A 263749-nucleotide genomic window follows, 5' to 3' on the forward strand; every position below is an offset into this window, starting at 1 on the left:
TAGGATTTTTGCCTGCAATGCGAGAGGCCCGGCCTGGTCGCTAGTGTTTGTATAAGATAGACATTGAACTTTAATGGATTGTTTAGGTTAAATTGAGTGACTAATACATTTAAAAATATATATAACGAAGCGAATTTTGAGGTAAGACGATATCTGTTCACTAAATGATCTGTTTGAATAAGGTATTGGGAATGGAGACAATTAAAATGCTGAAAGTAATAAGAGTTAGTTGCTGTGTTGGCTACTAATTTTCAGAGTAAGTTGTTAAGAGGCAGGTAGATTTGTTATGGAATAACGGAAAACTGCATCATTACATTTGATAAACAATAACGTTACTCAAATTGGTTTGACCGTTGTTCAGGTACACTCTGTTCTGTACTTCTGGCAGTACATTTTTGGTTGATTGATATAGTAAGTTCTATTCAAGATCCAACAGATGTGATAAATTAGGTTTGGTTTATCAAACCCTGCTGCAGACAGCCAACAATAATTTGTCACTGCGGAATGGGCATGGACTCATGCGCTTGTTGATGACATCACTCACAAGGCACTTTTGTCGCCACGGCAATGATGTTGTGACTGGGGATGACAGAGAAAATTGTTTGTCATTTAGAAGGAAAATGCGTGCATTATTGTTTTGAGTCACTTCTCCAAAGTTGATAAAAATGTCCAAATACATTTTTAAACGTAGCTGTAAGTTGTCAGGGTAGTCAGGAAAGATGCTAAAAACTAGCAACAGATTCGCTAAGTGGGCATCATTGACTTGTGGCGTTTATTTGATTATCTTTGGCTGTAAGAAAGGGAGATCTGAATGTTTGAATCGTAAAACATTGTGATAATGGATTCTGATGGTTATTGATTCCTGGTTTGATTGTTTAAGTAACACCAGTTCATTTGAGCAGGAAAGTTCATGTAGTCTAACATTATAATCTGTTTCCATTATGTGGAACAATGTCAGGGTATTAATGTTGAAAAGCAACCTCAATAGTTAAAAAACAATTGCATATGTTTTGGGAAAGCTAGCTAGGTTGTATTTGGTTATTTGTGCTTTTCCCCCGAGACATAGACATCTGTCTCAAGGGCATCAGCTGTTGTTTTAAAAAAAAACATGCAGACCGTTTTATTTTATTGAGATGTAAACATGAGTCTGAGTAATTTTGTCATCTTAACCATGATAGTGAGTTCTTGTATAGTTTGTTTTTTTGCTGATTAAAGTGGTTTGTTTATTTTAGGAGTTGATTTAACTTAATTAAACATTGTATTCTGGTGTGTTTAAGTAGGATTCCTTCTTCTGGGACTGATGGAAGTTATCTAAAATATGTAAGTTGAAGGAGCCATGGGAGAATACATTTACATTTTTATTAAATATCTGGGATTAAATTACTGATTTCTTACACTGAGAAATGTACGACATTTGCGAAAGAGGGAAAAAGTAATACATTAGATAACATTATTATCAGGTTAATTGTATCTAAGGGTAGCATGTTCACTTAAGTACACATATACAGTTTAAAACTTAGGATTAATGATTTGAGGTAAAGAGGAATTGTCATTAGGTTTGGTTTATAGTTCACTTTTGAGTTTCTGAATCGATGTAGCATAGTGAATGCTAGTTAAGCGTTTGTTTTTTTTTTCTGGGAGAATGGGAGTTTTATTGTCTCTTTTGGATGTTTCCTGGGACTATAATCTTGGGGAGAGTGGATGAGATTGAGGCCATAAACGACCAAATTGAAAAGGGCCTGGAAGTTGTTTTTTCATTAAGGTTTGCAAATATACACACAAAACATTTGTTAGGACTATTTGTTTTAGTGCAAAGGTATTTTAAAGAGGCACGCTCACATATGGAATTTTATGTGTTTTTATTTTCTGAGTTAATACACAAGTTATTTTTTTTATTTTAAGGATAAAGGGTTCTTTAATATGTCTAATGTGGTATGGAACATGACTATAAAAGGGTGGTATGACCTTTGACCTTATCATGGCTATCTTTTGGGGTCTGATCAGCCTCAGGGGAGGGCCATTTGGATAATGTATTTGTGGTCATTTGGGATACTAGTTATAAGGTAAATTAATTATAATGGAGTTTATAGTTCTTGGACATAATTGTAGTTTGAAACACAGAGAAGGAAGTGGAATGGAGGCAGGACAAATTATGGGGAGTGGGGAAATAAACTCCAGTTATAAAAGAGAAAGTGATTCAGGATTCTGTTTTACATTTGGCTGTGAAGTTTTTGAATGGGCTATTATTGATTTGGTATTAAAATGGAAAACATCCTATTTATCATTGATACTAAATACGGGGAGGTATGATACATTGAGGTTTGGACAGGAGATATATTAACCTGTAGTGACACCCCATCCCGTGAACGGGACAGTTGTCATCATCTGACACTAATTAGCATAACGCAACAGACATAAATCTTCCTAGAAAATCTTCCTATTCATGCAAATCACAAGTGAAATATATTGGAACACAGCTTAGCCTTTTGTTAATCACCCAGTCATCTCAGATTTTCAAAATATGCTTTACAGCCAACGCTAGACAAGCATTTGTGTAAGTTTATCATAGCATAGCATTATGCCTTGCTAGCAGCAGGCAAACTTGTCACGGAAATCAGAAAAGCAATCAAATTAAATCGTTTACCTTTGATGAACTCCAGATGTTTTCACTCATGAGACTCCCAGGTAGACAGCCAAAGTTAATTTTTGTAGGCGAAATAGCTCCGTTTGTTCTTCACATTTGGCTGAGAAATCGCCCGGAAATTGCGGTCACCACAACATCGAAAAATATTCCAAATAATCCATAATATCAACAGAAACATGGCAAACGTTGTTTAGAATCCATCCTCAAGGTGTTTTTGTAATATCTATTCGATAATATATCCGTCGGGACAATTCGTTTTTCACTAGGACCGATTGGAGTAATGGCTACCTCTGTATTTTGTGAGAATCTCTCGGAGCCACCATGTGACCACTTACGCAATGTGGCCGCCTACGGCTATTCTTCAACAGAAATGCGTAAAACTACGTCACAATGCTGTAGACACCTTGGGGAATACGTAGAAAGCGTAAGCTCGTTGATGGTACATTCACAGCTGAATAGGGAGTCATGGGAACGCAGCGCTCAAAACCTGGGGCACTTCCGGATTGGATTTCTCAGGCTTTCGCCTGCAACATCAGTTCTGTTATACACAGACAATATCTACAGTTTTGGAAATGTTAGTGTTTACTATCCAAAGCTGTCAATTATATGCATATTCTAGCATCTTTTCCTGACAAAACATCCCGTTTAAAACGGGAACGTTTTTTTTCCCAAAAATGAAAATGCTGCCCCCTAACAGCAAGAGGTTAATAACCTCGAGGATAATGAGACGCTAGCGTCTCAAGTGGCCAATTGCCAGGGGAAATACAGAGCACCAGATTCAAATGAAACGCTATAAAATTCTAACTTTCATTAAATCACACATGCAAGATACTCAATTAAAGCTACACTCGTTGTGAATCTAGCCAACATGTCGATTTTAAAAATGCTTTTCGGCGAAAGCATAAGAAGCTATTATCTGATAGCATGCAAAACAAAAGCGCTAGCGTAGCAGGCGCTACACAAAACACTGAAATAAAATATAAAATATGCATTACCTTTGACGAGCTTCTTTTGTTGGCACTCCAATATGTCCCATAAACATCACAATTGGTCCTTTTGTACAATTAATTCCGTCCATATGTCGAAAATGTCCATTTATAAAGCCCGTTTGATCCAGAGAAAAAAACAGCTTAGAAAAATGCAAATTCACTACAAAATATTTCAAAAGTTGCCTATTAACTTTGCCAAAATATTTCAAACGACTTTTGTAATACAACGTTGGGTATTTTAAAACGTTAACAATCGATCAAATTGTAGACGGGGCAATCTGTATTCAATACATCCACAAAAAGAAAAAAGCTCTGCTTTACACATCTTGTGCACCTCACAAAAGGGTCCCCGTTCCGAGTTGACCTACTTCCTAAGACAAAGAAATAACCTCAGCCATATTCCAAACACTGGCGATATCGTGTGGAAGATGTAGGAACTGCAAGTATATTTCTATTAAATTTCCAATGGCAAAGACAATATAGGGAAGCGAGATGGAAAAAAATAAAAAATAATTCTGAACAGTTAGTCCTCGGGGTTTTGCCTGTTACATAAGTTCTGTTATACTCAGACATGATTCAAACGGTTTTAGAAACTTCAGAGTGTTTTCTATCCACATCTATGAATAATATGCATATCTTATATTCTTGGCATGAGTGGCCAAGAAGTATTTTTTGGTGGTCCACTCAATGCGAACGTGGATTGGATCAATTATATCTATTATAATCCACAGCGCTTCATCAATTATATCAGAGGTGTAATGAATGGCTTCACAGAATAGAATAGTCTTGGATATGTTTACTGGCTGAAAAGGGTGGGAGTGTATGGAGGTAGTTTGGTCCCCAATGACACAGCTCCGGATGGATGAGGTTGGAAGTGTTTTTTTTTTTAAGTAAGCAGAAAAGTTATTTAATCCAGAGCAGGGACAGAAGGTTGCTGACGTTGAATTCAAAATCACAGGGAAGGAAGTAGGAGTAGGTACAGAGGCCGCAGACACAGGTACCCCTAGCGACGAAGGTGCAGGAAGATCAGACTCCAGGGTGCGAAACTATCAGTTGTTTGTATCTGCTCCGGACCTCTCATTGGGATAGTAGACTGCTTTGCGGGAAGCCGGCTTCCACGGCTCGTGACACGTGACCATTGTTGATTGCCATGCTCCTCTTGCTTTGGTCCTTTGAATTAGTTGTGTGATGATTCAAGTGCATAATACCTAGATCTGCCACTTTTCAATACTTTCTTAATCTTTCAGCTATTTATTGGACACATGCCCTGCTCCAAGAACAGCAGGAGCTCTTGGACAGTTCCGATGTCCACGATGAGGCCTCACCACCACCACTCTACAGCCTCATCAAACTGGGCTACCAGACAGCAAATGTCTTCAAAATGGTGTAAAGATGCGAGGCCATATCTCATTGATAACTGGCTGGCAGTAGAGGATCATCACCCAGATGTCAACAGTGCGCTTCCAACCCAGCTGTCGTGCGCGGTAGAAATTGCATTCAGAGCCAGGCATTCCATTTTTGTGGTCCACTGTTACGAATCCCTTTTGGCCCGACAGTCTAGGGGGGGGATGGTAACGAGACCCATAACAAAACTCATGCAAATTATAATAGTGAAAAAGTAAAAGTGAGAACAAAATAACCACGACTACTGAAATCTACCGTTAAACTCAGGGTTTATTAATAAACACACGGTAATGGGGGGAGCAGGAAAAGGGGCTGAGCTGGACCCAAGGAAAGAAATAAGTATTCAAAAACACCCCTAAGCTAGACTAGCCTATTTCAACAACAGCTAACTAACTAACCAAAAATAGTGGGTGGTCCGCCCAGTTCTAACTAGTGTATTTAACAAAGTCTACCTACGGGTAGTGTATGCCCATGGGAGACTTGTCTTGGTTTCCCCTTTTCCCACCAGCAAACAAACAAACACCATAACCAAAAACAATACTCACAGGTGATGACAAAGTGCTATGGAGGTGCTCAAACAAAAGAGAGGTCAATACACAAAGAGAGAGTGAAACAGCGAGACCTACAGACATTGCATTTACAGAGAGATTGCGCTTCACAGCAAACTACTGACAGGGTTTTTAAACAAAGGGAAAGGAACTGTGATTGGGTAGGAAACAGGAGGTGTGTCTTCTGATTGATGATTGATTGGTGACTGATTGGGGAGTGATGATTTTCACCTGTGAGGGGAGAAGGAGAGAAAAGAAACACACACACAGGATACTTGTATCCGTAACATCCACAATCGGGATGCCATAGTTAAAGGCTTCCTGCAGCCACTGCCTCACAATGCAGGCATCACAGTGATTGACGGCAGCCCTTTTCCAATCCAGTTTTTTACTGTTTTAAAGATCACTCATTTTATTTGCCTTCCTTGCCCTGTTGAATAACCTTTTTTGTTAATGTATTCTGATGAGGTTTTTATTTAGCTCGTATTCTGCCTGTAGAGATACTGCAAATTTTGGCTTGTGTCCACAACAGGCAACTAGGGTTTGTCCTGGCAGGTCTGTTAGACTTATAACCATGAGTGGTAAGGATGCAGTATTTCTTTATTTAGTTTGTCTTATTCCAATACGTTTGACTTTTAAATCGATCAACTTTCCTGACCCATTCCTCTCCTTAGGTCATTCGAAATTGGCATTGCAAGAGCTCCATTGTGAGAACTGCAAGGAGACTGGTACAGCAGGCATGAAAGACCTGCAAAGGAGTGGCTATTGACCTGCCGCTGTCTTCTCAACAGACGTGATCTCTTCATATGAAGAGCTGAACATGGCATGCCACATCAAGCATTTTTGACAATGCTTGACCAGAGGACAGTGCGTTTTGGCAGAGTAAGTTTAACCCTTATTATTCTAATGCAAGACTGAGACTGATTGTAAGGCAAGACTGGTGGAGGCTATTTTATAATTTACTGCTATATTGTTATTTATCTGTAATGTCCGGGGTGTAGTGGAGGAAGGAGTCAGACGCAGGAGACAGAGTTCAGAGTAGGCACGTCTTTAATACACCGACCAGGTGAAAAAGCAGACACCACTCAACACAAATACCCCAAACCACAGGGGAACTAAACCGTATCCAAAAACAGCTCACGTAAACAAAACAGTCGTGACATACATGCGTGCACAACAAGTACACACAGAACAATCCCGCACAAAGAGCAGGTGGGCCGGCTGGCTAATAAAGCCCAACCAATAACCTTATCTACAACAGGTGTAACCAATAAACAGACAAGGAGGGGGAGGAAAAAAAATCAGTGGCAGCTAGTAGGCCAGTGACGACGACCGCCGAGCGCCACCCAAACGGGAAGGGTATCCACCTTCGGTAGGAGTCGTGACATTATCAGGCAGGGAAATCTTCTAAACTTCCATGGCTAGTGACAGGTGGAACGTTGGAATTTAAAAAATGCTTCGTTATTAAAACTCTATATATTTTTGCTCCATGAAGTAATCAAACAATGTGTATGCCGCCATCTTGTCTACTTTAAATCTCTCAGTGAGATGGTTAGGTGTCCACCCCAAAGTGCTGCATGTCATGAACGTATCAAGGAAATCAAGCATCGCTTTGAATGACACTCACTTGTCTAAATCAATGGGAAAATATTTAAAATAATAACAGAGCATTTTCTGAAGTCCAACGTTTCACCTGCAACTGGCCATGGAGACAGCGATGGTTTCCAAGTCAGGAATTTAGAAAAGTACCACCAAGTAAAGGTTGGTCCAAAAATGTATTGCTTACCATTATGTCAAGTCATTATTTAATCAGTGTTCATAAATTCCAATTATATTTATCTGTCTGATACCCAGAGGTTGTAAAGTTATTGTCCCTCTCTCCTTCCATCCCTCCACACTATCCCTCTCTCCTTCCATCCCTCCTTCTCCCTCTACACTATCCCTCTCCTTCCATCCCTCCACACTCTCTCTCTCTCCTTCCATCCCTCCACACTATCCCTCTCTCCTTCCATCCCTCCTTCTCCCTCTACACTATCCCTCTCCTTCCATCCCTCCACACTATCCCTCTCTCCTTCCATCCCTCCTTCTCCCTCTACACTATCCCTCTCCTTCCATCCCTCCACACTATCCCTCTCCTTCCATCCCTCCTTCTCCCTCTACACTATCCCTCTCCTTCCATCCCTCCACACTATCCCTCTCCTTCCATCCCTCCTTCTCCCTCTACACTATCCCTCTCTCCTTCCATCCCTCCTTCTCCCTCTACACTATCCCTCTCTCCTTCCATCCCTCCTCCCTCTCTCCTGCCATCCCTCCACACTATCCCTCTCTCCTTCCATCCCTCCTCCCTCTACACTATCCCTCTCTCCTTCCATCCCTCCTCCCTCTCTCCTGCCATCCCTCCACACTATCCCTCTCTCCTTCCATCCCTCCTTCTCCATCTACACTATCCCTCTCTCCTTCCATCCCTCCTTCTCCATCTACACTATCCCTCTCCTTCCATCCCTCCTTCTCCCTCTACACTATCCCTCTCTCCTCCCTCTCCTTCCATCCCTCCACACTATCCCTCTCTCCTTCCATCCCTCCTTCTCCCTCTACACTATCCCTCTCTCCTTCCATCCCTCCTCCCTCTCGCCTTCCATCCCTCCACACTATCCCTCTCTCCTTCCATCCCTCCTTCTCCCTCCATATTGTGAAAATGAATCAGTTCTTGCTTTCTGATCATAATGAATAAGATTACATGGACAGGGAAGTCCTTGTCCAAGATCAGCAGTCCCACTCAGATGTTGGAATACAGGCCCAGGACTATATACATGTGCTACGTGCATTCATCATCCTAGTGTGATATATTGAAGAACTGCAAAATAATGACCAAATAGTGCTCTATTCTTCTCTGATTTATTATAAACATCATAGACAACACATCTATTATTTCCTTATGATTCAAAAAAATAGAATCAATCATCTGTGTACTATGGCAGTTAGGTTTCAGGCACAGGTGTTAACACTATTGGCAGGTTGAAACTCATGCAGTTCAGTGAATGAGAGACTCTGACCTACTACTGTGGACACTCATCAGCCCTCAATATATGTTGTACAGCTGTGTCCACTGGTCTGATGACTCAGTCTTTTCACACATTTTAATCCTTAAGAGTATATTGATGCACCCGTGCGTAACTCTAAGTAACATAATAATCCCCATCAAACTCCCATCAGTTAAAGATAAACAGTGCCTTGCGAAAGTATTCGGCCCCCTTGAACTTTGCGACCTTTTGCCACATTTCAGGCTTCGAAACATAGTTATAAAACTGTATTTTTTTGTGAAGAATCAACAACAAGTGGGACACAATCATGAAGTGGAACAACATTTATTGGATATTTCACATTTTTTTAACAAATCAAAAACTGAAAAATTGGGCGTGCAAAATTATTCAGCCCCTTTACTTTCAGTGCAGCAAACTCTCCAGAAGTTAAGTGAGGATCTCTGAATGATCCAATGTTGACCTAAATGACTAATGATGATAAATACAATCCACCTGTGTGTAATCAAGTCTCCGTATAAATGCACCTGCACTGTGATAGTCTCAGAGGTCCATTAAAAGCGCAGAGAGCATCATGAAGAACAAGGAACACACCAGGCAGGTCCGAGATACTGTTGTGAAGAAGTTTAAAGCCGGATTTGGATACAAAAAGATTTCCCAAGCTTTAAACATCCCAAGGAGCACTGTGCAAGTGATAATATTGAAATGGAAGGAGTATCAGACCACTGCAAATCTACCAAGCCCTGGCCATCCCTCTAAACTTTCAGCTCATACAAGGAGAAGACTGATCAGAGATGCAGCCAAGAGGCCCATGATCACTCTGGATGAACTGCAGAGATCTACAGCTGAGGTGGGAGACTCTGTCCATAGGACAACAATCAGTCGTATATTGCACAAATCTGGCCTTTATGGAAGAGTGGCAAGAAGAAAGCCATTTCTTAAAGATATCCATAAAAAGTGTTGTTTAGTTTGCCACAAGCCACCTGGGAGACACACCAAACATGTGGAAGAAGGTGCTCTGGTCAGATGAAACCAAAATTGAACTTTTTGGCAACAATGCAAAACGTTATGTTTGGCGTAAAAGCAACACAGCTGAACACACCATCCCCACTGTCAAACATGGTGGTGGCAGCATCATGTTTTGGGCCTGCTTTTCTTCAGCAGGGACAGGGAAGATGGTTAAAATTGATGGGAAGATGGATGAGCCAAATACAGGACCATTCTGGAAGAAAACCTGATGGAGTCTGCAAAAGACCTGAGACTGGGGCGGAGATTTGTCTTCCAACAAGACAATGATCCAAAACATAAAGCAAAATCTACAATGGAATGGTTCAAAAATAAACATATCCAGGTGTTAGAATGGCCAAGTCAAAGTCCAGACCTGAATCCAATCGAGAATCTGTGGAAAGAACTGAAAACTGCTGTTCACAAATGCTCTCCATCCAACCTCACTGAGCTCGAGCTGTTTTGCAAGGAGGAATGGGAAAAAAATTCAGTCTCTCGATGTGCAAAACTGATAGAGACATACCCCAAGTGACTTACAGCTGTAATCGCAGCAAAAGGTGGCGCTACAAAGTATTAACTTAAGGGGGCTGAATAATTATGCACGCCCAATTTCAGTTTTTGATTTGTAAAAAAAGTTTGAAATATCCAATAAATGTCATTCCACTTCATGATTGTGTCCCACTTGTTGTTGATTCTTCACAAAAAAAATACAGTTTTATATCTTTATGTTTGAAGCCTGAAATGTGGCAAAAGGTCGCAAAGTTCAAGGGGGCCGAATACTTTCGCAAGGCACTGTTTTTTTTTCGTGGGGTGTGTCTCAATCCACCGCATCCGCCTATGTTGACATTGCACATCTGAGGTGTTTGTCAGACCGAGAAATCTCGAAAATTGGTCTTCTCACAAAAAAATGTAATTCCTTATGATACATTTTTGGACTGTCTTTTTTGCCATTTATGAATGTGTTATATTCAATGCGTTTCTATGGGCTATAGTAGTAAAGACCAAATTCAATATTTTATGCAATCATTTTTTAAAATAATACCTAAAACCAGATGTACACTACACAACTTTCCAAATCCTAACTTCGCTGAGTCTCTCACATTAAACAACCGTCTTTCCTGACGTTTTCTTCTCTTGACAATGTAGTGGTGCGCACACTAAACGACATGGCAAAGACAGGAGTCACACACTACAAGATTCTTCACTTGGTCGTTAGGATTCTCGATACCACGCTGTCTCGCAAAAATAATTAAGTGATTAGATTGTTACCATAGCTACAACGAGCAGTGGCTCAAAGCAGCCTCAAACGTTTTCAGTCAGACATTCACGCTTGCCATACTGACTTGAAATATTTAGCATTTTGAATTGAATAACTTTGCTTGTGAACTGCAACGATTTGATGCTTTGGTTAAAGGCAAGTAAAAACGCATACTTTGAGTAGTAGTAGTAGTAGTAGTAGCTCACATTCAGGGTGATGAGAAATATCATCATCTCACTGGTTTCTTCTCTGGCGAGCTCTCATTGGCTATTGCTGATCACCCGCTCTCAAAACATTTTGAAAATATCAGGACGTCTGGGACTGCTCAAAGATGAGATTAGTAGCCCTCAGATTGTGTATCTGACCCGCTCACATTAAATGAGCGTTGTGACGGCCAAACGCCACGAGTAGGCAACGACATGGGGATTTGGTCTTCAATTTCAAAAACTTGTCTGGGAGAGCTAAATCGGGGCCAAAATCGTGTAGCATACACCTGTTTTGGGAGTCCTACAATTCTAAATCAAATAGCAAAATTATCTATGGTATGACTAAAACAATTCCATGATAGCTTAGTAGAACCCTCACATCCCCCCCAAAGGCTTAGACTTTATCATATTTTAAATGTTAATTTATTTTAACAGTTATAGCTTAGTCAATCATACTAGGCCCTGATGCTCCTCGGGTGTGACATCACAGCTTGGCCTTAGGGACAGAGTCAGGGCTGGGGTAGAGGTGTTGCCGTAGGAAGCTAAGGCTCTTTTCCCAAAAGTCTTCCTGAGCATCGGCATGCGGCTTGGTGTACCCTCCCCACAACACATATATCTAATGATTGTGTAATATATATATATATATATACACACACACACACACACATCTTAGTTCAGGTGTGTATACTATAGATGTGAGTTGTGTGTACAGTACCTTTCTGTCCTGTTTGCTGTACTATGAAGCTGCTGGCTCTGAAGTGGGGTGTGTAGGGCATCTCAATGAGGTGTCCAGCATCAGGGTATTGTAGAATGGTCAGCAGGTGCTCGTTACCCGCTGCACGCATCATCTGGGTCATCTGTAGGTCAGAAGTTAGAGGTAACATTCAGCGTCAATGAAAATTATGGATTTCATAGGAAGCTTGTAATCATGGTTGTGTATGTACTCACGTCCTTGGCAGACTCCACTGTCGCCAAGTTCTGATCATCCTCCCCGACGACCAACATCAATGGACACTTTATCCTCCCCATCTGTCAGAAGACACGGCAATAAGTAAACAAACCCACAGTGTGGGTGTTTGTGTGTGTTGACTTACATCCACTTTCTCTCCAAGGTCGGTTGGGATAGGCAGAATGAAGTCTCTCCAGACCACACGGCCCTCTTCATCAAATCGGGTCTTATACCCATCCCTGGCAATAAATAGTGTTTTTAGTTTATTTTTCTTCATTTGGGCTGTATGTCACAAGCTTCATAATCACGGTACCTTCACTTCACGATAATCACGGTACCTTCACTTCACACAGATTTAGGTTTATTTTTCAGCCACACACCACTCACTTGTTCATCTTTCTAAACACTTTGCTGAAAGCCTGGTTGACCCGGTGGACGTGACTCCCACTGATACACACACAGCATTTGGGCTGGAATACACACAGTATTTATAGTTTACACACGAAACAAACTCATAAGCATATACACATGGTCAGGGTTGGGACATTAAAGATGACTGAATCTGAATTCACTCTATAAATACAAAGCTCCAATCTGGAGGAAAAATAGGAGAGTAGGAGGGAGAGGCTCACGCTGATGTCTTTGGAGTAGGCTGCCAAGTTGAGGGCGACTGACGCGCCTAAGGAGAGACCAAGCAGAGCAACTCTGTCCTTCATCACCAGAGGGTGCTCCTGCACAATCCTGAACGCTTTCTACATAACAGAGAGATAGAGCTCAAGGTCAAGTGATAAAGATACAATGTAGGATCCAATGTAGCAGATGTGATGTAATATAACGTGAGGTGATGTAATATAACAGTGAGTATGGATAATGAGTCACAGGAGTGGACTCTGCCCTCAGAGCCATTTCTGAACATTAAGACAAGCACAAGCATGTAGGCACACAGTATGAGACTCACCTCAAAGTAGGTTGTTGATTCGATGTCTGAGGTTCTGTTCTTTTCATGGGAAAGGTACTCTAGCGCCATGGAAACAAAACCGTGTGACGCCAGGAGGCAGGAGCGGTACTCCACCAGCCCCCCACCCCCTCCCCACATATCCAACACCCCAGGGAAGGGTCCAGGACCTGGGGGTAAAAAGAGGGTCCCTCGGACTCCGTGTTCCCTGATGTGAATTCTGCACACACCCGGTGCCATGTACCATCGTTCTGTGACAACGGTCGCTAGAGGAGACTGCTTGCTGAAGCCCTCAGTCATGTGCCCACTGTACACAGAGATGTGTACCACCATAGGAGTGAGGACATCCATCTTTCTCAACCTGAGAGACAGAGAGTTTATTTGACTTGTCCAGCTGGGCCCGGTCACCCTAAATGATGTTTATCCTATGTAAAATTGACGCCAAATATTGAGTTGCATTGGTGTATTACCTGAGGCCTGTCCGACTGCCTGGAACAGGCTGCATGCTCCACAGTAGACCCATGGGCTCTGCTCCTTCATATGTTCCTCCAAGACTGGCATCCTTAGCAACTACATAAACAGAAAAGAGAAAGAGGCTTGAGTTTCTGACTTGGACTTTGGAGTTGGATGACCGTTCAAAACTATTTTTGTAGTCAGAGCTCGTTTTTAGGAGTTGTCAGTCTGTCAACTGGGGCTCCCGAGTGGCGCAGCAGTCTAAGGCACTGCATCTCAGTGCTAAAGGCATCACTACAGACACTCTGGTTCAATTCCAGGCCGCATTACAAGCAACTGTAATTGGGATCCCATAGAGCAGTGCACAATTGGCCCGGTGCCATCAGGGTTTTACCGGTGTAAGTCGTCATTGTAAACAATAACATATTTAACTAGGCAAGCCAGTAAAGAACAAAGATTACTTTTTTTTAAATTCTCAAACACACTGAATGGTGCTTTCAAAACTGAGAAAAAACTAATATTGATGTCAGTGAGTTTAAGAAAGAGGCCGAGTTCCCGATTTGGAATTCCAAGTTGATTGACAGTTTAAAATGTTTTTTTTCCTAGTCGGAGCTCAGCCCAGTTGCCTTGAACACACTGAAGTCGAATATTTCCAATATCAAAGTTCAGTTGTTTTGAACTTGGTGTTAATTTGCTTGGGCGTGTTCTAGTGGAACACTATTGCCAAGTGTTACGGATACAATTATCCTGTGTGTCTTCTCTCCTTCTCCCCTCACAGGTGAAAATCATCACTCCCCAATCAGTCATCAATCAGAAGACACACCTCCTCCTGTTTCCTACCCAATCACAGTTCCTTTCCCTTGGTTTAAAAACCCCATCAGTTGTTTGCTCTAGAGCTCAATCTCTCTGTAAATGCCATGTATGTAGATCTCTGTTTCACTCTGTCTTGAGCTCTCTTTTGTTTGAGCACCTCCATAGCACTTTGTCATCACCTGTGAGTATTGTTTTTGGTTATGGTGTTTGTGTTTGATTGCTGGTGGGAAAAAAGGGAAACCAAGACAAGTCGCCCATGGGCATACACTACCCGTAGGTAGACTTTGTTAAATACACTAGTTAGAACTGGGTGGACCACCCACTGTATTTTTGGTTAGTTAGGTTAGGTTTTTGAATACTTGTTTCTTTCCTTGGGTCCAGTTCAGCCCCTTTTCCTGCTCCCCCCATTACCGTGTGTTTATTAATAAACCCTGAGTTTGACGGTAGATTTCAGTAGTCGTGGTTATTTCGTTCTCACTTTTACTTTGTCACAATTATAATTTGCATGAGTTATGTTACGGGTCTCATTACCATCCCCCCTAGACTGTCGGGCCAAAAGGGATTCGTAACATAAGTGGGGGCTCATCCGGGATCTGTCATAACTGACACCCATGCCGCTCATGTAGATTGTTGTAGTGGTATAGTTCAGTGTTGAGCGTCATAGCTGAAGTAGCATTAGTGTTCGCTATTTTCTTTGGCTCTTGTGAAGTAGTTTAAGATGGCTACTTTTGATTTGAAATCCTTTTTGGATAACCCTTTGTGGGAGGTTTTTGATAAATGTCGTAGAGTTGATTTAATGACCTTGGCTGACCATTATTCAAAATTGATTCCGCAGAGTTTAGTTAAGGCGGAGGTTAAACAGCTAGTGTTAAATGTATTGTTGGAAGAGCAGGTGCTTGTGTTACAGCTGCCTGAGCCTACTACCCCTGTAGCGGATCTTGCTGCTCCTGTAAACCCATTGGTGTCTGATAATGAGGGCGAGGCTAAAACACCAGCCACATTGTCCCGTTTTGATCCACTCTCCCCACTGTCAAACGGTGATGCCAGGAGGGATGTCAGTTTAGCACAGTTCCAACTGGAGGCGGAAGAGAGCCCAAATTAGGCGAGAGACTCTCCAGTTGGAGATGTGTAAAATTGAGGCAGAAAAAGAACGAGAACAGCGGCAGTTAGATTTGGAGATGTGTAAAATTGAGGCAGAAAAAGAACGAGAACAGCGGCAGTTAGATTTGGAGATGTGTAAAATTGAGGCAGAAAAAGAACGAGAACAGCGGCAGTTAGATTTGGAGATGTGTAAACTTGAGGCAGAAAAAGAACGAGAACAGCGGCAGTTAGATTGAGATGTGTAAACTTGAGGCAGATAAAGAACAGCGGCAGATGACGTTTAAAATGTGCCAGATGGAACTGGAGGCAGAGACAGTGAGGCTAGCCTCCGGTCCTGCTGTCACTGTTAGTGAGTCGTCCTCACCTGCTGTGTCCTCAAACACGTTTGACATTAGTAGGCAGATTGCCTTAGTACCTTTGTTCAGAGAGTCGGAGTTTGACTCCTATTTTTGTGTATTTGAGCGTATAGCTGTTGCATTGAAATGGCCTGAAGACATATGGTGCCTATTGCTTCAGTGTAAATTAACTGGTAAAGCCCAAGAGGTTGTCAGCGCTACCTCTGGAGGACAGTTTAAATTACGAAGTGGTCAAAACTACTGTTCTTCGTGCCTATGAGCTTGTGCCTGAGGCATACCGACAGAGATTTAAATCTCATAGAAAGTCTTCTAGTAAGACTTGTGGAATTTGCTAGAGACAAGGGACATCTGTTTGATAAATGGCATGCTGCTAGTAAGGTAACTGATTTCAACTCTCCAGGAGTTAATCTTGTTGGAAGAGTTTAAAAATTGCTTACCCGAAAGCATTGTAGTTTACCTAAACGAACAGAAAGTATCCTCCCTGGCAGAAGCGTCGGTGTTGGCAGACGAGTTTGTGTTGACGCACAAGAGTGTATTTTTGGCTCCTACTGAGAGTAGAGCCACTGAGTTTCCTACCTTTAGCCCTAGTCGACCAGCAGTAGTATATCAAGCACGCCAGAAGAATGAGCGTCCCTGTTTCTATTGTCATAAAGTGGAACATATGATTAATGATTGCTTCATGCTTAAACGCAAACAAGGGATGCCTCTTCGTGCCAAGCCGCCAACAGATGTTGCTCTAATTCGTACGGTTGTGAAGTCTGCAACAAAACAGGTGCCTCAGGGTAACTGCAGTTTGAAAGTCTCAGTCCCCGACCGCAGTTATGAACCATTCATTTCCGAGGGGTTTGTGTGCCTAACGAATGACGAAGCGTCTCAGCGTCCGGTTAAAATCCTTAAAGATACTGGTGCGGCGCAGTCGTTTATATTGTCTGGGTTGCCCTTATCTGACGATACATACTGTGGTTCCAGTGTTAGTGCAGGGTATTGAAATGGGTTTTGTCCCAGTGCCATTGCACTTTGTGAAAGTACACCGAGTTAATCAGTGGAATATTCAGTGGGGGTACGTCCTGTTGCCAGTGAAAGGTGTGACCTTTATAATGGGTAACGATATTGCCGGAGGAAAGGTACTACCCGTATTGGAAGTATTGGATAAGTGACCATTCTCTCTCGAATGAGCTGGCACAGAGTTATCCACATGTGTTCCCCGCTTGTGTGGTCGTGCCTGAGCATGAGTGACAAGAGGGTGATGAGAGATTTGTCGAACACTGTTCTGTTCAGAGGTTGCTCAAGAGGATGGATTGTGTGATACCTCTGAGAAGTTGATCACCTCTGACAAACAGCCCAGGAAAGAATCAAAGAACATTGAACTTATTGCTTATGCAATACAGTTACCAGTCACTCGTGAGCAGCTGATTGCTAACCAAAAGGTTGACAAGCTTGCTAAATGTTTTTCTAGTGTTGTCTCATTGGAAGATGTGAAGAACGTGGCTTACTTCATTGATGGTAATCTCCTCATGCGTAAATGGAAATCCCATGTTGACGCGGGTGGAGATTGGAATGCTGTTTACCAAATAGTGATTCCTACAGCCTTTCGACAAAATGTATTGTCCCTTGCTCATGATCACCAGTGGTCTGGTCATTTAGGAATTACAAAGACTTATGATTGGATCCTTCGATATTTCTTTTGGCCGGGTTTAAAACAAGATGTGGCTCAGTTCTGTCGGACATGCCACACCTGTCAGATAACAGGAAAACCAAATCGGGTTATTCCTCCCGCTCCTTTGTCCCATACCAGTCATAGGTGAACCATTCGAGCATGTGGTGGTTGATTGTGTCGGACCGTTACAAAGACAAAATCAGGTAACCAGTTTAACGATAATGTGTATGGCTACAAGATACCGAGGCCATTCCTCTGCGAAGGATTACAGCCCCAGTAGTGAGTAAAGCCTTAATAAAATTCTTCACGACACTCGGGTTACCTAAGGTGGTACAAAGCGATCAAGGTACCAATTTCCTATCCAAGCTCTTCAAGCAGGTGTTAAAATCCTTGTCAATTACGCACCGTGTGTCAAGTGCCTATCACCCAGAGTCTCAGGGTGCGCTTGAAAGATGGCATCAGACACTGAAGTCTATGCTACGTAAATATTGTTTGGAATATGAGAAAGATTGGGATGAGGGAGGTCCTCTAGTTTTGTTTGCTGCATGTGAAACTGTGCAGGAGTCCCTAGGTTTCAGCCCAGCTGAACTAGTGTTTGGTCACACAGTGAGAGGACACATGAAAGTCCTTAAAGAACAGTTCTTGTCCCAAGTTGTGTACGGGAGACGAGAATGTGTTGGACTACGTTAGTCGCTTTCGTGAGCGCCTACACCAAGCTTGTGCTCTCGCAAAGGAAGCTCTGTCTTCCTCACAGAGGTGCATGAAAAGACACTATGATAAAGAGGCTGTTTCTCGTCCATTACAGCCAGGTGACCAAGTACTGATGTTATTACCTGTTCCAGGATCTTCACTGTCGGCTCGTTTCTCTGGTCCTTATTTAATTGAAAATAAAATAAGTGAAAATGACTGTGCTTCAAACTCCTGATAGACAACGCCAATCTCGTGTGTGTCACATTAACATGTTGAAAGCTTACCACACCCGACCCATCAGTTAGAGAGTTCAAAAACAGAGGACGGTACTGCTGTCTCCTCTGCTACTACTGCTATGATAGTGGACTGTCATATTGATGATGTTGATGGATTGGAGTTGCGCAATACTCAGCAGCAGTGTGTTAGATTGCCCAACTCAGAAATGCTGCTGTCCATCCAGTCAGGTCTGGTTCATTTAACGGACGGACAGGCCAATGATATTGTGAGGCTACTACACAGTTTTCCATGTCTCTTTAATGACGTTCCTACTCGCACAAACGTGTTGGAACATGACATTAATGTTGGAAATGCTACACCTATCAAGCAACACCCATATCGTATCAACGCTTCCAATAGGAAGATAATGAGGGATGAGGTGACATGTTGGAGAATGACCTGGCTAAGCCAAGTTCAAGCCCTTGGAGTTCTCCTTGCATTCTGGTTCCTAAACCTGATGGTACGTCCAGGTTATGTACGGATTATCGAAAGGTAAATTCTGTCACAATGCCAGATTCGTTCCCGTTACCCAGACTGGACGACTGTATCGACACTATTGGTGCTGCTAAATATGTAACTAAGTTGAACCTCTTAAAAGGTTACTGGCAGGTTCCGTTAACTTCACGTGCTTCTGAGATTTCTGCCTTTGTGACCCCAGACAACTTCCTACAGTACTCAGTCATGGCTTTTGGGATGCGAAATGCACCAGCCACTTTTCAACGACTGGTTAACTCCGTATTAGCTGGCGTTCCTAATTGTAGTGCATACCATAGATCATGTTGACTCTCTAAGGGTAGTATGTGAACGGTTGGCAGCTGCTTCTCTAACCCTGAACTTGGCAAAGTGCGAGTTTGGGAAGGCTACTGTTACCTATCTCGGTAAAGAGGTTGGCCATGGACAGGTGCGCCCTGTTGATGCCAAGGTCTTGGCTATAACTGCATTCCCTGCACCTACCACCAGACGAGAGCTACGCCGCTTTTTAGGGATGGTTGGCTACTACCGTAGTTTCTGTAAAAATGTCTCTGTGGTAGTTGCTCCATTGACCGATTTGCTCAGTCCGGCTAAATCATTTGTGTGGTCCCCTGATTGTAAGAGCTTTTGAATCTGCGAAAGCACTCTTATGTAGTACACCTGTACTTGCTGCTCCGGATTTTGAACAACCGTTCAAACTTGAGGTAGATGCTAGTGCCAGAGGTGCTGGTGCTGTTCTACTGCAGCAGGACAAGAGTGGAGTGGATCATCCCGTTTGTCATTTTTCCCGTAAATTTAATAAACGTCAAACAAACTATGCGACAATAGAACAAGAAGCTCTTGCTTTGTTGTTGGCTCTGCAATACTTTGAAGTATATATGGGTTCCAGTGCCCTGCCAGTGATTGTATATACTGACCATAACCCCTTAGTTTTTCTCCACCGAATGTACAACCAGAACCAGCGCCTTATGCGTTGGGCGCTGATTGTACAGAATTATAATTTGGAGATCCGCCACAAAGGGTTCTAATGTGTTTGCGGATGCTTTGTCTCATGTGTAATGATTGTTGCATGTTTTGCAAGGTTGTTGCTTTGTTGTTGTGAGTATTCATTAATACTGTGGTCGCAATCCCCCCTAGGGTTGCTCTTTTAAGGGTGGGAGTGTTAAGGATACAAGTATCCTGTGTGTCTTTTCTCTCCTTCTCCCCTCACAGGTGAAAATCATCACTCCCCAATCAGTCACCAATCCAATCATCAATCAGAAGACACACCTCCTGTTTCCTACCTAATCACAGTTCCTTTCCCTTGGTATATAAACCCCATCAGTTGTTTGCTCTAGAGCTCAATCTCTCTGTAAATGCCATGTATGTAGATCTCTGTTTCACTCATGTATTGACCTCTCTTTTGTTTGAGCACCTCCATAGCACTTTGTCATCACCTGTGAGTATTGTTTTTGGTTATGGTGTTTGTTTGTTTGCTGGTGGGAAAAGGGGAAACCAAGACAAGTCGCCCATGGGCATACACTACCCGTAGGTAGACTTTGTTAAATACACTAGTTGGAACTGGGCGGACCACCCACTGTATTTTTGGTTAGTTAGCTGTTGTTAAAGTAGGCTAGTCTAGCTTAGGGTTTTTTTGAATACTTATTGTTTCTTTCCTTGGGTCCAGCTCAGCCCCTTTTCCTGCTCCCCCATTACCGTGTGTTTATTAATAAACCCTGAGTTTGACGGTAGATTTCAGTAGTCGTGGTTATTTCGTTCTCACTTTTACTTTGTCACAATTATAATTTGCATGAGTTATGTTACGGGTCTCATTACCATCCCCTCTAGACTATCGGGCCAAAAGGGATTCGTAACACCAAGATGTTGACCAACTTTGGTCACGCCTTTCAACGTGTGTTGCATTTGAAGAATTATACTACTTCCGACTACAGGTCCACTGCATGACTGTAACTGACAACTAACCTGTCAGTCTTTGTCGTTGTTTTTTGTTTGAATTGTTTACGTGTTCGCTATGCGGGGGAAACTGTAAAACAGAACTACTTGGCTAACTGTTGTAATGGGGATTATTATCGTAGCAACACTTTTGGGGTGAGGCAATCCCACACAGTGTCCTGGTGTAGTTCGTAACGGTTGAAGTGTGTATGTTAGGATGGTAACGTTATAATTCCTGCATGAGTAGCAGAAAGTTGAAATTGGGCATGCTATATATCCAAAAGTGAAAATGCTGCCCCCTATACCTTAAGAAGTTAAGGATGAAGCGTGAATTCATGACAGGAATAAGACGTGTGAAGTTTGGGATATCCTCCCTTCTACAATAAGCAGCCAACAAGGTATTTTTCCTTTGTTTATGTGTTTAATCTGATATGGTTAGATCTCTGGCTAAACTGGTTTTATGTAGGTTTTTTTTTTTTTTAACCTTTATTTAACTAGGCAAGTCAGTTAAGAACAAATTCTTATTTTCAATGACTGCCTAGGAACAGTGGGTTAACTTGCAAGCTTTCAGTTCCTAGTCCAACACTCCAACCACTAGGCTACCCTGCCACCCCATGCACATCAGAGTTGTGTCAAGCTAATAAGTCACTCATAAAACAAGAAAATTGTAAGAGTGTGCTTAACTGTATTTTCATTTACTTTAGTTCTCACGAAGGTGATAATTATGACTAAAACTACAGAATAAAACCACCAGTTTTGCTCGTGGTTACTGGAGGGAGCTACAAACAACCATATTGGTTTTAATAACATCTATTTTGCTATCTTTTACTCAAGGTTTGCTGTGTTGTACAGTGATATTGTACTAACTTGATGACAATAGAAGGCAAACTAGCAGGCAAAAATATTGGCCAGCCGCCAGCATCTCATGTTTCAGCGCGTGCTGATCTTATTGGCGACCAACAGGACAACGTGTAATTGAATTAAACAAGAGTATATGGGATTTCATACAGAAGTTAGACCAAGACTACATCCAAGAAGCCTGTCTGTCAGCCCGGTCGGCGGTCACAAACCTTACCTGTCACCATACCTTGGTCGTTGCTGGTGTAATGGCCGAATGCCTCCCAAAAGTCATTATCCTCAGAGCGATGAAGGGAATGCAGTGTCACCGAGAGCGCTGGAGGTAAATTCCTCACAACTACCTGGATCTTCTCATCCACGAGCCCCCGCATTGGCTGCACTGATAGAAGCGGGTAAGTCCCAACCATGGTGGACAAACACCTGTAGAAAAAGACAAGACAGAAACAACCGCATATTGGTAAAGATGGTGGGATTGACATTCCATTTGTTCTGGCTTTAACCTGTGAAAACTGTTTGGCGACAGAACGAATTGGCTAACGAGTCACATTCGCTTCAAACTTTGTGTCCAAATTTACTTACACTGAGTTATTCGATAATGACAACAGTCAGAGACATGCTGACATAGGTAACCGCTTTATATAGCTAGGTACGAGTAGACAACTTTGCTTGTGCAGGAAAGTTCAAAGTCCGTGCGGCACTGCTCACAAAGTTGAGGGTGACAAAAATACTAGAATCGAAGCAAATGGAAGTGATTATAATGTCATAACGAATCATGCAAAACATTTACAGTTGACAGGAATATGTTAGTTAATGTAGTGACAAATGATTACACTTTTTTTATCATAAAGTTAATTTACAAAAATTACAATTAATCAAGCTAGCTGACATTAGCCAGTTAGCTTTATGGGTGTTGTGACATGAGTATGAAATTGTAATTCTGGTTGTTTCATGTTTTAGGGACACCTGAAACAACCAGCAAACCAGGCTATCGTCTTGTGAAACAGTGGATGCAAAGAATCTAGCTAGCTAAAGTATTTACTGCAAATTGAGTGTCCAGCGTATTGAGTGTCCAGCTATGTTCTTGCTTATTGTACAGTGGAGGATAAAAATACCTGTATGCCTATGGATGTGTAGCTAGCTATCTTGCCAATCTCTGTATGAACCCAAACGTTTGGTATACATATTAGTTCAGAACCTAGCTATGAACCTCAGCTCTCATAGCCAGTTGTATCAACTTCAAAACAGTCTGAATGACACTAATGAAGCCTATGGATTGAGTAGAATATAATAAAACGTTGTCTCAAGGATTCAGATTGTTTATGCATGTAGTTATTAACTTGCATGAGATCCCTACATTGTAGTCTGTACATTTAATATATTCACTGATCATGTACTCTACCTTGGCAAATAAAGGTGCAGTTCAGGTATGAATGTCTTTTTCAGTCATATCCAATACCAGGGTTATCAAATTCCAGTCTTTGAATGATGCTGTGTCAGCATGTACAATTGAAGTCGGAAGTTTACATACACTTATGTTGGAGTCATTAAAACTTGTTTTTCAACCACTCCACATTTTTGTTAACAAACTATAGTTCTCAAGTCAGTTAGGACATCTACTTTGTGCATGACACAAGTCATTTTCCCAATAATTGTTTACAGACAGATTTTTTCACATAATTCACTGTATCACAATTCCAGTGGGTCAGAAGTTTACATACACTAAGTTGACTGTGCCTTTAAACAGCTTGGAACATTCCATGAAATTATGTCATGGCTTTAGAAGCTTCTGATAGGCTAATTGACATCATTTGAGTCAATAGGAGGTGTACCTGTAGATGTATTTCAAGGCCTACCTTCAAACTCAGTGCCTCTTTGCTTGACATCATGGGATATTCAAAATAAATCAGCTAAGACCTCAAAAACAATTGTAGACCTCAAGTCTGGTTCATCCTTGGGAGCAATTTCCAAACCCTGAAGGTACCATGTTCATCTGTACAAACAATAGTACAGAAGTACGCCTTCTGTCTCCTAGATATGAACGTACTTTGGTGCGAAAAGTGCAAATCAATCCCAGAACAGCAAAGGACCTTCAAGATGCTTGAGAAAACAGGTACAAACATATCTATATCCACAGTAAAATGAGTCCTATATCGACAGAACCTGAAAGGCTGCTCAGATAGAAAGAAGCCATTGCCCCAAAACTGCCATAAAAAAGCCAGATTACGGTTTGCAACTGCACATGGGGACAAAGATTGGACTTTTTGGAGAAATGGCCTCTGGTCTGATGATTGAACTGTTTGGCCATAACGACCATCATGTAAAGCACAGGGTTGGCAGCATCATGTTGTGGGGGTGCTTTGCTGCAGGAGGGACTGGTGCACTTCACAAACTAGATAGCATCATGAGGATGGGAAATTATGTGGATATATTGAAGCAACATCTCAAAACATCAGTCAAGTTAAAGCTTGGTCGCAAATGGATCTTCCAAATGGACAATGACCCCAAGCATACTTCCAAAGTTGTGGCAAATGGCTTAAGGACAACACAGTCAAGGTACTGAAGTAGCCATCACAAAGCCCTGGCTTCAATCCCATAGAAAATCTGTGGGCAGAACTGAAAAAGCTTGTGCGAGCAAGGAGGCCAACAAACCTACAAGCCTCCTGCTCTGTCAGGAGGAATGGGCCAAACATTCACCCAACTTATTGTGGGAAGCTTGTGGAAGGCTACCCGAAACATTTGACCCAAGTCAAACCATTTAAGAGCAATGCTACCAAATACTCATTGAGTGAATGTAAACTTCTGACCCCCTGGGAATGTGATGAAATAAATAACTACTATTATTCTGACATTTCACATTCTTATAATAAAGTGGTGATCCTAACTGACCTAAGACAGGGAATTTGTACTTGGATTAAATGTCAGGAATTGTGAAAAACTGAGTTTAAATGTTGTTACGAATCCCTTTTGGCCCGACAGTCTAGGGGGGATGGTAATGAGACCCGTAACATAACTTATGCAAATTATAATTGTGACAAAGTGTGAACGAAATAACCACGACAACTGAAATCTACCGTCAAACTCAAGGTTTATTAATAAACACACGGTAATGGGGGAAGTAGGAAAAGGGGCTGAGCAGGACCCAAGGAAAGAAATAAGTATTCAGAAACACCCCTAAGCTAGACTAGCCTACTTTAACAACAGCTAACTAACCAACCAAAAATACAGTGGGTGGTCCGCCCAGTTCTAACTAGTGTATTTAACAAAGTCTACCTACAGGTAGTGTATGCCCATGGGAGACTTGTCTTGGTTCCCCCTTTTCCCACCAGCAAACAAAGAAACACCATAACCAAAAACAATACTCACAGGTGATGACAAAGTGCTATGGAGGTGCTCAAACAAAAGAGAGGTCAATACACAAAGAGAGTGACACAGCGAGATCTACATACGTGGCATTTACAGAGAGATTGAGCTCTAGAGCAAACCACTGATGGTGTTTTTAAACCATGGGGAAGGAACTGTGATAGGGTAGGAAACAGGAGGAGGTGTGTCTTCTGATTGATGATTGATTGTTGACTGATTGGGGAGTGATGATTTTCACCTGTGAGGGGAGAAGGAGAGAAAAGAAACACACACACACAGGATACACACACAGGATACTTGTATCCGTAACAAATGTATTTGTATAAGGTGTATGTAAACTTCCGACTTCAACTGTATGTATTACAATTATACACTTCAACAGTGTTTACCAATCTTGGTCCTGGAATATCAATGGTTACACAGTATAACTAATAGACTAGAAACAGGATTTAAATAGTTAAAGGCTGGTTTGTAATTCATATATACAGAAAAACAGTACACTACACTTCCTATGCACCATGTAAATACTCTAAAACCAGTTCATCTCAATATCTAATGTCCTTGAATGGAATTAAATTGAATGTATTTTGGGCGACATACATATATACAACATGTACAATGTGGACCCAGAGGTTATCACTTGAAAGTATGAATTAAAACGCTTATTTCCAAAGTGGTCCTCGTGTAACGGTTGTCTTCTTCGTCTGATGACAAGTAGGGGATATCGGACCAATGCGCAGCGTGGTATGTGTTCATGTTGATTTTATTTCAACTCAGAACACTAAACAAAAATAACAAAGAGAATGAAACGAAACTGAAACAGTTCTGTAAGGTGACGAAAAACACTAAACAGAAATTAATCACCCACAAAACACAGGTGGGAAAAGGCTACCCAAGTATGATTCTCAATCAGAGACAACGAACGACACCTGCCTCTGATTGAGAACCATACCAGGCCAAACACAAAACCACAACATAGAAAAAAGAACAGACTACCCACCCAAACTCACGCCCTGACCAACCAAAAACAAAGACATAACAAAAGAACTAAGGTCAGAACGTGATGAACGTGACAGCTCGATGGTAAAAACGATAACACATTATTAAAAGACAAGACAAAATGACAAACAACCATAAATTCATTCATTTATATTGACATCCTAAAAAGTGGCACTATTCAATACACTTCTCGCTAATTCTAAATCAACCATATTCATTTCACATTAAAACAATCTATTAATTGCACATCATACCGATCCTTCAAATAAATACATCGGACAGGCAGAAGGGGCACAAGGGGCAATGGAGTGGTTTCCCTTACTTAGACTACCTTGCCAAATGAAAAAGTTTGCCTGCTTTTTAAAGCTATTTTTACTTTTTATTTGCTTGATCTCCAAGGGAAGGCTATTCCATAGACACATGCCTGGCAAGGAAGTACGTGCTGTGTTGGTTATAGACCATATCAATGTGGTTTGTCATGTGGGGAACGGTCATTTAAGATGTCAAACATATGATTAAGTTGCACCACTCTGGACTCCAAAGGCAACAAGCCCACCTCCCAGAACTCCTGTACCCCATGTGGGTCCTAGGGGGGACATTCAGCATACACCTGATTATTTTGCATGACCTGCGTTCTCTTTTTCAGCTTTTTTGATAGCCCACTATACAAAGCAGATTAGGCATGATCAAAATGACACTGAATCAAGGTTGAGACAAGCACAGCTTAAACAAATAATTTGTGATACTTTTGCCATGGTAAAAGTTGTTAATGAAAGACTAACCATAGTGTCCAGAGCCGATAGGTAACTTATTAACCAGAGATGAGGTTATAGTGGTAAAAAATGTGTTAAAATAATTTGCAACCTTTGCCTGGTCATAACATAAAACATCATCAATATCTAGGCCAATACTACAGGATTTTACGTTATGGGTTTTCAAGCCAATGTCCTTTAAAGTTTGACAGTTTACGAGGCTGATGTAAGTTGTCATTAACGACGTCTATATAAAGTCTATATAATGCAATGATCTGATAAACACAGGATAGGTGTAGTATTTCATCAAATGAGAGACTTAATTTTAACCAGTAGTGAATGTGAAACGCTTTATTGAAAGAAGTTCATTATCCAAGTGTTATAAATATATGCATTATACATATTAGAATTGTAATATTGTAAATAGAAGTTTAATCTGTACTTCAATGCACATTTTTTGTGCATTATAAAAACAGAGGGAGAAAGAGGAGATGGCGAGAGAGGTGTGAAAGACAGAAAGGGAAAGAGGTAAAACATAGGAGCAGGCAAGGCAGCATATGATTAATGAATCACAGTGCTATCCAAATATTCTCTCAGTTCATCATAATTACATAACCTTCGGGCGACTAGAGACAATTATCTTAAAAGCGGGTGAGGTGGCGATGATGGGACTGGGGGTGGGCATCCTCTCACATCGAAACATATCTGCAGATGAGACAGATGGACAGTGAGAGAGAGCATGTGCTTGTGTTTTTATTCTAACATTGTTAGTCATCATAATAATCAGGAGGTGAAATGCAAAACTGACCTTGGATCATAAACTCTGGGACTACTGCATCTCTGTCTGTTGACATGGCCAAGTGACCTCTAACCTCAGATCATCCTTTGCCCTCTATGTAGCCAGTTCAGATGTGGGAGGGGTTCACTGACACAGCTGATATAACTTAGAGGATTTTTTTATTTTACCTTTATTTAACTAGGCAAGTCAGTTAAGAACAAATTCTTATTTTCACAGGTAGCCTTCACACACCTGAATTCCTCCAGGAGGCAGTCCCAGATGGCCCTGGTCACCCAACCTTGCAGTACCCTACACGTTAACGGTAGGCAATCGTTTTAAGGAGTCTCCAGTTATAAGGTGTCTGTAGGAATATGGACGACAATGTAATTATAAGACTTTTACATCACCAGGTCATTGTGGATTACTAAAGTCTAATATCCCTGATAACAAATCATTATTGATAAATGCATGGGCACACATATGTGCATGTGACAATAACAGGATCATATAAAGGACGATCCAGTGACGACCCCAGGTCCGGAGCCTCCAGCGACGGTCCCCAGTCCAGGGTCTCCAGCAACGGTCCCCAGCCCGGGGTCTCCAGCAATGGTCCCCAGCCAGGGGTCTCCAGCGATGATCCCCAGTCCGGGGCCTCCAGCGATCCGCCTCCGGCGATGATCCACGCAGTGATTGTCCTCAGTCCTGGGTTTCCAGCGATGGTCCCCAGCCCGGGGTCTCCGGCGATGATCCGCAGTCCATAGCCTCCGGCGATGATCCACGGGCCGCTTCTACTAAGGCGGAGGGATCAGTGTATAGAAGGGGGACGGCGTCCAGATCCAGAGCCACCACCAAGGGTAAATGTCCACCCGGACCCTCCCATATAAGTTCAGGTTTGCAGTCAGGAGTCCGCACCATTGGGGGTGGGTACTGTCACGCCCTGACCTTAGTTATCTTTGTTTTCTTTGTTATTTTGGTTAGGTCAGGGTGTGACTAGGGTCGGCATGTTAGTTTCTGTATTGTCAAGGGTTTTTTGTATATCTAGGGTTTTTTGTAAGTCTAGGTATATGTAGGTCTATGGTGGCCTGATATGGTTCCTAATCAGAGGTAGCTGTTTATTGTTGTCCCTGATTGGGGACCATATTTAGGTGGCCATTTTCCTAGGGTATTTGTGGGTTCTTGTCTATGTGTAGTTGCCTGTTAGCATGCATGTGTATAGCGGCACGTTTCTTTCGGTTATTTTGTTCGTTTGTTTCAGTGTTTCATTCTTTAATAAGTTAAGAATGTACGCTTACCACGCTGTGCCTTGGTCTCTTCCTTACGACGGATGTGACACTAATTAAACAGCATGAACATTACTCAGGTGTACCTCGTTCTGGGGACTGTAAAAGGCCACAAAAAAAAAATGCCACAGATGTCTCAAGTTTTAATGGAGCGTGCAATTGGCATGATGACTGCAGAAATGTCCACCAGATCTGTTGCAAGAAAATGTAATGTTAATTTCACTACAATAAGCCGGCTCCAACATAATTTTACAGAATTCACATTCACATCCAGCTTTTTCACCTGCGGGATCATCTGAGACCAGCCACCCGGACAGCTGATGAAATTGTGGATTTGCTCAACCGAATAAACTGTCAGAAACCGTCTCAGGGAAGCTCATCTGCGAGCTCGTCGTCCTCTCCAGGGTCTTGACCTAACTGCAGTTTGGCATCGTCCCAACTTCAGTGGGCAAATGCTCACCTTCGATGGCCACGCTGGAGAAGTGTGCTCTTCACGGATTAATCCCGGTTTCAACTGTATCGGGCAGTGTTATAAGATTTTTATGAATAATGACTAAATGATGTATACATTCAGCTTAGAATTATAACTGTCCGGGGGTGTCCTCGGATGGGGCCACAGGGTCTCCTGACCCCTCCTGTCTCAGCCTCCAGTATTTATGCTGCAATCGTTTATGTGTCGGGGGGCTAGGGTCAGTTTGTTATATCTGGAGTACTTCTCCTGTCCTATTCGGTGTCCTGTGTGAATTTAAGTGTGCTCTCTCTAATTCTCTCTTTCTTTCTCTCGGAGGACCTGAGCCCTAGGACCATGCCTCAGGACTACCTGACATGATGACACCTTGCTGTCCCCAGTCCACCTGGCCGTGCTGCTGCTCCAGTTTCAACTGTTCTGCCTTATTATTATTTGACCATGCTGGTCATTTATGAACATTTGAACATCTTGGCCATGTTCTGTTATAATCTTCACCCGGCACAGCCAGAAGAGGACTGGCCACCCCACATAGCCTGGTTCCTCTAGGTTTCTTCCTAGGTTTTGGCCTTTCTAGGGAGTTTTTCCTAGCCACCGTGCTTCTACACCTGCATTGCTTGCTGTTTGGGGTTTTAGGCTGGGTTTCTGTACAGCACTTTGAGATATCAGCTGATGTACGAAGGGCTATGTAAAGAAATTTGATTTGATTTGATTTTGATTTAACTAAACAGAATACTACTGTTACTGTAGGAATGTTGGAATCTTATTATAATCATAATACTGAATAAGGTGTGTAGTTTTAGTCAAGAATTAGAACATTGACTTTCTGTTCCTTGGTATAAACGAATGGAGCAATCGTCAGACCGGCTGGAATACTGTGTTCCTTACAGGACATTCTGTCCCTACCCAGACAAAGGTGAAAAGGCTAACAGACTGGGTAACAGGGGAGGGAGGTTTGCAACATAGAACGTCCACAGACAGACGCAAACTGAACTGGAGAGTTAACTGTACACCCACAGTGCACATGAGTGAGAGTGGGGGGGATTTCTGAGAGGCAGAGTATCTGTTAACCATAGAACAGGAGGATGATTTAAAAGAGATACCCGAATATTTGTGGTCTCAGGGTCCCTCTGATGTAGGCTTAATTAAAGGAGTAACTCCGGTGCAAGTAGTTCCAAAATCATATTATATACCTTACCAAAAACAGTACCCATTAAAGCCAGAAGCAGTTAAAGGGTTAACACCCACTTTTGAACAGCTGAGAAAGGGGATGAAGCGTTCTGTAACTCTCCTCTTTTTCAGTAAAGAAGGCACTAGCACTGACTGGAGAATGGTAATGGACCTACAGGGGGTCAATAACAGTGTGATACCAAGAACATCTTGTGTACCAGACCCGCACACTCTGTTAAACCAACTGAAGTCTGAGAATGCTTACTTTACTGTGATAGACCTTGCTAATGCTTTCTTTAGTATTCCGATACACCCAGACAGTCAGGGGTGGTTCGGGTTCACCTTTTTAGGCCAAAAATGGACGTATAGCCATTTGGCTCAAGGTTATTTGGAAAGTCCTACAATCTATAGTCAGGCAATTACTAGGAATCTTGGAAAATTCGACCCTCCCCGGGGGAGCCAAATATTAATACATGTTGATGATATTCTGCTGTCAAATTCCTCACAGGAGGCCTGTAAAGCGGATACTCTTGCTCTGTTCCTCTTACTAGCAGACCAAGGTCACAAAGTTAATAAGAGGAAGTTACAGCTCTGGCAGGAACAAGTTATCTATTTAGGACACACCATAACCCAGGAAGGGAGAACACTTCATTCAACCAGAAAGACAGCCATTCTAGAAGCACCCAAACCACTTAACAAAAAGCAGAAGATGAGTTTCTTGGGAATGATTAAATATTGTAGGGCGTGGGTCCCACACTTTCCATTGCATACAGGGTTACTTAGTGATTTGATCTATGGTAAGGCTATGACAGCAAAAGACAAAATTGTATGGACAAGAGAAGCGGAGAAACAGTTTGTGGCTATTAAACAGCTATTGATATCAGACACTGTTCTGGCATTCCCTAGGTATGACCGTGTATTCACACAGACTGTGGATTGCAGTGAGGGGTTCATGACATCAGTGTTGACTTACAGACACGGGGGGAAGAATAAGCCGGTGGCCTATTATTCCTCCCGTCTTGATCAGGTGGCGCAAGCAATGCCCCTGTGTTTGCTGCAGGACGGGCTGTGGAAGACTCAGCCTCTGTAGTACTTTACCATGATTTGACTTTGAGGGTACCACATGCCGTCTCAATCTTGTTATTAGAACATAAAATGGCGTACATGTCACCAGCTAGACACTTGTCTTGTATGAATATTCTGTTAAATATGCCAAATCTAACAATTGAGCGATGTACTACCTTGAACCCCTCCACCCTAATTCCGATAGCCACCGATGGGTGTACCCATGATTGTGTAGCGGAGATGGAGAAAGTAGTTCTCCACAGACCAGATCTAACTGATCTGCCTTTGCCAGATGCTGAAATAACTATGTTTGTTGATGGGTCTTCCAGAAAGAACCCAGATGGTTCAAATGCTACTGGTTATGCAGTAGTGACTCACACTGAGGTGCTTGAAGCTGAAGCTTTACCAAAGAATTACTCTGCTCAACAAGCTGAAATTGTTGCCCTTACCAGGGCTTGTGAATTGGGAAAGGGTAAATGCATTATGATACATACTGATAGTGCTTATGCTTTTAACACTGTCCATGTATTTGCAGCTCAGTGGAGAAACAGGGGCATGGTTACCACCATGGGTCTCTATGGAAGGTATTTGTGTAAATCACTGTGTAATTCATGGAATCAGGTGATAGCCATCCCTCTCAGTGTGAGCTATGTAAACCCACACACCTAATTTGGGAGCACATGGAGTCTAGTAAAGGTGGGAGTTTCTGACTGTGTTCCCGAGCAGGGGAAATATTGAATAAAGGTACGAATTACCATTAAAACGGTAAAGACCCAGGATCTCGGGTTATGGTATGTTGGTTTCGACCAGTTTTCAACTGATACTATGGTACCGTGCCAGACGAGATCAAAGCATGAAATCAGATCCTAGCTGGTCAAGCATTTTCTGGTGGTTCTCTCTCAATAAGAATGTGGACTGGATTAATTATATTATAATTAACAACGCTTCATCAATTATACCAGAGTTGCAATAAAAGGATTGGCCGAGCAGACCGAAGCAACCAGCCTGATTTCTTGGCAGAACAGAATCATATTAGATATGTTGTTGCCAGAAAAGGGAGAGGCTGCGTGATATTCGGTAAAATGTGCTGTACGTTCATCCCAAATAACACAGCTCCGGACAGATCAGTGACCAAGGCCCTGGCTGGTTTAACCACCCTAGCTCACGATTTGGCAGAAAACTCTGGGGTGGATACTTCTGACTAATTGGTTTGACAGTATGTTTGGAAAATGGAAAAATGTCATGATAACTGTGCTGTGGGCAACTTTCACCTGTGTGACTGTGTTAGTTTTGTGCAGCTGTTGTCTTATTCATTGCGTGAGAGGTCTCATTTCTAGGACTCTGGAGAAATCGATGACACAACAAATGGTGAGATACGGACCGATTCCAAGCTCTGACCAGTGGAATAATGAATACATGCCCCCAGACCTAGCGGATGGATCCGGTTCCTTCACATACGAGGAGCCTAAATTGGATGAGACCATTTTGATGTTTAGGGATTTTAGTCTGTTTCTTGTTTTGATGTTTACACTGTTTCTTTGATGAAGATTATAACAAATATCCTGATAAGAAGAGTTATGATTCTGATGTAGGCCTGGAACAGTCAATGTAATACATATGTTGGTCTTTGTTAGGATGTATTTGGATAACAAGAGATGGTTCTAATAAAAATAGATGTTTGCTTTTTAACATTCTTATAAAAATAGAGGTGTGATTGGATGTATAATATTTAGTCATACGGTGGATATGTTATGATATTTTTATGACTAATGACTAAATGATGTATACATTCAGTTTAGAATTATAACTTAACAGAATATTACTCTGTTACTGTAGGAATGTATGAATCTTCTTATAATCATAATACTGAATATAAGGTGTGTAGTTTTAGTCAAGAATTAGAACAAGGACTTTCTGTTCCTTGGTATAAACAAATGGAGCTATCGTCAGACCGGCTGGAATACTGTGTTCCTTACAGGACATTCTGTCCCTACCCAGGGAGGGGAGAGACCTTGGCCTTGTAGTATATTGTTTAACAGGTGGCATACAATGTGAGAAGGCTTGTGAACTATATTGCCATTGTATCTGAGAGGAGGAGAGACATTTATGACAAAATGTGAGGTATATAAACCAATGTACATGGTATTATGACCAGAGCTCTCAGGAAATAAACGCTACTGATTAATTTTGAGACTGATCTTTGTCTATTTTATGCAAATAATAACCTTACAAATTCTTAGAAACGGACAAAGTGTTTTGCTTTGTTACAATTTAATTGGTTAATGAACATATAGGAATTAGATTCCTCTAACAGGCAGATGGCGTGTATGGCGTCATGATGTCAACGTTGTGAAAAGAGGGCCTCATGGTGGCGATGTTTTGTTTAAAAACATATTTTTATTTCACCTTAATTTAACCAGGTAGGCTAGTTGAGAACAAGTTCTCATTTGCAACTGCGACCTGGCCAAGATAAAACGTAGCAATTCGACACATACAACACAGAGTTACACATGGAATAAACAAAACATACAGTCAATAATACAGTAGAACAAAAGAAAACAAAAAGTATATATACAGTGAGTGCAAATAATGTATGTTAAGGAAATAAATAGGCCATGGTGGTGAAGTAATTACAATATAGCAATTAAACACCGGAATGGTAGATTGGCAGAAGGTGTGTGCAGTTAGAGATACTGGGGTGCAAAGGAGCAAAATAAATAAATAAATACCAGTATGGGGATGAGGTAGGTAGATAGATGGGCTGTTTACAGATGGGCTATGTACAGGTGCAGTGATCTGTAAGCTGCTCTGACAGCTGGTGCTTAAAGCTAGTGAGGGAGATGTGAGTCACCAGCTTCAGAGATTTTTGCAATTCGTACCAGTAATGGGCAGCAGAAACCTGGAAGGAAAGACGACCAAAGGAGGAATTGGCTTTGGGAGTGACCAGTGAGATATACCTGCTGGAGCGCATGCTACGAGTGGGTGCTGCTATGGTGACCAGTGAGCTGAGATAAGGCGGGGCTTTACCTAGCAGAGACTTGTAGATGTAGCCAGTGGGTTTGGCGACGAGTATGAAGCGAGGGCCAACCAACGAGAGCGTACAAGTCGCAATGGTGGGTAGTGTATGGGGCTTTGGTGACAAAACGGATGGCACTGTGATAGACTGCATCCAGTTTGTTGAGTAGAGTGTTGGAGGCTATTTTATAGATGACATCACCGAAGCAGAGGATCGGTAGGATGGTCAGTTTTACAAGGGTGTTTGGCAGCATGAGTGAAGGATGCTTTGTTGAGATATAGGAAACCGATTCTAGATTTAATTTTGGATTGGAGATGCTTAATGTGAGTCTGGAAGGAGAGTTTACAGTCTAACCAGACACCCAGGTATTTGTAGTTGTCCACGTATTCTAAGTCAGAGCCGTCCAGAGTAGTGATGCTGGATGGGCGAGCAGGTGCGGGCAGTGATCGATTGAATAGCATGCATTTAGTTTTACTTGCGTTTAAGAGCATTGAAGCTCGTCTGGAGGTTAGTTAACACAGTGTCCAAGGAGGGGCCAGAAGTATACAGAATGGTGTCGTCTGCGTAGAGGTGGATCAGAGAATAACCAGCAGCAATAGCAACATCATTGATGTATACAGAAAAGAGAGTCGGCCCGAGAATTGAACCCTGTGGCACACCCATAGAGACTGTCAGAGGTCCGGACAACAGGCCCTCCAATTTGACACACTGAACTCTATCAGAGAAGTAGTTGGTAAACCAGCCGAGGAAATCATTTCAGAATCCAAGGCTGTCGAGTCTGCCAATAAGAATGTTGTGATTGACAGAGTCGAAAGCCTTGACCAGGTCGATGAATACGGCTGCACAGTAATGTCTCTTATCGATGGCGGTTATGATGTCGTTTAGAACCTTGAGTGTGGCTGAGGTGCACCCATGACCAGCTCTGAAACCAGATTGCATAGCGGAGAAGGTATGGTGGGATTCGAAATGGTCAGTTATCTGTTTGTTAACTTGGCTTTCGAAGACCTTAGAAAGACAGGGTAGGATAGATATAGGTTTGTAGCAGTTTGGGTCTAGAGTGTCAGTCACCCCCTTTGAAGAGGGGGATGACCGCGGCAGCTTTCCAATCTTTGGGAGTCTCAGACGATACGAAAGAGAGGTTGAACAGGCTAGTAATAGGGGTTGCAACAATTTCGGCAGATCATTTTAGAAAGAGATGGTCCAGATTGTCTAGCCCGGCTGATTTGTAGGGCTCCAGATTTTGCAGCTCTTTCAGAACATCAGCTATCTGGATTTGGGTAAAGGAGAAATGGTGGGGGCTTTGGCGGGTTGCTGTGGAGGGTGCCGGGCAGTTGACCGGGGTAGGGGTAGCCATGTGGAAAGCATGGCCAGCCGTAGAGAAATGCTTATTGAAATTCTCCATTATAGTGGATTTATCGGTGGTGACAGTGTTTCCTAGCCTCAGAGCAGTGGGCAGCTGGGAGGAGGTGCTCTTATTCTCCATGGACTTTACAGTGTCCCAGAACTTTTTTGAGTAAGTACTACAGGGTGCAAATTTCTGTTTGAAAAAGCTTGCCTTAGCTTTTCTAACTGCCTGTGTATATTTGTTCCTAACTTCCCTGAAAAGTTGCATATCACGGGGGCTATTCAATGCTAATGCAGAACGTCACAGGATGTTTTTGTGCTGGTCAAGTGCAGACAGGTCTGGAGGGAACCAAGGACTATATCTATTCCTAGTTCTAAATTTTTTGAGGGGCATGCTTATTTAAGATGGCGAGGAAAGCACTTTTAAAGAATAGCCAGGCATCATCTACTGACGGGATGAGGTCAATGTCATTCCAGGATATCCCGGCCAGTTCGATTAGAAAGGCCAGCTCGCCGAAGTGTTTCAGGGAGCGTTTGACAGTGATGAGGGGTGGTCGTTTGGTCACAGACCCATTATGGATGCAGGCAATGAGGCAGTGATCGTTGAGATCTTGATTGAAAACAGCAAAGGTGTATTTGGAGGGCGAATTAGTGAGGATGACATCTATGAGGGTGCCCGTGTTTACTGATTTGGGGTTGTACCTGGTAGGTTCATTAATAATTTGTGTGAGATTGAGGGCATCAAGCTTAGTTTGTAGAATGGCCAAGGGTGTTAAGCATGTCCCAGTTTAGGTCACCAAGTAGCACGTGCTCAGAAGATAGATGGGGGGCAATCAATTCACATATGGTATCGAGGGCACAGCTGGGGGCAGAGGGAGGTCTATAGCAAGCGGCAACAGTGAGAGACTTGAATTTTTAGAAGTAGAAGCTCAAAATGTTTGGGTACAGACTTAGATAGTAATACAGAACTCTGCAGACTAATATTTGCAGTAGTTAGAACTGCCAAAGGGGGCGGTGTTGCTATCTTGGCGGGAAAACATTATAGTTAGCAATGGAGATTTCAGGGTTTTTGGTGGTTTTCCTAAGCCGTGATTCAGACACGGCTAAGACATCTGGGTTGGAAGAGTGTGCTAAAGCAGTGAGTAAAACAAACTTAGGGAGTAGGCTTCTAATGTTAACATGCATGAAACCAAGGCTTTTACGTTTACAGAAGTCAACAAATGAGAGCACCTGGGTGGTGGGAGTGGAGTTAGGCACTGCAGGACCTGGATTAACCTCCACATCACCAGAGGAACAGAGGAGAAGTAGGATAAGGGTACGGCTAAAGACTATACGAACTGGCCGTCTAGCACATTCAGAATAGAGAGTAAAAGGAGCAGGTTTCTGGGCACGATAGCATAGATTCAAGGCATAGTGTACAGACAAAGGTAAGGTAGGATGTGAGTACATTGGAGGTAAACCTAGGAATTGAGTAATAAAGTGAGAGATATTGTCTCTAGAGATATATAAACCAGGTGATGTCATCGCATATGTAGGAGGTGGAACAACATGCTTGGTTAAGGCATATTGAGCAGGGCTAGAGGCTCTACAGTGAAAGTAGACAGTAATCACTAACCAGGACAGTAATGGATGAGGCATATTGATATTAGAGAGAGGCATGCGTAGCCAAGTGAAAATATGGGTCCAGTGAGTGGTTGGGCTGGCTGGGGACACGGCGATTCAGACAGTTAGTAGGCCAACGCTAACAAGCTAACAGTTAGTAGGCCGGGGCTAAACAAGCTAGCAGCTAGTAGACCGGGGCAGCAAGCAAGAAGTTAGCATGGGCTAGCAGTTAGCAGACTGGGAAAATAAGCTAGCAGTTAGCAGACCGGGTTAGCAAGCAAGCAGATAGCAGGGGCTAGAAAGTTACCCCCAAAGGTTAAGTCTGTTTTTGCCTCTTCGTACGGTGACGTCGATGGACCAGTCGTGGAATTAGTAGGGTTCCAAGTAGCTCTAGGTAGCTAGCAGGCCTAGCTGGTTAGCATAATGGGCCTTCAGCAGGCGTCGCGCCTGATGTGCCTGTTGGAGTCCTCGGGCAGTCACGTTGTTCGAACTGGCGAGAGCTTTACGATCTGAAGGTTTGCTGATGACCGCTGGCAATGGTTTGCTGACTGATAGCTGATAGTTAGCTGGCTAGCTTCAGTTGAGGGATTCCAGATCCGAAGTAAATATAAATACATTAGGGGAAAAAAGCAGATCCACGCCACATTGGGTGATGCGGGTTGCAGGAGAGTATTTAGATGTTGAGGTTTAGCAAAATATTTTAAAGGAAATGCGACGAAAAATATGCAAAACGATATATACAAGGGACACGACAGGACAAAGAAGTCTGACTGCTACTTCATCTTGGATTTTGAGTATGCTTAGGTATGGGAAGGCATAAACTACGGACAACATGCACAATTGCATATCGTGACAAGAGCCTTTGTCGTGCCATTCATCTGCCGCCATCACCTCATGTTTCAGCATGATAATGCACGGCCCCATATCGCAAAGGATCTGCACACAATTCCTGCAAGCTGAAAATGTCACCGTTCTTCCATGGCTTACATACTCACCAGACATGTCACCCATTGAACATGTTTGGGATGCTCTGAATTGACGTGTACAACAGTGTGTTCCAGTTCTTGCTAATATCCAGTAACATTTGCCGTTGAGTACATAACCTTTTTTGCATGTCAATATGGTGTGGCATGCACAGGAACAATCTGAGTCTGATGTATGAAGCTGAAGGTACCGATGTCCAGTAAGCAGTCAGGTTTAGATGCCGAGGGATGAGAACGCTTTGGTTTGACAGTTCAGTTTGAGGCTGAAGTATGGAGCCGGATAGCTGACAAAAGGTTGAAGTACATATCGTTAGGATCGTAATAAAATCCATACGTACATTTTTGGGATCGTAAGAAAATCCATGCATGAAACATAAACTTGAAATTTAATGTGTGAACATACTAACACCATGTTACGATTACGGACTAACATTTTAGGCTTGAACAAATATTTTGTTGCAATTCTGACGTACAATATTACCTTTCAGAGCTGTGGCAGTTTCATCTCACCAACAAAAATTATTTACACCAAATGGCCTGTGAGGAGTGCTACACAAACAAACACGGAATTAGGGACAAATTAAAGAGGTATCCTGTACGTTTTCAAGTTAAAAGTCTCCATTCTCTATTACTCCTCAGTGGAGCTCAGGTCACATTTAGGTAGCTAATGTAACGTATTGTTTTGCCAGTGCAAGTCTAGATATCACAAGCTGTATCATGCCTACAACAGTGACATTTCAGTCTACAAAGAATAATAATAGATGTTTGGTGAATATATGAATTATGTTTGACCACTGGAGTCTTTTCCACTCAAAATATTGCCAAAGCATATTCTGAAGGAGGTGTTAATATGAATTTAAAATTGGACATGATTTATATTTTTTCAATTTAACTAGGCAAGTCAGTTAAGAACAAATTTTATTTACAATGACGGCCTACCAGAGAACAGTGGGTTAACTGCCTTGTTCAGGGGCAGAAATACATATTTTTACCTTGTCAGCTAGGGGATTTGGTCCACCCATGCAAACAATAATGTTTTCCATACATGTTGTTTCTCTCTGCTGTTGTTTTTGTGTCCAAGGATGTTTAGAGGCGGTTGGCGATGTGGGGGCGGTCTCTGGGGTATACATTATTTAAAAAGGGTTGGTGGCGACTGCGCACAGATACAGTTTCATTCCATGAAGTGCTCCACATCTTTGCCAAGCCAACACATCTGACGATCTGTGCGGAAACAGCGAGTTTATGTAGACGATAGACTCTAAGAAATGTCTAAAATTTAAAACAAACTCACAGGTTCTCAATGCAGCCAGGTGGCAGCGGGTGATCGGATGGGTTCGGGACAGCCATGCACTTCTCCGGAGCTCACTCAACCTCATGGATGACGATTTGAAGATAGGCTTCGACCCCACCGGCAAGCCGGTGATGATGGAAGACCCTGGGAACTCCAGCGACCCGTTTGGCCGGGACGAGGAGGTTGCCAAGATCGAGATCACGGTGCTTAGCGTGACATTCGTCGTGGCTGTGGTGGGTAACCTGAGCGTGCTGCTGGCCATGTACATGATCCGACGGAAGTCCTTGCACATACACCTGTTAATGAAACACCTGAGCCTCGCGGACTTGGTAGTGGCCTTTTTCCAGGTTGCCACAGCTCTGACTTCCTGTGGGCCTGACTTCCTGTGTCGCATCATCAAGTACATGCAGGTGCGAGGGATGTTCGTGTCCACCTACATGTTGGTAATGATGACGCTGGACCACTACATCGCCATATGTCACCCGATGCAGACCCTTCACTAGCCCACGCAGCGCTCCTACTTGATGATCGGGGCCACCTGGGTGTGTAGTCTTGCCCTGAGCATGTCCCAGTATTTTAACTTCTCCCTGAGCGAGGTCCGCCCGGGCTCGGCCGTGTATGACTGCTGGGTACACTTCATCCAGCCGTGGGGTGTGCTCGCCTACATCACCTGGAGCACCGTGGGCATCTTCCTCGTGGCCGTGGCTGTGCTCATGCTCTGCTACAGCTTCATCTGCCGATCAATCTGGCTGAACATAAAGTACTAGACCCAGAAGAGCACGATTGTGATGGCACTTGTGACCAAGAATAGGCTGATCGGGAAGAGTTCAGGCAGCATCGTCAGCACCATCTCGCGTACCGAGCTGCGCACACAGTGAAGATTACTAATCTGAGAACCCATGCCAAGTTTTTTCAGTCTCCTGAGGGGGAATAGGCTTTGCCGTGCCCTCTTCACGACTGTCTTGGTGTGTTTGGAACATGTTAGTTTGTTGGTGATGTTGACACCAAGGAACTTGAAGCTCTCAACCTGCTCTATTACAGCCCTGTCGGTGAGAATGGGGGGTGTGCTCAGTCCTCCATTTCCTGTAGTCCACAATCATCTTCTTTGACTTGATCGCGTTGAGGGAGAGGTTGTTATGATGGCAGCACACGGCCAGGTCTCTGACCTCCTCCCTATAGGCTGTCTCATCTTCGTTGGTGATCAGGCTGTTGTGTCGTCGGAAAACTTGATGGTGTTGGAGTCGTGCCTGGCCATGCAGTCATGAGTGAACAGGGAATACAGGAGGGAACTGGGCATGCACCCCTGAGGGGCCCCCATGTTGAGGATCAGTGTGGCAGATGTGTTGTTACCTACCCTTACCACCTGGCGGCGGCCTGTCAGGAAGTCCAGGATCCAGTTGCAGAGGGAGGTGTTTAGCCCCAGGGTCCTTATCTTAGTGATGAGCTTTGAGGGCACCATGGTGTTGAATGCTGAGCTGTAGTCAATGATTCGCATTCTCACATAGGTGTTCCTTTTGTCCAGGTTGGAAAGGGCAATGTAGAGTGCAATAGAGATTGTATCTGTGGATCTGTCGGGGCGTTATGCAAATTGGAGTGGGTCTAGGGTTTCTGGGATAATGATGTTGATGTGAGCTATGACCAGCCTTTCAAAGCACTTCATGGCTACAGATGTGAGTGCTACGGGTCAGTAGTCATTTCGGTAGGTTACCTTAGTGTTCGTGGGCACAGGGACTATGGTGGTCTGCTTGAAACATGTTGGTATTACAGACTCAGTAAGGGACAGGTTGAAAATGTCAGTGAAGACAAATGGCTACCTAAACATGGTCCCCAATCAGAGACAATGATAAACAGCTGCCTCTGATTGAGAACCAATCTAGGCAACCATGTTTAGGTAGCCATTTTTCCTAGGGTATTTGTGGGTTCTTGTCTATGTGTAGTTGCCTGTTATAAACACAGACATATAAACACAAAACCCCTAGACAATACAAAAACTAAACAAACCACCCTCATCACACCCTGACCTAACCAAAATAATAAAGAAAACAAAGATAACTAAGGTCAGGGCGTGATACCCACCTAATTATTATTATCATTATCAGTAGCCTAGAGGTTAAGAGTGTTGGGCCAGTGACCGAACGATCACTGGTTCAAATCACAGAGCCGACTAGGTGAAAAATATGTTTTTGTGACCTTGAGCAAGGCACTTAGCCCTAATTGCTCCTATAAGTCGCTCTAGATAAGAGCGTCTGCTAAACGACTCAAATTCAAAAAAAAAAAATGATCAGGATGTGTGGACTGGAGGGTCCAAAAGGAGGAGGAGGGGGTCTGTTCTTTGGACTTGGGGAACTGCAGGGAGACTCGGGTGTCTCTCAGGGACTGATGTACACAAGCTGAGTGGGGTAAAGAAGAAGGGTAAACTGACTTACTATACCGCAATGTCACAACACTCCATTGATGATGATCATCATCACTTGCATATCAAATTCAGTCCAGCATCTACTTATAGGCCATTCCATATCCTTCCCCTGCCGACTCTGAACTTCAACATGACCCCCTTCACAATATATAGACAAACATGCACTGATACAAACTCTAGATCTATGAGACAAGCACCGGTTGACACCAACAGAGCTCTGGGTAATGCAACGCTGAGCAGAGCCAGAGATGCCCAGTCAGAAAGGGAAACGCTGGGGGGGGGGGGGGGGGGGGGGGTCAAAGGTCAGCACACTGGTACTTAAAAATTACTGGACTCTCTCTGAGAGAAAGGTTGAGCCAGTTATGAGACCACATGTAGAGAGGGAGATGAAGTGAGAGAGAAGGGAGAGATTGATAGAGATAAGAAGAGAGAGACCGTTTAGTGTTCGGCACAGTGAAAGCATAGGCATAGAATAAAAACTCTGTGTTAAACCTTGATTGACCACTCAGATGACATCATTATTGTTTTGTATCTCTCGAGCTTGACTTTCACTAAATTTATTGAAATGGTACTCCTGTGTCCCACTTGGTTATTTTCTGTTGTAAAAGTTACTCAACAAACACATCACACACAGAGAGGAGAGAGAGAGAGCTGGCCCAGTCTCTGGGGTTGAGGGTGTGTAGCGGCCAGGTGGTCTTCTGGGATTGGACGCTACGTCCCAGTAGGAAGCCAAACAGGACAGGACAGGAAAAGGACATACATTGTTTTGGAGGCAGGAAGTACAGATGGCAGTGGAGATGGAATGACCCCAAAACGTTAATTGTAAAGACATTAGGGTGGAGTCACATCCTGCCTAAGACCAAAATGGCATATATCTAAACTATACATCGTACTCAGTCCGTCTTTTATAGGTCTGTCAAGCTCTCTCGCTCTCCCCATACCCCTCTATTTGTCTCTCTGACTTCCCTACACTCTTTCGCTAACTCTCCGTTTTACTCTCCTTCTCTCTACAGTTTGTAACCATTCCAATCTGTTTTTTTCCCTCCTCAGTTTCTCCTTCCCTCACTCATGGTTGTTTTGGATAAGGAGAACTGTAAACATGTCAGCACCTAGCATTGCATTGATTAGGAACAAGATATGGCCAAAACAAATACCTTTAAAAGAAACATAGCAAATCTATCACCACAAGGCCAATACTGACGGTCGTTTTAGCTAGACCGGTGGCCTGGAGGAGGGTGGGTACGGGCACTTACTAACCCTGTTAATATCACAGCAGACTCCTATAATAACGGGAGAGGCACACGGTGGATCCGTTGCACAGACATGCAAAACACACATGTGCACATGCGGCTTAGAGGGCTGTAGATGAGTAATATTACTGAGATGTTATTACGGGGTTGTAACGATACTTACGTTCAACCTTTTGTCAGTTATCCGGCTCCATACTTCAGCCTCAAACTGAACTGTCAAACCAAAGTGTTCTCATCCCTCGGCATATAAACCTGACTACTTACTGGACATCATACCCAGTGATGCTAATTTAGCAATTTTGTTGCTAGATTTAGCAACTTTTCAGACTACCCTGGCAACTTTTTTTCAAACAGCACCTAGCAACACATTTAGCTACTTTAAAAAATGTATTTGGAACTTTTAGCAACTTTTGAAAAGTGACTCAAACGCTAAAATGCATGCATTTTCCCTCTAAATGACAAAAACGATTTTGTTTCTGTCACACACTCAATCACAACACACGTGCCTGGCTGCAAAAGGGCGTTGTGAGTGACGTCAGCAGCAGGCGCTCAGCTCGTGCACAGGCGGCAGCAATTCCAGCAAATTGCAAATCATGGTTGGCTGACTGCGAGTTCGACGAGCCAAACCCAATGAATATAGTTGGTAACGAATGTTTGATCTTGAACAGAACTTACAACATCAATCAACAAGTTTCAATCAAAATTGTACAGCCAGAAGTACAGAAAAGAGTGGGAGTCTGTAACTGAACAAATGTCAAATGTTATTTTTTTGCAGAGATGGCCAGTCAATTTGAGGGACGTTATTGTGTATTGTACGTAATGACGCAGTTTTACGTTATCACGAAATGACATCACAACGTCATTTAGCAACAAATCAACCTGCCTCTAGCAATTTACCCTGAAAATTAGTTGGCAACACTGATCGTACCTTCAGCTTCATACATCTGACTCGGATTGTTCCTGTGCTTGCCACACCATATTGACATGCAAAAAAAGTTATGTAATCAACGGCAAATGTTAACTTTTGTAATTTGGTTTATGACAGTCGATTACCAATCAGTTACAGCATTTTTTGACAGCATTTCATTCTGAAGACAGTATGGTTTGAAGTGACTGAAATGCATCAGAAATGTATTGGAAAGTTAAGATGATCATCAGGCAATAATGTCCTATGGTCTTCTGAGTAGAAAAGAACATCATCATTGATGTTCTGTCTTCCCCAGTCTAATTTTGTGCCTGGTCTTGTACACTCGTTTCTAACGGCTTGTGTTTATAGTAGAGGGAAACAGTATGTACATAATATGTGTGTTCCTGAGGGTCTTCAATTTCAGTGATGGGGCATAATATTTTGTAGGTTAAACTATTCAAAAGATAGAGCCACATGTTGCAGCCTGGTCTTATATACTAGATGTAACATAATTAAACGAAATCCGGGAGACTGAAATTATTATGTGTTACAGTTGTTATGGTTACATAAAACAGATGGTTACTTTTCGGGGTGGATGGGTGGGCCTATAACACCAACATCTAACAACCGATAAGTGAACGTCAAGCAACCGAAAATGTTCGCAAATTCGAATGTCATCACAGAAAACGTTAGTATTTTACCTACTTAGCAACTTTTCCACTAGTTTTTAGCTTACAGAATGTTAGCTAACCCTTCCCCTAACCTTAACCCTTTTAGCTAATCTTTCCTCTAACCCAACTCCTAAACTTAATCCTAACCCCTAGCCTAGCTAACGTTAGCCATCTATCTAAAAATGTGTAACATATCATATGTCCTGCAAATTCGTAACATATTCTACATCTTTTGCAATCGCCGCTGGTGATTTGCATAAAGTTGGGAAAAGTTGATATTTTTCACCGCCTCCCCCACCCAAAGGTCCCCTACCCTCTCTGCTTTCCTTCCATTGAAATTAATGGGAAGAGGTGTTTCACCGAGGATAGACTTTTGAGGTTAATTATACTTTTATATTACGTGAGGAACTTTTATTTTGAAAATGTCAGCAATTCAGAGATCCGGAAGTACCGTTTTAGTGTTGCTGACTGACACTTATTAAGCAGACCCTCTTACCAAACAGTGCGTAAACCCAACGTAGCCTACGTTGTTATTAACCGGTGAAGTAAGTAACAGTCCTTTGAGAAAAATCTTGCCGCCTTTGTGAAGATTAATCATGCATAGGCCTACAGTTCATCGCTATGGGTTTCTAGTTGCTGTAACTTTGTGAGCAGTGCCGCACGGACTTTGTACTTTCCTGCACGAGTAAACTTGTCTACTCGCACCAGAATTATGTAACTACACAGAGCGGTTTTCTATGTCAGCATCTCTTTGACTTGTCATTGTCGAATAACTTAGTCTAGGTAAATGTGGACACAAAGTTTGAAGCGAATGTGACTCGTAGCCAATTTTGTTTTCATAATGATCGGTCATGAATAGCCAACTGACATTTACTCCTGAGGTGCTGACCTGTTGCACCCTCGACAACTACTGTGATTCTTAATATTTGACCATGCTGGTCATTTATGAACATCTTGGCCATGTTCTGTTATAATCTCCACCCGGCACAGCCAGAAGAGGACTGGCCACCCCTCACTTCCTCTCTAGGTTTCTCCCTAGGTTTTGGTCTTTCTAGGAAGTTTTTCCTAGCCACCGTGCTTCTACACCTGCATTGCTTGCTGTTTGGGGTTTTAGGCTGGGTTTCTGTACAGCACTTTGAGATATCAGCTAATGTACGAAGGGCTATATAAATACATTTGATTTGATTTTCACAGGTTAAAGCCAAGACAAATGGGATGTCAATCCCACCATCTTTACCAATGATCGTTTGGTTTCTGTCTTTTTTTCTACAGGTGTTTGTCCACCATGGTTGGGACTTTCCCGCTTCTGTCAGTGCAGCCAACGCGGGGGCTTGTGGATGAGAAGATCCAGGTAGTTGTGAGGAATTTACCGCCAGCGCTCTCAGTGACACTACATTCCCTTCATCGCTCTGAGGATAAGGACCTTTGGGAGGCGTTCGGCCATTACACCAGCGACGGCCAAGGCACGGTGACAGGTAGGTTTGTGACCGCCGACCGTGCTTACAGACCGTGTTCTTGGATGTAGCCTTGGCCTAACTTCTGTATGAAATCCCATACTCTTGTTTAATTCAATTACACGTTGTCCTGGTGGTTGCCAATAAGATCCGCATGCGCTGTAACATGAGATGCTGGCCAATGTTTTTGCCTGCTAGTTTGCCCTCTATTGCTATCAAGTTAGTACAACATCACAGCAAACCTTGAGTAAAGGATACCAAAATAGATGCTATTAAAACCAATATGGTTGTTGTGAAGGTCATGCAGTGGACCTGTAGTCCCAAGTAGGATCAGTGTTAAAATGCAACACACTTTGAAAGGCGTGACCAATGAACACGCCCAAGCACATTAATGCCAAGTTCAATACAACTGGAATTCCAAGTCGGGAACTCAGCCTCTTTCTAGAGCTCTCACTTTCCTACCTGAAGATCACTGACCTCATTATTTGACCTCGGAGTTCCCAGTTGTTTTGAAAGCCACATTCAGTGTGCTTGAGACTTTTTAAAGAAATTAACCATTGTTCTTTACTGACTTGCCTAGTAAAATAATTTCTTATTTACAATGACGGCCTACAAAACCCGGATGACGGGATGGGGATGACGCCCTATAGGATCCCAATCACAGCCGGTTGTGATGCAGCCAGGAATCGAACCAGGGTGTCTGTAGTGACGCCTCTAGCACTGAGATGCAGTGCCTTAGACAGCTGCGCCATTCGGGAGCCCCAGTCTACAGACAACTGACTAGCGGTCGACCAATTTAATCGGCATGGCCGATTTTCAAGTTTTCATAACAATCAGTAATCAGCCTTTTTGGACGCCGATTACATTGCAATCCACGAGGAGACTGTGTGTTAGACTGACCACCAATCCACGAGGAGACTGTGTGTTAGACTGACCACCTGTTACGTGAGTGCAGCATCAAAGGGACCTTGTGGCTGCAAGGAGCCAAGGTAAGTTGCTAGCTAGCATCTTATATAAAAAGAAACAATCTTCACAATCACTAGTTAACTACATGATTGATGATATTACTAGGTTACCTAGCTTGCCCTGCGTTGCATATAATCAATGCGGTGCCTGTTAATTTATCATCTAATCACAGCCTACTTCAACTTCGCCAAACAGGTGATGATTTAACAATCGTTGCACAAATGTACCTAACCATAAACATCAATGCCTTTCTTAAAATCAATACTCAGAAGTATATATTTTTAAACATGCATATTTTGTTAAAAGAAGTTCATGTTAGCAGGAAATATTAACTAGGGAAATTGTGTCACTTCTCTTGCCTTCAGTGCAAGCAGTTAGGGTATATGCAGCAGTTTGGGCTGCTTGGCTCGTTGCGAACTGTGTGAAGACCATTTCTTCCTAACAAAGACCGTAATTAATTTGCCAGAATTTTACATAATTATGACACAACATAGATTGTGCAACTAAACAGGGATATTTAGATTTAGGGTTGCCACCCGTTCAATAAATTATGGAACGGTTCCGTATTTCACTGAAAGAAAAAACGCTTTGTTTTCGAAATGATAGTTTCCCGATTTGACCTATTAATGACCTAAGGCTTGTATTTCTGTCTGTTTCTTATATTATAACTAAGTCTATGATTTGAAAGAGCAGTCTGACTGAGCGGTGGTAAGCATTCATTCAAACAGCACTTTACTCCGTTTGCCAGCAGCTCTTAGCAATGCTTGAAGCACAGCACTGTTTGACTTCAAGCCTATCAACTCCCGAGATTAGGCTGGCAATACTATAGTGCCTATAAGGACATCCAATAGGCAAAGGCATATGAAATACAAATGGTATTTGTACCAAATAGTCGATGAGTTATAATTCCTAGAATATTGAAGACTCATGTTAAAAGGAACCACCAGCTTTCATATGTTCTCATGTTCTGAGCAAGGAACTTAAACGTTAGCTTTTTCACATGGCACATATTGCACTTTTTCTTCTCCAACACTGTTTCTGCATTATTTAAACCAATTGAACATGTTTTATTTATTTCTGAGAATAAATTGATTGATTTATGTGTTAAGTTAAAATAAGTGTTCATTCAGTATTGTTATAATGGTCATTAATTACAAACATATAAAATCGGCAGATTAATCGGTATCTGCTTTTTTTTGGTCCTCCAATAATCGGTATCGGTGCTGAAAAATCATAATCAGTCAACCTCTACAACTGACATCTCTGAAAAAAATGAGCTACGAGTAGAAAAAAATAGTTTTGAATGGTCATCCTTCTCTGAAGTCCAAGTCAGGAACTCCAGCCTCTTTCTCTTTTCTGTTGTTTATGTAGTTGCTAAGGATGCCAGTCTTGGAGGAACATATGAAGGAGCAGAGCCCATGGGTCTACTGTGGAGCATGCAACCTGTTCCAGGCAGTCGGACAGGCCTCAGGTAATACACCAAAGCAATTCAATATTTGCGGTCAATTTTACATAGGATAAACACATCATTTAGGGTGACCGGGCCCAGCTGGACAAGTCAAATAAACTCTCTGTCTCTCAGGTTGAGAAAGATGGATGTCCTCACTCCTAATGTGGTACACATCTCTGTGTACAGTGGGCACATGACTGAGGGCTTCAGCAAGCAGTCTCCTCTAGCGACCGTTGTCACAGAACGATGGTACATGGCACCGGGTGTGTGCAGAATTGACATCAGGGAACATGGAGTCCGAGGGACCCTCTTTTTACCCCCAGGTCCTGGACCCTTCCCTGGGGTGTTGGATATGTGGGGAGGGGGTGGGGGGCTGGTGGAGTACCGCTCCTGCCTCCTGGCGTCACACGGTTTTGTTTCCATGGCGCTAGAGTACCTTTCCTATGACAAGAACGGAACCTCAGACATCGAATCAAAAACCTACTTTGAGGTGAGTCTCATACTGTGTGTGCCTACATGCTTGTGCTTGTCTTAATGTTCAGAAACAGCCCTGAGAGGGCAGAGTCCACTCCTGTGACTCATTATCCAGACTCACTGTTATATTACATCACCTCACGTTATATTACATTGCATCCCTATCACTTGAGCTCCATCTCTCTGTTATGTAGAAAGCGTTCAGGATTGTGCAGGAGCACCCTCTGGTGATGAAGGACAGAGTTGCTCTGTTTGGTCTCTCCTTAGGCGCATCAGTCGCCCTCAACTTGGCAGCCTACTCCAAAGACATCAGCGTGAGCCTCTCCCTCCTACTCTCCTCTTTTTCCTCCAGATTGGAGCTTTATAGAGTGAATTCAGATTCAGTAATCTTTATTGTCCCAACACTGACCATGTGTATATGCTTATGAGTTTGTTTAGTGTGTAAACAATAAATACTGTGTGTATTCCAGCCCAAATGCTGTGTGTGTATCAGTGGGAGTCACGTCAACCCTGTCAACAAGCCTATCGGCGAAGTGTTTAGAAAGATGAACAAGTGAGTGGTGTGTGGCTGAAAAATAAACCTAAATCTGTTCAAAGTGAAGGTGTAGGTACCGTGAAGTGAAGGTACCGTGATTATCGTGAAGTGAAGGTACCGTGATTATCGTGAAGTGAAGGTACCGTGATTATCGTGAAGTGAAGGTACCGTGATTATGAAGCTTGTGACATACAGCCCAAATTAAGAAATAGACTAAAAACACAATTATTTATTGCCAGGGATGGGTATAAGACCCGATTTGATGAAGAGGGCCGTGTGGTCTGGAGAGACATCATTCTGCCTATCCCAACCGACCTTGGAGAGAAAGTGGATGTAAGTCAACACACACAAACACCCACACTGTGGGTTTGTTTACTTATTGCCGTGTCTTCTGACAGATGGGGAGGATAAAGTGTCCATTGATGTTGGTCGTCGGGGAGGATGATCAGAACTGGGCCACAGTGGAGTCTGCCAAGGACGTGAGTACACACACAAACATGATTACAAGCTTCCTATGAAATCAATAATTGTGATTGATGCTGAATGTGACCTCTGACCTGTGTGGGAGCAAAACTCATGACTATATTTCCAATATTAGCAGCATCTAGGCTTTCCACTTTGAAGAGCTGAGACAGAATGGCTATATAAGGAATGGAACATATAGGACCAGGGTCCCGCTACCAATATAACCTATCAGATGTGGGTGTTAACAAGCAAGTTCTGAGATGAAAAGAAAATAATGGAGAAAGGTCAAGGGAAGCTATTTTCATATAGAGGGAGGGGACTCTATACGTTATGCAAAGACAGAATCCTATAAAGGCAGGACTCTGTAATATCAGAAGTTAGTCTCTTTACATGGAGGGGTTCGGCTCTGTTACGTTTGTGATAGGGTCCTTCCATGGAAGGGCTCAGCTTTGCTACTTTGTATTAAAGTCTATATTTAATTCACAAGTTCTTGTAAGAGTGTTATATTTCTGAGACAATTTTCCACGACACCTGCAGATGACCCAGATGATGTGTGCAGCGGGCAACGAGCACCTACTGACCATTCTACAATACCCTGATGCTGGACACCTCATTGAGCCGCCCTACACACCCCACTTCAGAGCCAGCAACTTCATAGTGCTGCAAACACGACAGAAAGGTACTGTACACACAACTCACACCTATAGTATACACACCTGAACTAAGATATATATATATCATAACATAACCAATTGTTCACTCCCAATGTAACTAATGATTGTTTGTGTGTTGCAGTGATCATGTTATGGGGAGGGTACACCAAGCCGCATGCTGATGCTCAGGAAGACTGTTGGGAGAAGATCCTTAGCTTCCTACGGCAACACCTCTACCCCAGCCCTGACTCTGTCCCTAAGGCCAATCTGTGATGTCACTGACCTAGTATCAAGGACCTAGTATGATTGACTAAGCTATAACTTTTATTTTTAAATACAATAACACTTTATATTTTAAGTCTAATTATTTTAGTGGGTGAGAGGGTTCTTCTAAGCTAATAATTATACGTAACATAATTATTTTTGCGAGACAGGATTCTCGATACCACTCTAACGACCAAGTGAAGAATCTTATAGTCTTATAGTGTGTGACCCCTGTCTTGCCATGTCATTTAGTGAGCGCACCACTGCGTTGTCAAGACTTAAAACGTCAGGAAAGACAGTCGTTTAATGTGACAGGCTCAGCGATAGGATTTGGAAATTTGTGTGGTGTACACTTGGTTTTAGCTATTCTTTTTTTAAATTACTTAAAATATTGAATTTGGTCTTTACTACTATAGCCCATAGAAACGCATTGAATAACACATTCATAAATGGCAAAAAAGACAGTCCAAAAATGTATCATAAGGAATAAGATTTTTTTTTTTTGTGAGAAGACCAATTTTTGAGATGTCTCGGTTTGACAAACACCACTGTAGCTCAGTCACCTTCCACCTCAGATGTGGAATGTCGACATAGGCGGATGTGGCGGATTGAGACACAGCCCAAGAAAAAAATCTGATATTAATCTTAAACTGACAGTATTTTGGGTACATCAATATACTCTTAAGGATTAATATTTATGAAATGACTGAGAGTCATCAGACCAGTGGACACAGCTGTACAACATAAATTGAGGGCTGATGAGGAGTGTCCACAGTAGTGGGTCAGAGTCTCTCATTCACTGAACTGCATGAGTTTCAACCTGCCAATAGTGTTAACACCTGTGCCTGAAACCTAACTGCCATAGCACACAGATGATTGATTCTATTTTTTGATTCATGAGGAAATAATAGGAAATGTATTGTCCATGATGTTTATAATAGATCAGAGGAAGAATATGAACAATATCTGTAATTGAGCACATGAGAGCGCTATTTGGTCATTCTTTTGCAGTTCTTCAATATAGTACATGAGGGTGATGAATGCACGTAGCATGTGTAGTGGTGGGCAATGGATGAGTCCTGGGCCTGTATTCCAACATCTGAGTAGGACTGTTGCTCTTGGACAAGGACTTCCCTGTCCATGTAATCTTATTCATTATGATCAGAAAGCAAGAACTGATTCATTTTCACAATATGGAGGGAGAAGGAGGAATGGAAGGAGAGAGGGATAGTGTGGAGGGATGGAAGGAGAGAGGGATAGTGTGGAGGGATGGAAGGAGAGAGGGATAGTGTGGAGGGATGGAAGGAGGAATGGAATGAGAGAGGGATAGTGTGGAGGGAGAAGGAGGGATGGAAGGCGAGAGGGATAGTGTGGAGAAAGGAGGGATAGTGTGGAGGGAGAAGGAGGGATGGAAGGAGAGAGGGATGGTGTGGAGGGATGGAAGGAGAGAGGGATGGAAGGAGAGAGGGATAGTGTGGAGGGAGAAGGAGGGATGGAATGAGAGAGGGATAGTGTGGAGGGAGAAGGAGGGATGGATAGTGTGGAGGGATGGAAGGAGAGAGGGATAGTGTGGAGGGAGAAGGAGGAATGGAATGAGAGAGGGATAGTGTGGAGGGAGAAGGAGGGATGGAAGGAGAGAGGGATAGTGTGGAGGGAGAAAGAGGGATGGAAGGAGAGAGGGATAGTGTGGAGGGAGAAGGAGGGATGGAAGGAGAGAGGGATAGTGTGGAGGGAGAAGGAGGGATGCAAGGAGAGAGGGATAGTGTGGAGGGTCTGTTTATCATCTGGATTGTTTTGCTCTTTACTGCTCAACCCTTTGACCCTTCCATTTCTACCTCTGATTCAGAGTCGAAGGGTTAGACACAAAAGGGGAATTGGAAATAGGGAAGTTCAATGCTGACATAAGACCAGAGGATTGCCTGTATTCCCTTCACTGTACATCAATTGGAAATTGTAATCTGACCGATTGTGGTATTTGTTACAGAGGGTTACTATAGTGTGTGGTTATGGTATGTGTGTAAGCCGAAGGCCAGGCCATAAAGAGGATTTGGCTTTGACAGAGAGCAAGGCCGATGTGTTTGCACAGATTTAGTGCTTAACAGCTCACCTGACTAACAGCTACCAGCTCCTCCATGAGCTAATGCAGTCTCGCTCTAAATTCAAAAGCCATGCAATAAAACACACACGAGAGCGCAGGTGCACACACAAACACACACAGACATTGTTCCAGAATGATGATAAACTTAATAGGGGCCATACTTGCGAACATTGCAAACAGTTCAAATTTAAAGTCTCAAAATGCGTATTAGCCTATTTAAGTATTTGATTTACTTGCATGTGATAGAACGCTACATTGTAGCTGGTCCCATCAGATAACCTGGCACACGTTAGCCCTATGCTAACCTCCACCAGATGAGTGATTATTTCCTGAAACAATGTTCCCATCAGGCTGTCAAAGATTTTAGACTTCATATCCACCGACCAATGGCTTTTCTTAAAATAAGTCAACCATGGTCACTAGTGGGATATTTTAAAAGGTTCAATGCAGCTGTTTATATCTCTATCAAAAAATGTCTGCTGATTGTTTTCAACTAAAATGTATGGACGCCAAGGGAAACTAGTCTTCCCCAAATATTTGACTAATACATTTTTTTTACATGATCTTTTGTCTCTGAATTTTCATCGTTTTTCATAATTTCACAAGTGGCTGAAGCTCACCGGAGTAGTAAATGGCTGGGCTCTGATTCCTGACTCATCAGAGCGAGGGAAACTGCGCCCCTCTGTCTGAGAATGTGTAGCCCATGTATCAACATTTTTTGGGGGGGACCTTTATTGAACTAGGTAAGTCCCGTTAAGAACAAATTCTTATTTACACGGCCTACCCTGGCAAAATGACAGCCAAACCCTAATCCGGACGACGCTGGGCCAATTGTGCGCCGCCCTATCGGACTCCCAATCACGGACGGTTGTGATACAGCCTGGAATTAAACCAGGGTTTGAAGTGATGCCTTTAGCACTGAGCTGCAGTGCCTTAGACCGCTGCGCCACTCGGGAGCCTGAGCATATGATTGATTGATTGGTGCCAGCAAGCATTTGGCCGCCCTTGATAAAGTAATTAACCAATCGGTGTTGAGCTGAGCTCAACTATGGGTTGTCCTGGTGCAGAAAAACACCCTTATGGGAGGCCAGTTTGGATTTGATGTCACACTATTCAAATTCATTTCTAAGCTAAATGTCATTTTCAGAAAAACTTTGTCTGTTTCTGGTCTGCTTGTGGTGTTGTCATGCAGTAGCTAGCTTGCTAAATTAGCCCTTTCCTAAGCCATGGATGGAGACGGGGATTTGGACTAATTATTTGTACAGGCCAATGATTTTGATGGCGAATCTGATCTAACCATAAATTAATGTTGTGCCACTGGCCTGAAATGATTGAAGTTTATTATGTAGGCTCACGCTAACTTCGCTGGTTCATTGTTGTCCAGGTGAGGAAGTTAGGCTAGCAAGCATTATTGCTAGGTAGCCTATGACAACAAAAACTAAAAGTGTACTACTGTATGACAGAGCCAGAGAACGTTTTGCCAACGTGAAAGAGAGGATGGCATTGGCATTTAACTAGTCTATAAGTATGATGAGTGAAAAAAAAAATTGTACTTGCGGGCGCACGCACACACTGAAATCCGTACCGTGGACAGCCAGGTGATATTTAGCAACATTGGACTAAATCGTTTTTGGAGTCTTTAACGTTTTCAGTGTATTAAAACTAAGCATAAATAACCTTGTTGATCTGATTATGTTTAAGTTGATATGGCGTTGGAATAGTGGAAGAAGTGCTCCTGTTGACTGTGCTCTTGTATATCGAGGTGGCGTACTAATAAATGGGTTATAGTGAAAACAACACTATCACAACAGGTTATAATATGGATTTTTACTGGCTTGGCTTGGCTTCCTCAGTGATTTTTACCCATGCACCGCTACTGATTAAAATGGTAAATACAAATAATAGCTTCTGGCCTCCCGAGTGGCACAGCGGTCTAAGGCACTGCATCGCAGTGCTTCAGGCATCACTACAGACCCGGGTATGATCCCGGGCTGTGTCACAGCCGACCGTGACCCACGAGGTGGTGCACAATTGGTTAGGGGAGGGTTTGACCGACCGGGATTTCCTTGTAAGCGATCAGTGTGTCAAGAAGCAGTGTGGCTTGGCAGGGTTGTGTTTCGGAGGACGCATGGCTCTCGATCTTCGCCTCCGGAGTCCATAGGGGAGTTGCAGAGATGGGATTGGACTGTAAACTACCAATTGGATAAAATTGCTTCTTTGCAAATGACAATTTCTAGGACTGTCTGGGATTGCTAGGACTGTCTGGGAGGGGAAAACTGAAAATTAGCTGTTATTGACAGAGGTTTGGAGCTCCTTATTATTGGAGTATTAGCTCTAACTAATTTACTGCATGGAAGGCCAAAAATCCATCCCGCCACAACGTGCACAAAAAAAGTCTAAAACACTCGTGGTGTTGTGAAAAAGCTGTATTTACCTTTACTGCTATTACTAATTGGTGGCGTGATCCACTAAGGCGGTAAGCCCAAAGACTCACACCTGTGAGTTTGAATCCCCCTTGGGGCATTATTATATGAGGAACAAAAACACTCCACTGCTGGTCCTTGAGTCAAATAATGCATAGGTGACAAAGTAGATTATAAAAATACATATAAAACATAATTAAAAGGGTAGGCCTACCAGTGATTTCAATATCTGATCACTTTTTGTAATTATTATTTCGCAGTGTAAATTGACTGGATATGTTCACTGCAGTATTAATTCATTAGCTCAATGTTAGGTTTATGGGCCAATATGCATAAGCTTCTAATTTAGGCTACACATCTCGAGCCTTTAAGGTCTTCATTTTAGCATATGTTTTCCCTGTCAAAATGAAGGGTAAATTTAAAAAATACATTTGTTTTGTTGCGCAATTACGTACCTGGCCTCTCCGCTGCCTCGGATATTAATGTTGAATCTTGTGGAGTCCCAGAAAAAGCCAGACTACAATAGCTCGTTGGAAATGTATTAGGGGTTCACAGCAAAGCAGTGAAATCTATTATTAGTCTTAGATTCTTTTTTAAATCCCTTGACATGGTCAAATAACTCAAACATAGATTGGCACACAGAAAATAAAGGCCATGGAGGGAGTATTGGAACATAACTAATTAAATTACAGTTAACAAAGAATTACACTTAATCCAGTATAAACTAATGTACAGAATGTATTTTAAGAGCTAATTCACAAATTCTACAGAATAACGGCAGAGTCATGTCCTAAGTGTAAAACTAAGTGACTCAATGATCCATGCCTTCTGGTGCTATAAAGTCCAAAAGTTATGGGCTGAGTTAGAAAGTTGGCTGTCAGAAGTTTTATAATATAAATGTATTTTTTACTCCATCTATCTGCATATTTCAAGACCTGACATATGACGGTTATGGTGAGATACCAAAAGGTTTGGACTGTATTTTTCTTGTCAATCATTTTGGAAAAAATGTATATTAAATGGCCCTCCATCGTTAAGACAGTGGATTAATGCATTATCTAAACTATGTATGTTTTTCTATTGTCAGAAGAAAATAAATCGTATAAAAAAATAAAAACAACTATTGGCAACTTGGTCCAAAAGAATGCCACTGATTGGCCTGTAGGTGGCACTGTTATAACAAGTGTCACTTAAACCCAAATATCCACTGCCCCGTTTGACCTAGAGACTTGAATGTAGGTGAATGCTATATGTAGATGTCTTTCCTCATGCTAAACAAATTTGCCTCAAGGACCCATAAGGTCCGTCAGAATAGATTTTCCTCCATCTTGGAAAACCTGTAGGCCCATGGTACATCTCATAACTTAGTTTGAGAAAAGTTAAGGGATTGGTTAAGAGATGACTGAGTTATTGATAAATATTCACTTAAATCGTTTGTAAATCCACTTTACTATGGCCTATCAACTTGAAACAGGATGTTTTTACAACTGCGACCTGGCCAAGATAAAGCATAGCAGTGTGAACAAACAGCAACATAGAGTTACACATGGAGTAAACAATAAACAAGTCAATAACACAATTTAAAAAAAAAGTCTATATACATTGTGTGCAAAAGGCATGAGGAGGTAGGCGAATAATTACAATTTAGCAGATTAACACTGGAGTGATAAATTATCAGATGGTCATGTGCAGGTAGAGATACTGGTGTGCAAAAGAGCAGAAAAGTAAATAAATAAAAACAGTATGGGGATGAGGTAGGTAAATTGGGTGGGCTATGTACAGCTGCAGCGATCGGTTGGTTAGCTGCTCAGATAGCAGATGTTTAAAGTTGGTGAGGGAGATAAAAGTCTCCAACTTCAACGATTTTTGCAATTTGTTCCATTTCATTTGTGACGACTGAATGCTTGAATGAGAAAGTCATCAGACCAGTGGACACAGCTGTACAACATAACTTGAGGGCTGATGAGGAGTGTCCACCGTAGTGGGTCAGAGTCTCTCATTCACTGAACTGCATGAGTTTCAACCTGCCAATAGTGTTAACACCTGTGCCTGAAACCTAACTGCCATAGTACACAGATGATTGATTCTATTTTTTGATTCATGAGGAAATGTATTGTCTATGATGATTATAATAAATCGGAGGAGAATGAACAATATGTTGTCATTGAGAGCATGAGAGAGCTATTTGGCATGTCTCTTGCAGTTCTTCAATATTCCACAAGAGGGTGATGTATGCACATAGCACGTATAGTTGTGGTCAATTGCTGAGTCTTGGGGCTGTATTCCAAATGTCTCTAGAGTAGGAGTGTTGATCTTGTATAAGGATCCCCCTGTCCATTTAATCTTATTATGATCTGAAAGCCAGAACTGATCCTAGATCAGCACTCCTGCTCTGAGATGTTTCATACATAGGTTGCAGTCTAAACCAGGGTTTCTAAAACTCGTGCCCTGGGTGCATGTTTTGGTTTTTGAACTACAACTACACAGCTGATTCAAATAACCAACTCACCAAGCTTAGATTATTTGAATCAGCTGTGTAGTGCTAGGTTAAAAACCAAAATGTGCACCCAGTTGGGACCTCGGACTGAGTTTGGGAAATCCTGGTCTAAATTTTTCAAGTAAACCCCATTGAACTTGATGAATAGGGTGTCTTATAAAACTAATAAACACGTCTTGATTTTACCATTCAAAATTCAGACAAAATCCAGGCAAATTACTTCAGCGCTGAGGAGGGAATCATCTTTAACTTTCAGTGTTCGGGGAGATGCTGTGTCTATTTTCCTGAGGGGTAACTATGGGCACCTGTCCAACTCAACGACAAGCATGTCCAGGGTTTAGCCCAATAGGGGATTGAATCTGACAGAATAGGATTTTTCAGCTATCACCCATCTGTGCCCAACTGCTAAATAAGCCCCCCACTACAAAATACAGAAAATGGCCCCTGTGTGTGTCCCTCTGCCCGACAGAGACGGATGTGGAGTTCTGCGTTTGACATGGTAAAGTACCCAACTCTCCTTCTGGGGTCAGTCAGAAGAACCGTGAAGTTGATCGTGTGAAACATGGCAGGTAATGTATGTGCAGCAGTGCATTCCAGAGCTACACCTATGTCTGTCTGACCTGCAGACCGACTGATATGCTCTTATGTTCTCGGTAGCATAAACAAGCATACTGACCATAACTTTTGATTTGACAACACACCTAGAGCAGTCTGTTGACTTATCTCGAGATTAAAAGTAAAGTCATTTACTTGTATTGTTTAATCAAAGACAGTCCTGGCTGAATGTGGTGCGCTTATCTTCGTTAGCACGCTGCGCTGCATACCCAGGCTGGAGGGTTGGGACTCGGGAACGCGTGGGGTGTGTAGTTGGGGGCTCGCCAGGACCTCCTAGAACAGAGTTACACAGACACACTCATGCACGCAACTGCTTCAGGACTTGCCAAAAACCACCCGACGGATAAATATCAATGTTTAACACTCGAAAATGTTGATGTTGCTCATCGCATCACTTTTGAGTAAGTATTGTTTTTACGTGGAAGTGTTTCGTCTTTTTCTACTGCGCAGGTAGCTAGCTAAAGTATTCTCAATGCATTTGAGGCGTAGCCAAAAGCCAAGTATTGTGGAGGAAAAGTAAAATGTGAAGAGATCCAAAAGAGGATTTTATTTTCTGTTGCCGTCAAAGTTTAATTGCCATGTTACTTTTCACTCTCACTTATTCAGGACCATGGATACCCTTTAATGAGGAACTGTACGCCATTATTTAAACATGTATTCAACAGTTTATACATGTCAGATGTCTCAGTCCACTATGCTTGTTTAAATATGTTTTGGGCACATTATTTTCAACTAGCTATCGTTTACAGAGGCTGTTTAGTGCAGTCAATAACTGTTTCCCACAGTCGCTGTTGTTCCCGAACATAACAGCCTGTTTTCATAAACAGTCCCGCCACAGGGATCGATTGGAAAGATAGTCCATGTGATTTCAATTAAATTAACTGGAAGCCTATCATGTGACCGTTATGTTTTTATACCCAGTGATGCATTAGACTAAAGGGAGCCTGTGGTAGCAACTGAGAGACGCCTCTTAAATCGAAAATACAAATATTTGTACAGATTTTTAACTGTGGAATAGTTTAGTTATATAGCATAATAGTTGCATGGAGAGTTATACTCCAGACATGTTTTGCTCGCCCGTACAGCATCATCAGCTACACTCAATGCTGTTTCTGTCTGGCAGCCCTCTGGTGGCGGTCCTTTGCGCAGCTGCCGGAGTTTGGGGATGTGTGCACTGAGGGGAGCTGCTACCCCGCCACCGGGGACCTTCTGATCGGCCGTGCGCACCAGCTCACAGCCTCCTCCACCTGCGGCATTGAGAAGCCTGAACGCTTTTGCATTGTTGGTCACCTGGAGGTAAGACACCTCACACCTGGGTCACAGATAGGTGTACTACACCTAGACAGGGTGGGCATAAGCAGTTGCTTAGGCTCCCCAGGCGCCATAAGCAGTTGCTTATTTATGATCTCAGTCTGGTTCTCAACTGTTGAGTTTGAATAGTAGAATACACAAGGTGCAATTTTGAAATTGGGTTGTGACTCAGCAGTTTTAACTGACATTCACTCAATTAGCCCCTTTCAGAATTTTTTTTTAGATTGTTAAATTAGTCTAGCCAGCTAATTTAACTTGAGTTTAATTTGAGTTTATTTTATTTTTTACAGGGACAGTGCGTGCACATGAATCAACATTTCAGTAAAAGTGGCATTTTTTTGCCAGCGGGCTAATTTTCAATAGCAGTCCCTGGGCAGGTTATTAAAAACAATGTCTATATTGTAAATCATTGAGCAGTGAGCACATGCAGAGCAACATAGGACAAGCAAGACATAGCATACAGACAGAGCAACATAGGACAAGCAAGACGTAGCATACAGACAGAGCAACATAGGACAAGCAAGACGTAGCATACAGACAGAGCAACATAGGACAAGCAAGACGTAGCATACAGACAGAGCAACACACAACTTGTAGTAGGGGAGAGCTGGGATGAAAGTAACACACCCATTTTCTCAGATAAAACAGAAGCTAGAATGAAGTAGTGAAGTCACCACGTTCCTAATGAGGACGAGCTCCCTGCAAAAACAACTGGCAAGTCCAACGATGTTTCCCATTGTTATCAACAAAAAAAAGTGTTTTAGTGCAATGTAAGTAAAAACACAGACTTGGAAGTTTATTGGGGGGGGTTGTATAGTTGTTTAAGGTTCCACATGTCATTTTCTTAACCCATCTAGTGACTAAATCCCAGCAGACTGTAGGTTTCAAGTATCATGCTAGATAGCCTTGGGTGTTAGCCTGGGTGCAGTTATAGCAGAGACGGGTGTGACGAAAGTAACACAGTGTTAGCTGATGACCTGGAATGAAATAAAACGTTTAAGCACACGCCATTGTCTCCTCTAGTTCATATTGCTTTTATCATATTTGCAAAATATCAACACGTGACTGAAGGTTTGAAAATGATATATGACATTATTAGCATTAGCCTTAATCAATTGAATTGTAGGATCAGCTTCTCAGGTAAGCTTTTATCGACAGGTTAATGGATAAAAATATATATCTTTATGATTCTGGGGGTCAATTACCTTGTGTCAAGCCATGGAAATGTGATTAGCATGATGAGTTTGCAGTTTGTGAAGAGAATAAAAACATTTATTCTATCAAGACATGAGTGCGCATGACAAGGACAGCTGGAGCACACCTGATTGGTAGGGCTACGCATGAATAGTCATTGAAAATGGTGAAAAACATCTCCTACTACATCCCCATTAAAGTGAGATGAGAAAGTTATGGTTAACGTACAATGCATTCAGAAATTAATCGTTTCCACATTAATCGTTTCCACATTTTGTTACGTTACAGCCTTATTCTAAAATGGATTTAAAATGTTTTTCCTCATCGGTCTACACACAATACCCCATTATGACAATGCGAAAATAGGTTTTTAGAAATATTGCACAAAAAAAAAAACAGAAACAGACCCTTTGTTATGAGACTTGAAATTGAGCTCCGGTGCATCCTGTTTCCATTGATCATCCTTGAGATGTTTCTACAATTTCATTGCAGTCCACCCGTGGTAAATTCAATTGATTGGACATGATTTGGAAAGGCACACACCTGTCTATATAAGGTCCCACAGTTGAAAATGCATGTCAGAACAAAAACCAAGCCATAAGGTTGAAGGAATTTCATTTTGAGGAGCCACAGATCTGGGTAAGTTTACCAAAACATTTCTACAGCATTGAAGGTCCCCAAGAACAGAGAGGCCTCATCATTCTTAAATGGAAGAAGTTTGGAACCACCAAGACTCTTCCTAGAGCTGGCCATCCCGGCCAAACTGAGCAATCGGGGGAGAAGGGCCTTGGTCACTCTGACAGAGCTCCAGAGTTCCTCTGTAGAGATGGGAGAACCTTCCAGAAGGACAACCATCTCTCTGCAGCACTCCACCAATCAGGCCTTTATGGTAGAGTGACCAGAAGGCAGTCACTCCAGATTGGAGTTTGCCAAAAGGAATCTAAAGGACTCTTAGACCATGTGAAACGAGATTCTCTGGTCTGATGAAACCAAGATTGAACTCTTTGGCCTGAATGCCAAGCGTCATGTCTGGAAGAAACCTGGCACCATCCTTATATTGAAGCATAGTGGTGGCAGCATCATGATGTGGGGATGTTTTTCAGTGGCAGTGACAGGGAGACTAGTCAGGATCTAGGGAAAGATGAATGGAGCAAAGAACAGAGAGATCCTTGATGAGAACCTGCTCCAGAGCGCTCAGGACCTCAGACTTGGGCGAAGGTTCACCTTCCAACAGAACAACGACCCTAAACACACAGCCAAGACAATGCAGGAGTGGCTTCGGGACAAGTCTCTTAATGTCCGTGAGTGGCCCAGTCAGAGCCCTGACTTGAACCTGATTGAACATCTCTTGAGAGACCTGAAAATAGCTGCGCAGCGACACTCGCCGTCCAACCTGACAGAGCTTAAGAGGATCTGCAGAGAAGAATTGGAGAAACTCCCAAAATACAGGTGTGTCAAGCTTGTAGCGTCATACCCAACAAGACTCAAGTAAAGGGTCTGAATACTTATGTAAATGTGATATTTCTGATTTTATTTGTAATACATTTGCAAACATTTCTAAAAACCTGTTTTTAGCTTGACATTATGGGATATTGTGTGTAGATTGATGACAGAAAAAAAAACATTTTAATCCATTTTAGAATAAGGCTGTAACGTAACAATGTGGAAATAGTCAAGGGGTCTGAATACTTTTAGAATGCACTATAGCTATTTTGTGATCCATTTTAGTCTATTATTGTAAGGCAAAATAATGTTGTTGCATTGCGATGTTGACGCATGGTTCACTTTTAATACATTTCGAACCTATAGCATTAATTATTCAAATTGACACAAACATGAAATTATGGCTGATGGTACATTTGTTGAAAGTAACGAGCATTACAAACCAGTAGCATGGAGATGAGACCGATATTGTGCACTTCTCGCCCGCTTTTACTTCTGTTCGAAGGCTGTGTTACTCCTGCCCCGCTGGCAGGTACAAAAGTAACATTGTAGCTCTATTCTCGGTCTATTTCATTTCAGGTCATTTAACCTAGAAATCATGGAAAAGGGTAGCTACCTTGAAGAATCTCAAATCTCAAATATATTTTGATTTGTTTAATCCTTTTTTTTTGTTTCTGTATGATTCCATATGTGTTATTCCATAGTTTGTCTTCACTCTTATTGTACAATGTAGAAAATAGTAAAAATAAAGAAATCCTTGAATGTGTAGGTGTGTCAAAACTTCTGACTGGTACTTTACATGATAAACACTTAATTGTGTTGCAAAAAAATAGTGTAATGGTGTAGTACAGTGTAATGTTTAGGCAATTTGAGTGTACGAGAGAGACTCTATGGAATTGTGCTGCGTAGGAGTCTTGGCATTTCCCTCCACAATAAGCATTGTGTGCCACACAGTCACCGCCCTGTGTGCTTATAATGGGGAGAGAGCGTGATTGGGAGTATTCCGTTATTTCAGAATGTGAAGGCGGTGGTTATGGGCTGTGGAACGATAAATGAAACATTGGAACATTCTAGGATGAGTCATCGTAACGAGGTTGAGAACGGGGGATGAGGAGAAGAGCCCCCCCTGAGGGTCTAGTGCCAAAAAATCTGGGAGCAGTCTTTGCCTACAGGGGAGTGGGAGCTGGACCAGCAGTTAGTCACATTTCAACACAGTAAAAACTTGAGTGTGCAGATAGATTAGACAGCAACCGCTTGAATAAAATTAGAATGTTGTGAAAGTCACACTGTGAGGTTGTGAAATCTTCACTCACACAGATGTTGGGAAGATACAGTGCAGAGAGTAGGATATGTGTGTGTGTGTGTGTGTGGAAGACATAATTCAGAATCCGTGTGTGTAGGCCAAACCATCTGGAGAGCAGACAAACCTGCTGCTAAGAGGGGTAGTGAACCTAGAGTGTAGAATAAACTATCTACACTACAGGATGTACACATGCGCACAGACAATGGTGATGACAGACTGAGTGGTAACATATGTACTCTTGCTCTATAATCAGAGGTAAATGATCATGTTCTTCACAGTACTGAGACATTTTCTCTCTCTCCTCCCTCTCTCTGTAGGAGGAGAAGAAGTGTTTTGTGTGTGACTCCAGGGAGATGTATGATGAGAGGCTGAACCACACGACCAGCCACAGCATCGAAAACTTGGTCACCACCTTTGCCCCCAACCGCCTCAAGACCTGGTGGCAGTCTGAGAATGGTGAGAGTGTGTGTGGGTGGGTGTCTGTGTGTGTGTGCGCATGTTTTTGGTTTTACTAGTAAATTAGGGAACATTCAGACAAGTGGGGACATTTCGCCGGTCCCCACAAGGGTTAGGTTTAGGGTTACAATTAGGGTTAGGGTATGGACATCACATATTGAACATGGAACGAGGGCGGAACGAGGGAGAGCTCGGTTTGTTGCTTTGAAAGTCTCTGAAAAAGTGTTCTATTGAACAAGTTTGGTTACTAGCTACCTTTTTGAATTTAGATCCCGTGACGAGGTTAGCCTCAGTTTCTGGGACCACTATATCTTTCCAGAGATCCTGCCAACCTAAAGTTTGAAGAGCTGCTTGGCATAGCAAGGTTTCCTTGACAGCTTGAACACAGTCCGCGATGCGGTTAGCCCTTGTGGCTGGGACTGCGGATTGTGGCCGTCTAAATCCCTGGTGGTTGTTTCTGTTTAAATCTGCCCTGCGATCAGCCCTGTCTGGAACTGCGTGGAGTACCAGCGTTGTCCTACATTGCTACCATGGCATCCAAAGCCAAAGGTGGAAAGTATGGAGAGGACGGTGTTTCTCTATCACAGGTGATGGATCTTTTAAATGAACAAAAATGATTTTTACAAGCAGTTGTTAGAACAACAGGAAAATAGCTTTAAGAGCTTAGTCCAGATACTAATGGAGAGGTCCAGAAATGTAAGAACAGTTTGCAGTTCTCCAAGGGAGAGGTGTATGTCCTGAAAGAGACATGCAGCAAGATGACGACAAAGTCCTCTCGAGATGACATTAGCATGAATCCTTATTAACAATGACTGGGAAAATGGACTATTTAGGGGGACAATCCAGGAGGAATACCATTGTTGTGGATGGCATACCAGAGTCTTCACATGAGAACTGGGCCGAGTCTGAAAAGTATGAAAAATGATCACTGAAAAGCTGCGGATGGATCATGCGGAGATTGAGGTGGAGCGAGCCCACAGGTCTGGAAAGCATGTAACCCGGCCCAGGTGACAGACCCAGACCGATAGTGGTCGAGTTCCTGAGGTTTAAGGACAAGATGGCTGTTCTGGAGAGAGCCAAGAACATTGAGGAATCTTCCTCAAAGAGGACTTCTCTGAAGCTGTGCGCCAGAGGTGGGGAAAATAACTTATCCCAGCTATGATATCTGCCAGAGAACATGGGAACATTGCTTACATCCGCTACAACAGGTTCATTGTCCACCCTCCCCTGCAAAAGCTTGGGAGAAATGACAGAGCCAAGAACTTTGAGGAATCTTCCTCAAAGAGGACTTCTCTGAAGCTGTGCGCCAGAGTCGGAAAAATAACTTATCCCAGTTATGAAAGCTGCCAGAGAGCATGGGAACATTGCTTACATCTCCTACAACAGGCTCATTGTCCAACCTCCCTCCCAAAAGACTGGGAGGAACGAGAGAGCCAAGTCTCAGGGCCAGTAGCTTCAGCCCAACATCACACACACACGCATGTAAATATATATAGTTTTACTCCGATAAGCTACCAAGGAGATGCCTTAGAATAGCCCATATTAATATACGCTGAGTTTACAAAACAACAGTAACACCTTCCTAATATTGAGTTGCACAACGTTTTGCCCTCAGAACAGCTTTAATTCATGACGCTACACTGTGTTGAAAGCGTTCCACAGGGATGCTGGCCCGTGTTGACTCCAATGCTTCCCACAGTTGTGTCAAGTTGTCTGGATGTCCTTTGGGTGGGGGACCATTCTTAACACACACGGGAAACTGTTGAGTGTGAAAAACCCAGCAGCATTTCAGTTCTTGACACATTCAAACCGATGTGCTCGCACCTACTACCATACCCCATTCAAAGGCACTTAAATATTTTGTCTTGCCAATTCACCCTCTGAATGGCACACATACACAATCCATGTCTCAATTGTCTCAAGGCTTTAAAATCATTCTTTAATCTGTCTCCTCCCCTTCATCTACACTGATTTGAAGTGGATTTAACAATTGACATCAATAAGGGATCATAGCCTTCACCTGGATTCACTCAGTCAGTCTGTCTTGTAAGGTGCAGGCGTTCCTAATGTTTTGTACACTCAGTAACTTGCTAACATCGGATAACATTCATATACTGGCCATCTCTGAAACTCACTTAGCTAATTCCTTAGATGATACAGCTGTAGCAATATAGGCATATACTGTAACTACGGAAAAGACGTGAATGCCTATGGGGGAGGTGTTGCTGTGTTCAGAGACCTATTCCATTAAAGCTTAGATCTCATGTCAAAAGTTTTTGAAGTGTTGTGGTTGCATGTTCACCTGCTTCATCTAAAGTCTATTCTTTTGCGGTGCTGCTATAGGCAAATACAGTCAGTATTTGGATAATAGGTGTACCTTTTTGTATTCAACATATTGGGTACACAAATGTACCATTTATACTAGATTAGTGGAAATCACTGATGATGTTAGGATCCAGAATGTCCTCCACAGGAACCCAACACCGCTCCTCTGGGCCATACCCCTCCCAGTCCACCAGATACTGGAGCCGACCCCCACGATGTTGGGAGTCCAGTAGAGAGCTGACGGAATAAACCGGACCCCATCTCGATGTCCGGAGGAGTGGAGGGTTGTCGTGGGGGATAGCATCAGCTAGGGGACCAGGAACCACCGGCCTGAGAATGGAGACATGAAAAGGTGAAATACGGTAGTGACTGGGAAGCTGTAACCTATTCATCACTTCGTTGACCCTCCGGAGAACCTTGAACGGCCCCACGAACCAGGGTCTCAGCGTGAGCATCGCTCCACACTTCTTCTGCGTGCCTGAACCACTCATCAACCGCATGAGCTTCTGTCTGGCCCGGGGTCCACGGAGCCAGGGCCGGCTGAAAACACAGAACACACTGGAAGGAAGTCCATCCAGTGGATGAGTGATGTAGCGAGTTCTGGGCGTACTCCACCTATGGAAGGAATCGAGCCCACTCTCCCTGCCGGTCCTGACGGTGACTCCTCGGGAACCTCCCCAGCTCCTGGTTCATCTCCACCTGCCTGTTGGACTGACGCCTATACCCGGAAGTGAGGCTGACCGTGACTCTCCATACCCGTGATGTGAATTGGGGGCCACGGTTGGAGACAATGTCCGCCAGAAGGCCATAATGCCGGAAGACCTGCTGGAATAGTGCTTCAGTGACCTGGAGAGCAGTGGGAGACCAGAAAGAGGGATTAAATTACAGGATTTAGAAAATCTATCCACAACCACCAAAATGGTGGTGGAACCGTCAGAGGGGATATCAGTAACAAAGTAAATTGATAGATGGGACCAGGGACGTTGAGGCACAGGAAGGGGAAGGAGTTTCCCTGCTGGAGCATTCCAGGTGGATTTAGTTTGAGCTCATACAGAACAGGAGTTGACGTCAGCAGCCTGCTCTTTGGGCTCCCATGCCTCAGCCGGCTCTACAGGTTCCCAGCTGGCTCTACAGGTTCCTGTGCCTCAGCTGGCTCTACAGGTTCCCGCACCTCAGCAGAAGCGACCGGCCCTCTGGTCGGCGACCTGCGGCTGGAGCCGTGCGTCAGGGAGGGGGTACTGTCACTTCTACTCCTGCTCCTCCTCTCTGGTGCTCGTTGTCGCCAGTTGTCTCATTACGCACACCTGCCACCATCATTACGCGCACCTGCGCCTCATTACACTCACCTGGACTCCATCACCTTCCTGATTACCTTCCATATCTGTCACTCCACACCTTTAGTTCTTTGTCCAGGTGTTATTGACTCTGTTTCATGTCTGTACGATTTTCGTGTTTCTTGTTTTGTACTGTTCTATTTATTAGTACATTTGCACTCCCTGTACTTGCTTCCCGACTCCCAGCGTACACGTTACATCAACCAAATTGTTACAGACCTATATCCATCCTGCCCTGCCTATCTAAGGTCTTCGAAAGCCAAGTCAACAAACAGGTCACTGACCATCTCGAATCCCACCGTACCTTCTCCGCTGTGCAATCTGGTTTCCGAGCCGGTCACGGGTGCACATCAGCCACGCTCAAGGTACTAAACGATATCATAACCGCCATCGATAAAAGACAGTACTGTGCAGCTGTCTTCATCGATGCAGTTTATCACAGTGCCATCCGTTTTGTCACTTAAGCACCTTATACCACCCACCACTGCGACTTGTATGCTCTAGTCGGCTGGCCCTCGCTACATATTCGTCGCCAGACCCACTGGCTCCAGGTCATCTACAAGTCCATGCTAGGTAAAGCTCTGCCTTATCTCAGTTCACTGGTCACGATGGCAACATCCACCCGTAACACGCGCTCCAGCAGGTGTATCTCACTGATCACCCCTAAAGCCAACACCTCATTTGGCCGCCTTTCGTTCCAGTTCTCTGCTGCCTGTGACTGGAACGAATTGCACAAATCGCTGAAGTTGGAGACTTGATTGGTTAACATCTGCTATCTGAGCAGCTAACCAGTCGCTGCAGCTGTACATAGTCTATCGGTAAATAGCCCACCCATTTTTACCTACCTCATCCCCATACTGTTTTTATTTATTTACTTTTCTGCTCTTTTACACACCAATATCTCTACCTGTACATGACCATCTGATCATTTATCACTCCAGTGTTAATCTGCAAAATTGTAATTATTCGCCTACCTCCTCATGCCTTTTGCACACAATGTATATAGACTATCCTTTTTTTCTACTGTGTTATTGACTTGTTAATTGTTTACTCCATGTGTTTACTCCATTTACCTCTGTGTTGTCTGTTCCCACTGCTATGCTTTATCTTGGCCAGGTTGCAGTTGCAAATGAGAACTTGTTCTCAACTAGCCTACCTGGTTAAATTAAGGTGAAATTAAAAAATAAAATAGAGTGCATACCAATAGTGTTGGATCTGTGACATCCAAAGCAATAACAGTTTCCATTGGCTGTTGTGGCAATAACAAGGAAAACCAAAGTGCCAAAGGTTGGGCCTAAAATAATTGATAAAATATCATAAATGGTTGACATACTGTAAATTAAGAAATGTTGTGACTAAACGTAACAAAGATAAATTACATAAAACACAATGGAAGAAGACCAGCCGCGCCCTCAGAGCATGCGCAGACCAGCTGGCCGGTGTGTTTACGGACATATTCAATCAATCCCTATACCAGTCTGCTGTTCCCACATGCTTCAAGAGGGCCACCATTGTTCCTGTTCCCAAGAAAGCTAAGGTAACTGAGCTAAACGACTACCGCCCCGTAGCACTCACTTCCGTCATCATGAAGTGCTTTGAGAGACTAGTCAAGGACCATATCACCTCCACCCTACCTGACACCCTAGACCCACTCCAATTTGCTTACCGCCCAAATAGGTCCACAGACGATGCAATCTCAACCACACTGCACACCGCCCTAACCCATCTGGACAAGAGGAATACCTATGTGAGAATGCTGTTCATTGACTACAGCTCGGCATTCAACACCATAGTACCCTCCAAGCTCGTCATCAAGCTCGAGACCCTGGGTCTCGACCCCGCCCTGTGCAACTGGGTACTGGACTTCCTGACGGGCCGCCCCCAGGTGGTGAGGGTAGGCAACAACATCTCCTCCCCGCTGATCCTCAACACTGGGGCCCCACAAGGGTGCGTTCTGAGCCCTCTCCTGTACTCCCTGTTCACCCACGACTGCGTGGCCACGCACGCCTCCAACTCAATCATCAAGTTTGCGGACGACACAACAGTGGTAGGCTTGATTACCAACAACGACGAGACGGCCTACAGGGAGGAGGTGAGGGCCCTCGGAGTGTGGTGTCAGGAAAATAATTAAGGAGATGATTGTGGACTTCAGGAAACAGCAGAGGGAACACCCCCCTATCCACATCGATGGAACAGTAGTGGAGAGGGTAGCAAGTTTTAAGTTCCTTGGCATACACATCACAGACAAACTGAATTGGTCCACACACACAGACAGCATTGTGAAGAAGGCGCAGCAGCGCCTCTTCAACCTCAGGAGGCTGAAGAAATTTGGCTTGTCACCAAAAGCACTCACAAACTTCTACAGATGCACAATCGAGAGCATCCTGGCGGGCTGTATCACCGCCTGGTACGGCAACTGCTCCGCCCTCAACCGTAAGGCTCTCCAGAGGGTGGTGAGGTCTGCACAACGCATCACCGGGGGCAAACTACCTGCCCTCCAGGACACCTACACCACCCGATGTCACAGGAAGGCCATAAAGATCATCAAGGACATCAACCACCCGAGCCACTGCCTGTTCACCCCGCTATCATCCAGAAGGCGAGGTCAGTACAGGTGCATCAAAGCTGGGACCGAGAGACTGAAAAACAGCTTCTATCTCAAGGCCATCAGACTGTTAAACAGCCACCACTAACATTGAGTGGCTGCTGCCAACACACTGACACTGACTCAACTCCAGCCACTTTAATAATGGGAATTGATGGGAAATGATGTAAATATATCACTAGCCACTTTAAACAATGCTACCTTATATAATGTTACTTACCCTACATTATTCATCTCATATGCATACGTATATACTGTACTCTATATCATCGACTGTATCCTTATGTAATACATGTATCACTAGCCACTTTAAACTATGCCACTTTGTTTACATACTCATCTCATTTGTACATACTGTACTCGATACCATCTACTGTATCTTGCCTATGCTGCTCTGTACCATCACTCATTCATATATCCTTATGTACATATTCTTTATCCCCTTACACTGTGTACAAGACAGTAGTTTTGGAATTGTTAGTTAGATGACTTGTTGGTTATTACTGCATTGTCGGAACTAGAAGCACAAGCATTTCGCTACACTCGCATTAACATCTGCTAACCATGTGTATGTGACAAATAAAAATTTGATTTGATTTGACTGTAGTACCGTCCGTAAATGTAATCATGGGCAGAAAACTCAATACATCGTTGATGGGTCATTTATAACTAAACCTTTTGATATTAGCAATCATTTCAGTAACTATTTCACTAGTAAAGTGGAAAAACTCAGAAGTGAAATGACAACATTGAACAGTGATCCATCATTTTTTAAATGAAAAAATCTAATGATGAAAGAGAAGGATTGCTTTGTGAATTTGGTCAAATTAGTGTGGAAGAGGTGAAAAAATGATTGTTATCCATCAATGATAAGCCACCAGGTATAGACAACCTTGATGGGAAACTATTGAGAGTGGTAGCAGACTATGGGTGCGTTTGTAAATTCACTCTGGCGCTCTACTCCGATTTCGGAGCAGAGCGCAGAATAACTGATACATTTACGAACGCTCAACACCCGTTGAATATGGTCGGTTTCAGTAAATGTCTGCAAAAAAATCTGATTTAAATTGTTGCCAGTAGCACAGTTAGTCAGCTCTGGATAACATGAAAACAGCCTAACCAGCTCTGCTAGAGCGAGTAAAATGGTCAGAGTGAGGTGTTCGCTCATTTGTGTCGAAGTAGCTAGCCAACGTTAGCTTAGGTGCTTGACGGCCGTTGTGAGGTCAGAACGCTCAGATCAACCCTACTCCTCGTCCAGTGTGCACTCTGAACGCTCCGAGAGCGAAACGTTCTGAATTTATGAACGGACAATCTGACAACACTCTGAATTTACGAATGCCCAGAGCGCACTCTGAGCGGGCTTTGGCACTCCAGATTGAATTTACTAACACACCCTATATTGCCACCCCTATTTGCTATATCTTTAACCAAAGACTAAAGGGAGAGTGTGTCCCCACAGGCATGGAAGGAAGCTAAAGTTATTCCACTGCCTAAAAATAGTAAAGCACCTTTGCTGGCTCTAACAGCCACCCAATCAGTTTTCTGCCTGTTTTTAGTAAACTGATGGAGAGGATTGTGTTCGACCCCAAATACAATGCCGTTAACTATTGACTTTCAGCATGCATATAGAGAAGGGCACTCAACTTGTACTGCACTGACTCAGATGACAGATGATTGGTTAAAATAAATTGATAATAAGATGATAGTTGGAACTGTATTGTTAGATTTCAGTGCAGCCTTTGATGTTATTAATCATAAAGTAACTTGCTATGGCTTTACATCACCTACTTTCACATGGTTGGAGAGTTATTTATCCAATAGAACCCAGAGTGTGTTCTTCGATATAATCTTCTCTAAGATCAAATATGTACAGTGCAGTGTCCCTCAGGGAAGTTGCCTTGGGCCATTACTCTTCTCTAGAAGCTAGAATGACTAAGTATGCGGATGATTCCACGTTTTACATGACAGCACCCAAAGCCAGTGAGCTCACTGAAATTCTAAATAAGGAGTTAGTCAGTGTCAGAATGGGTGATTTTAATAATAAACGGGTCTTAAATACATCTAAAACTATCAGAGATCAAGATAAAACCCAGGACTCTGGGTCAGGGACATGCAGGGTGCAGTAATCCAGAGGTGGAGCAAAGGTACAGGACAGCAGGCAGGCTCAGGGTCAGGCAGAGAAGTCAGGCGGGCAGGTACAGGGTCAGGACAGGCAAAGGTAAAAACCGGGAGGACTAGCAAAGAGAGGATGGGATGCGATAGGCGCTGACAGGAAAAATGCTGGAAAACTTGAACGAACAAGACGAACTGGCAACAAACAGACAGAGAACACGGGATAATTAGGAAGATGGGCGACACCAGGAGGGGGTGGAGACAAGCACAAGGACAGGTGAAACAGATCAGGGCGTGACGACAACTAAAAGCATTGCATTTGGTTCAAAACATTCTCTAAGACCTAAACCTTAACTGGAGTTGTACATAAAGCGTGTGACTATTGAGCAAGTTGAGAAAGCTAACCTCCTACGTATAACATCGGGTGGTCATTTATCATGGTCAAGTCAAATTGACAAAGTTGTTGTGAAGATGGGTAGAGGTATGTCTGTTGTTAAAAGATGCTCTGCGTTTTTTGACATAAATCAACTGTAGTAGTTGTTCAGGCTCTGGTCTTGTCCCATCTTGATTACTGTCCGGTAATATGGTCAAGTGCAGCAAAGAAAGACCTAACAAAGCTGTGGCTGGCTCAAAACAATGCAGCAAGCCTGGCCCTTAACTGCGCGTACAGAACTAGCGTCAACAACATGCATGGCAGTCTTTCCTGGTTCAGTGTTGGTGAGAGATTCTCTGCTTCTCCTAGTTTTTATAAGAAATATTACTGTGACACAAATTCCAGATTGTCTCCATAATCAAATAACATTCGGCTCAGACACCCATACATTCTTTAATGTTTTATTTAACCTTTATTTAACCGGGTAGGTTAGTTGAGAACAAGTTCTCATTTACAACTGCGACCTGGCCAAGATAAAGCAAAGCAGTGCGACACAAACAACAGAGTTACACATGGAATAAACAAACATACGGTCAATAATACAATAGAAAAAGTCTATATACAGCGTGTGCAAATGAGGTAGGATAAGGGAGGTAAGGCAATAAATAGGCCATAGTGGCGAAATAATTACAATATAGCAATTAAACACTGGAGTGATAGATGTGCAGAAGATGAATGTGCAAGTAGAGATACTGGGGTGCAAAGGAGCAAAATAAAGATACAAATAACAGTATGGGGATGCGGTAGTTGGATGGGCTATTTACAGATAGGCTATGTACAGGTGCATACCCCACAAGACATGCCACCAGGGGGCTCTTCACAGGTCCCAAGTCCAAAACAAATTGACGGCAACACAGTTTTATTCTGAGCCATGATCGCATGGAACTCCCTTCCGTCTCCAATTACTAAAGCAAACAGCAAAATGATCTTTAAAAAAATGGATTAAACAACAACTCATGGAACCGAGGGCACAAACATACACATATAGACACACACTAACCCACACATCCCTTTTTTAAGTTGTATTGTTTCTATAATGTATTTGTTGTATTGTTTGTATATCATTGTATTTAAAATGTGTGTTAGTGTCCTTGTGTATCAGTGTTTTGTTATTTGTAATGTTCTGTGATTTTTTTGTAGAACCCAGGAAGAGTAGCTGCTGCTTCTGCAAAAGCTCATGGGAATCCAAATAAACAAATATGTTTAGGGAAAATAGGATTTTGAACGGGAATCAATTGCTTGGTCCCCACAAGGATAGTAAAAGAAATGCGCGTGTGTGTGTCAAGTTGAAGTCTAGCTGTGAGAGAATGGTCAGTGTGTGAGAGTGTGCTAAATGTCTTCTCATGGGAACAGGGGGCGGTACGGTGAATAGAGCAGATCACAGAGCAACACAGCTCAGCCAATCAGAGCAGGCTTCAGGGCAGAGGATATACAGATATGCTCAAGTGAACAGGTTTTAGAAACAGCTGTATATCAACACTGCTGACACGACATGGCCGCATTGTTCCCTGTAATACACACATGCACACACACTCCCTCGCACACATACTTGCAACTGGGCAACATAATGAGAGACTGAGGTATTCTTGTCTGAGAGCATGGGAACTGGACTGGCTTTCCCTCCCCCGCGCGCATGCGCGCGCACACACACACACACACACAGTCGTAACACTAGCACACACTCGCATATCCCATGCATGCACGAACACACACACACACACACACACAGTGGGTTTGTTTATTCATTTCTGAGTCTTCTGACAGATGTGGAGGATAAAGTGTCCATTGTTGAGTCATGGAAGGAGCCGCAGCCGGATGCCCAGATGGTCCGGGAATACCAGGAAGGACGAAACACGGAAAAGCAGGGGTTGGGATTTCCTTATCCTTATCCCGCTGCACATGTTACCACGGCAACGGATCAATTCGTCACATGGGTGTGATAGAAAGACCAATCGACATGGTCAAATGTCCTGTGTGTGTGTGTGTGTGTTAGCAGAGATTTTGGCAGACTCACTAATGTGTTTTTATGGGTCTGTAACACCTGACATAAAGCAGGATATGTCTGTCATGGGATGTCTTTCTCAGTGTGTGTGTGTTGTGTGTTTGTTTCCCTGTGCTGCAGGGGTGGAGAATGTGACCATTCAACTGAACCTGGAAGCTGAGTTCCACTTCACACATCTCATCATGACCTTTAAGGTGGCCACACACAAACACACACACACTCACTGTGTTCGAGGTATGTGGAAGATTTCCCTAGCCTCTTGAGATGGATGGTAGAGAGGGCTGCTGTAAAACACTATACTCTGTACTGCTGGCATCAGTGTATTGAGCCTATTCAGCTTCCTTTAGAACCTCCATGTGTCTCTGATCTGGTCTGGACACACTTTCATTCTTGTTCTCATTCGCTCTTTTTCTTTCTGTGTTCTAATATTAGGACACAGAGTTTTCCCTGTTCGGGTCACGTGGTCAAGAATCTATTGATTTTATATTTGTTGTATTTCTGTGTTTACGAATTAGAATGATCTCTTTGATTGGTAGACGTTCCGTCCGGCTACCATGGTGATCGAGCGTTCCATGGATTTTGGGAAGAAGTGGCAGGTGTACCGTTACTATAGCTACGACTGTGAGTCCGCCTTCCCTGGGATATCCGTGGGACCCATGGTCAAAGTGGACAGCATCATCTGTGACTCCCGCTATTCTGACATAGAGCCATCCGCAGAGGGAGAGGTGTGCATCTGTCTGGCCTTTGAGCTTTTGCAAGAGAGGGGGTAGAAGATGTGGCTCCATAATGCTTCAGAGTTAGTCTCTCATTGAATTACAACCGAGGAAACGTACATTTTTACAATCTCTGTCCCTCTCTACCCCTCTCTATCAGGTGATATTCAGGGTGCTGGACCCAGCGTTTGAGATTGAAGACCCTTACAGTCCCAGGATACAGAGTAAGTAACTACAGTACAACACCAGGCCAGAGGTGGTATATCTCAATTGCTACATACGATCCAGTTAGTACTGCAACAAATCATTTTCTAAGTGTAAAAACCAAAGTCTGAGTAGTGGCGGTAGTCAAGGCAACACAGCAGAGCAGGGGTTAGAGGTCAGGTTATCCTGGCACCTCTTATGGAATTTCACATGTAGAAGCTACACACACACACACACACACACACCCACACACTTTAGTGCCTCATTCATACCCAAACTCACACACACTTACACAGAGAGCCCCTCATGTTAAGTATGTGGTGAATGTGTGTGTAGGGCGCCTTCAGAAGGAGGATCCCACATCTTTAGGGTCAGAGGTCGTAGAGATGAGCTTGGAGAAGATCCAGAACCTAATATATAAAGACACAGTAACCTATAGAAACATTCCCATAACTGCTGTTTTAGATGGGCCGTTACATTAGGACTGGTAATAAGTCTGCCTTTATTCTGATTGTGTGTGTGTAGACATGCTGAAGATCACTAACCTGCGTGTCCAGTTTAGTAAGCTCCACACACTGGGTGACAACCTGCTGGACTCCAGAGACGAGGTCACAGAGAAATACTATTATGCCCTCTTCGATATGGTCGTCCGCGGCAACTGCTTCTGCTACGGACATGCCTCCAAGTGTGCCCCTGTCGATGGGATACATGTAGGCACAGAGGGCATGGTGAGTGAAACAGGCACACACACACACACACACACACACACACACACACACACACGATACAACACACACACGTTCTCCTAATAGGTTGTGTGACCATTAAGAGGGAGATGACTCTTACTTTTCTCTAGTCTTCGGTGCCTGCGCCTCTTAATACGAGTGTTTCTCTCTCTCTCTGTGTGCGTGCGTGTGTGTATCCAGGTCCATGGTCACTGCATGTGTAACCACAACACAGAGGGTCTGAACTGTGAGCACTGTAAGGACTTCTACAACGACCTGCCCTGGAGGCCTGCAGAGGGACACAACACCAATGCCTGCAAGAGTGAGACACTTACACACACACACACACTGATCACACTGTGCCAGATATATACAGTCTGGATCATTCCGTTCCAGATATATCAAACTATTCAACAGGAATCTCCCTCATTCCATCCTGTTGATAGTGTCTTTTTAAGTGCAAAATATGTTGAAACAAAAAATTCTCTCTATATCTCTATCTCTCTCTCTCTCCCTCTCTCTCTCTCTCCTTCTCCCAGTGTGCGAGTGTAACCACCACTCCAGGTCATGTCACTTTGACATGGCTGTGTATCTGTCTACGGGGAACGTGAGTGGAGGAGTGTGTGATGAGTGTCAACACAAGACCACGGGGCGTCAGTGTGAGCAGTGCAGACCCTTCTACTACCAGCACCCCGAAAGACACCTGAGAGACCCCAACATCTGTGAACGTACGTCACCGTCTGTCTGTGACCTATGACAAGGGCCAGGAGTTTGCTGGCCTCACCTTTGACCACTGACCTGTCAAGTTTCAACTCTCAACTCTCCCTTTGATCTCTGTCTCTGAACTTAAAAGTCTGAATGTATTGTCGGAGTCTCTGTCCTCTTTTCTCGCTCTCCTTCGTCTCTCCATCTCCCAATACTCTCCCCAAACTCTTTCGGCCTCCTTCAACTCCTTCATCACTCTCCCTCCCACCCTCCCTGTCCCCTCGCATTCCTTCCTGTCTCTTTCCTCTCACTCACCTCCCTCCCTCTCCCTCTGTCTGTAGCGTGTAGCTGTGACCCGGCGGGCTCCCTGCAGGGTGGTGTGTGTGACGGCAGGACAGACGTGTCCGCTGGTCTGATAGCAGGACAGTGTCGCTGTAAGACCAGTGTGGAGGGAGAGCGCTGCGACCACTGTAGACAGGGACACTACGGCCTGGGGCAGGGCCCAAACGGCTGCCTGCGTGAGTCTCACACACACACACACACACACACACACACACACACCTATCTTTTTGTCTCTCATTGTTTATTTGACGTGTGTCTTTGGCAGAGTGTACATGTAACCCTCTGGGCACGCTACCTGGAGGAAGCCCATGTGACATGGACACAGGAAACTGCTTCTGCAAACGCCTTGTCACCGGCAGGAACTGTGACCAGTGTCTGGTGAGGGACTTACCGACCCCGTCACTGGTTGTCTGCAGTGTGTGTGTGTGTGTGTGTGTGTGTGTTTATATCTCTATTCATTTGTTCCTGCAGCCGCGTCACTGGGGGCTGAGCAATGACATGGACGGCTGCAGACCATGTGACTGCGACCAGGGCGGAGCCGTCAACAATGAGTACGTTTTAACCAATCGCGTCATGTCTCTACTCGTATGATCCAATCACAGCACAACTACTCTTCCTAATTCCACTCCGCCTGAAGTGCATTGTTGCAGAAATGTATCTGTTGGTATTGGATATTTACTAACAATCGGTTTCTCATTCTGTTGCTCTCCCTATTTATCTCTCTCCCTATTGTCCCCTCTCTCTCTTCCTCCCCCTCTCTCTCCCTCCATCTCTAGTTGTTCTCCGATATCAGGCCAGTGTCAGTGTCGAGAACACATGTATGGGAGGCGTTGTGACCAGCTGGAGTCAGGATACTACTTCATCGCCCTGGACCACTACACCTACGAGGCCGAGGACGCCAAGCACGGCCCTGTGAGTGTCTGTGTGTGTGTTGACCTCTCGCTTTCGATCTCTCTGTCTCTGTCTTTTTTAAATCGGTCGTATCTCTCTCTCTCTCAGGGTGTGACGGTGGTTCCCAGGCCCTATCCTCTGAACCGTAGTCCTACCTGGACAGGGGCAGGGTTTGTCAACGTACCTGAGGGAGCCCACCTGGAGTTCCACATCAACAACCTACCTGACTCCATGGACTACGACGTGCTGATCCGCTATGAACCACAAGTACACATGCACACACACACACACACATATATACGAACATGCAAACACGCATAAGAACACGCGAACACACACATGCTTACACGCAGTTTTCTCTACTGTCTGCAATGTGTGATATTGCGTGTGTGTTGCTGTAGTTGCCTGAGCAGTGGGAGCAGGTGGAGATCAGAGTGATACGTCCGTACTCAATGAGAGTGGGGCAGCCAGTCAGTCCTTGTGAAAACACGCTACCAGGAGGAGATCAGCAGTCGGTGTCTCTTCCTCCAGGATCCAGGTAGGCACCCAAGTGGCACACATCTCCTCCCTAGTCCCTACAATACACCCTTACTTCCACCTTCATACACATCTTTACACACACACACACACACACACACCACCTCTATTGTCGTTCCAACCGTACACCTTCCTCTCCTCTGTGTGTGTGTGTGTGTTTCAGACATGTGGTGCTCCTGAGGCCTGTGTGTCTGGACAAGGGACGGAACTACACCCTGCGTCTCAGTCTGCCTCTCTACTCCTCTCTCAGTGACGTCCAAAGCCCCTACACACTCATCGACTCCGTAAGTAGCAGTCGCAAACCACGCTCCATACAGTCTGATAAACTGTAGTTTCCGCTAACACACAGACACACATGAGTCAGTGTGGAAAACATCCCTGTGGTAGTCATGTAGTCGATGTAGTGTGGAACAACAGACTTGCCGTATCTCTACGACAAGCCCTCTGTGTTTATCCATCTCTTACTTACTCTCCTCCTCCCCTTCCCTTCTCCCTCCCTCCCTCCTCCCCTCTCTCTCCCTCTAGTTGGTGTTGATTCCGCGGGTGCGTGAGCTGGAGTTGTTTGAGGGTTCCGAGGGCGAGGAGGCGTGGGATACGTTCCAGAGGTACCGCTGTCTGGAGAGCAGCCAGAGCGTCATCAAGAGCCCCATGACGGACATCTGTAACGACTACATCTTCAGTGTGTCTGCCCTGCTACACCAGGGGGCTATGGGTAGGACACGGGGCTTTGTGTGTGTGTGTAGGGGGGGGGTGGGTGTAGTCTGTATGTTTGTGTATGAGAGTGCATGTTTTCAGTGAGTCTGTTTATCATTAGTGAACAATAATTTTCTTCCTGAAGCATTCCTAATATTCATACAGCAACAACAACTCGCATTGCTGCGTTCCACTCACTCACTCATACTCTCTCTTACTCTCTCTTACTCTCTAGCGTGCCAGTGTGACTCCCAGGGCTCGCTCAGTGCGGTGTGCGACCCCAGAGGTGGGCAGTGCCGGTGTCGGCCCAACATGGCGGGCAGGAACTGTGACCGCTGTGCCCCCGCCACCTTCCAGTTCAGCCCTTCAGGATGCCGACGTGAGTGACAGACAAGCATGGGGTCAGAGGTTAATGGTCAGGGGGAGACTGGGGTTGAGATTCCAACTTGTGTGGTATTTTATATCCTTTTCCCCCCTCTTCTTCCTCTTTCCTCCACCCCTCCTTCCCCTCTCCCTGTTATTCCCTCCCTCCCTCCCTCTCACTCCTCTCTCTCCCCAGCCTGTGAGTGTAACCCTGTGGGTTCTGTGAACGCTTTCTGCCACGAGGCCACAGGTCAGTGTGAGTGTGTGGCAGGGGCATCAGGGCGTCAGTGTGCCCACTGCCTGCCAGGCTACTGGGGCTTCCCTCAATGCCGGCCCTGCCAGTGCAACGGCAACAGCGACTACTGCCACCCTCAGACTGGGGAGTGCCAGGGCTGCCGTGCCTCCACCACCGGGCACATGTGTGAAAGGTACTGTGTGAAATTATACCATATAAAAATAATAGCTAGCTAATATACCGCACACCAAACCACAGTGTAGAGCACAACTGCATATTTCACTGTCATGCTTTCTCTTATCAGTACCAACCGTGTTTGTGTGTATGTGAGTGTTTTCCGTGCCTCTTATCATGTCTTACCCCGTACCTACAGGTGTCTGGATGGTTACCATGGCGACCCCGTGTTGGGTTTGGGGGGTCACTGCCGCCCCTGCATGTGTCCAGATGGGCCGGGGAGCGGACGCCAGTATGCAGACGGCTGCTACCAGACCGCCAACAACTACCAGCTGGTCTGTGTCTGCAGCCCTGGATACAGAGGTTAGATAGATAGACACACACACCACACCACATCATACACACACCACATCAGACACACACCACATCACACACGCCACGTCACACACACCATGTCACACATTGTTCTCCAGGTCCTAGTTCACATTTTCTCTGAAATTACAGAGCTAGCTGAATCCCCTCTGGTCTTGGTCATAATGGGCAGGTAGTAACTACAGGGACAGTGAGTGTGTGACAAACCCCACAGATACTTCTCTCACTGGAACAGGAAGCCAGTCCACTGCCTGTAACTGTTTACGGCTGTTTACGACTGTTTTCAGTGTACAATTTTGCCATGACTGCGCTATACTAAATACTGCAGCCTATGGACAGTTCTGCTTCCTTACAGATCTATAAGTGTGTGTGTGTGTGTGTGTGTGTGTGTGTGTAAACAGTTGGGAATTGACCTTTCCTTCCCTTCCATAGGAGCCAGGTGTGACAAGTGTGCCCCAGGACACTATGGTAACCCCCAGGTGCCCAGCGGGCGCTGTCTGCCCTGCCAGTGTAGCGACAACATTGACCAGCTGGACCCGGGATCCTGCGACGCTCGCACAGGCGTCTGCCTCAAATGCCTGCACCATACCGAGGGCTATGGCTGCCGGCGCTGCAAGCTGGGTTACTACGGCAACGCCGTCACCCAGAGTTGCAGGAGTGAGTACAATTAGACCGTGTGTGTGTGTATGTATGTACAGTGCCTTGCAAAAGTATTCGGCCCCCTTGAACTTTGCGACCTTTTGCCACATTTCAGGCTTCAAACATAAAGACATAAAACTGTATTTTTTGTGAAGAATCAACAACAAGTGGGAAACAATCATGAAGTGGAACGACATTTATTGGATATTTCAAACTTTTTTAACAAATCAAAAACTGAAAAATTGGGCGTGCAAAATTATTCAGCCCCCTTAAGTTAATACTTTGTAGCGTCACCTTTTGCTGCGATTACAGCTGTAAGTCGCTTGGGGTATGTCTCTATCAGTTTTGCACATCGAGAGACTGACATTTTTTCCCATTCCTCCTTGCAAAACAGCTCGAGCTCAGTGAGGTTGGATGGAGAGCATTTGTGAACAGCAGTTTTCAGTTCTTTCCACAGATTCTCGATTGGATTCAGGTCTGGACTTTGACTTGGCCATTCTAACACCTGGATATGTTTATTTTTGAACCATTCCATTGTAGATTTCGCTTTATGTTTTGGATCATTGTCTTGTTGGAAGACAAATCTCCGTCCCAGTCTCAGGTCTTTTGCAGACTCCATCAGGTTTTCTTCCAGAATGGTCCTGTATTTGGCTCCATCCATCTTCCCATCAATTTTAACCATCTTCCCTGTCCCTGCTGAAGAAAAGCAGGCCCAAACCATGATGCTGCCACCACCATGTTTGACAGTGGGGATGGTGTGTTAAGCTGTGTTGCTTTTACGCCAAACATAACGTTTTGCATTGTTGCCAAAAAGTTCAATTTTGGTTTCATCTGACCAGAGCACCTTCTTCCACATGTTTGGTGTGTCTCCCAGGTGGCTTGTGGCAAACTTTAAACAACACTTTTTATGGATATCTTTAAGAAATGGCTTTCTTCTTGCCACTCTTCCATCATGGGCCTCTTGGCTCCATCTCTGATCAGTCTTGTCCTTGTATGAGCTGAAAGTTTAGAGGGACGGCCAGGTCTTGGTAGATTTGCAGTGGTCTGATACTCCTTCCATTTCAATATTATCGCTTGCACAGTGCTCCTTGGGATGTTTAAAGCTTGGGAAATGTTTTTGTATCCAAATCCGGCTTTAAACTTCTTCACAACAGTATCTCGGACCTGCCTGGTGTGTTCCTTGTTCTTCATGATGCTCTCTGCGCTTTTAATGGACCTCTGAGACTATCACAGTGCAGGTGCATTTATACGGAGACTTGATTACACACAGGTGGATTGTATTTATCATCATTAGTCATTTAGGTCAACATTGGATCATTCAGAGATCCTCACTGAACTTCTGGAGAGAGTTTGCTGCACTGAAAGTAAAGGGGCTGAATAATTTTGCACGCCCAATTTTTCAGTTTTTGATTTGTTAAAAAAGTTAGAAATATCCAATAAATGTCGTTCCACTTCATGATTGTGTCCCACTTGTTGTTGATTCTTCACAAAAAAATACAGTTTTATATCTTTATGTTTGAAGCCTGAAATGTGGCAAAAGGTCGCAAAGTTCAAGGGGGGCGAATACTTTCGCAAGGCACTGTATGTATGTATGTATGTATATGTGTGTGTGTGTGTGAATGTGTATATGAATGTGTATGTGTATATGTGTGTGTGTGTGTGTGTGTGTGTGACTGTCTTTCTCTCTCTGTAGGGTGTATGTGTTATTCAGTGGGCACGACGTCGGAGGCATGTCCATCCCCGGGGGAGTGTCACTGTGACCTGCAGACTGGCCAGTGTCCGTGCCGGCCTAACGTGATTGGCCAGAACTGTGACCGCTGTGCCCCTGATACGTTCAACATAGGAAGCGGACAAGGCTGCCAGACCTGTGACTGTGACCCAACCCACTCCTTTGGGACGTCGTGCAACGAGGTGAGGGCCACAACTGACCACTCCTTTACCCCATCCTTCCAAAACAACACCCACACCCCGTGTAGTCACCCAACCCATCTATACACAGCAAATTGGCCAGTGTTACCTAGTGTTGATTTTTAGTGTAACATTTCTAGTGTTGATTCAGGTGTTAAACTCTAAGGGTTCAATGAACACTCAGTGGTGTAAAAGAACCCCAGCGTTGGTGTTAATAATCAGAGTTGAACTAAAACTACTCCCGTCATTATCATATTGCCCAGTATGCTCTATTGCAGGTAGATTCTTCTGGAATTGGTTATTTCAATATCTACAGTACATTCGGAAACTATTCAGATCCCTTGACTTTTTCAACATTTTGTTACGTTACGGCCTTATTCTAAAATAGATTACATTTTTGCACATTTATATAAAACAAAAAAAGTGGAAATATCACATTTAAATAGAACTTTGTTTCAAGTCTTCTTGGGTTAAACGCTACAAGCTTGGAACACCTGTATTTGGGGAGTTTCTCCCATTCTTCTCTGCAGATCCTCTCAAGCTCTGTCAGGTTGGATGGGGAGCACCGCTGCACAGCTATTTTCAGGTCTGTCCAGAGATGTTAGATCGGGTCCAAGTCCGGGCTCTGGCTCGGCCACTCAAGGACATTCAGAGACTTGTCCCGAAGCCACTCCTGCATTGTCTTGGCTGTGTGTTTACGGTCGTTGTTCTGTTGGAAGATGAACCTTTGCCCAAGTCTGAGGTCCTGAGCGCTCTGTAGCAGGTTCTAATCAAGGATCTCTCTGTACCTTGCTCCATTCATCTTTTCCTCAATCCTGACTAGTCTCCCAGTCACTGCCGCTGAAAAACATCCCCACAGCATGATGCTGCCACCACCATGTTTCAACATAGGGATGGTGCCAGGTTTCCTCCAGGTTTCCTCCAGAACTCTTTGGCATTCAGGCCAAAGAGTTCAATCTTGGTTATATCAGACCAGAGAATCTTGTTTCTCATGGTTTGAGTGTCCTTTAGGTGCCTTTTGGCAAACTCCAAGCAGGCTGTCATGTGCCTTTTACTAAGGAGTGGCTTCCGTCTGGCCACTCTACCATAAAACCCTGATTGGTGAAGTGCTGCAAGAAGGACTCCCATCTGGAAGGACTACCATCTGGAAGGACTCTCATCTCCACAGAGGAACTCTGGAGCTCTGTCAGAGTGACCATCAGGTTCTTGGTCACCTCCCTGACCAAGGCCCTTCTCCCCCGATTGCTCATTTTGGCCAGGCGGCCAGCTCTAGGAATTTTGGCGGTTCCAAACGTCTTCCATTTAAGAATTATGGAGGCCGCTGTGTTCTTGGGGACGTTCAACACTGTAGTTTTTTTGGGGGACCCATCCCCAGATCTGTGCTTCGACACAATCCTGTCTCGGAGCTCTACGGAGAATTCCTTCGACGTCATGGCATGGTTTTTGCTCTGACATGAACTGTCAACTGTGGGACCTCAAATAAACAGGTGTGTACCTTTTTTTTTTTTTACATTTTATTTTTGTATAAAAAAATAAATAGTTGGTAGATCAGCTTTAATATGCAGATAGATTGTAGCTTCAATGTAATTGTCTGCATCACTTCCAATCCCTCATATTGTTTTACACTACCAGTCAAAAACACCTCATTCAAGGGTTTTTCTTTATTTTTACAATTTTCTACATTGTAGAATAATAGTGAAGACATCAAAACTATGAAATAACACATATGGAATCATGTAGTAACCAAAAAAAGTGTTTAACAAATCAAAATATATTTTATATTTGAGATACTTCAAATAGCCACCCTTTGCCTTTATGACAACTTTTCACACTCTTGGCATTCTCTTAACCAGCTTCGCCTGAAATATTTTTTCCAACAGCCTTGAAGGAGTTTGCACATAGGCTAAGCACTTGTTGGCTGCTTTTCCTTCACTCTGCGGTCCGACTCATCCCAAACCATCTCAATTTGGTTGAGGTTGGGGGATTCTGGAGGCCAGGTCATCTGATGCAGCACTCCATCACTGTCCTTCTTGGTAAAATAGCCCTTACACAGCCTAGAGGTGTGTTGGGTTATTGTCCCATTGAAAAACAAATGATAGTCCCACAAAGCCCAAACCAGATGGGATGGCGTATCGCTGCAGAATGCTGGTTAAGTGTGCCTTGAATTTTTAGTTGTTGTTGTACTTTTAACACTTTTTTCTCCCCAATTTCGTGGTATCCAATTGGTAGTTATAGTCTTGTCTCATTGCTGCAACTTCCATACGGACTCAGGAGAGGCGAAGGTCGAAGAGCAAGACATTCCTAAGTGACCCCAAACGGTAGTGTATATACCGGTAGTGTGTATATATATACAGTTGAAGTCGGAAGTTTACATACACTTAGGTTGGAGTCATTAAAACTTGTTTTTCAACCACTCCACACATTTTTTGTTAACAAACTGTAGTTTTGGCAAGTCGGTTAGGACATCTACTTTGTGCATGACACAAGTCATTTTTCCAACAATTGTTTACAGACAGACTATTTCACTTATAATTCACTGTATCACGATTCCAGTGGGTCATACATTTACATTCACTAAGTTTACTGTGCCTTTAAACAGCTTGTAAAATTCCAGAAAATGATGTCATGGCTTTAGAAGCTTCTGATTGGCTTTGCTTTGACATCATGGGAAAATCAAAAGAAATCAGCCAAGACCTCAGAAAAAGTCTGGTTCATCCTTGGGAGCAATTTCAAAACGCCTGAAAGTACCACGTTCATCTGTACAAACAATAGTACGCAAGTGTAAACACCATGGGACCACGCAGCCGGAAGAAGACTCATTCTTTCGGGGGTGTCAGCATCATGTTGTGGGGGTGCTTTGCTGCAGGAGGGACTGGTGCACTTCACAAAACAGATGGCATCATGAGGATGGAAAATTATGTGGATATATTGAAGCAACATCTCAAGACATCAGTCAGGAAGTTTGTTCGCAAATGGGTCTTCCAAGTGGACAACGACCCCAAGCATACTTCCAAAGTTGTGGCAAAATGGCTTAAGCACAACAAAGTCAATGTATTGGAGTGGCCATCACAAAGCCCTGACCTCAATGCTATCAAATATGTGTGGGCAGAACGGAAAAAGTGTGTGTGAGCAAGGAGGCCTACAAACCTGACTCAGTTACACCAGCTCTGTCAGGAGGAATGGGCCAAAATTCACCCAACTTATTGTGGGAAGCTTGTGGAAGGCTAGCCAAAACGTTTGACCCAAGTTAAACAATTTAAAGGCAATGCTACCAAATACAAATTAAGTGTATGTAAACTTCTGACCCACTGGGAATGTGATGAAAGAAATAAAAGCTGAAATAAATCTGTTTCTCTACTATTATTCTGACATTTCACATTCTTAAAATAAAGTGTTGATCCTAACTGGCCTAAGACAGGGCATTTTTACTGGGATTAAATGTCATGGATTGTGAAAAACTGAGTTTAAATGTATTTGGCTAAGGTGTATGTAAACATCCGACTTCAACTGTATATCTTAAAAATATATATCTTTCCTTTACCCTCCAACCCTTTATTTACAACTCATACATACTATATACATTTTATGGACACAGTCTATTTTACAATAGTTCTATTTTGTTTGTTTCTACTCTGGGATTGCTGGCCTTCTAGGCAGAGTTGCAAAGAAAGAGCCATATCTCAGACGTTCCAATAAAAAGATTCAGATGGGCAAAAGAACACAGACACTGGACAGAGGAACTCTGCCTAGAAGGCCAGCATCCCGGAGTCGCCTCTTCGCGGTAGACGTTGAGACTGGTGTTTTGCGGGTACTATTTAATGAAGCTGCCAGTTGAGGACTTGTGAGGCGTCTGTTTCTCAAACTAGACACACTAATGTACTTGTCCTCTTGCTCAGTTGTGCACCGGGGCCTCCCACTCCTCTTTCTATTCTGGTTAGAGCCAGTTTGCGCCGTTCTGTGAAGGGAGTGGTACACAGCGTTGCACAAGATCTTACATTTCTTGGCAATTTCCCGCATGGAATAACCTTCATTTCTCAGAACAAGAATAGATGGACGAGTTTCAGAAGAAATGTTTTTGTTTCTGGCCATTTTGAGCCTGTAACCGAACCCACATGCTGATGCTCCAGATACTCAACTACTCTAAAGAAGGCCAGTTTTATTGCTTCTTTAATCAGAACAACAGTTGTCAGCTGTGCTAACATAATTGCAGAAGGGTTTTCTAATGATCAATTAGCCTTTTAAAATGCTAAACTTGGATTAACACAACGTGCCATTGGAACACAGGAGTGATGGTTGCTGATAATGGGTCTCTGTACGCCTATGTAGATATTCCATAAAAAATCTGCCGTTTCCAGCTACAATAGTCCTTTACAACATTAACAATGTCTACACTGTATTTCTGATCAATTTTATGTTATTTTAATGGACAAAAATGTGCTTTTCTTTCAAAAACAAGGACATTTCTAAGTGACCCCAGACTTTTGAATGGTAGTGTGTGTGTGTGTGTGTGTGTGTATATAATCTTTACCCTCTTCCCCTCCCCCAATTGGAGCAAACTAGTGAATAACAACACTTACGCCTGTATTTCCAGCTTATACATACTATATTTTATGGACACAATCTATTTTACAATAGTTATATTTAGTTTGTTTTTACTCCTGTCCTTTCTCTACCCTCAATCTCTCCCATCTATTTCTGATGTCCATCCGGTTTGATTTCTATTTGCCATATCTTTCAAACTGTGCTCTTTCACTAAAGTTCTGAACCTATATACGTTTTACGGGCACAGTATGTTTTACATTAGTTATCTTGTTGTTGTTCGTTTTTATCAGTACCAACCTTCAGCTCCATTCAACTCCTCCCATCTATCACTTAACACCAGAATCTGCAGAGCTGGGAAGGTTGTATCCACCATATAAATAACATTTGAATTTGCCATCATTTCAAAAAAACATTTTTTTTCACTTTGTCATTATGGGGTATTGTGTGTAGATTGATGAGGATTTTATTTAATACATTTTAGAAAAAGGCTGTAACGTAACAAATTGTGGAAAGAGTCAAGGGGTCTGAATACTTTCCGAATGCACTGTATGTGTTTGCATGTGAATTGAGTAATTCATATTATGCTACACAAATATAAATAGCATACATTTTTCTAACCTTATCCAATCTGTTACTTGGATATACTGCACCCATTACTGAAAAGGTTGTTCAAGTTTAGATGCTTTAGCTCAGGGATCATCAACTACATTTAGCTGAGGGATGATTTTGTCTTGAGAGAATGGTCAGGGAGCCGGAACATAATTACAAATCATTTGTAGACTGCAAATTGATAGCAAGAAGCCCAAACAGATATATTTGACTAAAACATAATCATTTCAAACCTTGTTTACTTTTGTATACGGTCACGAATATCTCCCTATCATGCATAAAAATACATTTTAAAAACCTTGGCGCCGATTTGCTGGTGGGGGTGTGTGGGATTATTTAAGATACTATTTGAAGTAGTATTTGATGTAGGGTTTCAGATGTTTTCAGAAGATGGCCAGGCCCTACTGTCCTAGTTTCAGGAGGAAGCTGGTTCCACCATTGGGGTGCCAGGACAAAGAAGAGCTTTGACTGGGCTGAGTGGGAGCTGCCCTCCCTTAGCTGCCCTCCCTGAGTGGGAGCTGCCCTCCCTGAGTGGGAACTGCCCTCCCTGGGAGGGCCAAGAGACTAGAGGTGGCAGAACTGAGTACTCGGGTTTGGGTGTAGGGTTCGAGCATAGCCTGAAGGTAGGGAGGGGCAGTTCCTCTTGCTGCTTCGTAGGCACGTACCATGGTCTTGTAGTGGATGCGAGATTCAACTGGAAGCCAGTGGAGTTTACGGCGGAGCAGGGTGATATGGGAGAACTTGGGGAAGGTTTTCAAACAGACAGACTGTCGCGTTCTGTATAATTTGCAGAGGTTTGATAGCACACGTAACTAGGGCTTGGGCTCAGTTTTTTTCTGATTAGAAAGCACACCATTTTCCTGGTTTGGAAACACTGTCAGCAGGAGTAGTGTGTTTACTGGCTGAGTTCCATAGAGGAAGGAAGGCTTAGAATACACTTTGGGGTTACTAAACAAGCATTCCACTCAGAGACAGAGAGAGAAACTCCATCAACCATTTATGGGCTAAGAACAGGAGAGAGCTAGACCCAATAGTAATTCATTATTATTTTGTAATACAGACATGTTTTTTTTGTGCTGCAAACACCCTGGACCGTATTCACAAATAGTTTCAGAATAGGAGTGCTGATGTAGGATCGGATTTCCCTTTTAGATTATACTGAAAAAGATTATATGGACAGAAGGATCTGATCCTAGGTCAGCACTCCTACTCTAAGACTCTGTATACAATACAGGCCACTGTCCATTGTACAGTGTGTAGCAAGGAAACCCTCCTCTAACCTAGAGATGGTACACTGAGTTTACAAAACATTATGCTCTTTCCATGACATATGCTGACCAGGTGAATCCAGGTGAAAGCTGGGATCCCTTATTGATGTCACTTGTTAAAGTCACTTCAGTCAGTGTAGATGAAAGGGAGAAGACAGGTTAAATAAGGATTTTTAAGCCTTGAGACAATTGAAACATGGATTGTGTATGTGTGCCATTCAGAGGGTGAATGGGCGAGACAAAAGATTTCAGTGCCTTTGAATAGGGTGTGGAAGTATGTGCCAGACGCACCTGTTTGTTCAAAGAACTGCAACGCTGCTGGCTTTTTCACACTCAACAGTTTCCTGTGTGTATCAAGAATGGTCCACCAACCAAAGGACATACAGCCAACTTGACACAACTGTGGGAAGCATTGGAGTCCAGGGAAGCATGGGCCAGCATCTCTGTGGAACGCTTTCAACACCTTGTAGAGTCCATGCCCGACGAATTGAAGCTGGGGGGGGGCAACTCAATATTAGGTGTTCTTAATGTTTTGTACACTCATTAATGTTTTGTACACTCAGTGTATATTGCATGTTCATAATGCTGATGTGTTGTGTGTTTTCTAGCTATCGGGGCAGTGCTCATGCAGGCCAGGTTTTGGGGGAAGAAAATGCAACGAATGCCGAGATAAGTTCTGGGGAGATCCTGAGGTCAAATGTCAAGGTAAGTTTCTCTGGCTGGGATTATGAGTGTCAGTGGAAAGTACAAAGTGTGTGTGGATTCGTTCCCATGACTGCCTTAAACGTGTGTGCATCATGAAGCTGAAACATGTGCAACAGGGTATCTAAGTGCTTCATTGCTTCCTCTCCAAGTGGGTCTCCTTCTGAATTTACTGGGGTCTGGAGAAACATTCTTAGAGAGGGGTTCTGTGTGTTTGGAATCTGTCTCTTAGAGTTTGAGTAAACAGTCTCTCATGGTCTCGTTCTCATGACCGGTGGTTCCCCTGAGTGACTGGGCTGGAAGCCGAGTTTTATGTTTTTTTGTTGTAGCGTTGCAGTTTTCTCTCTGTGTGTGTGTGTGTGTGTGTGTGTGTTATCAGACTCCAGCAGAGTGGATGTCTCTGGAGATACTGAATTGGCTTTCATGCATCCGTGTTGTTTTAACATTGTGTGTAATTCATGTTGTGATTGAAAAATTACATATTTACCTGATTTGTTTGATATTAACAGTTAGCATGCTTAATAGATAGGAGGATATTTCTGTCCTGTTAGTGTCTGTGTTTTCATGGGTTCCACTCTCGTTCCCTGCATCTAATGTGGGTGTATGGTCACTGGAGATGGCTTGAGCTGACAAATGGGTTAAAGACTGCATTACATAGACAATAATGTGTTTTACCTTGCATCTGGGAAACTAAGTCAGGGTGGGGTTAAGACAACAACCCATGTGCAGATAACAACAGGATGAAGCCAGAGTGGCTTATGAGGCCCCAATCTGCATGAGGGGGGTTTAACCAACCGTGACTGAGCATTGTTAGTCAGCCATACAGTTGAAGTCTGAATCTTACATACACTTAGGTTGGAGTCATTAAAACTCGTTTTTCAACCACTCTAAAAAAATTGTGTTTAACAAACTATAGTTTTGGCAAGTCGGTTAGGACATCTACTTTGTGCATGACACAAGTCATTTTTCCAACAACTGTTTACAGACAGATTATTTCACTTATACTTCACTGTATCACAATTCCAGTGGGTCAGAAGTTTACATACACTAAGGTGACTGTGCCTTTAAACAGCTTGGAAAATTCCAGAAAATGATGTCATGGCTTTAGAAGTTTCTCCTAATTGACATCATTTGAGTCAGTTGGAGGTGTACCTGTGGATGTATTTCAAGGCCTCTCTTCAAACTCGGTGCCTCGTTGCTTGACATCATGGGAAAATCAAAAGAAATCAGCCAAGACCTCCCCAAAAAATGTGTATACCTCCACAAGTCTGATTCATCCTTCAAGGCGTTTGGAATGAAGGTACCATGTTCATCTGTACAAACAATAGTACGCAAGTATAAAAACCATGGGACCACGCAGCTGTCATACCGCTCAGGAAGGAGACGCGTTCTGTCTCCTAGAGATGAATGTACTTTGGTGCGAAAAGTGCAAATAAATCCCAGAACAACAGCAAAGGACCTTGTGAAGATGCTGGAGGAAACGGGCACAAAAGTATCTATATCCACAGCAAAACGAGTCTTATATCGACATAACCTGAAAGGCCGCTCAGCAAGGAAGAAGCCACTGCTCCAAAACTGCCATAAAAAGCCAGACTACGGTTTGCAACTGCACATGGGGACAAAGATCGTACTTTTTGGAGAAATGTCCTATGGTCTGATGAAACAAAAACAGAACTGTTTGGCCATAATGACCATCGTCATGTTTTGAAGAAAAAGGGGGAGGCTTGCAAGCTGAAGATCCCCATCCCAACCGCGAAGCACGGGGGTGGCAGCATCATGTTGTGGAATTGCTTTGCTGCAGGAGGGACTGGTGCACTTCACAAAATAGATGGCATCATGATGAGGAAAATTATGGGATATATTGAAGCAACATCTCAAGACATCAGTCAGGAAGTTCAAGCTTGGTCACAAATGTGTCTTCCAAATGGACAATGACCCCAAGCATACTTCTGTAATGCTCCGGGTGTCGTGGGTGTGGAGTCAAATGCAGGAGACAGAGAGTTCAATGCTGCGCGTCTTTTAATCGCACCAACGCACCACAGGGTGCTCACAAAAAAGTTACGTTCCCAAAACACAGGGAATCAAAATGTACAATGGGAAACAATCCCGACCGGGCACTAACACGTGCCTATACCACAGAGCCGAAGGTTACATAGAAATAATCCCGCACAACAACCAGGCGGGCCGGCTGTCTAATAAAGACAAACTAATTAAACATCCACAGGTGCTACCACTCAACATACAAGGAGGGGGAGGAAAAACAATCAGTGGCAGCTAATAGGCCGGTGACGACGACCGCCGAGCGCCACCTGCCCGGGAAAGGGAAACACCCTCGGTCGGACTCGTGACAGTACCCCCCCCCCTGACGCGCGGCTCCCGCAGCGCGCCGACACCGGCCTCGAGGTCGCCCCGGAGGACGAGGCTCAGGGCGATCCGGATGGAGGCGATGGAAATCCCTCAACATGGAGGGATCCAAGATGTCCCCCACCGGTACCCAGCACCTCTCCTCCGGACCGTACCCCTCCCAGTCCACGAGGTACTGCAGGCCCCTTGCGTCTTGAGGGGTCCCTGGCGTCTTGAGTCCAGAATGGCCCGGATCGTGTACGCCGGGGACCCCTCGATGTCCAGCGGGGGGGGAGGGACCTCCGGTACCTCACTGTCCTGCAGGGGACCAGCTACCACCGGCCTGAGGAGAGACACATGAAACGAGGGGTTAATACGATAATAGGAAGGGAGTTGTAATCGATAACACACCTTGTTTATCCTCCTCAGGACTTTAAAGGGCCCTACACACTGCGGACCCAGCTTCCGGCAGGGCAAGCGGAGAGGTAGGTTTCGGGTCGAGAGCCAGACCCTGTCCCCCGGTACAAACACGGGGGCCTCACTGTGGTGGCGGTCAGCACTCCTCTTCTGCCGTCCACTCGCTTGTCGTAGAGATTCCTGGACGGCCCTCCAGGTCTCCTTGGAGCGCTGTACCCATTCCTCCACCACAGGAGCCTCGGTCTGGCTCGGATGCCATGGTGCCAGGACCGGCTGGTACCCCAACACACACTGAAAAGGGGACACGTTAGTAGAGGAGTGGCGTAGTGAGTTCTGAGCCATTTCAGCCCAGGGAATGTATCGTGCCCACTCCCCTGGCCGATCCTGGCAATACGACCGCAGAAACCTACCCACCTCCTGGTTCACTCTCTCCACCTGCCCATTACTCTCGGGGTGATAACCGGAGGTCAGGCTGACAGAGACCCCCATGAACGCTCTCCATACCCGGGACGTGAATTGGGGGCCCCGATCAGAAACGATGTCCTCCGGCACCCCGTAGTGCCGGAAGACATGGGTGAATAACGCCTCCGCAGTCTGTAGGGCTGTAGGGATACCGGGCAACGGGAGGAGACGGCAGGACTTAGAGAACCGATCCACAATCACCAGAACCGTGGTGTTCCCCTGAGACGGCGGGAGATCGGTTAGGAAATCTATGGACAGATGTGACCATGGCCGCTGTGGAACAGGGAGGGGTTGTAGCTTCCCTCTAGGAAGGTGCCTAGGAGCCTTACTCTGAGCGCACACTGAACAGGAGGAGACATAACCCTTAACGTCCTTAGCCAACGTAGGCCACCAATACCTCCCCTGAAGGCTCCCCACTGTCCTCGTCACCCCAGGGTGACCCAAGGAGGGTAGGACGTGAGCCCACCGAATCAGTTTGTCCCGAACACCAAGCGGCACGTACCTTCGCCCCGCTGGACACTGAGGAGGCGCGGGTTCAGCCCGTAACGCCCGCTCGATGTCCGAGTCCACCTCCCATACCACTGGGGCTACCAGCTTCGAGGCGGGAAGGATGGGAGTAGGTTCGGTGGACCCATCCTCCGTGTCATAAAGGCGGGACAGTGCGTCAGCCTTCACGTTCTGGGAGCCCGGTCTATAAGACAAAGTAAATCGGAACCGGGTGAAGAACATGGCCCACCTTGCCTGACGTGGGTTAAGTCTCCTAGCTGCCCGAATATACTCCAGATTCTGGTGGTCGGTCCAGATGAGAAAGGGGTGTTTAGCCCCCTCAAGCCAGTGTCTCCACACCTTCAGAGCTCTCCATCACTTGATCCATCGCGGATCCGATCCGATGAAGGACGGTGGTGTGGTGGAGAACCCGTTCCTCCATCGATGGGAGAGGGTTGGCTGCTGCTCCTGCTGACTCCATTCAATTTGAGGTGTGCGGGATTCTGTAAAGCTCCGGGTGTCGTGGGTGTGGAGTCAAATGCAGGAGACAGAGAGTTCAATGCTGCGCGTCTTTTAATCGCAACAACGCACCACAGGGTGCTCACAAAAAAGTTACGTTCCCAAAACACAGGGAATCAAAATGTACAATGGGAAACAATCCCGACCGGGCACTAACACGTGCCTATACCACAGAGCCGAAGGTTACATAGAAATAATCCCGCACAACAACCAGGCGGGCCGGCTGTCTAATAAAGACAAACTAATTAAACATCCACAGGTGCTACCACTCAACATACAAGGAGGGGGAGGAAAAACAATCAGTGGCAGCTAATAGGCCGGTGACGACGACCGCCGAGCGCCACCTGCCCGGGAAAGGGAAACACCCTCGGTCGGACTTGTGACAACTTCCAAAGTTGTGGCAAAATGGCTTAAGCATAATAAAGTCAAGGTGTTGGATCACAAAGCCCTGACCTCAATCCTATAAAACATTTGTGGGCAGAACCGAAAAAGCGTGTTTGAGCAAGGAGGCCTACAAACCTGACTCAGTTACACCAGCTCTGTCAGGAGGAATGGGCCAAAATTCACCCAACTTATTGTGGGAAGCTTGTGGAAGGCTACCAGAAACGTTTGACCCAAGTTGAACAATTTAAAGGCTATGCTACCAAATACTTATTGAGTGTATGTAAACATCTGACCCACTGGGAATGTGATGAAAGAAATAAAAGCTGAAATAAATAATTCTCTCTCCTATTATTCTTACATTTCACATTCTTAGAATAAAGTGGTGAACCTAACTGACCTAAAACTGGGGATTTTCACTAGGATTAAATGTCAGGAATTGTGAAAAACTTAGTTTAAATATATTTGGTTAAGGGGTATGTAAACTTCCGACTTCAGCTGTATATAGTACTCTGCATTTATGTAAAGGTTAGGTTACTCGGTCCAACACTCAAGGGTGGGGGTTCAACCAGCCTCATTATTGCAACAATTAATCAATATTAAATAAAGAGGATTGTTCGAAGAAATTACCAAATCTCTCTCAGTATTGAATTTCCAAGACATTGTGTCATTCTCTGTTTTGTTTGTTTGTGTGTATCAAATCAAAATTTATTTGTCACATACACATGGTTAGCAGATGTTAATGCGAGTGTAGCGAAATGCTTGTCGGTGTATGTGTGCATTCGTGCGTATGTCTGTCCTTGTGTCAGTGTGTGCATGTGTGTCACCAGTGTGGTGTTAGTTGGCTCTAAATTACTCCTCTCTGTCGACACCTACATGGTCTGTCTGCTGAACAACTGACTGACAAACAGACCAGTTTCCATCAATCACTGCATCTGGAGAAATGTATATCTCAGAGAAGTTGACACACCCTCAGAGAGACAGTGAGAGAGAGGAGGGAGGGAGGGAGATTTTGAGAGTGAATTTCTGGGAATAACTCCTTGGTTCGTGTGAGAATCAGAGCCAGATGTTCCAGAAATCAGAGGAATCTTGTCTTAATCGTGATCTTATTCCTGTGGTTTAGGAATTCCTGCAGTATTCCCAAACTGCCTGTAAAGTTAGTCGGACCTCTTGTCGCTGTCCTCGCCCTCTCAGCGCACTGTGTGTATACTGCACGCATGTGTGTGAATGTGTATGAGTGTGTGTGTTTGAAAGAGAGAGATAAAGACAAATGTTTGATTGACACCATGCCTAGGTTAAGAGGATCATGTCATGGTTTGATTTAAGAGGTCAAGAGGTAAAGTGACAGGCTTGAAGATGGCGCCTGCGTGTGTGAATTAAGATGCCACGGTCATTGCAACAGTCGCAACCCTACCACGCACGTGGCTGTGATTATCGTGTTACCTGTTCGGAACAGCCTCAATGGACATACAAGGTGTTGAAAGTGTTTCACAGAGATGCTGGCCCATATTGACTCCAATGCTTCCCACAGTGTCAAGTTGGCTCGATGTTCTTTGGTTGGTGGACCGTTCTTGATACACACGGGATACTTTTGAGTGTGAGAAACCCAGCAGCGTTGCAGTTCTTGGTACAAACCGGTGCGCCCGGCACATACTACCACACCCTGTTCAAAGGCACATAAATATTTTGTCTTGCCCATTAACCCTCTGAATGGCACACATACACAATCCAAGGTTTAAAAATCCTTCTTTAACCTGTCTCTTCCCCTTCATCTACACTGATTTGAAGTGGATTGAACAAGTGACATCAATAAGTGATAATAGTCAGTCTATATCTTGGAAAGAGCAGGTGTTCTTAGTAGTTTGTACACCAAATGTTGAGCAAACTCACAATCCTATTGCAGCTGGTTGCTTTATAATTGTATGTTGAATCATTCTTTTTTTTGGTGCATCAATCACCTCTTCAAAAGCTCAGGCAACAGTAATGGCTGCTAACCGCTTATATGCACCCTTTCCTGTTCTCCATTCCTCACATTCTTTCACTGACTTACTCCATCACTCTATTTCTCTCCTTCTCCTCCCACTTTAGAGGTTAGAGGGCTTGTCTCTGCTGTGCTTCAGACTGGGGGGTCAAAAGGGGGATAGAGTTTAGAGGTCAAGGCTACCTGTGCGTTCATTTACTCTCGGCGCAGGACTGTTGAGCCATTAATAATATCGTTTTTCAGTACCTCTGTTTTCCTAGGGTGGCTTTTAAAGGGCACAGACCTGTTCTCATATTAGTATGAGTTAATTTCCTTGTACCCTCATTTCCTTTCCATCATCACCACTGTTTTCACCTCAAGTCAAGTATAGGTATGTGTTTAACCCTTTTCTCTCTTCTCCTGTTCCTCTTTCTTTCTCTCTCTCTCCCTCACCCTCCAGCGTGTGACTGTGACCTGCGTGGCATCGCCAGCGAGCAGTGCCACCGTTCGTCCGGCCAGTGTGTGTGTGTGGAGGGTATTTCTGGACCCCGGTGTAACCAGTGTGCCAGAGGGTACCATGGGGAGTTCCCCGCCTGCCAACGATGCCACCAGTGCTTCGGCGAGTGGGACAGCGTGGTAGGGGAACTGACCAACCAGGCGCAGCGTTTGAAGGATCATGTGACAGAGCTCCAGACCAATGGAGTGACGGCGCCGTACACAGACACCGTTAGCAGTCTGGAGATTAGTGCTAATGCTATCAGTGGGATAGTAGAGAACAACCCTGCTATACAGAAGATGGAAGATGTACAACAGATGATGCAGCAGGTCACGTATGTACACACAAACACGTGCACTTGCATACACACATTAACACATTGAAACACACAGCACCAAGGGTTCTGTTTGTATCCTTGATGTTATGATCAGTCTATGTCAACTCTATTGAAAATATTATTTTGTGTGTGTGTGTGTGTGCGCGCGCGTCTGCAACAGTGAGATGGTGGCAGACCTGAACGAGAGGCTGACCGTCTCAGAGGATTCCCTGTCCCGTCTCGTTGTAAATGCCAACTACACCGAGGCCAGTCTGGACACACTGAGAGAGCAGGCCCAAGAGCTAGAGAGAACAGTCAAAGACATTGGAGACCAGATAAAGACTGTGAAGAACTCTAACATAGAGGGTGAGAGAGGAGAGAGAGAAAGGGGGCAGAGGGTGAGAGAGGGGGTATAGTATGCATGACATCATTACTAGTTCTGACACACCCCTGTTTATGTGTGTTTTATTTGTGTATGGCAGGAGCGATGGACACCATCACCGATGCCCACTTGGAGTCTAAGAGGGCGGAGATCCGTGTCAATCAGACCACCAGTTACCCCGACAACACTTTGGAACAGTCGGCTACACTACGGCGCGAAGCGGAGGCCAGACTGAGCCAGAACCAGGCGGAGTTTGACCTGAGACAACAGAAACACACAGAGAGACTGGAGAGGCTTACCATGGAGCTCGAAACTCTTGACCTATCAGAGCTCAGCAAGCAGGTAAGTCTGACCTAAATAAAGGTTAAATAAAAAAAATCAGTAGTCAATTATTAATCGCACTTCTTCACCACAACGCTTTTTGAATGGGTCCCTTGTTTTCTAGTGCTCTAACCCGATTGGTGTGTTTTCTCTCTGTGCAGACATGTGGAGCGGCTGGTGGGGAGGAGGGGTGCGCTGCGTCACCCTGTGGAGGGGTGGGGTGTGTGTCGGAGGACGGCACCCATCGCTGTGGTGGAGACGGGTGTGACGGTCTGGTCACACAGACACAAAGCACTCTGAAAACAGCCAAGGACTTTGACCAGGAAATCCTGTCCACCATGCAGGAAGTGGATAAGCTCTCTAGAATGGTGGGAACTGTAGTTTTTTTTACACTCTGGGCCGAATCCTAACTTGAGATTCATGAATATAACTTTGTGTAGTACAGCTGTTGTTTAGTTATGATTCAGCCCTAAATGAATATAATCAGGTCATCTTACATTATCATCATAGTAACTAAAGAAAATAGAATATCTGCTTGCTCCGGCACAAGCGTTAAGGAGTGTTTACCTTACCGTGTTTGAGTTAACGTGTCCTGTGGCGCCCTCTAGGTGTGGGAGGTGAAGGTGCATGCGGACGAGGCCAAGCTGAGTGCTCGGGAGGTGCTGCTGAAGTCCAACCAGAGCCGAGATGGAGTGGAGCACACCAACGAGCAGCTCCGCAGCCTCATCAAGGAGATACGAGACCTACTCACTAGTGAGTATACACACATTTTTCCAAAGACCAGGCCTCAATCTTTCAATGTACTGTACAGACTAACTAAATGATCCCTGATTCATAGACAATCAGGGCTCCAGTTCTTCTTTCCCCATGTGAGTGATTGGTTATGATTGTGATTCGAAATGATTGTGACCTGTGTATGGCTCTCTGACTCTTAATTGGCTCTGTTTCCATGGTGACAGACGACCGTGCCAACGTGGAGGTTATCGAAGCGGTGTCGAACGAGGTGTTGGCCCTGAAGATGCCCACGTCGCCCGGGCAGCTGGAGGCCCTGACCAAGGAGATCAGAGACAGGGTGGGAACCCTCACCAGCGTGGAGGACATCCTCAGTCAGAGTGCCAACGACATACACACTACAGAGAGGCTGCTGGAGCAGGCTCGCACTGCCAGGTAAGATGCACGCATGCATGAATTCATGCATACACACACACACACAAACACAGGCTAACACACTCTCTCTCTCTCTCTCTCTCTCTCTCTCTCTCTCTCTCTCTCTCTCTCTCTCTCTCTCTCTCTCTCTCTCTCTCTCTCTCTCTCTCTCTCTCTCTCTCTCTCTCACACACTTGAACCACACTGATAAGACACACACTCGCACACACTCACATACAATCTCCTCTCTGTCTCTCAGTCAGGAGGCGTCTGAGGTGAACGAGACAACTGCCCTGGTGAAGGAGGCTCTGGATACAACTGAGCGTGCTCAGAATGCTGCCATCGACGCCGTCAAGCAGGCCTACAACAACACCAGGGGTACACTTGACCTCATCACGTCTGTAAGTCACCTGTGACCAGGGCTTCAATTGTGTCTAAAATTTGGGAGATTTGTATAAATACACATTCCATGCAAGGTCTCTAAAGGTGTGTATTGTGTGTGTGTTGGTTCTTCTATCCTTGATGGGACCTAAAATTCCCCAAAAGTCCTTCACAAGGATAGTAAAACAAAGAAAATTCCCACGTCCCCATGAGGACAAAGGCTATTTTAAGCTTAAGATGGGTTAGGTTTAAGGTTACGGGTTAAGGTTAGTGTTAGGGTTAAGATCAGGGTTAGGCTTATGGTTAGGTTTAGGGAAAATAGAATTTTGAAGAACAATACGCGTGTTTGTGTTTGCGTCTGTGCATGAATACATGCTAATATGGGTTTGTGTGTTTATAGGTGGAGTCGGAGACTGCGGAGTCAGAGCTGCTTCTGAGTAATGCCACACTGCGTCTGCTGCAGCTGGAGAGAGACGTGACTCTGCTGAGAGAGAGCAGCCTGGACACCAGCCACCGCACACAGAACACTGAGAGACTGTCTGAGACCGCCAAGCAGGACGCAGAGCGGGCCCTGCAGGTACACACACATAGATAGACGCACGCGCGCACACACAGCCCAGTATTTTACCTGCCAATTATATTGTTACCCATTCTCAGTGTGTGTTCTGCTTTGTGTGGGTGTGTGTTTGTTGTGTGTAGGAGTTTGACTCGGAGGTGAAGGGTCAGTACAGTGTTGTGGAGGGCTTGGTGGTGACGAAGGCCGTGGGCGTGTCTGATGCCAAGAAGAGGGCGGAGCTACTCCAGCAGGAGGCCAAGGAGCTGCTCACCCAGACCAGCGGAAAACTACAGAGACTCAGAGGTAACGCACATGCACACATGCGCGCACACACACACACACACACACACACACACACAAACCAATGTGCTTACACACACCACACAAGCATGCACGCACAAGAGCACGTTCACGCATGCATGCGTACGGACACACACACACACACACACACACACACACACACACACATACACAATCTCTAATGACATCCCTGTGTGTTTGCAGAGTTGGAGAGGTCGTATGCAGCCAACCAGCGTACTCTAGAGGCCAAGGCAGGTCAGCTGGCCGGGCTGGAGAAAACAGCACGCCAGCTGCTCGATGACATCAGCCAGAAAGTCATGATCTACAGCACCTGTTCTTAGGGTAACCATGCCAACAGCATCCCTGGCATTGCCTACCCTGATGTCATACCAGAGATTATGACGATGCCTTCTTAAGTGCCAAAGAGAAATGACAACCACTCAAGGAGACTCCAAAGACCAAAAGTAGTTTACCACTAAGAACCAAGTATTTCATAAAAAAAAAAAAACTGTTTCTGTATGAAATGGTTTCTAAGCCATATAAGCTATCACAAGTAATACATGTTTTAATCATTAGACTGCACATAGATTTCATGATTTCAGATTCTATGGAAATATTTGTATAATCTTGTCTGTAACGATACTAAAGTGTGTCTGGACCAATGCAAAAGAGAGCCTATTCAATTGTATGATACGATTTGTACCCATCAACATACTGCTGTAATTGAACTTCTAATATAAAGGAACAACTGCATCTTAAATAGTTTCCACTCCCTATTTATTTTGTTGTTCCAATTTTGCAAAACAAATGCCTCAACATTGCCTAGTTCATCTCTACCTGAAATGAGAAGCTTTTGGAATGTACGGTATTTGGTGTTTGCTATCCCCTAGTGGCAGTTTGAAAAAACTGTACCCTCTCTTTACTGCATTATCATCACCACTAGGGAGTAGCAGCACAGACACAATTTCAGCTTAGTTTTGCCTTATAGAACCCAACTCAGTTGCAGGTGAATGTACTTCTATCACTTTTAACTGTAACAAAATGCTGTTCACTCTGCCAACTGAAACCTTCACTGTCATTGTAGGCTTAACTAGACTATCATTTTCCTAAATTTTAAAATATATTCTAAAACAGGCTGCTTTTCTTTCTACTGCCTTGTCTTACACCTCTCGCTCTCTCAATATTGATGCAAGGTGATTTGGAGATCAGTGATTATGAACAGCTCTTTCCTCAGGCTGATCCGGTTGAACACAAAGAGCATCTCTCTCATCCTCCCATGAATCCCTCCTTCCTCTCCGGAGGGTTTCCTCCATTTCCTCCTCCCTCTGAAATGAGCGCTTTCCCTTTAGTGCTGCAAATCAGTCAGGCGTCACTGTGCTTCCCCATATATTGACCCCACCCAGGCATATCTGTGAGATAAATAGCTTTAGAAAGGGGTCCAGACGGTCCCTTCCCCTGTGTACAGTATGTATGGTACAGTGGACTGTGTGATGTGAATGCTTGTGCTGTGAGGTCATCCGTGACCTTACGTGACATCATTGAATTCTGTGTAGGTCCCCAGTGACAAACCAGTTTTTTATGTTTATCTAACCCAGCCACCTGAGGTCTCCAGCAGACCCTATACAATTATAGAATTGAATACATCACAAAAGTCATTCTGCAGTGCAATGCCTCGTTCTAGACAAAACAAATTTCATCAGCTTGCATGGATGACACTCTGCAAACCTTATACCATACCCAACCTCATCATCCATTTGCAGAACAGCTAAATAGAGCTGTCCTGTAGAAAAACACAGCTGTGCCCTGCATGCTAAGATCAGTCCATCCAGCATACGACAGTAAACAGCCATTGACCTTAACCAGCCCTAACATCCACTTCCTGTCTGGACCATTTAAATTGGCAGCCACTGGGCCCTGAGATGGCCACAGCTGCCGGGTGGATAGGAGAACGCTGTGGTTCACATGGAGCTGGCCACGGGGCACTTCTCAATATCAGCATGTGTCTGCAAGTGTGGTAGAGTGTGGTTTTCCTGAGTTGATATGAGATATTCATGAAATATGACTCCTCCTTCCTCTCTCTCCTTGGCCCATGATGCTGCTCGGATCTCTCTGACACACTTACAGCGGGAAGTTGGTGAGGAACCATTTTAGAGAAGCCGCCAGACCATAGAAGAGAGGACAGAGAGAGGGATCGAGGGACAGCGAAAGGGAGGGAGAGCGGGGAGAGAGAATCCTTCAATCAAACAAAATGTTGATTTAATTAGCACTTTTGAAAAAAATAATTGTCACAAAGTGCTTCACAGTAACCCAGTCTGCACCAAGACAAGGCAAGAGGTTGCAGAGGAAGGTTGAAGAGGGCTTGGAAGTCAGTCAGGTTTCCTTTATGATTAAGGTCTATGGCATGGATGACCCTTTCCTATGAGGATCCGCTGTCATTTCTCATGATATTGGTAGGTGTTGAGTTAAACGTGGAATGGCATTGTTGATTATAATCATTGGACACACTGCAACACACATTATTTTCTGCGTCAGGGCCTGCCGTCATACGCAATTTGACTCAATACTGGAATGTACAAGGTGCTGAAACATTCAACTATTGAATATATGGTAGAGAGACTCCTAAATAGGATATCCAAATAGAAGAGCAAAAAGCGTACAGTAAGGAATGTCTGTGGTTTCCCTCTGCTGTGAATCATTTAAACTAATATGCTCATTCAAGAGTCTCCCCTGCCAGAGGTCTACTATTGATTGATTGTGTTACATTTCAGTGGGCTGGGTGTCAAAAGCTCTTTTGAAATCGAAAGCTGATCGTGGCAGATGTGCGAACGTTGCAGGCTGGGAATACAATCAAATAGTTGTTTGCATTTGAAATATTCAGAATCAATGTAGTGTTTTATTGTCGTTGAACTTCTGAAAGCTCACTCACAATGAACTGATAACCCCCAACCTCAAGCCGTTAAAAAATAATAATACTGCATGAGCTAGATAAAGGGAGTAAGTCACACTGTGCATCGTGCATGCACACTAATACTGTGATCTCGAAACACTCCGAACCACTGACTTGCTGTGAATTTCAAACACAATTGGCATCGAATCTCAATGTTTGCTAGGTACATTCTAATCCCGCTGCTATCAACCTCAGCAAGCAATTGATATGTGCATTAAGCCTGAAGTAAATTAGTCTGCTTATGGTGACAATGATATCTTTACTAAGGGAATCCATGGGAGTCAGCATCTGTGAAAGTACTGTGTTTTTCCCTGGAAGGATGAGCAAGACCGGAACTTCTAACTAAATTCTAATTAGCCTATAAACAACGAAAGATTTAGGCTTTAATTAATTGAGTCAGCTTGGTTTGAATTAATTAAAAGTTTCCAATCCAGTCACCCTGGAAATGTTCCAATATGAGGCAACCTCGTTTCATATAGCCTACCAGAAGAGGTGTTTCCCAATACAAATAAACATGTTAAATGTTTAAAAATCATGAATTCGCATCCTATATTGTTTGTTACACAGCACTGAGCAAGGGCATTACGTTTGAGAGTTAGAGCTTTGACTCATTCAATCCTGGAATGGTCATGCAAAGTTCCCATAATGGGACTAATGGTGAATTGTACTCTTATGTGACAGTTTTTCTGTCCCTACACACTTCGAAAAAAGGTGCTATCTAGAACCAAAAAGGGTTCTTCGGCTGTCCCCGTAGGATAATCCTTTTGTCGAACTTCTTTTGGTTCCAGGTAGAACCCTTTAGCGTTCCATGCATAACCCTTTCCACAGAGAGATCTACATGGAACCCAAAAGAGTTCTACCTGGAACCAAGAAAGGTTATCCTACGGGAACAGCTGCAGAACCCTTTTGGAACTTTTTTTCTAAGAGTGTATGGGATAGGGAGCATTGAGACAGTTAACAAGATTCTTATAATTGTGGAGGGTATCATTTTGCAAAGGTAATTGAATGAATACTTGCCATAAAGAGAATGTGGTCGGACTATGGATCGGCCAAAACACATTGGTGTCCCAAGAATATACATAACAGAAATTAAAACTTCTGTCTGAAATCCAAATAATGATTAAGTCTACAAAAGATATATGATTCCAAATTAATCTAAATATTTTCTGTGGTGTGTGTGTGTGTGTGTGTTTTCAAGGAAAGAGGGCTTCCCTGGAAATCAGTAGCCATAAAACACCTGTCTGGAGTGTTTCCTGTCTCTCAGCATTGCATTTGTCTGAACTGAAAATGAAATGCTGCCACATCCTTGAAATATGAAATATTTATAGTCCACAACTCAAACAAAATATGAGAATGCTATTAAATACCACAAGCGAATCAACCAATGAGGTAAGAAGGGGATCTCAGGAATGGATGCATTTTGCTGCTCCCAGCATGCAGCATTGTGGGATACGGAGGAGACTGGTGGATGCTGATGCTGAAGCGCGAGCTGCTGAGGATTGAGACACGAGCGCAAGGGGAGCATCATCCAAACACTTTGTGATACCAGATTCCCAGGTAAAACATGACAGAAAAATTAATGAAAATGTTGACCGACATATTGATGCCGCCCGCAATTCAATGTTTTGTCTGTGTGCATGTATTATTTATTTTTGTTATCGCCAAGTCATTCTCGGTCCACCGCTCTCAGCCGATTATTCAACATACAAACGAAACGGTTATTTCGGGCACATTAGAGTATTACAGCCGCTGATTATATTCATTTGCGCAGGCGAATTAGCGCGTTGTGGTCAGGGCTGTTTGCATGCTATATGGGGTGGTCGGTGACGATGTGCGGCAATGTTCATGAATATCTTCTGATTTATTGATTGGTTTGGGGTGAAAAGGGAATTCCCGCATGCAGCTAGAAATCCATTTGTCAGTTTTGTTTTATATTTAGTGAATCCTAACCCTCTGCATCAACATACTTGGGATTTGGCATTTTTTTTATACATAAATTACGTATACCCAAATGATGCTATTTTATTGCAGAGCGAGTAAACGCACTTGTTGAAAATGCCACTGTTCCTGTCCACCCCCCCCCCCCCCCCCCCCACCCCCCGTTCAAATTGATAGGAAACGAGTTTGTCTATCATCATGAAATCATACAGTATGTCTATTAGGCTACTGATGGCTGTATGACCTTTTATCGATAGAATCCTATCCATGTTCATTTTATAGGTGTCTAGAGATGCTGACATTGCTGGTTTAACTCAACGCTGTGCAAGTGCTGTCAGTCTGTGACTGAGTAGATAGCTAGTGATCTTTGGCCAGTATCCTCTCTGCCAGTGTTCACCCTTTATACTTGAGTCAGTCTAAGAATCCAAAATGTTCAATTGAAATAATTGACTATGTAACACATATACAGTACTACTGAATCTTGCTTTAGGCTCTGATGATCTGGGATTCTTGATGATCTCAACCGGAAGACATGATCTGGCCTTGAGATAGCTGGGAGTGTTCTCTGTTTGTTCAGTCTAATCAAAAGCTGTCCATGTTTCATTAGCTGATTATGGATATTTGCTCAATGTAGCAGTTCTTGCAGTAAACATAGAAATGTGGATGCATAGTCCTTGTTGCAAAGCCAAACCTGTTGGGTACCCGCCCCTGGCACCATAGTGGCAGACTGATGGGCCATCTGCAGTGAGAGGCAATCTGAGTTTCACACCTGTCATGTCTTTGTGGCTGAGAGGTGATGAAAATGACATGCCTCTGATTGACCCTCTTGTCCTGCTGAGCCACTGCCTTATTCACTGCTGCCAGGCCAAGGCTGCATGCATGGACAGGCCCGATCCAGCCCATTCCAAAACATGCTGTGCAAACACGTCATGGACAAGACAGAAGACCACAGAGCAAGGAACATTAAGCTGTTAATGACGTCATCCATTTCTGTGCCTCAGCTGTATTTTATACACACGCAGAAATCCCAGTCCATGAAAAACAAATGGAAAAGCCTTTAGTCAAGGAGATAACTGTTGATGTGGATTTAGGTCTAAAAATATAATTATCCTCTTCTGCCTCTTAACTCTGCAGGACTGGTTGCTTATGATGAAGTGGCGAGGGATTGGCTAAGCGGTTTGTGCCCTTGGTTGTGTAGCCCTGGCACTGTAGTGGAATGCTGATAGGCCATCTAAGGTTGCCACCCTCTGTGGCTGGGAGGTGATTTGAATAATGCCCCAGGCCTGCCCTGGGTGAATCAGGCTAGCATTGATTGCATTTGGTTTGGAAGCAGGCTGCCTCCCGGGCGTGAGCCAGGGCCCGTTTTGGCTCACGGCTAAGTGATATAGGTTGGAGTAATCACTTGGAGTAATGAGTAATGTTGTTCCACCTCAAAAAGCACAAGAGGATTTCAACACCCACCATCTCAGATGGTTCTGAAATAGTTTCTGTAGTTATTTAAGTAGGCAAGTCAGTTAAGAACAAATTCTTATTGACAATGATGGCCTAGGAATAGTGGGTTAACTGCCTTGTTCAGGGCCTGAACAACAGATTTTCACCCTGTCAGCCTGGCCCAACGCTCTAACCACTAGGCTACCTGAAACCAATAAGATAAGCATTCCTGAAACAGTATATTGTTGAAAGATTATTTGAACTCTGACAAATTAAGCTAATTGATAGTACCACAATTGGCTATTTACATTTAAAAGATTCATGTAATATTCATTAAATGTTGTGCCCAACATCCGATTTGGACCAAACCTCTTTTTAGTAATGATTTATTTGAGAAATACAAATAAATGGTTAAAAGCCACCCACAGACCTCTCAAATCTCACACTAAGCCCACCCCAAAGGCCAGTTCTCTGTGTTTGACAAGTAGTATGGCGGTGTGGCTTGGAGTATTGTTTATTCACACTACTATTCTCAGTGAATTTGGTGATGAGGTTTTCCCCTTTTCAGAGAAATTAGGCCACTGTGTTCTTGGTGACCTTCAATGCTGCAGAAATGTTTTGGTACCCTTTCCCAGATCTGTGGTTCGACACAATCCTGTCTCAGAGATCTATGGAACATTCCTTCGACCTCACGGCATGTATTTTGCTCTGACATGCACTGTCAACTGTGGGACCTTATATAGACACACACACGTGTGCCTTTCCAGATCATGTCCAATCATTTGAATTTACCACAGGTGGACTCCAATCAAGTTGCAGAAACATCTCAAGGATGATCAATGGAAACAGGATGCACCTGAGCTCAATTTTGAGTGTCATAGCAAAGGGTCTGAATACTTATGTAAATATATATATATTTTTTTAAATACATTTGCAAGAATAAAAAAAAAAATTGTTCGCTTTGTCATTATGGGGTATTTTATTTATTACATTTTAGAATAAGACTGTAACGTAACAAAATGCGGAAAAAGTCAAAGGGTCTGAATGCTTTCCCACTGTATCCTCCTCTGTTTCCTTATTTTCATGGTTACTAATGATGAGGAGGTAAGATTATTTGTTGAGAAGACGTTCATGTGGTATGTGACAGCAGTCTGTGTAGATATAGAGATTTGATTCTTACATTTGTGGCACTAGTGAGAATAAAACACAGCCGACTCTTCGTTGGTAACCGTATCGCATGCCATGTGGTTGATGTATCGCGATGACTCACACATACTGTATGTCATCACACTCATCTGATACTGTGCCAGGTTTCTTTTAGACTAGTAGTAAAAAAGGAACTGGTTGCTAAGCGACTGCCGTGTCAGTTATATCACTAAGTACTAGGGGACCAGAATCGTGTGCTACGTGTGGGTCGGGTATGAGATGCGCACGTGTATTTAAAAAAAATAAAAAATAAAGTAGGATGAGCTATTAATATAAAGCTGAATTGTAGAGGGAGGACCCAAACCCCATTGTGTCGTTATGTTCTTGCTTTTTTGATTGCTTTTAGATGTGCTACTGTTCATTTGTTATTAATGGTATTCAACAACTGTTATTCTCAGTGCTTGGGCTCTTTCAAGTCCCCAGTCAGCTGTAATTCCAACGCACCATCGTGATTTCCCTTCATTTAAGTAAAGACCCTATGTAAACGCTCCATATCTAGGCTGTATCACATCCGGGCGTGATTGGGAGTCCCATAGGGAGGCGTACAATTGGCCCAAGCGTCGTCCGGGTTTGGCCCGAGGTAGGCCGCCATTGTAAATAAGAATTTGTTCTTAACTGACTTGCCTAGTTAAATACAGGTTAAAAAGAAATCAAAAAATATTTAATGACAAAAATTCCATGACCTCAGACACATCGACCGCCATGAATAATACATACTCTGTAATGCTGCTAACATCCTAAATGCATGGCGGAATGGAGACACTCAAGCTCCCTCTGCTCACTGCGTGTTCTTTAATATGGAAAATATTCTCTACCACACACTGGAAAGCAAGACGATGGACTTTTCTAGGCTCAGTTAGCAGTTACATATCCACATCCCTTCACATACAAACTCTGCCAGAACACCTCGGAGCTAATTCTGTGAGTCATCATGATAATCACCTATATATTGTGCTGAGGTTATGAGGGCACCATTCCTCTTCAGCAGTGCTACACATCATTCTTCTATGATATTCTCTCAAAAAAGGTCACAGAGTTTCTCATCCACCCCTGGCACCCCCTTTACCCATGGTCCGAGGTCCTCTTGGTCTGCCCTTCGCCTGACCCTGGTGCCAGCAACCCTATTATCGTCACCATGCATCGACACAGTCCCACCACGGTCTTTAACATCGCCTTAGTCTAGCATTACCCTGCTGTATCCATTAATTACAGAGGAGAGACTACCGTTACTGCCTTCCATAGCGCAATGCAAGCCATTGCTGCCTGCCTTGGTGCAGTACCAGTCAAGGCTCTATTTGTCGTTTAAGAGGCTAAGAGAGAGGGGATCAGTTGGGGCCCTGGGGGGCTAATTATTAGATTTTTGGTAGGGCAAGACTCGGGACCTCTAAATGTGTGCCGTCTCTCCTTTCCCCTCTCCACTCTTACTGATAACCCCTTATTGCTAATGTCGACTCATCAGGTTGGGAGTGACGGGGGGGCAGATTTTATAAGCCTCACTTCCTGCAGGGGCTTGTTGAAACTGTCTCTGTTGTCTTTATTCAAGAGAGAAAGGGTTTGCCCCTAAGGCTTTAATAGCACCCGATACTAAATGTGCAGAGGGATGAGAGGGAAGCTGGTTTAAGGCTGGTTTAAGGATGGTGAGAAAGTGGGGGAATGCACAAGTAGTGGCATAAAGATAGGGATTTCCCCCTGCCTTTAGTGGCGATTGATGGATCTCTAAGGATGGGCTCTAACTGTTTCAGCACCACAAAGAGTGGACAGCTCCCTGAGTAAAGAAATCTCTGTGTTGTTAACACTTTACAAGAAATTGCATAATGTTAATTTTCAATGCCCATATTTGCTTCAGTATTAATTGTATTCAGTATTTTCCTTTAAGTCCCTGCAAAGTCAATGGCATTAATGCCGAGCTAAACATGTTCTTTGACATAGTTTGAAAAATGAACAAACATATGTCCTTTGAGGGCAATGTTCTGTATAGTATTCTGCTACTGCAGTTATAGCAACGTATTCTACATGTCGTGTGCAGGCAAGTTTCCATTGAACATTTCATGTTACATTCTTTGTAATGTATTTTATGCCCCTGAGAGTGTCATGCAGTCTGGAAGGCTGTCTGTGGTGTGAGCTAGTGCCTTTTTATAAAATTGATGTTTTGATTTCCCACAGTGCCTTGTCATATCCTTTTTCCACAATCCTCTCTCTTCTTATTTACCCACACAATCCAATTCTGTATCAATCAGCGTCTGATAGTCAGCAAACCCATCCCACAAAATGCCTTATCTCTCCCACCCAGCCCCCTTCTTTCACTATAGATTAATATATTCATGAGGCTTATTCAAAGTGTCATAACTCAAGCTTTCACTCTAATCAGCACGCCTCTACATTGTCCTCTTAGTCAGTGCAGCTGATCTGAGTGACGTTCTTCTATATCAAGCCCAGTATCACACTACCTCCGCTCTGTATGCAAAGCAGATTGTTAGCACTTTGATGGTTAGACTCAAAATGCATTAAGGCAGCTACAGTCTCCTTAAACCAGGTTTGAATTGCGAATCCCTCTCCCTACATCCCTCCTGACATGAGGCTGCTCCATATACTAGTACTGTACCAACTGTTTAATATGCAGATAGAGTCAATGGTTAGATTTAAAAACCATGAGGTGATTGAGTGACTCCTAGTAGGCTTGTATCGAGGCCCTCAAGTCGATCCCACCTAGAATACCCCCTTTAACATGAGCCTATTAGTTCAAAATGTAAAGCCATTGTTTAGATTCAGATTCAAAATGCATTAGGTGTGTTTGACTAGGTTTGTGAATGTGAATCCCCCCGGCCTCCCCCAGCCTGCCGCCTCCTGTGCCTAAGGCAATTGCTCATCTATATGCATGTTTCTGAGGCTGCCACTGTGGTTCCAACAGGGTTGCACAATCCTACTTTCCTTCTTCATGAATGATTGGTGGCTGGCTGGCTGCGTTTTATAGCCCAGTGTGTTCCTATGTGAGCTAAGCTGACATCAATGCTGCATCAATGATGCTGCCTACTGCTCCATACTCCTTCTGTTCCAAATGCATTTTTATATGAGAAGCGTTGGTTTTCACGTTTACAGTAGCATATAACATTTGAGTGTTGTATTGTGCCCGAGGGAACAGAAATTATTGTTATTATTATTATTGTTACAAATGTATCATTATTATTATTATCTCTCTCTTCCTTCCTTTGTCCCTCTCGGATCTCACTGTCTACCCCTCGTCCAGCTGGCCTGACCGACCGACCCACCAGTCAGCATGAACTACCTACGCAGGCGTCTGTCCGACAGCAGCTTTGTGGCCAACCTCCCCAACGGCTACATGATGGACCTGCAGAGTGGGCCTCGCCCTAACCCGCCCTCCTCCACCTCCAATCCCGCCTCCCCAGCCACGGAGAGGCGAACGCCCCCCAGCCTGCCACCACAGGCCCCGGCTTCAAGCTCGGCCCCGGCCCCGACCCCCGGGGGTTTCCTCAGCTCCTTCTCCAGCGTGGTGAAGACCGCCCAGTTGGCACAGAACGCTGCAGCAGCAGCCAAGGCTTCAGCGGCGGTGGCAGAAGCTGCACCAGCAGCGCCCGCCAAACCTGTCATACGGAAGCCCAAGATTCTACTGGTCATCGACGATCTGCACACAGACTGGTATGTTTCTCTCTCATGAAAGTGACCACTACATCAGTATATTACACAAGCCTAGGCTATGTCGCCAGTATTACTTCATATCACAGTAAAGTAAAAACAACCTATTTGAATTCGGATTAAATGCACTGTGCTCAAGCAGTGTTTCACATACCCTCTGTCCACTTGGACAGCACATGGAATTGACCAGAAAATAGCTCAAGTCTATTTTTGTATGCAGCATTAGTCATACTAATAAAGTCAAACCAATTCAGAAAGGGAACTGCGGAGATGGCACCAATTAGATGCAAGTAACAATCATGGATTGCATTGGTGGTCTATTTAAACCCCTGGAGATGATGTCTGCGCCTCCGTGAAAATCGAACTAGCAAAATAAAACATCCCCATAAAGTTTAAGCGATATCTGTTTTGTTGCGTCTAAATCCATCGTCGATGTCGCTCTTGCGCGTCTGCGGTGAAATGTGACAGCGCAATTTCTCGCATGTAATAGCCATCATTTCTCAGAACAAGAATAGACGGACGAGTTTTAGAAGAAAGGTCTTTGTTTCTGGCCTTTTTGAGCCTGTAAGAAGGTCCGTTTTATTGCTTCTTTAATCAGGACAACAGTTTTCAGCTGTGCTAACATAATTGCAAAAGAGTTTTCTAATGATCAATTAGCCTTTTAAAATGATCAACTTGGATTAGCTAATACAATGTGCTATTGGAACACAGGAGTGATGGTTGCTGATAATGGGCCTATGTAGATATTCCATTAAAAATCAGGCATTTCCAGCTACAATAGTCATTTACAACATTAACAATGTCTATACTGTATTTCTGGTAAATTGTAGGTCTACTCGGACAGTAAGGTATACTCAGACAGTAAAAAAAAAGAAGAGGTTTAAATACAAGTATGTTTCCTGATCTTTCTTATATCTCGCAGATATAGGACAGATACTTCAGAACAAACTTCCTTTTGATTGTTTTGGGGGGGAAAATCTGTTGTTCCAAGTAGTGAATCTGTTATTTAATGAGTTTGTATTGGCTAATTGCAGTAAGCCCCAAAATAATTTTCATCAAATTATTTTGGGGTAATTTTTTTGGGATACTTCAAGGAGTCTTAAAATGTTAAACCAAATAGCGAAGTGATCCTTGGTATGACCTTCTTAAAACAATTCCGTATAGCTTAGTAGAACCATCCTCCACTGGCTTAGACTCTTATGGGTTAAGTTTGACTAGAATATCTCTCCCTCCGAACTTGGCTGCTGCCCTTAGCTCTCCATTAAGATTCTACAGGGAGGCCTGACTGGTCTTGGAATTATTACTAAGTCATGTCCCAGCAGACTATGCTGTTACAAGTCTGTGTGCAGGACATTTTTTATTCTTCTTTCCTTTTTAAAGGCCATCTGGGATCCCAAAATGTCTCATTCCCTTTCATCTTATTGTCTAGCTGTAATTAAGCCGTGCAGCAGAAGCCCTTCAGTATCTACTGTAGATCCTCTAGGCTGAGTCAATCACTCTCAGCTGTCTAAGGAGCTCCCTGCAGCTTTATACAGTACACTCTGCCTATGGCAACTCGGCAGTGCTTTTTGATATTTTGCTCACTGTATAATTATTTGTAGGAGATGGCCAGATGACCTTGACACATGTTACTGAGTATGTATTATAGAGCTTTTTTGACATGTAGTTTGAGTTAAAAATTTAAAAAATTAATAAAATAAAATAAATTCACCTTTATTTAACCAGGTTGGCTAGTTGAGAACATGTTCTCATTTACAACTGTGACCTGGCCAAGATAAAGCAAATAAGTGTGACACACACAACAACACAGAGTTACACATGGAATAAACAAGCGTACAGTCAATAACACAATAGAAAAAAATAAAGTCTATATACGGTTTGTGCAAATGGCATGAGGTAAGGCAATAAATAGGCCATAGTAGCAGAGTAATTACAATTTAGCTAATTAACACTGGAGTGATAGATGAGCAGATGATGTGCATGTAGAAATACCAGTGTGCAAAAGAGCAGAAAAGTAAATAAAAATGGGGTAGGTAGATTGGGTGGGGTATTTACAGATGGGCTATGTACAGCTGCAGCGATCGGTTAGCTGCTCAGTTAGCTGATGTTTAAAGTTAGTGAGGGAAATATAAGTCTCCAGCTTCAACCATTTTTGCAAATCGTTCCAGTTATTTGGCAGCAGAGAACTGGAAGGAAAGGTGGCCAAAGGAGGTGTTGGCTTTAGGGATGACCAGCGAAATATACCTGCTGGAGCGCGTGCTACGGGTGGGTGTTGTTATCATGACCAGTGAGCTGAGATAAGGCGGAGATTTACATAGCATATACTTATAGATGACCTGGAGCCAGTGGGTCTGGCTACGAATATGTAGCAAGGGCCAGCCAACTAGTGCATACAGGTCGCAGTGGTGGGTGGTATAAGGGGCTTTGGTGGCCAAACAGATAGCACTGTGATAGACTGCATCCAGTTTGCTGAGTAGAGTATTGGAAGCTATTTTGTAAATGACATCGCCAAAGTCGAGGATCGATAGGATAGTCAGTTTTACGAGGGTATATTTGGCAGCATGAGTGAAGGATGCTTTGTTGCGAAATAGGAAGCCGATTGTAGATTTAATTTTGGATTGGAGATGTTTAATGTTTAATGAGTCTGGAAGGAGAGCTTACAGTCTAACCAGACACCTAGGTATTTGTAGTTGTCCACATATTCTAGGTCGGAACCGTCCAGAGTAGTGATGCTGGACAGGCGGGCAGGTGCGGGCAGCAATCGGTTGAAGAGCATGCACTTAGTTTTACTTGCATTTAAGAGCAGTTGCAGGCCACGGAAGGAGTTTGTATGGCATTGAAGCTCGTTTGGAGGTTAGTTAACACAGTGTCCAAAGAAGAGCCAGATGTATACAGAATGGTATCGTCTGCGTAGAGGTGGATCAGGGAATCACCCGCAGCAAGAGCGACATCATTGATATATACAGAGAAGAGAGTCGGCCCAAGAATTGAACCCTGTGGTACCCCCATAGAGACTACCAGAGGTCAGGACAACAGGCCCTCAGATTTGACACACTGAACTCCGTCTGAGAAGTAGTTGGTGAACCAGGCGAAGCATTAATTTGAGAAACAAAGGCTGTTGAGTCTGCCGATAAGAATACGGTGATTGACAGATTCGAAAGCCTTGGCCAGGTCGATGAAGACGGCTGCACAGTATTGTCTTTTATCGATGGTGATTATGATATCGTTTAGTACCTTAAGCGTGGCTGATGTGCACCCGTAACCAGCTCGGAATCCTGATTGCACAGCGGTAAAGGTACGGTGGGATTCGAAATGTTTGGTGATTTGTTTATTAACTTGGCTTTCATAGACTTTAGAAAGGCAGGGCAGGATGGATATAGCTCTATAACAGTTCGGGTCTAGAGTGTCACCCCCTTTGAAGAGGGGGATGACCACGGCAGCTTTCCAATCTTTGGGGATCTTGGACGATACGAAAGAGAGGTTGAACAGACTGGTAATAGGGGTTGCTAAAATAGCGGCGGATATTTTTAGAAAGAGAGGGTCCAGATTGTCTAGCCCAGCTGATTTGTACAGGTCCAGGTTTTGCAGCTCTTTCAGAACATCTGCTATCTGGATTTGGGTGAAGGAGAAGCTGGGGAGGCTTAGGCGGGTAGCTGCGGGGGGTTTGGAGCTGTTGGCCGGGGCTAGGATAGCCAGGAGGCAAGCATAGCCAGCCGTAGAGAAATGCTTATTTAAATTCTCGATTATCGTGGATTTATCGGTGGTGACAGTGTTACCTAGCCTCAGTGCAGTGGGCAGCTGGGAGGAGGTGCTATTATTCTCCATGGAATTTACAGTGTCCCACAACATTTTGGAGTTAGAGCTACAGGATGCAAATTTCTTTTTGAAAAAGCAAGTCTTCGCTTTCCTGACTGACTGCGTGTATTGATTCCTGACTTCCCTGAAAAGTTGCATATTGCGGGGACTATTCGATGCTAGGGCAGTCCACCATAGGATGTTTTTGTGCTGGTCAAGGGCAGTCAGGTCCGAAGTGAACCAAGGGCTGTATCTGTTCTTAGGTCTACATTTTTTTGAAAGGGGCATGCTTATTTAAGATGGTGAGGAAATTACTTTTAAAGAATGACCATGAAGTCGACGGGATGAGGTCAATATCCTTCCACGCTAGCATACGGGCCAGGTCCATTAGAAAGGCCTGCTCGCAGAAGTGTTTTAGGGAGCGTTTGACAGTGATGAGGGGTGGACCGCGGACCCATAGAGGATGCAGGCAATGAGGCAGTCATCGCTGAGATCCTGAGTGAAAACAGCAGAGGTGTATTTGGAGGGCAAGTTGGTCAGGATAATATCTATGAGGGTGCCCATGTTTACGGATTTAGGGTTGTACCTGGTGGGTTCCTTGATGATTTGTGTGAGATTTTGGGCCTCTAGCTTAGATTGTAGGACTGCCGGGGTGTTAAGCATATCCCAGTTTAGGTCACCTAACAGAACGAACTCTGAAGATAGATGGGGGGGGGGGGGGGGGGGGGGCAATCAATTCACATATGGTGTCCAGGGCACCGCTGGGAGCTGAGGGGGGGTCTATAACAGGCGGCAACGGTGAGAGACTTATTTCTGGAGAGATTCATTTTTAAAATTAGAAGCTTGAACTGTTTGGGCATAGCCTGCAAAGTTCTGTCATACTTTCCAGGTCTATCTCTGGAGTAGATTGCAACTCCTCCCCCTTTGGCAGTTCTATCTTGACGGAAAATGTTGTAGTTGGGTATGGAAATCTCAGAACTTTTGGTGGCCTTCCTAAGCCAGGATTCAGACACGACAAGGACATCAGGGTTGGCGGAGTGTTGCTAAAGCAGTGAGTAAAACAAACTTAGGGAGGAGGTTTCTGATGTTAACATGCATGAAACCAAGGCTTTTTCGGGTACAGAAGTCAACAAATGAGAGTGCCTGGGGAGACACAGGGCCTGGGTTAACCTCCGCATCACCCGAGGAACAGAGGAGGAGTAGGATGAGGTTACGGATAAAGGCTATCAAAACTGGTCGTCTAGTGCTTTGGGGACAGAAAATAAAAGGAGTAGATTTCGGGGTGTGGTAGAATAGATTCAGGGCATAATGTACAGACAGGGGTATGGTGGGGTGCGGGTACAGTGGAGGTGAACCCAAGCACTGAGTGATGATAAGAGAGGTTGCATCTCTGGACGCGCTAGTTATGCTGGGAGAGGTCACCTCGTGTTTGGGAGATGGGACAAAGAAGGTATCTGAGGCATGTTCGGTGGGACTAGGGGCTCCGCATTAAACTAAAACAATGATAACTATCCATGGCAATAGTATACAATGCATATTGAGATTTGAGAGAGACATAAAGCGAGGCATAAAGCAATCACAGGTGTTGATTGAGAGACCTAATTAAGACAATAAAGGGTAAGACAACAACAGCTAATCAGCTAAAACAACAATAACAGGTAAAATGGTGATGAATGGGCAGAGAGGGTTGGTTAACAACACACAGGGCCTGAGTTCGAGGCTGGGGCCGACAGATAAACAAAAAATAAACTAAACGGAGTACCGTGATTAATGAACAGTCCCGCAGGCATCAGCTATGTAGCCAAGTGATTATAGGGTCCAGTGAACAGCAATAGATGGAACAGGGAAGCCGCGGGGTAGTCATTACTACGTTAGCATATGGGAGACACAGCGTTTAAAGTTAGCAGGCCGGGGTTAGTAGAAGCGTCTGCTCCGACGTCTGGCAAAGGCCGGTTGAGGGCACAGCGGATAGACTTCCGTCGGCAGACCAGTCTTGGTGGTACGGCAGGGTGTCATGTCGACAAAGGGTCTAGGCCAGATGACAAAAGAGGTATTGTAGTTGTAGTAATTTAGTTTGCTAGCCGGGAGATGCGCCTGGCTCGTGGCTAAATGGTGTTAGCTTCGGGGCAGGGCCGTTAGCCACTATAGCCACTCGGTAGCAGCTAGCTAGCAGCGATGAGCCGATGCAAAGGTCCAGAGCTTACGGCAAGGATCCGGTAGAGTAGTGGATTCTAGCCGTGTTGGGGTAGAGTCCGGGAGGCATCAGCTGTGTAGCCGAGTGATCACTGAGTAGGCCGGGAGGTGGGCCTGGCTCAGAGCTAGCTTCGGGGCTGGGTCACTCGGTGGCAGCTAGCTAGCCGTGATGATCAGGAGTAAAGGTCCAGGGCTTACGGCAGGAATCCTGCGTTGTAGTGGAGAAAACAGTCCGATACTGGCAGGCTGGCAAGTATTATCCAGGCTAAAACAAAACGTCTGGTGCCTGTGCGGAAGGTAAAGGCCGCTAGCAGTGGCTGACAATGACTAAATAGCTAGTAGCTAATTAGCTGGTTAGCTTCTGAGTTGCAACCAGACTGAAGAAAAAAACTGCATTTGTTAATGAGGCATGTTCAGATTCAGTTTGACAGCATCTTTTTCATAAAAGTATGAATGTTTCATAGGTCTTCTGTGCAGACATGGGCCAAACATAAAAACAAAGACAAACATACTGGAGACAATATCAAAAGAAATGTGGTTAAGCATCTCCAATGAAAGTTGGTCTTGACCTAGTTATACACGGTGCAGCAGACGTCCCTCGTATGTACAGTGTAGTGGACCTTTGTGTTCATATCCATTTGCCCAGACACCATATCCATTTTAAGCTTAAGCTTAAGCTTAAGTGAACATACTAAGTGCATGTTTTCAAGTACAAGCTGTCAGTGAGAACTTGAGTGAATCCTTTACCAAACATACCATTATGTTTGTGTGTATTGTGTCAACCATGCAGTCTTCCCTTTATTGTTGGTAATGTGTGGCAATGGTTGGTAAAAGGCTGTAATAAATATAGGTCTTAAAAAAGTGTTTTCATGCATAGTGTTTGATATAAACAGCATTGGGATATTACCATATGAAAACTGAGGTGTTTCATTTTTGGCCACACTGAGGCACTGTAGTCGACTTGCCACAAGATCACAACCTACTTGAGCGCTGATGTGTTTCTCCACGTTCACTGCATCTCTGTGTAGAGTAACACTGAGTTATGAACAGCAGGTGGCGCTAGCTGATAACCTATTGGAAAACTCTGATTGAATCTGTACCTGTGCTGAGCATTGCTCCCTGGGTTACCTCTGACCATTCAATACTACCCGTGAACACCTATATGGTCTGCCACCACAATACAGATCTTTTCAAGTGGCACATTGGCCTGTTGTAATCGTTCCATTTCAAACACATGGGGATTAACTTTGTTTACTCAGTATAGAGTGAGCAGTGCACCATCAAAGATTGAGCTTTGTGGTAGCAGCATGGCCCTTTTCATGTAGACCTACACACTTGGTGTAATTTGTCCCTTGAGGCTCTTCTCTTTTTTATCATCATCTCTTTATATCACTGTAATTCAGTACAATAGACGCGCCTTGCCAGATTGACAATAACCATATGAGTTGGCAAGAGAGCACAAACACATCTGAGACCAGGCTACCAAATCAAAGGTGGAGTAAGAGTGGAGAATAGCAGCAGCTCAACCTTTTAACTATTGAGCAATACCCCTGTGAGAGAAGTACAACTCGTAAAAGCCTTTAAATGCCAAATATTTGGCTGCTGCTTTGGCAACGGGTCTGTATCATGGAGCCGATTTCTTCCCCCTCCTCACTATTTGTTAAAGACAATGTGAACGAATGTGCATTTAGGCATGCTAGTTTTCTCTCTTCAGTTTAACGTGTGGATGAATTGATGGCCGTGTAGTGCTACTACAGATGTCAGTTCTCTGTGAACCCTCCTGCTACCGTCTGTCTGTCTGCATGTCTCCATTCTATTCCATGCACTTGGCTGGCGTTGTAGGGGAAACTTAAAGCTCCAGAAGTGTTTGAATGGGCCTCCATTACCACATTAGTTTTCTGATGGTCATTTTGCAGACACTTTAACAGGGTCCAGTGGAATTGGGTCAACACCCTTCTGTCAGCTACCACAGTATATGCATCAGTAGGTGTTCAGGTGGCATTGCAAACAGGGTTCAAATGAAAACGATGTAAACGTTTTCTCGTGTTGAATGAGACATATCTCTTTATTTTAGAGGAGGACACTTGCTAGGGATGCTATGGAAAACGTGATAAAACCCCTTAAGATAAAGTAGTAGATCATGGCTTTAGGTGAAATCTAGGGCTTTAAATCCGTGACTCCCATCTGAAAGTCTGCAAGGTACAGTAGTTCATGAAAAGTTCACTTTCTGGCTGCCTAAGCTTTCCAATAGTCCTCAGATGCTTTGTTTTTTTACTGCATCTCCATAAATCAACATTGATCCCATCTCCCGGCACTTTTATTGTTGCTACGGTTGCCAACACAAGTATATTATCTGGAGCAAAAACTATTATAGACAACACAAACCGATAGCTTGGAGAAGGTTGCCCCGGACCTCAGGCGAACGGCCATAAGATAAATAACCACAATAAAACCTGATGATGACGGTCATCCATTCCCACCAGGGAACCAAAAAAAGAGCTGCATTTGTAATTCAGGATCAATGTTTGTCTGATGGGAGGCCACAAACGGGTGCGCCGTTTCGTTTCAAACTCCCAGGTTTCATTTGTAGACACAATGGAACTATTGAAATGAGTCAATGTTTTCCTGCTTTGTCTCTGTCGGTACCTCTGCAATAATCTGGTTTGGATGTGCTTTAATTCCAGGTCAATTCCGAATCAAGATGAGTTATTAATAACACAATTTGACCTATATTCAAGCCTTGGGATCATGTGGTGTAATACAGACATTGAAACTCGAAAGCTTTAGTGATCCATGATTACCCAAATATCTTAACCTGTTGCGACGAGCAATCCCGTATCCGGGAGCGTAATTATAGCCTCAAGCTCATTACCATAACGCAACGTTAACTATTCATGAAAATCGCAAATGAAATAAATATATTGGCTCACAAGCTTAGCCTTTTGTTAACACTGTCATCCCAGATTTAAAAAAAATGCTTTTCAACCATAGCTACACAAGCATTTGTGTAAGAGTATTGATAGCTAGCATAGCATTAAGCCTAGCATTCAGCAGGCAACATTTTCACAAAAACAAGAAAAGCATTCAAATAAAATAATTTACCTTTGAAGAACTTCGGATGTTTTCAATGAGGAGACTCTCAGTTAGATAGCAAATGTTCAGTTCTTCCAAAAATATTATTTGTGTAGGAGAAATCGCTCCGTTTTGTTCATCACGTTTGGCTTAGAAAAAAACCCGTATCCGGGAGCGTAATTATAGCCTCAAGCTCATTACCATAACGCAACGTTAACTATTCATGAAAATCGCAAATGAAATGAAATAAATATATTGGCTCACAAGCTTAGCCTTTTGTTAACAACACTGTCATCTCAGATTTTCAAAAAATGCTTTTCAACCATAGCCACACAAGCATTTGTGTAAGAGTATTGATAGCTAGCATAGCATTAAGCCTAGCATTCAGCAGGCAACATTTTCACAAAAACAAGAAAAGCAATCAAATAAAATAATTTACCTTTGAAGAACTTCGGATGTTTTCAATGAGGAGACTCTCAGTTAGATAGCAAATGTTCAGTTTTTCCAAAAATATTATTTGTGTAGGAGAAATCGCTCCGTTTTGTTCATCACGTTTGGCTAAGAAAAATCCCTGAAAATTCAGTCATTACAACGCAAACTTTTTTCCAAATTAACTCCATAATATCGACAGAAACATGGCAAACGTTGTTTAGAATCAATCCTCAAGGTGTTTTTTACATATCTATTCGATGATAAATCACTCATGGCAGTTTTGTGTCTCCTCTGTTCAAAATGGAAAAATGCACGCACCTGGAGATTACGCAATAGTTTCGACGGAGGACACAGAGCGGACACCTGGTAAATGTAGTCTCTTATGGTCAATTTTCCAATGATATGCCTACAAATACGTCACAATGCTGCAAACACCTTGGGGAAACGACAGAAAGTGTAGGCTCATTCCTTGCGCATTCACAGCCATATAAGGAGACATTGGAACACAGCGCATTCGAAATCTGGCTCACTTCCTGTATGAAATTTCATCTTGGTTTCGCCTGTAGCATTAGTTCTGTGGTACTCACAGACAATATCTTTGCAGTTTTGGAAACGTCAGAGTGTTTTCTTTCCAAAGCTGTCAATTATATGCATAGTCAAGCATCTTTTCGTGACAAAATATCTTGTTTAAAACGGGAACGTTTTTCATCCAAAAATGAAATGCCCCCAGAGGTTCAAGAGGTTAACCAAGGTTGAGAATTAAAACATTTTTATGATGCATTGATAGACGGTGTTAGGTTCTAATTATCAGAGTAAGAGCTCGCCGGACACTATGAAAGCTTAAACCAAGTTTATTATTCCCAAAGGATAGAACAGCTAAACAGACAAAGACATGGTTACAATAGTGGTAGTATATGTACCCCACTTTGGGTGGAGTCTCCTCCTTCTCGCTAAACGTAGCATCTTTATTGCTAGGCAGGAAATAAAATGATTACGGGCAATAAACTTTTCCTTCTCCCTAAACGTGACCTGACCTCGACCTCCTTCGTCACTAATCCATGACTCTCTCCCCTCATCAGTGCCTGCCACATACGATTGTTTCCCCTACACTCAGTACATTCCAAGCTTAATTGCACCCACCGTACACCTTCCTCCTACAGATAACCATTAACTTCTGGTGTAGACACTCTAAACCATAGCACTCAATATTTCAATAGAATCCCTGATAATTAACCCTATTTCAAGTTTGGGAGTTTAGGAGTTAGAACCCGGAATCCATCAGTCACCCGTTTTGAACATTTAACTCCATACTGTTCAACATTACATAAACTTGGAAATGACTTATAAATGGACAAACAATAATAATAAATCATGAACCATTTAAAAAAAATAATAAACATGCCTAACATTCACAGTGACATATACAAACCCAGAGACTTATGGCCTCTGTTCTATGGTCACACCAAGCACACTCTTATTTCCATTTCTTATAGAACACTGAGAATAACATGTCCGTTGGAGCTGTTGACTCCTTCCATCTCAACTATCTCCTTCTGGTTCCTAGGAGAATGATAGCACATTAGACATTGAAAGGCAACGAGAAACACAAAACATAACAGTATTAACAATGTGGCAATCTATGCATAATTATATATGCATGAAAACCCAAAGTTTGGTAACATGACAATTCCCACTCTTTCTTTGCCTGACTCAACGCCTCCAGGATACTTTTCTCCTGAGTTTGGCAAAAATGAAAGCCCTAAAAAGCCTCTTCAAGCTTTCACCCAGTCTTCCCCTTTCCGGCCACAGGCTCTGAGAGGTGTTCCCAAGCCATGTCATTTTCACTTTCTTCCCCATTTCCTCCATTGCCACCTGATAGGCACGTCACCTGATAGGCAGATGCGTAGGCCTAATCAACGCCACTCCTCTTGAGGTAACTTAGCTCTGCATATGCTTTCACATCAATGCCTCCAGTATTGTGTCCAGTGTACAATTGCCCCAACATCTACCCTTTTCATATGATGCATTAACCAATAAAGCAAACTAACCCAACTATGGCGGCTAAAGTAGCTCCCAGATCCAACCCATCTGCATGTCTACAATGGAATCTAGTCTTTCTCTCTCTCTCTTTAGCTCTGCTTCCTCTGTCATGGCGTCTTCAAGCTCACCCATTATGCAGCTGGATCTCACTTCATGTGAGGAGTGTGAACCCACCGAGGAGAGACGTGACGATCTTTACCGCTGCAGGTGCTGTAAGGAGTACTATGTGTGGACACACAGCAACGCATGGGTCATTTCCTGACAATATAGACTCTCCCAACAATGCTATTAAAGTAATGCCCGCTACTACTAACACTGCCCATGACGCATATCTCAAATACCTCAAATCCCCAATTTGGACCGTAGTCCAATTCCAGGATGTTACTATCGCCTCCTTCAACAACTGTCCCTACAGTGACTGCCGTGAGAATAACTACTGTATGGAATCTGTCTGGTGTTCGCTGGCTGTTTGGCTGTTATAAATGGGAAAGAGATCAATGACGTTGGAAGAATATCCAACCTAACAAAACTCTGGGTCACAGGTTTCCTGAAAGTTGACAATAGTGTCTGAAATGCCTATCTCTGCTACTTTCTCCATGCTCTGGGTATGTGTAATATTCCCTATATTGTGCACAGTTAGCTGTCCTCCCTCTCCTACGAGCTATCACCTGTAACAATATACATAGAGTGGTATCATCCCCAGAAACTATCACCCCGACCTCAATTTATGAGCCCCCACAGATCTCCACCCAGTCACGTTCCATCCCACGTAACAGCCTTATGTAAACATTCTGTCTCAAACACAGACCTCATGTGTACCTCGCCTCCTGCTACAGATACATTTACACATATATCATTCCATCTAACTCATATGGTCACTACTCTTAATGCACTTCACCCTTGATGCGACTAAGACTGGGGACAGAACCGTCCATCCGTTACATTGTATGCCCATGTGATGCTGGTCTCCACGCCCATCTCATTCATTTTCATCCTTGGGTGTTAATGAAAGACAGACTTTGAGCCTTGTATGCAATCAATTGTACATTTTTTAATCTAGTAATCTATCTATATGTATTGATGCGATTTAACAAAAATGTTGATGACATGGTAAAACAAAAAACCTTCATGTTTGAACCAAGCTATCATCCAGTGAGTTCTCTAATAACCTCTCTCTCAGAGGACACTTAAAGACAAGATTTCTAGAGCCTCCCTAGGCCCAATACATTTGAGCAGTGCACCTACCCCTCACAGCTTGAGAGCAACTCTCTCTCGCTGTACCCGAATCATAACTAAAACATTTGATAAATTAACCAACCCAAATTTAGAATGACAGTAACTTTACTTTGAGTCTATCACTTGAATTCAAGCTTCTCAACCTGGCACACATCATCACGGTTAGAATGTACATTTATAAACGGGACCTTTTATTGCCGACTCTTTTCATTACAACTCCCATCTGTCCCTGTTTTCCTGTCGCGAGTGGCATGGTAATGAAAGATCGGTATCTCAAAGCATTCTTAGTCTAAATTGTTCGCAGTGTGTAGACCTTCCTTCATGTCGTGATTCAAAAACAAACAACACTGCATGTTAAATAAAAAAGAAACACATTTGAATAACCAATTATTTTAGAATTACAACTCTTGAAAACTCCACAAGGAAATACTGGTACCCCAATAGAAATGGTAAAATAGAATAGAGACGGGTGTTTCTCATTCATTTTATAATTAAATCCCACCTGTTTCCATCATTTCTAGTGAGATGGATCAGGACTAACCAGAAAGTCAGGACAGAGGGAATTCGACACCATTTAATATTTCCTATCCCTTTTCTTTCCCTGTGCTTCAGAAACAATTTAAAAACCTTTCAAACATTTTCCATCATTCTGCATACCCAATTTAAAACCAAATTGAAAAGACCCCAAAAAATACATCCCTCAGTATCAACACCACTAACGCATATTCATAACCGGTAAGTTGTGCTGGTGGGTGTGGTAAACCGTAGGTCAAAAACACACACATGAACAACAGGCCTTACTTATCTGGGAACTCAGTTTTTGGCCTAATCCAGATACTTTTGTACTTAAAACTGCCGAATATCACTAACTGCTCTCCTCAAGACCACAGTCTCGGGGAACATTCCAACGAGAGATAATGAAACCCCCTCTTCTGGAAAAGAAAGTGTACATTTCGTTAGCATTCACTATGCTACATCTTAATCAGCAATCCAAAAGTATTAATTATAAACCAAACATGCTAATGGTAAACCCACTGTCCTTACTCCAATCATTAAGCGTTTGTTTTAATCCACCCCAACGTTTGTGTCCTTTTATTTAGCATGTACTACCCTTAGACACGACGACTTTATCTCGCCACCGAGTCCAACCATTCGCTGGTCTCTTTCCCCATGATTCTCCATAACCACCGCACCACCATGTTCATGAACTAAAACAATGTAAAGTGCATTTTAGGTTTGGTAACCCCTATGCTAATTCCTCGTGACCCCTCCACCCTTTCGTCCATTCTAGAAATCTATTTCATAATAAAACAACATAAAATGTCTCATGAGATTAAAAACCCCCTAAGGTTTTCTGAGTTACCAGGAGTGTTTGGCCAGATAATTTTTTCCATTCCCCTGGCATTTTGCCTAGATTGTTTAACCCAAAATACTTTTTCCTGTGGCAAATTTTGCCAATTTCTTATTGTAAGGAATCTGTTATATTTGATCCCTAGCATCTATTAAAAAGTTGTGTTAAACGTATGTCTCGTATGTCTTCCTTCACATAGAAACTGTAATCTCTATGAACCACTATTGATCGTACCGAGGCCATACACCGCTATGTGAAAGTTTCCTGTCCCGCTACTTTCAGGAAGATTTGTTGCTGCTCTTCTTGAAAAAGAGGCAAACACTTGCATGGCAGCATTTCCTCCGAATGCAGCAGGCTCCATTCCCACTCTACACTCAGTCTTCCAAATGCCCAACGGCCCCACACCTAAAACAGGGATCTCTCTCCCTACGCTTTGACGCTTTTTCGCTACGTTTCTTTGTCTTGCCTTGGCCATTGAAACCACCGTTAGCGACTTTTCCTGTGGCCATATTAACCCCGTGCACGTCTGCGAAGTGAGCGGAGTTATATTCCATTCTCAAAGCATCCTGCTCTATTTCATCCACTTCCCCCTCAATTGTCGTTTTGATCACAGGTTTCAACCCTGAAACGCACAAATTCTATCAATGTACTCCCGTTCCCAGTATTTCTGTAGCTGAGTAAATCTACTAATTCCGGGTTTATCGGTTTGTATTTTTTGTTGATAGAATGCTGACATCTAAACGCTGGAATATTGAGCTTTTGATTCTGGTTTTATGTCATTGTGGCAAGTCATAATTGCCTCCCTGAATTTTCTATCAGATTAGAATTTTCCGTTTCCAAAATTTTTCCCATATTCGAGCCGAATTGGTAGAATGCTCGTGAATCGGGGCTGTCTGTTGCCATATCAATAGTTCTTATTCCCAAACCTCTCCAGACGATGTCCAGGGTGTTTTAGATCTCTTCACTCCCTTCTATGAACTGTTTTCCAAGGTAGCGCTACCCATTTCCCCGAAGAATAGTTATGGTATTTGTGCCTTTTAATTGGTCACGGCACCTAATACCTTGTATTAGAACCACTACTATAGAGTCTGCAAATGTATTACTGGAGAATACGGATGAGCTAATGTCTTATTCCAGGGTTGCGCCTCAAATATCACTGTTGTTGATAACACACATGACCAACATTATTCCCACTTGTCTTCCTATTTCCACATAATCTGTCACAGTTCCCCCGCCCCAATAGGGCATAAACCAACCTCTCTCCTTGTTGCTACTGCTCATATTCTCTGAATCATTTTATCTTTCTCCTTTTCTAACCATGGATGAGGCTCTCCTCCAGACACTTATCCATCCCCTGGCACTATACTGCCTCACACTCTTTTCTTACAGTACTCACAGGAACCAACCCACTCGGGATTTACCCCCTAGGACTTACCCTCTGCCGGTACCAGCCTGCTCAGGCTTACCTTCCGGGACTTACCCTATAGTTTATAGTAGTCACAGGAACTAACCCACTCCGGATTTACCCCCTAGGACTTACCCTCTACAGGTACCACCCTTTTCTGGCTCACCTTCCTGGACTTACCAAAGCTACGACTGGTGGTAATACAATGGGACTACTGAATACGTTCAGGCTTTCTAGGTCCGTATCCTATAATTGGTTCAGCCTACGACTCATCTCCCCAACATGTCAGAATTAGTGATAACAGGTGTAGGAACTGTGCCTACCTTGTTTCTGGTGCCGGCGCCTGTTTCACTGATTCAGAATCAGCCCCAACTGTTAGGTTCTAATTATCAGAGTAAGAGCTCGCCGGACACTATGAAAGCTTAAACCAAGTTTATTCTTCCCAAAGGATAGAACAGCTAAACAGACAAGGACATGGTTAAAAATAGTGGTGGTATATGTACCCCACTTTAGGTGGAGTCTCCTCCTTCTCACTAAACATAGTATCTTTATTGCTTGGCAGGAAACGAAGTGATACTGGCAATACACGTTTCCTTCTCGCTTAACGTGACCTGACCTGACCTCGACCCCTTTCGTCACTAATCCATGACTCTCTCCCCTCATCAGTGCCTGCCACATATGATTGTTTCCCCTACACTCAGTACATTCCAAGCTTAATTGCACCAACCATATACCTTCTTCCTACAGATAACCTTTAACTTCTGGTGTAGACCCTCTAAACCATAGCACTCAATATTTCAATAGAATACCTGATAATTAACCCTATTTCAAGTTTGAGTTAGAACTCAGAATTCATCAATGGCTTATTGATGGCTGATAGGATCTCTTATTTAATATATAATATTACACTAAATATCAATCAGTGTTACAACATGTGTGGTGGCTTTGCCACAGTCTTTCTTCATGTTCCCCGAATTGACCTTTCTCATTGTTAATATTTAATAGAATCTCATAGCTGAGTGAACATGACTGTAATATTTATGTCTCCCCTTGGGAGGTGTTTGCACAGACAGCTGTATTAGAACTAGTAGCTCATTAGTACTGTACTGTATATCCAAGCTATTAGGATCTTTAATTGTGGGTGAGGGTTAGTGTTGGTGAGGGTGTCCCATGTCCATCCATCGTTGCCCTCTGCCTCGGGGTCACATTTCCTCCAGGGCATTCCAGAGGAGAGGCTGCTGGTCTCCAGGGAAACGCTGGGCTCCCCTGACAGGCCTGGCCTCCAGCTCTGACTGGGGCACAATGGCGGTACACACACACACAGCAGCTTTCACCACCCACAACATCACCATCCACCATCCTCATCACTTTTTCTCCTTCTGTTTCTCTCACTCATCTCTTTCCTTTTCCCTCATGCTCTTTTTTTCTCTCTCCAGTTCTCATTCCATCTTTCGCTAGCTCTCGGTCTCTCATTCCTATTCTCACCTCTCTGTTTTTCTCTCACCGTCTTTCGGAATCTCTCATTCCCAGGATTCCCTCTCTCCTCCTTTCTCCTGCTTGGCTGCCTCGTCCCTCTCTCTCACCATCTCGCCCTCCTCATCTGACTTGCCATTGGCTCGTTGTCATGCCACATGACATTCTGCAAGCCAAGAAGCTGTCAGGTTGTTGTTCGAATCTGAACAATGTACCGGGTCTTGGAGGATCCTATATTAGATAACTCTATCCAACCGTTCTTTGGTGAATGCAATACAATCACTGATCATTATTGTCATATCTGTGTCGAAGTGATAGTAATTGATGACTGTGGGAAAAATCTGGCTGTGAGTTCTCATTGTCATATAGCCTAACCCATGTTTTCACGTGTAAGAAAGAATAGCAAATTCCAGATTTCATCATCTGTCAAAATACATGACTCACTTTGGCTTTATGGGAGACTAATGCAATGGAGGGAACAGTTTCATGGTAAAGATTCTGGATTCCTCTGCATTATGTTTTTACAATGGGTGTGTGACTGTGTGTAAGAGTGAGTGTTTGGGAAGAACATGGGCCAAATCCTGTCTGGGTGTTTACTCTTGGAACCATGCGAAGGGCTGCTCACCTCCACTTTTAAAGTCCAACTGACCATAAATTGAAGGGATAATTTCAAGTGATGACAGGTTGTACAATGAATGCCTTGGCTTGAAAACATACCAGTAATTTTTAACCCGTACGCGAGCCTCCTGGTCTCGCTTCATGGCTCATGCTCTATTATGGTCATGGTGAAGGTAAGAGTGGCCCTGGATGACAGAGCATTGGTCTTTACTGTATCTAGGTCAGACGCTTTCAATGGTTCACCGCTAACTAAATGACAGGGAAGGATAACCATGGATCTTATAGTCAACAGCTCAACAGCTGGAAAACCTTGAGAAGAAGATCAGTGATGAGATGAATTTGCATCTCATGTACTGTAAAGCAGCATATGGAAAGCAGGGATAGGGGGAGATAAAGGGGTACAGCAAGAAGAGATGTAAGGAGAGAGCTAGTATGACCTTATACTGCCAGAGAAGACAAACACCAAGGCAGGGAATCAGGGCAGGCGTTACGGATGGTCCTTAGGGGGCCTGGCCCGCCCTACCACACCTCCTTGCCTGTCCAAATAAAATATTAAAATACTGATAATTTATTGGACCGAGACGCACGCCGACAGAAAGACTCATCAATCCCTGATAAATCAGCAGAGCGGGCTAAACAGCGCCCCCGTGTGGCATTATGTGTATCTGACGTTGTCTGGACAAAAATAGTATGGCATGTCATGCTCTTTTTGTCCAGGCAGCAACAGCTACATGATATAGTAAGAGAGGGGTGCTGTTTAGCTCACTCGGATGCTTTCTCCGGTGAGATAGTTTCTTCTCCTGACAGTAGAGCCAACTCCGAGCCTTCTCCCGATATTTGAAGGTGCCATGCCCAGTTGATAAGCACCCTGATAATTGCCTCGAATCTGAACCTAAAACTATACCCAAACTAATTTAACAGACATAACAACATGAAATTAATGAAGTAATATGTGATGGGGGAGAAAGGCGGAGAATGGGTGAGTTGATGAGTGAGGGGAAGCGAAAGATGCATAACTATGTAATCACCAATTTATGAATGAAGAACAGGACGGGCCTTTATTGTTTTGATCTATTCTAAATTATAATCTCAAAACGGTATGTACGCTAAATCAGTACACCGAATCCAAGCATTTACAAATGGCAAGAAGACCAAGATGAATGGACGCACATCTGAATGAAAAAGACTCAGATGGTGGGGAAGAAATGAGTCACAACATCTCTGATGATTATTCTTCCGATTCAGAGCCTCAGCCTGAACCAACACCTCCGAGGCCTAAGCGCAAAAAAAAAAGACAGAACGGTGCGCACTGAGCAGGTGCCTGCGCCACCACCAAATGAAACGGTGAAACAGGAGGGAGGAGGGACGGTCCTGTTTGGATTGAACAAGCCGATGACAATGCTACGGGCCGCTTATTTGCACAAAATGTCATCGTTGAGGGACCAGGCCCTACATCTCAAGAAAAGCAAAACATTAGCTACGCATTCACCAGCTTTCCTTGTTTATGTGACACGGACATGCTCCAATAAGCTGACAATTGACTATTTTTGACTGCTGTCATATCGAGACTTATATGAATTATAATGCCATTATTGCTTTTGTGCTGATTTTCACTTTATCAAGCACACTTGGTGCTTATTTTTAAGCAATACGGCACAAGGAGGTGTGGTACATGGCCAATATACCACGGCTAAGGGCTGTTCTTAAGCGCGACGCAACGCAGTGCCTGCATACAGCCCTTAGCCGTGGTATATTGGCCATATACCACAAACCCCTGAGGTGCCTTATTGCTATTATAAACTGGTTACCAATGTAATTACAGCAGTAAAAATAAACGTTTTGTCATACTACAGTCTGATATACCACGGCTGTCATCCAATCAGCCTTCAGGGCTCAAACCACCCAGTTTATAATGTTGTTTAGGCTAATGATGTTTTCATTATTTGACTGAGCATCTTGTGCGTCTAAGTGGTTGGGGTATTTTTTTGTATTTTGTTCTAAAATGAAGCTGTTACCACATTCCAACACATGCTTTCTGTTTCATAGTTGTAACAAATGCACTCCACAGATCAAATTATTAGTATTGAACACTTTAATCGAGGTGTTTTTAGTGTTTAAATAGCAGGGGTCTCCAACAGGTCGATCTCAAGCTACCAGTAGCTCACAGCCCAGCTATGAGTAGCTCGCCAAATCATTCTGAAAAAAAGCCATTTATGATCATTTCAGCACCGTTTTGGTTGGGACAGCGCCATAACGCTGATTAATTCATGCCTTTCAATACAATCAATAATTGTAGTATTATCATTTATAAGTCCAAACCTTATCGGGTTTGGGCTGGGAATGAGAACTCTATCACAAGCTGTCAAGTAATCAGACACCGTAAGCTCCCGGCTACTATCCAATCAAATCCATTTTGACATTATCCCTAATTAGTTCAAATTGGCTTAAAAAAACTAAACGTAACACAATATCTGTCAATTAATTTCCAGCAAAATTGCCCTTGTATTTCTGTGTGGTGTGGATGGTGTGTGTGTGTGTTTGTCTATCATTCATTTTTCCAGCGGTAATGATGCAAAGTAAGCTTACCTGGCAGAATTATATAATGATTATTTGTATCAAATCCGATGGGATTTTGTTTTTCAAACTCTGTCTTGACATATACAGAACTGCACAATTAAAGAGACATTACTCCAAAAAAATCGAAATGTCTTCATTTTTTCCCACGCCCTAAAAAAATGTCTTCTGGTGTTATTTAAGCATTGACATGGACTCAGAACGTCTAAATTCATTGTTTCTCTATGAAATCATTTGAACTGTTTAGAGTGAAAACTGAAAAAAAAATTACAAACCAGGAAAAATAAAGCTGAGAAAATGGAATATCGGGAAAATACAAAGTGCCTATTTGAAAGCTACAAAAAAAAAAATGGAGGACCTTTGAACATGTTTCATAATTTAAAAGTAACTCTCATGTTAGAAAAGGTTGTAGACCCCTGCCTTACAGTAACATAAACTAACAAAACAAATTGTATTCTTACGTTACCTAAAACAAGCGAGACCATATATAAAATGTATTAATTACACTGTTAGAATGTTGCAGTCATAATGACTGCTCATTGGCTTGAAGGGGGGTCTATTGAGGGGTTATTTTTTATGTATAAAAAAAATTGCAGTGTGCGCACACAGGTGGCCCCGTGGAAAAAAAACTCATTAGTTGGAAGGGCCCCATTCTGTCACAGAAAAGACACCAATAATCTTTTGGGTGATTACCAGAAAAAGTGCAATCCCAAAGAGAAGAGAGAGTGAGTTGAGTTGAGAGGCAGTTACTCTAAATCCCTAACAGCCTGTGTCCTACTGATCAGGAGCCTCCAGCATGTAGAGCACACACACACACACACACACACACACACACACACACACACACACACACACACACACACACACGCACACACGCACGCACACACACACACACACACACACACACACACACACACACGCACGCACACGCACACGCACACGCACACGCACACGCACACACACACACACACACACACACGCACACACGCACACACGCACACACACACACACACACACACACACACACACACGCACGCACACACACACACACACACACACACACACAGACCAACAGCTAGCATGTAGCCCTTGACAGATTGATAACCGGCCCACGCCTGCTCGGGGTGAGAGTTCACCGGCTGGACCCACAGAGTGTTGGCAAAGACACAGGCTCACAGGCTATAAACGTAGAGCTCTTTAACGCCCAAAAGTGTGCACGAGAGGTAGTATATCTGAAATGTCCAGATTTATGTGAATGTCCACCCCCTTCCTCTTCTCCAAACACACACATACCCAATCCCTCGCTTTTTAAAGCGACACCGTCACCGCCGGTTTCTGCCTCGTGTTTCTGTTTGTTCCTTGTGTTTTTGTGGTTGTTTGTGTTTGTTTGGTTGGTTATCAGGGCTGTCTAAAAATGTAATCAGGTTTCCTGCCTATGGTGTTTGATGATGCCAGTGAAGCCTGGCCTGTAAGGATGTCACGGTTAGGAACAGGAAATGGGTTTTCAGACAGACAGACTCAGATGACAAAAAAAAGGACATCACTGTTACTGTTTGTGTACTGGGACATTGTTCCATTGAGTCATATCTCTTTTAATATCCTGTTGATTTGAGATTCGCCTCTCTCTCTTTACTCTTTCTCTTCTCTTGCTGTTTCTTCAGGAGGTGCCTAACCGCCTAATAGGTGGGGGATATGATGTTATGACTGATTATGAGGCTCAGCTGGTTTTTAGTCTGGGAAAGTTTGTATGGTACTACACAAGGACCATAATGTTGTAATCATGGAAACAAATAATATTTGTCAATGGTCTCAAGCTATTTTGGAAAACTTGATGTTTCAGCCTTCCTTAATCAAATAAACAGATTATTCCGAGGTTGTTTTGACTGCATACTGTTGTTATGACTACATACTTGTCTCTGTTGGCGAAGAAACAGAAGTGTCGTGGTAGAGTATACACAGGTGGCCACTACAATAGATACCTTTGTAATTATCCAGGACTCAGGTGATACTGGAGAAGCTATTTTCTAGTCGTCTCCGACACAGGTAATTTCACGACTGTAGACAATCTTTCCCTGTCTAGAAGCTCCCCTAGGCTACTGTGTGAAAAAAAGGTTTATGAGCTCTGAAAGTTGTGATCGCATTTCATCTCGTCTTATTAGTCTCTTTCCCATTTCTTTCCCCACAGGGCCAAGTATTTCCGAGGGAAGAAGTTGAACGGGGAGTGCGACATCCGGGTGGAGCAGGTTGGTGGCGTTAGGACTGTTGGAGCTGCAGGGGAATGTGGCTGGGGATGGCTCAGACGAGGGATTGGGTTTTGTTAGCTCAGCTGATGCCACTCTTGGGTGACTGACTTGACCCACATCTTTCACAATTTCGTAACCCCATCATCCACTAGGAATCTAAGCTGTTATATTCAAGCACCATTAGGATAGCATGTTAGAGCTTTAGCAGCTGGGTAGCAGCAGGTATTATGTACCTATTAGACACTAAGTGCATGGCTTTTTTTACTCCCATGCCTCAGTTAGCCTGTTATCATGCTAGCATGCTCTGTGTTTGTGTACAGTATGTGCTTGGCTGCCTGATGGAATGTACTTATTTTTATGTACTCGTCTTCTCAGCATTGGATTATATGCAGGGAGAATTGAAATGTTTTCTGGACTCGTGTCAGAAGCAGTCCCTTACAGTTCTGAGTTGATGCTTTTCTATTTGAATCAGAAGCTAGCAATGGCAGTAGTTCGATTCATTATTTCTGACTCTCCCATCAGGTAGCTCTTTTACAAATGGTTTGTCACACCAACTTTCCCCTGAAGTAACCTGTTCTTAACCTTGTAGCACAAACACGGCAGTTTTAATGGGCATTTATCTTCTTTTTTTTTATATGAAAAGATGCCGTCAGTGCCAATGTATATGCAAAAATACGCAACCGTCTAGACATACAGTATTTTTGGTGGGTAGATAACATCTAATTTCCCTCCTAAAAGCTTGGCCATACATCTGCAAGCGATTGGGCAGACTGGAGTCGTTGTCTTTGAAATTAAGTGGTGGGATTTATTTGGAGAGGGAAAAAGCAAACCACAAAAGACCAGACCAGGGACTTTATAGGCTGTCTGTTTGCTCAACACTCTACTGTTGTGGTTAGATCTGATTCTCAGTAATATTGAGCCCGTAGCTGGGCTAGTGGGGCTTGGAGTTGTAAGTTAAAATCATGCATTTTTTAAGAATTGAGAAATATGGGGGCTCTGCGTTTTTGTAGCAGTTCTCGGCGTTGCTGAGAGTAAGCCCAAATAAAAACGTGGCGGCTCTTAATTAGGACCCTTAAATCAAGAGCGAAAGGACCGCTATGGGGGTCGCACCCTCAATCCCCCTAAACCCCATCTAACCCCACTTTTATTTTTGCCAGACCCTCCACTGTTTCTCAGAAGTCCTCCTCCGCTCCTCGCAGGGTAACGAGTCAGATGCTAATTGCTCTCCGCCGCCAGCCTTCCCACCCTACACAGCCCAGCCGGGACCGCTCGCCGGGTGTTAGTACATCTAACATAAAACTCAAGGATGAAGGAAACCCGATCCCTGTGTGAAAAGTTGGATCAATGGGATGATGGCCCCCTTTTTTTTGTTGAAAACTACAATAAAATCACAGCCCCCTTGCTCTCTCTCTTTTCCTCTCTTTCCTACCTCCTCAGCTCTGCAGTGTTGTTGTCTTCCCTCACCCTGCTCTGAACTCAACTGGTGCCCACGTGCCCAAAGCCAACCTAGCTAGCTCTCCTGCTCTGCGCCCAGCTGCTGCCATATAAGGTGCCAGTCTGAGGCACAGGCAGTGTACAGGCCACCCATAGCAGCTTCTGATAGCTGAGAGAGAGAGAAAGGCAGATAGACAGCCAGAAAGACAGAGAGAATGTGAGAGAGAAAGAGAGACCTATTGAGGTCTGGTACACTACATGAGCAAAAGTAAGTGAACACCTGCTCATCAAACATCTCATTCTAAACTCATGGGCATTAATATGGAGTTGGTGCACCCTTTGCTGCAATAACAGCCTCCACTCTTCTGCGAAGGCTTTCCACCAGATGTTGGAGCATTGCTGAGGGGACTTGCTTCCATTCAGCCACAAGAGCATTAGTGAGGTCGGGCACTGATGTTGGGAGATTAGGCCTAACTCGCATTCTGCATTCTAATTGATACCAAAGGTGTTCAATGGAGTTGAGGTCAGGGCTTTGTGCAGGCCAGTCAAGTTCTTCCACACTGATCTTGACTAACCATTTCTGTATGGACCTCTCTTTGTGCACTGGGGCATTGTCATGCTGTAACAGGAACGGACCTTCCCTGAACTGTTGCCACAAAGTTCGAAGCGCAGAATCGTCTAGAATGTCATTGTGTGCTGTAGCGTTAAGATTTCCTTTCACTGGAACTAAGGGGCCAACCCGAACCATGAAAAACAGCCCCAGAACATTATTACTCCTCCACCAAACTTTACAGTTGGCTCTATGCATTGGGGCAGGTAGCGTTCTCTTGGCATGCGCAAAACATAGATTAGTCCCGTCGGACTGCTAGGTGGTGTAGCGTAATTCATCACTCCAGAGAACACGTTTCCACTACTCCAGACTCCAAATGGCGGCGAGCTCTACACCACTCCAGCAGACCCTTGGCATTACACATGGTGATCTTAGGCTTGTGTGCGGCTGCTCAGCAATGGAAACCCATTTCATGAAGCTCCCGACGAACAGTTATTATGTGGATGTTGCTTCCAGAGACTGTTTGGAACTCGGTAGTGAGTTTTGAAACCAAAGACTTTTATGCACTTCAGCACTCGTGTTCCCGTTCTGTGAGCTTGTGTGGTCTACCACATCGCAGCTGAGCCGTTGTTGCTCCTAGATGTTTCCACTTCACAGTAACAGAACTCACAGTTGTTCGGGAACAGCTCTAGCAGGGCTGAAATTTGACAAACTGATTTGTGCCACGATGAAAGTCAGTGAGATCTTCAGTAAGGCCATTCTACTGCCAATATTTGTTTATGGAGAGTACATGGCTGTGAGCTCGATTTGATACCTGTCCGCAATGGATGTGGCTGAAATAGCCTATTTCAGTAATTTGAAACGGTGTGCACATACATTTGTATATATAGTGTATCTCTTGATATGCCCCTCTGCCCAACCCCATTGAAATATTTCAGGTGTGAGCATGTTGTCACAAAACACTCTCCTCCACACCGACGAGGCCCTGTTTTTGAAGGTTAACTTTCCCGGCGCCTCGACATGTATAAAACACTGAAACACAGAGGACAAAACGTCTTCAGAACACTCTCCATTGCGCCGTGCAGATGACAAACAGATTACAAGCAAAACTTTTTTTTACATTCAGCTCATAGCTAAGGCTCTATATCGGTGTCACCTTGTCTCTGAATAGCATAGTTTCAGAGGGAACGTCATGCGTCGTTTTATATACTCTTCACACTCATGTTTCACTGGGTTGCATGAATAGAACGGAGAGCAGTGCATCAATTGAACGTTAGGTCCCACCTAACATTAATCAGTTGATTCTTTGTGCTCCATACATTTGCACGAGTTCCATAATAATGAGCGTTATCGTCTAGCGTGGAGCTAGCATTCGGCATGCTTGTCCAGTGACAGCTTCAGCAAAGTTTGAACGTTCTGCTGTGTGGTGCACATCTGCAAGTAGGCGTATACGATACATGAAGAGAGTGTGAACAAATCCCATCACTGTCATAGTTTTCCAAGCTGCAAGATCAAGTTTAACAAGTAAAATAAGATGCTGTGTCTGATTAGCTAGACCTTCTTGAGTGCCAGATGTTGCCCTAGGTACCACAGGTATCCTGCCTCATGCCAGGCACGTCCAACTGAACTCGTTCCCAGGGTTTTTCTTTGGCACCGATCAACCTTGGCTTGGCCTTGAGCTGCTGCCCAGATCCTCATTGACTTACCCTGTGGGAGTCTTATCAATCTCTCAATAAGTGCTCCAAGATACCCTGCGCCATTGACTGTGCCCACTCTTATCTCTACACACTTGTGCCAGGAGATCCTGTGTGTGTTCAGATTGTTGATGTGACTCTAAAGGTGCATACACGGGGCTTCTGGGTTTTTTCCACTATCTCCCACAATGCCTTTTGTGTCTCTTTTGAAGTCTCTTGGATGTGTGCTCCCTTTCTGTGCTCGTGGGCTAAGCAGTGCCAAGCGGAGGATCTTGGTCATGACATCTAGTTTCTTTCCCCTGTGAGTAATGTTTTTTTCCAAGGCTGCTTGCTCGTTTCATCTGCGTCAATGTGATATTAACATCACAGGCATGATTCAAATGCAATAATAGCCATCCACTGGGTACATATTGGTACTCGACAACCCTTGTTCATGAGTGGAGGAAGATAAGTACTCAATTTTGCGCAATTGGACAAATTATGTGATTTAGAATGAGTTCTAGTCGGGTCAGAAGGGGCAACATCTGCTCACCAGGCCTATGACCTCAGTGAGAACAGAATGCCTGCTCTTCTCCGCTCTGCTCCCCTCCACCTTGTTCTTCCACGCTCCTCTCTTCTGCAGTAATGGAGATTCACAGCCAATTGGGTCTGTGTAATCCGTACCCTTAGTAATCGCCTCACGTCTCCACCCTCAGAGGTTCAGGGCATCTGTGTTGACGTTGTTACAAGATTGATGTTCAGTTGGAAATCTTTTACGAGGGATCAGCACTGGCAAACTGTACAAAGACTCCTGTTGCCCTTTCTTGACCAACTCGGACAAGTGCAGCTGTGCCCTATATAGATGATAATAAGGTTTCTATTATGGAAAGGTTGCTGCTCTCCTCAGACTCCACTGCCTTACAATGCAGCACACATTTGTTTGTTCAGATAAATGAGGTGAAGTGTATCGAGTCCAAGTAAATAGTAATTTCTGCTGTTGAAAAACAGCTATGTTTGGACCCAAAGGAAACCACAAGATAGGAGCCTTCATTTGCCTACCCCCACATCTACGTTCATCACCAGGAGCTATTTTAGGTTTCCCACTCCGGCTGTTGCTTTTGTATATATCGAGAGGGATCTGGTCAGGGGGACTGTTTCTTTTACAGGAGATATAATGGGCCATGTAATGATTGGGGGTGGTAGGGGGGAGGAGCAGGAGGTTTAGTCTAAATGGGTCTCGCACATGAAGCAGAGAATCCTTTCTGTGATAGAGCTTGCCACAGTTCTAGGAGTTGAGCTATTGTCATTGTTTATCCGTACCCTGTGTCCTAAGAGCGTGACACCTCATGAATTGTTGTATCACAGTTGCAGATGTCAATATCGATCACAGGCTTTTTGCCGACAGAAGCCGGCATAGTGTAGTAAAGTCACTTATTATCACATTCTGAATGTTGGGATAATGCTTTAGATTTGCATGTGGTTTGACTCCAGGCCACCAAAGTTCTCGTTTACACGTTTGTCACCTGACCATAGCGAAAGGCACCTTGTGCACATGAACCTCAATGACACAAATTAGCAGAATTGTAAAAATACTCTCAAAGATTTCAGATGAGCTTTGTGTTGTGTGATGTTAGCAAGGAGAGGGGGGGAGGAGAGGGAAGGGGAGGGGGGACCATATTTGGAGTCTATTGCTGTTTTTACTGTGCTGTCCACTTGTCCTGGGGCCCTGTCTGTGTCTCTCTCTGTGTGTGTGTGTGTGTGTGTGTGTGTGTGTGTGTGTGTGTGTGTGTGTGTGTGTGTGTGTGTGTGTGTGTGTGTGTGTGTGTGTGTGTGTGTGTGTGAGTGTGTGTGTGTGTGTGTGTGTGTGTGTGTGTGTGTGTGTGTGTGTGTGTGGTACAGTTGGGCAGAGTGCTCTCAGAATACTGATTTATACCCTCCGCCGCCTGTTCAGAGGGCCTAATACAGACTTTAAAATACTCACAAACACTCTCATACAAACACTCAGTTCCAAGATGGCGCCAGAGAGGACGGCTGACCTTTTGTTGTCGCTTAACCAACCGTGCTATTTTGTTTTCTTTTTTCTCATTGTTTGTAACCTATTTTGTACGTAATGTTGCTGCTACCGTCTCGTATGACCGAAAATAGCTTTTTCTTTAATGAGTCAGACGAGAGGGATTTACTCCAGACACCAGAACAGGCCCTCATCCCCGTCATTTGCAGGAGAAGAGACTGAGGATTCGTGGGAGGAGATAGAGGTGCCTTGTCAGGATCCGCCGACAAGTAGCTAATCTGCCATTGGTCCTATTGGCCAAAGTACAATCGCTGGATAATAAATTGGACTCACTAAAAGCATGTATATCCGACCAACGGGACATTAAAAACTGTATCTCATGTTTCACGGAGTCGTAGCTGAACAACGACATGAATAACATACAGCTGCCAGGTTATACACTGTATCGGCAGGATAGAACTGCAGCCTCTTGTAAGAAAAGGGGTGGTGGTCTATGTGTATTTGTAAACAACAGCTGGTGCACAATATCTAAGGAAGTCTCTAGGTTTTGCTCGCCTGAGGTAGAGTATCTTATGATAATCTGTAGACCACACTATCTACCTAGAGAGTTTACATCTGTATTTTTCATAGCTGTCTACATACCACCACAGACCGATGCTGGCACTAAGACCACACTCAATGAGTTGTATACCGCCAGAAGCTAACAGGAAAATGTTCATCCAGAGGCGGCACCCCTAGTGGCCTGGGACTTTACTGCAGGGAAACTAAAATCCGTTTTACCTAATTTCTACCAGCATGTTAAATGTGTAGCTATTCCCTTCGCAAGGCAATCAAACAAACAAAGCTTCAGTATAGAGACAAAGCAGAGTCGCAATTCAACGGCTCAAACATGAGACGTATGTGGCAGTGTCTACAGTCAATCACGGATTACGAAAAGAAACCAGCTCCGTCGAGGACATCAACGTCTTGCGCGCCAGACAAATTAAACAACTTCTTTGCTCGCTTTGAGGACAATACAGTGCCACTGACACGGCCCGATACCAAAGCCTGTGGGCTCTCCTTCTCCCTGGCCAACGTGAGTAAAACATTTAAACGTGTTAACCCTCGGAAGGCTGCCGGGACCAGACGGCATCCCTAGCCATGTCCTCAGAGCATGAGCAGACCAGCTGGCTGATGTGTTTACGGACATATTCAATCAATCCCTATCCCAGTCTGCTGTGCCCACATGCTTCAAGATGGCCACCATTGTTCCTGTCTCCAAGAAAGCAGAAGTAACTGAACTAAATGATTATCGCCCTGTCATCATGAAGTGCTTTGAGAGACTAGTCAAGGATCATATCACCTCCACTCTACCTGATACCCTAGACCCACTCCAATTTGCTTACTGCCCCAATAGGTCCACAGACGACGCAATCGCCATCACACTGCACTCTGCCCTATCCCATGGGGACAAGTGGAATACCTATGTAAGAATGCTGTTCATTGACTATAGCTCAGTATTTAACTCCATAGTACCCTCCAAACACGTCATTAAGCTCAAGACACTAGGTCTCGACCCCGCCCTGTACAACTGGGTCCTGGACTTCCTGACGGGCCGTCCCCAGGTGGTGAAGGTAGAAAACAACATCTCCACCCCGCTGATCCTCAACACTGGGGCCCCACAAGGGTGCGTTCTCAGCCCTCTCCTGTACTCCCTGTTCACCCTTGACTGCTTGGCCATGCACGCCTCCAACCCAATCATCAAGTTGCAGGTGACACTACAGTGGAAGGACGGCCTACAGGGAGGAGGTGAGGGCCCTCAGAGTGTGGTGTCAGGAAAATAACCTCTCACTCAATGTCAACAAAACAAAGGAGATGATTGTGGACTCCAGGAAACAGCAGAATGAGCATCCCCCCATCCACATCGATGGGACAGTAGTGGAGAAGGTGGAAAGTTGTAAGTTCCTCGGCGTACACATCACGGACAAACTGAAATGGTCCACCCACAAAGACAACGTGGTGAAGAAGGCACAACAGTGCCACTTCAACCTCCAGGAGGCTGAAGAAATGTGGCTTGTCACGTAAAACACTCACAAACTTTTGCAGATGCACAATCGAGAGCATCCTGTCGGGCTGTATCACCGCCTGGTACGGCAACTGCTCCACCACTGGGTGCAAACGACCTGCCCTTCAGGACACATACACTACCAGATATCACAGGAAGGCCAAAAAGATCATCAAGGACAACAACCACTCGAGCCACTGCCTGTTCACCCCGCTATCATCCAGAAGGCGAGGTCAGTACAGGTGCATCAAAGCTGGGACCGAGAGACTGAAAAACAGCTTCTATCTCAAGGCCATCAGACTGTTAAACAGCCATCACTAACATAGAGTGGCTGCTGCCAACATACAGACACAAATCTCTGACCACTTTAATACATTTAATAAATGGATTTAATAAAGGTATCACTAGTCACTTTTAATCACACCACTTTAATAATGTCTACATATCCTACATTACTCATCTCATACAGTGCCTTGCGAAAGTATTCGGCCCCCTTGAACTTTGTGACCTTTTGCCACATTTCAGGCTTCAAACATAAATATATAAAACTGTATTTTTTTGTGAAGAATCAACAACAAGTGGGACACAATCATGAAGTGGAACGACATTTATTGGCTATTTCAAACTTTTTTAACAAATCAAAAACTGAAAATTTGGGCGTGCAAAATTATTCAGCCCCCTTAAGTTAATACTTTGTAGCGCCACCTTTTGCTGCGATTACAGCTGTAAGTCGCTTGAGGTATGTCTCTATCAGTTTTGCACATCGAGACACTGACATTTTTTCCCATTCCTCCTTGCAAAACAGCTCGAGCTCAGTGAGGTTGGATGGAGAGCATTTGTGAACAGCAGTTTTCAGTTCTTTCCACAGATTCTCGATTGGATTCAGGTCTGGACTTTGACTTGGCCATTCTAACACCTGGATATGTTTATTTTTGAACCATTCCATTGTAGATTTTGCTTTATGTTTTGGATCATTGTCCAATTTCATTGTCCAAGTTCAATGGACAATCATTGTCCAATATCATTGTCCAAGTTCAATTTTGGTTTCATCTGACCAGAGCACCTTCTTCCACATGTTTGGTGTGTCTCCCAGGTGGCTTGTGGCAAACTTTAAACAACACTTTTTATGGATATCTTTAAGAAATGGCTTTCTTCTTGCCACTCTTCCATAAAGGCCAGATTTGTGCAATATACGACTGATTGTTGTCCTATGGACAGAGTCTCCCACCTCAGCTGTAGATCTCTGCAGTTCATCCAGAGTGATCATGGGCCTCTTGGCTGCATCTCTGATCAGTCTTCTCCTTGTATGAGCTGAAAGTTTAGAGGGACGGCCAGGTCTTGGTAGATTTGCAGTGGTCTGATACTCCTTCCATTTCAATATTATCGCTTGCACAGTGCTCCTTGGGATGTTTAAAGCTTGGGAAATCTTTTTGTATCCAAATCCGGCTTTAAACTTCTTCACAACAGTATCTCGGACCTGCCTGGTGTGTTCCTTGTTCTTCATGATGCTCTCTGCGCTTTTAACGGACCTCTGAGACTATCACAGTGCAGGTGCATTTATACAGAGACTTGATTACACACAGGTGGATTGTATTTATCATCATTAGTCATTTAGGTCAACATTGGATCATTCAGAGATCCTCACTGAACTTCTGGAGAGAGTTTGCTGCACTGAAAAGTAAAGGGGCTGAATAATTTTGCACGCCCAATTTTTCAGTTTTTGATTTGTTAAAAAAGTTTAAAATATCCAATAAATGTCGTTCCACTTCATTATTGTGTCCCACTTGTTGCTGATTCTTCACAAAAAAATACAGTTTTATATCTTTATGTTTGAAGCCTGAAATGTGGCAAAAGGTTGCAAAGTTCAAGGGGGCCGAATACTTTCGCAAGGCACTGTATGTATATGCTGTATTCTATACCATCTGCTGCATCTTGCCTATGCTGCTCGGCCATCGCTCATCCATATATTTATATGTACATATTCTTATTCACCCCTTTACGTTTGTGTGTATAAGGTAGTTGTTGTGAATTTGTAAGATTACTTGTTAGATATTACTGCACGGTGTCACGTCCTGACCTTAGTTCCTTTTGTATGTTTCTATTTTAGGCTGGTCAGGGCGTGAGTTGGGGTGGGCATTCTATGTTTTGTTCTTGTGTTTATATTTCTATGTGTTTGGCCTGGTATGGTTCCCAATCAGAGGCAGCTGTCAATCGTTGTCTCTGATTGAGAACCATACTTAGGTAGCCTGTTTTCCCACTCTTGTTTGTGGGTGGTTATTTTCCGTTTGTGTTTTTCATATTGGTCCGATATTTCCTACTCCTCCTCAGAAGAGGAAGACGACAACGGTTACAGTCGGAACTAGAAGCACAAGCATTTCGCTACACTCACATTAACATCTGCTAACCATGTGTAAGTGAACAATAAAATTTGATTTGAAATGTGCAACCAGAGGGGAAGAAACTCTAGACCACCTTTACTCCACACACAGATACATGTACAAAGCTCTCCCTCGCCCTCCATTTGGCAAATCTGACCATAATTCTATCCTTCTGATTTCTGCTGGTTAGCACAGACTGGAAAATGTTCTGGGATTCTTCCAATGGCATTGAGGAGTACACCACATCAGTCACTGGCTTCATCAATAAGTGCATTGATGACTTCGTCCCCACAGTGACTGTACCTACATACCCCAACCAGAAGCCATGGATTACAGGGAGCATCCGCACTGAGCTAAAGGGTAGAGCTGGGAAGCACAGCCGAGAGCCGCCCCGTGACACAAGCCTACCAGATGAGCTAAATTACTTCTATGCTCACTTCGAGGCAAGTAACACTGAAGCATGCATGAGAGCATCAGCTGTTCTGGACGACTGTGTGATCACGCTCTCCACAGCCGATGTGAGTAAGACCTTTCAACAGGTCAACCAACATTCACAAGGCCGCAGGGCCAGACAGATTACCAGGACGTGTACTCGGTGCATGCCCTGACCAACTGGCAAGCGTCTTCACTGACATTTTCAACCTCTCCCTGTCTGAGTCTGTAGTACCAACATGTTTAAAGCAGACCACCATAGTGCCTGTGCCCAAGAACACTAAGGTAACCTGCCTAAATGACTACTGACCCGTAGCACTCTCGTCTGTAGCCATGAAGTGCTTTGCAAGGCTGGTCATGGCTCACATCAACACCATTATCCCAGAAATCCCAGACCCACTCCAATTTGCATACCACCCCAACAAATTCAGAGATGATGCAATCTCTATTGCACTCCACACTGCCCTTTCACATCTGGACAAAAGGAACACCTATGTGAGAATGCTATTAATTGACTACAGCTCAGTGTTCAACACCATCGTGCCCTCAAAGTTCATCACTAAGCTAAGGACCCTGGGACTAAACACCTTCCTCTGCAACTGGATCCTGGATGTCCCGAACCCAGGTGGTAAGGGTAGGTAACAACACAACCACCATGCTGATCCTCAACACGGGGGCCCCTCAGGGGTGCGTGCTCAGTCCCCTCCTGTACTAAATATATATATATATATTTGAACCTTTTTTAACTAGGCAAGTAGGCTAAGAACAAATTCTTATTTACAATGACGGCCTACCCCAGTCAAACCTGAACGACCCTGGGGCAATTGTGCGCCGCCCTATGGGACTCCCAATTACTGCCAGATGTGATGCAGCCTGGATTCAAACCATGGCCTGTAGTTTATTTAATGTAACCTTTATTTAACTAGGCAAGTCAGTTAAGAACAAATTCTTATTTACAATGACAGTCTAGGAACAGTGGGTTAACTGCCTTGTTCAGGGGCAGAACAACAGGTTTTTACCTTGTCAGCTTGGGCTTTTGATTTAGAACCATTTCGGTTACCATCCCAATTGCTTTAACCACTAGGCTACCTGCCGCCCCAACTAGTGATGCATCTTGCACTGAGATGCAGTGCCTTAGACTGCTGCGCCACTCGGGAGCTGTTCACTCATGACTGCACGGCCAGGCACGACTCGAACACCATCATTAAGTAAGCCAACAGTGGTAGGCCTGATCACCGAGAACTACGAGACAGTCTATAGTGAGGAGGTCAGAGACATGACCTCAAGACAAAGGAGATGATTGTGGACTACAGGAAAAGGACGACTGAGCACGCCCGCATTCTCATCGACGGGCTGTACTGGAGCAGGTTGAGAGCTTCAAATTCCTTGGCATCCACATCACCAACAAACTAACATGGTCCAAACACACCAAGACAGTCGTGAAGAGGGCACAACAAAACGTATTCCTCCTCAGGAGACTGAAAAGATTTTGCATGGGTCCTCAGATCCTGAAAAAGTTCTACAGCTGCACCATCGAAAGCTTCCTGACTGGTTGCATCACTGCCTGGTATGGCAACTGCCCGGCCTTCGACCGCAAGGCACTACAGAGGGTAGTGAGAACGGCCCAGTACATCACTGGCAGGAATGTACGGCCCAGTACATTCCTGCCATCCAGGACCTCTATACCAGGCGGTGTCAGAGGAAGGCCCTAAACATTTTAAAAGATTCCAGCCACCCTAGTCATAGACTGTTCTCTCTGCTACCGCATGGCAAGCGGTACCGGAGCGCCAAGTCTAGTACCAAAAGGCTTCTAAACAGCTTCTACCCCCAAGCCATAAGACTCCTGAACATCTAATCAAATGGCTACTCAGACTATCCCCCTCTTTTACGCTGCTGCTACTCTCTGTTATTGTCTGCATAGTCACTTTAATAACTCTTCCTACATGTACATATTACCTCAATTACCTTGACTAACCAGTGCACCCGCACATTGACTCTGTGCCGGTACCCCCTGTGTATAGCCTCGCTATTGTTATTTTCCTGCTGCTCTAATTATTTGTTACTTTTATTTCATTTTATTTATTTTTCTTAACTGCGTAATTGGTTAAGGGCTTTTAAGTAAGCATTTCACTGTAAGGTCTACTCCTGTTGTATTTGGCGCATGTGACAAATCAAATTGGATTTGTCACAAATTCGTGTACAAATTTGAGTTATGCACGTGCACTCTATCTCTATCTCTCTAAGTCCAGATTTGACCAAGGCAGCTTCAAGGATGGAACACTACAGAGCCACTAGAGAGACTTTAATCAGTTAAGTCATGGAACACTCTTCTTGAGGCCAGGGTATGGTTTTAAAAACAAACACATATGGGACAGTTAGCACTTCAGATCCTGTTCCTCGAATATTAACAGGTTGTGGGAGATTTGGTGTGAGTATCATTTAGGCACTCATTGAATTGTCCTAGAAAGATGGCTCTCTGGCCCGACTGCTTGGTATGTCGGACACCAGCATCAAAGACCTGTACTGCAGCCTCCTGGCACATTTAGAAATACTGTAACTCATACAGTACAGTAGATCCAGCGTTAAATTACACCAGTGGCGGTTATAGAGGAAAGAAGAATCGTGTACTGGGGGGCAGTTTAAGGGGAGAGAAGGCAGTTCCCATGTATCCTGTCCTGTTTTCCTTTCCCAGGGTGAGAGCTGCTCTAACACAAATCTGAATCTATTACCCTGATGGTAACCATGGCACTGTCAAACAGGCCCTGTGTCCCGGGCACTCGCCCCAGTCACAAAAACGGCTCATCCATAACTGTCCAATGACAGAGGGCCCCACCGAGCCAGCCAGCCAATAGCAGGAGTTGTGGAGCGTTTTTGGTTGTTGCCAGAAACTAGCCCACTCTTCTGGTTTTATCTGGTCACAGCAAATGTCAATGTAGGCCCCTGCTGAGGGATTGCAATTTGCCAGGGGGATGAGTTGCAGATCTGTATACTGGGTTGTGTGGCGTGTGTGTAGATGTGTGCGATTCTCTGTGCGCGATTCTCTGTGCATTTGTGTGTGTGTGTGTGTGAGAAAGTTAGCACCTCTGTGTGTGTCTGTTACGTCTTTTAAGAGTCTTTCTTGGTGATGGTAAAGCATTGTGCCGAGCACACAGATGTTTCGTTGAGAGGCGGGTATCAGTGGAGAGGAGCTGAGGAGTGGAAGGGAGCCAAGTTCCAGTGTGTTGTGTCTTTGAGGCGCATTGAGAGTGAGTGGCGCCTTGCTGTCCCATAAATGAGATTAGGGAATTTACTCGCCCCCTGCTCTCTTCTTCTCCTCTGTAAGCGCAACACAATAAATAAAAAGAGGGGGTATTTTTTTTACAGAAAAAACGACTGTTTTGTTAAGTTGGCACATTGTTCTGGAAACAAACAAATGAGGAAGACATTGAGGAAGACTCCCCCCATACTTTTTGTTTGTGCTGGCCACAATTGAGCATTTTGAATAGGATTCTGGAGTATATTGGTTGCAATAAACTGTACAGAAGACACTGTTTTCTATTCAAGTAAATGGAGGCTTTGGCCTGCATCCTTTCCTACAAAGTATCCACTCTGCAGAGACCCAGAAAGATAGCTGAAGAGCAACGCTGGTGCCTCACAAAACAACAAACACTGGAAGTTAAGGAAAGTAATGGTCTCTTCAAGTTATGACCTTTTGGAGATTGACACATGTCAGTGAGGTCTCAGAGTGCTTCTCAGGTTAGAGGACAAGCTCATGTTTCTCCATCAATACCTCAGAGGCCGGACTCACATTGACAAGTCATCCATGTTCCTGGGAGTTCTTGTCATCCACGTTCATCGGCCAAGGACAATGCCTACACCGGTGGCTTTTGTTTTTCTATTTGCACAGCACATGTTTCGAACGACATTTTGTGGCTTTACTTTGACAAAGTTCGTATTAACACTAGAGCAGCTAAACTGCTAAACCCGCCTTTTTGTCCTCAGAACAGACTCAATTAATCGGGTCATGGACTCTACAAGGTGTCGAAAGCGTTCCACAGGGATGCTGGCCCATGTTGACTCCAAAGTTGGCTGCATATCCTTTGGGTGGTGGACCATTCTTGATACACACAGGAAACTGTTGAGCGTGAAAAATCCAACAGCGTTGCAGTTCTTGACACAAACTGGTGCACGTGACACCGACTACCATGCCCCATTAAAAGGCACATAACTATTTTTGTATTGGAAAATCCATGTCTCAATTGTCTCAAGGCTTTAAAATCCTTCTTTCACCTGTCTTCCTTCCTCTACACTGATTTGAAGTGGATTTAACATGTGAGATCAATAAGTGATCGTAGCTTTCGTCTTGATTCACCCCGTCAGTCTACACCACGGAGAGTTCATAATGTTTTGTACTCAGCGCAGCTTGTTTATTTACATGAGTAACTCATTGTTTAACTATGTAGCCTATAGGAAGAGTGATTTATTGAATTTGGCCCACCACGAGCCCATGTAGGTTCCTCATATGACAAATTACATCACCAACACGCTCTCCAAATTGAATTTTTCATAGTAGAAAAGTTGCAGGACTACACATTGAGGACCCATTAAAATGCCTCTGCCTTAGTGTAACGCTACATTCGTCATAGTGATGTTAAGTCTGACAAATGTTACCACTAGAAGTCGGAGGTCAACATCTTGCTGTTCCGAGGTCAAGCTCTTACGGATCTCTCTCTGGGGCTTTTGGTTCATAACTTCTAACGGGAGCACCTAGCTAGGACTTGGAGGGCCTGAGACGAGCTCTACTCTAACTCTGTAACATCCCACACTGCAGTATACGTACTGAAACCGATCCTTCTTGACATTTGACCCCTAACCCTCACCTCTCCTTCCATCCCGAGTAGACTGGCCTCCCCATCTCCACAGAGCTAACATGTTGGAAGCATGTTCATAGTAAAGTAAGGCAGGAATGTTGTATTTTCTTTAGGGTTCATTAGCTTTTTGGCCATCAGTGAAGCTAAATCTTTTAGGGTACCGACACCCAAACAAGGTCATCAAGGCCAAAAACAACGACGTGAACCCAGCATATGATCAAACAAAACCCCAAACTGAAATGACTGCAGTGATTTTGTTATTTTATTATGATTTGAAAAAATATGTAAAATATATTTGAAATGTAGTGTTTAATTCCTTCCTGATTCCTGGCTTAGGACAGCATCATTCATTGGCCTGTCTGTCTCTGTGGTTCTCTAGCATAAATATGGTGTGTTTTATCAGCCCACACTTTAGCAGACATGCCATACATAGAGGACGTGTGTCTCAATAACAAGTTCCCCCACTGGGCCACAGCCATTGTGCAAGTGCCTGATTGTACAGTATTTACCTTGCAGCAAAATGTACCAATAGCTAATCATGTATGTGATCTGTGTCTGGGCTGAAGCAGATGTCGGTAGATTTGGAATCTGTTATGAATTTATAACATTTAGGCACATTATGCACGTGTCTCCTTGCGAGGTACTGTCCTGAGAACACAGTCAGCCAGTGAGAGACTAAAAAAACAGATTCATGGGAGTTAAATCTCTGGAGCAAATCTTTTTCTAACTTATAATTACATAAGAGACAATGGAGGCACTTGGCCCCTAATGCCCCATTGTAGTCCCTCTGTTCCCAGAGCTCTCTCCCAGACAGGCCAAGCTGCAGTGTCAGTTCCCCTCCAGAGAGGATCTCTGCTCTGCCTGGGAGTTTGATCAAGTCATTAAGTAGCTGCCTGGGCTAAAGCCTCCCTCCCTGTCACAAGGCCTCTGCTGTCCTGTCCTCTCCGGGAGGCCACAGACAGACTCTGGATAACTTGATTAGTCTATCTGTCTCTCCTCTCTGGCTCTGTATCTCTCTGTATCTCTGTGTCTCTGTATCTCTGTGTCTCTCTCTCTCAATTCAATTCAATTCAAGGGCTTTATTGGCATGGGAAACATATGTTAACATTGCCAAAGCAAGTGAGGTAGATAATATATAAAGTGAATATATAAAGTGAAATAAACAATAAAAATTAACAGTAAACATTACACATACAGAAGTTTCAAAACAATAAAGACATTACAAATGTCATATTATATATATATACAGTGTTTTAACAATGTACAAATGGTTAAAGGACACAAGATAAAATAAATAAGCATAAATATGGGTTGTATTTACAATGGTGTGTGTTCTTCACTGGTTGCCCTTTTCTCGTGGCAACAGGTCACAAATCTTGCTGCTGTGATGGCACACTGTGGAATTTCACCCAGTAGATATGGGAGTTTATCAAAATTGGATTTGTTTTCGAATTCTTTGTGGATCTGTGTAATCTGAGGGAAATATGTCTCTCTAATATGGTCATACATTGGGCAGGAGGTTAGGAAGTGCAGCTCAGTTTCCACCTAATTTTGTGGGCAGTGGGCACATAGCCTGTCTTCTATTGAGAGCCATGTCTGCCTACGGCGGCCTTTCTCAATAGCAAGGCTATGCTCACTGAGTCTGTACATAGTCAAAGCTTTCCTTCATTTCGGGTCAGTCACAGTGGTCAGGTATTCTGCCGCTGTGTACTCTCTGTGTAGGGCCAAATAGCATTCTAGTTTGCTCTGTTTTTTTGTTAATTCTTTCCGATGTGTCAAGTAATTATCTTTTTGTTTTTTCATGATTTGGTTGGGTCTAATTGTGCTGCTGGCCTGGGGCTCTGTAGGGTTTGTTTGTGTTTGTGAACAGAGCCCCAGGACCAGCTTGCTTAGTGGACTCTTCTCCAGGTTCATCTCTCTGTAGGTGATGGCTTTGTTATGGAAGGTTTGGGAATCGCATCCTTTTAGGTGGTTATAGAATTTAACGGCTCTTTTCTGGATTTTGATAATTAGTGGGTATCGGCCTAATTCTGCTCTGCATGCATTATTTGGTGTTCTACGTTGTACACATTTTTGCAGAATTCAGGGGTGACTGGAGCTTAAGTGGTAGAGCCTTCCACACCACTCACTTACACATGACATCATAGATTCTGAGTGATGGGTGTTTTCTGCTGCAAACTATTTTGAACGTTGATGTTTCCCACTCACATCCAAGTGTGGCAACATTAGTGTGTGTGTGCGTGTGCGTGTGTGTGTGTGTGCGTGTGCGTGTGGAATGTTTTACTCTCATATAGTTCAATTATTTTACAGAAAGCCATAGGAAAGGGCAGGTGGCTTTTATGTTTGTGTTGAAAAGTTAGAGGACTGTTTTATGTTGTTGATTCAGGCCTATATACACCAAATGGAAATTGTGTTTTACAGTCATTTGCTACTTCTATCCCCCAGTGAATAATGTGTATAATCAGCGTGGTGTTTTTCTCCTTGTTTCACAGGCAGAGTTCTCAGAGATCAACCTGGCTTCGTACATGAACACTGGGTGTATGATTGATATGCAGGCCATAAGAGGAGGAACCAAAGTGGTCAGGTAAGGTAACAAAGAGAGAGAAAGCGATGGAAGGAGATGGAGAAAGAGAGAGCGGCCCCTGTATGTCCGTCAGTAGCTCTGCTCTGACGCATTTGCCCATGCATCTTCAGTCTCCCTCAGTGGGTCCAGACAATGGCTCCAGTTATTCCCTTTCAACAGCCACCAGCTACATTGTAGACAAGTAATATGTGTGTGTGTGTGTGTGTGTGTGTGTGTGTATATACATTTGCTTTCAGTCACAAAAAAAGACATCACAAAAGACGATGGAGCCAGTGGGAAATTATATGAAAAGGACTGGCTATTACTGTCACGCAAAACATTTCTGTGAAATACCTCTGAAAAGAAGTACAGCATCAAAAGCACCCAACCTTATTACCTCTGTATCCTTCCTCCCAGCCCAAACACTACTTCTCAGAGTTCCAGAATTCCCTCCTCAATTTTGTTCTGTGTTCCATACATCAGCAAGGTTCCAAAATGGAACCGTCTTCACACAACTTCTTTACACACCAACTTCTTCCGCTGTGGGCTGCAGTAGAGCAGTTTTTCTGGTAGTTTGGGAGTTGACGTCACCCCCTGCCTCTCTCTTCTTTAGCAGGGTTTCAGGCCCTGATTTGCAAATTAGATTAGCTAATGAGGTGCATGCTGCTGTGGAGCGTCAGACCACTGCTTGTTTCACAGCCTTCTGGGGAATGCACCAGCCTGGTCCCAGATCTGTTTGTGCTGTCTTGCCATCGGCATAACAATGACCATAGGAGTTGGAACAAACAGATCTGGGACCAGGCTAGTAAATGTACTACTCAGCTCTATGCTGGCATCGCAACGATAGTTTATCGCTGTAAGGAACATTGTATTTTTCTTGTATACACATAATCTGAAAAAACAACCTTCAGGGTTGGATCTGGCAGTCGTACAGGAAATGTTCAGGACACGAGGCCGTGTGTAGTTTGAAACAGTTTGAAGTTAAGTCAAGGATACACAGTGGCTAGAATAGACAGATTGTAGTGTTATGTATCATGCCATTCTGTTGTAGCTTGTTGTCTGGGAGGTGGATGCATGCCTGGCTGTCCATCACTGAGGTTATTGTATTGCTTGCCTGTATTATGTAATCAATTCCCTTGGATTGACTGCAATAGAGAGTAAATGCCCACATGAAAAATACTACAGCTTACTATAGAATACTACAGTACTTACTATAGAATTCTTTAGAATACTATTCTACACACTAGGGCTGACCCCAATTAGTCAACTGGTCGATTGTTTTGTCGTTAGGCTGTTGGCCCGAGATTGTTTTGGTAGAACAGTAACAAATATATATACAGTTAAAGTCTGGAAGTTTTTTTTCACAATTCATGACATTTAATCCTAGTAAAAATCCCCTGTCTTAGGTCAGTTAGGATCACCACTTTATTTTAAGAATGTGAAATGTCAGAATAATAGTAGAGAGAAGTATTTCTGTCAGCTTTTATTTCTTTCACCGCATTCCCAGTGGGTCAGAAGTTTAGAAACACTCAATTATTATTTGGGAGCATTGCCTTTAACTTGGGTCAAATGTTTTGGGGAGCCTTCCACAAGCTTCCCACAATAAGTTGGGTGAATTTTGACCCATTCCTCCTGACAGAGCTGGTGTAACTGAGTCAGGTTTGTAGTCCTCTGTGCTTGCACATGCATTTTCAGTTCTGCCCACAAATTTTCAATAGGATTGAGGTCAGGGTTTTGTGATGGCCACTCCAATACCTTGACTTTGTTGTCCTTAAGCCATTTTGCCACAACTTTGGAAGTATGCTTGGGGTCATTGTCCACTTGGAAGACCCATTTGCGACCAAGCTTTAACTTCCTGACTGATGTCTTGAGATGTTGCTGCAATATATCCACATAATTTTCCATTCTCATGATGCCATCTATTTTGTGAAGTGCACCAGTCCCTCCTGCAGCAAAGCACCCCCACAACATGATGCTGCCACAACCGTGCTTCACGGTTGGGATGCTGTTCTTCGGCTTGCAAGCCTCCCCCTTTTACCACCAAACGTCATTATGCCCAAACAGTTCTATTTTTGTTTCATCAGACCAGAGGATCTTTGTCCCCATGTGCAGTTGCAAACTGTAGTCTGGCTTTTTTTATGGCGGTTTTGGAGCAGTGGCTTCTTCCTTGCTGAGCGGCCTTTCAGGTTATGTCGATATAGGACTCATTTTACTGTGGATATTGATACTTTTGTACCTGTTTCCTCCAGCATCTTCACAAGGTCCTTTGCTGTTGGTCTGGGAATGATTTGCACATTTCGCACCAAAGTACATTCATCTCTAGGAGACAGGACATTTCTCCTTACTGAGCGGTATGACGGCTGCGTGGTCCCATGGTGTTTATACAGTACTTTCATACTATTGTTTGTACAGATGAACATGGTACCTTCAGGCGTTTGGATATTGCTCCCAAGGATGAATCAGACTTGTGTAGCTCCACATTTTTTTTCTGAGGTCTTGGGTGATTTCTTTTTATTTTATTTTATTTTATGCAATGTTTTATGTCAAGCACTGAGTTTGAAGGTAGGCCTTGAAAGACATCCACATGTACACCTCCAATTGACTCAAATGATGTCAATTAGCCTTTCAGAAGCTTCTAAAGCCATGACATCATTTTCTGGAATTTTCCAAGCTGTTTAAAGGCACAGTCAACTTAGTGTATGTAAACTTCTGACCCACTGGAATTGTGATACAATCTGTCTGTAAACAGTTGTTGGAAAAATGACTTGTGTCATACACAAAGTCACTTACACATACACTAACTCACTAAGTCACATACACTAGTTTGTTAACAAGAAATGTGTGGAGTGGTTGAAAAACGAGTTTTAATGACTCCAACCTAAGTCTATGTAAACTTCCGACTTCAACTGTATATACACACTACCTGTCAAAAGTTTTTGAACACATGCCCATTCAAGGGCTTTTCTTTATTTTCTACATTGTAGAATAATAGTGAAGACATCAAAACTATGAAATGACACATATGGAATCATGTAGTAACCAAAAAAGTGTTAAACAAATCAAAATATGTTTTAGATTCTTCAAAGTAGCCACCCTTTGCCTTGATGACAGCTTCGCACACTCTTGGCATTCTCTCAACCAGCTTCACCTGGAATGCTTTTCCAACAGTCTTGAAGGAGTTCCCACATATACTGAGCACTTGTTGGATGCGTTTCCTTTACCCTGTGATCCAACTCATCCCAAATTATCTCAATTGTGTTGAGGTTGGGTGATTGTGGAGGCTTTCCTTCTTGGTCAAATAGCCCTTACACAGCCTGGAGGTGTGTTGGGTCATTGTCCTGTTGAAAAACAATGCGCAAACCAGATGGGATGGCGTATCGCTGCAGAATGCTGTGTTGGCCATGCTGGTTAAGTGTGCCTTGAATTCTAAATAAATCACTGACAGTGTCACCAGCAAAGCATCCCCACACCATCACACCTCCTGCTCTATGCTTTACGTTGAGAACTACACATGCAGAGATCATCTGTTCACCTACTCTGTCTCACAAAGACACGGAGATTGGAACCAAAAATCTCAAATTTGGACTCATCATACCAAAATACAGATTTCCACCGGTCTAATGTCCGTTGCTCATGTTTCTCGACCCAAGCAAGTCTCTTCCTCTTATTGGTGTCCTTTAGTAGTGGTTTCTTTGCAGCAAATCGACCATGAAGGCCTGATTCACGCAGTCTCCTCTGAACAGTTGATGTTGAGATGTGTCTGTTACTTGAACTCTGTGAAGCATTTATTTGGGCGGCAATCTGAGGCACACTTAACTCTAAAGAACTCTGCAGCAGAGGTAACTCTGGCTCTTCTGTTCCTGTGGCGGTCCTAATGAGAGCCAGTTTCATCATAGTGCTTGATGGTTTTTGCGACAGCACTTGATTAAACTTTCTAAGTTCTTGAAATCTTCCGTATTGACAGACCTTCATGTCTTAAAGTAAAGATGGATTGTAGTTTATCTTTGCTTATTTGAGCTGTTCTTGCCATAATATGGACTTGGTCTTTTACCAAATAAGGCTATCTTCTGTATACCACCCCTACCTTGTCACAACACAGCTGATTGGCTCAAACGCATTAAGATGGAAAGAAATTCCACAAATTCACTTTGAACAAGGCACCCCTGTTAATTGAAATGCATTACAGGTGACTACCTCATGAAGCTGGTTGAGAGTTTACCAAGAGTGTACAAGGCTGTTATCTTTTTTTGGTTACTATATGATTCCCTATGTGTTATTTCCTGGGTTTGACGTCTTCGCTATTCTACAATACATAATTATGTAATTTTCTACATTGTAGAATAATTGTGAAGACATCAAAATATTGAAATATGAAATAACACATATGGAATCAAGTTTTGGTTTGTTTCATTCCATTTATGATTTTTGTCAATTTAGTCATTGTCTTTTGTTTGGAGCGCTCCTGTCAATATTGAGTAAGGACTCGCATGCATGAAGTTGATCTATAGGCTACCTTGCCTGCGCGCAAACTTAGGCATATAAATGTGCCAATTTGAGGATCTGATCGTATTTCTGATTGGCTTAACGCACCACCACTAAGGAGCTGTGGAGCTTCTCAAAGTAATGTTTACTTCACATCAAACAGCAAGCAAACAAAGTCTGTGTGTATTTTAATTGATTTGAATAATATTTCCAACACTGTCCCTTTCGATAACCACTCGTGAAAGGGTAAAATGCTCTGATCCAGTGGAAACATCATAAAAAAAATGCCTGATTTACTTCTTATCAGCGCTTGACTTGGACTGAAATAGGTTTCGTTACTCTTTTTTTGGGTACTGGTACTGTTTATTTAGGTGCAGGAGCCAAGTCAAGTACTGCTTCTTGTCCCTTGCGCAAATTGCCTACAGTTGTGTCTGTCCCAAGCTCACTGGCACAGGAAACTCTGAGGGCCCAGAATATTTTTTTACAGGCCATGTGTAGCCAATGTGATTTTATAGGATATTTGTTTTTAATCAGGATATTTTCTACCTGCAAGCTGCAATGGTTTTATTTGTTGGCTTTATGTAGGCTATTTTTACATAGTTGGCAATGGCAATAGAAGTTACTTTAAAGCCACATTAACCACATGACAATGATTTTGAGCTATGTTTGTCATGTATTGTCATGTTGTGTCTTTCTGTCCTTTCCTTTCACCCTGTCTCCCTCTGCTGGTCGTATTAGGTTACCTTTTCTCCCCCGCTTTCCCCCAGCTGTTCCTTGTCTCCTCCTAACTACCCATTCACCCCGTTTCCCACCTGTTCCCTTTTTCCCTCTGATTAGGTCCCTATATCTCTCTCTGTTTCTGCTCCTGTCTTTGTCGGATTCTTGTTTGTTGTGTTTCATGCCTGAACCAGACTATCGTCATGTTTGCTGTAACCTTGTCCTGTCCTGTCGGAATCTACCTGTCCATCTGAGCCCACGTGTGTTCATCATTAAAGAAGCTCTGTTTAAGTTAATTCGCTTTTGGGTCCTCATTCACTCACCGTAACAGAAGAATCCGACCAAGAATGGACCCAGCGACTTCGGATCCTCTCCACTCAGCCGTCGGGATCCAGGGAGCGATGCTAGGCAGACACGAGCAGGAATTGTCTGCTGCTCGACATGCCGTTGAGACCCTGGCCACCCAAGTCTCCAACCTCACAGAACAGGTTCACCATCTCCGCCTCGATCCACCGGCCACTTCCAGGGCTTTCGAATCTCCGGAGCCCAGAATCAATAACCCGCCGTGTTACTCTGGGGAGCCCACTGAATGCCGCTCGTTCCTCACCCAGTGTGATATTGTGTTTTCTCTCCAGCCCAACACTTACGCCAGGAGCACTGCTCGTGTCGCCTACGTCATATCTCTCCTTACTGGACGGGCTCGTGAGTGGGGCACGGCAATCTGGGAGGCAAGGGCTGAGTGTACTAACCAGTATCAGGACTTTAAGGAGGAGATGATACGGGTTTTTGATCGATCTGTTTTTGGGGAGGAGGCTTCCAGGGCCCTGTCTTCCCTATGTCAAGGCAATCGATCCATAACAGACTACTCTATTGAGTTTCGCACTCTTGCTGCCTCCAGTGGCTGGAACGAGCCGGCCTTGCTCGCTCGTCTTCTGGAGGGTCTCCGCGCAGAGGTAAAGGATGAGATTCTCTCCCGGGAGGTTCCTTCCAGCGTGGATTCCTTGATTGAACTCGCTATTCGCATTGAGCGACGGGTTGATCTTCGTCACCGAGCTCGTGGAAAGGAGCTCGCGCTCTCCGTTGCCCCCCTCTCCGCATCACTACCATCTTCCTCTGCCGGCTCGGGAGCTGAGCCTATGCAGCTGGGAGGTATCCGCATCTCGACTAAGGAGAGGGAACGGAGAATCACCAACCGCCTCTGTCTCTATTGCGGTTCTGCTGGTCATTTTGTCACTTCATGTCCAGTAAAAGCCAGAGCTCATCAGTAAGCGGAGGGCTACTGGTGAGCGCTACTACTCCTGTCTCTCCTTCAAGATCCTGCACTACCTTGTCGGTCCATCTACGCTGGACCGGTTCGTCAGCTTCCTGCAGTGCCTTAATAGACTCTGGGGCGGAGGGCTGTTTTATGGACGAGACCTGGGCTCGGGAACATGACATTCCTCTCAGACAGTTAAGGGAGTCCACGGCCTTGTTCGCCCTGGATGGTAGTCCTCTCCCCAGGATTCAGCGTGAGACGCTACCTTTAACCCTCACTGTTTCTGGTAATCATAGCGAAACCATTTCTTTTTTAATTTTTCGTTCACCTTTTACACCTGTTGTTTTGGGCCATCCCTGGCTAGTTTGTCATAATCCTTCCATTAATTGGTCTAGTAATTCTATCCTCTCCTGGAACGTCTCTTGTCATGTGAAATGTTTAATGTCTGCTATCCCTCCTGTTTCCTCTGTCTCTTCTTCACAGGAGGAGCCTGGTGATTTGACAGGGGTGCCGGAGGAATATCACGATCTGCGCACGGTGTTCAGTCGGTCCAGGGCCACCTCTCTTCCTCCACACCGGTCGTATGATTGTAGTATTGATCTCCTTCCGGGAACCACTCCCCCCCGGGGTAGACTATACTCTCTGTCGGCTCCCGAACGTAAGGCTCTCGAGGATTATTTGTCTGTAGCTCTTGACGCCGGTACCATAGTCCCCTCCTCCTCTCCCGCCGGAGCTGAATGACATAACAGTGAAGAATCGTTATCCGCTTCCTCTTATGTCTTCAGCCTTCGAGATCCTGCAGGGAGCCAGGTTTTTCACTAAGTTGGACCTTCGTAACGCTTACCATCTCGTGCGCATCAGGGAGGGGGACGAGTGGAAGACGGCGTTTAACACTCCGTTAGGGCACTTTGAATACCGGGTTCTTCCTTTCGGCCTCGCTAACGCTCCAGCTGTCTTTCAGGCATTAGTCAATGATGTCCTGAGAGACATGCTGAACATCTTTGTTTTCGTTTACCTTGACGATATCCTGATTTTTTCACCGTCACTCCAGATTCATGTTCAGCACGTTCGACGTGTCCTCCAGCGCCTTTTAGAGAATTGTCTTTTTGTGAAGGCTGAGAAGTGCACTTTTCATGCCTCCTCCGTCACATTTCTCGGTTCTGTTATTTCCGCTGAAGGCATTAAGATGGATCCCGCTAAGGTCCAAGCTGTCATTGATTGGCCCGCCCCTAAGTCACGCATCGAGCTGCAGCGCTTTCTCGGCTTCGCGAACTTCTATCGTCGTTTCATCCGTAATTTCGGTCAGGTGGCAGCTCCTCTCACAGCCCTTACTTCTGTCAAGACGTGCTTTAAGTGGTCCGTTTCCGCCCAGGGAGCTTTTGATCTCCTCAAGAATCGTTTTACATCCGCTCCTATCCTTGTTACACCTGACGTCTCTAGACAGTTCGTTGTCGAGGTTGACGCGTCAGAGGTGGGCGTGGGAGCCATTCTTTCTCAGCGCTCCCTCTCTGACGACAAGGTCCACCCATGCGCGTATTTTTCTCATCGCCTGTCGCCGTCGGAACGTAACTATGATGTGGGAAACCGCGAACTGCTCGCCATCCGGTTAGCCCTAGGCGAATGGCGACAGTGGTTGGAGGGGGCGACCGTTCCTTTTGTCGTTTGGACTGACCATAGGAACCTTGAGTACATCCGTTCTGCCAAACGACTTAATGCGCGTCAGGCGCGTTGGGCGCTGTTTTTCGCTCGTTTCGAGTTCGTGATTTCTTATCGTCCGGGCTCTAAGAACACCAAGCCTGATGCTTTATCTCGTCTCTTCAGTTCTTCAGTAGCCTCCACTGACCCCGAGGGGATTCTCCCTGAGGGGCGTGTTGTCGGGTTGACTGTCTGGGGAATTGAGAGGCAGGTAAAGCAAGCGCTCACTCACACTCCGTCGCCGCGCGCTTGTCCTAGGAACCTTCTTTTCGTTCCCGTTCCTACTCGTCTGGCCGTTCTTCAGTGGGCTCACTCTGCCAAGTTAGCCGGCCACCCTGGCGTTCGGGGTACGCTTGCTTCCATTCGCCAGCGTTTTTGGTGGCCCACCCGGGAGCATGACACGCGTCGTTTCGTGGCTGCTTGTTCGGTCTGCGCGCAGACTAAGTCCGGTAACTCTCCTCCTGCCGGCCGTCTCAGGCCGCTTCCCATTCCCTCTCGACCGTGGTCTCACATCGCCTTAGATTTTGTCACCGGACTGCCTTCGTCAGCGGGGAAGACTGTTATTCTTACTGTTGTCGATAGGTTCTCTAAGGCGGCTCATTTCATTCCCCTTGCTAAGCTTCCTTCTGCTAAAGAGACGGCACAAATCATCATCGAGAATGTTTTCAGAATTCATGGCCTTCCGTCAGACGTCGTTTCGGACAGAGGTCCGCAATTCACGTCTCAATTTTGGAGGGAGTTTTGCCGTTTGATTGGGGCTTCCGTCAGTCTCTCTTCCGGCTTTCACCCCCAGTCTAACGGTCAAGCAGAACGGGCCAATCAGACTATTGGTCGCATCTTACGCAGTCTTTCTTTTCGCAACCCTGCGTCTTGGTCAGAACAGCTCCCCTGGGCAGAATACGCCCACAACTCGCTTCCTTCGTCTGCGACCGGGCTATCTCCTTTTCAGAGTAGCCTCGGGTACCAGCCTCCGCTGTTCTCATCTCAGTTCGCCGAGTCCAGCGTCCCCTCCGCTCAGGCTTTTGTCCAACGTTGCGAGCGCACCTGGAAGAGGGTCAGGTCTGCACTTTGCCGTTATAGGACGCAGACTGTGAGGGCTGCTAATAAGCGTAGAACTAAGAGTCCTAGATATTGTCGCGGTCAGAGAGTTTGGCTCTCCACTCAGAACCTTCCCCTTAAGACGGCTTCTCGCAAGTTGACCCCGCGGTTCATTGGTCCGTTCCGTATTTCTCGGGTCATTAATCCTGTCGCAGTTCGACTTTTTCTTCCGCGATACCTTCGTCGCGTCCACCCGGTCTTCCATGTCTCCTGTATCAAGCCCGTTCTTCGCGCCCCCGCTCGTCTTCCCCCCCCCCCCCATCCTTGTCGAGGGCGCACCCATCTACAGGGTCCGCAGGATTTTGGACATGCGTCCTCGGGGCCGTGGTCACCAGTACCTCGTAGATTGGGAGGGGTACGGTCCTGAGGAGAGGAGTTGGGTTCCCTCTCGGGACGTGCTGGACCGTGCGCTGATCGAGGATTTCCTCCGTTGCCGCCAGGTTTCCTCCTCGAGTGCGCCAGGAGGCGCTCGGTGAGTGGGGGGGTACTGTCATGTATTGTCATGTTGTGTCTTTCTGTCCTTTCCTTTCACCCTGTCTCCCTCTGCTGGTCGTATTAGGTTACCTTTTCTCCCCCGCTTTCCCCCAGCTGTTCCTTGTCTCCTCCTAACTACCCATTCACCCCGTTTCCCACCTGTTCCCTTTTTCCCTCTGATTAGGTCCCTATATCTCTCTCTGTTTCTGCTCCTGTCTTTGTCGGATTCTTGTTTGTTGTGTTTCATGCCTGAACCAGACTATCGTCATGTTTGCTGTAACCTTGTCCTGTCCTGTCGGAATCTACCTGTCCATCTGAGCCCACGTGTGTTCATCATTAAAGAAGCTCTGTTTAAGTTAATTCGCTTTTGGGTCCTCATTCACTCACCGTAACAATGTTATTATAAATTAAATTAAACTTTCACAAAAATGTCAATATGAGAATCATAACTGGCACGCAGATCGGTAGAAATGGTAAGATAAATTGACATTCCACATGAGAAAAGTTGCGGACTCCTTCTGTAGCCTATTACTGGCACCTTCAAGAGAGTAATGGCAGAATCTGAGAAAGCCAGCAAGAGCGAGAGGAGGATGCTCTTTTTGTTTTTGGGGTTATCAAGATCTCTGGGATTATTTCATCAAACTGTGAGCTTAAATAGTACGTACACACCCCAACCATAAGCCATGGATAACAGGCAACGTCCACACTGAGCCAAAGGGTAGAGCTGCCGCTTTCAATGAGAGGGAAGCTTATAAGAAATCCCGTTATGCCCTCCGACGAACCATCAAACAGACAACGCGTCAATACAGGACTAAGATCGAAACATACTACATTGGCTCCGACGCTCGTCGGATGTGGCAGTGCTTTCAAACTACTACAGCCTACTAAGGGAAGCAGAGCCTAGAGCTGCCCAGTGGCACGAGCTTACCAGACGGGCTGAATAACTTCTATGCTCGCTTCTAGGCAAGTAACACTGAAACATGCATGAGACCATCAGCTGTTCCGGACAACTGTGGGATCACACTCTCTGCAGGAGATGTGAGTAAGACCTTTAAACAGGTCTACATTCACAACACCGCAGGGCCAGACTGATTACCAGGACGTGTACTCTGAGCATGCGCTGACAAACTAGCAAGTGGCTTCACTGACATTTTCAACCTCTCCCTGTCTGAATCTGTAATACCAACATGTTTCAAGCAGACTACCATAGTCCCTGTGCCCAAGAATACTAAGGTAACCTGCCTAAATGACTACCGACCCGTCACACTCTCGTCTGTAGCCATGAAGTGCTTTGAAAGGCTGGTCATGGCTCACATCAACATCATCATCCCAGAAACCCTAGACCCACCCCAATTTGCATACTGCCCCAACATATCCACAGATGATGCAATCTCTCTTGCACTCCCACACTGCCCTTTCACATCTGGACAAAAATAACACCTGTGTGAGAATGCTATTAATTGACTACAGCTCAGCGTTCAACACCATAGTGCCCTCAAAGCTCAAAGCTGGGACCAAACACCTCCCTCTGCAACTGGATCCTGGACTTTCTGACGGGCCACCCCCAGGTGGTAAGCGTAGATATCCGCCACACTGATCCTCAACACGGGGACCCCTCAATCCCCTCCTGTACTCCCTGTTCACTCACGACTGCACGGCCAGGGACGACTCCAACACCATCAAGAGGGCACGAAAAACCTATTCCCCCTCAGGAGACTGAAAAGATTTGGCATGGGTCCTCAGATCCTCAAAAGGTTCTACAGCTGCACCATCGAGAGCATCCTGATGGGTTGCATCATTGCCTGGTATGGCAGCTGCTCATTCTCCGACCACAAGGCACTACAGAGGGTAGTGCGTAGAGCCCAGTACATCTCTGGGGCCAAGCTTCCTGCCATCCAGGACCTCTATACCAGGCGGTGTCAGAGGAGGCCCTAAAAATGTTCAAACACTCCAGCCACCCTAGTCATAGACTGTTCTCTATGCTACCGCACGGCAAGCGGTTCCGGAGCGCCAAGTCTAGGTCCAAGAAGCCATAAGACTCCTGAACACTAATACCCAGACTACTTCTACCTAGGCTATTTGAATTGCCCCCCATTCTACGCTGCTGCTATTCTCTGTTATTATCTACATATTACATCGACTAACCGGTGCCCCCACACATTGACTCTGTAATGGTATATAGTCTCACTAATGTTTATTTTACTGCTGCTCTTGAATTATTTGTTACTTTTATTTCTTAATTTTTGGGGGGTATTTTCTTAAAACTCTGTTGTTGGTTAAGGGCTTGTAAGTAAGAATTTCACTGTATGGTCTACACCTGGTGCATATGACAAAAACAATTTGATTTGATTTAAAGCATCAGACAAGCTCAATTCATATAGTTGTTTTTATAAAACTCATAGGGAATGTCTACAGTATATTTGATGTTTGGAAATACTACCAATCGATTGGTCGAAAGAACAGATGACTTTTGGTCGACAAAGATTTTTGTAGTCGGGGGCAGCGCTACTACACGCTGTAGTATCCCTCAATCATGTGTAGTACTATATATAATGTTGTAGAATACTAAAGTAATTACTACAGTAATGTCTGCAAAAACACTATATTTGTTTTAACTATAGTAAATACTACAGTGTTTAATTTGCATATACCCTGCCCATCCCCTTCCCCCACATCCCAATTTGTGCCACCCGTAAGAGAGAAACCTACATGCCAAGTATAGATCATATAAACTCAGAAAAAAAAGAAACGTCCTCTCACTGTCAACTGCGTTTATTTTCAGCAAACTTAACATGTGTAAATATTTGTATGAGCATAGCAAGATTCAACAACTGAGACATAAACTGAACAAGTTCCACAGACATGTGACTCACAGAAGTGGAATAATGTGTCCCTGAATAAAGGGGGGGTCAAAATCAAAAGTACCAGTCAGTATCTGGTGTGGCCACAAGCTGCATTAAGTACTGCAGAGCATCTCCTCCTCATGGACAGCACCAGATTTGCCAGATCTTGCTGTGAGATGTCACTCCACCAAGGGACATGCAAGTTCCCGGACATTTCTGGGAGGAATGGCCCTAGTCCTCACCCTCCGATCCAACAGGTCCCAGACATGCTCAATGGGATTGAGATCTGGGCTCTTCGCTGGCCATGGCAGAACACTGACATTCCTGTCTTGCAGGAAATCATGCACAGAACTAGCAGTATGGCTGGTGGCATTGTCATGCTGGAGGGTCATGTCAGGATGAGCCTGCAGGAAGGGTACCACATGAGGGATTGTGAGGGAGCACAGCGTTGAGACTGCCTGCAATGACAACATGCTCAGTCCAATGATGCTGTGACACACCGCCCCAGACCATGACGGACACTCCAAATCGATCCTGCTCTAGAGTACAGGCCTCGGTGTAACTCTCATTCCATCGACGATAAACATGAATCCGACCATCAACCCCGGTGAGACAAAACCGCGACTCCTCAGTGAAGAGCACTTTTTGCCAGTCCTAAATGGTCCAGTGATGGTGGGTTTGTGCCCGTAGGCGACATTGTTGCCGGTGATGTCTGGTGAGGACCTGCCTTACAACAGGCCTACAAGCCCTCAGTCCAGCCACTCTCTGCCTATTGCGGACAGCCTGAGCATTAATAGAGGCATTGTGCATTCCTGGTGTAACTTGGGCTGTTGTTGTTTCCATCCTGTACCTGTCTCGCAGGTGTGATGTTCAGATGTACCGACTCTGTGCAGGTGTTGTTACACGTGGCCTGCCACTATGAGGACGATCAGCTGTCCGTCCTGTCTTCCTATAGCGCTGTCTTGGGCGTTTCACAGTACGGACATGGCAATTTATTGCCCTGTGCACATCTGCAGTCCTCATGCCTCCTTGCAGCATGCCTAAGGCACGTTCACGCAGATGAGCAGGGACCCTGGGCATCTTTCAAGACTCTACCTAGAGCAGGCCGCCTGGCCAAACTGAGCAATCGGGGGAGAAGGGCCTTGGTCAGGGAGGTGACCAAGAACCCAATGGTTACTCTGACAGAGCTCCAGAGTTCCTCTGTGGAGATGGGAGAACCTTCCAGAAGGACAACCATCTCTGCAGCACTCCACCAATCAGACATTTATGGTAGTCCAGACGGAAGCCACTCAGTAAAAGGCACAAGACAGCTCACTTGGAGTTTGCCAAAAGGCACCTAAAGGACTCTCAGACCATGAGAAACAAGATTCTCTGTTCTGGTGAAACCAAGGTTGAACTCTTTGGCCTGAAAGCCAAGCATCACGTCTGAAGGAAACCTGTCACTATCCCTACGGTGAAGCATGGTGGTGGCACCCTTATGCTGTGGGGATGTTTTTCAGCGGCAGGGACTGGGAGACTAGTCAGGATCAAGGGACAGGAATGGAGCAAAGTACAGAGAGATCCTTGATGAAAACCTGCTCTGAGCGCTCAGGACCTCAGGGCAAAAATTTACCTTCCAACAGGACAACGATCTTAAGCACACAGCCAAGACAAAGCAGATGTGGCTTCAGGACAAGTCTCTGAATGTCATTGAGTGGCCGAGCCAGAGCTCGGACTTGAACCGGACTTGAACTTGAAAATAGCTGTGACGCTCCCCATCCAACCTGACAGAGCTTGAGAGGGTCTGCAGAGAAGAATGGGAGGAACTCCCCAAATACAGCAGTGCCAAGCTTGTACCCAAGAAGACTCGAGGCTGTAATCGCTGCCAAAGGTGCATCATCAAAGTACTGAATAAAGGGTCTGAATACTTATGTAAAATTTCAGAGTACATTTTGATACATTTGCAAACATTTCTAAAAACCTGTCTGCTTTGTCGTTATGGGGTATTGTGTGTCGATTGATGACGAAAAACAAACTAATTTAATCAATTTTAGAATAAAGCTGTAACGTAACAAAATGTGGATCAAGACAAGGGGTCTGAATACTTTCCAAATGCACTGTATACTATAGTTAACTGTAAATACTACAGTATACACCAGTATACTACAGCGAAGACTACAGTTTAGTCCGCAAAACACTACAGTGAATACTTCAGTATTTATAAGATAGTATAGTATTTTTTCATGTGGGTGGTGAGTCAATGGTGGGAAAATGTCGATAACTTCTCTAAGATGCGGCTGTTGTTGTCCTCTTAGCTTGACACACATTCCCCTCTGCCATACAATAGTATAGCCTATCACTGCCTATACTCAGAAGATACTCAGGATTTACTGTAGTCTATAAACAATTCTGTATTAGTGCCTAAGCTAGGCTAATAATGACTACTTAGGAAAATGTTACATTTTATTCTTGGCCGAAATGAAAACAAATCTTACAAATCCTATATGCTTTGAGACACATTCCTAAAGATAATCATATCGGATAAACAGCATGTTTCCTGAGGACCTCAGATTAAAGGCATTATGTTTTATAACATAAATTGTGTGTGTGTGTGTGTGTGTACATAAAGTGTGTACTGTACATGTAAGTAGTTGGATTCTGACCCTTGGCATCTGGCTGCGGGTGCGCCCCCTAAACACTTCCCCACTTCCCCTCCCCTCTACTGGCCTATCAAGGCAGCACACTTTCTCACAGTTCTGTGGTTTCAGACTTGTTTATTCAAGTGGAACTTCTTAGAAGTGCACGGTTTCACTTGTTTGTCATATATCAACTAAACTGTAACAAGTGTACTGTTACCCTGTGGGTTTTGATGCGGCCGATGCATATGTAATTGCGTTGCGTGACTGCACATGCACTTGTATGGGCGCACAAATGACAACAAAACAATGTAGAACATGAAGATTCAAGCTTTTGTACATGACTTGGTCCTCCTATGATGACGTTAGTAGGACCTGCTGTTACTGGGTATTAGAAAAATTCAAGTGGTTCTGCCCTTGTTATTTTCTGCCTTGGAGTAGAGGCAGGCAGGTTTTTGAGCATATATGGTGCGTTCTCGTTCGTGCAAGAGTCGCATCCAAAACGTCACCCGTTTTGGTTTCATTTAGCTATTTCTGCCAAACCCCTCCAGCCCAACTGCTGAACTTAACTTAAAGCAGAAACACTGGTCTGGCAAAGTGTTTCAGGATTATAGCAATGGAGCATGATTAGCCACAGCAAAAAGACTCAGATCAGCACAGCCAAAGGTTTCTTCTCCACAGTCCGGCTCCTCCTGTGATGAATGAACTGAAATCCAATCATAGAGGTGATTACAGTAATGGCAAACACAGCATCCTGCCCAGCGATGCTAGTAGCAATACTGAGTAACTGCCTGTCTGCCTGGACTGGGTTGGGCGATTCAACATGGCCACTTGTTTACCTGTTATGTGCATACAACGTACAATGAAAAACACCCCCACTCACACTAAGTGCTGGATTAGGCCAAGTGAAGGACAGTTATAGAGGGCAGGATAGCTTGTACTGTTTGACGGCTCCCAGAGACCTCACTATGCCTGTCTTATCTGGCTTGGGGTCCCTCAGGGTTGCGTAAGTACCCCACTGTGATTAGAGGGCAGTGTTTTTATTCAGGCATGCAAAGGACAAATTTGGCATGTTTTGGCAAAGTGATTACTAGTGTATAAGAGTCTGGTTTTGTTAGGGAGCTACCACGGGACCAGATCAGGTGGACTGTTGTGGCGTCGGTCATTCACCCTTAGTTATCTTGATACCCATTAATGTTAAAAGATAACCTATTATAATAATCAATTACATATTTTGAAACAATGACAAGTAGTAGGACATGAATTGTTACCTGTTCAGACAAAAATAATGCCCATAAAACGGGTCTGAATGTTTTTTTATTTCCAATATCCACAAATGTTTCACATTTGTTTTTTCCTCAAATGATTGCTTATGTGTACTTTTCATGTGTGTGTAAAATATTACTGTTCATAGATTTTAGATGTGTCTGATTTGACATTTTATCACATTTTTTGTAAAATGCTATATATCCATTGTTTAGTTTTAATGAAATGCTTGTATGCTGTATATTTGGCTGTGATATGTCGTTATCTCACAATGAATGCACTTACTGGAGCATCTGCTAAATTACTAAAATGTCAAATGTAAATGTTTTACATACAGATCTCATATTACTGTATATAAATGTATCATTTGTACATTATTAAAAAATGTTGTTATTTGTTACCTTTGACTGTAAAACCTAGCAGTACTATTATTATTTCTGAGAGTAAGGTGGATTGATTCCATTTTGCAAAAAAACTCTGAAATGAAACCATCAAGTGATTTTAAACAAATGCATGTCTGTCATTGAACAACACTATGCCATGATTAGATAGTGAAAAACACACCATTCTCTATAACATTTTCGGGGATGAATCTCTTCAATTGTACAGATAAGTTCTACCATACCTGAAGACATGTTGATTTCACTGTCCTTGAACACTTCCAGAAACCAGAACAAATTGTCTCTGTAGATTTGGTGTTGATTTACAAAGTGTACATACAAATGTAAAAACAGGTAAGCATTGTAGGTGTAACGACCAAAGACCTGAACTGCATACCAAAGCACCTTGCTTATCCAGAGCCATACTATTTTGTAGTAGACAGGTAGTGGAAGGGAGTCCCTAAACCCTGTCGTGGCTGACTGCAGGGCCCCGTCCTCCCTCTGCATTCCTCCCTGTCCCCACCCCACCAGATCTGCAGCCAGTCTCACAGATGGCACAGGGAGATTGCATTAGCAGATACTTGTCTGTTATTCTTTTCTAATAATCTATCCCATAAGCGACCATAACCAGCCCTACACAGCCAGACAGGGTTGTGCGTCTGAGTCCCGAAGGCACACATACTGTAGTGTGACGGGGCCTGTCTCTCCTTAAACTACATCAGGTGGAGATTACTGAACTAAGCCCAACCACGCAGAGGTTTCATGTCGGCCTAAACACACACTCACTCTATACACACTGTACACACACAGGTTCACACACATGTAAACAAGCGTGTCCCTCCATAAATCTACACTAAATCGACCCCCAGAATTGAGACACAGACATGTCATGCGCACGCACGCACACGCACGCATGCACGCACACACACAATTGAATCACCTTTTTCCGCTAAAGACCCTTGCTACTGTACTTCAATAAGACCTAATACCTCAGACGGGTTTACCTTATAACAGAGCAAATAAATCCGTCTCACAGACAGACACGCTGAAGTCAGGCATGAGCTTAACAAACCTGAGGATGGTTTTCCCCCGAAAGCATCACCAGGCTTTAATACAAATACTATACAGCTCAGAATGAGGCCTGATGCCAATTTCTATAATGTTTTCATGAATACAATTGGTCCCTCTAAACCACTCTAACTCATAACACTAATTTCCATTTCTGCCATAGGTAATTTACTAGTGCTATATCACTGCCTCGCTCCTGGCCCGCAATTCAGCCTTATTCTGAAATGGATTGAATAAATCTGCACACAATACCCCATAATGAAAAGCAAAAACAGGTTTTTAAATTTTTTTGCAACTGTATAGAGAAAAAACGTATTCAGACCCTTTGCTATGACACTCAAAATTGAGCTCAGGTGCTTACTGTTTCCATTGATCATCCTTGTGATTTCTACAACTTGATTGGAGTCCACCTGTGGCAAATTCTATTGATTGGACATGATTTGGAAAGGCGCACACACCTGTCTATATAATGTCCCACAGTTGACAGTGCATGTCAGAGCTAAAAACCAAGCCATGAGGTCGAAGGAATTGTCCGTAGAGCTCCGAGACAGGATTGGGTCAAGGCACAGATCTGGGGAAGGGTACCAAAACATTTTTTGCAGCATTGAAGGTCCCCAAGAACACAGTGGTCTCCGTCATTCTTAAATGGATGAAGTTTGGAACCACCAAGACTCTTCCTAGAGCTGGCCGGCCGGACACAGAGTTCCTCTGTGGAGATGGGAGAACTTTCCAGAAGGACAACCATCTCTGCGTCACTCCACCAATCAGGTTTTTATGGTAGAGTGGCCAGACGGAAGCCACTCCTCACTAAAAGGCACATGACATCCCGCTTGGAGTTTGCCAAAAGGCACCTAAAGACACCGACCATGAGAAACGCAATTCTCTGTTCTGATGAAACAAAGATGGAACTCTTTGGCTTGAATGCCAAGCCACTATCCCTACGGTGAATCATGGTGGTGGCAGCATCATGCTGTGGGGATGTTTTTCAGCAGCAGGGACTGGGAGACTAGTCAGGATCGAGGCAAAGATAAACAGAGCAAAGTACAGAGATCCTTGATGAGAACCTGCTCCAGAGCGCTCAGGACCACAGACTGGGGCAAAGGTTCACCTTCCAACAGGACAATGACCCTAAGCATTGTCCTGTTGGGGTGCCTTTGGAACAAGTCTCTGAATGTCACTGAGTGGCCCAGCCAGAGCCCAGACTTGAACCCAACAGAAAATAGCTGTGCAGCAACGCTCCCCATCCAACCTGACAGAGCTTGAGAGGGTCTGCAGAGAAGGGTGGGAGACACTCCCCAAATACAGGTGTGCCAAGCTTGTAGCTTTATACCCAAGAAGACTCGATGTCAAAGGTGCTTCAACAAAGTACTGAGTAAAGGGTCTGAATACTTATGTAAATGTGATATTTCCGTTTTGTATTTTCTATAAATTATCAAACATTATGAGGAATGATGAGGGGGAAAAAATTCATACATTTTAGAACAAGTCTGTAACCTAACTAAATGTCAAGGGGTCTGAATACTCTCCGAATGGACTGTATACTGATTTGAAAGAGCAGGTGTTTCTAATGTTTCGTACACTCAGTGCATGTCTTATGTTGTCTAGCCATGGTAGGGGGTGTATTCACCATTTCTCTGACCCTTGGTGCTCCTTAGGAGCTCTGCATGCATTCCTCACTGGACCGTGGCCAGAGCAGTGGTCTTTACTGGCAGGCTTGACTGCATGACTGCGCCACCGCCCATCATGGTCCTGAGATGCAGCCAGGCCTGCCTGGTGGCGCTGGGTCTGGGATCGTGACTGTGACTGCTAGCCACAGTACGACCGCTCCCCTAGCTGCTCAAAATAGTCCAAGTGGTCCATAACATGTTCCTCTCCCAAATGCATATTTTACTGGACTCATTCTCTCTCTTTCTCATTCTCTCTCTTTCACTTCGTTATTTTTCTTTGTAATTATTAAAGACATGCTCCGGTACTTTGGCGACTAAGAAAGTATTTTTTAAACCTCCTGCTTTGGATGTGTCAATGTGTATGTAGTTCATACATGCAATCTATGAGCAGAATGAATGCCTTACCTAAATTAGCCACAAAATCCCAAGTTTGAAAGCGACTGTTTTCTTGAAGCTGTGCTGCACTATTTTCTCTACATTTTCCCCCCACGAGTTCTAGCCAATGAGCTTCAGCCCCTCACATTTGAGTGACAGTTAGCAAGAGACCTGCCCAGCGTTATCCAATGTAGTTGTAAGGTGGGCACAACGGCTCAGTGGACACAGCAGAGAGAGAGAGAGAGAAATGATGTGGTGCACATATCGGTAAATACGTATGTGACACAGTACACCATTTTCGGGTACCACTTTTGGTTTGTGAGTGCTACTTTCAGAACTACTGTCTAAAAAGTATACAAAAGTAATGGAGCATCTCTTTAATTTGAACATAATGAACTGTTTTTTCTTTTGTTTTTATTACTCCTTCTCTCTCTCGCTCTCTCTCTCCCCTTTCCCATCCTCCTCCGTCCATCCACAAATTACAATTCTAAATGCAATCACGTGTTAACATGTTTTTTTGATGGCTACGATTAAAAATAGCTATTTTTATTTCTCAATCTCAACTCCCATCCGCCATTCGAGTGCATAGGCTAAAGTCAACGGTAGGCAGGCTATCAGCGCAACACCAACCACTTTACAATGTGAGTTTGAGGCAGTATAATTGTTTGAAACCTGAAACCTTTACTTTACTCCGAATAATGAGGAATGTCTGTCTTACTTTGTGGAGGCAATTGCAAGACTCTCTCTCACTTCACCTCACTCTCCCATCATTCTCCATCCATTCTTCAAAGCTAGGCTTGGGGTGTTCACTTTCTGTAGGTACGCTCTCTCTCTCTCTCTCTCTCTCTCTCTCTCACTCTCTCATACCCCCTCTCTCTCTCTTGGTTTCTCTTTCACTCACCCTCCCTTTCCCATCATTCATCAAAGCTGGTCTGGGCTTGGTGTCTGGTGATAGCTGTCCCTTAGGCGCGCTCTCTGTAGACCAAACGGGTGCACAATGACACAATGTCCTCTTGTTCTGAGCAATGCGCTGCAGTCAACACGTGTAACCTTTGTGGAACAGTTTGTGAGCTTGAACCGTATTACCCTTATCAACCTGAGTCAGACAGATTGGATGGAGATTACTCTACCAGCAGACCTTTGAGGCTGGCAAGAGGGCATTACAAGGATGAATGTACATGCATTGCAATTCAGAATAGATCTCCCAAAGGAGTCAATGAAAAGGTCAAAGATGTGGAAGATAAATTTACTTAGAGAATAGAATGGCAGGCGATTGTCGTGTGTGACTGTTTGTCTCCCCCCCCTGACATGCTTCAAGGTCTGAAAACAGCCATAGCCACAAATGAGATTGTTTATCACAATGATAATATCCTACCTCCCTGCCCCAGTAGTACTGACTTCACACATGGGGACAATCTGCTCCCTGATTCAACACAGCACCAACAAAGAAACGGCATCTACACTGAAAACCCAATTACGGAAGTAAGGGGTAAAGCCAAGTTCATTAATGCAAATGTTCCAATAAATCCTGTCCCACAGTTTGCTGCAATTTAAGGCAGTTGCCATGGTTACCATCAAAGCCAACTGAACTCTAACACACTCTGAACATGCACCAGCAAGACGCCCAGTAGTAGTGACTATGGCATGGACTCGTGTGCGCTGCTCTGCCTTCTTAACAACACTATCAACAAGGCAAGTCCTATAGGCCTTAGACTACTGTTCAGTAGTGTGGTCAGGTGCAACAAAGAGGGACTTTGCAGTTGGCTCAGAACAGGGCATCACGGCTGGCTCTTAAAAGTACACGGAGTGCTAACATTAATTACATGCATGTCAATCTCTCATGGCTCAAAGTGGATTTACTTCATCACTACTTGTTTTTGTATGAGGTGTTGACAAGCTGAATGTACCGAGGTGTCTGTTTAAAATACTTGCACACAGCTCAGACACCCATGCATACCCCACAAGACATGCTACCAGAGGTCTCTTCACAGTCCCCAAATCCAGAACAGACTATGGGAGGTGCATAGTACTACATACAGTAGAGCCATGACTACATGGAATTCTATTCCACATCAGGTAACTGATGAAAACAGTAGAATCACATTTTAAAGAACAGGTACAAATATACCTTATGGAAGGTATATGTGAAGAGACACACACAAAGGTACAGACACATGCATACGCATACATTGTGATTTTGTTGTTGGTATTAAACATTTTGTACTGTAGATATGTACAGTGAGGCAAAAAAGTATTTAGTCAGCCACCAATTGTGCAAGTTCTCCCACTTAAAAAGATGAGAGAGGCCTGTAATTTTCATCATAGGTACACTTCAACTATGACAGACACCACCATAATTCGCAAATAAATTCATAAAAAATCCTACAATGTGATTTTGTGGAATTTTTTTCCCTCATTTTGTCTGTCATAGTTGAAGTGTACCTATGATGAAAATGACAGGCCTCTCTCATCATTTTAAGTGGGAGAACTTGCACAATTGGTGGCTGACTAAATACTTTTTTGCCCCACTGTAGTGGTGTAATAATGTTAAATGTTGTACTGTTTTATATTTAGTTTTATATGTAATGTAAGTGCTTTAATATGTTTGGACCCCAGGAAGAGTGCTAATGGGGATCCCTAATAAATACAAGTGTGTGTGTGTGTGTGTGTGTGTGTGTGTGTGTGTGTGTGTGTGTGTGTGTGTGTGTGTGTGTGTGTGTGTGTGTGTGTATGTGTGTGTGTATGTGTATGTGTATGTGTATGTGTGTGTGTGTGTGTGTGTGTGTGTGTGTGTGTGCGCCCTATCTGTTGTGTTTATATCTCCCACTCTGCTCACCCTCTCTCCCTAAGGAACCCAATTCCATTTGGCTATTACAAAGCAGAACCTTCAATTCCACATAAATACAGGACATCCCTACCTCACATCTCGGCATCATCATCTCCGTCCCCATTAAGCATCCTTTTTATTGCAACACTGATGAACAATTTAAAGGGTGCATTAGCATATTGGCAGTGAAGCGATCACCATTGGGCCTGAGCGATTGGGATTGTAAAGCACAAAATACATTTAATACACAGCTTTGGCGTGATCCACAACCCACAGGGAGCATTACTCGGGCAGAAGGACTCCAATTTGGCAAACCGATAACAAAGTTAATGGCTGGAATAAGCGTGTTAATGCTGCAGCTTTATAGGGCAATGCTGCTATGAGCCGTTGCCTGGCTAAAAACAGTCACATCCTCACAACTTGCACTTCTATGTTCATGATGAGCAGTAAATAGGTTGTACAGATAGGTGCACGCAGCATACGCCTGTGGCTGCTCACGTAAGCCGTTATTGACGCTTTATAGTTCTTGTACACTCTTGTGCCCTTCAAAGTGAAGTTATATCAAAACAACAAACCTGGGGGCCTCCCGGGTGGCGCAGTGGTTAAGGGCGCTGTACTGCAGCGCCAGCTGTGCCATCAGAGTCCCTGGGTTTGCGCCCAGGCTCTGTCGTAACCGGCCGCGACCGGGAGGTCCGTGGGGCGACGCACAATTGGCCTAGCGTCGTCCGGGTTAGGGAGGGCTTGGTCGGTAGGGATGTCCTTGTCTCATCGCGCACCAGCGACTCCTGTGGCGGGCCGGGTGCAGTGCGCGCTAACCAAGGTTGCCAGGTGCACGGTGTAGCCTCCGACACATTTAAAAAAAAGGGGTAAAAATAAAAAATAAAAAAACCTGGTGCGTCAGGTGCCAGGACATGTGATGTGGGCACTTCGACGTGGTATGAGCGAGGTTTGTTTCAGTCTGTCCCATAAACCGATGTAGAAATAGATCGGCCCTTGGTCCAGTGCCACTACTGTGGCTGAGCAGTATGCACAACAACACTTTTAAAGAGAGCAGCTGTAGCCTTCGTGTCGCCGTGACCACGACAGCTCTCACTGAGTCCTGAGTTGTGCCTCAGGTCGGCTGTCTTACATAATGCAACACTTCCATGGCTCCAAGTGTGTGTGACTGTGTGTGTGTGTGTGTGCGCGTGTGTGTTTGCGCGAGAGAGTGTGAGTCTGGCTACTGTCTCTGTCCACAAGCTGCACCAGATGGCTGCTCTCCAGCCCAGGGGTGTGTGTGTGTGTGTGTGTGTGTGTGTGTGTGTGTGTGTGTGTGTGTGTGTGTGTGTGTGTGTGTGTGTGTGTGTGTGTGTGTGTGTGTGTGCGTGCGTGCGTGCGAAAGAGGGTGAATGATAGTATTGGAGACAATATGGTTACAGCGCATGTGGCTCAGTTGGTAGAGCATGGTGCTTGCAATGCCAGGGTTGCGGGTTCGATTTCCACGGGGAAAAAGTATAAAAATGTACGCACTTATAAATGCCAAAAATGTAAATATACCAATCTCAACTCAATCAACACCTAGTACCTTTGCCAGAGGTTTCTAGACGTTGATTCATTGAGAACAGCTAAAGTCCATTGGAAATAACTTTCAACAGCTCATGGACTTGTCAGGCTGAAGCAATGAATTCAGACGAAAGCATCAAAATGTTACCATTCGCCAAACTGTAAATTACAATCAGAGCATTCAGAACAGTTACCAGCCATTTGAAAGAGAACTTAATTTACATCCCTCAGCCCAGCCAGCACAGATCCATCCAAGATAGCCAACCTACCTGAATCTAAGCTGAATTAATCTTTGGGGGGGGGGACATATCCCTGCATACCTGCCTTCAGTTAAAGAGTGGAATTTTCTCCCTCTTTATCTTAATCATAGCAAGATGTGATACAATCCTCCCAGGTCCCTGATGGGTTACTTGGCCCTATTCCCAGAACAGTTTGTAATGAGAGGGATTAGGCTGCGTTAATTGGATAGATGGTCCAAAAAGATTAGCTTCTCTGACTCTGACCAGCGTTCCTTTGTTCGCCCTCCTCCTATGGCCTTTGAATAATGGAGCTTTTTTCCTCCTTGTAAATAGTGAGCTGCCTGTAATCTTAACGTGTTAATGCGGTGACAGATACTATCGGTCTGGGCTCTGAGCAGTTACAGCTGCTGTGTTGGACTTTGGAAAGGCTCTACGATGGCTACTGTCGTTGCAGTTCGACTGCTTGAGGTCTGGAACTTGGGTGACAAAGTCAGTAATGAAATACAGTATGCATGCACCAATCTTTGTGATTTAATATATATGCTAAAGATACATTTGTAACAAATATCCAGGTCTCTAAAATGCCCTACTGGCAACAGTTCGTCTGTCTTCACAGTGTAGTGTAGTGTCATCAGCAGTCCGTGAGGCACACGCCACTGGACACAGACGTCAATTTAACATCTATTCCACGTAGGTTCAACGTCTTTTTATTGAAATGACGTGGAAACGTTAATTCAACAAGTGTGTGTGCCCAGTGGTACAGATGTTTTCTTCCCGTTTGTATCAATGTTTTGGCGAAGCAGATAATGTGAAAGTCAGGGTGGTAGAATGTGCCCTTACTTTCACTTTACCTTGACATCAGCATGTTGTTGGTTTCTGTTATCTCATGTCCCACTTTGTTTTGTCTTTCTCCAGATCCTTCAAGCCAGACTTTGTCCTGATTCGCCAGCATGCCTACAGCATGACTCCGGGCGAAGACTTCAGGAGCCTGGTGATTGGCCTTCAATACGGGGGAGTCGCCAGCATCAACTCCCTGCTCTCCATCTACAACTTTTGCAGCAAACCCTGGGTGGTGCGTGATCCATAACCTGCCTCCTTACCGCCTTTCCACCCCCCATCTTACCCCACATAAAGAGGCCCTTAGCGGCCGCCGCAGACTGATTTATTTGGGCTATTAAAAGTAGCCATAACACCTGTTTCTGAAACAGCCAGACCAGGGGCCTCCAGTAAGACCCGTTATTATTCACCCTGTTTTAACAGCAGAGAGGCGGCCAGGCAAGGTGCGCTGGAGCTGGAGCCGGGCCAAGTTACATTTGTACCATGGCTACAGTCTTTAGAACCCAGACAAAACATGTTGGCGGTAATAGACAAAACATTCCGGGAACTTACCTGTTTTAAAGGTCAAAGTTTCTAACTAAAAACATTTTTAATGGATAGGGCTGCATTCAGCTTTCAAGGTGTCCGTTTTTTGTCTCCAGATAACTACAGTAGTATAAGACACTTTCTATCCCGCCTTCTATATACAGTTACTACGGTAGAATGGTGTCTCGTGTTTTGTTTCTGCTTGCAGTTTTCCCACATGATTGAGCTCTACCACTCCCTGGGCCCAGAGAAGTTCCCACTGAACGAACAGACCTTCTACCCCAACCACACCCAGATGGTGAGCGCCTTCCTGACACACTGTTTGTTTATAATGCGTGTTCTGCTTTACTGCGTTACCATCTTCATATAGACATAGAATGAATGTGTTTTCAGATCATCTTGATTTCTGCCCTTGTGACACTTGTCTAACTTGGGGTAGACAAGTGTCACAAGGGCAAAAGCGGGAAACAGTGAGAAAGTAAGGGGGTGGGTCACAATATTTCCTGTGGCGTCATGTGCAAACCTTCAAGCTGATTAGTAAAATGTCTCGGCCAGAGTGCAGCTCCTATTGTTGCCCAACTTCATTTTCTCTGGTTGTAGTTTCCAATCCCCTATCAGTTGAGTTTATGGTACTTCAGGCAGCGAAAACACAGACCACTTGAAGAATGTTGTCCTCAAAGTAGTCATAACAAAATAATTGTTATGTCTCAGTGCAACACTATGGGCATCACAACACTGAAGCCCATGGATCTTAAAGAGACAGTGCCAGGTAAGTAGGTTTAAGGTTGCTCCAAACTATCAAGTGTAGCAGCTGGACATGTTTCTATGAACATATTTTCTAGGCCAATGACAAACAGGTGGGATTGATTAGCCTCTAAGTGACAGCCTTGTTGGAGCTTGCTACCATTTCATCAACCATTTTTATGGTATTTATAAAGCAATTTTTTAATGCGCTTACCTATTTACTGGTGTAATCTAACTGGTGCAAAGTTGAATGTGCAAGTTGGAACAATTGTGTGTAATTCCATTATGTAATGTAGCTCCTGACTTTACAGATTGTTCTATGATATCACAAAGATATTGCTATAAAAGGACAGGTCCAAATTTGCCTTGTGACCGTGATAAAATACTGAGCTTGGATCATGACCAGGTGTGCTACTTTGACTTCAAGAAAACAACAGCACAAGAATCAATGCAAACTCATATGGTCCATTTTTTCATTAAATCTTTATTATAAAAATATAAAACACAGAAATTAAGTCAAACATTTCTGCAACCCCTACAAGGAAACGGTCGCTCGCCCTCCCCCCTTTTTAGGAATCAGTGTATACACACACATGGTACACAACCTTTTGCCAGCTTCCTTTTAAAATGCAGTCTGGATCGACTTGACCAAGTGTTTCTGTGTTAAGCAGACAGTAAATTTACACAAACATGAACCACAAAAAAAATACAGGTACAGAGATGCCAAGGCCGAAGAGAGAGAAACTTCTAAAACCAGGTGAGGGAGATGGAAACAACTCAAGACTGACAACCAGAGAAGTGTGTCAATGAAGGCTAAACATACCGAGGAACCTTCCCAGTATTCTAACTAAAGGATGGATCTACATGAAGACTACATACTATCCGGCTTTCCGGAACTATCGGGCTACGCTCACCGAGCCCACCATTCTCTCAATGCTAAACCAGCTCTACTTCTAACTGCCTGAGGAGAACAAGAACAGTGTTGCTGATGTGGAACGTTCAGGCTTTAGTGATATCTCTGTGGCATAGTAGTCCTCTCAGACTACTGAGGAGTCTGCCTCTGGATTATGCTTCAAGCTCAGCCAAGGCCTGGAGGTGTCAGAAGCTCAGCAGTGGGGAAACGTGATGAGACCGATGAACCACCTCTACCTCCTCTCCTTTTGTGATGGTCGGAAATGTCGAATTTGACATTGTTTTACAATTTTCTGTTCTACATTGTTGAATGAGATAAGTTTTATATATATATAGTGCCTGAAGTAATTGTGTTTCATGTAAGAAGTGCCTTGCGGAGGAGGCAAGATTTAGATTTAATTTGAGTTCCTCACGTTATAATAGATTACGTGAATAATAAATTGACTAAACTATATTTTTGTGGATTTCCTTCTAAAACTGTCACGTCAGGGCCGGACTCTATTCTGTTCAACACCAACTTGGCATGGCCTTTTCTGAACATAATGGAAAAGTGGGCAGAGCTGAGAGACTGGGCAAAGACTTCTAACTCCTGCTGAGGCATCTCTGTTTCTAAAGGAATGGACTGAAGATACTGAACTGGAAAACTCAACAAAAGTAGAAGAGTTTAGTGACAATAGTGTTATTTTCATCAGTTTCATCTGAAATAGTTAAAATACTTACACAAATGGAATATACATTTATGAAAACACTTTGTTTTGTCTGAAACCTCTGCTTTAAAATGTTCCTTCCCTCATGAGAACCAGAAGGGGAACTGTGATTGGGCAAAAGTACCATCATTCAAAATCTGCTGAAGGCGGATCTAACACAGAACTAACATTAAATCAATGCTTTACAAACACAATTTGGGATTCTGGTCCTTCATGACAGCCAAACAGGGTAGTGATGGTACAGTTTTGGCCAGATACAAAGATATATATATTTGGCTATTTTAGTAGGATAGTTGATTTTGTTTGTAGTATTTGCATGGATATTGTCTGATTCGACAAACAAGGATAAATAAATCTACTACAGAGGTTTCAGTCGAGTCAACTGTTCATTGCTTTGTAGCTTATATCATATACAGCAAAACAAATTAAATAACTTGCATCCATTTCTCTGCGAAAGATTAAGAATTCCCTGTGCTTGAGCTGTAAGGGTCATTCTTAGTGCTGGTTACGGAGAAGAGAATATAGCTATACTCAATCAATTCTTTGTCCGATATTAGCAATGCATTCATATAGTGTGATCTGCTAAATTACTAAAAATGTAAATGCAATTTAATACAACCTAGAATGAACTTTACAGTGCAAGCAGTCAGGGAGGCAAAGATTGCATCATTCATATAAATAGACATGTTAGACAGTATAAACTGTCAACACATACATATACACTTTCATGTGATTCAAAATCATTGTTAAATACCAATAAAATACCTTTGTGTGACTGGAGCAAGAGGTATTGCTTTTCAGAGGTCATACCTCGTGTTGGCATTGCCCTCGTACTGGTGACAATGTGTCTGGTTACTGTGCATAACCTGTGTTGAGGATAACATTATGTTGTGGGAGCTTTGTTGATACGGTCTGCACCACACACTTAATATTCAAATCATTTTCACCATTATGTATTGCTGGAAACTGCCGTTCTGAAATGCCATCCCACCCATAATAAGCCTTACGATAGTTTGTTGTTATTGCAGTCTGAAAAAAGTTGACTGGGATCGGGTCTAATTTCTGCTCATTGATAGCTAGGGAAAATGTAGGAAAAGTTAGGTGGGAGAAACTGAAATGTACAGCATGAAGTGCTATTTCTATGAGACAGCCAGGCACTGATTATTTTAGGTCTCGTATATTTCGTCAGAGGACGTAGGAGTGGTCACTTGGGGCTAGTACTGTACGTTTTAAGAGTTCTGTAATACTCTGCGGTTGACGAGGGCCGTGGGGGAGTTTGGGAAAGGTGTAGAAGAGTGAGAGGAAGAGGAGAAGAAACTCAAGAAAGTTGTGATGGTTTTGGGGGTTGGTTGTGGTTTACGCTCAGGGGTCGGTGGAGTTGATGGTGGTTTTGTCACGGCCGGCCATCCCCCGGTACCAGCTGCAGTAGCCCTCTTTCTGCTGGATACAGGCGTAGTGCCGGGACTGGTAGCCGGGGTAGCCGAAGTGGGACAGCATGTCCGTCCACAGGCACTCGTTCTTTGAGGTCACAAAGCAGGGCAGGTAGTGGCAGGGCTTAATCTACAGAGAGAAGAAGCGAAACTAAAGATGTAGCCGTAAAGCAGGAAAATAAAATGGAATAATGCCACAGCATACTGGTGAAGGCTCACTGTGTGTTTACAGTTTGACTTGAATAAAGTTCAATTGAATCATTTTTTGATTGACAACAATTCTGATTTAGGATACGTGACAGATATACGAATTTCGTTTTCTGTTAAATATTGACCATTTCAAAGCACAGTGAGTCTACATCCAGCAGTAAATGAACAAGGCCAAGACAGAATTAGCATTTCAGGACAGGCTGAAGCAACGCATCATCTTGTACACAAGACTTAATATGTGGAGAATTTGATTTTGAATAGGAGAAAAAGGAAGTGATTTAAGTCTAAATCCCTCCAGATAATTGGGTTGAATCAGCAAAGAGTGAGGTGAGTCAAGATCTTTTTGTAGTTTATGTAATTCATTACATTACAATTAAAAAAAACTCATCAATGCATTTTATACTCATTGCTCTACAGGATGAATGAATGAATGGATGGTTTCAATTCAAATGTAGTTTCCTGTAGATAAGCCAGTGGAGTTCGAATATGAATCTAATTGCCAGCCTCTGAAATGAAAGTCCACTACTTAGTTTGTAGTTTTCCATTAGGGAATGGAGAAGTCAAACTGCAATTCCATCAACATCCTTTAAACTTCAAATTTCCTTCTCACATACAGTGCCTTCAGAAAGTATTCAGACCTCTTGACCTTTTCTACATTTTGTTAAGTTACAGCCTTACTCTGAAATTGATTACATTTGAAAAAATCCTCAATGTACACACAATACTCCATAATGACAAAGCGAAAACAGATTTTTAGAAATGTTTGCAAATTTTTACAAAAAAAACAATACAGAAATACCTTATTTACAAGTATTCAGACCCTTTGCTATGAGACATGAAATTGAGCTCCGGTGCATCCTGTTTCCATTGATCATCCTTGAGATGTTTCTAGAAGTCCACCTGTGGTAAATTCTATTGATTGGACATGATTTGGAAAGGCACACACTTGTCTATATAAGGTCCCATAGTTGACAGTGCATGTCAGAGCAGAAACCAAGCCATGATGTCGAAGGAATTGTCCGTAGAGCTCCGAGACAGGATTGTGTCAAGGCACAGATCTGGGGAAGGGTACCAAACATTTTCTGCAGCATTGAAGGTTCCCAAGAACACAGTGGCCTCCGTCATTCTTAAATGGAAGAAGTTTGGAACCACCGACTCTTCCTAGAGCTGGCCACCCAGCCAAACTGAGCAATCGGGAGAAGAGCTTTGGTCAGGGAGGTGACCAAGAACCCGATGGTCACTGACAGAGCTCCAGAGTTCTTCTGTGGAGATGGGAGAACCTTTCAGAAGGACAACCATCTCTGCAGCACTCCACCAATCAAGCCTTTATGGTTGAGTGCCTTCAGTAAAAGGCACATGAAAGCCCGCTTGGAGTTTGCCAAAAGGCACCTAAAGGACTCTCAGACCATGATAAACAAGATTCTCTGGTGTGATGAAACCAAAATGTAACTCTTGCCTGAATACCAAGCATCACGTCTGGAGGAAACCTGGAACTTTCATCTCTACGGTGAAGCATGGTGGTGCCAGCGTCATGCTGTGGGGATGTTTTTCAGAGGCAGGGACTGGGAGAATAGTCAGGATTGAGGGAAAGATGAATGGAGAAAAGTACAGAGAGATCTTTGATGAAAACCTGCTCCAGAGCGCTCAGGACCTCAGACTCGGGCGAAGGTTCACCTTCCAACAGGACAACGACCCTAAACACAGCTAAGACAACGCAGGAGTAGCTTTGGGACACGTTTCTTAATGTCCTTGAGTGCCCCAGCCAGAGCCCGGACTTGAATCCGATCATATATCTCTGAAAATAGCTATGCACCAATGCTCCCCATCCAACCTGACAGAGCTTGAGAGGATCTGCAGAGAAGAATGGGAGAAAATCCCCAAATACAGGTGTGCCAAACTTGTAGCGTCACGAGGGGGGGGGGAAACAATGTAATCCATTTTAGAATAAGCCTCTAAGGTAACAAAATGTGTCTGAATACTTTCCGAATGCACTGTATAGCCTGCCAAATGTCTTTAAAGGTGAGAAATTAGAAACTGAGAAACTAACTGACAAATACACTGTGAGTTTTAGAGAAATCCAAAGAGGTGTTTCGGTAAAAGCTGTGTGTACAGTAATGACAGAGCCAGAGGAATCGACAGCAGAGAGCTTGAGGAATATGGGTGAAGCTGAACGCATTCTTTATGGTCCATATGGTGCAAGCATTTTCAATGAAGTTTAACTAGTTCTGGTGTTCATGGGGCTATGTTATGGACAGTTAGCTTTTTAATCATTTACTGAGGCCAATGGTTTTTAATACACTGCAGTGGATTATTTTCACATGCTTCCTGCATTCCTTAGCTGTAAATCATCATTTGTTGAAGAATGCAAAAGATGACAAACCGTGGTTTTAATGATTTGGCTGAAGCGTCAGTGAAGTGTGACGTTCGCACTCTAAGGGATCTCTAGGAGGTTCTTGCACTTGATATAAAAACCACAGAGACGGCTGTGTCTGCACTGCCGCTGTCTGTCTGTTGACTTGTCTTCTCAGACAGTTAGCATGCTGCTTCATAGGGGTTCACACAATGAGGTGTTGTGTAGCAGCAGCCTATTGCTAGAACACATTTGTGTGTGATTTTTTCCCCCCCTTCAGATTAAAGATTACATTTGAACTGAAATGGACAATGAACAACAAAAAATATGCTTCTACCATGGCGAGTTCTGTCCAAGTTTGTTTTTCATTCCTGATGCTGACTTGCCATGTTTGGTCACAGGCATACGTTCACCTCCATTGTTCTATGTTGGCCTCTAAGACTCACTGTACGCCTAACGTGTCTTAACATTACAACCCTTTCAGCAGTTTGGGTGTGAGCAGTTTGAAAGGTGTTGGATAGCATTTGGACTCCGTAGATACTCCTGTCTGGCAATGCACTTATTGTTGTTGATGGGGCAGTGATGGGCAGACCAGATGGTGTGTCTGGAGCCATGCAGTACAGCAGGATATTTATGAGCCTGGACTGGAGCTGCACAGGAGCAGGTCCCGCATAAAGGAGGTCCGACCGAGCGCTCAATTCAGGGTTTGGAATAACAGGGAAAGTCATTCCAGTGTAGATAAATGATTTAATAACTCCCAAAGATCATTATAAATCTCTCTTTTCTCTCTCTCCTCGTCTTCCCATCTGTCTCTTCAGTTACATTCATGGATGTGTATTATCCGTTATGATGCCAAAACGGAAAGGGGACACTTATATATTCCTGACAGCTTAAACCTTTACATTATATCATTCAGTCACTATCTGGAATTAGTATGTCCCTACAATCAGAAAAGTTACAATTACATAATCAAAATGATTTGGTATATATTTTGATAGTCATGCTTGTATTGTGCTACACTTAAGAAGAGGGAAACGTTTTAAATGGTTTGGCAAGGATTTCATAATTGGTCGCAGTTCATCAGCATAATCTATTTGACCCAATATATGCAAGGCCACTAAAGTCATTATGATCATAAAATGAACACATTATTTCCCCTCCTATTCTACAGCCAATATCCGATATCGAATAACATATGGAGATTATGAAGTGCCTTGTGTCTTTGAAGAGGGGCAACCCCAACTGTGGTAAGAAGTCTTCTAGATAGACGAGCAGAGAGCTGCTCAGAGCAGGATGGTATGCTTTGCAGTAAGCAGGGTGTTCTGGTTCTGCCTGCCTCTGCCCCGGCCTCTGCCCCGGCCCCTGCCCCTCTTTTTGGCTCCTACTCCTCCATCTTGGCTCTGCTGCTGTTGGGTTGCTTTAGCTTCCTTCTCCATAGCCATCTTATCCATATTCTCCCCCGGAGCCACTTCATCCATATTCTCCCCGAGAGCGCAGTTGTTGCCACTCACCCTGCAGTTGCAGCCCAGCTGGTAGCGGTGGTTGATGCCCTTCTTCTGGGCCAGCGAGAGGCGCTCCCATGGCTGGTTGAAATTACACAGCCCGGTGTAGACCTTGCCGTCAAACACGCGGCCTGAGGGGAGAGAGAGGTTTGGTTACAGATCAGCTTTTTTTTTTTTTTAATTCATCGTTGGTGAATTATTTCATGACTTACAAAACATTCATTACAATGGTTTGTTTGTTTCCCCCAAAAACTGAAGACTGAAAAACAATGCCATGTCATATTCCCAATGCCATGTCATGTCATATTCCCAATGCCATGTCGTATTCCCAATGCCATGTCATATTCCCAATGCCATGTCATATTCCCAATGCCATGTCATATTCCCAATGACATGGGAAAGTGTCAGTTGTCCAAAGAGTCAGATGTCATCCATAATATATTTTTGGCTAATTGTATAATTGCCATACCTCGATCCGCATAAATACACCAGTCAAACAAGCGGTCCAAAGCTTTTTAACTATGGTAAGACAATCTTGTACAGTAAATCCCATATGAAACCAACACCCCTATTTCAGAATTTGCAAAAGGTTGTCTTACTTCTATTCTTAGGTTAGGCCATTCACAGCTTACCACCGATATCAGGATGACAACCTCTGCTGCAAAACAGGTTCACCCTACACTGTAGACCGCCAGCTAGCACTCAAACAACATGGTTGTTTGTAACAGTGTGTCCCTTGCTAGTGCTACACTGTCCTGTCGTCATCATACACTGAGCTGAAAGCTGGCAAACACACAACTCTTAGACCGATTTCCATATGGATTATTGGTGTCTCTGGCAAAGTTATTAGACAATGGTGAGAGAGGGGCATTAGCCTGTTCCCAAATTGTAGTTGGTATAGTAGATGGTAAGACAGCACAAGCAGATCTGGGACCAGGCTAGTGGCTAATCAGCTAATCAGGCGGCCGTGCACTCACTCTGGGTTGATCAAAGCCTAACCCGTGGAGTTAATCTATCAGGCCTTGGCGTATTTAACATGCCTGTAATTGAGTCCTGATACAGTATGGCCCAGGGACACAAGACCCAATTATAGACTCACTCCCCAAACCAGAGCTAGAGCTGCTGCCTGGCCTGGATGACTGTGATGTCATAATCACCCAGCCACAATAAACACACACTTGTGTTGCCAGGGGTGATTTCCTTCCTTATGTTTCATTGGCTTCATAGGGCATGTTTACAGGTTTGGGACGTAGTGATGGGAACATACAACACACAGCTAAAACAGTGTGACAGCCACACTAGGTCTCACTAAACTACTCTCCGACTCTCCATAGCAACTCATAGGCTCAGAGACCATTTCTATCTACAAGCCATCAGACTGCCGAACACTTGAATTGGACTGACCACTTACTCTCCGCACCTTAGCACACATGCGCTCACGCACACACCCACACTGACATACACTCATCCACACACACACACGTATACATTCATACTACACAAGTATGTATGTGTAGCATGCAGCTAAGCATTTCGTTGGATGGTGTATACCATCTGTATCCTGTACATACGACTAATAAATAAAACTTGAACTTGATAAATGCCTGCCCGCACTGGAAACGCCAGAACGTCTTGCTAGAACTGTTAATTATAAGAGAAAAGGAGGGTGTTTATGCCCTAAAGGAGAAGGAAACGCTCCAAAAAAATAAGTGCCGCCCTGCCTCTCTCTCGTCTCTCACAGACGGGAGGTTATAAATAGTGGGAAAGTTTGTGTCACAGATCAGTCAAGAAGTCTTCAGGGAGGAGGCAAGGGGGGGGGGGGGGGTAGTTGTATTTACCCCCCCCCCCCAAAAAAAATGGGGCTGCCGTTAGCAACGCTGCCATTGTGCTGCAGAGAGGTAGTTAGGGAAACAGGCCTGGGAGAACAAGCTGGAGTCAACTCCACTGATGTGCTTGCTTGCCTCGCTAATTTGTTTTTGGTCATGTGCTTCTGAGGCAGCTCCTGAGGCAGTTTCTATTGCTTATTACTAGCTCTGAATGGAAAGACATTGTTTCTGACACCACCGTGACAACTATGCAGCCCGCCAAGTACTGTACATTAGATGTCCGCTTTTCAGATCAGTTGCAATGAATGGTTGAATAGTGACTCACCTGTGATCAGATACTGGTACTTGTTGATGTCGAACTTGACTCCACACAAACTCTCAGAGGCATCTGTGTAGATGTGCTGAACGTGCTGCATTTTGTTGAATCCTTTGTACATCTGCCAAACAGACCACGACAAACAGAGTGTTAATATAATCTGGAATGATGATCAAACACCTCTGGCACTTGTTCTTGCTTCTGACCCAACTGGAATTATTGAGTTGTCAGGAATCCACAACAATAAACACAGTATCATGAGATGACATCGCTTCCAAGAATTCAGGTTGGTAGAGGAAGAGGCCACTGACGCTATCATTAACCACATGAAAACGAACATAATCACAGGACATAATGAAGACGTGACTTTGGGGTTGAACCGTGGGTCCACCCATTGAGTTCAGGTGCGCGGAACACAAACGCTGCCAGACAAAGTAAATGTTTGCCCTGGAATTTGTTGTGTTTGTTCCATCGTGATGTATTTGTCTGGGAACAACAGGAAATCCCTGTTTAGACGCGGCTATTCTTTGAAATAACAGGACAAACCGTAAAAGAGGCGAGCCGTAGGGACCTAAAACTCTGGGATTTCTGGGAAAATGTTTCTAGGGGCAACAAAGCTCCACTCTTCGTGATTTATTTACTGGGAGGCGATTGTCTTTAGACCATTACGACTACATTGGATTCCATAGGCCAAACAAATATTCAAACACACTTAAATTGGATTAGCCAAACCTTCTTGCCACAGGGCCCAGTGTTAGATGTAATGATGAAAACCACGTCTAGTCCTCTGTAACATACTCTCGTGGCACTTAATGGAAAAGCTTGGCCATTTCACGGCATCGGTGAACTCATGTTTTGGTTATAAGAATTAGGGATTGCCCTTTAACTTAAGTGACACTGCTACAGTAGCCTAGTCATCCCCCGTATCATTTTAGTAGGCCTACAGTGGTACACTGGTCTCCAGTTTCAAAGCCTATGAGCTGGTTAGTGATTCTTAAGGCCTTGTGCTGTTTTCCCAGAGTCCGGTTATGCCCTTCAAGGTATGGGCCAGATTGCGTAAAACTCGGGCTGAATGATGCGATGGCGGCTTACCTTCATCTGTTTGACCGTGTAACGCATGGTGCCAAAAGGCCCGTCCTTCAGTAACTTCTTGCCCACCACTTTGGCACGGATCACTGTAGACAGAAGACACAAGCACAGAATTATTCGATTATGCAATGGGCGGCGATTGGAAAGCCCCTGGCTGCCAAATCCAGCATATTGGATGATTCTGAATTTAGGACACATCAGAGCAAGTCTTGTCTCTGTCCCTGACGTCTGGAGCCAGGCTGATGTGCTTGTGTGAGCATCAAAAGAGAAGCCCAAGTAGTATGTCCAATATGTGTTCAACAACCCAACACATCACCCCAACAAATGCTTTAGCTAGAAGCAGGGTGATATCAACTCCCGATTAGGACCCTAGAATGCATTGGGCTGCTCATTGCTTTTCCAAAGCTCATTAAAAACCCAGCCTCTAGAGGAGAGACCCAGGGAAGATTTTGTAATGGTTTAGCTCAGTTTAAAATATATTAATTTGTTTTTATGGATTGCTTCTGCTTGCCAAACAAGTCCAAGGGAAGACTAGGAGGCTAGCATTTGAATTTGACTCAGAGGCCAAAGCAGTTCGTCTTCAGGACAGTGAAAATGAGGCCACGGTTTTATTACTACCCCCTCCAGCCTTGTCCCTGTATCGTAAAACCATGTGTCTCCACAAACAACCTCCTTTCTTTACATTCAGCACAGGGTGGGAAAAGATCATATCAGTGCTGCTCACCCTCATGTAAACAGCGGCTAGGTGAAACAGTTTGGCTGTGGAATCACCTTGTTTGCTTTCACTCCTTTTAAAGTAAGTGGGTCCATTGTGTGGGGGATTGGCTTATGAACGAAGCCTCATTTAGGCCAGTGAATAGGGTCCTCCCCAGAGTACTTGTATCAGAGCTCTGAGGCCCCCCGGGGGAGAAGGGGTAGTGGAAGGGTAGTGGAACTTGACTCGAGTCAAGTTCACCTGCTCCCCGCAGCCTGACAGCCAGAGACATAACTAACGATGGGGATGTTTATCTTTCCTCTCCGGAATTTCCTTCCCACATTCCTTTGAGGCTGACATTCTCGAGCCGGGAGGGAAAAAGGGGAAGCGCGTCTCACTGCTCTAGATAGAGTGAAGAAGGGATGTACTGTAACATCTCCTCTTATAGCGTCATAGTCTGCATTTAAGTCCCGGACACACAGAAATGGGCAGCAAAGGGAGTCTAATAAAAGAAAAGCAGTAATCCTGGTATTTTTTGAATAGAAAAGTCTCCTAGAAGATTCCGGTGAGGTGACATGAACACCTTCAATGGAGCTCACATGCTCACATTTTCACCTGCCAGCTTAGAATGACATGACTCTCTAATAGAGCCATGCCATCCAATTGATAGCTGTTAGAGAATCTCACATCCATGTATAAGGCAAAGATTATTTTCAACCTATTCAGGTTCTTGGTGACCTTTTTTGAGCCAATGTACCCAAGGACATCTGCTCTATTAATCAGGCAACTCGCATATTATGAGCCTCACAGCATTGTTACCTAACCAGTCTCTGCTATGCAGAGTCAAATGAATGCTACTTTCACTGATGTAATTGTATAGACCATAGGCACTATTACTGTGGAATATGAAGATAGAACGTATGCTACTCGGATCCCTACTTATGTAATGTGATACACTGATATGATGCACAGATATGATGCACTGATCCCTCAAACTATTTTCAGAAGCCAGTAGCCCAAAACATGCCTTCCCCTTAAAACCTAAACTCCATTGCAAAGACAGCTTTCCCCACCCAAAATGACAAGACTCCAATTCCAAAGCGCATTGCGTTGAGCCTTCAAATGCTATTAGGCGTAGGAGTCATAGGTCATATCGCTGAACAAGAGTCCAACAGTAACACCAAATGCTCTTTGAGGCGGGACACGCTCGCCACTGGGCCGGCAGCCACTAATTGGGTGGTGCCGAAGTCATTGCCTGGCGGAATGTGTGAAAGGCCGCAGCTGCTGATGAGACAGAGGATTTGTGTTATTCCCTACAGCGACCCTTTGACCTCCAAGGGAAGGGGCCTGGGGCGAATTCAGAACGCTAGCTATATTTACTCCTGACCACCGAGTTCTCTTTCAAGATGCCTCTTCAGGCTAGGTCCTGGCCCCAGTGTCAGACATGACCAAATTGTGAGTGTTTATGTGACCCAATTCTAAGCCCAAGCACTGCATAAGATATCCACCTGACTGGTACCGGTTAGTTTAGCTGTAAACGGCACTGCAGCTAGAAGTCTCTTTCAGCTCTATATAGAGTTAGTGCCCCCTGCTCTGTCTCTCTCTCTCCCTCTCTCACTCTCTCTCTCTGTGCTGCAACACACAAATAGCAATTACAGGCGAGTGCTATTCTCCTGTTTCTGCCGCATGCATATTCATGTTTTGCAGTGGATTTGACATACATTCTCCGTGGAAAGTGGGTGGATTTTTTTGTTGATAAGGAGAAGTAACTGGGGTACGACAGAGAAAGTAATTGAATTCATTTAGCACGGTATCTCTTCCCCGAAGCATTGGATTACTAAACTCTGCATTCAAATGCTAATCGCAACGCAAGTGGGAATGTAATTCAATCAAGCAGTTTAAGCCTCCTCCTGCTTTACATTTTTGCCTGTGACTCTTGTGAGGCGCCTCGGGCTAAATTGTGACCGCAGCAAACAGATTGCATGATGAGGGAAAAGTCACCATGCCAAGGTTGAAACAGACGGTCATATGGAGAGGGGAAGAATAGGGAAAAGTAATTTGGTGGTGTATAACCAGCGTTATAAACTATCTGTGTGTTTTTGGTGGCTGAGACTGATTCTGAACATGATCTGAGGTGAGTGGGCGGGGAAAACGATGCTACTGAGTATGACACACTCAATGGGTAAACTACTCTCTATAAGCACTCTTCCTCTTTTCGAGGCGTCAGAGCCGACCACACCCGGAGTTGGATTACACTTAATAGAAAAGAAATGTCCTCACTAGTTCACCGGAGAGATAGACGCAATTGAACCAACATGGGATGTGTAGGTCTGATCAAATGTAATTCACTGTATAGGGAACAGGGTACTACTGTTTCAGAAGCAGTCATGGATTACACTGGTGATTGAAGTTGGCTTAGACACTCGATATGCCTGTCTCACAGGGTGTCCATGTCAAACATACAGGGAATCTTGCACCTTTTGACTTCTTGACCTATTTTAACAGGAAGGAACGCTGGCCTTATGGAATAAAGCTGATTTGAATGCGCCGAGCTGATCCCAGATGACATAATGTTCCTCATAATATGGGACCATCTATGCCCTCTGGCAGTTGGGAAGACGATTAGGTAGCAGAAGAGAATAGGATTGGGTTTTGCATTATTGCAACCTATAGTAACTTATTTAGCAATAGCTCATTGCTTCCCTCTCCAGGCCTCCCAAGAGAAAGGACAGGGTAACTTGAGGACCTCCTCCCTCACCACTCTGAGAACTAGCTTATACCAGTCTAAACTACATGTTTCTCCAAGGTTCTTATCTCAGGCCAAGCCACACTTACCCACAGCTGTAATCTTCTATACTGAATTGGTGCATGACACGAGAATGTAAAGGTCTGCTCCTGACACCTCAGCTCCTTGGGAACGTGGACCTTGGCCGTGAAGGGATATTAAACTCCAAGGCCAAAGTGTAGCTAGGGCCGACCGAAACGCTAATCTGCTGCATGAAAAGCTTTAGAAAAACAGCCTTCCAATGTGAATTGGCTTTTTCAGTCACCAATTAAATTACATCCCAGTAGGTCTGCTGTGCACCAAAAGCAACCTCTCTGTCTCTAGCTCTCCGTCTCTCTGTCTCAAGTAGCCTACGTATGCGGCAAGAAAAAAATGGTCAGGAAATGGATATTCGACTGTTGTCTAGAAATGCAAGGAAGGGTTCATTGAGAGAACATGTATCAGCTGACATAGTTGAACTCCTTACGCTGCCAGCCGAATGCTATATCACAGCCAGCCACTGCACTGATTGCGAAGTTACCCTCAGGTTATTTGGAGTTGGTATTTAACATGCTGTCTTCTCTTTGTTGTATCTTTTTTATATGTACCCTCATTTCCTCAATTCAAAAAGTCTGTCTGATTCATCTATTAGAGCGGGTGCTGCTGGTGATTATGGAGCAGGGCCTATGAAACAACAGGAGCAGGCTTTGAACTCGCCTCTGGCTCTTAAATTGCGATGATTCATGTTCTACCGTGTCGCCTTTGAAGTTGACAGTGGAAATTAGCCTCTCTCCTCACTCAGCGTTACACCTAAGGGGAGCTTAAAGGTCACCATTTGCATTTTAATCCACATATAGGTATTCACACTGTGTGCAAACCATAGCCGTTTGTCGATAGTCCTCAAAAAATAGTCAGCCCTCGGGTTTTTGGCAGCTATTATAGATTTAGTTTTAGTGCTTAAAGTACCTTTTAGTCTGAGTCACATTTTTGTCATTTCATCCTTTGTTAGTTTTAGTTATTATCAGTCAACTAAAACTCAGGACAATTTTTGTCTAGTTTTAGTCACAGCCCTTTTGTCACATTGTTTTGCATTTTGTTCTATATTTAAGCTACCTCTAACTTCCATCATGTGCACATTCAGATAGCCTTGTTCAACTAAGCCTACTTTCCCCTAGTTTACCTTAGATGGCAACATTGATATTGTGGCAGATTGTATTCAATGCCAGACATAATTAACCATATAGGCTATAAAGCCTTGGCTACAAGTGAAACAATTTTACAGCTCTTATTTTCAGCCAATCACAAATTCTGCAGCATTGAAAGGTCCCCAAACACATTGGGGCCTCCATCATTCTTAAATTGAATACGTTTGGAACCACCAAGACTCTTCCAAACTGAGCAATTGGGGGAGAAGGGCCTTGGTCAGGCAGGTGACCATGAACCCGATGGTCACTCCGACAGAGCTCCAGAGTTCCTCTGTGGAGATGGGAGAACCTTCCAGAAGGACAACCATCTCTGCAGCACTCCACCAATCAGGCCTTTATGGTAGTGAACAAACAGAAGCCACTCCTCAGGAATAGGCACAACAGCCCACTTGGAGTTCACCAAAAACGGCACCTGAATGACTTTCAAGCATGTAATCATTTTAAACTAACTATTATATTAACCTGACTATCCACAATTATCACATTATTGTGTGCATGTAACCGTGCGCAGTGTTTCTAGTTGAAGTTGGTTACAAGTCAAGTGTCCTGGCTTCGCATCAGTTCAGAAGATTGGCGAGTGACCGAAGTGATTGCCTGGAGCTGTGTGGGAGAGCTCAATCAGACGGCACAACTGAAAGATGTGAATTCTGCCAATGAGAGGGTAGCATGAAATATTCTGCATGCATGCTAAGAATTGGACAAAACATATTCAAATTTGCTTCATGGTCAAATGAAATGTCCATTCGTCTCATGGGGAATTCTCGTCTCATCATATTTTTGTCAACTAAAATGAAAAGTAATTTGTAATAGTTCTTGTTTTTTTCCCCCCCAAGATCATCTCATCCCATTATCGTCATAGTTTTAGTCAGGAAAAATAGGTCGTTGACGAAATAAACAGCCTTCATTGAAAGTACTGTTCAAATTAAATGTGTGTGGGGGGGGGGGGGGGGGGTGAGGATAAAGGCACATTTTATAACTCATATCTTTCATAGGGAATATTTTGTAGGTATAGACCTGTATACAGTATGTTTTAGGGGTATATTTTGACACTGCAAGGTTAATGAAAGGTGACATTCATCAAACCCCAGTGACGTGATGCAATTCAAAGCCATGTAAAGCCTTTGGAACTACATTTCATCCCAGAAAATGGACTTACGCTTGTTTGAAAAAGACTGCAGCACATGTTTGTTTGGACATGCCCACGGGGACACAAATCAGAATATCCATCATAACTCTAGGTGTTGCCAGGAGATAACTGTTATCCCTTCACAGTCCAAAAACATCATGTTCATGCCAAACCCCATTTACAGTTGGCTGACAACACAAGAGCTATCGGAATTTGACGTGAAATCTTGCCCAAAAAAATGTCATCAGTTGCATAATAATTATGCAATAGTCATCATAAGCTTACATGTTCATGATAACTGCACTAGAGCCCTATATCCTAACAGAAGTCCAACCTTCCTCGACTGTCTCCTAACTGAAAGCGATAGCCTTCGTTATGGCTCAATGAGCAGAAGATGGATATATGGTCAAATTTATTGTGCGCATGTTACTCCCGTAGAATTTTCTCAAGCTTTCTCCGTGGCCAATTGTTCCACTGGGAAAAATAACTCTACAGTTGAGTCATCGACATGATGAAATGTGATCCTGGCTTTGGCATTATGGCATGTTTACAGTGTTCTGTTTTATTGGGACTACTGCGACACTGTCCGCTGCAGTGGGAGGAAAGAGGCATCCCTAGTTCTGTGCACGCTACAGGCTTTCGTGGCGCACTTCTGGCTGAGCCAAGACCTTGGAAATTGAATTTTGTGGAGCTCACAAGTGCTCACTTGCAGCAGTTAAAGCCAGCCCTAGATTCTGGACCACTTGGCTCCACTCCTTGCCAATGTGATGAGCCAATTTAGGGGACATGAAAGGCAAGGTGCCACCTGACTGCTTGTAACATTTGTACATCTTCAACACAATGGAACCAAGTCACCAACTAGCATAAGCCCCAATAATTACAATTAAATAACAGGCAATGCTCATCAATCAACAGTTGCCATATGTTGAAAAGTTAACATAGCTTTCTCTCCTCTGACCACGTCAGGCTTCAGTCGTAGTTCACTGGCTGGACTAGGGATCACTGCAGAAAAAAACCACGACATCATAGTTGTGTCCTCAGCAAGACTCCGGAACAGCTCTGATGTCCACTTTTCCTCCTCTCCTCCGCTCCGGGGCATTGGACCACTCTATGCTACCCTAATGGACGTTTGATGGCTGTGTCTGACAAAGCTATCTGTGACTGGTCAAACACACACACACACTCAGCAGTTCCGTTCCACAATACAAAAGAGCTGCACACAGTTCTCCTAATACTGTATATCCCAGTGGACTCCTCTCTTTCACTCAACTTTTTTCCTCCTGCTTAGACCCCCCACAACACTTATTATTGCTCAGGCTTATCAAATAATCCCTTACTAGGAATGAGTCTCCTGCAGCAACAGTGGTGAGCCAGGACCCACCTGGTCTTATTAACAAGTGTTATCCAATAACACCGCTCAGGTTGGACAGGCATTCCTCGATAAGAACAGCTGAGGTCATGTTATTCTGGCATAGCCTGTGAGAGCATGACCCTGTGGTACAACAAGCTTTACAAAGCCACCTTCCTCAGAACAGGAGGCCAAGGAAATCTCAGCTACAAGAGGGTCCGAGGATCAGCCTCAAAATAAAATATCACCCAGGAATCAACACAGTGGATCTAAGTCAATAACCAAGGCTTTATTATACCAATGCTGACTCCATATCTCTATATCAAATGCGTGAATGGAATGAATCAGGCCCCTATTGGAAAGTAAACATGTGATTTCATAGAAGAGCACAAACACTTGAAGGGAAATACTATACCACTAGGACTGTAGAATTCACAAATTCATTGCAAGAGCACTTGCTTAACATTCCTAGCCAAGTCTTGGCTCTTACATCTTATGGGAAGCCAGACAGAACAGAAGAGCATCCAAGATCCAAGAACAGTAGCTAGTCTCCACTCCAAATCTGCCATTGGTAACCTCCACACATGGGTGCAATATTCAGTCAGCAGTAAAACCCTTGGCTGGCTACTGTCTGCCTGTTCTGTTCTGGTTTATTGCTCAGCAAGTGGTCATTTAGCTCTGAAAGACATTATGATCAGTGGGACCTGTTTCCATGGATACCGTTCCCGTTAACTCTTCCCTCTCATCAGAGCAAGGGGAAATAAAGTAAAGCTTCCTCTCACTTGACTCACTAATTTGAGAGATGACGCATTTATTTAGACTAGTCAGAAAGCGTGCTGTTGTAGTGAAACCGTTAGCCTATGAGCCATCTGATACTTGCAAATTGGTATATTCTGACAGTCTGTTTTAAATGTGCTTTTAGGTGATGGTTACATTTTACGCACAACTTTGTTTGGCATATATTTACCAATTACGCATACTGTAGGTCCCAGACTGAAAGTTGCATCACTTTATACTAACAACAGTTTATTATTCTATTATATTCCATGTATGCAGAATATCACAAAGCCACTGAAAAAATATCTTTAAAAAAATATATTTAAAAAAGATATTTAAATAGAGAACATGTTTGTTGGCATAACATATAGTCTATGTGGACTCAAACCATGCGACTTACCAATGTCAGAGTTGCAGTACGCATCTTGCGGGTGAGACAGAGCACACGAGCAAGCCTCTGTGAGTTGATGGATCTGAAGGCTGCTGAAAACGAACAGCAAGCTGAGCAGTTGGTGACAGAGGGGCTGCATTTTTCGTGCGTAAAATCTCCCTTGTTGTCTGTTTACTTTACAAACAGAAAAGTTATGTCGCCGAATAGTTATTCAAAGTCTGTCCCGAGTTGAGCTGTTGTCTGCTTCAGTGGGTATGTCCAACTCTACTCTCCGGTCAGGGTACTGCCTGTCACTGAGTCTCAGAGCTCGAGTCACAAATTACATATAGTGCGCGAGACGCTGGAACGCCACCCACCTCGCCAGATTTCGCGACACAACAGCCAATCACGACTCGAGCCGTCGATGATGTCATCAAGAATAACAGATGCATGACATATTGGAATTGACTTTACAGTGCTTGTCTCTTTTTAAAAAAAATATTTTTCCCCCTTTCACTTTTGTCAGCCATAAAACATTCCAGTCTGAGTAAAAACCGCTGGAAATTGCTCATTGAATGGAAAACCACATGAGCCTGATGTAATGTTTCATACATTCAAGGAGCATTTATTTGTTGTAATTAATGGGAAACTTGGCACTTATTTGTTTTTATGTTGTTATTACCATGTTTTGTTTATTTTAACAGTGAAACAGCAACATGTACAAATTAGGTTTCCTTGGGTGTATCAGAAAGACATGGTTTGGTGGTTTTTCCAGGCTCACCCCTAAATGTCCATTTATGTTCTGTGAACTTCTGTAGCATTTTCTGGTCAGTGATCAAGGCTCAATTCCAGGCAATAATGAACTCCATTTGTTTACACCGTACCTTTTCATATAGTCAAAAACAACATGGCCTCTAGACCGTTTTGCACCTGTTGTATAAAACAGTGTATGCTTATGAATTCACCTCTAATGTGAGAACCACAGAGCCCTTTTTACACCTTTGAAACGACATTCCAAATTACCTCTGAGTATTGGCATTAGTCTCACAACCAGTCTCATTTTCAAAAGCTTCTGAAGTTGAGAGAGAGAGAACCGTGTTTTTCATGTGACCCAGTGTGAGCGATGGTACAATCCTTCACGCTGGCTACAATCTCTAGAATTAGACAAATTCATTTAAATCTGTTTTTACTCCCCTTTTGTGTTTTTATGTAAGGGTTCAGAAACCTGAGTGGAGATATCGCTGTGTGTGGAGGCTGATCTGTGGAGCCACATTAGGGGTTAGGGTTGAGAATTATCTAACAAAGCCAGAGTAATCCCAGGCTAATGAACTATGACCCTATAGCCCCTCAACACCTTTTAGAATGTTCTTCGTTAACCTCAATAGGAACAGGCCCAGCAGGCAAGTGTGGTGGAAATGACATTAATTCAATCAGCTTACAACCCAGAAATGGTCAAATATTTTAATTTTTTTGCAGTTTCACCTTCATTTAGCTTATATGGCCCATAAAGACATACAAGTGGTGTGTGCAGCAGTGCATCGCATGCAGTAGGCCTTTGTCTGCCTATTTCATTTAACAACAGAGAAGCACATATTTGTTGGCAAAGGGTGTCTGTCATACACAGATCATGTTATGACTGTACAATAACGGGCACACTGCAAATAAATATTCTATTAATTTATTATTTCAGAATTATACCGTTGTTTCCTGAGCACTATTTCCTATATCATCAGCCGGTATTTGTTCAGGGGTACATGTACAGTACGTATATCCTGGAAATCCTTGGAATCCTTCCTCTAGACAAAAAAATAAACAAGCCGTGGATGACTAACTTTGGAACAGAATAGAATCAGATGACCACAGCTAAAGTCCAGTTTTACCAGATCCATTCTTTTATATGCAGATGGCATGTCAGAACTTCATGGTGAGCAACCAAAGAAAACAGGAGATATGGAAGGCCATTGTTTAACCATTGATAACATAACCTCCGTTGAGCCATTGTCAGGTTGGAACATGACGGAGTCATCATATTTGTTGCATTCCTTGTCGGGTCAGAGATTGGAGACTAATTAGGTTCCTCTGGGGTGGGGTGGGGGGGGGGGGGGGGGGGTGTCCACCATTCCCATCTGATGTCCCTGAGGATTCTTCAAACAAATACTCCAATAAACCACATAACATCTTTGTTTCTTTGTTTATGTCCCCACGGCCTCAGTTTAAGCCTCTGTCAGTGTACTTTTTATAGTTACTTTCTAACATTTCTGAAGTCACTTTATATAAAAAGATTGTGACTCAGAGAATGGCATGATGAGGGAGTTGCAGCCTTGCGTGATCTCTTTGTGATATCTCTCGTGACGTTTCCATATGACCCCCATCTGTCCTTTACACAAAAAAACGTCATAGGACCTTATGGAAATGTTGTTGTCCTAAGTAGGCCAACGTACTGTAAGCAAAATGCAGGCGCATAATCTCATCTCTAAAAAATCTATGTGTAGAAAAAAAATGCGTGTTATTTTGTGCGAGCTGCCCAGCCAGCCTTCAGGGAGCCTGGGAAGGCATTGTGCGCTAAGAAATGTTTGAAGGCTCTACAGTATGTGTGGCTCTGTGGTTCTGTAATGACAAAAGGGACCAGGCGGTGACTCAGAGGAAATACCTTTCATGTGACTGACAAGCCGTTAAATAGACACAGGAAGAGGCGAAAGTTGAAAAGATAGCAGCGCCGAGAGAGGGTGGGGGGCGGAGGTTCCTGCCTGTTGGTTCTCCTACGCTACTCCCTCTCCTACATGCCATAGTGCTTAAGTGGGACATGGCCCCCTTTTTGCTTTACTGCTGTTTATTTTGAAGAAAACATGTGAAATACTACAGTGAATGAGATGGGCAATGTACATAGTGTATGGTAGTAAAACCAATCAAGGTTGACGAGGCTCAAGTTTACACTACATTCCATCCCCCTAACCAAACATAATGGCCTGAGTGAATTCACTTAGGCTAACTCACCCACACATACAGTGGCTTTAGGCATTGGTAGACATTATCCCTGCGTGCCAAACAGGCCTGTGAGACTAATAGAGGGTAAGTGAGAGATTATTTAATTGAAACTTCCTGGACGTCTGGTAACTGCAGGTCAAACAAACCCCCCCATTCAGTCAACTGGTGTCGGACTTCATTTGTGAGTGAAGATCTTAGGTGTTGGGCATCAATCTTTAATCGGAAGGAAGCCACTTCTTGTGCGATAAAGTCAAATCATTCTATCTCTGATGTGTCAGCACAGTGTGATGCCCATTGTTGATTGTGAAGCTACTCTAGGATCTACTTCCTATCCGCTAGGAGGTCAACTAGGAAACCTGGAAGCATTATCGTGACCCTGAAATGTTTTCATCTCCGTATTTATCAGCAGCTCATTCATCTACACCACATTTTAAAACATTTAATTTTCAAAGCAAGACGTCACGGACAGCTCCTTAGCTTTTGATGGTGATACCCATTCTATCTCTCTGGTGAAACCACCGTCAGTTCACTGTTCCCATTAACTAACGGTGAGATTATGGCTTTATCAGTTCATGTTCAATGGAGACCTTTGACTACTAGGAAAGGGAAACACATCCCAGACCCTGACCTGTGCTCTCCATCTCACTCACAATGGGACTCCCGCTCCCAGTAGTTAAAGTATGATGAACGGTCAGTGACTTCCGACACGCTAGGGCCAAGTAACAACCACACCGCTTCACTGCTCTGTGCCCAGAATCCCTCTTCCCTCCCTTGCATACTGTACACTACATATTTGGTGAACTGTCAAACCGTCAGAGTCAGAGAAACCCCCAAAATTACTATGTTGCATTACGCCATGAGACAATGAGACACCGCACAGCAGTTGGGATACGCAGGAAGCATGACAGCATGGAAATAGCTCCTTAGAATTTCAGGAGGCTAAGGGAATGCAGGGTCGTCGCGGAAACAGGCCGTCCTATGCTGAGCACAGTGAAAACGACTTTCCTATTTACTTTGGTCATATAAGGCTGTCTCATTGACTGACCACTGAAAGGGCTGTTCGAAATGATTTAGGTTTACCATTCCAATGATCTATGTGCTGTCAAACTAGAAGATAAACCCGGTAATTGTACACTGTTTTATGAGTAACTGGAATCGCTGTCATCGGGTGTTTTTATATTGTGGCCTTCTCATCCTTGCGACATGTCAGGGACACTAGTTAGTTGTACAACTGAGTACATTCAACCGAAATGTGTCTTTCCGCGTTTCACCCAACCCCTCTAAAACAGAGAGGTGCGGGGGACTGGCTTAATCGACGTCCACGTCATCGGCGCCCGGGGATTAGTTGTTGTTGGGGGCTAACTGGGCAGAACAGCAGATTTTTCCACCTTGCCGGGCATGGGGATTCAAACCATGCTCTTAATCAATGCTCTTAATCGCTAGGCTACCTGCTAGCTTCAACCAGTGTGTTATTGCACTGTGCTCCTATGCATTCATTGGCATCTAGTTCTAGTAGGATTCCACTGGCAGTTTAAAATGGGCCAGTGGCTGTGTTTCCTCTTGCAGCCCTTCCCAGAAACAGAAACAATTGAGGAAGGGAAGGTGAGTGGGAGGAGGGGGCTTAGCTAATCAGTCAAGGATGATGGATGGACTGGAGACCAGTGATTCATGGGTAGGGAGGTTGGAGGGCCGTGGGTTCACCGGATGTAGACGTCACACTGCGTGGAGACAATCATATGTCCCTGAGGGAATTGTGGGAACTTAAATATAGACATGATTTCACAGGAATACCCCTATTAGTTGTTGTTGTTTTCCCTAAACGCATACCATAGCATGTGGTCACTATGATATCATATGACTTAATGGTATTAATATCTGCCCACTACTATAATTACACTGAATGTGTTCACTACATTATGTTTTCGTAGATAGTGGATATTGTAGCTCTATGTATTGCATTGATAAGGACCCATGGCTTACATGCAGCAATCCTAACACACGGACTTCATTTTTGTGGTAGCGATTGAACCATGGTCAGTGGTGATCTAAGAGGGTGTGGGGCTGACTGTGGCCTGTGAGTTATGGAGTATTGTCCTTTATCCATCAGCATGCTGTGTCATTGTGCTTGGCTCGCCCTCTGCTCCCCCTCTGGTAATGGTGAACCAGGCCAGACCATGGCCCATGGGGTGTGTGGACTAGGTGGACCACGATTGACCGTGGTTGACCGCGGTGTTACCGGACAAACTGCTGTGTGAGGTACCGCAGCTCATCCCATGTCCAGATTTACTGATGCCTGGAATCTCCCCTCAGCACCGCAGGAGAACCTGCACAAACATTTATCCACAGCATCATGGGAGCATTGTGCTGTTTCACAATAACATTTCTAACTGTCCTCAAATTGATAGTGGTGCTTGGGCAACTGAGGATGGCTAGGCCTTTTTAGAGGAAGAATGCATTTATGATGTCATAGTCCTTTAGAGAGTTTCGATAAATGTTTAGTCTCGCCATTATAATGGAACAGTGTTTTTGTCTTATTCCTTCAACTGCCCATAAAGTGGCTGTAAGTGTTGTATACATTGGGGGGCTTGGTGGCTGTAAATTCAGTTTTAAAGCAACATATTAGACTTGGTTGTGTATAAAGGACAGTATACAAAGTGCAGATTGTGAGAAAGCAGCTTGAGAGTGCCTTTGCGTCACCCAATAATGATTAATGTTGTCTTTAGAGAGAGGGCGTATAGCCACACTGGGAAGACTCCCTCAATTTATTGCTTTACTGGACATGAAGCAATATACTCAAACCACACTCAAAACCCTCACACCACACTTGCAATTTCTTGTAGCTCCCAGAGTGACTCCCTGTCACTCCTTCTTGTACAGTATGCCCTATCCAGCTCTTCCTAGGTAAAAAGAGGTCAGACCAGGCGACCCTACCGCTATACTACTACAACGTTGTTCTCTAGTCAAACCATTTCCTTCACCATGCTAAACGGAGCACCTTTTCCAGGTGAGGAAGTGGATCTGCCCCGGGCCATGAGGATGGAGCTGCCCGGCCAGGGTTTGGTCTGAGTGAGACATCAAAAGCGAGGCGGCCAGCTGCCCGGGACTGGTTCTACGGCAGAGGTTGGCTCTCTCGCTCCCTTCTGCCGGTATAAATAGAGCCGGGGTGTGCCGCATCCAGCTGTTCCAAAATATTTTCCCCCTTGATGTTCCCTTCCCTCTCTCTCTCTCTCTTCCTCTGTACCGGGGCCTCATTGAAAGCAGTGGCTGTGCTGACATTTGGGCTCTGGCTTTGTATAGTCTGCAGAAGGTTCCCCTCCCTCTTTTGCCAAAAGGAGCTGCCTGTTCCTTCTATTGTTTTCCTCAGGTGTGCGGTAGTGTAAGAGCCAACATCGACATGCATGTGTATGTGTATAATCGCATGTGCTTAGAAAATAAATCTTGTGAAATACAGTATAGGTCAGTAGAGCTAATGTTGCAAGAAATGACCATGACCTTTGATGGCTTATGTACAGTGTCTTCGGAAAGTATTCAGACATTACTCCATAATGACAAAGTGAAAACAGGTTTTTAGAAATAAAAAAACAGAAATACCTTCCATAAGTATTCAGCCCCTTTGCTATGAGACTCGAAATTGAGCTCAGGTGCCTCCTGTTTCAATTGATCATCCTTGAGATGCTTCTACAACTTGATTGGAGTCTACATCTGGTAAATGTAATTGATTAGACATGATTTGGAAAGAAACACACTTGTCTATATAAGGTCCCACAGTTGACAGTTCAAGTCAGAGCAAAAACCAAGGAAATGCCTGTAGAGCTCTGGGACAGGATTGTGTCGAGGCACAGATCTGGGGAAGGATGTCAAAAATGTTCTTCAGCATTGAAGGTCTCCAAGAACACAGTGACCTCCATCATTCTTAAATGTTAGATGTTTGGAACCACCAATATTCTTCCTAGAGCTGGCCGCCCGGCCAAACTGAGCAATCGTCAGGAGAAGGGCCTTGGTCAGGGAGATGACCAAGAACATTGTCCAGAAGGACAACCATCTCCGCAGCACTCCTTCAATCAGGCCTTTATGGTAGAGTGGCCAGACAGAAGCCACTTCTTAGTAAAAGGCACATGACAGCCCACTTGGTGTTTGCCAAAATGCACCTAAAGACTCTCAGACCATGAGAAACAAGATTCTCTGGTGTGATGAAACCAAGATTGAACTCTTTGGCCTGAATGCCTGGAGGAAACCTGACTCCATCCCTATGGTGAAGCATGGTGGTGGCAGCTTCATGCAGTGGGATGTTTTTCAGCGGCAGGGACGGGGAGACTAGTCAGGATCGAGGCAAAGATGAACTGAGAAAAGTACAGAGATCCTTCATGAAACCCTGCTCCAGAGCGCTCAGGATCTCAGACTAGGGCGAAGGTTTGTCTTCCAACAGGACAAGATCCTTAGCACACAGCCAAGACAACGCAGGAGTGGCTTCAGGACAAGTCTTTGAATGTTGTTGAGTGGCCCAGCCAGAGCCTGAACTTGAAGCCGATCAAACATCTCTGGAGAGACCTGAAAATAGCTGTGCAGCAACGCTCCCCATCCAACTTGAAAGAGCTTAAGATGCAGAGAAGAATGGGAGAAACTCCCCAAATACAGGTGTGCCAAGCTTCTAGTGTCATTCCCAAGAAGAATCGATGCTGTAATTGCTGCCAAAGGTGCTTCGACAAAGTACTGAGTAAAGGGTCTGAATACTTATGTGAATGACATTTTTCAGTTTTTTGTAGAGAGAAAAAAAAAAAAAGTTTTTGCTTTGTCATTATGGGGTATTGTGATGTCATTATGGGGTATTGTGTGTTGATGGATCAGGGGAAAAAACTATTTAATACATTTTAGAACAAGGCGGTAACGTAACAAAACGTGGAAGAAGTTATTATCTAAATGCCTTCCGAAGGCACTGTATGTCCAATCAGATTTTCACGCTTGTTTAAGCTCTACATCTTGGCCCACGCTTCCTAAAGTGAGCATTAGCACGAATGGTAACAACAACGTCATCAATTAAACAGAGTGCTCTCACCCTTCCCTTAGGCTTATCTCACACCACCTGAGGTGCTAATAACCTTGTAATGGGCCTTGCATGTTATCAGGCTATATAATGCAGTGTATGTTTTTCACACAGTCATGTAGGTTAAACATGAAGTAATAATCAATAACACATGTACAGTACGACTTTCAGCTCAGTGAATCTATGGCAGTTGATCGATGCCATGAATCACCCAATTGGTTCAATGTTTATTTTTAGATTCAGTCTTACATGATCTAGACTCATTTAATTCAGCTCAACACCATTTATACTGTAGTTGTATGCACGCAAGTACAATCCGTACTGAATTCTAGTAAGGAGGACCTACAGGCAGAGTCCCAACCTGTAAACTGTCTTTCTTCAGCCCTCGCCTTTCCCATTTAACTCTGAGTGGCGGACTGTGACGTCCGAGTGGCCACTCAGTGGTGGATTTCCCAACAGCCCTTCTCTTCCTGTTCGATAAATCCCCCGGGCCAACACCCTTTACTACAGCCACTGTGTGTCCCGGGACTCCTGGCCGTGTCAGAACAACTCTGGGAGATTCTTGACTCTATGGTCCTGTACTTTCTCATCCGGACAGAGGATAATAGAGAAGGAAACCGTCACTTTCCAGAGGCCTATAGAACTCTACAGTATTAGCACCTGTTCTATGTCCCGGCCTTGTTTTATTTGCTTAGCCCACTTTCTTTCTTCTCTCCTTATTTGTTAATCCATTGGGCCACTTTAGGGCTTTGGCTCTGGATATGGGGGGGGGGGGGACCATTTCCTTTTCCTTTGCTCCTCATTTAGGCCTTCACTATGAAACATTTCCCAGTTCCCTCACGTGCCACTAGAACTAAATTGTTTTGTTGTTGTGCGCCTGTAGAGTCCCCTCATTGATCAGTGTTTTAGGAGGGATACTTGAGTATTACATTTTGGCTGTCCTATCACATCTTAACCCTGCTTGCAAAACTGGATAATTTACTGTTACCAGCTGTTTAAAAGCCTACCTCTCTCAATGCAAATTGCCTGTTGAACCCCACTTTAAATTGAGTAAACAAAGTTTGTGATGCCAGTCGTCTGTTCTATCAACACCAGGACCTCGACCATCTGCTCCAAACTCCCGATGCCAAATTGACTTTTGGAATGTTTTATTTGTCCGTTGCTTCATTAGCCTAAAATAAAATAAATGAAAACCCATCAGAGCTGTGCAAAGACAAACGCCCAGCAATCTGTCATGGAATGTGTATATGGGCTTGTACGAATTGGGGAAAGTTGTTCAAATTGTTCAACTTCTGGACAAAGCTCATAGAAAAAAACATTTGACTTTCCAAAAACTTTTACTGCAATTTCTGAACATCATAAATCAAGACATGAGAAATCAGCAACTGCATTATGAGAAGAGGTATGAGTAATTACATAATAATTGTCATCGTGTTGCATCATGTTGTGAACATGAAACTGATGGGATGTATCCTGAAACTGATGGCAAAACTGGTTTTATGCCTCCTGACTATCCATTGAAGCCCTTGCAGGTCAGAAACATAATTGTTTTGAACTAGAACTCAATAAAAGTGCCATTTTCTGTGATCAACCAATCTTTTCTCAATGTATTCGCCCTTCTAAGAGGTCAATGACCAGAGGTTCACAGCCTTCCCGATCCCAGGATCAAGTGACTTTGCTGGGTGTAACTGCATACACTGCCTCCTTACTTCCGCAGTCGTTTTTCCGAAGACCCAGTATACTGTAGCCTAACCCTGGAAAATGGGAATGTGACATCTCTTTCCCTTTTAGACGGAGAGGAATGCCCTGCCGCACTAATCGTTTCTGCAGGACCGGCTCTGCCAAAGGCCCTGTCTGTCCCATTGATGTTGGCTCTCACTTTTTTCAAATGTAGACGCCGGCTGAAATGTAGCTAGGTTAGTGAATTGATTAGCACTAATAGCCCTGCTGCATGACTCTATCATTGCACCACCACAGTAAAGTTGTATTGAAATAGCAATTGTTTTGGTAGCGGTAGTGTCTGTTCTACTTAGGCTATGCATTGGGGGGTATGACATAACCTACACTCATATCTGTGTTTACGTAAAATAGATGACCCTGAGTGAAGTAGTGGCCATGTTCTGTTATTAAATCATATTGGTTGACACCTGCTCGATCATGGCTTGAAGGAAGCGTAGGAAGTAGGAAGCGTGAAGAGTTCCCTTTCATTCATTCTGATTCCTCGATTAGAGCACCAGTTAGAACTAAAGGTGGTCATACAGTAAGACTTAGCATGAATCGTGTCCAAATGCCCAGTATTTTCTCAGCATTTGTCAGAGTGTATTCCTCAGAACACTGTGCAGATCTCCGAAGATGACTTTGAAATATTTCTGAATGGCCAGCCATTGCCTTAATTAGAAGTGCCACGGACATTGCTTACTTCTAACATCTTCCTTGCCTCTCTCTTCAAAAACCAATGAACCATTTGCAGGTGCCTTGCCCAAAGTGTTCAGACTCTTCACCATCAATACATCTCTATCACAAACCTGGTGTTCGGTATTCTGAGGAAACTTCCACTCTGGAAACTTCCATCCCTGAAAATAGGCTGCCTGTCTGTTTTCCAGACAGATGTTTCCCTCATGGAAACACACTCGGATCAGGATGGATCCTAATGGAAGCCAGATGACCCTGAATTCCATGACCATAATTATCATGCCCCATTAGCAGTATGTTACTGCTTACGATGTGATACACTGAGCATCCGATGCACAGTTTGCGGTGGCTGGTCGGTAAATACAACTTAAACAGTGTGTCGTCTGGTCTCTCTGTCTTCTGGGAACAGTGTGTCATGCCGGTGTCATGTTGGGAGAGGTGTGTTATGTCTACGGCTTAATTCAATTTGTACAACTACAAAGGCCGTGGCACGTTTATCTTGTGTAGTGACTCGGCTATGACGAAGTGCAGTGGTTTGCTTACAAAGAAGATGACAAATCCCTCGGATCTAGTGTACATTTGAGTGTGGGTTTGAAGATGGCGATGATAAATGGTTGGCTCTAGGTTAAGTGTTTTCTTGAAGCTCCAAACACTTGTACATTTACCACACCAGCACAATTTAAAGACCTCAGAGAAACCACTGAATAACCTGCTGAACAAGAGGATGTTCTGACAGTCTGGTTTGGTATATGTACTGTAGTTATCCATTCACTCACCTGTTTAAAATGTCAATGTAAAATATTAATCCTCAACTTTCAGGTTTGATCTTGATTGTGTAAAGGCTTCATCGATCCACAGAACACTTCCTAGTTACTACAGCACATGCATATATAGTACGGGAATAGTTCTGAGGTTCTGATTTGAAAGAGGCATATCAAATCCACGCAGGCCAGGTGTGTGATTACAGTTAGTAATTTTCCTGTTCTTCGTTTGTCTCTCAAGGCCAAATTAATCTTTGAGCCGTGTTTTATGTGAACAGGCTGTCTTTGGTTTCGATGCCAGGAGATCCTTTTGAACGGCGGCCTGGGTCAGGGTCCCCCAGCTCTCCTCTCCTCGTCTGCGTAAGTCTTTCTGCTGCTGTCCGCTTCCTTGATGTGGCAGCTTTGAGCGGCCATCATAAAAATGAAGAGATCATACATATGCAGGGATGGATGCACCATGTGTTGCGTTGGATAATTGATGCGCCCCCTTAGAATGACTCTACCCCCTCATATCAGAGCTTGATATAAGTACATATTTACAATGTACATCTAAGTACTTATCCATCTGGCCTCTCTCCTGGCTAATGTCGTGGGGGATGTTTTTTGTTTGACCTTTCACCCTCAACTCTCAGATCGCCTTTTTTTGTCTAGCCGCTCATTGCTTCATTAATTGCCAACCAACATATGAAGTTTTACGATAAATGTTTTACAGGTACCACTGTAACATTGTACATTATATTAGTGCCACGCCCCCTACTTCACAAGGATCCTTTGGCAATTATAATGGTCAAATAACTTTTTAGGTCCCTCCCATTATAACTGTGGTGATTCACTAAGGATGGCTATTTGAGCACAGATGTTACGTGACAACTAGCCTCGGTCCAACATGATGACACCTGCATTGGATGACTCATGTCCCCTCTCAGTTCGAAGTGCTGCCCTTTAGTTTGTGGAAAATTCCATGGGTCTAATAGACTGGTTCAAAAACAATTCTTCAATGTTTTACCTAATTTGTCTGCTTGCCAACAACCCAACATTCAACTGAACTTAACTTTATAATTGAGTGAGGCGAGGGGAGTGGGGGGGATTTAAGAATGTGACACAGAGGTGTTTGGAGGTTAGGGAAGTGTGATTCACAACAGCCTTCGGCCCTAAATGATCCACTTGTCTGACTTTCACACGCAGAATATATATAGACTGAGTGTTTTGGCCCGAAGGATGGGCTACCCTGAAGTATGTCCATTAGGTGCCAGACCTGGTCGTCTGGTGGGTTACTGTAAATGACGGCAACCTCATGTTGTGAAACCAAACCTAGACTGGTGAAATCACTGGCCATATAATTAGCTTTTGTGTGTGTGTTTTCTCAATTACTTTACCATACTGAACACATTGTTAACGGTTTTCGGGTGGGAACAAGAAAGCCAAGTACAGTAATTCATGCAGCTGTGAGAAAACAAAAGCTGAGACAAATCAAAATGTACTAAAGGCCCACCAAGGATATTTTATGGATAGGAATCTCTGGGTGGATGTTTTGATGAAAAACCTATAAAGGATATATCAATCACTACTGTAATACAGTCTGGACTAATAACATCGTTTCCATAGTGTGTGAAAAAACAACTCCCCATTTTATATCAGTGACATACAGTCTGTAATAATATAATCATTTGTAATAATTGTCTCTGGCTAGTTTAAACAAATGCCCCCCCCCCCTCCCCCTGAGTATTACCATAACTACTGAAGAAGAGCGGTTGACAGTGTACGTAAGTCATCAGTGAATCAATACAAAACAGTGAGCTCATGTCTCAACCTGAGATGGTGTTATGCCAGGTTTAGTGTCTTGACTTATTTGTTCCTCCTTCTGATGTTCCGTGCTGCCAGTGTAACCTCACGAGATAGGATGTGGTCTCTTCCCTACACAGTGTCTCCCGTCATTGCCACATTGATGGGAATGACTGGGAGGTGCGCAGATTATACATCCAGACAGAGTTGGCGGCCACAAATCTGCCCGCCCATAACCTCCTCTGTCATTTTAGGACAGGCCCCCACAGGGAAACCACTGTCCTCAGTCATTCTCATACACATGTTATATCAGGTGTCTCCCTGCTGCATAGCTCACATGTACTAAATACAAAATGACTCAGCTTGTGTCTGAGGCTTAGTGAATGTTATTTTCTCTGGCACATGGAGATTTCCATTTAAAAAATGGAACTACCTACCACAAAGGGAGAGACCTACCATAATTGGTCAGTGACTGTTGATCGGAATGTAGCTTATTCTTCAGAATATAAATTATGAATTGAGAGATACATTGAGGAGTCCATTTTAGGGTTGTAAAATTCCGGTAACTTTCCCAAAATTCCGGTAACTTTCCCAAAAGAATTTGGAGGAGAGAGAAATGAGAGAGTTGTTGAGTTGGTGGAGGATGCACAACATTTGCCCTAAGGAGCGTGTTATCAGTTTAATGCCACCTGAGTCAGCTCTCCGTCCTGAGGGGAGTGCTATCAGTCTGGTAAAATCAGTGCCGGCTCCACGCACCAGGTCTCCAGTACGCCTTCCCAGCCCTGTACGTCCTGTGCCAGCTCTCCAAACTTGCCTTGAGGAGCGTGTCATTTGTCCGGTACCATTTGTGCCGGCTCTACGCACCAGGTCTCCAGTGTGCCTCCACAGCCCAGTACGTCCTGTGCCAGCTCCTCGCACTCACTGTGCGAAGTGTGTCATCGTTCCGGTACAATTGATGCCGGCTGTACGCACCAGGTCTCCAGTGCACCTTCACTGCCTGGTACGTCCTGTGCCAGCTCCTCGCACTTGCCGTGCGAAGTGTGTCATCGAACCGGTACAATTGGTGCCGGCTATACGCACCAGTCCGGTATGTCCTGTGCGCCTGTGCCCCGTCCTGTATGTCCTGTGCCTGCTCCCCGCACTCGCCCTGAAGTGCGTGTCACCAGTCCAGTACCACCTGTGCCGGCTCCATGCACTAGGCCTCCAGTGTGTATTCACAGTCCAGAGCCGCCAACGAGGGTTCACAGTCCAGAGCCACCAGCGGCGGTTCACAGTCCAGAGCCACCAGCGACAGTTCCCAGTCCAGAGCCTCCAGCGGCGGTTCACAGTCCAGAGCCTCCAGCGGCGGTTCACAGTCCAGAGCCACCAGCGACAGTTCCCAGTCCAGAGCCTCCAGCGGCGGTTCACAGTCCAGAGCCTCCAGCGGCGGTTCACAGTCCAGAGCCACCAGCGAGGGTTCACAGTCCAGAGCCGCCAGCGAGGGTTCCCAGTTCAGAGCCGCCAGCGACAGTTCCCAGTCCAGAGCCTCCAGCGACGGTTCGCAATCCAGAGCCTCCAGCGACAGTTCGCAGTCCAGAGCCTCCAGCGACGGTTCGCAGTCCAGAGCCTCCAGCGACAGTTCGCAGTCCAGAGCCTCCAGCGACGGTTCAGAGTTCAGAGCCGCCAGCGAGGGTTCCCAGTCCAGAGCTTCTGGCGAGGGTTACCAGTCCAGAGCCTCCGGCGACAGTTCGCAGTCCAGAGCCTCCAGCGACGGTTCAGAGTTCAGAGCCGCCAGCGAGGGTTCCCAGTCCAGAGCTTCTGGCGAGGGTTCCTAGTCTAGAGCTTCCAGCGATGGTTCACAGTCCAGAGCTTCCGGCGACGGTTCCCAGTCCAGAGCAGGAGCCCTCCTCTGCGCTAGTGTCCAGTCCAGACACGGCGTCTAGTCTTAAGCTCCTAGGCCGGAGCCTTCCTCAGCCCCGGTGACCAGTCCAGGCACGGCGACCAGCCCAGCTCCAAGGCCGGAGTCTTCCTCTGCGCCGGTGCCCAGTCTGGGCGCAGCTTTCAACCCAGTTCCAGGGCCGGAGCCCTTCTCTGCGCCAATAGCCAGTACGGGCACGTCGTTCAGCCCGGTGCCAAGGTCGGTTCCGGGGTCTGGGGGGGGCTACGACCGACAATAATCACCCCCCCCCCCCACCCTCCCCATTTGGTTTCAGGTTTTGCGTCCGGAGCCCGCACCTTTGGGGGGGTACTGTCACGCCCTGACTATAGAGAGCCCTTGTTTCTCTATAGTGTAGTAGGTCAGGGCGTGACTGGGGTATTCTAGTTTATTATTTCTATGTGGTGTTCTAGTTTATTTTTCTATGTTGGTGATTTGTATGATTCCCAATTAGAGTCAGCTGGTAATCGTTGTCTCTAATTGGGGATAATATTTAGGTATCATTTTTCCCACCTGTGTTTGTGGGATATTATTTTGTGTTCTGTGCATGTGCACCACGTAGTCACGTTTCGTTGTTAGTTTATTGATTTATTGTTTTGTTCTTGCTAAGTTTCACTTTATAATAAAATGTGGAACTCAACATCCGCTGCGCCTTGGTCCGTCTCTCCTCACGTACATGACATCTCTCTACTATTATTTTGACATTTCACATTCTAAAAATAAAGTGGTGATCCTAACTGACTTAACTAAGACAGGGAATTTTTACTAGGATTAAATGTCAGCAATTGTGAACAACTGAGTTTAAATGTATTTGGCTAAGGTGTATGTAAACTTCCGACTTCAACTGTATACCTATTACCTGGGTTCTGAAGCACTTTGTACTATTTTTAGGGATTTCAAGTGGTTGACTCACAAGTGTAAATGGATTGTGTAATCATGATTATATCACTCACAGAGTTTGAAAGTGGATTAGAAATTCACAATTACACTTCCAACTCACACACATACTAAAGTTGATTTCAGCCTATGATGGATGCAAGTTCGATTTTGTTATTTTGCCAGTACAGCTTGGGGCTGTAGTTTCAAGATTTCTCAACACAGTTGGCACTGATGTCTAGTTTATTATTTCTATGTGGTGTTCTAGTTCATTTTTGTATGTTGGTGATTTGTATGGTTCCCAATTAGAGGCAGCTGGTAATCGTTGTCTCTAATTGGGGATCATATTTAAGTAGCATTTTTCCCACCTGTGTTTGTGGGATATTATTTTGTGTCCTAGCATCCTCGCGTCTTTCGAAGAGTAGAGCGCTGTGATGATCAACACCAACAAGGCAACATCCAGACCGGGGGTCTTCTCTGTTCTGTTCAGTCCTGTCCACTGACAGCCAGACGAGGGGTGGATAAAACGATAGCAGCAGCTGCCTTTGCCCTAGCAGATCTGTCAGGCCTGAGCTCACGGCTGTGTGCGTACTCTGGCTGTGTGCCCTCTGCTCTGACTGAACATCTCTCCTCTGCTTATCTAAATGTTTCCTCTCAGTGTGTGTCAGGAAGAGTCTGTGTTTTTGTACCCAGGCCCACCTTATAACTCTGATGTTTTGTGCCGTGTAAAGACTGCAGTAAAGTGATGTTACAGACACACCCCATTCATGTTGTTCAGGTAATTTACTCAGGTAATACTTTATAGACAAATTAACCGTTTTTATCATGCCATATCACGACTTGACATATTATATTATTTACACCACCATAACACTAACTGGCCAAGTTTCTCTCGTGTAATATATACATTTCTGTCAGAATGCATGTCACTGATGTGATGGCTTTGATACTGTCTAATCTAACTAAAGGGGGCTGTTATATAGCGAACGATGACGCAAACTCTCCCGTGAGTCTATATCTCATTTCTGTGTGCCATTTCAAACAAGTGGGGGGAAAATAGCAGATTTAGAAAGTGGTTTCAAACTGGATAAGCCCTCTCTTTAGACGACATTCCCATCTAACAATGGTGTCAGGGGATCGATCAGCGGCAAGAATGTGTTTAAAGAGCGCGTTTGAAGTCGTCTGTTGACGTTTCCTCCTCCTCTCACATTGCACGCCACTCTACGAGAGAGCCCATGACGCCTGCGGTGGGGCTGGGTTGTCTAAACCCATCCCAAGAAGCTGTGGCTGTGGTCTCTCGCTTTCTCATTTCCCAGAACTTCTCTTTTGTGTAATAAACCGACATTCTTCAGAAAATACCTCATGCTTCCCTAAATTGGGAGGCTTTAAGTTCAACGCGGTAGTTCCATAATGGTCTTTGAGAAGTCATTCTCTTTAAATTAGGGTTTTGATTCGATACCATGCGCCAGATCTGAGCTATGCCTCGCAATTACGTTCAAGGAGGAACTTGTGTTCTGCTTTTAGTAGTCAATCACTCACATGCACCTTACAGTTCAATCAAAGCCAATTCGTAGTCGTGGAGCCCTTGTCAATCATAGCAGGTACAGATGTACTGGTTGGTACTGGTTGTCATTATAGGGACCTCGGTGTAGCTCTAAAATGCTTTCCCTGCTCCACAGCCGTGTCACGCTAACCATTACGATATCACTTCTATCCATTTAGTTGGTAGTAGGACTAATGCATACTGCATGTCCTCTCCTCTGCTGGTGGTTTTCCAGACTGTGGTAACGTTCTACTTTGTCTTCTTTCCCAGGTGACAACACCAACGTTCCCCGTGGTGGTCAAGATGGGCCATGCCCACGCCGGCATTGGCAAGGTAACCCCCCCCCCCCCCCCAATCCACACACACCACCACCACTAAGGTCTGGGCACTCCCTAGCTGCTCATCTCTCCACCCCACCATTACATGTCTAGTCTTGATTTGTTTGTGTTTGTAATGCTAACCTATTACATACTGTGCAGTTAGGAGTTGAGCTGTACATAACAGACCAGGCTCCTTATCTCTTCTCTGTGTATCTCTGAGCTTGCCAAAGGGATGATGGCATGACATCCCTTCCATAAGCAGACTATCAGTCTCGGAGAGGAGGTGGAGACGGGTGTGAAGCTGAGCTGGATCTGGTCCTTGTCGAAACCCATGATCTCACAGCCTGTCTGATAGGAAGGGACTTTGGGGGCTTTTTCATGGGGTTTTACATGTTATTAAGGAGTTAGGGAGGAGATATGGGCATGGCGTGGGCACCGGCATGCTGATCAGTGTCGGGATCTGAAGACCTCTTCTACTTAACTCATTAAGGCCTGGATATGCTACTGCAAGTGTGAGTCTGCAGCGGTGCAGAAAATAGACAACGCTTGAACATGGACATATCCTAATTTCTCCTTATATCTTATTCCTCCTCTTTGTTTCACCATTTTGTTCTACAGTCCATGTTGTTCTATACTTCATCCTCCATTGAATACAACATTCTAAACTCTGGAGAGAAGCCGTCTCATGTCTCGTAACCTCAATACTATTTTTCTCATTAGACCATTGTAAATAACAACAAGGATTAAAACAAGCATGTGACTGTTCGCCTCGGGGCACCCAGGCACCGGGCAGGCAGCATAACAACCCAGCTAAGTGGGTCATTAGCAAGTGGCACCACCACAGGGTGCGCGCAAACACACAGGGAAGCAAGCAACACACACACACACACACACACACACACACACACACACACACACACACACACACACACACACTTTCAACAGCATGCAGTTCAGTGAACAGTCAACCAAAGTGAGTGATTACTAGCCCCAAATGGAGCCCACCTTCCTCACATATAATACAGAACCTCCCAGGCCGAGTCTGTGCGTTCACACAGTACACAGGGGGAAGCACTTCCTATACGTTTATCCCCCCTTTCCATCTGAAGGGCTGGGTGGGGTTTCCTATTTTACAGGAACCTGGAGTGCTATAGAGTTCCCACATGCCCTCTGGCTCACTTAGCATAGGCCCATTGTAGACCAGGACCTCACTTAACTCCTCTGACCTCACAGAGGACTTAGAACTGGGGGAGAGAAGAGGGTCTGGATGTAGGCCATTCAAGTGCTTCACATGGCTTTTAAGTTGAGCTGAGAGTCTCTTGACAAAAGACATTGGTTAAAATTCAAGTATCTGGAGTTGTGGAATTGGGACTAGGACTATGGCCCGTGTTACGATTTTCAGTTGTTTTTTCAGTTGTTTTTAACACTACGTTTGCGTTAACCTAATGTAATAAACTGCAGGGGGTTTTCACTTCAACAGTTCTTTATGATCCGTAGCCTAAGTCAAATGTTACGGCAATATCTTGTAGGATGACAGGGTGAATACCCGTTTAAAAAAAGATTGGCTACTTCTATCTTCCCATCCTAGTCTAAAGTCAATCAATTTTTTGTATTTTTTATTTATGATATCAGATCTCAGAAAGAGACCTTTACAGCCTGTCCATCGCATGGAGTTGTTAATCCTGGTTAGGGGAGTTACGAATGGCTCACTAAAGGGTAGACAGACTTAACAGACACTAGGGAATATTTCATAACCATCGAAACTGGGCAGTGTCCAGAATCACGTTGCTTTCCACCTCAACCAGCTCTTGATCCAACTGCCAGTACATACCCTCTAAATTACCTTATGGTTTCTGCTTCCAGTATTATAGTTGACTTTATTTACACCATGGTTTGGCTTCTTTTTCTCTGGTATTGGGTTATACCTTTGGAACAACAGTGGGTAGCCAAGTGCACAAATACTTTCCTCATATGAACAGAGGAAAACCATTTCCCCCTTGTCTAGCTACCTCCACCGCTATGTCAAACATACTCAAGATGCTAAGTAAGAATCTTCAAAAGTAGTTATGACAAAACAGAGAATGAAATGCCTGATCCACAAAGTGGGCCAACTCGAGCCCGCCCTCCCTTATATCTTTACCATAGGAGACCTCTTCATCTCACTTGAGAATTAGGCCACAGGAGAGAAGAAGAGACGAGCTGAAAGGAGAGAGGAGTGTGGGTGGGAAAGGGAGAGCATCAGTCCAATCTGTCCCTGTCCACGACAGCGCCTCACTGTTGCCACCGACTCCCACTGCATGACGGATGAATCATAATACCAAAGATAACAGCCAGAGGGATGATAATGAGAGTCAATGGAGGGAATATAAAGGGAATGTCCAGGACTCTGGCTGCTATCACCATACATCATATGGATGATGTACATTCAGACAGCTGTACATTACGGGCTGTTGATTTATGGCTACTACTCCGCTGCCCCTTTTCCCGTGGTCTGAGGGAGTTTCTGGAGTGTTGGACTCCCTCTTTTGTTAGCTATCAATACAGACATAGCTGGTTGGTACTTGAATTTCTTAGGCATAGTGTGCCTGTCAGTTAATATATTTAATCAAACCTGTTTACATTAAAAAGACAAAAGATACTGTAGATTAGCATGTACTGTATGAAAAAAGGAGTCTACAGAATTTGGATAAGTTGTGGGTCGATTGAATTTAGCTACTGTTTGTCATTTCCATCAAAATGTTGTCTAGCATATTAGTGGTGGAAGAGGTGAGTTTACTCCCTTACTATGTAAAGGGCTTTTGAGCACCTACTACAGGTGGAAACCCGCTATATAGATGCAATCAATTATTACTGCACTGTCTGTATATGAAGTCATTGTGTACCTGATGAACTCTCATGGATGTGAGAAACATGCAGCTCCTAAAATCCTAACATTTTCCAGAGAGGAAGCTTTTCATTGTCCTGTCTGTGTTGGATTTACATTCCTGTGGGATTCTAACAGTCTACTTCAGCTCCTGTCTCATTGCTTTTACAGCATGTTTGGTAATTAACCATCACAAAGCACCAATTAGGCATATCTTCCTGCCGATGAACTAATTAGTGGTGTCTTCCTGTTTCAGATCAAAGTGGAGAACGAACTTGACTTCCAGGATATTACCAGTGTGGTGGCGCTGGCCAGAACCTATGCCACCTCTGAGCCTTACATCCTGTCCAAGTACGACATCAGGATCCAGAAAATCGGCAACAACTACAAGGCCTACATGTAAGTATGATGTAGTCTCTATGCTGTGTACACTGGGTTTTGTCTGTGACTTGGACATGTCAGCAATGAATGTGACTAGAAGGAAACTATATGACTTGCATGTGAATGACTTTACCAGAGGGGGGGGGGGGGGGGGGGGGGGTTGGCATGGAAACACAGACGGATGAAGAGAAACATAAAAAGAGACAGAGAAATAGAGAGATGGCTAGAGAGACAGAGACAGAGAGATGGCTAGAGAGACAGAGAAATAGAGAGATGGCTAGAGAGACAGAGAAATAGAGAGATGGCTAGAGAGACAGAGAAATAGAGAGATGGCTAGAGAGACAGAGAAATAGAGAGATGGCTAGAGAGACAGTGACATAGAGAGATGGCTAGAGAGACAGAGACATAGAGAGATGGCTAGAGAGACAGAGAAATAGAGAGATGGCTAGAGAGACAGAGACATAGAGAGATGGCTAGAGAGACAGAGACATAGAGAGATGGCTAGAGAGACAGAGAAATAGAGAGATGGCTAGAGAGACAGAGACATAGAGAGATGGCTAGAGAGACAGAGACATAGAGAGATGGCTAGAGAGACAGAGAAATAGAGAGATGGCTAGAGAGACAGAGACATAGAGAGATGGCTAGAGAGACAGAGACAAGCCCTAGAATAGTCCATCCTGCATACCAATATAAGTGTGGGAATAGGCCCATGGTACGCCCTTCCCAGTCAGTGGAGCCATGCAGGGCTCACCTACACAACAGCACCTTCTCTACCCAGGGACAACGACCAGGGTTGCACCCTGAACTGGCATTCCATTCTGTCTCCCCAGAGGGAAGTGATAGGATCAGCCGACGTGACTGTGACCACTGGGCAACTTCAGCCTCATAGTCTCAATCTTAGTTTGAACTAATATAATCTTCTCTGAGTAACCAGCCACTTCAATTTCAAATGGTCAACAGCACCCTCTTGTATACAACAGACCTTTGCAATACATGTAAAACACCATGCACAGTAACAATGAAAGTGTGAATCTACGCCCTTTCTACTTTCATGTTTCTCAATCCGAACAATTATTGCCTGACTAAAACGAGTGGAATTTACCTCCTTATCTCCACTTATTTCCTCGGCACCAGTCATGAAAGCACGTCTCCAACCGACCGTTACACAAACATAATATAGGCGTACATTGCAATCGTCATCAGTGTAGAATTCAACGATAACACCCCCCCCCCCCCCAGGGTCTTCCGTTGAACTACAAAAACAAAAACACAATGACTAAGCTAGCTGACCGTTGCTTTCCATTCCGGTCCAGAGAATAGCTGAATGCCTGATTCATTTCCTTGATTTTCTCTTTGATTTGATCTCACCTTTTCTAGGAGGACGTCCATCTCTGGCAACTGGAAGGCTAACACAGGCTCAGCCATGCTGGAACAGATCGCTATGACAGACAGGTAAGCCGGCCTATAGACACTTTGTTAGACATAACAGATAAGCCTTATTATGAGAAATTCTGAAAGCTTAAAGATGTATTAGTGTGTTTATTAATGTGCACACAAGTAATTACAAGACAATGTGATGGGAGTTTAGAAGGCAAGTGAAAAGTGCATGTGCAGGAGTGGTAAAAATGAACAAACCCGAGGGGCTTGTATGACCCCCCCCCCCCCCCCCCCCCCCTTCAAATATGTCATACAAGCCCCTCAGGTTAGCAAAAGTTGTTTTTGATTTGATTTGATTTTGGTTTTTCACTGCCCAGGTCTGTTTTGTAGTTGACAATGACAGTTGTGGATGTCACTGTGTTCCAGATATCGTGCGTGGGTGGACTCCTGTGCCGAGATGTTCGGGGGCCTTGACATCTGTGCTGTGAAAGCCGTCCACGGGAAAGATGGCAACGACTACATTATCGAGGTCAGTTGATTTTTAGCATGTCGTAGCAAGTTCTGATTAAGAAAATGACACAGTATCTCTAGGCCTTCTCTTTCAGGGTAAAAAAACAACAACAAAAAACACAAGACATATCTCATATCATGATCACTGTATGTGTTCCTGATATAATATTTGCCAGACTACGTACAGCTAGAGGTAAATTGTAGTTATCAAATATTCTGAAGAATGTTCCGGCAACACGTGGTGTTCACCATGTATGCTAACCACGTTTGAATTGCATGAGTCATAATAAACAGGGCGTGAGTAACAATGGATGGTGATGAAAGATCATGTCAAGTCCAGAAACATGTTTAATCACATTTCTCTGGTGGGCGATATCATTTTCAAAGTCATCATGAAGTAATAGATTGCATTGACAGACAAGAGTTTGGCGGGCGATGGTGGAGGACGAGGGCGCAGTCGGGATAGATCAGGCATGATTAGTCCGAGTCAGAGCAATGAAAGAATGATTACGCCGTTAGGTCAAACACGACGGTCTGTCTGTCTGTCTGTCTGCCTGCCTGCCTGCCTGCCTGCCTGCCTGTCTGTCTGTCTGCCTGCCTGCCTGCCTGTCTGTCTGTCTGCCTGCCTGCCTGTCTGCCTGCCTGCCTGCCTGCCTGTCTGTCTGCCTGCCTGCCTGCCTGCCTGCCTGCCTGCCTGCCTGTCTGTCTGTCTGTCTGCCTGCCTGCCTGCCTGCCTGCCTGTCTGTCTGTCTGTCTGTCTGTCTGTCTGTCTGCCTGTCTGTCTGTCTGCCTGCCTGCCTGCCTGCCTGCCTGCCTGCCTGCCTGTCTGTCTGCCTGCCTGCCTGCCTGCCTGCCTGCCTGCCTGCCTGCCTGCCTGCCTGCCTGTCTGCCTGCCTGCCTGTCTGTCTGTCTGTCTGTCTGTCTGTCTGTCTGTCTGGCTGAAGTCATAGATAACTGAGGAAACGTTTTGTTTTCCTCAGTTGGTTCAAATTGCAGAACTGAGGAGAAGATTTAGGGAGGACCATAGAGATAAAATATAGTGTTTTGTTCTGTGGGGAGGACCGTGTGTATTCAAACCTGTGAAACTCAAGGGTCAAGATAGACACAGACATAATGAGAAACAGAGATCTTATCATTGCAATCAGTTGTGGTACACTTGGGTTTCTTCACATTTTGTGTTACAATTTGCAATTAAAATGGATTTAATTGTTATTTTTTGTCAACAATCTACACAAAATACTATGTCAAGGTAAAAAAAGATGAATGAAAAATAAAACACCAATATACCTTGATTAGATAAGTATTCACCCCCTGAGACACTTTTTTTATTAAGAGCTTTGCACACCTGCATTGTGCAATCTTTGCCCATCATTCTTTTCAAAATTCTTCAAGCTCTGTCAAAGTGTTTTGGGGTCATGGCTATTCAGCAATTTTCAAGTCTTGCCATAGATTTTCAAGCAGATTGAAGTCAAAACTGAAACTTGACCACTGAGGAACATTCACTGTCTTCTTGGTAAGCAACACCAGTGTATATTTGGCTTTGTGTTGGTGTAGGTTATTGTCCTGCTGAAAGGTGAATTCCTTTCCCAGTATCTGGTGTAAAGCAGACTGAAGCAGGTTTTCCTCTAGGAATATACCTGTGCTTAGCTCCATCTCATTTCTTTTCATCCTGAAAAACTCCCCAGTCTTTACCGATGTCAAGTACACCCATATCATGATGCAGCAACCACCATGCTTGAAAATAAGGAGGCAGTTACCCAGTGATGTGTTGTGTTGGATTTGCCACAAACATAAGGCTTTGCATTTCCTGTAGGCCAAAAAGTGCATTCCTTTACCGTATTTTTCTGTAATATTACTTTAGTGCCTTGTTGCATACTTTTATTTGACCTGTATTTAACTAGGCAAGTCAGTTAAGAACAAATTCTTATTTTCAATGATGGCCTAGGAACAGTGGGTTAACTGCCTCGTTCAGGGGCAGAACGACAGATTTTTACCTTGTCGGCTCGGGGGATCCAATCTTTGCAGCCTTTCGGTTACTAATCCGACACTCTAACCACTAACCACTTCCTGCAGCTCAGTTCAGAAGGAGGACTGCATCTTTGATGTCTGTGTATGTCTTATTTGTTATTGGTACCAATCTACCAATCACTGCCGTTCTTTATGAGGCTTTCAATAAGCTCCCTGGTCTTTGTAGTTGAATCTGTGCTTGAAATTCAATACTTGACTGAGAGAATTTACAGATGTTGTATGTACAGTACGGAGGACAGAGGAAGGGGTAGTCATTAAAAAATATTTCACACAGTTTGAGTCCATATAACTTATTATGTGATTTGTTAATCCAAATTTCACTTCTGCACTAATTTAGGCTTGCCTAGACAAAGGGGGTGAAGACTTGTGCAATTACTATTTTAGTTATTTAATTTTTTACAACATTTACATTTAAATTTATTTCAATTCCACTTTGTAACACAACAAAATGTGAAAAAGTTCAAAGATTTAGCATACACTGCAGTTGAGGAACAGTGGGAAAGTAATTCTGCTTTGAAAGTTGATAAACTTGCAACCCCACTTTTGAGAAAATAGCCCTTGAATGTTTTGGTACTTCTACTGGAGAGCTCTTCTTTGTCTCCAGCCATTCAGCATCTTACACACCATCTTAAGCCTTAGCCCCACCCATCTTTTGAAGGATTCACATGTGAGGTCATGTGCTAAACAGAGTGAGCACGGTAGTGTACTAAACAACCAAAGATGTCAAGACTAAAGGCTGGTTTTTACTACGTCTATCGACATGTCTGTAGACAGTTGTCGTTATGAAAAAGTATAAACACAAAAACAACAGGCTGCATGACATCAGCAGCCTGGTGGTCCAAAATAGCATAACTGGTGTATTTTAACACCAATAAACCCATCTGTTTAAAAATGTATTTAGTAAATGTCAATCTAGTAAACCAGGCAACCAAAAGCAACTTTCTAAATAATGTTTTGGTTCGTTTCTAGCTTGTTAGTTAGCTAGCTAATGTTAACCTGTCTACGATACTGGTTCCCAATTGGGAATCAACCCTCCCACGTGCAGCTGGAACGGTGGCGCATGGAACGCAAAAATATTCTTAAAAATATTTAACCTCCACACATTAACAAGTCCAATAGCTCAAATGAAAGATAAACATCTTGTTCATTTAGCCAGCAAGTCAGATTTCTAAAATGTTTTACGGCGAAAACATAGCACATATATATGTAAAACCACCACCAGACACAGCTCATTTCAATAGCCAAAACATGCAATCAACAAACGCAGGATTAAAAAATAAATCGCTCACTAACCTTTTGAAAATCTTCATCAGATGACAGTAATATGACATATTACACAGTACATATTTTTTTTTTTCAATAATATGCCATTTATATCCATAAATGTCCATTTACAGTGAGTTCACCTTCAGAAATTACTCAAAAACGCCCGCAGGAAATCTATGTAGCGCGGCAAGATAACGTAAAATAGACATCATAAACTTTGACTAAATATACATGTTCTACATATAGTTAGAAAGATACACTGCTTCTTTATGCAACCGCTGTGTTAGATTTATTTTTAACGTTACAGAAATCGCACACTATTCCATATTGTGAGACAGCGCTCAGTTCCAAGCTACATTTCCACGTAATGTTGGAGTCAACAGAAACACAGATTTAAGCATAAATATTCCCTTACCTTCGATGGTCTTCGTTCAGAATGTTCTGGAAGGCTTCATACTTACCCAATACATCGTTTGGTTTCAAGTCTTGCGTCTTTGTATTAGCTACTGCTAATAACATCAGCTGAAATGCACCCAAAACGTCCTCTGGTCCGGATAAGTTGCGCATCAAAACTTCAAAATTACACATTATATGTCGACTAAACAGGTCAAACTAAGTGCAGAAGCAAGCTTTATGATGTTTTAGACGTGCAAAACAAACTTCAATTCAATCGCCCATCGTCTGCCCTTCTCTTCAGTGCTGGAAACAAAGGAATGACTGTGACCAATTCGCGCCCATACGCACAGCCTATTCTCTCGTGGCACGCACTAATTTCACTCCCATAGGGTCAATTCTCGCGCGATTTGAACGGTTTGAAGCTCTAATGAAAGAGGACATCTAGCGGAAGAGATAGAAAGTGTCCCCAGAATCATAGCTGGTTGGGAAGGGTGGGGGCATGACGTCAAAGTTGCTCCAACTTTCATGGCCACAGAAACTAGTTTGGAAGAATGCCTGCCCTGTGAGTTCTGCTATACTTACAGACATAATTCCAACGGTTTTAGAATCTTTAGAGTGTTTTCTATCCAATAATAATTTTTATTTGCATATATTAACAATTTTTGAAAGATTTTTTTTCCAGTTTACTAGGGGTACCCAATCTCTCCAAAGGGGGCGTATGTCTGCCATATCCTCAACAGGTTTTAAGTTAGCTGGCTAGCCTGTTAAAATAATGTCCATATCATATAGATGACAACGTCTTAACTTTAGCTCATTTGTATTCATTATTACAGGAAAATAAACTCACAACAAGATCATTATTTACAAGTTAATGGCAAGCTAATTACAGATAATAGCTTACGGTTGTGAGTGTGACAAAATAAAAGCAAGGCATTCTGCCAGAGAATTTTTGGACTTGGACACTGTCTCGTTGGCCTAACGTTATATCCCAAATTGACTTTGGTGCAGGTCATGTTGTTCTTCACATTACCTTTTCTGGTAAACACACACTATATCAAATAAAATCAAAGTTGCTCTGAGATACTAATAATATAACTGCACAGATCATACATGTAGTGTTAGCTAGTGAGCCAGCCAGCTAACGTTAGCTAGCTAGATAACAGTACACTATAACTTGCAATGAAAACAACTTTCTGACAAATTAGAAATGTATAATATCTGAAAATGTAGCTAGCTAGACTCTCTTACCCATATACATGGATGAACACATCTCCCTCTCTGCCATGGTTGCCCTTAGATTGAAGATGTAATCCGGAGACAGGTATTCTATACAACAGCCTTCTGGGTGTTCTCTTTTCGACTCCCTCTGCATATTTGCAATCAAACGCCATCATTTTTTCCATTGCCTTAGCTATCATACACTACTTCCACCTTGCATTCCACTGATTTCAAAACTTGGTCCTCCAGAAAGTGGAGAGCAACACTTTTTCAGTTCTTGAGAACCACCCAATGAGAGTGGTAAATAAGTGCCTTTGTGCGACAGACATTATCACACACCATAACAACCTCTGGCTGGGTTTACTTTGGGCTGCTGGGCAGCACGGCATGGTGAGCACTTGTTGCTGTAGAACACATCTGTTTAAAAGGAGCAGATACACCGTTACACCGACCAGGCACTTCCTGTTGTTCCACTTAGCTCACATTGACTGCAGACAAGGCCTATAGCTACAACCACGCACAATACACAGAGATAACTGCATTGCCCAAACCTGACGTTATTGGACAAGCGAAGAAACGCAGGCACGCACGCATGCACACACACACACACACATACACGCAGGGTAAAAAGAAGCTTCGGCAGACCGAGATACGTGCATGGTCGTGACCTGACGTACTGTATTGGGACTGGTAAAAACATGACGTAGTGCAGCCGTCTCAGTGCTTAGGTAGCTCCATCTCTCACAACCGGCCCAGCGTCTCGTTTCCTCCAGACAAGCCTGGTTTATCTCCTCTCACAGGGCAGTTTATGGACCGAACGGTGGGAAGAAGAAGGGGTGGGGTAGGAGGAAGAGGAAAGAGCTGGTTGTGTGAGAGTGTGTGTGGATTGGACAATCGAGACAATTCAGAGGGGTGCATGTGTGCTTGCGCATGTGTGTGTGCTCGCGCGCACGGGTCTGTGTGCGTGTGTGCAAATGCATGCTTATGTGTGCTAGCTTGCACCTGTGTGTGTGTGTGTGTGTTTGCTGCACACCTGCACAGTTGATTTACAGTGCAACTGCCAGCTGTTGTGAGTAACTGTCCCTGGTGCAGCAGGCCAAGCGGAACCCATTTGTAAGCCACTGTTTTTGATGAATAGTTCTGTTCCCCGTGTTAATTTATTTCATAAAGCAGGTGTTACCTATACTTTTGATCTCATGGAAAACACAACCGAATTGATTTACCATGCCAATTTAACCTACTTTTCTTGGTTGCGTTCCATAAATCATTAGACTTTTCCAGTTGCAGAGGGTGATTAGACATCAAATCAAATCAAATCAAATGTATTTATATAGCCCTTCGTACATCAGCTGATATCTCAAAGTGCTGTACAGAAACCCAGCCTAAAACCATAAACAGCAAGCAATGCAGGTGTAGAAGCACGGTGGCTAGGAAAAACTCCCTAGAAAGGCCAAAACCTAGGAAGAAACCTAGAGAGGAACCAGGCTATGTGGGGTGGCCAGTCCTCTTCTGGCTGTGCCGGGTGGAGATTATAACAGAACATGGCCAAGATGTTCAAATGTTCATAAATGACCAGCATGGTCGAATAATAATAAGGCAGAACAGTTGAAACTGGAGCAGCAGCACAGCCAGGTGGACTGGGGACAGCAAGGAGTCATCATGTCAGGTAGTCCTGGGGCATGGTCCTAGGACTCAGGTCCTCCGAGAGAGAGAAAGAGAGAAGGAGAGAATTAGAGAACGCACACTTAGATTCACACAGGACACCAAATAGGACAGGAGAAGTACTCCAGATATAACAAACTGACCCTAGCCCCCCGACACATAAACTACTGCAGCATAAATACTGGAGGCTGAGACAGGAGGGGTCAGGAGACACTGACATCATTTCGGTGCTAACCTGTCTGTGATATGGTGTACTATAGGCTATTGTGTTATGTATCTACCACAGTATAACTTTGTCCAAAACACATTTTCTGGCATTCTTCAACGGTCCTTATTAAATATAAGCCATTAAACTCACTGTACCACTGAAAGGAGGAAATTAAGGACACGCATACAATGGACTCCTCTGTGCTTTTCCTCTAAACACATTACCATGTCCATGTACAGCAGTGGAAGTTAGGAACACTCATGAATGTTAGTTAAAATGAGATAAACACTTCGTAATGGGTTTATATTAAAACCGGTAAAACAACAGGAATGGTCTCGTACAGGAACCGAAACCAGTTTTGCTTTGAATGACCTTTACCCTTGAGAGATTACTGATGAGACCCCAAAATGTTTGAGCTTTTACTCATTCACATAAACAGTTTTCAAAATGATTAAGAAGGGTATTTCCGATCTGCATCGTCATCTCAGATCACACACACGCATCTCTCCAATGTGGTTTGTTTATGTGCAGTCCCCTCATGGGCAGTTAAATGTAAAATGACCTCTCGGCCCGGTGCTCTGAGATGTCCATATTTAGCTTGCTCTTTAACATGCATCAACATTCTCTCTTAGCCTGATGTTTCTAGGGTGGAGGCCAGCCTCCCACCTACCCATCTGTCATCCTCTTTCTCTCTTCCCATTGTAGGAAGGGGCTTATAACCAATGTGTGTGTGACACACCAGTCTTAGAGGTCTGAGACAGACTGTGATCGCAGCAGTGACACGGTCACGTAACAATGTTCTGTGACAAGGAGAGTTCTACACACACAGACACACACACACACACACTGTGGCGGCAGGTAACCTAGCGGTTAGAGCGTTTTTCCAGTAACTGGAAAGGTCATTAGTTTGAATTCCAGAGGCGACGAGGTGAAAAATCTGTCTGTGCCCTTGAGCAAGGCACTGAACCTTCATTTCTCCAGGGTTGCTGTTGTTAATGGCTGACCTTGGCCGTGACCCCACTCTCCGAGGGTGTCCCAGGGGGAGTTGGGATATGTAAAAAGCACATGTTTTTATAAGAAACCACCAAATTATACACACCCCTCGACTTGGTGGCATTTAATTAGTGTGAATGGTAACATAGCAATATTGCACGCTCCTGGCAGTGGGAACCTGTTTGTGTTCCAGACAGACATTACACATGGTGCCAGGTCGCAGTTGTAAATGAGAACTTGTTCTCAACTGGCCTACCTGGTTAAGTAAAGGTTAAATAAAAAAAATGGTGACACTTCCCATTAATGAAAAGTAATGGGTGTTTACATTCGCTTCATATAGAATCCACTGGTACTGATCTCAACATGTGGGTCATTCCACTAATTCGGTGCCTTTTGAGTGTAACTTTTTTTTTTTTTTTTTTACATTTTGTCACAGAGCAAGAACAATTTCCTGAAAACATGTTTTCAGATCTCGAGGTTAAATACATAAATGACTATATATAGTAAGTGCCTATTCAGTGCCAAATAAAGTCACAGGGTTGACGATTTCATCTTAAATCAGCCATAAATCCCCTTGTGACAGGGTGAATGGAAGCTTGTTGTGTGCAACAGGGAGTGGCAATTTAATGCAAGCTTCGCAAAGAAAAGTATATTGTTAAAACATTTCTAGTCTGTATCTATGTGTATTCCAGGAAGCCTGGTGAAGTTCCATGGCAGAAATAGAGCTAAAGAGGGGTCGGAACCCGGTGTCAATCAGTGATGCCTCGCAACACATCAAACCAATCAAATACCTTGCTTGGGCGGAGCTCCAGATTAGTTTCGTTTGAGCAACAGTTATGAGGACAAAGAAAATCAACAAAACAACATTTTAGAACGAAGAGCATTTCGCTGTTCTTTTAATATGAGCTAAAGCTGCAGCATTGGGGGAGAAATGGTCTACAGTGCTGGCCATATCAATATTTAGATGTGTTTTTTAAAATTTTCTGAAGTGTTATTTGGCTGTAAAGGCTAGCATGAGGGACAAGACAGCTAGCCACAATGAGGTTTGTATCAGGTTTCAAGACCCAAGTGCAGACTGTGTAGAAGTAACAATGTTTATTGTAACAACAGGGGGAGGCAAACGACAGGTCAAGGCAGGCAGGAGTCGATAATCCAGAGAAGTGGGGCCAAGATACAGGATGGTAGGCAGGATCAGGGTCAGGGGCAGGCAGAGTGGTCAGGCAGGCGGGCTCAGAGTCAGGACAGGCAGGGGTCAAAACCAGGAGGGTGAGAAAAGAGAAACTGGAAAAGGCAGGAGCTGAGACACAAAACGCTAGTAGGTTTGAACAAACAAGACGAACTGGCACAGACAGACAGAAAACACAGGTATAAATACCCAGGGGATAAGTGGGGAAGATGGGTGACACGTGGAGGGGGGTGGAGACAAGCACAAGGACAGGTGAAACAGATCAGGGCGTGACAGTTTGTTTTGAGAAAAGTCAACTAACCTTGTAAGCTTCCTAGGTGTAACTAACTCGCTAGCTACTAGCTAGGTCTCTTTCTCTCACGATTATAAAGCCAACAAAATTTGACTAAAAAAAGAATATTATTGACCTAAAAGGTTAGCAGTGTTGGCCCAGTCGCTAGCTTCTCCAGGGTCAATAAAGCTGTAGGAACAACTGCAATAATTTTGCAAGCAATATTGCGAAAATGAATAAAATAAAATGAACCTCATAAAATTTGACCTGTAATGCTCATCTCCTGTAACCTAATTGCCATCTTCTTATTTTCATACTGCACCTACTAAATTACAAGGGTTGTTTTTTTCACTTAACAATTGTACACGTCAGTACTTAAAAGGCATCTGGTATATGGTTTGCCTCATATACATTATCTACTGGTATCATTTTAAATTAAGAACATATCTCAACATGTAAACAATGTGTGAGTTTAGCTATTCTCTGCTTCAAATGACAGATGCCCATAAGGCCAGTAATGTCATCAGACTGTAGGCATATGGCTGCGTTGGAGATGCATGACATATGATAAGCTGCGAAACGGATTCACATGGCTGATATACTGAGAGAGAGAGTGACAATCAAATATAACAGATCTTACAACTAGACACAAAGAAAATGTTCATTTGAGAACACAACACAGACACACAGATACATTAGAGACAGAACCCCTTCCCCTCTTTATTGCCGCATTGGGATATGTGATTAATCAACATTAACACTACTTCATTTCAAATTATATTTGAACAATTAAAACAATTAAAATACCACAAGGTGGCAGGTAGGCTAGCGGCTAAGATCGTTGTGGCAGTAACCAAAAGGTTGCTTGTTCGAATTCCTAAACCAACTAGGTAAAAAAAATCTGTCGGTGCAATTGAGCAAGGCACTTAACCCTAATTGCTCTTGTAATTCACTCTGTATAAGAACCTCTGCTAAATGACTAAAATGAAAAGAATCAACACAATTCAAAATGTACAAATAAGCTAACGTGTATGTAAAGAGTAAGATGGCGCCGGAAAAGTAGGCAGACGTTTTACGGCCCTCCAACCGGTTGTGTTTTTTGTTTTTTATTTGCGTTCTTTGTAACTTACTCTTTTACTTATTTTGTACATAATGTTGCCGCTACCGTCTCTTGTGACCTAAAATAACTTCTGGACATCAGGACTGCGATTACTCACCACGGACTGGCAGAATTAACGAGTCTGACAAGGCCGACGCAAACAATATACTGCTCTCTCGGGAACAGACCCAGATCCCCGTGATTTGCATGAAGAGGAGGTGAAGAAAAAGGGTCCGGAGGGCGGGCCGCCTTCTAAGAATTCGTAGGCGATCTAATAAACCCCCACTTCCTTCCATTCTGCTAGCAAACGTGCAATATTTGGACAATAAAATAGATGACCTACGTGGAAGATTAAACTACCAACAAGACATTCAAAACTGTAATATCTTATGCTCCATGGAGTCATGGCTGAACGACGACACTATCAACATAAAGCTGGCTGGTAATACGCTGACCAAGGCCCTTCTCCCCCGATTGCTCAGTTTGGCCGGGTGGCCAGCTCTAGGAAGAGTCTTGGTGTTTCCAAACTTCTTTCATTTAAGAATGATGGAGGACACTGTGTTCTTGGGAACCTTCAATGCTGCAGAAATGTTTTGGTACCCTTCCCCAGATCTGGGCCTCAACACAATCCTGTCTCGTGGCTCTACGAACAATTCCTTCGACCTCATGGCTTGGTTTTTGCTCTGACATACACTGTCAACTGTGGGACCTTATATAGACAGGTGTGTGCCTTTCCAAATCATATCCAATCAATTGAATATACCACAGGGTGACTCCAATCAAGTTGTAGAAACATCTCAAGGATGATCAATGGAAACAGGATGCACCTGAGCTCAATTGCAAGTCTCATAGCAAAGTGTCTTAATACTTATGTAAAAAAGGTATCTGTGTTTTATTTTTAATACATTTGCAAAAAAATCTAAAATCCTGTTTTCACTTAGTCATTATGGGTTAATGTGTGTATATTATGAGGAAAATGTATTTAATCTATTTTAGAATAAGGCTGTAACTTAACAAAATGTGGGAAAAGTCAAGGGGTCTGAATACTTTCCGAAGGCACTGTAGGTAGGTCTACACATATAACGCATGGCATATAGGATATAACCTTAATCTCTTGGGAAATATGATGTTGCTATTATTTGTTGAGGGCTCTGCTCTCTACAATCATACCTCACAAACTGGAACCACTACATCTCCCTCAATGGCCACACTTCAGACTCAGCTGCAGTTATAGAGGGTGTCCCCCAGGGCTCTGTGCTGGGTCCCTTACTCTTCCTCATCTACATCCTCCCCCTTGGTCAGATCCTCTGTCACTTCAACCTTGACTTCCAATGCTATGCCGATGACACCCAGATCTACCTCAGCACCAAATCCCTCCTCAAACCACCTCTGACCCGCATTGAATCCTGCATCTCTGCAATAAAAACAACCCTGCCTTAAGCTCAACAGTGATAAAACAGAACTCCTCCTCCACCCTCACCAAAGTTGGCAACCTCACCCTCACCATTGACGACACCACTGTCTCTCCCTCCCTCCATGCACGAAACCTTGGTGCCATCCTGGACTCCAACCTCTCATTTGACCACCACATAAGACAGACTGTCAAAACATCATTCTTTCACCTCCGCAACATTGCCAAAGTCAGATCTTCCTTCTCCCGTCCTGCCGCTGAAACTCCCAAACGTGCATTCATCTCCTCCCGTCTTGACGACTGCATCTCACAACTCTCCAGCATCAACTCAAGCTCCCTCCATAAGGTTCAAAACTCTCCTCACCTACACCAAGTCCTGGCAGCACATCAGTGACAGGGCCTTCTCCAGGGTTGCTCTTAGGCTCCCTCTCTCCAGCCATCCATGACTCAGAGTCCATTACTATCTTTCAGTCTCTCCTAAAGCCCCGCCTCTTTGACAAGGCCTACCCTTAAGGCTTGCCCCTCCACACACCCGTACAAGCAACGAAATATACTACCAAGACACTCCTCTCGTGACCATACTGAGCAGCACCTAACCCTTACCCTCCCCCTTACCCTACACCGGGTTCATATCCAAATCCCAACCGTCCTATACACTGATTCATTACACTCTTTCCCTTCTTTGAGCCCACCCCTCTCTTTATTCATGTCTTGTTTTGCTAAAAAAGTATGCATATGTATTATTATCATCAAGCCGTATTCAACTGAAATCGTTGGCACGAATAGTTCAACAACATCTGTGTGAGAATTTTTGGCACACATACTTAGGCATGCACTGGGCACTTGCCATTTCACATAAATAAAATAAAAAAACATTACACACCATCATAGAAATCATTTAGCTAAAGTAAACAAACAACAGTAGCCTCTTTTGGAGTTTCTGTACTGCCCATCCCGAGTACAGACTGCACCATTTCCAACCCTTAATCTTTCCATCCCAGAATACAGTGTACAGGCCAGCAGCAGAGAACACTGTGCAGCCCAATGAAAGAGGGGGGAAACAACACCTCTCCTCTATGTTCTAATACTAAAGGGCAACTAACTGCAGCCTTGTCATCTGCTAGATGAGTCTATATCCCAATAAATCACCAGGGTGTAACCGGTACTCTGGCTGCCACTGCACCACGTTTGAAGTGGCTCCTGGCTTGCAGTGTGTCCCGGCTGCAGCTGCCAGTCCTCCAGGGCTCAGTCAGTCCCAGCCCCTTATGGTTATGGCCAGTGGTGGAAAAAGTACCCAATTGTCATACTTGAGTAAAAGTAAAAGATATCTTAGTAGAAAATGACTCATGTAAAACTGAAAGTCATCCAGTAAAATACTACTTGAGTAAAAGTCCAGAAGTATTTGGTTTTAAATATACTCAATTATCAAAAGTAAATATTATTGCTAAATATACTTAAGTATCAAAAGTAAAAGGACAAGTATAAATAATTTCAAATTCCTTATATTAAACAAACCAGACCTCATAATTTTCTTGTTTTTTTTGTTTACAGATAACCAGGGGTACGCTCCAACACTTAGACATAAGTGCTTTTGGGTGTCAGGGAAAATGTGTGGAGTAAAATGTACATCATTTTCTTTAGGAATGTAGTGAAGTAAAAGTACAAATTTAAAAAATTATAAAGTACAGATACTCCAAAAAACGACTTAAGTAGTACTTTCAAGTATTTTTACTTAAGTACTTTACACCACTAGTTATGACTAAGGGGCCACACTGCCAGGCACATCACCTGCCCAGTTCTCTTCCTTCTACCCATCTCCCAGCTCTCCCAGCTGCACACACGCACACACATACATACAGACACTCGTAGACACACACACACACACACACACACACACACACACGCACGCACACACACACACACACACACACACACATACATACAGACACTCGCCTGTGTATACTGTGTACATGGGGCACATGGATAAAAGGAGTTCTGTCTGTTTACAGTTTGCTCTGGCCACAATGCGTGCAGTGGCCTGATACCACTCTGGGGACATGACACATGCATTCTGCTGGCAGTGTTCCCTCTGTTTTCTCCCTCAGCCTGTGAAACAGGCTTTCCTCTGTTTGTTTTGGTTCTCATTTGGCGTGGCATTGGCACGACCCTCTCATGCAGAGGAAAGCATGGCTGGTGGATTGGTGGAGAGCCACATGCTTTGCGGAGATGGTTTCAAACAAAGCACATGTGTTGTGAGTTGAAATGCTACGGTGGGGAAAGTTTATGTTGAGTCAATTATCTATGTGGCCGTGCAATGTCCTGACATCCAGTGTCCACCCATAAGTTACGACATAAGTACTAAATGTACTGAAATAATGACCGTAATATTTTGATGGATTTGAAGTAATAATATGTCACATCAATAAATCACATCTCTCATGTTTATACCTATAGTACTATAGTATAGTATAGTGTAGTATACACTATAGTATACACATATACACATATCAGTAGTCACTGTGCTCTAACATCAAAACTGCAGTGAATTTCACCCCCTCACCATCATCTTCATCAGGCATAGCTGCTCAAATAAGATGTTCCAATACTGCTCTCTAGTGGCAAGAATGAAGTCAATCACGTTGAATGGATTTACAGTGAATTTCTCATTTACTTGCATTGACTTAGTCTAGAATCCCTGCCAATACTGTCCGTGTAGTTGTTCTTCACTCTGATTGGTGTACCTCTCCTGTGTCATCTAGGTGATGGACAGTTCCATGCCTCTGATTGGTGAGCACGTGGAGGAGGACAGGCAGCTGATCACTGATCTAGTGATCAATAAGATGTGCAGCGTGCTGCTCGGGATCAACACACCACAGCCCATCGCTGTGAAGGTAAATCTCTTTCACCTCCTCTCCAGAGTGTAACACTATTATGGATTTGCATTTGAATTTATCATCTACAGTGCCTTGCGAAAGTATTCGGCCCCCTTGAACTTTGCGACCTTTTGCCACATTTCAGGCTTCAAACATAAAGATATAAAACTGTTTTTTTGTGAAGAATCAACAACAAGTGGGACACCATCATGAAGTGGAACGACATTTATTGGATATTTCAAACTTTTTTAACAAATCAAAAACTGAAAAATTGGGCGTGCAAAATTATTCAGCCCCTTTACTTTCAGTGCAGCAAACTCTCTCCAGAAGTTCAGTGAGGATCTCTGAATGATCCAATGTTGACCTAAATGACAAATGATGATAAATACAATCCACCTGTGTGTAATCAAGTCTCCGTATAAATGCACCTGCACTGTGATAGTCTCAGAGGTCCGTTAAAAGCGCAGAGAGCATCATGAAGAACAAGGAACACACCAGGCAGGTCCGAGATACTGTTGTGAAGAAGTTTAAAGCCGGATTTGGATACAAAAAGATATCCAAAGCTTTAAACATCCCAAGGATCACTGTGCAAGCGATAATATTGAAATGGAAGGAGTATCAGACCACTGCAAATCTACCAAGACCTGGCCGTCCCTCTAAACTTTCAGCTCATACAAGGAGAAGACTGATCAGAGATGCAGCCAAGAAGCCCATGATCACTCTGGATGAACTGCAGAGATCTACAGCTGAGGTGGGAGACTCTGTCCATAGGACAACAATCAGTCGTTTATTGCACAAATCTGGCCTTTATGGAAGAGTGGCAAGAAGAAAGCCATTTCTTAAAGATATCCATAAAAAGTGTTGTTTAAAGTTTGCCACAAGCCACCTGGGAGACACACCAAACATGTGGAAGAAGGTGCTCTGGTCAGATGAAACCAAAATTGAACTTTTTGGCAACAATACAAAACGTTATGTTTGGCGTAAAAGCAACACAGCTCATCACCCTGAACACACCATCCCCACTGTCAAACATGGTGGTGGCAGCATCATGGTTTGGGCCTGCTTTTCTTCAGCAGGGACAGGGAAGATGGTTAAAATTGATGGGAAGATGGATGGAGCCAAATACAGGACCATTCTGGAAGAAAACCTGATGGAGTCTGCAAAAGACCTGAGACTGGGACGGAGATTTGTCTTCCAACAAGACAATGATCCAAAACATAAAGCAAAATCTACAATGGAATGGTTCAAAAATAAACATATCCAGGTGTTAGAATGGCCAAGTCAAAGTCCAGACCTGAATCCAATCGAGAATCTGTGGAAAGAACTGAAAACTGCTGTTCACAAATGCTCTCCATCCAACCTCACTGAGCTCGAGCTGTTTTGCAAGGAGGAATGGGAAAAAATGTCAGTCTCTCGATGTGCAAAACTGATAGAGACATACCCCAAGCGACTTACAGCTATAATCGCAGCAAAAGGTGGCGCTACAAAGTATTAACTTAAGGGGGCTGAATAATTTTGCACGCCCAATTTTTCAGTTTTTGATTTGTTAAAAAAGTTTGAAATATCCAATAAATGTCGTTCCATTTCATGATTGTGTCCCACTTGTTGTCGATTCTTCACAAAAAAAATACAGTTTTATATCTTTATATTTGAAGCCTGAAATGTGGCAAAAGGTCGCAAAGTTCAAGGGGGCCGAATACTTTCGCAAGGCACTGTAGATTTGATCTCAGAAGTAATGAAGAATTGCTTCAAATAAGCCCTTGTGTAGAGAGTATATCAAACCAACCATGCATCATGCACTATTACTGTCCATTTTCAATGCTTTTCATTTCACAGCCACAGACGACCCAGCCAAGAAGGGCCCAAGGTAAAGAGACCTCCATCGACATCTTATCACCAGTTTGATTGCTACAACATTTGATTGTTGTTGTGGTGAATATGAACATTATGATAGTGTTGAGAAATACACATAGTAGTGCCTTGAGTCTCTAAGACGAAACACGAATGTGTGTTTGCTCTGTAGGTGGGCATCACTCTGGATCTAGTTCTCCCTCCCAGTCAGCCCAGGGTTCTCCTCAGCGAGCCCGCTCAGCTAACACCTCTCCCAGCCAGGCCTTCCAGCCCGGACCCATCCCACCTCCCGTTGCCACCGGCCCCTGCTCCCAGAAACAACCTCCTCAACTGAAGTAAGTCAACGCATCAAATGCCTTAAATCGCATCTCTATGGTCATAGCTGATGTTAACATGGGTGTGTAATACGAATATTAACTTAACAGAATAATATAATTAAGCAATAAGGCATGGGGGGGTGTGGTATATGGCCAATATAACACGGCTGAGGGCTGTTCTTAAGCACGACTCAACTCTGAGTGCCTGGATACAGCCCTTTGCCATCATGGTATGTTGGCCATATACCACAAATCCCCAAGGTGCCTTATTGCTTTTATAAACTGGTTACCAACGTAATTAGAACAGTAAAACAAAAAAAATTGGTCATACCCGTGGTATACGATGTGATGTACCACGGCTTTCAGCCAATCAGCATTCAGGGCTCAAACCACCCAGTTTAGAATTTCATATGTTGGCCATACACCACACCTCCTCGGGGCTTATTGCTTCATTAGAATAGTAAAGAACTCTACTGTGCTAAGTACAAGATCTCTAGTAAAAGTTCTGTGAAAACCTTAAACTGTCGTCTTTTCATTAAAATATTTACTTTCTGGGTAAAACTAGGAATATATCTACTTGGAGCAGATCTGTGCAGATGCCACAAATGGCTGCTAGATGGAGACTTTGTATAGATATTTTACCGCTCCTGTAGCTCGACACTTCCTGTTTACAGAAATACTCTACTATAGTCTCTGACATGCCCACATTTGTTCCTGTTTTAACGGCTGTTAATAAATGGCCTCCATTTACAGGATGCTCAGCTCCAGCCACCCCTTCAGATAATATGTGATAAAAGTGAGTTTTGATTCCCTCGTAACTCCCTAGTTCAACGTGGATTGGCTGTACATGGCAAAGGGGTTGTCTGTAGGGAAATTTACAACTAGATTTCTCCACAACCATTGCCCAGTTTACCTCCTGGCTCGGATACACAACTAAAGTTTGACTGTATTTCTGTCCAAGCTGACAGTCGTTGGCTTTGCTTTAATACACATGAACACGTCTCTTCTAAGATTAAGCTCCTTTGTCCAAATCTAGTTGGCCTAAGAGAGGAAAGTGCACTAGTTTATTCCCTGTTGTGTGTGCTGTTGGCCAGCCTCTGTTGATCAAGCTGCAGTAGCAAAGTTGGCCGAATATGATCCCCTCGCCCCTCTTCACACACGAATGCACGCAAACATACACGCACATACATCCACCATCTCCATGTTGCATGCCCCTCAAGTCTCAGCCTCATTCTCACTTTCGCGCCTTGCAGCAAATCCCAGTCGCTCACCAACACCTTCACTGAGACCCTGAAAGGGAACGCCACGGACGACGAGGCCAAGGCAGAGACCATCCGCAGCCTGCGGCAGTCCTTCGCCAGCCTCTTCTCCGACTAACTTCAACAGACTCCTCATATCCATCCGCCTACTATCAGCCATTAGCCATCGGCCTCCAGAAGAGCTCCAAGCTACCAATCTGTTACAGAGCGCGCTCAGTCAACCCACAGAGCAGAAGCTTCCTGTCCACCACTTCCTACTTTCTGTTCTTATCCATAAATGGCAGGTAGAGAGCATCCACCTTTCAGAATCATCCGTCAAATAAAAAAAATACTAAATTGGGCTGTAGTTCATCTTGTACTGCTTGGTTGGTGTAGTTCAGATGTCAGTTTGCATTCTGTTTGTCATTTCATCAAATGTTCATCATCTGATTCATTCTTTTGTTTTGGTCATAATGTGTTTATCAACTTCAAGGATGTTGATATACTTTGGAAGATAAAGGATATATTGCAGTATTTAGAAATGACCCATAATAGTGTATGAGCTCGGTTCACCAGCAATGCTTAGCATCTTGCCAGTCTCATTTCACAGAAATACTATTGCCATATTGATTGGCTGATTTAGTTACTATATAATGATTTGTGATTTTGCTTTGGCATTTGATTACCAAAGTGATTTTTGATTCAAATCCCTTGTATTAGGTCCAAATAGTTTAGGCTATATACTGTACCTGTCAATTTGCAATTTTACAAGGCGGAAATATTATCTTAAGTCTTCCATCACAGACAATTCTTCCCTAAGCTCTAAGTTTTCTGAACTATCCAATGTAAATAGCGCTATGAACAATTTTTTAAAATTTGGGGCATTTGATTAACCCCCCCCCCCCATCACATTATAATAGAGAAGGACAGACTAATCACATGACTGGCTAGTTTATCCTTTTGACTTTAAGTGCAAACATTTTAAGTCTCTGCGCCCACATAGATTTTCTGTTTAAGGTATCATTTTTGACTGGTATGAAAAATGACAATTCTATTTCATGGATTGAATATTGTCCCCATACTTTATTTGTAGTAATTGCACTTCAAGTCGCACTATCAGCAATATGGGTGAAATGAATCTTGCTCTCCAGCTTAATTTAAATACATGTAACAATTATTAAGATTGTCTTTTCACTTTCAAACTGTATTTATTGTCCTGAACATATATGCCAATCATAGTAAGGTATTATTATCAAAATGGACCAAATGATGTGTTTGTATTTGAACACCTGTGTGTGTGAATTATTTTGTCTCTGTTAAATGTGAAATGCTTCTACAATTGAAAAGCCATAACAAAACTATGATTCACTGAAAATCTGGATGTTGAAAAAAATCGAAATGTTTACTCGTTATCACTGTGAGTGTTAGTTATGCGTCTAAGAATTCAATCATTTTGCTTCTACTGGTGATGACTTATAGTGTACATGGTATAATGCTGTAAACTTGTGAATGCCACACCTCCATATTTGGGTGCCACACATCCATTGTGATTTATTTACTCATTTGTTAACTGACCATTTCAGTAAGCAAATAATGTTAATTAACTACTGAAGAAATTCAGAATTGAGTGGTGATGAGGTCACCTAGTAACTACCTCAATTCCAGCAAGCTGTGATGCTAGTAGTAGTTACCACTAATACTCTGAAGTGAGTGAAATTAAGACAAAAGAAGGGAATGGCTTTTCATTTGACCTAATCTGTATGTCTGCATGTAATCCTACAATTTGAATCCTAACATTCATACAGTAAAGTTGATGTACTGTGCTGTCTCTCAAGTAGTTATTCTCTGTTAGTAAAAAGGCAATACACCCATAGATGAGTCTGCTATCTACAGTCAATAACTAAATGAATATGACATGGGTTTTCACATCACGATTTACATGTCATTGCAATGAAGAATTGAACGGCAATAGCCATTATATTTAACGGCAATAGCCAGGTGTTTATTAAAGTGGGCCCAATGCCATTCAACAGATGCTCAGAGGTCATCGACCCCACCGTTGAATAGCCGTCCTCCTCTCTTATTTCCTATCCAACAGAACTTACCGTCACATGTCCTCTTATGGTGAGCATCTGCTGGAAGGCATTGTGTGGCCCCCCCTGTGTGTTATTGACATAAGTGTGGCATGAAAACTGACCCCCGGTGTGCCTCTGGTGGAACAACGTCATGTAAATAATTGCTGTTGTCTGGCTGCTTACAATGTATGAAGTGTGTGATGCATAATGTGTGTTTGTGTTATTAATGCAAGTCATTGTAACATTGTTTTGTTTATTTGTTCAGTTTTTATTAAAAGTGACATATTTTATTACACTTACGGTGGTAAGTCTTTTATTTTTCATGTTGACAAAGCAGCGTACAGTGCTGGGTAGCGATGATTATAAACCCCTGTTACACAACCGTGTAATATCCCATTCTCCATCTCAGGTAGTGTAGAATGCATAGCATCGTGTCCCCATTGTCTTTGTCATAAGAAATACCCTGACACGTGATCTTTAGGATGTGAAACTCATAGAACACAGAGGATTTACAAGGTGAGTGCCCACCAACCAATTTATGACAACATTGGAATTATTGCCACTTTCCGTTGTCTCCGACTGTCTGTCACTTTCTATTTAAAGCATACAACTTTATTAACTACCACCAACCCTCTTTCTGTTACTGAAGTCCCATTTGAAGCAGTTTCATAGATTTCAGTGCGGGTGTCTGATCACAGACAAGTCTTCTCCATTTAAGGCTGTTACTGTGAGTCCTCTGACTTCCCTAAGAAGCACAGAACTGATTTACTGATAATCCCAAAATTCCTTCGACTCAGATTAGATGTTTACTTGAGTTGGCGTGAGGTTTGTGTCTAGGAGTAGGACAGGGGTAGGAAACTCTCCGGCCTCTGGCACTCCGGGATACATTTTTAAAAATGTAGTAAATAAAAAAAATGTTGTGCCTGTGGCACTACACCACACTTAGCTACTTAATTGATCAGGGCTCGGTTTCACAAAAGCATTTTGAGGCTATATCCATTTCAGAACCATAGGATCCTATGGTTCTAACAATGAACTTAGCCTTAAGCTGCTTTTGGGAAACAGGGCCCAGTTCAGTGGTTTGCCTAAATTAAAACCCACCTGGTCTTCAAAGTTGGTTAAATGCATTTAAAAAATGTAGGGCCTGCGGCACTACGGCATCCCTGGCGTAGGGGTTTGGCAACAGCCCGGGCCCATTCCAGAACAAATCGTTTTCTGGATTCCTTACCTTCCTATGATCTGGATGGTTCAGAGGTGAGTAAGTGAGTGATAAGGTTAATGTCCCTCAGGCGAGTGTTCTGTGACGGATCTAAAGCTCTTGATCCACAGGTTAGTTTAGACGAGGATTAAAAACAGGATTAAAAACATAACATAACATCAGCTGAGTAACATTACACTGGCCTCAGTCTCTGTAAGGAGATTCCTTTTTAGTCAAAGCACTCGTTTTAGTGCGCTCCATATAATGAACATGACCTCTAGCTCCTCGGTTGCAGGTGACTAGTGTGAGGTGGCATATATGAATATTAGGTGCTGAAAGAACCCATACCATGGTTTCATCCTCATAGTTGTGGAATGTGTAGAAATTATAACTGCATCCTCACTGTCCAATTCTGAGTTTTAGGGTGCCAGGGTGTAGACAAAGGGACTGCCTGTGCATGTCACTCATAAGTAAATCATCATTAAAGGTGATGACGTAAGGCCACAGAGTTATTTGACTGGCCTCTGCAAGGGATATTTGAAGGTGTATATGGTATTCTTTATAAAATACCTGTGATGGAATGTTTATCTTTGCATTCAACCGTAATGAAAACATCTTGAAGAATTTATGAAGACAAGACAAATTAGGTCTTGTCTTCGCATCATACCCAAGAAGACTTGAGGCTGTAATCGCTGCCAAATGTGCTTCAACAAAGTATTGAGTCGAGGGCCTGAATACTTATGTAAATACGTTTTGAAAAAATATATAAATTAGCAAAAAATTATATAAACCTGTTTTTGCTTTGTCATTATGGGATAGATTGATGAGGGGGAAAAACAATTGAATCACTTTTAGAATAAGGCTGTAATCTAACAAAATGTTGAGTAAGTTAAGGGCTCTGAATACTTTCTGAAAGTATTGTAAGGTCGCACAGTTGACAGTGAAGCATGGTGTTGGCAGCATCATGCTGTGGGGATGTTTTTCAGCGGCAGGGACCGGGAGACTAGTCAGGATCGAGGCAAAGATGAACGGGGCAAAGTACAGAGAGATCCTTGATGAAAAACTGCTCCAGAGCGCTCAGGACATCAGACTGGGGTGAAGGTTCACCTTCCAACAGGACAATGACCCTAAGCACACAGATAAGACAACGCAGGAGTGGCTTCGGGACAAGTTCTGAATGTCCTTAAGAAGCCCTGATGGCTCGGACATGGAGTACCACGGGGGGCAGTGCGCATAGTCCAGGGAGGCAAACAGGTCCACTTGTGCCCTCCCGAACTTGTCCCATAGGTGCTGCACCACCTGGGGATGTAGGCTCCAGTCCCAAGGTGGCGGGCCCTCCTTTGACAGCATATCCGCTGCCACATTCAGGATGCCAGGTACGTGCGCTGCGCATAGAGACGCTAGACTCCCTGAGCCCAGAGAAGGAGCTCCCGTGCAATAAGATGGAGGCGGTGATGGTTGATGTAAGCCACCACTGTGGTGTTGTCCGTTCTCACCAGGACATGTATTCCCTTCAGGTGTGGAAGGAAAGATTGCAGGGCCAGCAGTACAGCTCGGAGCTCTAGTGTATTGATGTGCCTGCCGCTCCAAGGGGGTAACCAACAGCCGTTGGCCGACCTGCCCTTGGTCACACCCCCCCCAGCCGAACTGGGAGGCGTCTGTGGTGACCAGCTCCCGGCAACACATCCTCAGCATCTCCACCCCACCTGAGAGAAAGGAGTGACAGGGTCCCCTCAACAATGCCCCGAGGCACTGTGCAGTCCCCCCACAGCGGGCGGTAATGGTGGAGCTTCGGGTGCACCCTGTGGGAGTTGAACCACCATTGAAGAGGCCGGAGATGGAGCAGGCCCAGGGGAATCAACAACCAGGCCGCCGTCAGCAAGCCCAACAGGCATTGGCAGGTTAGGAAGGATACCATCTGCCCCTGCCGAAAGTAGTCAAGGCAAGATAAGATCGCCTGAAACATTCTGGTGGACTGGCAAACTCATGAAGTCTGAGTCCAGTTTCATGCCAATGAAGGCCACCCTCTGGGTTGGCGTCAGACGACTCTTCTTGTTGTTTACAGTAATACCCAGCCCGCCGATGTGGGTCAGGAGTGTAACGGATGTGAAACGGCTAGCTTAGTTAGCGGTGGTGCGCGCTGAATAGCGTTTCTATCGGTGACGTCACTTGCTCTGAGACCTTGAAGTAGTAGTTCCCCTTGCTCTGCAAGGGCCGCGGGACGGTCTAAAGTAATATTGTTACAGGAGCATGTCTCTGTCTGACAGGACCTGGGTCCGGGAATTCGTAAGCCCTCCCTTCGAAAGCAAATCAGAAGTACTGCCAGTGAGCTGGGTGAACAGGAACATGGAAATACACATCCCTCAGGTCCAGCGTCACAAACCACTGGTCTGCACGGCCTGCAACACGCGGGCTGGGGACAGCATGTGGAACCTCAGTACCTTTAAGTACCCATTGAGGTTGCGGAGGTCCAGAATAAGTCGAAACCCTCCGTCTCTTTTTGGGACCACAGAATAAGTGGAGTAGAACCACAGTAGTGGAGACGGTAGTAAGTTTTAAGTTCCTCGGCGTACACATCACAGACAAACTGAATTGGTCCACCCACACAGACAGCATCGTGAAGAAGGCGCAGCAGTGCCTCTTCAACCTTAGGAGGCTGAAGAAATTTGGCTTGTCACCAAAAGCACTCACAAACTTCTACAGATGCACAATCGAGAGCATCCTGTCGGGCTGTATCACCGCCTGGTACGGCAACTGCTCCGCCCACAACCGTAAGGCTCTCCATAGGGTAGTGAGGTCTGCACAACGCATCACCGGGGGAAAACTACCTGCCCTCCAGGACACCTACACCACCCGATGTCACAGGAAGGCCATAAAGATCATCAAGGACAACAACCACCCGAGCCACTGCCTGTTCACCCCGCTATCATCCAGAAGGCGAGGTCAGTACAGGTGCATCAAAGCTGGGACCGAGAGACTGAAAAACAGCTTCTATCTCAAGGCCATCAGACTGTTAAACAGCCTTCACTAACATTGAGTGGTTGCTGCCAACACACTGACTCAACTCCAGCCACTTTAATAATGGGAATTGATGGGAAATTATGTAAAATATATCACTAGCCACTTTAGTTTTGGAATTGTTAGCTAGATTACTTGTTGGTTATTATTGCATTGTTGGAACTAGAAGCACAAGCATTTCACTACACTCGCATTAACATCTGCTAACCATGTGTATGTGACAAATAAAATGTGATTTGATTTGACCTAGACTTTCTGAACTCGTGATCCACCGTAGACCTATATCCACCCAGCCTATTCTGTCAAGGGACCTGAGGGAGATTCATTTCCTTGTCTCCTTTCCTTCCCTACAGACCAGGTGGAACTGACCAGGTCTTTCAGATGAAAGAATGTAGGTCACTTAAGACAGTTTCCCAAACTCGGTCCTGGGGCCCCTCCTGGGTACACTGTTTTTTTGCCCTAGCACTACACAGCTGATTCAAATAACTAACTCTTTCAGGGAAAAATACGTGCACCTGGGGGGGGGACATGATTTAAGAGCCCAATGAGTAGATTGAGACTCAGCCATAAACAAATATGTGTATTGCATTCAGAGGAGGCTGGTGGGTGGAGCTATAGGAGGACAGGCTCATTGTAATGGGTGGGATGGAATTAATGTAACAGAGTTAAATACAGTATGTGGTTTCCATATGCTTGATGTGTTTGATACCATTACATTCATTCCATTCCAGCCATTACAATGAGACTGTCCTCTTATTGCTCCTCCCACCTATAATTACATTCCATCCCTCTAGATCTGTGATGATTATCACTGTGCTGGGCCAGCGTGGTCTTGCACTTGCATTCTTCAGGGAGTCTATCTAGTCACCCATCTTGCCACTGCCTCTGGCCCCCATGGCCCTCAGATAGACACACATGGACTGGTTGACTTTTCCATAAAAATAAGAAACATATTTTAAGTATAAATAGATTACAGTTGCTTTAGTGGCAACTAATATGATAATTGTATCTGGAAACCACCAGAAAACAGAACAGAGTATCTGCTATCTATCTAAAGTCCACAGGGGAAAAAAAGTGTGTGCTTGCAGTGATTTTAGTCTGTCAGTAGAAGGCACTGCTCCCAAACAAACCAATCCAAACCTACATCTCCAACAGGCTTCTCTGATTGCTCAACCAGAGTACTTCCAGCATGCTCTCAACTTAAATTACAAGGACTAGGTCTTTTTTTTGTAATCTACTATGTTTCTCTATTGTCAGTATTCAACTAAACACCACTTCTGGTCTCTAGGTGTTCATGATCATGGATTGCACGGCAGCTGTTCACGATTGTTATTTTTCAGGTCTCAGTGAAATGAATATTGATTCATGTATCACATCTGAATACATTGATATTTGGAAATGATCCACACCTATGTGCAGTTATCCAAAATTCCCACTTAATGCTACAAATGCTGATTGTTCATTCAGAATCTGCTCAATGACAGTATATAGTAGACACAGTGAGAGTAGGAGAACAAAACTGTAACATTCTAAAGGAAGGTATTTTAGTGAACCCACCTGTGAACGATGTAGAAATGCCAGTCTTTTTGTCCCTCTCATCCTAGTCCCCAACCACACTTGCCCCTCAAGGTCTGAACATGCGTCACAGGGATCTTTTCATATGATAAGATCCTCCCACTCTTGGGCATGTGTGTGTGCGTGTGTGTACCTACGCTATCTCCCAGATCTGCATATTGTGTCGGTCACCATAGAGAGAAAGGGGGGGGGAGAAACTCCTTAGGTTAGAATCAAGGGAAGGCCTTGGTTGTCATGGTAACTGCAATGAGAGAGAGAGAAGGAGAGAGAGAGAGAGAACGTTTAAGAGTTTTAAAGGGAAGGCCACCAAGATTCCAATTATCCTCTAACCAATTGTTGTGGTTCTCTCTATGTGCCTGCATTTATGAGATGGAAATATTTCCTCCTCTGCCTGTTGTCCGTAGCCTCCCTACACGCTCTTGTCTAAGCCACCGTCCTTCAGTGCTTCCTACCATCTATACCTAAGATGACATGATAATAGCCGGTCATTATAACATGACTGTATAAAAGCCTAGGGAATGGATATTGTGCAATGGGATTTATCAAATGTGTTATGCTTATATATTATGATATATCAGGGCTATTCTGACACAGTATGAAGGTATAATATGACAGTCATTAAGCATTACATTGGTGAATCGTTCCTGTTGAACAGCACGCTACTGAATGCCAGTGTGGTCCCTCTGTGAGAATAACCTGTAGTATTATATGACTAACTTGTCAAAGATGACATGAATTCTCATCCCCATTAGGTATTCATCAAGATGTCAGAACAGAACAGTCTGTCGTTGAAGTAAATTCAAGATAACTTCCTGTGTATTTTGTCTGCAGCACTCATTTTCCATGAAAGGGGGCAGGGAGAGCTGCAGTAGCTGTTATTCGATGTGGCCTATATCAATTCACATAGTCTGTCTGTTATTGACGGAACATTATACCCTGACCATAGTGATTTCATTTCCTCTCCTGACTGTGTATCTCTTCTGTTATCCTTTCTGTTTTGGTCTTTTTTTACCCCCCCCCCTCCACACACACACAAACACACTTTCATAATATAATGTTTTTCATCATAATGGTCTGGAGACTGTGGAAATTGTATGAGAGCATGAAATGTGTTTTTGTGTGTGTGTGTTGAGTATGCATGCATGCATATGTGTGTGCTGCTTGTGTGCTTGCATGCATTCATGTTCATACTCAATTTCCTACATTTGATTGCAAACGTATTGTTGTGGTTCTACAAATGTTTGCAATTTTCCCTAGTTAAACAGGATGTCCAGCATGGGGATTCTGACTGGCCTAGAGTAATAAAAGTAGACAGATTTAGCCAAGTCCTTTTCACAATAGGTCACTGGGCAGAACCCAGGACAGTAGTACTTGAACTAAGTCATAGACATGCAATTGTTAAAGATGACAACATATTTACATGGCAGCTCAGTTCATGCTGCAATTCTAATAACATGTAAGCTACCAGTAGCTGTTCGTGCTAGAAACAGCCATTCCAAAGGGACCAATTTTACCATGGCCTGACCCTGCCAATGGATGGCAGAGTTATAATAACTGTGATTGAAACATGGAACATGATTTGTGATACAAATGAAGCAACAAAATTGTCAGTTTGAGTTCAAGGCCAGATGGCAGCAACATGAAACAAAACTGCACTTTGATGTGGCACTGTTGTATCTGCGCTGTTGACGTACATTTTATGCCAAAGATACCATGAGGGTGAAAAGGGAGACGCACACACGCACACGCACGCACACACACACACCCCCAAGCCTCCTGTAGCTGTTAGAGTCCGCTGGGATTCTAAAATAGTGTTATCTGCCTGCAGCGATAAATATGGTAAAATGGACCCAAGGCAAACACAGCAGGGTGCTACTGTATTAGCAGGAAGTGTTGCCACTGGAGTGTGTTGTGCTGAATGACAGCAGGTGGGTTTACCCCCAGAGCCCTGAGAATCTTCATAACTAGGCCATACATCTAGATGAGATGTCTGCAGCCCACAGGATCAACTAGTCACAGATTTACTTTCCACTCGATCACTAGATAGATCCAATGTTAGATCCCATGTTCTACAAGCGCGCTAGTTATGATTTAAAGGACCCTAACAGTCATTCTGATTCCCATGTAAAACAGTATTTTGCGTTATTAAAATATCACCCATAAGATTTGTTTTGGATAAAAATGCTAAACATTTCAGCATTTTTTTTCTTCTCATGGCTAACTACCAGGAAGTTTGAAAAGATGCTGAGTGGGCGGGGAGCTTATATTCATGAGCTCGCCTTGACTGACAGCTCTTTGAAATGCCTATGTCAAGCAATGTGGATGCAGTGTTGCAGTTAAAATATCTCAAGCTAATTTGGGGATACACGAAGCAACTCAAAACAACATTGAAATTGCACCAATGCTGTCAAAAATATACAACCCCCGTTTGGCATGTCTCTTATAATGCAGTTTACAGAGAAGGGGTTAAACCAAGGCCTCATACCTTTTAAAGGGTTAATAAATTGTATTATGATAAACCGTAAGTTCTCTGTGTGTGTGTTAAAACCTGTTTTGAGTGTTGTGCCCTTCAGACATTATCAGAAGGCAAAAACCGCCTATGCTCATACTCCTTCTGTCTGGGCCCCACCGTGGCTATCTGAGGTTCTGAGAATACGACTGGTTTTCTGAGAACACAAGGCTGCCGCAGGCCTGATGAAAACAGCCACCTGTCAGAAGATGCTTAGACTCGTTCACCTTGTTATGACCCTATACTTGTGATGAAAGGTCAAGTTTCGGTCAAACCCACTTCTGAGCTTTTAATTGCTGACAAGATGGTTGCTGCTGTCACGGGGAGGTTAGATTTATTAAAATGTTGTTGCCAGGGAAAGTCACGCAAGGGAAACTGAGGAGGCTATATAAGTTACAGGATGTCTTAGACACTTTGCAGAACGTGGGGAGAGCTATCATGTACTGTACTCTGAACCAACTTCTGTCTGCAATTGTATTACTAAGGGATCATTTTAAAACTTAAACAAAGAGTCTGTGTTTCCTTTCCATTACTAATATATGTTTGGTAATTATATAGACCTGATCATCTGTTGAAGAAATTGACTAACGGCTTCTGTGGAGAGATGGGTAACGATGCTTCGAGGGTGACTGTTGACGTGTGCAGAGCGTCCCTGGTTTGCGCCCAGGTCGGGGCGAGGGGACGGACGTAAAGTCTATACTGTTACATCTGTAGTGACAGATGTTCACTTGACGACTGTGTCAGAGTTTTGAATGACTGATTTCCTTATATGAACAAGTCAAATCTTTAAAATTGTTGCATGTTTTGTTTGACACGGGGGAGTTTACCAGTAACTTTATGATCAAACTTGATTAATATACAGTTGAAGTCAGAAATGTACATACACTTTAGGTTGGTGTAACGCTCGTCTTCCTCCTCCTGACTGGCGGGCGGCTCTGGCAGCTCAGGACAGACGGGAGACTCTGGCAGCTCAGGACAGACGGGAGACTCTGGCAGCTCAGGACAGACGGGAGACTCTGGCAGCTCAGGACAGACGGGAGACTCTGGCAGCTCAGGACAGAAGGGAGACCCTGGCAGCTCAGGACAGACGGAGACTCTGGCAGCGCTGGACAGGAGGGAGACTCTGGCAATGCTGGACAGGAGGGAGACTCTGGCAGCACTGGACAGGCGGGAGCACCTGGAGGAAGGAGACAGAGAGACAGCCTGGTGCTGGGAGCTGCCACCCGAGGCCTGGTGCGTGGAGGAGGCACCGGATAGCCCGGACCGTGGAGGCGCACTGGAGGTCTCGAGCACCGAGCCTGCACAACCCTACCTGGCTGGATACTCCCCGTAGCCAGGCCAGTGCGGCGAGGTGGAATAGACTGCACTGGGCTGTGCTGGCGAACCGGGGACACCATGTGTAGGGCTGGTGCCATGTACCCCGGCCTGAGGAGACGCACTGGAGACCAGATGCGCTAAGCCGGCTTCATGGCACCTGGCTTGATGCCCACTCTAGCCCGGCCGATACGAGGCGCTGCGATGTAACGTACCGGGCTATGCTTGCGCACCGGGGACACCGTGCGCCTCACGGCATAACACAGTGCCTGCCCGGTCCACCTCTCACCACAGTAAGCACGGGGAGTTGGCGCAGGTCTTCTACCTGACTTCGCCACACTCCCCGTGTGTCCCCCCAATACATTTTTGGGGCTGCCTCTCGTCCCAGCCGCGCTGCCATGCTGCCTCCTCATACCACCGCCGCTCAGCTTTCGCTGCCTCCAATTCTGCCTTGTGGCGGCGATATTCCCCAGCCTGTGCCCAGGGTCCTTCTCAGTTCAAAATCTCCTCCCATGTCCAGGAGTCTCAAGATTTCTGCCGTTACCATGCTGCATGGTCCTTGGTTGGTGGGTGATTCTGTAACGCTCGTCTTCCTCCTCTTCTGAGGAGGAGTAGCAAGGAATGGAGGACCAATGCGCAGCGTGGTACGTGTTCATGATGAATTTATTAAACACAGAACACTAAAACAAATATAACAAAGAGAATGACACGAAACAAAACAGTCCTGTCTGGGGACATACACAAAGACCGAAAACAATCACCCACACCACACAGGTGGGAAAAGGCTACCTAAGTATGATTCTCAATCAGAGACAACGAACGACACCTGCCTCTGATTGAGAACCATACCAGGCCAAACACAAAAACATCACATAGAAAAAGGAACATAGACAACCCACCCAACTCACGCCCTGACCATACTAAAACAAATACATAGCAAAAGAACATAAAGGTCAGAACGTGACAGTTGGAGTCATTAAAACTCATTTTTCAACCACTCCACAAATTTCTTGTTAACAAACTATAGTTTTGAGGACATCTACTTTGTTTATAACGCAAGTAATTTTTCCAACAACTGTTTACAGACAGATTATTTCACTGTATCACAATTCCAGTGGGTCAGAAGTTTACAGACACTAAGTTGACTGTGCCTTTAAACAGCTTGGAAAAATCCAGAAAATTATGTCATGGCTTTAGAAGCTTCTGATAGGCTAATTGACATAATTTGAGTCAATTGGAGGTGTATCTGTGAATGTATTTCAAGGCCTACCTTCAAACTCAGTGCCTCTTTGCTTAACATCATGGGAAAATCAAAAGAAATCAGCCAAGACCTCAGAAAACAAATTGTAGACCTCCACAAGTCTGGTTCATCCTTGGGAGCAATTTCCAAAACGCCACGTTCATCTGTACAAACAATAGTACACAAGTATAAACACTATGGGACCTTGCAGCCGTCTTACCACTCAGGAAGGAGACGTGTTCTGTCTCCTAGAGATTAATGTACTTTGGTGCGAAAAGTGCAAATCAATTCCAGAACAGCAAAGGACCTTGTGAAGAGGCTGGAGGAAACAGGTACCAAAGTATCTATATACACAGTAAAACTAGTCCTATAATCGATATAACCTGAAAGGCTGCTCAGTAAGGAAGAAGCCACTGCTCCAAAACCGCAATAAAAAAGCCAGACTACGGTTTGCAACTGCACATGGGGACAAAGATCGTACTTTTTGGAGAAATGCCCTCTAGTCTGATGAAACAAAAGTAAAACCGTTTGGCCATAATGTTTGGCCATTATGTTTGGAGCTTGCAAACCGAAGAACACCATCCCAACAGTGAAGCACAGGGGTGGCAGCATCATATTGTGGGGGTGCTTTGCTGCAGGAGGGACTGGTGTAGGTCACAAAATAGATGGCATCATGAAGATGGAAAATAATGTGGATATATTGAAGCAACATCTCAAGACATCAGTCAGGAAGTTCGGTTGCAAATGGGTCTTTCAAGTGGACAATGACCCCAAGCATACTTCCAAAGTTGTGGCAAAATGGCTTAAGGACAACAAAGTCAAGGTATTGGAGTCTTGACCTCAATCCGATAGAACATTTGTGGGCAGAACTAATAAAGCGTGTGCGAGCAAAGAGGCCTACAAAACTGACTCAGCTCTGTCAGGAGGAATGGGCCAAAATTCACCCAACTTATTGTGGGAAGCTTTTGGAAGGCTACCCGAAACATTTGACCCAAGTTAAACAATTTAAAGGCAATGCTACCAAATACTAATTGAGTGTATGTAAACTTCTGACCCACTGGGAATGTGATGAGAGAAATAAAAGCTGAAATAAATCCTTCTCTCTACTATTATTCTGACATTTCACATTCTTAAAATAAAGTGGTGATCCTAACTGACCTAAAACAGGGAATTTTTACTAGGATTAAATGTCAGGAATTGTGAAAAACTAAGTTTAAATGTCTTTGGCTAAGATGTATGTAAACTTCCGACTTCAACTATAGAAGCAACAGTAATCTTTCCTAGTTTGGTCATCATACTTTGATGTGGTTTCAATGAAATATAACATTTTATTAAAAATATGATTTTGACTGTGCTATGATGCAAAGTATGGTTTGACAGCATGCGTGGAAACGTTCATGTTTGCCTTGAATGTCAGCTTCACATTGTATACTGGCATGTCAGCATTGTTCTGAATGCTATTCCCTAAAAATGTAAAATAATGCTGGAGCAAGAGGAAATGTGGATTATAATTATTGGACATTTTTGTAGCGGTTGATACATTCTTCATAAGGGAAAATCAAGTCAGAAAGTGGAAATTACAAACTTCAGAAGTCTTTTTAAAACCTCCAACACACTACAAGTTTTACATTTCATGCATTGCAGTACAGTTCTCCTGCAATAGGGTGATCAAATTAAGATCCCACATCTGTATATCCCACAGTGTTAGCAATGCTTGTCAGACGACCAGAGGGATGTCTATGTGATGTTAATGACAGAACTACGTGAGTTTGTATTTTGAATTTTGTGGTTGCACATTGAGATTTGGTGGGTTGCTGAATGGGCTGGTGTGCTGGTGTGCGTGCTCGCTAGTTCAACTGGTGGTAGAGTATCCTCGGCTAGTTGAAGGCAACGCCTCTCGGGTATGTTCGACACGTTGAACACTGCGAAGACCTCTTCCATAGCCATCCCCAGTTGCGCCAGCTGGTCGTGGTGTTGACGAAGTAGGTATCCCTGTTCGTCGACCGTCTGGGAGATGTTCTGATTTCCTTCCATTGGTGGAGGCAGTATTCTGTAACGTAGATGCTGGGAGTCGAGAAGCAGGTGCAGGTGGTAAGTTTAATACAACACAGAATATGGAATGGAACAACATAGGAGTAGCATCTTGCATAGCAACGATTAAAACATTCCCAAACCAGAAACCGTGGATTGATGGCAGCATTCGCGTGAAACTGAAAGCGCGAACCATTGCTTTTAATCAGGGCAAGGTGACCGGAAACATGACCGAATACAAACAGTGTAACTATTCCCTCCGCAAGGCAATCAAACAAGCTAAGCGTCAGTATAGAGACAAAGTAGAATCTCAATTCAACGGCTCAGACACAAATCAAATCAAATTTTATTTGTCACATACACATGGTTAGCAGATGTTAATGCGAGTGTAGTGAAATGCTTGTGCTTCTAGTTCCGACAATGCAGTAATAACCAACAAGTAATCTAACTAACAATACCAAAACTACTGTCTTATACACAGTGTAAGGGGATAAAGAATATGTACATAAGGATATATGAATGAGTGATGGTACAGAGCAGCATAGGCAGGATACAGTAGATGGTATCGAGTACAGTATATACATGAGGTGAGTATGTAAACAAAGTGGCATAGTTAAAGTGGCTAGTGATACATGTATTACATAAGGATGCAGTCGATGATATAGAGTACAGTATATACGTATACATATGAGATGAATAATGTAGGGTATGTAACATTATATAAGGTAGCATTGTTTAAAGTGGCTAGTGATATATTTACATAATTTCCCATCAATTCCCATTATTAAAGTGGCTGGAGTTGAGTCAGTGTCAGTGTCAGTGTGTTGGCAGCAGCCACTCAATGTTAGTGGTGGCTGTTTAACAGTCTGATGGCCTTGAGATAGAAGCTGTTTTTCAGTCTCTCGGTCCCAGCTTTGATGCACCTGTACTGACCTCGCCTTCTGGATGATAGCGGGGTGAACAGGCAGTGGCTCGGGTGGTTGATGTCCTTGATGATCTTTATGGCCTTCCTGTAACATCGGGTGGTGTAGGTGTCCTGGAGGGCAGGTAATTTGCCCCCGGTGATGCGTTGTGCAGACCTCAATACCCTCTGGAGAGCCTTACGGTTGTGGGCGGAGCAGTTGCCGTACCAGGCGGTGATACAGCCCGCCAGGATGCTCTCAATTGTGCATCTGTAGAAGTTTGTGAGTGCTTTTGGTGACAAGCCAAATTTCTTCAGCCTCCTGAGGTTGAAGAGGCGCTGCTGCGCCTTCTTCACGATGCTATCTGTGTGAGTGGACCAATTCAGTTTGTCTGTGATGTGTATGCCGAGGAACTTAAAACTTGCTACCCTCTCCACTACTGCTCCATCGATGTGGATAGGGGGGTGTTCCCTCTGCTGTTTCCTGAAGTCCACAATCATCTCCTTGTTGTTGATGTTGAGTGTGAGGTTATTTTCCTGACACCACACTCCGAGGGCCCTCACCTCCTCCCTGTAGGCCGTCTCGTCGTTGTTGGTAATCAAGCCTACCACTGTTGTGTCGTCCGCAAACTTGATGATTGAGTTGGAGGCGTGCGTGGCCACGCAGTCGTGGGTGAACAGAGAGTACAGGAGAGGGCTCAGAACGCACCCTTGTGGGGCCCCAGTGTTGAGGATCAGCGGGGTGGAGATGATGTTGCCTACCCTCACCACCTGGGGGCGGCCCGTCAGGAAGTCCAGTACCCAGTTGCACAGGGCGGGTTCGAGACCCAGGGTCTCGAGCTTGATGACGAGCTTGGAGGGTACTATGGTGTTGAATGCCGAGCTGTAGTCGATGAACAGCATTCTCACATAGGTATTCCTCTTGTCCAGATGGGTTAGGGCAGTGTGCAGTGTGGTTGAGATTGCATCGTCTGTGGACCTATTTGGGCGGTAAGCAAATTGGAGTGGGTCTAGGGTGTCGGGTAGGGTGGAGGTGATATGGTCCTTGACTAGTCTCTCAAAGCACTTCATGATGACGGAAGTGAGTGCTACGGGGCGGTAGTCGTTTAGCTCAGTTACCTTAGCTTTCTTTGGAACAGGAACAATGGTGGCCCTCTTGAAGCATGTGGGAACAGCAGACTGGTATGGTACCCGACACCCTAGACCCACTCCAATTTGCTTACCGCCCAAATAGGTCCACAGACGATGCGATCTCAACCACACTGCACACTGCCCTAACCCATCTGGACAAGAGGAATTCCTTCCACAGGCCCTGCCATCCAGGGCCTATATAATAGCCGTTGTCAGAGGAAAGTCCATAAAATTGTCAGAGACTCCAGTCACCCAAGTTATGGACTGTTTTCTCTGCTACCGTACGGCAACTGGTACCGGAGCGCCAAGTCTCGGACCAAACGGCTCCTCAACAGCTTCTACCCCCAAGCCATTAGATGGTTGAACAATTCATAAAAATCACCACCGGGCAATTAACATTGACCCACCCCTCTTGTACACTGCTGCTACTTGCTGTTTGTTTGTTACTTATTGTTAGAGGAATTCTAAATTCCTCTGTATTATTTCCCAATCAGAATTCATTACTCTGTCAATGCATTCTAAAGGGATTATAAGACCCAATATTTTTATAAGAATAGACAGAGCCCCGGTCTTAAAAGTCAGGTAACAGCGTTTAATTCAAGAGAGTACTGGTACATACACATTTTAACACAGGTTATAAACTGAAAATGACGTCAGCGTTTTCTAAATGTTCTATCTCTTCCTGACACTAGTAGAGAGGCCCTATAGTTCTCGAGCCTTCCCTCCTCGCCTGAAGCCAAGGTCAGTCATTGTAAATCAGCATTCTAGACAGTCTGGAGATAGTTCATTCATTTGTACAAAGGAACAGACCGTCATTGTTACTAAACTCCTGACTATATTATATACAATTGGGAATGGGAGCAAGAGAGAAAATTCATATATGTACAGTACATAATAGCATTTGGACTAGTCAGTCCTGATTGAAATGTATACATAATTAGTCATCATTGATAAAAATTCCCTTAACACTTATGCATAGTCAGTTCGCCCTCACCTATATGTACAGATTACCTCAACCAGCCTGCACTCCTGCACACTGACTCGGCACCGGTGCCCCCTGTATATAGTAGTTATTGTTATTCTTATTGTATTACTTTTTATAGTTACTTTTTATTTTAGTCTACCTGGTAAATATTTTCTTCTTCTTGAACTGCACTGTTGGTTAAGGGCTTGTAAGTAAGCATTTCACGGTAAAGTGAACACTTGTTGTATTCAGCACGTGGCAAAGAAAGTTCGATTTGATTTGATCTGCAAGCTATGAATCTCTCTACAGGCCTGCAGTATTCAACCAGTCATTGGATGGACAAATGTACATATGTCTGCGAACTATAAATCTATCTTTAGGCCTATACCTGTCACGTGATGAGAAGCTAACTGTCTCCAGATGTGTGCTACTTGTTAGGCACTCCAGAGAGAGGAGCACTGGGGTTGTTGTGGTCCTCTGGTGTAGTTATTTTGAGAGATTCACTACGTTGTAATTAGGCCTGTCCGCCCTGAGACTAAACACCACCCAAACTCTCCAAGACTTGTGTTTTTTCTCTCTGAGGACTACAGGGTTTGCATTTTGTATTGTGTTTCCTTAACTGCCCAAGCAATAAAATGTAGTTTGGGTCACTTGAATTACACATTACTTTGTGGTAAAAGTGGTCATGTTTTTGACATATTTAACGTATTGGGAAATGGATTGCAGTGTTTGAAGTAACATTAACATAAATAGCCCTTTGCCCTGTAGCCTTCCAGAGTGGCTCCCTTGTGGTTCGATTCATGCAGGGCACCTTTCATTATGATTGACATGTATTATGCAAATGTACCATTTCCCTTCACATTTCCCAGGACTTTTTATAGTCCCGTACCCCTTCAAACATTCAACATCCAGCTGCGTAACCCCTCTAGCACCAGGGTCAGCATGAGTGAACCCCTATAGCACCACTCTCAAATGTTGTTTTTTGCCATCATCGTAAGCCTGCCACACACACACACTATACGATACATTTATTAAACATAAGAATGAGTGTGAGTTTTTGTCACAACCCAGCTCGTGGGAAGTGACAAAGAGCTTTATAGGAGCAGGGCACAAATAATAATATAATAATAATCAATCATTTTGTCTTTGTTTAGTCTTCTTACGTATAAAACCTTATTTGTTCATCAAAAATTGTGAATAACTCACCACAGGTTAATGAGAAGGGTGTGCTTGAAAGGATGCACATAACTCTGCAATGTTGGGTTGTATTGGAGAGTCTCAGTCTGTGCCTGTATTTAGTTTTCATGCTAGGGAGGGCCGAGAATCGTGGTTGCAAAGGGCATCAGTGTCTTATATATCGGTAAGTGGACTGGAGGCAGGGCATGAAAGGGATAACGAATCCAGTTGTTTGTGTCATCAGTTTCTGGAAAGTACCTGTGTAATTAAGCATCCAACTCATTCAGGTGCTTTGCTATATCACATTTGACGTTGCCCGTAAGCTTGAGTTCATTTGCACACAAACAAATCATAAAATGAAGGAAAAACCTGTGTGTTGTCCTTGTTAATGCAGAGAAGAGCTCCAACTTCTTAATCATAGCCTCAATTTTGTCCCGCACATTGAATATAGTTACGGAGAGTCCCTGTTATCCTAGATCAGATCATTCAGGCGAGAAAAAACACCACCCAGATAGGCCAGTCGTGTGAGAAACTCGCCATCATGCAAGCGGTCAGACAAGTGAAAATGATGGTCAGTAAAGAAAACTTTAAGCTCGTCTCTCAATTTAAAAAAACCTGTCAATACTTTGCCCCTTGATAACCAGCACACTTCTGTATGTTGTAAAAGCGTTACATGGTCGCTGCCCATATCATTGCATAGTGCAGAAAACTTGCTTAACAAAGTTAACCATTGTCACTGTAGTGTCCAAAATGTCTTTCAAGCTGTCAGGCATTCCCTTGGCAGCAAGAGCCTCTCGGTGGATGCTGCAGTACACTCCGGTGTCCGGAGCAACTGCTTGCGCGCGCATTCCCACTCCACTATGTCTCCCTGTCATGGCTTTTGCTCCATCAGTACAGATACCAACACATCTAGACCACCAAAGTCCATTTGATGTCACAAAGCTGTCCAGTACTTTAAAAAATATTCTCTCCTTTTGTTCTGGTTTCCAGTGGTTTGCAGAAGAGGATGTCTTCCTTAATTGACCCCCCATAAACATAACAGACATATACCAGGAGCTGTGTCTGCGTCTGTTGACTCATCCAGCTATAACGCTTAGAATTCACTGGCTTGTATGCGAAGCAGTAATTGTTTCAAAACATATCCTGCCATGTCACTGATGCATAGTGAAACAGTGTTGTTTGATGAAGGCATTGTCTGTATAGTTTTTGGCCTTTCCCCCAGCATTGTCCCAGTATTATCTGCAGCAGCAGGAAGAATTAAGTCCTCCACAATAGTATGGGGCTTGCCTGTCCTAGCCACTCGGTAACCAACCATATAAGATGCTTCTAGCCCTTTTATACATGTCTTACTACTCGAAAGCCATCTTAATTCTCTTAATTCTCTTCTGTTGGATCTGACAATCTTGATGGTTGTACAGTTGTCTCAAAAGAAACTGTGAAGGACCTCAGCATTACTCTGGACCCTGAACTCTCTTTTGACGAACATATCAAGACTGTTTCAAGGACAGATTTTTTCCATCTACGTAACATTGCAAAAATCTGAAACTTTCTGTCAAAAAATTGAGAAAAATGTATCCATGCTTTTGTCACTTCTAGATTAGACTACTGCAATGCTCTACTTTACGGCTACCCGGATAAAGCACCTAATAAACTTCAGTTAGTGATAACCACGGCTGCTAGAATCCTGACTAGAACGCCAAAATTTGATCATATTACTCCAGTGCTAGCCTCCCTACACTGGCTTCCTGTTAAGGCTTGGGCTGATTTCAAGGTTTTACTGCGAACCTACAAAGCATTACATGGGCTTGCTCCTATCTACAGTGAGGGAAAAAAGTACTTGATCACCTGCTGATTTTGTACGTTTGCCCACTGACAAAGAAATGATCAGTCTATAATTTTAATGGTAGGTTTATTTTAACAGTGAGAGACAGAATAACAACAACAAAAAAATCCAGAAAAACGCATGTCAAAAATGTTATAAATTGATTTACATTTTAATGAGGGAAATAAGTATTTGACCCCTCTGCAAAACATGACTTAGTACTTGGTGGCAAAACCCTTGTTGGCAATCACAGAGGTCAGACATTTCTTGTAGTTGGCCACCAGGTTTGCACACATCTCAGGAGGGATTTTACAGATTTTTGCAGATCTTCTCCAAGTTATTAAGGTTTCGAGGCTGACGTTTGGCAACTCGAACCTTCGGCTCCCTCCACAGATTTTCTATGGGATTAAGGTCTGGTGACTGGCTAGGCCACTCCAGGACCTTAATGTGCTTCTTCTTGAGCCACTCCTTTGTTGCCTTGGCCGTGTGTTTTGGGTCATTGTCATGCTGGAATACCCATCCACGATCCATTTTCAATGCCCCGGCTGAGGGAAAGAGGTTGTCACCCAAGATTTGACGGTACATGGCCCCGTCAATCGTCCCTTTGATGCGGTGAAGTTGTCCTGTCCACTTAGCAGAAAAACACCACCAAAGCATAGTGTTTCCACCTCCATGTTGGACGGTGGGGATGGTGTTCTTTGGGTCATAGGCAGCCTCCTCCAAACACGGCGAGTTGAGTTAATGCCAAAGAGCTCCATTTTGGTCTCATCTGACCACAACACTTTCACCCAGTTGTCTTCTGAATCATTCAGATGTTCAGTGGCAAACTTCAGACGGGCATGTACAGTGCCTTGCGAAAGTATTCGGCCCCCTTGAACTTTGCGACCTTTTGCCACATTTCAGGCTTCAAACATAAAGATATAAAACGGTATTTTTTTGTGAAGAATCAACAACAAGTGGGACACAATCATGAAGTGGAACGACATTTATTGGATATTTCAAACTTTTTTAACAAATCAAAAACTGAAAAATTGTCCGTGCAAAATTATTCAGCCCCTTTACTTTCAGTGCAGCAAACTCTCTCCAGAAGTTCAGTGAGGATCTCTGAATGATCCAATGTTGACCTAAATGACTAATGATGATAAATACAATCCACCTGTGTGTAATCAAGTCTCTGTATAAATGCACCTGCACTGTGATAGTCTCAGAGGTCCGTTAAAAGCGCAGAGAGCATCATGAAGAACAAGGAACACACCAGGCAGGTCCGAGATACTGTTGTGAAGAAGTTTAAAGCCGGATTTGGATACAAAATATTTCCCAAGCTTTAAACATCCCAAGGAGCACTGTGCAAGCGATAATATTGAAATGGAAGGAGTATCAGACCACTGCAAATCTACCAAGACCTGGCCGTCCCTCTAAACTTTCAGCTCATACAAGGAGAAGACTGATCAGAGATGCAGCCATGAGGCCCATGATCACTCTGGATGAACTGCAGAGATCTACAGCTGAGGTGGGAGACTCTGTCCATAGGACAACAATCAGTCGTATATTGCACAAATCTGGCCTTTATGGAAGAGTGGCAAGAAGAAAGCCATTTCTTAAAGATATCCATAAAAAGTGTTGTTTAAAGTTTGCCACAAGCCACCTGGGAGACACACCAAACATGTGGAAGAAGGTGCTCTTGTCAGATGAAACCAAAATTGAACTTTTTGGCAACAATGCAAAACGTTATGTTTGGCGTAAAAGCAACACACCATACCCACTGTCAAACATGGTGGTGGCAGCATCATGGTTTGAGCCTGCTTTTCTTCAGCAGGGACAGGGAAGATGGTTAAAATTGATGGGAAGATGTATGGAGCCAAATACAGGACCATTCTGGAAGAAAACCTGATGGAGTCTGCAAAAGACCTGAGACTGGGACGGAGGTTTGTCTTCCAACAAGACAATGATCCAAAACATAAAGCAAAATCTACAATGGAATGGTTCAAAAATAAACATATCCAGGTGTTAGAATGGCCAAGTCAAAGTCCACACCTGAATCCAATCGAGAATCTGTGGAAAGAACTGAAAACTGCTGTTCACAAATGCTCTCCATCCAACCTCACTGAGCTCGAGCTGTTTTGCAAGGAGGAATGGGAAAAAATGTCAGTCTCTCGATGTGCAAAACTGATAGAGACATACCCCAAGCGACTTACAGCTGTAATCGCAGCAAAAGGTGGCGCTACAAAGTATTAACTTAAGGAGGCTGAATAATTTTGCACGCCCAATTTTTCAGTTTTTGATTTGTTAAAAAAGTTTGAAATATCCAATAAATGTCGTTCCACTTCATGATTGTGTCCCACTTGTTGTTGATTCTTCACAAAAAAATACAGTTTTATATCTTTATGTTTGAAGCCTGAAATGTGGCAAAAGGTCGCAAAGTTCAAGGGGGCCGAATACTTTCGCAAGGCACTGTATATGTGCTTTCTTGAGCAGGGGGACCTTGCGGGCGCTGCAGGATTTCAGTCCTTGATTTGCAGGACTTCTGTCCTCAAATACTTTTTTCCCCTCACTGTATTTTTCCGATTTGGTCCTGCCGTACATACTTCCACGTTCGCTACGATCCCAAGACGCAGGCCTTATTGTCCCTAGAATTTCTAAGCAAACACCTGGAGACAGGGCTTTCTCCTATAGAGCTCAATTTTTATGGAAGGGTCTGCCTATCCATGTGAGAGAGACAGACTCGGTCTCAACCTTTAAGTATTTATTGAAGACTTATCTCTTCAGTAGGTCCAATGATTGAGTGTAGTCTGGCCCAGGGGTGTGAAGGTGAACGGAAAGGCACTGGATTGACGAACCACCCTTGCTGTCTCTGCCTGGCCAGTTCCCCTCTCTCCCCTGGGATTCTCTTCCTCTAACCCTATTATGGGGGCCGTGTCACTTTAGTGGGTTGAGTCTCTGACGTGATCTTCCTGTCTGGGTTGGCGCCCCCCTCGGGTTTGTGCCATTGGGAAGATCTTCGTGGGCTATACTCGGCCTTGCGTCAGGGTAGTACGTTGGTGGTTGAAAATATCCCTCTAGTGGTGTGGGGGCTGTGCTTTGGCAAAGTGGGTGAGGTTACATCCTGCCTGGTTGGCCACAGTGTCTCCCAACCCCTCCTGTCTCAGCCTCCAGTAATTATGCTGCAATAGTTTATGTGGAGGCTAGGGTCAGTTTGTTATATCTGGAGTATTTTTTCTGTCTTATCCGGTGTCCTGTGTGAATTTAACTATTCTTTCTTTCTCTCTTTCTGTCTCTCTCTTTCTCTTCTCTCAGAGGACCTGAGCCCTAGGACCATGCCTCAGGACTACCTGGCCTGATGACGCCTTGCTGTCCCCAGTCCACCTGGTCGTGCTTCTGCTCCAGTTTCAACTGTTCTGCCTGTGGCTATGGAACCCTGACCTGTTCACCGGACGTGCTACCTTGTCCCGGACCTGCTGTTTTCGACTCTCTCTCTCTCTACTGCACCTGCTGTCTAACTCTGAATGATCAGCTATGAAAAGCCAAACGATATTTACTCCTGAGGTGTTGCACCCTCTACAACCACTGTGATTATTATTATTAGACCCTGCTGGTCATCTATGAACGATTGAACATCTTGACCATGTACTGTTATAATCTCCACCCGGCACTGCCAGAAGAGGACTGGCCACCCCTCAGAGCCTGGTTCCTCTCTAGGTTTCTTCCTAGGTTCCTACTGTTCTAGGGAGTTTTTCCTAGCCACCG

At 44.0% G+C, this 263749-nt stretch overlaps 5 protein-coding genes, 1 long non-coding RNA gene and 1 pseudogene across 12 annotated transcripts; 5 read left to right on the forward strand and 2 right to left on the reverse strand.

The window, feature by feature from the left end:
* Positions 1-11492: 11492 nt before the first annotated feature.
* On the reverse strand, positions 11493-22202 carry LOC118938810 (bile acid-CoA:amino acid N-acyltransferase). Its single transcript, XM_090200304.1, has 10 exons — positions 22183-22202; positions 21821-22023; positions 13467-13566; positions 13000-13357; positions 12674-12793; positions 12429-12511; positions 12187-12280; positions 12041-12121; positions 11803-11949; positions 11493-11708 (listed from the first exon to the last, which is right to left on the reverse strand). The coding sequence occupies exons 2-10, from the start codon at positions 22008-22010 to the stop codon at positions 11577-11579; spliced, it is 1305 nt and encodes a 434-aa protein (XP_090056430.1). The 5' UTR covers positions 22011-22023; positions 22183-22202; the 3' UTR covers positions 11493-11576.
* On the forward strand, positions 21859-22912 carry LOC149978098 (uncharacterized). The gene is made up of 2 exons (XR_016486736.1): positions 21859-21995; positions 22561-22912. It is a non-coding gene; the product is annotated as an uncharacterized LOC149978098 (long non-coding RNA).
* A 16868-nt stretch (positions 22913-39780) lies between these two features.
* LOC118938893 (arg8-vasotocin receptor pseudogene) lies at positions 39781-40587 on the forward strand (annotated as a pseudogene).
* A 4779-nt stretch (positions 40588-45366) lies between these two features.
* LOC110490217 (acyl-coenzyme A thioesterase 5) lies at positions 45367-52190 on the forward strand. 6 transcript variants are annotated; one of them, XM_021563484.3, is made up of 10 exons: positions 45367-45667; positions 46226-46428; positions 48745-48844; positions 48956-49313; positions 49492-49611; positions 49768-49850; positions 50072-50165; positions 50231-50311; positions 50835-50976; positions 51093-52190. In XM_021563484.3, coding segments are annotated over exons 1-10 (1314 nt in total). In that variant the 5' UTR covers positions 45367-45665; the 3' UTR covers positions 51224-52190. The 6 variants fall into 6 exon arrangements, with proteins under 6 accessions (XP_021419159.2, XP_021419160.2, XP_090056429.1 ...); XM_021563485.3 differs by having other exon boundaries at positions 45372-45498; XM_090200303.1 differs by having other exon boundaries at positions 45411-45498; positions 46226-47396.
* Positions 52191-58900: 6710 nt separating this feature from the next.
* On the forward strand, positions 58901-102213 carry LOC110490219 (laminin subunit beta-1). The gene is made up of 33 exons (XM_036944497.2): positions 58901-59248; positions 59971-60143; positions 64416-64554; positions 75486-75559; positions 75902-76090; positions 76239-76302; positions 76808-77010; positions 77209-77329; positions 77547-77735; positions 78054-78230; positions 78320-78432; positions 78526-78605; positions 78831-78966; positions 79054-79212; positions 79347-79483; positions 79646-79766; positions 80008-80194; positions 80411-80554; positions 80735-80966; positions 81147-81310; positions 81752-81976; positions 83652-83869; positions 90894-90990; positions 98016-98385; positions 98549-98733; positions 98850-99091; positions 99232-99438; positions 99679-99823; positions 100030-100237; positions 100476-100617; positions 100998-101174; positions 101297-101456; positions 101658-102213. Exons 1-33 carry the CDS (start codon positions 59218-59220, stop codon positions 101792-101794), a joined length of 5346 nt encoding a protein of 1781 aa, XP_036800392.2. The 5' UTR covers positions 58901-59217; the 3' UTR covers positions 101795-102213.
* Positions 102214-105575: 3362 nt separating this feature from the next.
* Positions 105576-241421, forward strand: LOC110490220 (synapsin-3). The gene is made up of 14 exons (XM_021563489.3): positions 105576-105957; positions 112220-112629; positions 135001-135058; positions 152923-153014; positions 178452-178608; positions 179107-179196; positions 215854-215916; positions 219023-219165; positions 220525-220599; positions 220951-221053; positions 235532-235663; positions 237482-237512; positions 237669-237831; positions 239067-241421. The coding sequence occupies exons 2-14, from the start codon at positions 112250-112252 to the stop codon at positions 239188-239190; spliced, it is 1611 nt and encodes a 536-aa protein (XP_021419164.3). The 5' UTR covers positions 105576-105957; positions 112220-112249; the 3' UTR covers positions 239191-241421.
* On the reverse strand, positions 180107-198668 carry LOC110490221 (metalloproteinase inhibitor 3). Of its 2 annotated transcripts, XM_021563492.3 has the most exons (5): positions 198299-198668; positions 189988-190070; positions 188905-189016; positions 186763-186884; positions 180107-182821 (listed from the first exon to the last, which is right to left on the reverse strand). In XM_021563492.3, exons 1-5 carry the CDS (start codon positions 198426-198428, stop codon positions 182624-182626), a joined length of 645 nt encoding a protein of 214 aa, XP_021419167.1. In that variant the 5' UTR covers positions 198429-198668; the 3' UTR covers positions 180107-182623. The 2 variants fall into 2 exon arrangements, with proteins under 2 accessions (XP_021419167.1, XP_021419166.1); XM_021563491.3 differs by lacking the exon at positions 180107-182821 and having other exon boundaries at positions 183234-186884; positions 198299-198648.
* Positions 241422-263749: the final 22328 nt, after the last annotated feature.

This window comes from Oncorhynchus mykiss, chromosome 15, assembly GCF_057628025.1.
Source record: "Oncorhynchus mykiss isolate SJ-2025 chromosome 15, ASM5762802v1, whole genome shotgun sequence".
In the NCBI taxonomy this organism is placed as follows: domain Eukaryota; kingdom Metazoa; phylum Chordata; class Actinopteri; order Salmoniformes; family Salmonidae; genus Oncorhynchus; species Oncorhynchus mykiss.

Bases quoted from the DNA above. Each gene is read 5' to 3' on its own strand.
- LOC118938810 (XM_090200304.1), bottom strand. From the start codon at position 22,010: ATGGTTGGGACTTACCCGCTTCTATCAGTGCAGCCAATGCGGGGGCTC. The intron at 12,512-12,673 runs GTGAGCCTCTCC...TGTGTATTCCAG, and splicing joins CCTACTCCAAAGACATCAGC to CCCAAATGCTGTGTGTGTAT. The intron at 12,281-12,428 runs GTGAGTGGTGTG...ATTTATTGCCAG, and splicing joins GTGTTTAGAAAGATGAACAA to GGATGGGTATAAGACCCGAT.
- LOC110490217 (XM_021563484.3), top strand. The intron at 46,429-48,744 runs GTAGGTTTGTGA...TTGTTTATGTAG, and splicing joins CGGCCAAGGCACGGTGACAG to TTGCTAAGGATGCCAGTCTT. The intron at 49,314-49,491 runs GTGAGTCTCATA...TCTGTTATGTAG, and splicing joins AATCAAAAACCTACTTTGAG to AAAGCGTTCAGGATTGTGCA.
- LOC110490219 (XM_036944497.2), top strand. From the start codon at position 59,218: ATGTTGATGTTGCTCATCGCATCACTTTTGA. The intron at 81,977-83,651 runs GTGAGTACAATT...CTCTCTCTGTAG, and splicing joins CGTCACCCAGAGTTGCAGGA to GGTGTATGTGTTATTCAGTG. The intron at 99,824-100,029 runs GTGAGTATACAC...CCATGGTGACAG, and splicing joins GATACGAGACCTACTCACTA to ACGACCGTGCCAACGTGGAG.
- LOC110490220 (XM_021563489.3), top strand. From the start codon at position 112,250: ATGAACTACCTACGCAGGCGTCTGTCCGACAGCAGCTTTGTGGCCAAC. The intron at 135,059-152,922 runs GTTGGTGGCGTT...CTTGTTTCACAG, and splicing joins GCGACATCCGGGTGGAGCAG to GCAGAGTTCTCAGAGATCAA. The intron at 178,609-179,106 runs GTGCGTGATCCA...TTCTGCTTGCAG, and splicing joins TTTGCAGCAAACCCTGGGTG to TTTTCCCACATGATTGAGCT.
- LOC110490221 (XM_021563491.3), bottom strand. From the start codon at position 198,428: ATGCAGCCCCTCTGTCACCAACTGCTCAGCTTGCTGTTCGTTTTCAGC. The intron at 190,071-198,298 runs GTAAGTCGCATG...TTCTGTCTACAG, and splicing joins GTACTGCAACTCTGACATTG to TGATCCGTGCCAAAGTGGTG. The intron at 186,885-188,904 runs GTGAGTCACTAT...CTCTCCCCTCAG, and splicing joins GTACCAGTATCTGATCACAG to GCCGCGTGTTTGACGGCAAG.